The sequence below is a fragment of the Rattus norvegicus genome, chromosome 9 (assembly GCF_036323735.1).
Source record: "Rattus norvegicus strain BN/NHsdMcwi chromosome 9, GRCr8, whole genome shotgun sequence".
Taxonomy (NCBI): Eukaryota; Metazoa; Chordata; class Mammalia; order Rodentia; family Muridae; genus Rattus; species Rattus norvegicus.
Genome location: NC_086027.1, coordinates 3509515 through 3795983, shown reverse-complemented (window position 1 = coordinate 3795983; position 286469 = coordinate 3509515). Strand labels below are relative to the sequence as shown.

At 42.3% G+C, this 286469-nt stretch overlaps 2 protein-coding genes across 23 annotated transcripts in view; one reads left to right on the top strand and one right to left on the bottom strand.

The window, feature by feature from the left end:
* Window positions 1-55952, top strand: part of Tbc1d5 (TBC1 domain family, member 5) — a 516940-nt gene extending 460988 nt beyond the window's left edge. For 15 of the 18 annotated variants that reach the window (XM_063267576.1, XM_039084056.2, XM_039084054.2 and 12 more), the window contains 4 exons: window positions 17038-17137; window positions 37725-37804; window positions 39063-39206; window positions 44033-46994. In XM_063267576.1, coding sequence (XP_063123646.1) covers window positions 17038-17137; window positions 37725-37804; window positions 39063-39206; window positions 44033-44326 — 618 coding nt within the window. In that variant the 3' untranslated portion in view covers window positions 44327-46994. Of the gene's footprint in view, window positions 1-17037; window positions 17138-37724; window positions 37805-39062; window positions 39207-44032; window positions 46995-53233; window positions 53432-55579 lie in introns of those variants that run through there. The other 3 variants (XR_005488952.2, XR_010054624.1, NM_001134762.1) reach the window with 3 other exon arrangements.
* A 26319-nt stretch (window positions 55953-82271) lies between these two features.
* Window positions 82272-266867, bottom strand: Plcl2 (phospholipase C-like 2). Of its 5 annotated transcripts, none has more exons than XM_039083165.2 (7): window positions 266559-266867; window positions 265615-266172; window positions 160768-163254; window positions 158264-158467; window positions 117456-117531; window positions 100761-100870; window positions 82278-83028 (listed from the first exon to the last, which is right to left on the bottom strand). In XM_039083165.2, the coding sequence occupies exons 2-7, from the start codon at window positions 265942-265944 to the stop codon at window positions 82849-82851; spliced, it is 3387 nt and encodes a 1128-aa protein (XP_038939093.1). In that variant the 5' UTR covers window positions 265945-266172; window positions 266559-266867; the 3' UTR covers window positions 82278-82848. The 5 variants fall into 5 exon arrangements, 3 of the variants coding, with proteins under 3 accessions (NP_001100350.1, XP_038939093.1, XP_038939092.1); XM_039083164.2 differs by lacking the exon at window positions 266559-266867 and adding an exon at window positions 266351-266539; NM_001106880.1 differs by lacking the exon at window positions 266559-266867 and having other exon boundaries at window positions 82272-83028; window positions 265615-265913.
* Window positions 266868-286469: the final 19602 nt, after the last annotated feature.

The window sequence follows — 286469 nt, the reverse complement described above, 5'->3', positions numbered from 1 at the left end:
CATCAAAGCCTTCCTGTGTTGACAGGCCGCTAGGCTGTGGTGCGTAGATTTATTTTAATGCTTTTGATTGGCAAAAAGGGGAGGCAGAATTGAGCTAAATCTTTAAAGAGTTCAAGTTATAAAAGGCATGACTTTAGGGGCGTTGAAGTTCCTAGACACTATTCCTAAGAGAAACGTCACAGCAAAGGGCTTCATTATGCTTCTTTCCTGGGACGTGAAAGCAGTGACGTGTTCATGATGAGTAATGCCCACCACGGTGCCGTGGTAGCCGGGTGTGCTGATGCCTGCTTCCCCGCAGAAGCAGATAATAAAGTCCAGGCCAGTCTGGGCTACAGCTTAAACGACTCTGGGTGACCCTGTATCAGAAAAGAAAAGTTTCCTTCTTCTTTCCCTAAATGCCTAGAAGAGAAGGTTTACTTCAGTTAATTTTAATTAAGTTGATTTTGCCTTATTTTACATACTGATCACTGGTTTTTAGTTCTAGAAACCTTTCTAGGTTTCTATTGACTGTTAAGTGAGTTGTGCTTGTTTAGTCATGGTTTACTGTAATTGTCACCTGTTCCTAAGAGTTTTTTGCTAAGATTAAAGGAGAGAGAACATAATCACAAGAAGATTATAAAACTGATATATCAGCCAATATCAATTTTTAAACTCCTAATGTATTGCAAGGTATGTTGTCTAGCTTTGTGATGATTACATACCAATCTCCAAAGATCTAAGCATGTCCATGGTTCAGGGTCCTCTACAAATCGTATGAAATCCAAGTGTCTGTCCAAGTGTCTGCACTAAACAGCATGGATGACTAGGTCACTGACACCAAGAGCGTGGGGCAGCTGTCAGGGGTGCTCATCCCAGGAGTTGAGGGTCCTCTTGTTGCACTTTGGGTAGCTTAAACACGATTGTATTAACAGAATTTAATTTTTTAGCATCTGTTAATTCGTTAGCATAGCTTTAGTCATGCCACAGTGACCGTGGTACCAGGTAAATGAAGAAAAATGTAAAAGAAGACTCATAACTTCCTCTGGAAGTATAGCCAGCCTGAACCTTGTCTACTCCATATTCTAGAATTTGGAATTATGAACATTTTATCTGTATGGGGAATGTTTTAAAATTGTCCTAGAGTGGATTTTTGTGGTACAGTGGGATAGTAAGTAACTAATATCTCATCAGTAAGAGAGTCATTCATTAGACACTTAAATGCTATGGTGGCAGCCAAGACCCTGCCCTGGGAGTCCCCAGCAGGCTTCTTTCTCCTCCTGACGGCCAGAATTAAACTCTGTGCTCACCCTGTATGAGTCTCTGCTAAGATGGAGATTTAAAATAAAGAGCTGTGACTGTGATGAGGACTGAGGGGAGGGGTAGAATATAGTGGGCAGCCAAACACTGGCTGGACAGTGGCCTTCAGAATGCTGGCCCGGGCCTTCACTGAAGCTTTTAATGTAGAAGTAAAGTTTTGTTTTAACCAGTCAGCTTCTAAGGGCTCCATTTTCAGGCTCTGAGTTAGGTTGGTGACCTAGAGGAGAAAGTGAGCAGCGAGGCTTTCCTGAAACACCAGTACTTTCCTACTTAGTGCAGCCTAGGGCATAAAGAGATACAAATTAACTTAGAGGCCACAGCTGGTTTTTAACTTTTTAGAAGACTTACTTAGTAATTTTAATCTAATTTCAAATTAATTCATATATTTGTTGCATGACATTAAATTAGTTGTTTGACCTTTGTTCATAATCTCTCTGCCAGTGAGTCAGGGAAGGTCTAAGATTCAGTTCATCGATGTAGTCCCACTGCAGAGACATGGGGTGGCAGCAGGAGCCTTATCCAAGCTGTCTGCAGTGCATGGCATGCTGTCTTCATTGTGCCTTTCTAAGTGGGATTTTAGATCTGCTTTTTAACTTCTTAATGCCTCAATAAATTCATTTAATACACACACACACACACACACACACACACACACACACACACACACACACACGAAATGGATTGTTGCACCTTAACTGTTACATGGGCCAGATGCTACCCTTAGGGACAAGTAAGATGATCATCTCCCCTGCTTGCCCTTCTTCCTTCATCATCTATCTTCATCTCCATCAACTCTGTAGGATACAAACATGCCAGATTGTACCCACAGTGCACCCTGCCTGAAGGCATAGACACTAGTTTTGAGGAGAGCTCAAGTCAAACAGTTGGATGTATTTACAATGCCTAGCCAGCAATTCCTATAGGTTTGAATCATGCTAGATTAAATATGTCATTGATAACATTTGTTTCCTTCCATGGCCTTTCTGGAAAATTAACATACATGTGTCCTTTCAAAGCTCCACTGCACTGTAGTATTTATTCCCTGAAATACACGTGTGCCAGACATAGAAGGAAGTGAGATCTCTCAACTACTCCGTGCAGATGAGAGTCAGCCCAAGGCCAAAGGTCATGTCGTAGAGGTTGTAGTGCTGTCTCCCTGTTTTCCCTTAGTACCTGTGATTTTAAAAACAAACAACAATAACAACAACGTGCCCCTAGCATCTAATTTTTTAATGTTTAACTTTTCCAGGAAGTTATATTAATCTACAGGCCTTTCTCCCAGAAAGAATGAAAGCACTGATCTCCTCAGAGGATCTCCAGGCCTATTAACAGCAGGGCAGATCTGGAATGAACCTTCAGAGCTGTTTCTCCTAACTGAGCTCAGTTCCTATACAAAGAAACTTGCTCGAGAGTTTGAAAGTGCCTAACAAGATGAACTCTCTTCTTCCTCCTCTTAGCCTCTTGCCTCATGGTGTCCAAGACAGAAATTTTTACAGTCAGAAGTGTCACAGAAGCATGGCAGAAAGGGCAGGTGGCAGTCCATGCTCTGCTCCACAGGCCACAAACCCAGCATTTCCTGGAAGCTACCCTGGCCTGAAGGGAGAGCCCTCCCCTCCAAACAAAGGAAGCACTCCCCACACTTTATACTAAAAGGGATGGCATTTCCTAATTAAAATTATAACTTAAATTAATGAAGGTGTTAAATTAATGAAGCAGGAACTGTAGTTTAGGGGAATGATTGGAGACATTTCTATTACTTTGGTGGTGGTGATTTTAAAAAAAGATAGCACCAGAAAAACATGTTATTAGCATGAAGTAGTCTAAGATCAGGGGAACAAAAACATAATCCAGTAGACATAATGGTAATAATGTTAAGCATATATTAAGCAATGTATAGAGTTCCCCATTCTTGTTTTATTGAGCCTACTTACAGGTATGTCACAAAATATCTCATTAAATCTGCTATAGGCGTAACTCAGTAGACTGGTGGATTGACTCACATAAACAGCTCTCTGTCGGAGAGGTTTCTGAAATACAGCTGGTCATGGACACTCTTTGAATGTCTATAAAAGCAGAAATAATGATTAGCCATTTCTAGGCCCTGGTGTTACAGTTTAGCTAGAGGATTTTAAATTTCTTGAGTATATGGATCACCTAAAGATAACAGGGTTAAATTCCCCAAACATCCTTTCTCTTTAATATAATGCCTGTTTCCCTTGAACTTTAATCAGCTCTTGTTTTGTGTTTACACAGAGTTCTGTCTGTGCTTCATTGTCTTTCTCCTCTGCCTTCCCCCGTCCCTAATCCCAAGACTAGACTATGATTCTTGCCTTTCACATTGTCTACTCACATTTTCACCTTTAATGTTCTTCCTAGTCTGTTTAAATTCTGATATTTCTTAGTTCTCCTTTTTGAGTGAACTCATACTAATGGCCTGCTCTCGTTAAATAAGCCACATGCAACCTAACTCGTCCTTTTACAGAACATGCCTTTGAGACAGCAGCTGAGGTCACCCTGTGTCACCACCCAGACCTCTTCATCTTCATTGCCTTCTGCTCTTGAAGGCCCTTCAAAAAGAACATAGCAATTAATCTGAATCTCACCTTAGCCTCAAGCAGACTCTACAGACATGGACAAAAGCAACCACATCCTTTACCAAAATATCACAAAAATGTCTCTAAGTCACATAGTAAAATTCTTCTCTGAAACCTCTAGAGCCAGCAGGCCCACACAGTTTAAGTCGCCCTCAGCACCACCGTCTTCTATGCTTCTTCTAGGATGGCCCATTAAACCCCACTTAAAGCATTCCACTGCTTTCCAAAGTCCAAAAATATACACCCCTCCAAACAAAAGCATAGTCGGGCCTATCACAGGAATAACCCAGTCCTTGATACCAACTTCTGTCCCAGGGTTTCCATCCTCTTCTGTGAGGAGACACCATGACAAAGGCAACTCTTACAAAGGACGACATTTAATTGGGGCTGGCTTACAGTTTCAGAGTTGCAGGCCATTACCATCATGGCAGGAAGCATGGCAGTGTCCAGGCAGACATGGCGCTTGAGAAGGAGCTCACAGTTCTGCATCTTGACCCAACTGCAACCGGAGACTCTCTCTAGCAGGCAGCAGCCAGGAGGAGGGATCTCTCTCTCTCTCTCTCTCTCTCTCTCTCTCTCACACACACACACACACACACACACACACACACACACACACCTCTTTTTCTTTTTTACAGTCCAGTACTTTCCTCCCTCCCACAGTTCCTCATAGGATTCCTCCTCCCCTGTCTCCCAAGAGGATGCCCCCACAACCCCACTCCCACCAGGCCTCCCCACTCCCTGGGGCCTCGAGTCCCTTGAGGGTTAGGCGCATCTTCTCTCACTGAGGCCAGACCAGGCCGTCCTCGGCTGTGTATGTATCCGGGGCCTCAGATCAGCTGCTGTGTGCTGCCTGGTTAGTGGCTCAGTGTCTGAGAGATCTCAGGGGTCAGGTTAGTTGAGATTTCTGGTCTTCCTACAAGGTCGACATCCTAGGAGGAAGGCCTCTTAAACCCACCCCCACAGCTGACACACTTATTCCAACAAGGCACACCTCCTAATAGTGCCACTTCCCATGGGCCAAGCATATTCTAACCAACACAGTGACATTCTCAGTCAAACCTCCAAACCTCTCATATGCAGGACCCAGAGCTCCTTTGAAAAGGAAATTAGACAAGCACACCATGTTTTTCTCTCAAGAAAATGAGCAGATCTACTTTTGCCTAGAATTAAGACTTAAATTTCAAAAGTAGTTATTTAGAAAATATTTAAATGCTAGACCTAGCATTTTATTGAAGATACTGTTTTTATTTTATTGTAAGCTACATGTGAGAAATTCTGACTCATTCCAGTATCTACAAAAGTTATTAGTTGTAAACGAGTCGGAAGGAATTCTTAGTAATGGATGTACATTAAAAATATCTGGAGTCATTAAAACAGCACAGTCAGCAAAATGGAATCAGCAGCTACAAGGTGAGATCCCTGACCATGGGTAATAATTGTATTCTTAGGTCATATAGATATTCAGTTAAAGTTTAGAACCACTGCTTTAGAAGCTCCCCAGTGTCTTCAAGGACCCATACTTTCTCTGTGCTATGCTTAAGAAAGACTCTACCTGGGTTCAAAGCAAAATAATCACAGCATTTAAAAATACCATATCTAGAGAAGAATGTGAGACTGTGTCTTCCTGGGCATCCTCCTAAGAGACTGTTGGATGATACAGAATCTCCAATTAAGTTTGAAGTAATCAATGAATTTATTTGTTCATTTGTTTGAATAAGTATCAGGCAATATGTGAAATATGCCAAAAAGTATTCTTTGTCTAGGGGTTGGGGATTTAGCTCAGTGGTAAAGCTCTTGCCTATCAAGCACAAGGCCCTGGGTTCGGTCCCCAGCTCCACTAAAAAAAAGAAGAAAATAAAAGTATTCTTTGTCTAAAATTCAACTTTAACTTAATTCAACTGTTTTTTATTGTTAGTGGTTTGGTTTGGTTTGGTTTGGTTTAGTTTGGTTTTCCAGTTTGTCATAAGTTAGAGAAATTTGAGAAGAGGAAACCTCAACTGAGAAAATGCCCCAACCAGACTGGCCTGTGGGCAAACCTACTGGGAATTGTCTTGAGTATTGATTGATGTGGGAAGGTCCAGACCACTGTGGACAATGCCACCCATGGGCCGCTAGTCCTGAATGCTTTAAGAAACTCAGTTAAGTAAGCTACGGGTAACTAACCAGCAAGAAGCACTCATCAGTGGCTTCTGCTTCAGTTCCTGCCGTTATGTTCCTGCCTTGACTTCATGCCTGACTTCTCTCAGCAATAGACTGTTACCTGGAAGTGTAGGATGAACTAAACTGCCCTCCCTGAGTTACTTTTGGAAGTGGTAGTTGTCACAACTGAACTCCCTAGGATTTGATGTGTCCTTGACCTAACATCCCTAGCAGAGGCTCTGCCACCCACTCAGAGACGGTGTAAATGGTCTCTTGGGAAATCAGGCACCAGAAACTTCATTCAGTCTTGCTCAGTGCTGTAACGATGTCTACAATAAATAGACATTTATTTGTCTACAAATAGTTAATTTTGCAGAAAAAAAGTAAGCTCAGTTGTAAGGGATACATACATTTTCTGATAATCAGTTCTCTTCAGAGGAGTTGGTTCAGAAGTGGCTAATCCATTTCTCCAAATTATGGGTGTGCAGAATCATACATTAAAAACCTCTCTGGAAAATAGAATTAGAGCACAATATTAATGATTTTAACTGATGACAACATGAATGTATTTAATAATACTCATGTGTTACTATGAAGTGGTCGACAGTTGTGTGTACTCTGATACTGGGGCCATAGGTATCACCGTAACACACAGTAAACTGGACACTGACACAATGTATAGGAATACATTTTGTGCATTCTTGGTTTCAGCTACATGTAGTTTGATTGTCTGCCATTTCTTGAGAATGACATTATGAATTGGGAAATGTGAAAATCAATATATCTTAGCTGTTGCTTGATACATAATTCTCACTGGAACCAATTCACAGTTTCAAAGCAAGCATTACAATACAAGTAACTATATTGAGTTGCATTTGCCTTCTGAGTTTAGCATGCTAGATGAGAAAAAATATAGAAAGATATGCTGTGTAATGTTTTTGTTCTTAGTGAGCAATAATCTCATTAGTTAGAGTAAATCCATTCAGTTAAGAAATTCATCCAAAGTATTCCATGCACCATTTTGCTTACTGTCTATGTCTGAATCATAGTTTCTGACTTCCCATCAGAACTCTACACGGCCCCATCTTGAGGGTTAGGAATGGCCTGTGGAGCCTTTGATGATCTTTCTCTGGACAGTTTCATTATAAGTCCTTCCCCAGCTTCTCTTTAGCCTTACGGGTACACAGTTCTCGTGTTCTCTTAAGTAAAGCATGCTGCCTTATACATCTTTGTTGTTTTCCTCTCCTGTCTTTTCTAAACAAAATGATTCACATGACCACAAACTTTACAGTTCTTTCTGGTCTCAATTGAAGTACATCACATCTTTAGTCACATCTGAAAGCATTCAGCTCTTAAAGCAAATGCAAGCCCCTTCCCAACCCTGCAGAAACATTAGGAGGTGGTGGGTTTCCTTCTTGGTTCATAGCTGCTGTTTCTACATGAAATGTGGCAGTGTCATTGAATTCATTTGGAAGCTGTCATAGGCCTTATTTCTCTGAGTATTCTCTAAATCAGGTGTTATATCTGGCACTCAGGAAAGATTTAGGAATAAATTAATGTTCTTAAAGGTTTTGTGTGCTGTGCAAGTACTTAGTATAGCAGGAATCAGTCTGACATCTTCCAAGGCCAATAGCAATTTTTCAAAGATAATAGAATTGGTATTACTGAGAGATAGGGTTCCTAGAAATCAACGTGGTAGAGACATGGATAACTCAGAGAATTTTCCCTCTCATTTTCCCCCAAAAATTTCATAACTGTTAGTATTTATATTAACAAGAGAAATATCACAGTGCTCTGGTTCTTGACTCACGTTACCATTTGTAACTCAAGGTATTTCTTATTCCATTTCTTGATCCTCGGCTTGGATTCAGTGCAGACTTCTATGGGGGTCACTTCTTTGGTGATAGAAGTGTCATATTTCATCCTCATATGGCCAGTTATCCTTAACACAGTGAAACAAAACAACAACAAAGCAGCCGTAGCCGAGGTCTTTCAGTCTAGGTCAGCCATTGTGTTGGGTGCCTGTTTCTGGTGCCAGAAAGTAGCACCGTGAAAAACTCAAATGAAAGGCCCTGGTGCGGGCTGGGTGATTTCATCCATTGGTCTGATCACATACAAATGTGGTAAATAGGAAAACTGTCATTAATAATGTATCTATCATCTGGGCTCACTGGTGTGGTAAAAGAGGCAGTAGATTGCAGCTACAAAAGATTATTAAGGTTGCCTGATTATAACACAACATGAAGATCTAAAAGATAGAACCACAGCTCTAACAGAGCCATTTAAACTCTTAAACACATGCCTTTCTAGAAGAGACCATTTTCCCAGATACAATGTTTAAGACCAGCAGTCCATAACACTTTTATGCCAGCTGAATTTCAGTAGAGCTAAGAGTGTACTGAGATGTGCAACGTGCTTATAGAGCTTTTACACAGTCTTTAACAGTGTAGGTCGGGAAGACTTACACAAACCCTGTTTAAGGTTTCATAGTAGACAAAACATTTTAATTACTTGGTATTTATTTTCTCACAAATTATCCCCTTATATTTCGTATCATTCAGTGCCGTTTAGGGTGTACAATTGTTTAGAGAATGGTGTTTGGCTTGATTTGGAGTCAACTTTGGTCTTTAAACCATTATTATCTCTTTTTCCCGTGGTAATCAGATTTATTGGGGGAGGCTGGGTTGGAGATTGGTTCTAAAGCTTTGATTCAATTGGGAATCTGTGTGTCCAGATGCTGAAGGTTCTTGTCCCCAATTGGTTTTTGATCTATCAAAGATGACAGTGGCCAACAGCTGGGCACAGGCTGGGAGACTGAGAGTTTCGAGAGTAGGACGCAGAGGGGAAGGAATGGAGTCACTATGACTCGGGATAGAAGGATGGGACGCAGAAGCAGCAGGAGGTAAAGCCTACCAGCCATGTGAGTTGTGAGTGGGTGGCCACTGGCCACTTCCCCAATTTGGCCTGGGGTAGCAGGAGAAAGTTTAGGAGTCCCCTGCCTTTGAGGTAGCCAAGGCATTTTAAAATTAACTGGCATGTGTGTGTGCATGCCTGAGTGCTTTCCGCTCTGTTCTCAAATTCAGATAGTTCCTGAGCTGGTGTGTGCATGCGACCCGCCCAAAGCACAAAGCAGGTTAGCACAAAATTCACTGATACACGGTTGTATGTTTGCATGTACATGTGTGTAAGAAGCCAGATGTTTAGGTCAGGTGTCCTCCTCAATCACTCTCTGCCTTATTGTTTGAGGCAGGGTTTCTTACTGAACCCCAGTTCCTAACACATTACCGGAAGGAGGAATGGAAGGGAGGGCTTTCCACCCATCAGAAGCCTCTGCTGCTTCTAGTTCTTTGACTTGACTTAATTAATAGTTACTCCTTTGCTCACCTGCCACTCTCCTGTACATGTGCGCATGTGCTCGCATTCACACACACGCACGCACGCACGCACGCACGCACAGAGTTTGGCTAGCCTGGTTGTCCAGCCAGCTCCAGAGGTCTGTGTCCATGTATCGCCACGGCTGGATCATGTTACGCAAGTTGGTGCTGGGGTCCAAAGCTGGCTCCTCATGCTTGAACAGCAGACACTTCACCAACGGAGCCATCTCCCCAGCCAACCCTTTTGCTTTTCAAAAAATGTCTTCCCCAGTATGTTGTTCACATAATAATCTGATTTTCTTATAAAAATGTAACCCCATCTCCTTGTAGAAAATTCAGGAAACAATGTATAATTCTACCATGTTTCTCACCACTGCAGTCTTACTTTTCCAATTAGTCATCTGTTACATGTCTGTGACTTGTCCTTCAACAGAATATTCTTAAAGAACATATAGGGTTCATGTGTGTATACATGCTGTCCTTGGATGTTTGACTAATATCTTCAGTTGTTTTTATATGCACCCATGATTCCCTGGGATAACTTTCTAGGATTACACTCATAGTATAAAACAACAAAAAGTTAACATTTACAAAGTACTCATTAAGTCAAACTGTGTCCTTTATTAAGAATCTCCTATAATTCAATCCTCTAATAATCATAGGACATACTATATAGTATTACCACCTTATAGTCAGGCTCAAAGAATTGCTGACTGATTAAAGTCATCAATACTGTGTGGGGCAGGCCTCTTGTACACTAATGCTAGGGCTATAGCATTCATATTCTAGCTGATTCTCCAGTACAGCTGCCGAAGTGCCTCACACACCCACACCCTGTGATCTAATGCAGTGTAAAATGTAGTCATCGCGTTCCTTTTCTATTTTTCCTGATGCTGTCTTCCAGGGCTATTGCGATATGCTTCTGGCTTGGGTTTCATTCACACCAAGTGCGTGTGCCTGTGCCTGTGCCTGTGTGTGTGCCTGTGCCTGTGCCTGTGTGTGTGCCTGTGCCTGTGTGTGTGTTTTACCCTGTGTATACCACGGTTTCCTCGGAGCGTCTGCAGCCTTCCTCCTCCTCATCAAGACTTTCCGTTTCCTGTGCTTCCCATCTTGTTCACCCATCTGTTCGAGCAAGACTGGGTGCCTTTCCTGTCTCTAGCTGCTATTTTTGGCTGGTTCCTGCTGCTGCTGCTGTCAGTGTTGGCTCCCATGTCTGCTTGTCTTGTGATCTGAGGACACTCTTAGAAGCTGAGCAGAACCCATCCCAGGGCCCTTCTTGCCTCACTTTGCTACAGCTCTGGCAGTCACTGCTGCCCATGAGTGACCCTCAAACCTGCTGTTTATTAGGGTCAGTGGGGACAGCAGAGTGCATGTCGGACCCCAGCATCTAACATATTACTGGGAGGAAGAATGGGAGAGAGGGCCTTCTGTCCATCTGAAGCTCCTGCTCCTCCCAGTTCTGTGCCTTGACTTCGTCACTGGTTCTTCCTTTGCTCACCTGCCACTCCCCTCCTCTACACACACACACACACACACACACACACACACACACACACACACACACTGGATCCTTCTTTCCTGAAACATGCTTTTCCATGTCTTCTGATTCCTCCTCCTTCAGTGCCTTCAGAATTGTCATCTAGAAAACATGCTTTTGTTCCATGTTGGAAGCTGTCCCCTCCTCCAGGTCTATGGAGAGTCCCACCACAGCGTCTGCAGAGCTTCCTACTCCTTTTCTTGGCTTTAAGAACGCACAGACCGTGTCTTCCTCTAAAGCCATAGAGGCCAGGGGCCCACATCGCAACTGTTACTGTCTTTTCTACAAGGCTTTAACACAATGTAAATGAATGTATTTATTAAACAAGTCGATAGGTAAGTGAATAAAGAATGAACTACAAAACCTTATACTACTAGTTAAGAACTACCAGAACGTTATTGAAGCTTTAATATAGCTATTATAGAAAGATATATTTTATAAACAACCAAATTGTATAATATTCAGACAATTTAATGCCCCTGTAGAAATGCCTTTTTTATCTTTTAAATAAGTTCTCACCATGTAACCCAGGCTGACCTTGAACTCCCAGAAATCATCCTGCCTCACCCTATGAGTAGTAGAATGTGAAATGTGCCGCAATGCTAAACCATTTCTAAACATTTTATAAAGGAAATAATTTGGTAAGCCACCAGAAGTTAGGACTCTCCATTAAAGCTGGTGAATGTGTGCTAGAAGAAACTGAGATATTTGCTAGGAGAGCCATAGAACGTGCATGCGAGTGCACCCACAGGAGAAATGGGATAGGGGGCCAAGTAGCCTGGTTCTTGGTTAGGGCTAACCTGAGTATAGACTCCCAGAGAATATGCTGACAGAGGGATATCTGTTACATAAATGAGAGAATCTACCGTACAGACTTGTTGTGAAGAGTATGGGTTCATACATGCAAAGCTTGTATATTTATATCAGTATATTTAATTTAATGTCACTCTTCAAGACGTTAGATGCTAGCTTTTTTTCTTTTCTAGTAAAGTAGCCCCTGCCCTCTAATTCTCACCTACGGGGCTTCCAAATACACTGTGCTCTGTAGGTAGCCTGGCCTTAGGTGTCCATTTCGTGCTTTGTATATGAATTTGTCTTCCAAAGGTAGGACAATGCTGGGATCTTGTGTCCTTTATTGATCGTTTGCTACATGAAGTTTTGAAATCAGAAACTAGTATTTTCTGACAGTGAGTCATAAAATTCTGTACTTTAAGCCTGTTTCATTGTTTTAGCTTAATTGTTTAAAAAGAAACTGTGAGACTTGACTTACTGAGTGCATGTCCTGCCAGTAATCTTCATGCATGTTCATTTCCTTCTTCCACCATTCCTGGCAGACAGAGGTGTGAAGAAGAGGAATTAAAGAATTTGTTCAAAGTTATTTGGCTCATAAATGGAAGAAAAATAGGATTTGAACCCAGGAATGTCTACTCGCAAATTCCATCATGACCCCACCACATCCCTTCCTATAACAGGAAGTAGACCATATGAGCAAGAGTAAACTCAGTGAGCACAGTGAGCATTTCCTTTCAGGACCGTTAAGTGGTTGTTTTCATATGACCTCGGGGTGATTGGGCAAGCATTTCTTCTTTATCACAGAAGGCAGGGTAATGAAGGCAAGTGACTAAAGCTGCCTTGCGGAGAGCATTGTTAGCTGGAGGAGTGCACAGCACGAGACACTAAGCTAGAGATTAAAGTGGCTTCTGACAGTTTTAGAATTGCAATTATATAATATGATGAGAATAAGCGGCAAGCCACCCTTTGTTCCCATGTGATCCCATTTCTATTTATAAACTCTGGGTGATAGCTGAAGGCTTTAAGAATGTTTTTCACATTCAACAACCTCGGTAAGGATGAGAAACTGCATTTCAGACTGCCAAATATAAGAGCTTCTTGGCCTTTTGCACCTGCTTCAACCAGAGCAATCCTCTTGGGTCTCAATAAGCTTTCCCCTGAAAATGAAGGTTTGAATGAATAAGTGTGCCCTTTTAACAGTGTTTGTGTGGACACCGAGTCTGTCTGTGTTGAGATTCATTTGGGTTCTAGGCTTATAACAAAGCCCTTAGTTAAAAAAAGAAAAGGAAAGAAAACTTGGGAAATTGTAGTTTCTTACCCTTCTAAATTTAGCAGCTAGTGCCTAGGACCACCCACACAGATGCAAACCCTGTAGTGCCTATGGCCTCTATGGGAGGGTGATAGCGTCTAGCATGGCAGAGCAGGGACCTTTGAGCTTCGAACACTTCTGCTGCTCAGTACCTCAAACCAGAAGGCCACATCTCTGTCCTCTAAATGTTTCCCTCCCAGCTTTCCAAAAGCAAGGCACTAAGTAGAATAAAACCTTTTGCATAAGAGTGTATACCAGGGGCTCACAGCCATCTATAATGCCCTCTTCTGTTGTGTCCAAAGACAGCTACCGTGTACTCATCATACATATAAAATAAATAAATAAAAGTTTAAAGGAAAGAGTGTCTACCAGGGGCTAAAGTTCCTAAGGGCTTTTGTGTTTCAATGGATGTGGTTGCTAATCTAGTAAACAACTACCCTGAGTAAACAGTTGATTTTAAACCAGGAAGCTCCTCTTTTCTGGTGTTCTCTGTATTCTATGAGTATTCAGCATCCTAACTACTAGCTACAACCAGACCCTAGCTTGGGTCAAGGGCTAAATGCTGGTTGGGTTTGTTATTACCACTAAAAGACGACTCTGTGAAGGCAGCAAGAGGCTGGGGCCAGGATTCCCAGAGCTCCAGGATTCCCAGGATCCTCCAAAGGGTTGAGTTTCCACTAGGGCTGGAGAGGGAGATGACCAAGAGCCACAATACAGGAATAGAACTTACGTCTCTTGGTTCTATATGTAAGCTCTCTCACACAGCAGTCGCCCACATTCAGCCATCTCTCAATGCATAGGGACAGCTCCAAAATTTAGCATCACGGGGCTCCATTTTAACCTTCAGTCTGTGAGTTAGGAGCTCGGACAGGGTTCGTTGGGCTGTGCTTTGCTCCAGGTAATATCAGCAGGATCTATTTCTTGCCTGGCTACAGCTAGGGTGGACTAAAAGAAGCCAGGACAACCTTTTAACTGTCTAGAACCTCACTGCTTCTCCTATGGCCATTCTTCCACCATAATGGATGCTCTAACCTGAACCTCGTATATAACCATGGTGATCTTCCTTCAGTGAAAGCAGAATTTGCCAAGCTTCTTAAACTTTCCCCAACTTGACTTTTCTGCAGTCTCCAAATGAAGGCAGTGAGGCCAGTACAAATGCAAGAGATGGAGAGGGATGCTTGCAGGCTAATGAGGCCACATGCACTTTCAAAGAGAAGGAATATTTGATGCTGTCTCCACAAACTGACTGCAGCTGTCACAGACCAAGAAATACTAATTGCCATAGTTACCTTATAGAACAGAGGTGTGAAAAGGAATGGAGAAAGGAAGAGAAAGAAGCAGCTGGGAACAGCCCATCCTTCTTCACCTTGATGCCCAGCTGGCGTTGGATAGGTGGCTCTGCCTGCCCCCGTTAGCATCCTTTGGTTGAGCTGTGGTGCTCGTCATCCTTATTGGACAGTAGAAGGAGCTGCTGAACTTCACAGGATGCATAGGAACATGGGACGGGCTTGTGTAATCCTACAGCAGACACCTTGCAGTTCACTTTTGAGCACTGCTGTGTCTGACTTTGTGTCAATCATTTCAGGGCATATTGCTAAGACCTCTCGAGGTTGCAGTTCAAATCCGTGCTTTTCAGTGCTGCATACATGTCTCTTCAAAATGCAGTACACCTACAGGGGACCTTTTCAACTATAATTTCCACCCAACCAGTCAAATCATAATTACTCTTAAAAAGAAGAGAAATGCCTCGGGAGGTCTCTCCTCCCTTTCTGTTCATGGCACAGAGGACTTTTATGTAAGAGCAAAAGCCTCTGGGACTGGAAAACCCATGTTCTCACTTGTACTAGCCCTGGTCACATCCTTGCTTTTCTACTCTAGCTGTCTTGGCTAAAGTATCCCAAATTACAAGGATTTTCTCTGAGAAAAACTCCCAAAATATTACAAATTTCTCTAGAAAATTGTTCACATATTTAATTTTTCCTTCAAAATGAAGACTTTCTTTTTCTCCCCATCTTCCTCCTCCCTGCTCCTCCTCTTCCTCTCCCTCCCCCTCCTCCCCCTACTACTACTACTGTTGTTATTTGCAATTTAATGACTTGGCCCTGGGTACCTTTTTCTAGAAACAAACAAAAAACAAAAACAAAAACAAAAAAATACCCCAGCTTCGTATCAAGAGAGGAAGTGTAAGAACAGCTACTTACCAGCTGGTGGGAAGGCTCACATTTTAAGAGCTTATCATTGTCTAGACAATGCCTAGGAAGTATAGACTAGTGAAACCCAGTTCTCCTTCCATTTTAATTTTTACTGCTCAGTGTTTTAAAGACACAGCCAGCACAAAGCCAGCTCCATGTTGTGGGCTTTCTGTTTCATCCTGCTTTGGCGTTTATGACTTACTGGCTTTTTCATTTATTCTTTTGGTTTTTGTTGTTGTTGTTTCTTTAAGAAAAAAGAGAAGAGAGCATAAAACTTGTGGATTGGGAGGCGGAGAAAAGCCAAGAAGCTGAGGGAGGGAACGCGCGACGGAAATATGTGTGAAATAAAATGTTTATCTTATGTACATTTTATGCAACATCGTATGTTTACCGATAGCCAAAGCTAAAATTCAGTTAGGGACACTTGAGATTCTGATTGTTTTTGCTTATTTTACCTTTATATCAATTCCCAATTCTACACATCTCCCTGTCCCTCCGTATCCTCCCTCTGCCCTTGTTATTTGGGGAGGTCCCCACAAAAGAAAATAAAAATTAAAAAAGTAAAACAAAATGAAACCTAGAAAACACTCCTTGTGGCCCACAGTATCCTTCGTCCACACGTCTTTACTTGCAAATGTTCGGTCTGGCTCAAGGCCTCTGGCTTTTGCTAACCTATCGATACTGGAGACTCCTCTGAAATACCCTGTTGTTGCCCTGTGTCTTGGAGATCCTGTAGCTTAGGATCTGCAGGACTGGCAGGCCCTATACTTTGACACACGCCAGCAGTTCATAGACAGAGTAGGTGTTGGATGGGCCCAATCGAAGCCATGGATCTCGGCATGAATGGTAACTGAATTGGTCAGCCAACCAGCACTGCTTTGCCTAGCACACCCCGTGCTGCAGCTGGCACAGGGCAAAGTCAGCTCCCCCTCACTCATGCCCTCAGAATGGGCTCACCTGTGCCCCTGCCACCAGGGCTAGCTCTACTGTGCTGTCCAGGTAAGGAACAGGACCTCCTCTCTCAAATGCTGCCGCCAATGAGTGGTGGGGCCAGCTCTCCACAGTGACACAACCATTGACAGGCCTGGTTCAGCTCTGCATAGCCCTTAGATACCTACTTGGTCTCAGGCAGCAAACCAGACCAGGGACATCTGCGTGGTCTTTAGTAGTACATGAGCCATGGACATCAACACAGACCTCTGTTGCTGCATAGCCATGGGCATCCATGACTTGGCTCTCCGCAGCAGCACAGGCTAGGACTTCACCGTGGCCTCAGGTGGCGGGGCAGCCTACTCACATGAGGCTGTTCCTCTACATCCTCACGCCTCCAATTCCATCTCTCTTCACAATGCTCAAACTGTTCCACTTCTCTTTGTCTACCACATACTTGCGCATTGCAGTGGCCTCTGGGTGTCTTCCTCGTCTCATGGTCTCAGGGCATGGTGGCAGGTGGGTCTATGTATGTCTTCAGTCCACCTGCACCTCGAGATTTTTTTAAAAATCTCTTTTCACTCTTATTGATGATGATGAGCTTTTTTTTCCCCCATCTATATATGGAAGCTGTAAGTGATGGTGCAGATCTTTTATCCTAGCACTTAAGATTCAGAGGCAGGTGGATCTCTGTGAGTTCAAAGCCAGTCTGGTCTACATAGAGAGTTCCTGGCTAGCCAGGGCTACAAAGTAAGACTTTGTCTCAAAAATAAAACAACAACAACAATAATAATAATAATAAGGAAAACACTTAAGATCACATGTAGTGCTTAACTTTTTTAAAAAATAATCTTCATCTCTTTGGTTTTAGGAAGAAGAATTAGAAGCCCAGATTTCCTTCCTACAAGGTCAGCTGAATGACCTGGATGCCATGTGCAAGTATTGCGCAAAGGTCATGGACATGCATCTTGGTAGGTAAACTACATTGTCCCTTGAGAGAACGTTGATGAGACCAGTGACAGTGCCACTGCTAGGCCCACAGTCAGCTCTTGCTGAGCGAATCCTGTCCTTCCCTTCTCAAAGGCCCCTGTGGAGGAGGAAGTGTTGCTACCTACACTGTACTGATGCAGAAACAAGGACGGGGTGAACTGTCTTGAGATCCATCACAGATAAGCAGAGAAGGAAAACAAAGGGATGGCTGCCACACTGCCGTTGGAGATGTCTGTCTCCAGCAAACAAAAGGCTGAGCTCTTGAATCCAGTCAGGTACATTGCTTCGGCCACCAGTCTGCAAGCACTGATACAGTTCCTGATTTGATAATGCTTTCTCTAGTTTATTAGTATCCATCATAAGGTCAGGAACTTAAAACCAAAAGTGTCCTAACTACCCATTCAGATTACGTGAGTCCTAAGTGTGTGGCATCAAGAGACCTGGTATTACCATTTGCGAAAGGTCCCGTGTTTACGTTGGTCTGCTGACGCACTGTGTCCCCACAGTGTGTGTGCCACTTACAGAAACCTCCGTGTGGACAGTGTTCCTTGTTCTCAGCCAGGTGCAGTATGCTGCTCCAGGATAACATGGCGGAATGTCAGACGTCAGAACACACAGACACACACACACACACACACACACACACACAAGCATGTTCGCCTCTGAGAGAAAACCAGAGGGTATCCAACAAGGCCTCCTGCCACCAGCAGTTCCTCCAGGTGTAACCCATCCTTGGAATCTGCCCTGGCGATGAATTTTCCACCTTCAGACCCCATCAAGCCGTCCCTTAAGCCTGTGAGGTCATGAGTCTTTTACAAGTGACCAAAGTGGCTGTCATTTGGATTAGCCTGGCCTACATTGACTTTAAGTAAGTAATGAATAGTCTTAAGAGGTGGAAGATGCCAGTCTAAGTTGCCTCCTGAAGCACCTGCTCTATTCTAAGTCATTTTGTCCTCTCAAGCTTCTATTGGGGAAAATGGGGAAGAGGCGGGGGCAGCAGAAGATCCTGGTAGATCAACAGGTCGGCAGAGAGGCTGCTGCCTGCCATACCCACAACAGCAGCCCAGTTGTGTCCGGTGCCTCTCCTTCCAAACCCTAACATACTTAGTGCTTGACGATTGTTTTAAAAGCATGTGGGACCAGGTTTGTATGCCTCTTATATTCTCTTGATGGGCTCATACTCGGAAATGAATCAAAAAGTGAGGGTGAAAAGGTGGCTCAGTGGGCCAAGCACTGGCCCCACAAGCCTAAGGTCCTTCCTGTGAATCCCCAGGACTGTGACTTAAAAAAAATCACATTAACACAAGCCTCCGTAGTCACAAAAGCACTTTGATGGAGAAATGGGAGGCAGAGGCAGGAAAATCACCACAAGCTCCTGGGCTAATTGGCCTACCATAAGCAGCCGGGAAGACTGTCACTCGTTAGTAAGGCAAGGACTGATAGGGGCACTATTTTCTGACTTTGTGTAGCTGTGGCACAGGTGCGCACACACATTTGCACAACAAACACGCACAAAAGAACAAAGTTTATATAGAAATAATGTGTTCTAGCTGATTAATTTTTATTGTTTAAATATAATTTTAATTTTAAAGTATCAGGTATGTGAATATTTGGTTCCTTGGCTACTTGAGATCAGTGATGCTTTTATTATTTTGGATTTTGGTTTTAAGCAAAAAGTGCTTGGGAGAAAGATTTACCAAAACTTGAAGGAAATCCTTCTAGGAAACTTCCCAGTTCGCTACACATAGCAGCTTGTAAAGCATCTTCACTAAAGCCCCAGAATTTCCCAGCAGCCTTTTCTCTGACTTGGGTCTTTTAACCTGTACTAAGGGAGCATTTCTGGAGGGAAGGGGAGGGGGAGTTCCGTTCAAATGGAAAGAAAAGCCCAGGCCAGCTTCCAGTGTCCGGCTTCCTGCAGGTTTATTCTGAGCATCCATTTCACTCTCAGAGAGAATCCTTCATGGAGCGGTTGGCTTCCTTCCCGATATAAATAGCATGGCTGCATTTTTTTAAAATGGGGTTGAAGGATGGCTGGGAAGAACAGCCTTTCCCAGCCCCCATGGTCTCATTTCAGCATCTACACAGAACAACAGCAGTCACTTCTGGTGATGCTTGATTTTTAGCCTGAAGAAAGATTTGTATAAAACACAAAAACTGATTCAGGTGAAGCTCTTGATTTGTCTAACTTATGCAAGTACTATTTTAATTACTTTTAACATTCTTTGCATATGATGACTTTTTAAATTTCTAATTTAAAAGATCAAAGTTGGGATGACTGAAATATTTATTAGTAAGATCTTGACTATGTCATAGCAATGTAGTCTATAAAGATTAAACTATTTTTATTTATTCATATGGATTAAGTTTTAAAAGCAGGTAGCAGGTGTTTGATATGGAAATAATCATTTACAGCAATTGCTTGACTGAAAGATTGCAAGAGAACTTTCTGAGGATCCTAATCTGTATGCTTTTGAAACTATACTGCAGTCACTGAGAGTGTGTGGACAGCTCAGTGTGGGTGGTGCCTGGAGGTCAGCCTGTGTACATGCGTGCAGGAGCGTGCTGAGTGTAGGGTGTACTAGAGGAACAGAGCCTCGCCCTGGCTCTGCACTTAGCCCTGCCTGCCTGCCTGCCTGCCTGCTGCCTGCCTGCCTGCCTGCCTGCCTGCCTGCCTGCCTCCTGCCTGCCTGCCTGCCTGCCTGCCTGCCTGCCTGCCTGCCTGCCTGTGAGTGGCCTCAGTGAATGAAGTAAGAATACATTTGTTGCCAAATGTATTTTTAAACACTAGGACAGGGACATAACTCATGGGATATTCAACAGGATCGTTTCCTCTTTCCCGTTTGAGTCTCGGAGAGCTCAGGGTCATAACACTTAGTTCAGATTTATCCAGAACCCTATGCCTTGTTAGTTGAAAATTTGGGACCAGTATTATACACCTAGTTCACACTGATTTATCAGTGTGTTTTCACTGATAAAAAGGTTTTCAGAATCTGATATGTTGGCCCTACCCTTAATTTGTGAACAAGAATAGCTTAATCACAGCTCGGTGCCTGAGCATTTCTAACATGAAGCCTGCCGAGCCCTGGCCCTGTGCAGGCCACAGGCTGCTGGCTGCCAAGGCATGTGCCGTCTGAGAGCGCTGTTATGCCAGCTGTTTCTCAGGATTCTTCCCTCTTGTCCATTACTTTCTTGATGTTCTGTTCATCTCAAGAGAATTCCTTATTATTCTCTGTTTCCATCATGTGTAAATAAATGACTTAAATATCAAGTGCTAATCAAGGCTGTTTTATAACTGATAGCAGAGCAAATAAAAAAAAAAAGCTTTTTGGGGCTGGGGATTTAGCTCAGTGGTAGAGCGCTTACCTAGGAAGCGCAAGGCCCTGGGTTCGGTCCCCAGCTCCGAAAAAAAGAACCAAAAAAAAAAAAAAAAAAAAGCTTTTTGAAGAAAAAATATATAGTAATGTTTGTTCAAACGGCTGGCAGGCTGGCTCATCTCCTCCTGGTCTGAGCTCAGTACTGAAGGAGGATTTGTTTTGTCAGAGTCCTAATTTTATTAACTCCGTGTAAAATGCAAAGACTTACAATTGAAAATAGTTTTATTAGAGCTAAACTTTCCCTGTCAATTTCAGACTATTTTTTACATGTTCCTTATTCTGTTGCTATAGTTACTCCCCTGCTCACCATCCTGACAGTTGAGTTGAAAGCTGTTGATATTAACCTCCGTGGCTAAGCTCAAGGTATTTTAAAAGTTGCTGGATTTCACATATATGTACACATTAATGGCAGCCTGAACTTTTGTGCTCGTAAGGAGCTGGACTGTGCGGTTACTGTCTCCAGTATGCACTAGCTGCCTGCTCTGCAGAATCCCTGTGCCCACAGCGGGCAGCCCCATACTGACATGCCCCCACTAGAGGGTTTGGAAGTAAAACCTCTTTTCCAGTCACAGGCTGCCTTTATGCAGGCATGCCACGCTCGCAGTGGGAGGATCCTGTACACTGATGTACTCGTGCTGAGAGTGCAGCAGCTAATAGCATCATAAACAGTAAAGATCTAGCATGCAGCTAGAGCAGTGGCTCAGCGGTTAGACACTTCCACTTTTGCAAAGAACTAGACTTCAGTTCCCAGCACCCACACCAGAGTGCACACCGCCTTTTACTGTAGATCTAGGAAATGCAACCCCTCAATTGGCTTTTGCAGGTAATTGCATACAAGCATACACACAAAATACTTTTTAGGAATATTAAAACATATAAGTGCTCTGGAACTACCCCAGATGTTCTGTGTTTCACAGGTGAGGATACCACAGTTCAGGAAAGCTGGAGTCCAGCCCCAGCCCTTCCTGGGCCTGGGCCTCCCAGTCAGTCGCTCCTTCAGGTCTTCTGCTCTTTGTGGCACTACCAATTCTGCACATCTTAATGTTTATGCTAGAATTAGTTGCAAAGGCCAGTGTTAAAATTCAATGTACATACCTCTATTAGAACTTTGATAAATTTTATATCCTGATAATTTACAAACACAATATTCACAGGATGTCTGTGGAAATGACTGTATCCAAATCTTTCATTTTCATTGACCTTACTCTGAGTTGATAGTGTCAGCATTTTGATGTGTAGCCCTCCAACTCCATGTCATGTCATAGCTCAGCTCCCTGAGATAGCATTGCTACAGTGCATGGCAGCCCTACCAGTCCACGAGCCTACAGGATGCTCCAGTGAGGTGTGGCTTCTTTTATGAGTATTTTTCAGTGAGTGTGCATGTACACACACATCTCTCTTGCTTGTTTTAGTTTAACTGTCAGGGCAGTGAGCTGTCTGGTAGCACAGTCTTAGTGTAATGTACATATCCGAGTAGTCACACCCTAGCATTTAAACAAGTCATGTTCCTCCCCTAGTTGCTGCGTCTAGGATCTTCAGCTATTCCAGCAGATAAATGCAAAATAGAACTCTTGATTATATTTTCTGTGCAGTGTGCAGTTTACTTTCCTAAAGACTTGCATTTTGAAGGGGATTCTTGGTTGATTGTATACAAGTCTCTGCTCACCAGAATTAAATGCAGTATTTAGTATTCTTAGTTACAAATGGTTTTATTGTACCATAGCTGACAAGGAGAACACGCAGCTTGATCAATCACCTCAGTAGGCCATCATAGAATGTTGCCTCCCTCACATTCTTCTGCCACTTCTCATTTTGGAGTCAGAGTAATTATATTAGTACCTTCCCTTCTCTATCTGGGAGATGCTTTACTACACCTATTCCATGGAAGGCGAACTGAGCCCTAACGCTCACACGGCCAGTATTTACTAAGTACTTGCTGGCTGAGGGCACGTGGGCCCCGGAAGAAGCAGCTTAGGAAACCGGTACAAAAGAGGGTTGTAATCCTCTAATCAAGTATAGAGTCGGGGAGGAGGGTAAGGCCTTGACATAGAGATCAGGAACAAAAGTATGTTCTCATGGTGATACGCCAGGGCTGAGTCTGACTCCATATCTGGTAATAGGAGGATGGCTTTCATTTAGATGTTCAAAGTGTCAACAAGGTTTATGGCCACACAAGGATCTTATCCAGTTAGCTGCTGCTCTGGTATTTACCTGACTGTCCCAGCTACTGTTCACAGCAATTCTGTGAAGAGGTCACTGTGTCTACTTCCTACAAACATTAAGAAGTTCGACACCCTGCTCAGCTACTCCTCCAGGACAGACAGACATCTGCTTTTCACCCTTTCCTTGAGAGGGCCTTTGTTACCTTCTGTCTTAGTTAGGGTTTTACTGCTGTGAGCAGACACCATGACCAAGGTAAGTCTTATAAAGGACAACATTTAAGGGGGGCTGGCTTACGTGGTCAAAGGTTCAGTCCAGTATCATCAGGGCAGGGACATGGCAGCATCCAGGCAGGCATAGTACAGGAGACTCTGAGAGTTCTGTGTCTTCATCCGAAGGCTACTAGCAGAATAACTCCTCCCAGGCAGCTAGAGCTAGGGTGTTAAAGCCCACCACCACAGTGACACACCTACTTCAACAAGGCCACACCTGCTGATAGTGCCACTCTTTGGCCCAAGCATATTCAAACCATCACACCTTCTACTGGCCATTTAAAATGTAGAGATGAAACTGCCTTTATTCCATCATTAAAAACAAATCTGGAGCTTTTGAGAATCAGAATGGTTTGTAGACCAGTTCCATTACCCTCAGAATTAAAGGTCTGTTTCAAAAATTATGTTGTATATATGGTGTTTTGACTCCATGTAAGTATGTACACCATGGTGTACAGGGCTAAAGGAGGCCAAAGGAGAGTGTCTGGTCCCTGAGAACTGAATTACAGATGGTTTTGAGCCATCATGTTTGTGCTAGGACTCGAACTTCTGAAAGAGGAGCCCCAGTGCTATTGCCTGCGGAGCCTTCTCTCCAGCCCCAGAGGTCTGTCTGTGTTGCACTGAGATTTCACTTAAAAGTTGGAGTCATCATGAGATTGTTACATGGATTATGTTTTATTATTAACTTCCACAGGATAAAGTCTAGTAATATGGCATTTCTCTTTAGCTTCAATGCAAATGTGATTTAAGTTTGCTATATCAAGAGCAATCATCTTTCATCTACACACACACACACACACACACACACACACACACACACACGAAAGACCTTTATACTATAATATGTGTTGTCATTTGTCATGGAGGGAGGTGTATATTGCAAAGGACATTTAGCGCCCCCCTCCCTTTCTCCCTTTAATACTCTAAGTCATGAAAAGACGTGTCTTTGTGTTTTCTTGTAGTCACAGCTCGAACATCCAGTGTTGTTAGGTCACAGGTCAGGAGATGTAGTAATGCTGGCCTAACTTTGCAACCAAAACATCTAATAGCCTCTTAAAAAGACACTTTGATTATCATTTTAATGTCTTTACCCTGAGATTCTTAAAGTGAGCCAAGTCAACATAGTAAATTTATTCCTGAAGTTAAGTGAATATTTAATGTATAATGTAGATTTCCATCAGATGCTAAAAGATGATTCTTGGCCTCTTACCAAAAATACATGTAAAGATCTGCTAGATGAGAGGACAGCACTGGTAAAGCCAAGCTCTGGGCTGTCCCTGCTGTTTCTCTGTGCTACTCAGCTGAGCTGTACATCAGGCCATTCCCCTCCTGGACGGGACACCATACTGTGCTTGCAGCAGAGATGGGAATTTGTTTTAGAGAAACCAGATGGTTTTCATCCAGTGTGATAGGCAGCTGTGGCTGCAGCACTGGGCAGAACATTACCTCAGACCTTCATGTCACTGCAACATGTGATGTGACCTTACTTAGAAGTAGGCTTTACTGACGTAATCACGTGAGACCTTACTAGATTAGTATAGGCACCAACTCAGTGAGTGCTACACAAGGAGAGTGCTCTGTAGACCATGATAGTAGAACACTGTGAGCACCCACACCCCCCAAACAGTGCCAAGAACTATTGACAAGTGCATGAAGCTAGAAAGAATTCTTCCCTACAGCCATCATAGGAACCTTCACTTAGGACTGCAGCTTCTAGCCCCGTGAGAGGATACAGGCCTAGTGTGTTCTGTCTCTATGTTTGAAGTACTTTATTACCACATCCCCAGGAAACTAATCAGACATAATTAAGCTATGAGTAGAGAGGTGAGGAGAACAAATCAGCTCATTTTCCCCTCAAGTAAAAGCAAGCCAGTTGTGGGCTTTCCCCAGGCTTGGCAGCCCTGTGAGGTGACCTCACTCACATGCTTGCAGGATAGCCTGGGGAACTCCTGATAGTGTTTTAGGCAGACAGCAAGGAAGAGCAAAAAACACATGGAATGCACTCACTGATTAGTAGATATTAGCCCAAAAGCTCAAATTGCCCAAGATACAATCCATAGACCTCATAAAGCTCAAGAAGGACAACCAAAGAGTGGATCCTTCAGTCCTTCTTAGAAGGGGGAACAAAAATACTCATAGGAGGAGATATGGAGACAAAGTTTGGAGCAGAGACTGAAGGAATGGCTAATCAGTGCCTGCCTCACCTGGGGATCCAACCCATATATATATACAGCCACCAAAACTAGACAATATTGATGAAGCCAAGAAGTGCATGCTGACAGGAGCCTGATATACCTCTCTCCTGAGAGGCTCAGCCAGAGCATGACAGATACAGAGGCAGATGCTAGCAGCAAATCATTGAACTGAGAATTAGGTCCCTGTTGGAGGAATTAGAGAAATGATTGAAAGAGCTGAAGGGGCTTGCAACCCCATAAGAACAACAATGCCAAGCAACCAGAGCTCCCAGGGAATAAACCACTACCCAAGGACTATACATGGACAGATCCATGGCTCCAGCCCCAGAGGATGGCCTTGTTGGGCACCAATGGGAGGAGAAGCCCTTGATCCTGCCAAGGCTAGACCCCCAATGTAGGGGAATGTCAGGGTGAGGAGGTGGGAAAGGGGGGGTGGCTGGGGAAGGGGAACACCCTCATAGAAAAAGGGGAGTGGAATGGGATAGGGAGCTTATGGATGGGAATCTGGGAAAGGGAATAACATTTCAAATGTAAATAAAAAATATCCAATTAAAAGAAAAAAAACAGCAAAGAAGGCAAGGATGGAGCCAGTTCCCCCTGAGGAGCTTCCCCATGAGCGCCACCTATCCACTGCTCCAACACTTCACTGGCCAGAGTGGTGCCACATGTCCAGTTGCTGCTGCAAGGACAGTGTCACCCCGCATGTACTGGTGAGAAGGAAGACCCCCAGTGACTGCTGCTGCATCCGCAGACCTGATAGTCATGGCAGGGATTGGGATTGAGGACCTTTACTCCTGGGGCTCTTACCAAGGAACAGTTCTAGGGAAGTGACCCTTGGGATGCAAAACATCGATCTCACTCAGACCTGTCATGAAAAACAAAACATTTTCACCTACTCACCTTCTCTACCTGTCCCTGGCCCTGCATCCTTGTCACTTTGGAGGTGATGGCTCGCTCCTGGAAGGCTTATACAGCAAAGCAGCATCCAAAAGAAGATGATTTGAAAGTTATGATTCACAAGATTTTGTAGCAGTGTAGCCCGCGTGGGTTTGTAAGATCCATGTAGACACTGTCATATCAGCAGAGTAAGTGTATGTGCCTAAGTTCAGGTGTGCAGAAATCTTGTAAAGCTCCTTTCCTACTAAAGGTAGTTTAAGGACTTAAATGTATCTATGGCAGGATCAGGCATGGTTAGTAATTGGATGGGAATGCCAAGGTTTAAACTTGTCAGTTGAATGCCACTAACTCTGTACAGGTCACCTGTTAGTCTCGTTTCAGTAAATGCACAGTTAACTCCTCTGCTTTGTCTCTTCTCCCTTCCTGGGGAGTCCTGGGAAAGGGTTCATCTGAACCCCCATCTGAATGAGCACTCAGATCAAGAAACTCCGTCCCTGTACATTTCTGGGTCTCTACCCTCACTAGATCACGACACTGCTGTGTAGTAGCATTAGAATGCTGTGTAGCATTCTACAGTCTTCAGTCTTTGTTACAGTTGACCACTGGCCTCTCCATGACTTTTGGGGTAGAAGCCAGGTAACATGGCCATAGCCTTTGCCTTTACAGCAAACTGTAAAAGGCAGAGGTCCAGAAAGAGCAGCACCTCTGCTGTGGCTTCTGCAGATAATTTTCTGCTAGCCCTTGCACTGCGGATTTGGCCTCTAGGGGCCACCTTTACTGGGCTGAAAGGCTGCTCAAAAAGAAAAGACAGTGTGTTATCTGAGAGGAAGTTATTAGTCAGGATTCTCTAGAGCCACAGAATATATGGAATGTCTTTCTATATTGAGGGAATTTATTATGATGACTTACAATCTGTAGTCCTACTCCAAAACAATGGTCATCTATGAATGGGAAGTCCAAGAATCTATTTGCTCAGTCCCACGAGGCTAGTTGTTTGAGCTGGTCTTCTGCAGAAGTCGATTCCACAAATGTGCTGGCAAGTCAGTGCAGCAGATGAAGAAAAGCGACTCTTCCTTCTTCCAAAGTCCTATGTCATCTCCAGCAGAAGTGTGGCCCAGATTAAAGGTGTGCACCACCATAGATCTAGGAATGTTTTGTCCCAGACTGACCTTGAACTGAGAGATCTCCTTGCTTTAGTCTCCTGGGATTAAAGGTGTGTACTACCTTGCCTGGGCCTAAACTTTCCCTAGCCACTATGCCTCAAGATCTCCATGCCAAGACCCAGGTCAGAAACTTGTGTCTTCCAGGTGAGCCCTCCACTTCTAGATTGCAGTTCATTCCAGATATAGTCAAGTTGACAACCAGGAATAGCCATTACAAGAAGGAACCTGAATTGAGAAAACGCCAGTGTAAGATCAGACTGTAGGCCTGGGTTCTCAGACAGGAGCCTAGCATAACTGTCCTCTGAGAGGACACCAGCAGCTGACTAAAACAGACCCATAGCCAAATCTTAGAAGCTCTAGAGCCAAGCTCTAGAGGTCTTATATAAGTTGGGGGAAGGATTGGGGAACTCAGAGGAGATAGGGACTACAAAAGACCTACAGAGTCAACTAACCTGGCCTCTTGGGGACTCGCAGAAACTGAACCATCAACCAAAGAGCACACAAGGACTGGACTAGAGCCCCCACACACATACCCTGAGCATGTGTAGCAGATGTGCAGTGTGGTCTTCCTTCGGGCCCCCAACAACTAGAGCAGGGGCTGCACCTGACTCTGTTGCCTGCCTGTGGATCCTGTTCCCCTGACTAGGCTGCCTTCTCTGGCCTCAGTGGGTGATATGCCTAGTCCTGAGGATTCGAGGTGTCAGGATGGGTGGGTTGGTACCCAAGGGAGTGAGGGAGTACCTGCACCTCCTCAGAGGTGAAGGGGGAGGGCTTGGGTTGGGGGGCTGGAGGAAGAGGGGGTTGTGATCGGAATGTAACATAAATAAATAAGATCATGGGAAGATCAGGCTGTAGGGCATTTTCTAAATCAGAGAGGCCACTGTAGGTGGTACCACCCCTGGGTTCTATTAAAAAGATAAATAAAAGAAAGTAAGCTAATAAGCAGCACTCCTCCATGGCCTCTGCGTGGGCTTCCACCTCCCGGTTCCTGCCCTGTTTGAGTTCCTGTCCTGATTCTGTGATAAGGGGGATGGAAATGAGCACTTTCTTCCCAGGCTGGTTTCAGCACAGCAGTAAAAACCCTGAGATTGGTATAGACGTAGACACTGAGTAAACAAGAGGGATATGTTCTGGTGGCTTTCATGACCCAGCATGGAATCTAATGCAAATAGAGTCTGGGACAACCTTGTTGAATGAATAAGAATGCAATGTTTTATTTATTTTGCTTTAATATTTGTTTCAGTTATTTGTTTGGGAACTGCATATAAATGTGTTGATTATATTCACCCTCTCTTCCACCTCCCACTACTCTTCCCAGATCCATCCTCTTTCCCTTCCCACCCAACATTGTGTCCTGTTGTTGTTGTTGTTGTTGTTGTTGTTGTTGTTGTTGTTGTTTTCAAGAAGGTTTCTCTGTGTAGCTCTGATGACCAGGGCCTCCAACTCAGAGATTTGCCTGCCCCTGCCTCCCAAGTGCTAAGAATAAAGGAATGTGTCACCATGGGGCACATTCAATACATATGTTTCCTTTAGAGATGTTAACTCTGGGCTCATTCTCTGCACCTTGACCAACTGTGGGCTCAGTACTAATCATTTACTCCAAATAGAAGCTTCTCGGATGAGGGTTGAGATGATGGTGCTTATATCTATAGATAAAGGATAAATTATCAGGGGTCAGTTTAGTATTGTGTTTGTTTAATGAATCATAGTATTAGGTTCTCCCCTAGGGCCTAGGACCTGTCTAGATATAGAATCATAGACCAGTAATGGTGTCAGATACGGGTTTCATCTGGTAGAGCAGTTCTCAAGTTGAGTCGGAAAGTAGTTAGTTATTCTTGTGATGTTTGCCATTATTACAGCAGTAGACATGTCTTTTCAGGCAAGTCACTGTAGTTTGCAGCCTCTGGTGTCATCCTATTATAGAGCAAACTTATTTTTAACTCTTTTTTTATGTGTGCATGTGTAAATATATGGAAGGTTCTATGGTAGTAAGTAGGTTTCTGCATTACATTTTCAGAAGGTCTTTAGTGTAATTTTCCTTCTCTGTATTTCCTCCTCTACCCTGCCCTCTGTTCCCCCACATCACTTCAGTGCTTCCTGTTGCAATAATCTCTTTTAATGCTTTATATCTCTGTATTTTATCTTCCCTCCTTTAAAAGTCCCTCCTGATGGCCACTTGGCAATTTCACCACCTTATTGGTGTTCCACATGAACACAATTTCTGAGGAATCACAACCAACATCAACAAATGAGAAAGCATGACACATGTGTCTTTCTGTGTCTGGGGTAACTCACACAAGATGCTTTCCAACTTAATCCATTTATTAGCGGATTTCAGTTCCATTTGGGGGTTTTTATTCTTTTTGACTTATTTATATTTCTCTCATACAATACATTCCAACCACAGGTCCCCCTCAGCTCTTCCCAGTTCACCACAACCTCCCCTTCATCCAGGACCCACAATCCCCAATCTACACCTAGAAAAGAGCAGGTTTCCAAGAACATCAGTCAAACATGGGACAATAAAATACAGTAAGACCAGACACAAACCCTCACATCAAGGCTGGGTGAGTCAACCCAGTAAGAGGAACAGAGTCCCAAGAGTAGGTAAAGATGTCAGACACCCCCACTCCCACTTTCAGGAGTCTCCCCCAGACATCAAGCCAACAACCATAACATATACGCAGAATACCTAAAAGAGACTCATGCATACTGCTTCACTCTGTGTGAGCCCCCGTGAACCCAGCTTAGTTGATTCCACAGGTCTTGCCCTCCTGGTATACTTAATCCCTCTGGCTCCTACAAGTCCTCCTCCCCCACTTTCTCAGGGTTCCCCTACCTCCAAACTGGGCTCGCTCTCCTCCTAACTGGCTGTGAGTCTCTGCATCTCCCATCATCTGCTGGAAGCAGCATCTCTGATGATGTATGAGCATAGCAGAACATCATTAACAAGCATTTGACCGTGTGTGTGAGAGTGTGTGTGTGAGTGTGTGTGTGTGTGTGTGAGTGGTGTGTTTGTGTGTGTGAGTGTGTGTGTATGTGTGTGTGTGTGTAAGTTTGTGTGTGTGAGTGTGTGTGTATTTGTGTATGTGTGTGAGTGTGTGTGTATGTGAGTGGTGTGTTTGTGTGTGTGTGTGAGTGTGTTTGTGTGTATGTGTGTGTGTAAGTTTGTGTGTGAGTGTGTGTGTATTTGTGTATGTGTGTGAGTGTGTGTGTATGTGAGTGGTGTGTTTGTGTGTGTGTGAGTGTGTTTGTGTGTATGTGTGTGTGTAAGTTTGTGTGTGTGAGTGTGTGTGTATTTGTGTATGTGTGTGAGTGTGTGTATGTGAGTGGTGTGTTCGTGTGTGTAAGTGTGTGTGTGTGAGTGTGTGTGTATGTGTGTGTTTGTGTGTGAGAGTGTGTGTGTGAGTGTGTGAGTATGTGTGTATGTGAGTGTGTGTGAGTGTGTGAGTGTGTGTGTATGTGAGTGTGTGTGAGTGTGTGTGTAAGTTTGTGTGTGTGTATTTGTGTATGTGTGTGAGTGTGTGTGTATGTGAGTGGTGTGTTTGTGTGTGTAAGTGTGTGTGTGTGTGAGTGTGTGTGTATGTGAGTGTGAGTGTGTGAGTGTATGTGAGTGTGTGTGTAAGTTTGTGTGTGTATGTGAGTGTGTATGAGTGTATGTGAGTGTGTGTGTAAGTTTGTGTGTGTATGTGAGTGTGTATGAGTGTATGTGAGTGTGTGTGTGTAAGTTTGTGTGTGTGAGTGTGTGTGTGAGTGTGTGTATGTGTGTGTTTGTGTATGTGTGTGAGTGTGTGTGTATGTGAGTGGTGTGTTTGTGTGTGTAAGTGTGTGTGTTTGTGTGTGTGAGTGTGTGTATGTGTGTGTTTGTGTATGTGTGTGAGTGTGTGAGTGTGTGTGTGTATGTGAATGGTGTGTTTGTGTGTGTAAGTGTGTGTGAGTGTGTGTGTGAGTGTGTGTATGTGTGTGTTTGTGTATGTGTGGGAGTGTGTAGGAGTGTGTGTGAGTGTGTGTTTGTGTATGTGTGTGTGAGTGTGTGAGTGTGTGTATGTGTGTGTTTGTGTATGTGTGTGAGTGTATGTGTATGTGAGTGTGTGTGTAAGTGTGTGTTTGTGTGTGTGTTTGTGTGTGTATGTGTGAGTGTGTGTGTTTGTTTGTGTGTATGTGTGTGTTTGTGTATGTGTGTGTGTATGTGTGTGTTTGTGTATGTGTGTGTGTGTTTGTGTGAGTGTGTGTGTGTGAGTATGTGTGAGTGTGTGTGTGTGTGTGTTGTTGTTGTTGTTGTTGTTTGTTTTTTCTTTTTTTTTCTTTATTTGGCTGGTTGATTGGTTGGGTGGGTGGGGTTTTGGATGTTTTGTTTCTGTTTTTGCCAGCTGTGTTTGGTTCTACCTAGGTCTCTAGGCTATCCAGCCTTTGCTTCTATCCTAGGTCCCTAGACTATCCAGCCTTTTCTTCTATCCTAGGTCTCTAGGCTATCTAGCCTTTGGTTCTATCCTAGGTCTCTAGGCTATCTAGCCTTTGGTTCCTGGCTATCCAAGCAGTGTCAGACATGGATTCTCTCTCACGTTGTGGCTTCAATTTGGCTGGCCACTCCTATAAATTCTGTGCCACCATTACCCCAGCAGATCTTGCAGGCAGGACAGGTTGTACGTTGAATGTTTTATGTCTGGGTTGATGTCCTAGTCCCTGCACTGGAAGCCTCGCCTGGTTACAGAAGAGGGCTGGTTCAGATTCTGTATCCACCACTTACTAGAAGGCTTTGCAAGGGTCACCCTCATAGATTCCAGGGGGTTTCCAGATCCCCTGAAATGCCCCCAATTCCAGTAGTCGCTCCCAGTACTCTCTCCCACTATCTGTTCCCCTATATGATCTTTCCTGTTCTCATCTCCACCTGTCCCCAGTCCACCCATGAAATCTGTTCTATTTCCCCTTACCTGGAAGACCCATATGTCCCTGTTGAGTGCTCTTTGTTACTCAGCCTCTCCGGGTCTATGAACTGTAGCATGGCTGTCCTTTCCCTGACAGCTAATATACCATGTTTGGCTTTCATAGTCTGGGTTACCTCACTTAGGATGATGCTTTCTAAGGACCATGTTATTGATTCCAAAGGGACTGCAGATTTACATTCCCACTAGCAATAGAGGAGGGTTTTCTTTGCTCTATATCCTTACCTGTGTGAGCCATCACTGCATTTTCATCTTAGCCGTTATGACAGGTATAGGATGGAGTCAAAGTCACTTTGATTAGCATTTCCTGATGGCTATAGATTGATTAGCATCCCCTGATGGCTATAGACATTGACCATTTCTTTAAACATTTCTCAGCGTTTGAGATTCCTCTGCTGAGAATTCTCTGTTTAACTCTGTAACACATTTTTTTTAAATGGGGCTATTTATTTTCTTGAGTTCTTTATATATTTTGGATATTAACCCTCTGACAGATGTGGAGTTGGTGAAGACCTTTTCCCATTTGTGGACTGCCATTTTGTCCTATGGAGAGTGTTCTTTATCAGATATGGAGTTGGTGTAATAGCTGAATAATATCCATATGTAAACAGACCACATTTTCAATATCTGTCAACTGATGTTTGCCATTTCTGACTATTGTGAATAGAGCAGCCATGAACATGGATACGTAGGAATCTCTAGAGTAGAATGCAAAGCCCTTGGGTATATACTGAAGAGTGGCAAAGCTGGACCCTATGGTCCATCCGTTTCTAGCTTACTGAGAACTTCCATACTGATTCTCACAGTGGCTGCACCCGTCTGCACTCCAACCCCAGTTGCTCTTTCTCCTTTTTTTTAACCTTAACTATTCTGACTGAGATAAGAAAAATCTCAAATGGTTTTAATTTGCATTTCCTTGATGGCTAAGGAGATTAAACATGTTTTAAAATGTTTCTCAGACCTTTGTATTTAAGCTTTTGAGACTCTCTTCCTTATCTCCATGAAATTGGGGTGTTTGTTTTCTTTATATTTAGTTGGTTTTTTTTATAGTTACTTATATTCTAGATTCTAACCCTCTGCCACATGTATAACTGGTAAAGATTTTTTTTTTTTTTGCCATGCTATGGGCTGCCTGTTCAAGTGATGGTTCAGTTTCTATACAGAAACTTTTTCGTTTTCTGAGACCCAATTTATCAGTTGTTGGCTTTAAGGCCTGCACTGTTGGGTCCTGTTCAAAAAGTCCTTTCCTGTGCCAATGAGTTCAAGCTTATTCCATACTTCTCCTTGCAATTCGTGCATCAGGTCTTAGGCTAAAGCCCGATCCATTGGAATCAAGTTTTGCCTTGGGCTGAAAGACAAGGACCAAGTTCCATTCTTCTTTATGTATCTGCACAGTTTGATCAGTACCATTTACTGAAGATACTGTCTTTTCTCCAATGTGTGTTTCTGGCCTTTTTATCAAAACTCTGATAGCTGTAAGAGTATGGGATTATATGTTCTACTCCTCTATTCTGTCCCACTCATCAGTGTGTCTGTTTGTATCAGTGCCATGCTGTGTTATGATAGTGCTGTGGCACGACTTGCAATCTGCATGGTGGCAGCGTCCACAATTGTCATGGCGAGCTTGGATCTTTTATATGTCCTTGTCAAATTTAAGACTATTTGTTCAATTTCTGTGATGAACTGCATTAGAATTTTGGTGGAGATTGCCTTGAGTCTGTAGATTGCTTTAGGGAAGGTAGCCGTTTTCACAGTATCCCACCAGTTCACAAACATGGGAGGCAAACTCTTCCAGTATCCTCTGGTTTCTTTCTTCATTACCCAGAGTTTTCATTCATTTCCTTGGTTACATTTATTCCAAGATTTGTCTTGTTTTGTCTGAAGTTATTACTTATGATACTTTTTCCCTTATTTTCCTCGGTTCATATATCATTTGAATATAGGAAAGCTACTGTTTCTGGGTGTTAGTTTGTATCCTGCTACTTTGCTGAATGTTTCTGCTGGAGTCCTTACTGTATATAGTCACGTCATTTGCAAGTGAAGATACTCTGACTACTTTCCTAGTTGTACCCCTGTATCTCCCTTCACTTTCCTGATTAGCTGTTCCTGATTCCTGATCAGTGACTGTTGAAGAAGAGTAGAGAGAATGGATATCCTTGTCTTGTTCCTAAATGTTAGTGGAGTTTCTCTCCATGTCAAGTGGAGCTATAGGCTACAGGCTTCCTGTTTATAGCCTTCATTGTGTTGAGGTATATCTCCAGTACCCAGCTCTCCGGGACTTTCATCATGAATGGATATATGACAGAAGCCTTGACTACTTTTAAAGTCTCTTTTGTCCAATACTACTAGAATACACCTGCTTGCTTTTTGGTTCCATTTGCTTGGAATACTTTTTTTTTAATCCCTTTTTACCCTAAGGTGGTGTAGGTATAGGTCATGAGGCCAGTTTCTTGGAGGGTTGAAATCATTAAGTTATTTTTAATGTGTATATTTTTCTTTTTTGCTTTTTGTGATTTTCAGTTAGACCTCTTTTGTAATAGTTTACTTATTTTAATTTCACGTTTGAGTCTTTTGTTTGTATGTATGTCTCTACACTACATGTGTGTGCATGGTGCACACAGAGAGCAGAAGAGGATGCCCAACCCCTTGCAGTGGAGTTACAGAGGGTTGTGAGCAACCATGTACATGCTAAGAATTGAATCCAGGTCCTCTAAATGCCAGCCAGTGCTTTTTAGACTAAGTCATCTCTCTGTCCCCAACTAGACCTCTCTTAATTTAGTGTAGCAGAATTAATTGTTCCTTGTTTGTGTTTAACCTTCTCTTTGATATAGACATCTATTGCAGTACGTTGTATAGAGGTAACTTAGTAGTCATAAATACCTTACATCTGCTTTTATCAGATAAAATTTCCTTTCCCCTTCTCTTGTGGCTGATTGATAGTTTTAGTAGGCATAATATTCTGTGATTGCATCTGTGGTGTTTCATAATTTGTAAAAGTTCAGTCCATTCTCTTCTGGTTTCCAATGTCCTCGATGAAAAAATCTACTGATTCTGATAGACCTGCCCTTGTATATGAGTTGCTCTTTCTCTCTTGCTGCTTTCAAGATACTTTGTTTGTTTTGTACCTTAGTGGTTGTAGCTATTACGTGACACAGGGAATTTCTGGCCCTGTGTGTTTGGTTTTCTGTCTTTGGATCTTGACAGACCTGTCTTCACTATCAGGGAAGCTTTCTTTTGCTCTTGTTGATGAGGGCCTTTCTCCTTCTGCTATAGCTGTTATCTTGAGTTTGACTTTCGTCCATAAAGCCCCGAGCTGTGGGCATGTGTTCTTTGTTGTCTGCTGCTCCTGTCGGTTTCTGCCTTGCTTCGTTGTGGCTGTCTTTTACTGAGCGAGCCACATCCTCCACCTTCGGGAGCTGATAGTCTTGTTCACTTGATCCAGCCTATTGATGAGGCTTCTGACTTGTGTTTATTTGTTTGACTTTTTGATTCCTGGATTTTTCAAGTTTTTTTTTTCATTTTGGCTTTTCTTCAAAGAGAATATTTCTTCATTATATTCTATTTTGGCAGACCGAATTAATCTTATTAATTCATTCACATGATTATATTTTTGTGGTCTCATTCTAGCATTCATTCACATTTGCTTTGAGTTCTTCTTTCATGTTTATTATTACTATTCCAAAGCCATTGTCTTGTGCTAATTACTTGTCTCAGGATATTACTTGATGGAGACTTGTTTTGGTTTTTCATGTCTGTATTTATGCTAGGCATCTGGAGTTAAGTCATCAGTATTCTTTCGTGATATGGAAATCTTACCCTTATTTGTTGAGTGTGTGTTTGACTCTCATTTCCTGTTGCCCCAATTTGTCAGGTTGACTAGCTCTGTGGGCTTAGTGTTCACTCTTTGGACAAAGCAGCATTGGTGTTGGATGGAGCATTAGGCGTATTCTGATCTTAGCTTGAGCTACGTTGTGTTTCTAAACCCTGGCAGAAACCTGCTGTAAATCCAAAAGATTCTCATAGCCGTCTTCAGGAGTCAGGGGAGTACTGGGAACTTCCCTCAGGCACAGGGTGCTAGTGGAGTTGGCAATGCAAGGCTAGAGTCCCTACCTGAAGAGAAGAGACGAGGAAGTGGTAGAAGACACACGAGACACGTGTTCTAGCGGATAATGGGTGAAGAGAGTTTCAGGTACACAGCTAGTGAATTTCCTGGGGAAGAGTGTCCCTCAGATCTTGAGGATGGGCAGGGTTGGTGTGAATCTATTGTCTAGCTAGAGGAAGAGCAGAGTGGGCAGCAGGGGAGGGCGGAGTCGGCATGGTATGGGCTCAATTAGTGAAGGAAGTCTACATTTCCTGCCCGAAGATGGAAACGTGAGGGTGATGCCCAGGGGTGGATGGGGTTAGTGATACGAGTTGGGCTTTCCTACCTGAAAGGGAGATGTTAGAAAGCTTCAGAAGGCAGACACAGGACATGTGTTACTAGAGCGGAGCATGAGGGCATGTGGAATACTGTTGTGGCTCTAGTTCCTCTCCTTTCACAGCGTCAATCTTCAGGTTACAAAGATGAGTGGAATTATGGCTTGGTTCTAGGGTGTGTCTACAGAAGGGGCCATGTGTGGACACAGGGATGGGTGAAGCAGACATAGAGTGGGGCAGGGTGGGTGGTGGGAGTCTGTACTCTAGGAGTAAGCTGAAGGGCTTTTGGTGGGGATAGATAGAGGTAGTAGTGTGTGTTGGGTCTCTACCTGAAAAGGGGGTGACAGAAAGGCAGGCACACGTGGACCATGTGTCCCCCAGGCAGGTCCCAAGGGAAGAATGTGATGTTGAAGGAGTTTTCCTAAGCTGTGAGAGTCATAGAGAATTATGGACTCTGAAAGTATTTGGAGTGAGCCTCACAAGAGGCAACCTGTCTGTGTTCTGTGTAGAATGGGCTTCAGTCATGCTTTGCTACCCCACCAGTACTCCTGTGCATCCTACTGCAGTATGTCAGCAGGTTGCTGAGTGTCAGCACTGGTCAGGACTGGTTTGACCTTGGAAAGACTGTGGGTCCTGAGTTCTAAAGAATATTCTCCTTTAAAGACACTGGGTTAAGCAAGCTGACTCCATAGCCATTTATAGCCAAGGCCTCAATGCTCTGAGCTTGTCCTCTTGCTCTTCTTATTCTACTATGCTTTAATTTTACAAAGCCCCAGCGATGTGTTCATTTTAGATATGCAGGAGAGCCTTGTCTCTGAAAGGAAACAGGCTAGGCTCCACTGAAGAAAGCTCAAGGAAGGACACTTCCTCCTGAAGTGGGACAAGGCTCCAGACTCGCAGCCACACCATAGGTCAGTGAGGTCCCCATTGCCTGACTGGAGTTGAACACCACCTCCTTCTCAGCACACCCAGGAAGTGTAAGAAGTGAGACTGCACGCAGGATGTGCTTTCTAGGCACATTGCTTCTTCCCTGCTGCTGCCTGCAGTCACAGAGCATCCTCAGAGTTCTCTAAAGTTGTCAGATAGCGGCATGTAAATTGTACACAGTGCATTTGTTATAAAAAAAATTATCATTTTTCTGTTTTCAGTAAATATTCAAGATGTGGTATTACAAGAGAATTTGGAAAAAGAAGATCAAATTCTGGTGTCCTTGGCAGGATTAAAACAGGTAGGTGCACTACTCTGACACTGCTTCGTGTGTCACAGGCCAGCACCCATTGCCAGCTCTGGGGAAGGTGATTCCACAGTATTTAAGACACATTCAAGCCATTGTCCTCCCTCACCAATATCACCACAGAGGGCGTTCCTCCTGAAGCGTCACCTTGCACTCCATGCTCCTGGTGATTCTGTCTGAAGTGTCTGTGACACAAGCAGGTTTTCCACTCCCTACATCACATACCCAGACACACTGGTCTCTCCAGACACGCTATTTGCACCTGTCTATAAAGACATGGATATAGGGGCAGCCCAGGTCGTGCTCACTTCTTTCAGGGGCCCTCAGGGACTCCATTTACTGACCCTGGCAGGTCTAGGCAAGATGCAGTATGAGTGAAGAGGAACCTGTGCTGATCTGAACAGCCCGGCTGGCGTGGGACTGCCTCCTGGCTGTGTGACTGAGCACATGCTGCTTCCTACTGAGTAATAGATCCACACAGTGGTACAGGCAGCGGTCTCTGAACTTGGAAGAGCCTGACACTAACACTAAGTCAAATTTTAATCAGCCATTACTAAGTCCATACTTTGAAACAGTTGGATTTACCAATGGTTCATTTCCTAGAGTGAGATGTTAGCACTTACACTACAAAGTCCCCACTTCATCCATGACCTTCCGTGGATGCTTAAAATCACAAATGTGCCCTGCATATACTATTTTTCCTACTGACCTAAACTAAGAATTAGCAACTAGATACAGTGAGGGATTAACCACAGCAACTAAGAATAGCATGACTAGATCAACACAATATATTACGGTCTGTGTATGTTCTCTCTCAAAACCACCTATAGTACTTTCTCCTCTTCTAATGATGCAAAGTAGTTCGGACCTCCCTGATGACATGAGGAGAGGGTGGCGGGTGCTGGGTGCTACGCTTGGCTCCTGTGTAGAAGCACTTTAACATGGCATGGTTGATCTGATGAGCAGGACAGCAGAGGACCAGCATGGGCAGGGTGTGTGAAGGGTTGACTCCCATCCTCGCTCACTGCAGCTGCCTTGGTGCAGATGGCCAGAGACCCCACACTGGCACACAGTAGACCTAGGGCCTGTTCTTTCTAGAACATCAGAGACTGAAGGTCACCAGCACTGCAATTTCCCAGGGAATTGCTGGGAAAGCAGGTCAATGGCAAGTCTGCTTCTCATGTACATGTTATCAAGCATTTAGCTACAAACTTATTTATCTTTTTGTTATCTTTGTCTCCTTTGAAAACAGATCAAAGACATTCTGAAAGGTTCCCTGCGCTTCAACCAGAGCCAGCTGGAGGCTGAAGAGAACGAACAGATTACCATCGCTGATGACCACTACTGCTCCAGTGGCCAGGACCAGGGCACCCAAGGCCCTAGGGCCGCCAAGCAGGTACAGGAGTTTTAATGAGTACTGAGGAGAATGGGCTTTCCTGAGGTTGGCATAAGTTCCTCTAAGTTCTGAATAAGGATAGTCCTATCAAAGAACTTGGGCGTGTCACATAGGAAGTTCAGCTGTGAGTGGACACACCTGAGCCCTGAGTACCCTGGACTGTTGCACAGGCCAAGCACTCCAGAGCTGGAGGTGTTGACAGTGAGACTTGGGTCTGAGAGTTGCACAGTGCCTGCTGCATGAGACTGTGTGCCAGCATCGGTCTGAGCCTCCAGCCACCCTCTGAGATGAGAAGTGAGCTCTCTGAGAGCGATGGGTCAATTGCTTCCAGCTGGTATCTCCAGTCCACTAACACTGGAAGGACTCTGTAATCTTCCTAATGCTGACTGGGGTGGGTTTCTCTTGGTTAGTTCCCTTTGTGCCTAAATTGCTCTCTTACCTTCATGGGGAATAATTCTCATTACATTACTGTCTATCTGATAAGACAGAATCCGCAAATGTCCTCTGTGAGAGGCACAGTACATCTTCTAGAACCTACCATCACATAAGATTGTGTCAGTCACATTTGAGGTTTTCTTTCTGCTTCACTCTGCTTGATTCGTTGGTTTGGGTTTGGGTTGGGTTTGGGTTGGGTTTGGGTTTGGTTTGGTTTGGTTTGGTTTGGTTTGGTTTGGTTTTAAAACTGTTCCTGATTGGTGTCAGCATCCGAGAGTCATTCTACGGGGTGTTCTGACTAGAGGGGTCTTAGGGCTTCTGTGTTGGCTTAGTCCTAGCTGTTTATCAGGAACTGAACAAGACTGGAGTGAAGGGGGCTAGACAGGAGACCCTGTGTCCCCTGCCAGTACAACTGCAGCTCCTCCACACTTCTTACTGTGTAGCACTGGCCAACAGAACACAGTTGTTCATGTCTAGCTCATATTCAACTTTTACATTTTAGTATGTACTTATGGGTAACATATATGTGAAGATTGAAAGAAACCTTCCAGGGGTCCTCTCCTACTGTGGGGTTCCAAGGGTGGCAGGCACCTTTGCCCACTGAGCCCTCACAATGACTTCCTGCAACCTGAACTTTAAAATTGAACTGGTTTTGTTTGGTTTCCTGAGTCAGGACCTTCCTATATGGCCTACAAAACCTCAGATGCTCCTGCCTCAGCCTCCGAAGTGTGGGGATCATAGGTGTGGTTATACTATGAGGACTGGTGTTCCAGGGACATCTCTTAAAAAGTCAAAGTTCATCCTTAAAAATGAATCTTGGCAAAATCTCAGTGTGGAAATGTTTTGTTTTCTAATTTTAAGGGGTTTCCTCCAGATGCAGAACTCTAGCCAACTTGTAAAGTGTATGAGTGCCTTTTTACCGACATACATGCAACATTAGCATTTTTATTTGATAAGTTTCTCCAGATTTCCCTTCCCTGTGTAAACATTGTTGCACATAGACTCACCAACTACTTTTAGTTGGAACTTTTAAAATTAATATGAATTTTTAGTTGACTATAAAAATAGCACATAAAGGGGCTGGAGAGATGGCTCAGTGGTTAAGAGCACAGACTGCTCTTCCAGAGGTCCTGAGTTCAAATCCCAGCAACCACATGGTGGCTCACAACCACCTGTAATGAGATCTGATACCCTCTACTGGTGTTATCTAAAGACAGCTACAGTGTACTTATATATAATAAGTCTTTAAAAAAAATAGCACATAAAAACTTCTTTGAGGGACACTAACCATTTGCTGGACTTACACTGCCCCAGGGATAGTTCTGTGGCTTTCCACGGTTGTAAGAACATGTAGAGCCAGGTGCGTTGGCCTCTCGGTAAGTGCAGAGCCAGTAACCACTGCAACGATGCTACTGAATGCTCCTTATGGGAAGGAGCTAGGCTGAGCATATGGGAGGAGTGAGTGACTTCAGGGCAGACAAGTGCCCTCGTCCACCTCAGAACCCCCAACAAGCAGGTGTCCTGTCAGCGGGCACGTGATCCCAAATAGGTGCTCTTTATTTTTTAGTTGAACTCTGAAGTTCAGTGCTAGGCTTTCCACGACACAGCTTGGCCCAAGGTGACCAAATGAACTTGGTGAACTTGCAAATGACCCTTCTAGCCTTGCCAGGTATCTAAGGTGTCCATGTTGCATCTAGGGAACCTCAACTCCTGTCTTGGAAATAAAAACAAGTGTTTGTCACTTTGAATAAACTAAAGGAGTCCTTAGTCCGTCCTTGATTTGATGTCCTCTAGAAGTCTTCTTGTGGCCTCTTCTGCTTTTTTTCTTCTGCAGAGGAAGGCCTCTAGCCATCAGTAGGCACTTAAGTCTAGCTTGACTGTGCCACTTCCTTGCCAGGCCTCTCCTGACAGTATGCCCTGGCCTGTACCACTCTCACCAATGGATCACAAGTGATTCTTTTGAAGGTAGTTTTATTTGCAGTGTATTCTGTGTATTCTTTACCTTTGCTCTCTAAGGCTGAGGTCCTTACCATATTCCATGAGTTTAATTATTTGAATCACTAAAAATTGCCCATACCACTGTTCCTAGCTGGCAAGCTTTTTCCTTGACTGTCTGTAAGCCACCCCTGTAAAGCAGTACATATTTGGAAGCCTGTCCTTATTTCCTGTGAGTGAAGAGTAAAATCTATTCTAGAACAGGCCAAGAATCAAAGGCAGCTGCAAAGTCTTTAGAGACAAGGCCAAGGCTGAGGTTCAACTGCAGAGGCAGCTGCACAGTTTCCTTTTATCTCAGTGTCTCCTCAGATGCCCTCTGTAGCTACTTTCTTAGAACATTTGCTGCCTAGAGCAGTCTGACAGTCCCCTTCCGTGTTTAATTTCTTACTGTTGACATAGAGACCTCTGTTCCCAGACTTGCATGATCAAGAAGACAATGTGGGTATCTGGATAGGCAGTTTTCCTTTTCCTAGGTCTAGTGCCCAACTCAGGTCTATTTCTTGAGTGCTTTGAGCTGAAGTTCTCAAGGGCAGGTGTTATTGGCTCAGGGGGCCTATGGGAAGAGACTGCTACAAAGCCAGCCTAGAGAGAACTCCTAACCATAGAACTGCTCCTGCCCACACACTGTGCTTCTTCAGCGCTCAGCAGGGGGCTCTGAAGAGGCCTTCTTGCATGAGGACACAAGTGCATCATGCACTAATATTTCCTAGGGCCCTGCATGCAGTATAACTGGGATGCACGTCTATCAAGGTTTAAAGTCACATGGAGGACATCTAGCTCCTGGAACTGTACTATACCATCTGGCCGTTTGTCAGACAGTAGTGTACTGCGCAGGGTCTCAGAGCACTAGAGAGCTGCTATGGGGTGCTCACGTCAGTGCCTCCTGTAGTCAAGTTTCTGTTTCTGTTGTTTGATTAAGCACAATGTCCATCCTTGGGACACAGCATATAACTCTTTACAGAAACTGACCATCACTCTTCTTAGAGGACGGAGCATCTGCATTAACACACCAGCTGTGACCTTGTCTTCCCTGTCTGTCCAAATCAAATCACATATTTAGGTCTGGTAGACGTAAAGCGATAGCATTGGTCAATGCCCCTTGAGCTTCATAAAAGCTTTGATTGCACTGTGCGCCCCATTGAAAGAAATGAGTCTCTGTTCCATGTAACTTACATATGTGAGGCTTTGTGGTTAACTAAGATTTGGGAATCTAAATAGAGTGGGGACCAGCCATGCCTAAAAGTCCTCACAGCTGCTTCTATGGTTAGGACTGCTGGCCTGGCACGTTGCCAGCATCTCGTTTGGTTAAGGCTTTGTCCCTGGGATATTACAAAGCTTAGATCAGTCTTGGACAGTAGTTTTTTTTTCCCTTAGAGACCTTGATGCCATTTCAACCAAAACATTTAAAGCCTCTTAGACATTTTTATCTGAGTCCCCATAGTCAAGCTTGCAATTAGGATATTATTGTCTACAAATTGTGGCAAAGTTCTAATTCTCCTCAAGTCTTTGCCCTGTTTTTCCTCAAAAAATGGCAGTGGAATTTTTAAATCCTTTTGAAATCACTGGAAGGACTCACTTTTGGGAGATTGGGAACTACAGGGCAAGATTACAGCTCTGCTAACTAACTTTATTTTGCCAGACAGGGTCTCACTCTATAGGCCAAGCTACTCTCTAAGTGCTAGGATTAAAAGTGTGAGCCACCATTACCAGCTAACCCAAAATCTTTATGTCTGCCCACAGATAATTAGAGTCTGTCAGCTGGGACATAAAAGTCTACTTAAAGTTTTGTAAAGCAGAAAATAATTGTGGACTAAATCAGTGCGATGCGTTTCCCCACTGAACTATGTTTTCCTTGATTTTCCTATTTCTTTTTCTTGACTTACACTTTATCCCTGGTACCTACCAGTTTCCGCCATTGCTCCAGGAGACCCACACATGTGCACCCAAGATTCGATAGCCGTGAGATAGCACAGTCACTCCAGGTGTGGTAGCGCACACTAAAAAGCCTCTTTTGTGAGTCTGCACATACATAATACTGTAACCACAGAGCAGGAGGGGTGTGGGCCTCACCTGTCTCACAGAGGTGAGATTTAAGCTTACAAGGGATTCTGGTAAGACCGGTACCAGGAATGGCACCTATGGCCTGGTGGCCAGCTCCTGGGCTGGCCCTCCTACAGCGGGGAAGCTGCCTTTCCTTGCAGCATCAAACAGGAACTTGGTTTTTGTCTCCTGGGAAGTGTTTGGTTTCAGAGGGGCTCACAAGGCCATACTAGCTCAGCACCACCGCCTCATGTCTGGGCTCCAGGCCTTGAAGCAGGACCACCCAGGCCTCCTCTGTTCAGTGCTGTCAGTCACTCCTGCAGTCACACTCTTTCTCCTCTGGTTTTACTTCACAGGCCTCTTCAGAGATGCCAGGGTGCACAGGTGGAGCGACCTCAGACGACTTCATTCTGGTTTCTAAAGAAGATGAGGGGCGCCGTGCGAAGGAGGCCTTCTCAGGCCAGGCCCAGCCCCTGCTCACCCTCAGAAACACGTCTGGGAAAAGTCGAGTCCCAACCTGCTCCCCACTGGTGTTCTCAGACCCACTGATGGGCCCAGCCTCAGCCTCCTCCAGCAACCCTAGCTCCAGCCCAGATGATGACAGCAGCAAGGACTCTGGCTTCACCATCGTGAGCCCCTTGGACATCTGAACACAGGGACCCACTATCGGAGACCCTCCTGAACCAGTGTCTCTTTCTCAGCATGCTTTCACATTGGTTCAACACCCTGGAACTCTTTACAAAGAGGCAACTGTGCTTCTTCTAGTGCACTATGTTTACCAAAATGCAGATCAAGTTTTCCAGGCCCTTAGCTGACCCTGTGACCTTGCTCCCATTAGAGCCAGGTCAGGTCCCCTGCTCCATATCCACTGTCAGACACACCAGTCCACAACAGAGCCACGTCTCTTCCATCCCCTCCCCAGAAGCTCTGCCAATTTACTCTCAGAAGGAGAAGTTGGTTATCAAACTGCAGCACAGGAACTTGTGCAAAACTCTGGCGGGCAGCCTCACTCCAGCCTTGGAGCCCAAACACAGACTAGCCACACAGGGAGCAGAGCAAGTGGCTCCCAGGGCTGGAGTCCGAGAACTGTAGGAGCAGGGTCTCAGATTAGGGATCAGATTCTTGTCTGACACAAATGTATTTCTGGACCCTGTGCTACGTAAGCTTCAGCCACCACTGTTCCTCCTTGAACAACTATTTCTGCTTCTGGAGTCCCCACAGCCAGGAGTGCAGTGGCTACACAGAGGAGAACCACATTCACACCACCCAGAGTCAGCACTGCACAGTCCCTTCCGTGGGAGCAGGCTTCCTGTAGAACATTCCACGTGCCACTAGGATGCAGGGCTCCTACTCAAGCCTCTCCATTAGAGCTCAGCGGTAAACTCTATCCAGACACTGCAAGGACGGGCCTGCCTGCCTCAGGGCCCTGCCTGGGGTGGGTCTATTGGCCGAGTACAGAGCTGTATTGGACACAAAGCTAGGGACAGTGGAGATTTTGATAGAGGTAGCATCTGTTAGATGGTCCTCCTCAGAGAGCAGCTGAGCCCCTGTTAATAGGATTGTAACTCTGTACAGACAGAAATGCTAATGTCACGATACTCCCCATCTTAGAAAAGGAGATGTTCCAGTCAGCTCTGCCAGCCTGCCCTGAACTGTACTGGATAGCAGGGCTGATGACTCGCTCACATGGGAGCAAGGCTCAGTCGGGGCCTCATGAATTCTGCCCCCTGCCTCTGACCAGTCCTCTCAGCATTCTGAGGAGCCTGCTGGCACACGGCCCTCGAAGATGCTCTGTAAGACCCAGGGCCACCATATAACAGGCCCCCAGCCGCTGAGGGAAGACTGTCGGCAGCCACTCCACTTGAAGGCTTGACTTAAGGTGTCAGTCAGTACCTTAGACCCAGGGCAGGAAGTATTGACTCATCCCTCCAGGTCTGGACAGTGCTGCCCTGACTGTCACAGCTGAGGCCCTGTTTCGTCATTTCCTTTGCTTTGAGAGTAAGGGCCATAGATGACTGTCACGGGCTCCCCACCAGGCCAAGAAGGTGGTCTGTGGCTCCTGCCATTTGAATGGGCATTTCAGAGTCCCTCGACCTACCTGCCCTGCCCATGCCCATGATGTGCCCCCCATCCTGTGCTTGTGTGGGTGCCACATGAGAACCCCCAGGTCCACACTGAGATGTCTCTATGGTCCCTAGTCAGGCCCCTCTCTCCTGGGAAGATCCAGGGTTGGAGAGCTCTCTGGTCTAACAGACTCCGCCCTTGGTTGATGAACATCGCTTCCTTTTGTCCTGCATTGCTGGTGTGGACTGCGTTCCTCCGCTGTCCTATCAGGTACTTCTGTCTAATTGTACATTTCAAAGTCCTGGATATATGGAACTTTTTTCTTTAACCACATGGTAATCATCAGTTTTAATCTCTCACATTTTGATTATAGCAGCTAAATACAGTTTTCTATATGCCAAGCTTAGATTAAGCCCCACTGTCATCTGCTTTTTTTACACACGTCTGTGTTTCATACAGTCCTCTTTTATCAGAGCGGGCAGTAAGAGGTAAAGCACATCTGTGCTACAGAGGGTCACAGACTTGCCTTGTCTCCCAGTTGTGCCTCCGTTCGCTTCAAGGGGCCTTCCTGGCTTAGTTTGTCAAGATGGCCTGCTGTTCTGCACTAACTGCAACTTGAAGTGATCACACTGCTGACCAGCGTAACTCTTGAGGGCAGCCGCCTCCCTGGATGGAGCCTGCTTCTGGTAGGGATGCCTCTCCTCCGCACAGGTGTTCTCCCTGCTGGACGAGCTTGCCCGCCATGCCTTTGGTGTTGGAAAAACTGAATAAATGCAAAACCTCCAGCTTAATCTGCTGGTCAATACGGATTGCTTTTGGCTAAAAGTTCTGCCAGTGGCCACTAAGGGACAAAGTGTGGAACACCTGTGGCCCTGCATCAGCCAATGCCATCTCTCTCCCCTGGGAACACAGTCCTGGCCTCGGCATTTACGCACAACAGGGATTTCTGGGAAATGGGGAGGGAGGCCACGTGCACGGAGAGCTGTGGGGCAGACTCCACACAGGTCACTTGGCCTCCTGCATGTTAAGCTGAAAACTGTTTTCTGTCTTGTTGAAAAGAGCTGTCATTCAGTAGCCAAACTGGTGTAGATGTCGTCCTTCAGTTCATGAGGCTCAGCTCACCTAGTCAATGTCCCAGCAGTGACAACAATGTCCTCATGGGCCTTCATGCGGGGACTCACACTGATGGAGGAAAGACTCCTCCTTTGGCAGGGTGGCCCCGTCTGATGTGTACTAATAAAGGACTGATGAGAACTGGGGTATCCACTTCTTCCAGTCACCCAGCTCTGGGGTCAGGCGAGCATGGAGGTGCCTGGCCAGCAGGGCTGGTGTTGGCCGTGCCTCAGCCTCACCTGCATTTCTTTCCTTTGCACATGGGCAGCCTTCATAGCCTCCTGAGATTGCTTCCTAACCACCAAGACAACAACAATGCTGCTCCCACTTGTCATCCCAGCGAGGGTTACACAGGTTAAGACATGTATTTAAGAGTGAGCCTCCAGGGGTTGGGGATTTATTTAGCTCAGTGGTAGAGCGCTTGCCTAGCAAGCGCAAGGCCCTGGGTTCGGTCCCCAGCTCCGAAAAAAAAGAAAAAAAAAAGTGAGCCTCCATTTCAGGAGTGATTGTGGGTCTGGAGGAAGGAGTCCCACCACGTACACTGGCATGTGGACCACAGAGGCCTCCTGATGTGGGGCCACAGCCTGCAGCTGGCCCTTCCCTCCCTAAGCCAGTCCCCTGCAACATACACTTTGCGGCAGGATCAGGAGAATCGAGGTGGTCAGAGCACTGCGCACCTAGAGTGACACATAGGGTGGATGGAGAGTGCAGAAGGGCACTTGTGCCTCACATGAAGCCACTTAACATGTACATGTCAGGGCCCCAGCCTAGCCAGCCAGTGGACACAGCATGTCTCAGCAGCCACAGCCACCCCTAGGGTACAGGGACCAGCTCACTTGTCCCCAGCTGACTAGTGTTCTAGGAATTTCTTCCTACCCAGCTCAGCTCTACCTGAGGATGCTCAGAGGATCTGGGGTTTGAACCTCACTTCTACCTCGGGGACATCCTAGGCTAGGGCTAGCTGTTTCCCTGAGTTTCCTGTCAGGCTGGGCTCCTGTTGCAAGTCCCCCCTCCCCCCCGTTGAACTTACTCTTGCAGCGCCACTCTTGCAGCGCCATCCTTCCTACTTCCAAGCGTAAGGCTGAGCCTGGCTTGAAGGGAGAAACAGCCTAAGTGCCAGGCTAGGTGGCCGTCAGGCAAGACAGGACTGCCCTGTTCAAAACGCAGGAGCAATTACACAGGGCCCAACCAAAGCCAAGACGGCCTCTCTACATGTTTTTTAATCCAGGTCTACCCAGTTACAAACTGGCCTCTGTGACTGATGCCCTGTTGAAGTGGCTTCTAGCACTCCAAAGTAGAACACTGAAGTTTGCATCTGCCAGCCACCATACTCCTAAGCATCTATGCCATTGGGCACTTCTGAACTCTGAGCACATCTGTGGTAACGACAGAAGTCATCCCAATGTAGAGGACCCCTTCCACAGCTGCCCATTTGTGTCTACAGAGATACAGATTGCTGGGCACCCATGAAGAATGAGGGCTCAAGGCGCACCATGGCCCCTTAAATCCCAGAAAGGGTAGGAGGGACATGTCTGTGCAGGAAAGGCACACATACACAAGGGCAGCCCAGATGAAGGCCTCCTTCCTGCCTAAGAGGAGAAACAGAGTCTGGAGTCAGCCACGTGCCCCATGTGGTGAGCGGTGGGCACACCTACTTCATGCTCAGGAAATGCTGGGCACTGGTTTCATGGCAGTTTTGTTAGTTGTATCCCACAGACACTTGCTGTAGGGGGTGGCCCCTCACCAAGGACTGACCATTCGGTGACAGCCAGTGGATCACACTCAGACCACAAGGGTCATAGGAACCCAGTGTCAAGATTCTGGCTGTGGTTAAGGAAACTGAGGGAAATGGAGCAGCAATGAAGCTGCCATCTTCCTGTGAAAGAATTTCAGTTAGAACCACCATGCAAAGATATGATCATTCACCAACCTTCCCACAGCATCCTTGACCCTCAACATGGCATAGCCACCTGCTGCCTCCTTGTCCCCTCCCTTGGTCCACAGCCACTCAGCCCCGTCCTCACTTTAACTCATTAGAAATAAGGACTAATTGTCCTTATCCGTCTGCTTGGTGTGGCCAGTGAGTATCCCCCAAGTCTTCAGCTCACCCTCCAATAAAAACAGAAGCCACCTCTTCATCCTGTAGAGTTACATTCCTACTCCAGCCTACCTCACACCAAAGCCATACCCATCCCACTTCCTCTTCTTGAACCCTGCTCCCCAGCCTCCCCTGCAGAAGTGCCAACCCACATTGCATCCTGAGATCTTACTGTTCGGTTTCTCTTTGCCTGTGCTACCGTTCACCCTGAATGACCCAAGTCCTGACTGAATGTACTGCCGACATAGACATTGCCAGGTTGAGAACTCCAAGACCTCAGCCGATCCAGGTGGCAAAGACTTACCTGGGTGAAGCACTGAGGAAGAGCAAAGCCTTCTTCCTGAGTCCAAGTATCAGTGGTTATGGCTGACTGGCAAAGATGTTTACAGCCTGAGCCTGCCTCCAGAGACCTGCTTCAGGGACCAGACAACCCCTCCCTCTGTCTGCCTAATGAACAGTTTGTTGGTAGGGCGGTAGCTGACTTCCAGCTGTACTGTGTGGGTGCCGGTGTGTCCTGTTCCCTTGCTTCTCCTAGAGTCCAGGATCCAGACACTAGAGCATAGCACACAACCGAGCCTTTTACATCACAAGCAGACTGACCGTGGAAGTGGACTTAAGTTTGGGGGATGGGTAATTATGCAGTAGCGGGTGTATTTCTCCCATGTCCAAATTAGTGGTACTTCTCTCTGAGCTGTCTTGAGAAGCCTTGCGCAGGCTTCCCCTGCTGCTCCTGTGTCTGTTCACAACAGAGTCAGCGGTCACCATGTCCTCCCTGGAGACAGAGCCATACTTCAGCTACTACTGTTCATTGAGGACCCGGCATATGTCAAACCCTGCCCAGAGCTGAAGACTCACTGTGAAAAGATGGGTCTCCAGCTTTTGGGAACTTAGTCTAGCCAGAGAAATGTAGGGCTCAGCAGATGAGCAAGCCGGGCACAGGCAGCAATAGTGGGGTAGAAAGGCGACTACCACTTTGCTCCAGCCTGGAATGGAACCTAATGTTGGGTCTGTCAAGCCTGCCTGCCTCAGTCACCCTGGAGATGTCTCTCTCCCAGTGAAGAGGGACACTGTGGCGGTAGCTCTGAAGCCCATTTCCCCAAATCTGACAGGCGGGGGTGCTTGGCTCCCTGCGACAACACTGTATGTGGTTATAGCTGGTTGTCACCCACATAACTCGCAGGCAGGTATTGTATGGCTGTCTTGGACACTGCCCAGCCCTGAGGCCCACCTCTGACCAAGGAAGCCTGGGGTAGGTTCTGGACTCCAGGTTTTGCATAGCAGCAGCAGCAGCCTCTGGGGCGGCTTCAACAGCAGACCCACTCCGGTCCTGACCCTCTGGCTGGTCCCCTAAAGAAGGAAAGTGCACTAGAGAGAGGGCTCAGTGGTTAAGAGCACTGGCTTTTCTTCCAGAAACCCAGCACCCACATGGCAGCTCACAAGTGTCTGTAACTCCAGTCCCAGGGGATCTGACACCCCCACACAGGCATACATGTTGGCAAAACACCAATGCACATGAAGTATAAATAAAACTTTTTTAAAAAATTAAAGGCTTAGGAAGGAAAGTTCTAGGCTAGCAAATGTGTGAGGCCTAGAGCTGTGACGGTGAGAGCAAGGCTGCTGCTGACTTCTCAGAATCCTGTTTCTCAGAGATTCAAAGAAAGCCTGTAGCAGGCACTGCAGAGAGGCTAACCACAAGGTCACCTAGAGGTGGCCAAGCAACAGCCAGCATTGTGCTCCCTGAGCTGCTCTGGGAACTGAGCCATACAGAGCCACCCCACCTTGGGGTTTGGTCAGCCAGGAAACAGTGGCCTCCTCCCACCCATCATGAAAGTAAGGAGGTCGTCTCCCTCATTCTAAGGTGACCGTGACGCAATTTAGATTCCCTTTCTACATGCATACATGTGAGGAAGCTTTTACAGTAGTAAGTTTCCATGTGGCTTTGTTGTCCCTCCCTATCCCTCCTTTACCCTGTCCCCTCTATTTAACCCTGCCTTATAGCCTTGTGGGGTTGTTGTTGTTGTTGTTTTATTGGTGGTAGTGGTGGTGTTTTGTTTTGTTGTTGTTTTGTTTTGTTTTGTTTTTGCTGTGAAGAGACATCATGACCAAGGCAACTCTTATAAAAGAAAACATTGGGGCTGGCTTACGGTTTCAGAGGTTCAGTCCACTGTCATCATGGCAGGAAACATGGAGGCATAGAGTTGGAGAAGGAGCTGAGAGTTCTACATCTTGATCCACATGCACAAAAGGAGACTGTATCAATGAGTCTGAGCATGTGTAACCTCAAAGCCTGCCCCCACAGTGACACACTTGCCCCAGCAAAGCCATTCCCCACAGACCAAGCATTCGCACGCATGAGTCTAGGGGGGCATACTTTCCTGTTTTCCTGCTTGCACCATCTCTGAGCTCCTTCCCTCCCACCCTCCTTTGCTCGTCTCTGCCATCTTTGCTGTTTGCTCTAGTACCTCACTCTGGTCACTGGACTCAGTCCCACAGAGATCTGAATGGTTTTGGGCACAGATAATATTAGACAATACAATACTGTTTCATTCTAGAAAACACCTGGCTCTGGAGTTGAGTTAAGGCCCTTTCTCTCCAGACTAGAGCAAACTTATTTAAAAGTTTTCCTCAAAGTCTCTGTCCTGGATCAGGCAGGCTGCCTGACTCTGACAGGAAGAAGGGAAGCAAACCAGGAAAAGGCACCATGAGCTTTAGAGCAGCTAGAAGTGAACTAACCCCAATAGGGACTGTGGCTGCTTGGCTCTTACTCCTCTTGCTTCACTCAACTCTGAACATTCCCCTCTTGTACCTCTAAAACATTTTCTAAAATAAAAGCTTTATGTCACAATGTGTATCTCAGGATTTGTAAGTTCACTGGTTGTAGTTTTAAAACTTCTTTAGAATCTGTAACAAAAAGTTAGCTAAAACTATAAAAATTAATTGTGTGTGTGTGTGTGTGTGTGTGTGTGTGTGTGTAATCTTAGTTTGCTACTGCATATTTGTATATGTATTTTGGATTAACTATTGTTTAGGAAAAATGGATATTTTTAAAAGAAAAAAAATGGGTATATGCCTGACGGGCTTACCTTGGAGTGCTTGCAGCCATCTTTACTGAGGTTAGAGATATACTTACTATGTAACTCCATCTTGAGTAAGATGACCTCGTGGTATAAACCAACTAAGGCAGCATCTACAATAATACTGAGCCTCCGCTGTTTATGTCTTCTAAGGAGACAACAGCAAGTCTCCAAGATATTTTGGATTCAGACAAGACTTTTGTATAATGACTTTTATCCCTAGAATAAAAGTTTTAGATAATGAACAACATATATTTGGTGAATAAAATATGTTTGATTAAGATTCATGAGCTCCTAAGGTTATAATGGTCTACTCAGATTACAGAAACGGACTGAGAGACACATGTTTAACCCCGTTGCTAGCTGTGCTCAACACCAGGCCTCTAAAATTTTTTAGATAAAGAATGACATATGTTTGATGGATATGTTTTTTTTTTATAGATAATGTTTTTATACACAAGGTTTTATAGATAAGGTTTAATTCCTAAGGACTATTGAGGCTAACAGAGGCGCAATTGAAGGTATGTGTCTTGTCCTTTGTCTTTCATAGCTTTATTAAGCTTTAGCAATTTGGATATACTTAACTGCAACATTCTGTAGAGTTACATGAGGATCAGGAAAGCAAGGATCCCAGTCTCTCTGTGGAATAGATCTGTGGTTTAGAGTTATGTTTTATGCTGAAGGATCCTCAATTAAAATTTCTACTCAAAATTTTGAGGCTCAGACGTAACAGGGATAAAACTAAATGAAATCCTAATTTTATAAAACCTACTGACTTGTAAAATGTTAAACATAATTAAGACAAGCAAGTTAATGGTCTTATAAGTAATCGAATTCTTTCACATGCTCAGAATCATGCTTGTAGTTATCCTAAGTACAAATGTAATTCATTTACAGAGACAAGCTTTAGTCTTCTGTATATGCTATCATATATGCTACCAAGGTTCCTGAAGAATGTAACTAAAAACAAAAAAAGTTTGTTTGGAATCAGATATACAGAGCAGATTAGATGATGACCTTCAAACCTCTCAGTGATATGCTAAGTGTGGCCTTTGACAGCAGCAGCTAAAGCTATCTCCAGAGAAGACTCCACCTGGAAATGCTAGCACTGAACAAAGAGCTGCCCCATACCTTGTCTGCCACCAGGGCTTTCCCCAAAACTATGGACACTTTTGAGTTAACTGACCTACTCTGCCTTATCAAACTAGGTCAGTTTTCCTGAGTCCCTCCACCACAGAAAAATCTCTCAGACCTTTTGGGTCTGGCAGCTGAAGAGTTAATGCTGCCCTGTATGTCAGCCAAAGACTTAAATGCTGCCCCAAGTGAAGCCAAAGACTGAAGATCTCTACCCCAGCGAGGCCATAGAGATTGCCGTAGAAGAGCCAGGATCGCTGTCCAGACAGAGTGTAAGTGTCATTTTAATTCGTACAGAGGCTATTTTAATTACACTTGCTGCTCAGAGGTACCCTTCTCAGATCTCTAATGGTGTTGGCTAACTATAGCTTTATCGGTTTAGCAGCAGCAAGCAAACAGCTCCTCCCCAAGCCTACAGCTGCCTGGTCAGTCCATTTCATATGTAAAAATTAGGTCTTTTTCTAGAGCCACTAGATCTTCTACTGAGAAAGGCAGACTCAATGGCTTCACACAGAGATAAACTTAAAAACAGGTTTCATTGAAAAAACAAACTCAAGCTATCAAAGTACTGTTATAACAAAAAGGTTATTTTTTACTATTCCTTTATTAAAAGAATTGCTTTTCAGTCACTGCTCTCAGTAATCAACTAGCTTTGAAGCTCCATGGTGGGGACTGTATATTGATTGATATTGGTTGTAGGTGCCACTGAACCGAGAGAAGCTCGCCAAGATGCTAAGCCTTCATTTCCCCCAAGGAATAGAGGGGGTCAGCCTTCTTCGAAAAGATTGACCTCCCCCCCCCCAACTAGCTCACTCCAGTTACTTTATTCAATCGACACACAAGATTAATTGGGGCTGGGAACAGTTCCAACTGCCAAAGTTATCTTGCCCTTGCTGCAGACAACCCACACAGATCTCAGTCCCTTGGACCATGGCTAGCTATAATCAAAAGTAAGAACTCCAGGCTTGCCAGGATCTGTGCAGCTGTAAGCTCTAGCATAGCACCTAGTGCAACTTTCCAGGAAGACAACATTTCTTATAGGTTCAAACAGTCTCAAAACAATTTCTCAGCCTCCACTGATTAACCCAAATATAGCAAAGGCTTTGTTGGTACATTTCACTCAAATCCAGACATAATGGCTTTACTATACATATCACTATACACCTATGTCCTGTGGTAAATAATTAGATTGGGGTAAAAAGGGTTTAAAGTTTATGTATGTAAGGTAATAATTTAAGGTGTGTAAATGCATGTAAAGAACTAAGTTGTGAGGGTCTAATAAAATGATTTGAGGAATGTAAGTGCAAGTTGTAAAGATCTAAGGAGGTGATTTACATTAAAAAATGAGGGTTAAAGATGATTTATGATGTTAAGACTTCGAAAGTTCAGAAAGTGAACATTAATTAATGGAGTTAATTAATGAAAATTAATGAGAATTATTAACGAGTAGCCAAGAAGCTATTAATATAATCTTTGGTAAAGCATTGGCTAATATTAATATAGTCAGTCTTCAACTTTTAAAATTCCTTTGGTTGTTTTCTAAATGTGTTAAGCCTCTGACTTGCAAAAAAAAAAAAAAAAAAGACTCCACCATTTTGGACCAAATTTGAAGTAAGCTTTAGTAAATATTGACCAAGAGATGGACTTTGGTCAGGACCATTTCCCAGAACTTCCCAACTGAGAATGGCTTCGAGCCAAGTGTTGCAGGGACTTATATAGACACTGTATTTTCCCATAAGGCTTTGTTATTCCCCAAGAACTACAATTCCCAGCATTCCTGGAAGTTACTTGGTTGGTTCCTGGTTGGTTACTTGTTGGTTGGTAACTTACAGGTTAATTTTGGACATTACAAATATAGACTTAAAATTGCTTCTCATTATATTGAATACATCCCCGTCCAATCTATATTCAACCAGTCCTTTGGACAGAAGAAAGAAGTTCATGCTTTTAACCCAGAACCATCTTTTTGGGTCCTCAAGCTTTAGCTATGCTCAAGGCCTGATTCTACTCCAGCTATTTGCAGACATTGCTTTTGCCACAATGAGAACTTCAGATTATTTAATCTGTATTTCAGAGAGATACAGATTAAAGACAGGGTTCATGCTAATGTAACTAAAGCTTTCAACTCTTTTTTGCAAACTTTTTAAAAATTCATATACATTTGAGAGTCATGACTTATATCTACCTCTCACAGGGCAAACAGACCCCAGATAAACACCCCTGCGAGTCAGCAGCTTAAACCTTCTCACCTACTGTCTATCCCTGGTCTTGCGACTCATTTTACCACCACCCCAACTACCAGGACCACAGATCTAGAAAGTTCAAGTATGCCCAAGATAAAGAGTCTATCCTAAGCTCTGTAATTTTTCTTTCTGTCCCTAGTCTATACGTGTCCCCACAGATTTTCACTCTACTTACAGATACCATCCAGGGATCAACTGCAGCCTGCAAACTGCTCTAACGTGACCTACAACATTGTCCTGCAGAACCAGTGAGCCCTGGACTTGCTGAGAGGCAGATGTAAACCAGGACATCTTGTCGGGGACCGGACTGCCGGACTAAGCAAAGCTAGTGCCCTGCCCTGAGCAGATTCCTGAGAAGGGCTTGACCTTTTCAAAGAAAGAACATGTCCCCAAGACTGCTGCCTCTTTGTCTAAGGAGGATATCTTGCAATTTAATGATTCACCTTATGTCCTTGGGCACTTCCCAGTACTCCCCCTGCCCTAAGCTTCGATTCCTGCTTCAGAGTTTAAATGCTGTACATTCCTCTCAATAAACAGACCTTGACAAGGACACTGCTTGGACTCGCTCCTCTTTCTTGCCCATTCTCCCGCAGGTATGGGTCCCCCTCGACTCCCACAAATAACTGGGTCCCCGCTGGCGGGGGCAACATTTGAGTGGAAGAAAGCATCAAAAATATATATGAGTTGCTCAAGACGCTACAGCCTCCAGGGGCTGTCTCTTTTGCAGAACTCTCTCATTTTGGTCTACCTTGGTCTTATGGCTTGTACATCTCCTTGGCGCACTGATCTCTACATTCTTTGTAATAATGATCATCCCCTGTTATTTCAGGCAAAAAAAATTATCAAAATTATCCAATGGTCAGTAAAACAGATGCTTATGACAAAATTTCCTCAGGTCTCTTCCATCACTGACTTGAGCTCCAACTTTGGACCAGCATTCTAAACTTCTCCAAAGTGTCCAGCCCTTCACTAGCTCAAGGTGGTCCTGCAGAACCTGGGCAGAAAACCAGATATCTTCTGCCATGGCCTGACTCCCTTCCCCATTCCCTGCCTTTGACTAGCATTCCATCCTTCCTGGGCCCTGACAAAAGTGTTCTAGTTACATCTGAGAAGCAGTGACAGAGATTACGTCACCTTCCATCGTCACCAAAGATCGGTTTGCCAGAGACTTTGAAGCATTCAGCCCCATACAAAGTGTCTCTATCATACTCCTCCACTCAGGACCCAAGGGTCCATACAGAAGTCTATCATACTCCTCCACTCAGGACCCAAGGGTCCATACAGAAGACAAGTCAGACAGATTGTAAGAGCCACAGATGGCGGATGACTCCAAGAAAACTGTTTTCATGCTGCAGGAGATTTGATCACGCAATGAACCCCAAGATTGTGTTATTTACTGAAAAAATCTGTTTCTAGTGGTAGTGTGGCTCAGCTCTAGCACACATTTTTAATCCAAGATGTTCCTGCTTGGAAATTGTAAACAGGGTTACAATATTGTAACAGGCACAACCATACAGAGAAATCACACTAGCTGTGAAAAAGTGAAAAGCCATCATGTTTGGGAAGTCATCAAGGAGAGAGTTAAGGATGGAAATATAAGGTGTTAGGACCCTGCATAGTGCTACTTTAGGTGGATTGAAACAAAATGCAGAAAATGAAAAGATAAATGACTTAGTTGAGATGATTGGCATAATATTGATTTAATTACTATCAGTCTGGTAACTCATATTTTATCCTTAATAACCATAGTTGTTTTCTTGTGTGTGTGCCAAATATAAAAAGTGGATTGATAGGATACAAGTCTTAGAACAACTTACAAATGAAGAAGAGAAAAACCTACTGAGCTACCACATAGGGAAACTGAGGAGGGTGACCCAAGATTGTTAGAAAACCAATATTAATTGATCCAGCTACTATACAAGAACTACCACTAGATGATAGGCACCCCCAAGGCTATGAGGAAGATAATTGGAATCCTATAGCCATGTTAGACTTCAGGAGATTCAAGGAATCAATCATTTCATATGGTGTGCATTCACCCTATGTGAAGCAAATATTAACTTCATGAACAGAATTATCCCCCAAGATTGGAAAGATTTGGCAATAGCAATATTGGAAGCTGGTCCTTAGTTACAATGGCAAACATGGTGAAAAGAGGAAGCTAGGGCCATAGAACAGCGACATAAGACTAGAGGTGTTAATATTTCCCAAGTTCAGTTGCTAGGTGAAAGTCAATATTCTGAGCTACAAAGGAAGCTTTGAATTTGATAATCACACCTTGGTGCTATGTCATTTAGCAGCTTTAAATGCTTGGGACAAGTTTGAAGAATCAGGAAAGAGGTCAGAGTCACTTATTAAAATTATACAAGACCCAAAAGAAACCTTCACAGTTTTGTTTTGTTTTGTTTTTTCGCAAAATTGCTTATGAAAAAAATCCAAAGAGGAGATTCTGTTAGTTATCTAGGATATAAGATAGGGTTACAGAAAATCCAATCACAGAAAGTACAAATCAGGAAAGATCAATTACAAACTCTTAAAGATTTTCACAAATAAAAAATTGCTAAGAGATATTAACTAGCTATGGCCCACAATTGGTTTAACTACTCAAGAGCTAAGTAATTTATTTCAAATCTTACAAGGTGATAAGGACTTAAATAGTCCAAAAAAATTATCAGTTGAGGAGAGAAGTGACTCTGGTAGAAAAGAGTTACTGGATGCAAGCGTGGCTTGTAAGATCCAAGGTTTGATTGTGTTTTAGTTATTTTGCTTTCTACTCACTCTCCCACAGGAATTCTTATACAGAGAGGAGTGAAAGACCCCCAGAGAGGACCATTCCCTCAGGAGGAGACCCAAGCGCCCAATGACCGAGCTGAGGCCACTCGGATGCAATCAGCAAGAGGGTTTATTGGAAAACACAGGTACCTGCGGGCACACAGTCTCTTCGGAGGACTTGCGCGCCCAGCAGCTCCAGCATGGGGCTTTTATAGGGTTTGGGGAAGCAGAAGCAGGCATACAGAAGCAGATGCATAGTTACGGGGATTGGTGGATTCAAACGAGGCACATAGACATGTTCACATATGATTGGCTATTTCACATGATGAGGTAATAAGGTATAGCTACACACATTGGCAGGTTTGGGGCGTCCTGAATGTCGGGGGCTTATCTCTTCCTGCCAGGTGGCCTGTGAGTCAGATCAAGTACTCCTGGTCTGTTCTGCATTCCTTTCCTTTTATGGTCTGTTAGTTTTACCAGTGACTCGGCCCTAGGTATCTGGGCATGCCTGGGCATGTTCAAGCCTGTTGCAGCTCTGAGTTAAGACTCATGGGGAGCGGTCTTTCAGGATAACATCTTAGACTAGGTCATTTTGTTGTTGTTGTTGTTGTTGTTGTTGTTGTTGTTGTTGTTTTAGCTCACAAACAGAGTAAAAGATTAAAGACCTATGTAGAAACAGTTTCTGAATTGATTCTGGATTGAAAATGACACTTTGTCAATTAGCAGGAATAGACACAGCAGAAATTGTGATACCTTTGACTAACACTGAAATTGTCCCATTATGAGTAGAAAATGAACCTTGGCAAAGAGCTTGCAGTAATTTTTTGGGGAGATTAACAACAAATATCCAAAAAGCAAGAGACTTCAGTATATGAAAAGAGCTAATTAGATTCTCCCTCATATAGTAAAGAGACAACAATTTCTGGAGCCCCTACATTCTAATGCAAATAAATCAGGATAGAAGGTTATAAGTCAGGGAAAATAAGTAATGTTGCTCAGAGCCCTTATGATTCAGATAAAAAAATCAGAGCTGTATATCATTCTTACTGTATTAGATTTTTCCTGAATCTCTTAATATGGTTACTGATTCTCAATATGCAGAAAGAGTGGTTTACATATTGAAACTCCTAAACTCATTCCTGATGGTTCAGAATTAATTTTGCTACAACTACAACATCTAATAAGAAATAGAAATCATCCACGGTATATAACACATATAAATCCCATACAGGTCTACTAGGCCCTCTGGCCCAGTGTAATGATGAAATTGATCAGCTATTAGTAGGGAATGTCTAGAAGCCTCAGAGTTTCATTAAGAAACACTGTTAACAAAAAAGGTTTGAAGAAAGTATTTTTCCTACCACTTGGTAACATACTGTTGTGGTTTGTCCTGGAGTTACCTGTATTTTGATGCTAATTCCGCTGCCCCAGGACTCGGGTGACTACTTCAAAACCTTCTCCCCATTTAATTTGTAAAATAAAGGAGAGAGCAGAGGAAGGGAAATTGGAGGAGAAGAGAAGAGAGAAGGGGTGAGGGGTGGAGAAAGATGGAGCTGAAGCACATGACCTCAAGTTATGAGGGATTTCACAGCCGGGGAACAGGACAGTGTAGAGGTAGGTCTGCCCAGTCTAGCCTCGAGCTTGTACTCATATTAACCGAGTTGTGTTTTCTTTGCACGGGCATATTCGGGTTGGAGAGGCTACTGCAACAACATACCAAGGAAATTATTAAGGCTATGCCCTACTTCGTCTTTGTATAACCAAATTCCATTACCATAAGCTTCATCCAGCTCCCTGTACATGTTTTGAAGCAGGTTACTAGGAAGAGTTTGTACCTTGGATGTACTTAATAGAGCATGGAGGTCCTCAAACCTTTCTGACGTCTGCTGTACATAGCACTTAAAATATTTTAAGTTGTCTATCTATTGCTAACAGTAACCTTTGAGATCTCTAAGAAGATGATGGGGTCCTGCAATGATGAATCTACCTGGATCGTGGTTGTGCTAACCACTGAGAAAAACTGCCCCACTCCCCGTCTGCCACCAGGTTCTGCACAAACAGTGGACACCTTTGAGTTGACTTCTGTATTTTACCTAGCCAGGATTGCCACTAAGCTGCAAACACTACAAACTGCTCAAGACATTCAAATTGCTCAGTTCATAGGGCACAGACATGAACATTTTACAGAACTTTGAACTCAAAATGAAAGAGTGCTCCCCTGTACGGGGGGGGGGGGGGCGAGTCTCTCGCTCCAATCTCGGGGTGGGGTGCCCCCAGGAATCACGAGTAGCCAGTCTTGATGTAACAGCAAGAGGTAGCTTTATTAGCGGGATCCCGGGTCGATACGGGATCCCGGGTCGATACGTATCTCACACAGGAGACAGAGGAATCGACCACGAGTTTCCAAACACGGGGGTTTATATAGGGGAGGTTAGGGGCATTCTCTCGGTTACACATGATTGGTCAATTCAAATGGTGCACAGTTACTTTCGGCGCGAAATTACATCAGCAAGGAGTACGTGCTACCTAGCCGCTCAGCAATGTGGGGTGGGATGATCCATCACACTCAGCAGGGGGATGACTCACCTCTAGGGAGTGAAGGAAGGGGAGGGGTGGCTCCAAATGGTCAATGTCCTTGGGGCTGATAGCTGGTCCGGCAAGTCCTATTCCTATCTCTCCCTCAGGCACGTCCGTCCGGACCTTGTTTATGACTAACTTTTTGAAATTTAACTCTTCAAAAACAATCCTAAGACTGCTAAATACAACCAAGCTGGACATTGTGGAAAGCTTGTCAGAAATAGATAGCTTCATCTTAAAAATAGTTTTACTGTGCTAGAGTTAAAATCTTTCCTTTTTGTTTAGAGAAAGGCAGGAAATGTTGCAGGATATTTTATCACACTATGAACCCCAAGGTTGTGTTATTTACTGGAAAAACTTGTTTCCAGTTGTGTTGTGGCTCAGGGTTAGCACATACTTTTAATCCAAGAGCTTTCTGCTTGAATATTGTAAACAGGATTTAGTGAAGCCAACAATAAGTCAAAAGGTGGAGCAAGTAACCAGCTGACAGGAAATAAACAGAGTTATTAAGAGAAAAACTACTGAGCAGGAGGGAGTCAGGAGGGATAGAGGGACACACAGGAAATAGAAGGGAGGGGCATTCAGTTTGAGGGGTTTTGAGATGGCAGGGAGAACTTCCTTTTGCTTTGTTGGCTGTAGAGGAAGGACAGCTCTCTGCCTATCTGATCTGACAGGCATCTGGCTCCCAAGTATTCATTGGTAAGATTGAACGATTGAGATTTTGTTAAAAAAAATAACATTTTCCAGACATAGCAGAACTGGCACACATCTGAATTCACAGAGACTGTGACAACACAAAAGACCTATATAATTTCAAACCAGGCAAATTCTCAGCACAGAGAAGTGGAGGTGGGCACAACGTCCTACCCCTAACTAAGAAGCTCTTTACAATGTTACCTTCTGAGGGAGGGGCATCAGCAATGGAGTGACTCTGGGTATATCAGCCATACTCCAGGGCAGGCACCATGTTCAGAAGTAGCAAGCCTGAAAAGAAATTTTAACCTAAAAGCCTGAGCTACACAGCAATTTTCAGGTCAACCAGGGCTACTCCCTGTCTCTAAAGAGCAATGAATAAAAATTTTAAAAAGAAAAACCAAAGTATATTGGTAAGAGAAAGTGCATCTTTGAAGTGTTCATGGTGGAAGGAAAGTTCTTTTGTCTTTCACCTGAGTGTTAGTGGGAGGTTTCCTGTTGATCTTCACACTGGGTTTCAGGCACCCAGCCCACTGTGAGTTTCCAGTATTCAAGAATGTCCCATCAGTGTCAAAGGCAGCTTCACCTAGAAGAAAAATTGGGCCTTCCATAGCCTCACCTGGGGAACTGGATATGGGCTTCCTTTCAGGATTGGCCCTCCTAGGGGCACAGCTGTGGCCATTGTTAGTCACCTGCCTGCATCACACGCTGAATTCCAGAATGGTCAGGAAATAGCTTTGTCGTCTTGGCAATAAACCTGTCTGATTCTGAAACCTTCCACCCTATCACGTCTACTTCACCTTGTTTATTCTATTACATTCTAAGTGCTTATGGAATCCTTCAAACTCACTCCATGGCCTGCTCATGACTGGAGGCTTAGAGTTTAAAAATATGAAAATGGATATCACGAAAACTCTCAATTACTATAGATGAAGTAACCAAGGTATTCCAAGGTAAAACCAAATTTAAACAATATATTTCCAATAATCCAGCCCTACAGAGGATAATAGAAAAGTCCAGCACAAGGAGGGAAACTACAGCCAAGAAAAAACAGGAAATTAATCTTCTCACAACAAACCCAAAAGAAGATGAACACACAAGCATAATCCCACCTCTAACAACAAAATAACAGGAAGCAACAGTCCCCATATCTCTCAATATAAATGAACTCAACTACCCCATAAAAAGATATAGGCTAATAGGCTAGATATGTAAACAGGACCCAGAATTTTGCTGCATACAGGAAACACACCTCAGTGACCAAGACAGGCACTACCTCAAAGTAAAGGCTAGAAAAAATTTTCCAAGTAAGGGGTTCCAAAAAACAAGCTGGAATAGCCATATTGATGTCCAAAAAAATTGACTTTCAACCAAAAGTTATCAAAAAAGATGGGGAAGGACACTACAGATTCACCAAAAGAAAAATCCACCAAGATGAATTCTCAATGCAAGAGCACCCACATTTGTAAAAGAAATGTTACCGAAGCCCAAAGCACACACTGAACCTCACACAATAATAAACTTTAACACCCCACTCTCACAAATGGACAGATCATGGAAACAGAAACTAAACAGAGACACAGTGAAACCTAATAGAACTTATGAACCAAATGGATTTCACAGACCATTTTGCCTAAAACAAAAGAATATACCTTCTTTTCAGCACCTCATAATACCTTCTTGAAAATCGACCACAAAACAGGACACAAAACAAACCTTAACCAACACAAGAACATTGAATTAATCCCATGTATTCTATCAGACCACCACAGAATATGGCTGTGTTTCAATAACAATGAAAACAACAGAAAGCCCACATACACATGGAAGCTAAACAACTATCTACCCAAAGATAACTTGGTCAGGGACAAAATAAAGAAATTAAAGACTTTTTAAAATTTAATGAAAATGAAAGCACAGCAGACCAAAACTTATGGGACACAATGAACGCAGTGCTAAGAGGAAAACTCAGCCCTGAGTGACTCCTTTAAAATCGGAGAGAGCATACACTAGCAGCTTAACAGCACATCTGAAAGCTCTACAATCAAAAGAGGCAAATACACACAAGAGAAATAGAAGGCAGCAAATAAACTCAGGGCTGAAAACAACCAAGTAGAAACAAAAAGAACTATACAAAGAGAATCAACGAAACCAGGAGCTGATTCTTTGAGAAAAATCAACACAATAAATAAACCCTGAGCCCAACTAACTGGAGGGCACAGAGACAGTATCCAAATTAACAAAATCAGGACTGAAAAGGGAGACATAACAACAGAAACTAAGGAAATTAAAAAATGATCAGATCCTACTATAAAACTCTATATTCAACAAAACTGGAAAATCTAGATGAAATGGATGATTTTCTAGACAGATACCAGGTACCAAAGTTAAATCAGGATCAGATAAACCATTTAAACAGTCTCATAACCCTTAAAGAAACAGAAGCAGTCATCAAAGTCTCCCACCAATTGCAAACTAGTACAACCACTCTTGAAATCAGTCTGGTGGTTCCTCAGAAAACTGGACATAGAACTACCTGAGGACCCAGCTATATCACTCCTGGGCATATATCCAAAAGATGCTCCAACATACAACAAGGACACATGCTCCACTATGTTCATAGCAGCCTTATTTATAATAGTCAGAAGCTGGAAAGAACCCAGATGCCTTCAAACAGAGGAATGGATACAGAAAATGTGGTACATCTACACAATGGAATATTACTCAGCTATCAAAAACAATGACTTCAGGAAATTCATAGGCAAATGGATGGAACTAGAAAATATCATTCCATGTATTCCATCATGGTATGCACTCACTGATAAGTGGATATTAGCCCAAAAGCTGGAATTACCCAAGATGCAACCCACAGACATGAAGCTCAAGAAGAAGGATAACCAAAATGTGGATGCTTCACTCCTTAAGAGAGGGAACAAAAATATTCATAGGAGGGGATATGGAGGCAAAGTTTGGAGCAGAGACTGAAGGAAGGACCATTCAAAGCCTGCCCCACATGTGGCCCATATATATATATATCCCCACCAAAAGTAAATGAGATTGATCAAGCTAAGCCTGGTGACAGAAACTGGATATAGATGTCTCCTTAGATACACAGCAAGAACACGTCAAATACAGAGGTGAATGCTAGCAGCAAACCACTGAACTGAGAACGGGACCCCCGTTGGAGGAATTAGAGAAAGGATTGAAAGAGTTGAATTCTATCAGACTTTCAAAGAAGAATCTAATACCAATAATCTTCAATTATTCCACAAAATATAAACAGAAGGAACATTACCCAATCATTCTATGAAGCCACAATTATACTTATACCCAAGCCACACAAAGAAAGAGAACTTCAGTCCAAATTCCCTTATGACTATTGGTGCAAAAATGCTCAATGCAAATTCTTACAAACCAAATCCAAGAACACATTAAAATGATCATTCATCATGATCATGTAGGTTTCATTCAAGGGATTCAGGGATGGTTCAATATAGTAATCCATCAAGTGAACCCAGTATATAAACAAACTCAAAGGAAAAAACAAAACAAAACAAAACAACACGATCATCCCATTAAATACTGAAAAAGTCTTTGACAAAATACAACACCCTTTTATGTTAAAAGTATTAGAGAGATCAGGAATTCAAGGTCCATACCTAAACATAATAAAACAACATACAGCAAACCAACATCCAACAAATTAAATGGAGAGAAACAAGAGGCAAACCTGCTAAGATCGGGGGAAAGAAGGCCGCCCGCTCTCTCCCTATCTCTTCAATATGGTACTCAAAGTCCTGGCCAGAGCAAATACACAACAAACAGAACTCAAAGGATACAAATTGGGAAGGAGGTAGTCAAAATATTACTATTTGAAGATGATATGACAGTATACATAAGTGACCCCAAAAATTCCACCAGAGAGCTCCTACAGTTGATAAACAACTTCAGCAAAATGGGTAGATACAAAATTAACTCTAACAAATCAGTAGCCTTGCTCTACTTAGAGGCTAAACAAAGGAATGAGAAAGGAATTAGGGGAAGAAGTTGCTTCACAATAGTCACAAATATCCTAATGTGACTCTGACTAAGCAAGTAAAAGTTCTGTATGACAAGAACTTCAAGTCCCTGAAGAAAGAAATCGAAGAAAATCTCAGATGAAATGATCTCCCATCTCATAGATTAGCAGGAGTAATATAGTAAAAATGGCCATCTTGCCAAAAGCAATCTACAGATTCAATGCAATCTCCATCAAAATTCCTACTCGATTCTTCATAGAGTTAGACAGAGCAATTTGCAAATTCATTTGGAATAACAAAAAACAAAAACAGAACAAAAAACAAAAACAGGATAGTGAAAAGTATCCTCAACAATCGAAGAACTTCTGGGGAATCACCATCCCTGACCTCAAACTGTACAATAGAGCAATGGTGATAAAAACTGTATAGTATTGGTACAGAGACAGGCAGGTAGATCAATGGAACACAGTTGAGGAACCAGAAATGAACCCACACACCTATGGTCACTTGATTTTTGACAAAGGAGCCAAAACCATCCAATGGAACAAAGATAGCATTTTCAGCAAATGGTGCTGGTTCAACTGGAGGTCAACATGTAGAAGAATGCAGATCGATCCATCCTTATCACCCTGTACAAAGCTTAAGTCCAAGTGGATCAAGGACCTCCACATCAAACCAGGTACACTCAAACTAATAGAAGAAAAAGTGGGGAAGCATCTCAAACACAAGGGCACTGGGGAAAATTTACTGAACAAAACACCAATGGCTTATGCTCTAAGATCAAGAATCGACAAATGGGATCTCATAAAACTGCAAAGCTGTAGGCCACCAGCTTGCTCCTTTTGTCGCTCTATAGCACACCAGGACATGGATATACCTCAGCACACAGAGCTATTCATCCAGATCTTCTGGTCATTGGGATTTTCTGGCCACCACAAAGAAAGGTGCTGACTCTATCTGTGAAGAGACACCAAGGCAACTCTCAAAGAGGAAAACACTCAGTTGGGGCTATCTTACAGTTTCAGAGGTCCATTATTGTCATGGCGGGGAAACGTGGCAGCATGCAGGCAGACATGGTGCTGGAGGACGAACCGAAAGGTCTACATCTTGATCAGGAAAGAGTCTGTAAACTGAAATTTACTCTTAAAACATGAAAAACACCAACTGACAGAGAGCTACATAGACCACTGCGAATGTGTGCAGAGCAGTATGCTATTCTGCAGTGACATATAACACCTGGTGTGTATGCGCATGGCTGTGTATGCACACAAGTGTGTATGCACATGTGTATGTGCACATGCATGAGCTATGCAGAGCCCTCAGGCACTCTCATGATACTGGTTTGGCAGAGAAGAAAGCACACTTTTTGTCAGTGCACTCAGTACCCTGTGATGCATGCTACCACACGAATACAACTTTTTAACCCTTGACTCTGCCCAGGGAAGGCCTATTTTGCTTTTGTTTCATTCTGAGACAGGGTTTTTCTCTCACCCCTGCTGGCTTGGTTGATGTTACCTCAAGGATTGTCTGAATATCGAGACTGAGTTCAGGTAAGTCTCCCCAACCCAGATCCAGGAGAACCTAGCTCAGGTCCGGTGACTCTAGGATAGTCAGTGCTCCAATGCCCACTGTCCCTTGATAATTACGTAGATTCTGGCTCCTCTGTCCCTCCCTTCTTTCTTCCATGAGGGGTGTGTGTGTGTGTGTGTGTGTGTGATTTGAATGAGGATATTCCCACAGGCTCAGGTATTTGATTACTTGCCCTCCAGGTGCTGGTGCTTCCCCAAGGCAGGGTGTGTGTGTTGGGGTGTGGGGAAGGGACCTTAGAAGGTGCAGCCTTGCTAAGGGAAGCAGATCACTGGTGCTGGCTCCAAAAGTGTAGCACCTCTTCCTGCTTCCTTCTCTTCCTCTGCATCGTGTGTGCAGCTGAGATGTACTCTCTCAGCTTCCTGTTCCAGCGCCTGCTGCTGTGCCTCTCCATCACCATGGGCTCTCATTCTGGAGTAGCTAAAATGAGGTGCTTTTGGTCATGGTGTTTATTACCGCAACAGAAAACTAATACAGCAGAATGTGCTCCAGTGTGTGCACAGAGGCACATGTGCCATGCATGGGCACTTGGGGGAGTGTTCCTTCATTGTTTACTGAATTTACTCTTTGAGACAGGTCTCTCACTGAACCTGGACAGGGTCACTGACTCGGTGGACTGGCTGGCCAATGAGCTTCAGGGATCTACCTATCTCTGTCCACCAACCCCTGGGGACACTGGAGTCCCCAGACACTGGAGACACTGGGGTTTCAGACATGTGTTATCATGCCTGGGTTTTGTTGTTATTTTGTTTTTAACATGGGTTCTTGGGGCTTCAAACTCAGGTACTTTGATACTTAGAGAGCAGGTACTTTGTCATTTCTGAGGGTCACATGGGAAGAGGCTGGCCTAAGATCTTTCTTGCCTACTCTTTTAGGGAGATGGTTTTTCATACTCTGAAGCTTTCTAGTGTTGGTGCTGATGTGAGATCCCTGTCTGTCTGTCTCCTCTCTCTCTCTCTATCTCTCTCTCTCCTCTCTCTATGTGTGTGTGTCTATTCTAGGTTACTCTAATAGCCCTAGTCTTTCAACACAACATTCTTAAATTATGAAGACATGGAATCCACCGAGCCTAGTAACTGCATCATTTTAGTTCTCTGTAGATTCTTAAATAATCAGCTTGGATCCACCACCCCTCCAATAGCCACACTCCCGTCCAGTATGTTTTCAGTGTTGCTCCTGTTGGGTAAAGGAGGAATGTTCCCTGGATCGGGGCTGGTATAGTGACTAGTTTTGGCCAGCAAGGAGCTGCAGACACATAGGCACGCCTTCAAGAGCCTCAGTCCTACAGAGTCCTGTATGTGGCTGCTTGCTGTGTGAGCGCAGTGTATAGAAGCCCAGCCTCTGATGAGAGCGACAGCATCAGGCAAACCCCACTCAGCTCTATTCCTTATCTAGGAGTACCATGTTAGGACCTGCATGACTGATCTAAGGCCCTGCCCTTGACATGTGACTTAGAGCACTAGCCCAGACTTGTTAGCTAAATGAGTTCTTGTCATTCAAGCCACTGGGTTTGGGATGGATGAGTCCTTAGAGAACAGCCCAGAGGTCTTCCTTGTCTGAGGCTCCTTGCCTCCTTGCCTGGAACTGGGGTGAGGTGCCCATCTTTCCCCAGATGTGTCTCTTCACAAATCCTTTCATGCTTTAATGTGGTGCTATGACAGACTACCTGACAGGAATAACAAGGGAAGGCTGGTTGAGCAGTTGAGGGGGCTTTGGTCTCTTGGCTCCATATTTCTGGGCCTGGAGTAAGGCAGACATGAAGCAGAGGAAAGGCCTTAGAGCATTAGCCAGGAAAAGACACAATGTCTACTCCCCCAAAGCAGGTCCCACTTCCAACCTCTCACCCCCTTCCTAAATGTCTTCTTACCATTCATTGGCCAGAGAGCCCAGGCACCTCTGCAAATCCCCTGGCAGACACCCGGGGCTGCCTTCCCAAACCCCAGCCATTTCTCAGTCAAGACAAGTTGATGAGATTAATCAGCAGACTTTTTTTTTTTTTTATTGTTGATTTTTTAAGACATGGAAGTGTCGCCTAACTTGGGCTTTATGCCTGAAATTCAGTCACAATGACATAAAGCCTCCAACTTGCCTCAGAGTGTGGGCACTATTTAAATTTCCCATTCAGTGTAAATTAAGTGACATTTCACTTATGAATCCCAAGACTCTTTCCTCCCTCCAGCTATCTTTTTTGCATTTTATTTTTTAATTGTTTTATTTATTTACATTCTAAATTTGCCCCTTCAAGAGTTCTTCACCCACCTCCCCTCCCCTTTGTCTGTGAGAGGATGCTCTCTACTCTATCTTCTTCCCCCTCCCCCGCCTCCCCCCTATCTTACACCCCCCCAACCCCGCCACACACACACACACCTCTTCCTTGTGGCATCAAGTCTCTACAGGACTAGGTGCATTCTCTCCCACTGAGGACAGACAAGGCAGCCCTCTGCTGCATATGTGCCAGGGGCCATGGACCAGCTTGTGTGGTTGGTGGCTCAGTCTCTGGGAGCTCCCAGGGGTTCGAGTTAGTTGACACTGATGGTCTTCCTATGGGGTTGCAATCCCTTCCAGCTCCTTCAGTCCTTCCCCTAACTTTTCCATAGGGGTCCCTGACCTCAGTCCAATGGTTGGCTTTATTTGCAACTGTCTCAGTCAGCTGCTGGTAGAGCCTCTCAGAGGACAGCCAGTCATGCCAGGCTCCTGTCTGCAAGCACAATACGGTATCAGTAATAGTGTCAGGGTTTGGTGCCCACCCATAGGATAGATCCCAAGTTGGGCCGGTCACTGGATGGCTTTTCTGTTTGCAGGTAGATTTTGCTATCCTGCATAAGCTTGGGGAACATGCCACACTACCAATCCCCACTCAGCTTCCCTTGAATCCACGAATAAAAGACACACAGTTGCTCATTTTCAACTTGCTGTCTTGACACAATTGCTAGGCGCTTCTTATCTCCCACCCGGAAAAGCGCCCTTATTGCGGAAAAGCGCCCGTATTGATATTTTTAGCTCCCCACCTCCCGCCTGCCCCAACTTTAGCTGCTCAGTTACATCCCCAGCCCCCTGCCTATAGGATTTGTTTCGAGATCTCACACGGATGGTCAACTTTTCTCCATCAGAAGCCTGGTGAACGCTCCTCCCTTGTGTTTTGTCTGCTTGCCTCCCGGAAGTCCCACCTAACCTTCCGCCCAGCAATTGGCCCATGCCTTCTTTACTGACAGGCCAAGAACCATTTGGGGAAGAGGACCTCAGCATCAGTACTACCCTTACACTTTTCTTTCAGTCTCTTCCAGTCATCTTAACGTGTAACCCTGTTACCTAGAGTTGCTTTTGGATGCAGGGAATCCAGCTCATCTCCTGTCAAGGTGTCCTCTTCAAAATGGCTGCTCCTAGTATCTTGGGCAGGGTGGGCAGGGCCCCATGCAGCCAGCCTAGCTCTGAGCTCCTGATTCTCATCTCATTATCTTGGTGCCCCTTTCAGGATCAGGAACCCCAGGTGATCAAAGGCAAACACACAAACTCAGTTTGGGAGATTCCTTGAGAAATCTAGATCAAACTTGGTCTTGAAAATCTCTCACAGGTAAAGTTCAGATGCTCTTCAGTAAACAGCAAGCTGCCTAGGAAGCAAAATCAGAGCTGTGTGGGCTCCTCAGCCTGTTTATCTGGATGTATTATTGTTAGACGTTATGATCTACTTATCACCATGAAAAATGGTTATCTACAGGCAACCAAAGCAGTAAGAAAGGCGCAGCGTTTAATTTCCCCACGCCATTTCCTTTAATCCAATCTGATACCACACAAGAAAAGTTTCAGCTAGAATTTACTGGCTCTGGATAATTCCTAATTCTCAGATGGCAGCTGCCAGAAAAGCTAATTAATTCAGAATGACTGCCGGCCTCCATTTTTATTTAGGTTTTAAATAATGAATGCGGGCAGCAGTGGAAGTCAGCTGCACAGCACAAATGCAGTTCCTGAGACTTCCCACCAGCTGGGACTGCACCGTTATCCTATGGTGTCCTGCAGGACATCCGTGCTGGCTTCAGCATGGCAGTGGGCTCTGGACTGGCTGGAGCTGTGGCTGGGACAGGCCACCTCACCTACATCTCCATGGATCCTGCCTTGCTCTCTTGCAATCAGTCTGACGTTACTTAGCCTTGCCCCTTAATTATCATTCATGTTGATTTTACATATTTTCTTGGCGCAGGCAATGCCACAAGTCAATGATGGATGTAGGAGGAAAAGACAAGATCTTCACACACACCACTGAAGGGTTACTCTTCCTTCCCATTCTCTGGAGAATGAAAAGGAGGCGCCAGTAATGCCCACCTTCATACTACAGGTACTGTAGTGTGTCCTTGACCCCATTTCTGAATCCACTTCCATGGCATCCCTGCTGGGAAAGAGAGACATTCTAATACATTCACCTTCTCCAAAGGCCCGCTTAGTAGGAATTTCCCCATAATTTAGTTTCTGTAATTTTACAAAAGTAGTAGAAATTTCATGAAATTGACTTAAAGATTTATTTGTTTTAGTTTGTTTATGACTGCTGAGGCTGGGCTAGCATCGAACTCACTACATAGACTGGGCTGGTCTGAACTCACAGAGATTCTTGTTCCTCAACATCTCCACTTTGAGGATTAGGTACCAGGTACCAGGCACAGCTAAAATTACCTTTGCATCAGCAGCCCCTCTAAAGCAATTGGTCATATGGCACCCGCCCCAACCCTCACTGCCTTTGAACTCTCTCCAGAAGTACAGTTTTTCTTACAGAAGTGGGGGACCCAGTCTCCTGAGACACCATCACCAGGTGAGTTCCTGTCTCTGAGCTATTGTGGACCCTTGTCCTTGAGAATACAGGAAGTCATTGGGGACTTGTAGCTGGCAGGTGTCTGTGATCGGTCATTGGTTTTCTGTCAGAAGAGCTCATTCCTCGTGAAGTTGAAAACCACTTAAGATATCATCTTGCTTGCTGGTTCTGCTTGTGCAGTTAATAGGCACACTCTACACAAAGGTCAGAGGGCAGCATACTGCAAGGAAAGCATCCCAGACATGCCTAGAAGTGCCTCTTTTCCAGAAACATGAGCTGAGTCTCATGCCTCCTGACTTAAAATAGAGGACTAGTACAAGGGGGAAGAGCAAGACACACAGAACTACTCAGAAAGGAAAGACCTCAGAAAGAGAGCAATTTACAAGGGTTCTAATGTTTCCAAATAAGAGCACATGGTCATGAGGATGAATTGACAGAAAGCAAGAGTTGAGAAACTTAAGCTAAGACACAGATCAAGAGCTAAGGAAGAAATGGAGTGTGTGTGTGTGTGTGTGTGTGTGTGTGTGTGTGTGTGTGTGTGTGTGTACTCTTAGCATGGATTGATCCAGGAGCTTCATGTCCATCAAGGAGGGTTCTAGAAAGAATAAACAGAACTGTATAATTAAATAAACAGTAGGGAGGGTTAAAATTGATGACACACAAGATTTCACAGTAAAAGAGCTCTGGAGACTGGGTGTAGAGCAGTGACAGACTGCAGTGAGCTGTGATACTGTTCAAGCCTGCCTGACATCTGAATACACACAAGATCCAATTGCCTATCTCCATTTGGACCAAACAGCATGTTTCAGAGAACTCTTCTCATCCTGCATTCCCCCAAGCCTTCTCCGCTCTGCATTAGGTCCTCTCCTCAGTTGCCAGGGTGTAAGTGAGGTTTGGCTTCATTTTCTGTCTTGCCCTGTTGGCTCCCCTGGCTCACATCAGAAGCTTAGACATCATTCCTGCCTCGCTTTCTATACTCTGCAGCCTAAGTGACTGTTCACGCAGAAGCCAGGTCACCCGACACCCCACCTTCTCTGGCTCCACAGGCTCTGTGACCCTCATCTCTGTCTTCTTGCTGTGTTCTCCAGCCATTTGTCTCACTTCTGTCCTGAACACTCTATCCATTCCCACCTCAGTCCTTTGGCCCATGCCTCAGTTTTCCTAGTGTTTGTCCCATGGGTCCTAGTCATTCATGGTTCATCTCAGGTGTCACCTCAGAAAGTCCCCCTCTGCGAACACCTTAGGCATTCATGTGTCTCTAAGACCATCTCTTCTACCCACCACCCACCCACAATGAGACGTTCAGGAGGTGAACCTCTTGGGTTTCAGGCGCTCTAAAAACAGAAAAAAAAACTTTTGAACAGATGAATGAAAAAGCCAGTCTACACTGCCATGATTATTGGAAGTAAATGCAATTAAAAACTCCCCAAGAAAGTGAAAGAGTAAGTTAGGAAGAAATACCTTCACCACTAGAGGACAACGCAACAGGGCTCCAACACTCAGAGAGAAAATGGTGTTGAACCTAGCATTAGATGCCTAGCCAAACTTTAGATAAACTCTGAAAACAAAGTTTTTGAACATTAAAAGACTGAAAATGTACATTTTATAAACGATTTGACAGATGTACTCAGAGAAAGGACAAAATGGGGGAGGGTCGGGGAGGGATCAAACCCAATGAAAAGCAATAGAGTTACATGCAAAGCAATAGAGTTACATGCAAAGCCGTGCAGCAGCCTGGGCTCTGTTTGGTTGGGAGACCTTTAATGACTGCTTCTATTTCCTTAGGAGATATGGGGTTGTTTAACTGGTTTATCTGTTCCTGATTTAACTTCGGTACCTGGTATCTGTCTAGGAAATTGTCCATTTCCTGCAGATTTTCAAGTTTTGTTGAATATAGGCTTTTGTAGTAGGATCTGTTGATTTTTTAATTTCCTCTGATTCTGTAGTTATGTCTCCGTTTTCATTTCTGATTTTTGTTAATTTGGACACACTCTCTGTGTCCTCTCGTTAGTCTGGTCTATCTTGTTGATTTTCTCAAAGAACCAGCTTTTGGTTCTGTTGATTCTTTCTATGGTCCTTTTTGTTTCTATTTGGTTGATTTCAGCTCTGAGTTTGATTATTTCCTGCCTTCTACTCCTCCTGGGTGTATTTACTTCTTTTTGTTCTAGAGCTTTTAGGTGTGCTGTCAAGCTGCTGACACATGCTCTTTCCTGTTTCTTTCCGCAGGCACTCAGAGCTATGAGTTTTCCTCTTAGCACAGCTTTCATTGTGTCCCATAAGTTTGGGTATGTTGTACCTTCATTTTCATTAAATTCTAAAAAGTCTTTAATTTCTTTCTTTATTTCTTCCTTGACCAGGTTATCATTGAGTAGAGCATTGTTCAACTTCCATGTATATGTGGGCATTCTTTCCTTATTGTTATTGAAGACCAGCTTTAGCCTGTGGTGGACTGATAGGATGCATGGGATTATTTCTATTATTCTGTAAATATTGAGGCCTGTTTTATGACCAATTATATGGTCATAAAACATAACATATATATTTTTTTTTTGGAGAAAGTACCATGAGGTGGTGAGAAGAAGGTATATCCTTTTGTTTTAGGATAGAATGTTCTATGAATATCTGTTAAGTCCATTTGGTTCATGACTTCTCTTAGTCTGTCTATGTCTCTGTTTAATTTCTGTTTCCATGATCTGTCCATTGATGAGAGTGGGGTGTTGAAATCTCCTACTATTATTGTGTGAGGTGCAATGTGTGCTTTGAGCTTTAGTAAGATTTCTTTTATGTATGTAGGTGCCCTTGTATTTGGAGCATAGATATTTAGGATTGAGAGTTCATCTTGGTGGATTTTTCCTTTGATGAATATGAAGTGTCCTTATCTTTTTTGATGACTTTTGGTTGAAAATCGATTTTATTTGATATTAGAATGGCTATTCCAGCTTGCTTCTTCAAACCATTTGCTTGGTAAGTTGTGTTCCAGCCTTTTACTCTGAGGTAGTGTCTGTCTTTGTCTCTGAGGTATGTTTCCTGTAGGCAGCAGAATGCTGGGTGGAAAGGATTTTAAAAATCAAAGCTTTATGCAGTGAAGGAAACCCCCAATAGCCGAAAATTGGGGCAGGTGAAGTTGAACAATTCCAGCCCAGCAAGCAGCAGAACTTGACGGCCTTAGCCATGTGGTTCTGGCTTAGAGTGAAGGCTGTAAGAAAGTGGTTGTGAAATCTCCCTCTGTGGCAAAGGAAAGCCCCTGAGGCAAGGCATGTGGCAGGTGTGTGTGTGTGTGTGTGTGTGTGTGTGTGTGTGTGTGTGTGTGTAGGCCCAGAGAGGCCACTGTGTGAGGCAGTGAAGGTAAAACCTGGGTTGCCTTAGAAACCACAAGATGTTGAAGATGCTAGAGAGCTGCTAACAGGGAGTGGAACCAGCCCAAGAGAGACAAGTATGTTTCAGTCAACAAAGCTGAAAGGAGTTGAAGATCTGAAGAACACTGACATCAGACATGGAGTCGCAGTGGCTGAAATTTGCCCACCAGGTTTTAGGTCTTGCTTTAGTTCAGTCTTTCCTCGATCTGCCCTTGTCTTCCCTTTTAGAATGGTGATTATATCCTATGCCAGTGTATGTTGGAAATATATGATCTGCTTCTTAATTTTGATTTCACAGGGAGTTACGGTTAAGAGATTGCCATAATCTCAAAAGAGACTTTGGACTTTCAAGCAATGGGTGTTGAGATTGTGATAGACTATAAGGGCTTTTGCAGTTGAATTAAATGTACTTTTATATTATGATATGGCTACAAGCTTATTGGGGTAAGGGAGTGGAATATGATGTTTTTTATAACAAAGGTCCCATAGGCTCATGTATCTGAATGCATACATCAGCAAGTGACACTGTTTGAAAAGGACTAGGAGGTATAGCCTTGCAGGAGTAGAACTAAACCTTGGAACCTGTAAGCCAGGCCCAACTAAATGTTTTCCTTTAAAAGAGTTGCTGTAGATATGATGTCTCTTCACAGCAATAGAACACTAAGACAGACTCCATACTGTTGTCTTGGTGCGGATACATTCCTTTCTTCTCTAAGGACAACATGTCATGGTGCACATTCTATATGCCTCAACATTCTTTTAAAATTAAAATAGTAATATTAATTTTAAGTCTATTTGTTGTGTAGTTACTGTTTTAGTTCTCATTCCTTATGCACTGTCCATGTCATAAAGTCATCAAATCCTTTAGCTTTTGTCCATATGAAAAGAAAACTATTATCATGTTTGAATAATATTTTTGTAAAGTACAGTCATCTAAGGAGAGCTTTCTCATGTTACTCCTTGTTCTTGTAAGTTCTAACAGTCACATTTTTAAATACAATTTAGGCCCTATGTCCTCTCTACCTCTCTAGCTAGTAAGAAGAGGATTTCCTGTTTTTAATGACCCACAGCTTTGGTCTTTGAGTGCTTAATACTCTTGGTCTTAATGGACAATAGCTTGTCCAGAAAATTTGTTAAAGCCAGAACTTCACAGAGAAATTAATGCGTTTTTTGATGGCATCTGAGCATTTCCATGAAGGGTCTGGTGGTGGCATTTAGTATGAGAAGTGGGGGGTGGGTACACCTCCCATATACTTCACATAATCTTCATTATTTTTTACATTTATCTATTTGGTTGTGTATGTGCATGTGCCATGGGATATATGTGTAAGTCAGAGAACAACATGCAGGAATTAGATGCTACTTTTACCATGTGGGTTCTAGGACTAAGCATAGGCTGTAAGGGTTGACACAGGTTCCTTTACCTGCTGAGACATTTCTTACATGCACTTTAAAATTTATATTTTCTAGAATTGAACTCTTTTATTTTTGGTAAAAGAAAACGTTTGCTTATAATTAAATAAGACCTATAAAACAATGGAATGAGTAAAGCTAATGTCTAGCACTACCTTGAGGAAAAGAGAACTGGGCTCCTGTTGAGGCCCACAAGTCATCTACCTCTCCACAGCCTTCCCTTCACTCAGGCTTATCTCACTGACCTGCTTGATGGTCCTCAGCAGTCCACAGTTCCCAAGCACTTATATATGTTAGCTCCTCTAAGTTAACCAACTCACTCCCCATCCCCAGACCTTCCACTGTGTCCCAGGGGTAGGGAGGGGGTGCTTTTGTCTGAAGATATCTGCTCAAGCCACCTTGTTGGGGCTGTGGGAAGGTAGAATTTCACTGCATAAGCATATGCCACAGGAAATTTCTCTTTTCAGGGAGGCAAAGGGAGAGGAAGAGGAGGGAGCGGACATCCCAGCCTCTCCTTCAAGAATATGTCTATGATTTAAGAGCTCCTAATAGCTGAGACTGAGCACTGAGCCTGTAAGACATGAGCCTTTCAAAGACACTTAAGCTCTAAGCCACCACAAAATGGTATGAACCAAGGGTCCTGTGCATATTCCTTGGCTCATAGCCTCAACAGAGAGCCCTTCTTTCACAAATCCAAGCAATAGAAAGTGCTTCCAGGTGATGATAGAATATTAGATCTGCTCATGTTGACTTCAGAGGCAACCACCAGGAACTGCAGATTGACCTCCTGTCAATGCTGTCATGTTCTCTGGATGGCTGAAGCAAGGCTATGGTATGAGTACATTAAACTTGGCATTTACAATATCCTAAAAGAAGCCTCATGCTGCAGACTACAAGTATATGCAAGCTGGGTGACTGTCCCTCCTGTGTGCGGCCCTGTATTAACAGTCTTGCAATTTTGGTTTCTTTTTTAAAAAAACACAGAAATAGTATGGTGATATGTGGCTGCTTCAAATTGTCCACAGCAACTATGATCTGCCTTGTGCTTTGGTGAGGACATGACTTTGTCAGCAGCAGATAGTTTCTGAGATTGGGTGACATTTTGAATCCTGGGGACTTTTCAGAGGATATGTAAATTCTAGAACCCTGGAGGTGGGGTTGTTAGTGGGTTGTTGGTTGTTTGTCATTTGTTAAGTAGTCCTGTATGCAAAGAAGAAACAAAAAGAAGTCATTAGATATCCTGATGGCAAAGATCAAACTTGTCCCAAGAAACTCAATGTTCTTATTAATCAGCAGGAAGTAGTCTAACAATAATGTTGCCCCTTTTCTGTCTCCTTCTGGTCCCCTTACTTTATTCATGGTCCTCTTTCCTTCCCTCTCTTTTTTCTCTCTTATTTAGTGTTAAGAGTTAAAAGGGTAGAAGAAAAAGGGTGGAGAAGGGTGAAAGAAGAACCCACAAAGTAGTAAAGACAAGCTACAAGTCATGTCCAGATGGGGAATTTGATTTCCAATGCCTTAGAGAAAATGGCAGGGGCTGAAGGGATAGACTTTTTTTTTCAAGATGCCAGCAAAATGTTTATTGTTGCTGTTTCTACTGGGATATCCCCCACTTTGCTCTCAGAGGGGATTTTCTGGTTCTTGGTTTTGTTTTGTTTTGTTTTTTTCTTTTTCTTTTTCTTCTTCTTATATTCTGTTTCAAAAGGCTGGGAGAATGGCTGTGCAACTGGAAACACCGCAGGTAGATGTAGAAATACTGGTGAGGTGAGGAACACTAGGTAAAGGAAAACAAAAAGGCTCAGTTCCAGTGACTGTGCAAGAGGAAAGAGGGAAAGAAACTGTGCCAGAGGGAGGGCAGGCCAGAGGAAAGCTGAAAAGGTGGGAGAATATTTCAAAAGAAAACCTTAATCTCAAACCAACCATGCTGCTGTATGGTGAGATAACCACTATCAGCTTTCCCAGTAGTCATACAGCATATGGCTACTAACAGTGTGGAACAAGGCTATGATGAGATAGGATGGGGTCTTATAGTAATCATAGATCTAAGGCATTTGAAAAAGGGCATGACTTCATATGGGATGCACTCCCCTTATGTGAAACAAGTTCAAAAAACTGGGCTACTCAAAATAGAATCTACAGTGAGAATTTTGATTTCTTAAAAAACCCAGTTATGTTATGTAAATATTCTTTTGTTTTAATCCCAGGTGTGGGATACAGGGCTGCTTCAGGTCCATAGCCACTAATTATGATTTATGTCTTGCTCTGGGAGGGGTGTGATTTTTGCCAGTTGTAGTTTACTTTTGGAATTCTCGGGACTCGTGAGAGGGCCTGTGGAGGCTGCTGTTGCCCCTGCTGCTGTGTTTTGTCAAGTAGTCATAAGCAAAGAGATGAAAAAAGTTAGATATCCTGACAATGAATATCAACACTGCCTCAGTGTGGAAACACTCATAATCAGCAGGAAGTAGTTCAAAGAGGTTTTAAGCCCTCTTTCCCCTCTAACCTTTTTTCTCTTCTACATAATATTGGGGTATTTGAAGGGATTGGGGTGGAGAAGGGTGGTAGAAAAAAAACAACCCAACAAAATAGCCTATATACTATAAGGATGCATTAACAGCAGAATGGAACCCAGTGAAAGTTTTGCATTGGGGACCCAGATATTTATATTTCCATAGGAAATGGTACCATCAAAACTTATAAACATTAGAATTGAGCAGGAGAGTCTCTGGAAATCCTTGGTCACTGATCCAAAAAAGTGCTTATTTCATTAAAAAAAAGTCTCTGTTTCTAATTTCCCACTACATCCAGCACAATTAATGGCCTAAAACAGAAGAGGGAAAATGTAGTGACAATTTTGGAATTTTGGTTTCTTAAAAAAAACAATTGTATATGTCTTTGTTTTAATCCAAGGTGTGAGACATGGGGCTGCTTCAGATTGTCCACAGCAGCTGTGATTTGCCTTGTCCTCTGGTAGGGGCATTTGCCAACTGCAGACAGTTTCTGCAATTGTGTGATGTTTGGAATTCTAGGAACTTTTCAGTGAATATATAAATGCTAGGGCCCCTAGAGGTGGGGTGGTTGCTGGTTGAATGTTGTCGGTTGTTGCCTGTTGTTGATTGCAGTTTATTAAGTACTCATGTGCAAAGAAGAAACAAGAAGAAATTAGTATATTAATGGCAAAGATCAAACTTGCCCCAGAGAATTTGATGCCCCTAATCATCAGGAAGTAGTCTAATGATAACGGGCACTCCTTTCCATCCCAACTTTATTCAGGGATCTCTTTCCTTTCCTCTCTATTTTTTATCTCTTATTTAGTATTGGTTGAAAGAAATAAAGTGGAGAAGGGTGGAAGAAAGAACCCATAAAGAAGCAAAGACAAGCTACAGGGCTCCAACTCCATTTGGGTGACAAGGACAACCTCCTTATTCTACCTTAAATATCCAGCCTAAGAAGAATGTATCCCTCCGCACAGTCTGGCTCCTGGGTCATACTGCCCTGAGGTGCCAGAGATAAACAGATAGGTTTCTATGACTTCTTTCCCATCATCCAGAAGCCATAGCTAGTAAAAAGCAGCCAGCCAATCAATAATTAAACAAACAAACAAATAAACAAACAAACAAAAAACCCAGACTCACCATGTCTATAAAGGATAAACTTCTGTGGAGGATCAATTTACTTGGTGTGTAGAGGTTGCAGAATATGCTTAGCACGTTCAGAGATGTTCCTGGGTTAACTCTGTGGGCAGGACATCACCCTTACCTTGGCTTCATTCACACCCACAATGTGATTTTTTTTGTGTGTCTATAGGACCTAACAGGTGTTTGTCATTTTCTGTGCACTCTCCTGGGTCTTCAGTGAAGATTTGCCTATTGCTCCTGTGCTGTCTTAGATTACACAGCCCAGACACACACACACACACACACACACACACAGAGAGAGAGAGAGAGAGAGAGAGAGAGAGAGAGAGAGAGAGAGAAACAGAGACAGAAACAGAGAGAGTGTGTGCAATTCAATTCAGTCAATTCATGTACCAGGCAACCCCATGGGGATTTGTACCTAAGGTAACTCACATGTTGCTCCCGGTGAATGGATGCAGATGATGAAGGGCAGTCAACCTGATGACCCTCACAATTTCTGAAGCCCCAAAGCAAGAATCTTGATTTTGTTTCTCAGTGGGATAGTTTGTTAGAGTGAGCCAGTGAGACCTTTACAAAAGAATTGTTTCCAGCAGCCTGTAAATCATAGCCTTGATCCTGCCCAGTTTGACAAATGTCTTTTGTTTCCATTTGAATGAGGAAAAGGGAACCCAATCAGGCTCTGCTGACTGCACTGTCCTCAGTGACAGACGGAATATTCCTTAGAGCAGGAAACGGACAAAGAGTAGACGCCGGACACTGTGCGCACTTCTGCACTACTTGGCATTGCTTTAAGGAGACCAGAAGCCTGTCTTGGTAGCACCAACGTTACCCTAACGGATGTTGAGGCCTCAGGCACCTACAGCTTCTGTATCTGGAAGGAACATGCCAGTGTGAATGGCAGCAACAGCCCGGTTCTGTTGCTGTGAGACAGGGTCTCACAGTGTAAGCCACCTAGGTCTCGGGAGTGCTGGGATCACAGGTTCATGCCCAGCTTCCACTCCTTCAGTTCTAAGATCCCCGATTTTAGGCTACAACACATTACGTGTCTTACAATTACAGTCGTTTGACTTGCACATCATATGATACCCACCATTATTGCAGATGCAGCCATATTTTCACTTCACTGTATTTTGTCACCTTTGGAGATCATTTCTAGAGTTTTAAGCTTCAAATTGAATGCTATTTGCTAAGTTCAAGGACCACTAACAATGTTACCCATTACTTTGTGCATCTAATTGTGCTCTGCTATATGTATTCCACTCAGTTTTCTCCCTATCAAGAGCTCATCTCTAAGTCAAGAACCTCAGATACTGACTGGTGTTTATCTGCGATCATCGATGGAAAAGTTTTCCAGTGAGACTCACATCTGACCAAGGGCCAGTTGAGATGGGTGTTATCAGAGGGCTCACAGCAATGGAGGTGGCATTATCAGAGGGCTCCCGGTGGGACCTGAGCAAGGCATGGGTTTAGGAGCACACACCTGCATGAGCATGGCCCAAGGGAGGAAGGACTGTGCGGTCAGCCACAGGCCATCTATTGTGTCAGTGGTTGCCCCAACAACTGACCAAACCAATGCCCATTCAGAGCCTCTCTTCCAAAGGGAAAGAAAGTGTGGTTTGTGGGAAGCAGTAAATAGACCACAGGGTTCTTGACTCTCAAAAGTACCATGAAGTTTCACTCATTTGGAAATAAAAGATCAGGCTAAAAGCTTCACTGGTGCAGGGCCCTTCCCTGTGAAGGAGAAAGATTCTCAGGTGGAACCAAGGCACTGTCATCGGTGGCCCCGCAGGGAAGAACACCGTGCCCCACCCTACTCCTGCTCAATAACTGCAGCCCGTGGCTGGGTGGTGACTCAACGTCTGCAGCAGACATGTGGGGTCTGAGCTTGCATCACAGCCATCCTTAAAGCCAGATAGTAACTCTGGTAACTTACATTTAGAAGTCATTTAACAAGTAATTGGCTTCTTGAAAGAGACAGTGTTTTAAAAGTTAAGGTTTCACTAAAAGCATGTACTGCTGATGGAGAAATCCCATAAAAGATATCTTTAATGTGACCACTGCATCATACAATGAAAAACTATGTACAAGGTGTGGCTTCCACTCGGCTGCCCATGCTGACACAGCACATCGTTAGCCAGGCAGCCCAGCCACACTGCACACTGCCCTCAGCTCCTGGGTTCTTACATTCTGCTGGTAAATACGGCTCAGCAAGCAGGCCACCAAATCCCCTGCAGTGCCAAGACCGGGACACACACACCAGTTAGGTGTGCACATTCACGGTTTCACCAATAAATACGAATTCAACCATCCGATCCACTTCCACCCGAGGAACTGCTTTCACAGAGGAACTACAGCAGTGCACTGTCCTTCACAGTGGGGCTCAGGGCGCTTTGTATACAAAGACAGCATGTTTGGGCCAGGACAGAGTTTCGTGTTAAAGAGTTTATTTGCCTTCACACGTGGGTTGCTACGTACATTCACAGCTGTGATGGCCTGCAGTTGGGTATTCCAGTTGTGCACAATATCCCAGACCTTATCCGAATCAGTGAGCAGTGCGCTTGCTGACTGGTCCTCAGTGGGGAGTCCTTGGGGAGGCCCCTTAATCTCCATTTTCATCACTGGTTTTCTCGGGGATCACTTCCAGGCTCCGGCGTGGCTTCTGGGCCTCTGAGTTTTCGGTGCCTGGTTTGTTCAGTCCACAGGAAACGGCTGCATAATGGATCTGCTTCAGGTTCTCCAGGGTCTCATTCTTAGCATATTTCAGAAGGTCCGCTTGTCCCTAAACAAAGCATGTAATTAAACAGCATTAGTCAGACACAACGCTGCTGAGCTCCCGCGTAGACGTGCTGTGCACATAAAGGCATGGCGAGCTTACAGAGCGATGCTTGGCCTTTATGGGACCACATCTGAGGAGGGCGGTTTCAGTCAGAAGGAGGTGTGCTCACCACTGCACAACACTGCTCTCTCCGCCTCTCTGCATGTCCTTGTAAGACATGAACGCTTCTCTGGTTGGAACGGATTTTTCAGGGATGAGACTACCTATCTTGTTCATTCTTTTTAATGTTTGTTTTAAAACCTTTTTAATTCTGAAGTAATAAAAACGTGTTCAAACTCTGGGACCATTTCACATTTAAGGTATCAAACACAACAAGAAGCCAACTCCCACAGTAGCCGGGCCACATGGCATCTGTGGGTTATTTTCATCTCAGTCATCCAGATTCTGCAGACTCTCAATCGACTCCACCTGACAGGCTAAGTTCCCACGTTCCATCCCACACTGTTGCCAGCTACTCTCTGGGCCCTGTGGTGATCTCGCCACCTCCACGGCTAGCCCCATCAGTGGCCATCCATCTAGTTCCCAAGGCGGGTCGCTGCCACGCCAGTCCCACACAGACTTCCTTGCTGAGGACTCTGCTTACATTCCCAGAATCCACCTCTTGTGGTTATTGTCACAATTCCCAGTATCTCAGTAAAATCAAAACTCAGTAAGCTTGTAATTTATCAATCAGATTTATATCAGTAAATTCTCACTTCACAAAATGTCCATACAGTAAACTCACAACCAACTGATAATGATATAAACTACCCACCTAGATAAGACAAATTATCCTGTAACAATCCATCCCTTATAGGATTTTCATAGCTACCTGTGGCCATTTAAGGTCACACGGATCTGGGTCGTCCTTCTCTGTGTCCATTTCAGTTCTTCTACCTTCCCCTCTCTTTCTTCTCTCCCAAATCTCAGCGCCTACCTTACTTTTTCACTGCCCAATCACAGACCTTGCCTTATCTTGTGCTTGCCCCCACCTACATAAAGACATCAGTGCACACATCACCATCTGTTTACCTGGTAGAAAAGAGTCTCTGCACGAAAGGTCATGCAGCAGTATGAAGTCAGAGAGGGACACACACTAGTCCTGTGTGTCTAGTTTGTGCCCTGTCCCCAAACTCACCTGTTGGTGACATCTCATGATGCAGGGGTATAGTATTGGAACCAGGACATGACATTTGCTCAGTGTGCCCCTTAGTTGTCACTTTATTGTATGCAAACAATACTGCAAGTAAGACACAGGAGCAGCCCGGTGCCACTGAGAGCTCTCCTACGCTTCCCTTACCTCCCCCTTGCCCACACACCTTCACTTTGACCGCTGACATGGAGCCATTCTGCAGTTGGCCTATGGGCCCCTCCTCTGAAGAGAAGGCAGTGGTGCTCAGCTGCCGTTGCTGAGCACCTGCTGAACAGAGAGTAAGGAAAGGCTCCTCTGCTCTGGACAGAAGCTCTCGGTCCACTTAGTTTCCTGTGTGGGGTCTGACACTGATGTAGCCTGACAGGTATAGGGTGAGGAAAGGCGGAGGGACTGCAGCACAGCGGGTCACTGTCTCTTCTGAGCTGCGGTGGCTCTGTGGTTAGTGTACTGTGTCCGTCTTGCCTCTGGAGGCTGGGTGGCCTTGTACATCTTAGGGTGCGGAGGACGCCACTGCAGCCACGACACAGCTCCTTCCCATTGCTCACAGGCCTTCCCAGGGGACTCTCGCCTTTTCCCCTTACTATCTTTTTTCTTTTTGACACAGGGTCTCGTGTAGCCCAGGCTGGCCTTTAATTCACAATACAGCAGAGGCTGGCCCCAGATTCCTGATCTTCCTATCCCAACCTCTGGAGTGCTGGGATTCCCACCATGTTCTCCGTATCCTACTCTTCTTGTTCACTAATCTGGTTGAGCATTTTCTCAGTTGAGGTTCCCTATTCCCAGACGACTCTAGTTTGTGTCAAGTTGACATCATAACTAGCCACACAGCACATCATAGCAACATAAAACAAGCAGAACGCAGCTCCTGGCAGTTTATTAATTACCTGTTAATTCTTTTGGATATTATATATACACAATGATATCAACTGTGAACCTAAAAAGTCCTTTTTTCCTTCTCATTATTAGCTCCTCCCTTTGTGTTACTGCACAAGCCAGGACTTCTAATGCCATGCTGAAAGCCAGTGAACTGACAACAAGACAGCCCTGATGCACTGCAGATAGTAAAGGGAGCTCTGAGATTCTTACACAGAGTGTCACATTAGCTGTGGGCTGTGTAGATGTTCTTAGTGCTGCTGAGGTCCTCCTTCCCAGGACTACTAAGAAAGGGCGTTGGGTTCCACACCACATTTCTTTTCTGCATCCTGCTATAACTATGTGATGTTTCTCTAGCCCACTGAGGTGACATATCACATGAATTAACTTCTTCAAGCTGAGTCAGCTTTGCATATCCAGTATAGATTCCCCCGTCCATGACAGACACGTTTTTTGTATTTCACCTATACCCAAGAAAAATGTTGGTTTATACTTTTCGTTTTTGTCTTCCTGCAAAGTCCTTAGATTTAAGTATTAGGATAATACTGGCCTTACAGACGGAGTTCTGGAAGACTTTGCTTTTCAAGGAATTTGTCCGTCCTCCTGTGTGCTGACAAGCCTGTGGGCATCAGATAGTCTATGATGCTCTTTGCTATCCTCGTACCGTCACACGAAGTGAGGTCCTTTTCTATCCTCACTAGTGATTTCCGTCCTAGTTCCTCCTCTGCCCAGATGCAGTTTATTGATTCATTATGTTTTCCTTAAATAGCTCTTCAGTTTGTTGACTTTTAAAATTCATTTACTGTTTTCAATTCTTTGGTTACTACTCGAATATTACTTTTGTTAATGAAGATTGGTTGGTCTTTAGTGAAAATGCCTCAGTGTAACACCTTCTATGGCCTGACATGTTGCAAACTGGGCTGCCGATACCTGCTTTCTCCTTCCACAAACTTCCCTTCAGTTAGAGCAACCTCGTTCTTTTTTTTTTTTAAAGATTTACTCATTTATTACATATAAGTACACTGTAGCTGTCTTCAGACACACCAGAAGAGGGCATCAGATCCCATTACAGATGGTTGTGAGCCACCATGTGGTTGCTGGGATTTGAACTCAGGACCTCTGGAAGAGCAGTCGGGGCTCTTAACCGCTGAGCCATCTCTCTAGCCCACAACCTCGTTCTTAATGTCATCTGAAGCAAAGCCCCAGATGACAGATGCTCCCCCAACCCCCACACCCGTAAGATGCACTTTTGGAGTAAGTTTCAGTCAAATTCTTACAGCTGCGCCCCTCACTACTCCCCAGGGCACTCTGAGCTACTGCCATGATTCTCTAACCTCAGGACTGGAACATTCCTTATTCTCCCTTTCAACACCACAGTCAGAGAGCCAATTAGGTCACAGCCATAACATACCTTAAAACCCTCAGCGTGAGAGTCACAGTCCTTGTCTGTGGCAAGTGACACGCCCTGCAGATGGTATTTTATCCGCCATCTCCTGACTTGGTCACTTGGCCCCCACCATTCTAGGCTACTAAACACAGCTCAGGCACAGGCCTCCTCATGCAGGCCTTACATGTGCTCACTGCTCACTGCCTGACCTCCCTCAGGTCAGAACTCTAAAAGTCCCTTTACAGTAATACCTATCCTGACAACTCCTTCCAAAATCAGATCTCCTCACCTCTCCTGTGCTACTTCACACAGCACTGTTACCTCCGGGTGTGCTTTTATGCTGGGGCTTGGGGGGGTCACATGTGCTTCTTCTGATCATCCTGCATCCTCTGAGCCTAGCGGACTGTACGGAGAGTGACAGCAAGTGTCTGCTGGATGAAGTAAAGGAAAGCACGCAGGGCTCCTCTAGAACACTGAGCTCTGCCGTTTTGTTTTTAACCATGATGGACGGACATTTTCATGCACACAGTGAGAGTGGTCTGCGCTTGTTTTGTTGCTTGTACTTTGTCAGCACAGATCTACCACATGATGAAAAAGAACTTTAAGAACAAAAATTCCTCAAACACACAGATTAATGCGTAGTATCAGGGTTCATGGAAACTTCTGCTTCCTAAGCTCAGGTGGGCCATTATGGCATCTGGAACAGACGGTTTAAGTGCCCAGTCATGGGGCCCAGTCATGTCCATGTGGCAGAAAAAGACCTCAGTGGCAGCGCATCTAAACCAGCACTGTTCTGCGTGGTGTCTGAAGTGAGCTGCCTGCAGGATTCAGAGCTCACAGGCCAGTGTTTTTAACACCTTTAAAGACAGGGATTCTTAAACACTGCTGCCCGTTGACAAAGGGTGACTAGTTCTGAAGACTTCTGCAAGCTGGCTTTCTAGTGTTTTTAAGTTGAAAAGCTCAAACTGTCAGTTTCATAGTCTGTTTTGAATTTTGTAACTTACTCTGGTTTTCATGTAGAAAGAACTCTAATGCATTTAGGTCAAAGTGTTGAAGGTTCTCAATTTGGCCCACAAAGTAACCTTTAAAAGTAACATCTGCAAGGATTCTACCAGACTTCAGTGATGAACTACAACCAATCCTTGAACCCTCCAAAAAGAGGGAAACAGAGTAATCCACTGCCAAGATTGTCCTTGAAGCAGCTGCACTCTAATACACAAACTGGGGGGAGACACAACAAAGAAACCTCAGACTGGTCTTCCTGTTGAACATAGGTGCAGAAATCTCCAATAAAATAATAGCTGCATATCAAAAAGGACATCAAACATAAGCAAATTGGTTTTACCTTGGAAATGCAGGGTTTGTTAAAAATAGCAAGTCAATAAATATAATAAATCATATAAATGAACTAGAAGACAAAAGTCACACAATCATCTCAAAAAAAAAGTTCATTATGCTTTGCAATGAGGGAAATGAAAATCAAAACAGCTTTGAGAGTTCATCTTCCACCAGTCAATACAGAGCTCAATAAAACAATGGCCAACAAGTGCTCGTAAGCCCCACGTGGAGAGAGAGGAGTCTCACTCACTTCTGGTAGAAACGCACTGGTATAGCCACTCTGAAAACCTGCGTGAAGAACCCCAAAAAGCTAAAATACATCTGCCATATGATCCGGTTATGAACCGCACTGCGCAGACATTTCTCACGATAGACAGGAAATGGAAACACCTAAATGTCCTTCAGCAGGTAATGGAGAATGGAGCCAGGGTGCATTAGAGGACACTATGGGATATGAACTATCCAGTTGTAAGGAAAGTGAAACTGTGAGACTCACAAGTGGGAGGGACTAGAAAGGATTATATCGAGTGACGTAACATAGACCTACAAGACCTGCATTCTCTCCCATCTATGGCTGCAGGTATCAGGACATGTAGGGAGAACATAGAGGATGTTTAGATCATGGGAATAAGGTGCAAATACCGTGATACAATAATGGACACAATCAAAACATGAAGCCCTGCAACTTAAACATTGTGTATAATAAAAAATACATTCTACGAAAGGTAGGCTGGCGATGGGACTCGGGCACAGAGCCCTTGTTTAGCGTGTGTGAAAAGCACTGTTCACTCCCCAGAACTGGAAGAGGGTAGGGAAACAAAGGTTGCTACAGATGACACAGACTGTTCGACTCTGTCCTACACACGACACTAGGGAACTCTAGCTTACGTACATTGTAGTCTTTGAGGAATAATGGCATGTCAATGGAGGCTCCGTGATGGCTGCAAAAGCACATGACTCTGGCAGGGATGATGGAGAGGTGATTCAGGCAAAAGGCAGAATGTGGGGAACCTGAAATACTGCTCTCAGCTTTGCTATGAACTTAAAAATTGCAAAAGGGAAATAAATGAACTCTTAAAAATGTTGTGGGAACTATGTAATATGTCCTATTAATTTTTAAGACTTATTTTTTATGTGTGTAGGTATTTGGCTTGCAGGCATGAGTATCTGTGGGCCTTGTGTGTGCAGTACCTACAGAGTCCCAAGTGAGGCTTAGTCACCTGGAATGGGAATTACAGATGCTTGTGAGCCGGGACTCAAAACAAGATCCCCTGGAAATGGGGGCAGGGCTGAGCTGTCAGTTTCTTTCAGCTACAATTGAAAGTGGTTCAGAAGGTCTCTGAATTATAATTACCAAGTAACGCTGAAGCCATAAAGCCTGAATTATGTCAGAGACAAAACTGCAAAGCCTTCTGGGAACACTAGCTACCATTCACTGAATGAATACCTGGTGTCAGGTGCTGTAGTTGGCGTTTGCTCACAGTGTCTCATGTCTATGAATGGAATGCTCCTGGTCCCACTGAGTGCTAGGAAGCTGAATTTAGACAAGTCAGCAACTTTTGACAGGACAGAATGTAAGCAGCAAATTACACTAGAATACACCCCACTTTCTATGTGTGTGCCTTGTATTCCCTTCAAGTAACCTCGGGGCCCTATGTAACGCAAGTTGAACGCCACTCACTAAATGCACACCGTAAAGCAAATGAAGTAGGGCCTCTGCTGTTTCTGTGCACCCAGCACGTCAGGCCTGCAGCATATGCCAGCTGCCCATGATTTAAACGGAGACGGAGATGTCCATCTCCTGTGTGCTGAATGAGCAGTGAGTGAGGAGAAAGGCAGAGCTGTGGGAGCTCTGGCTGTAAAACATCCTCGCCATCCTTTCTCAGGGAAGGCTACAGCCAAGCACAGTAACCAGAAAGGTCTTACTTGGTCAGGCTTACTTTCAACTGAATGACCCTAGTAGACCTCACATTTGAAACAAGATTTCCCAACATCAAAGTAACTCACAACTGGAGCAACGGCAGGGCAAACCTTTTCTACAGGCAGGAGAACTGTCTGACTATGCCCAAGTCTTCCGTCCTGTGGCGTCCCCACAGGTACTTATGGCTGTGCACACAGGGCTGCAATACGCACTACCAGGGAAAGGAGGGTGCTTCTCTCTGCCCTACTTACGTCCACGCAGCTCTGCAGGAGGCAGTGAGTAGAAGGCACTGGGGAAGAAGGGAAATAACACACCGTGGTCTGGCTTCAGCTGTTTTCCTTAATCCAAGGAGACCTCTTACTGTCTGTGTAGATCTTCATTATACAAGGATGATCAGTCTGTTTAGTTCTGCAGTCTGGAGACCGTCACCACCACTTCCAGTCTCTATCTAACCTGTAGTTATCCCTCAACTTACCAAAGCTCTGTAATTAATATTAAAATATCAATTTAATTAAAGCCAGAAGAATCTCCTGTCTTATTTACCTAAGGTGGAGGTTCCTAGGCAGCATTATGGAGGTGGTAGTTTGAGCTAGGCCTGACAGGAGAGCACGGGAGGAACTTAACAAGTCCAAGGACTATGGGGGAGGATGTCTTCTACCCAGCTGTCCCTATGGCCTCAGGAAATATCACCACCAATTCAGCCATTGTTGGGCACCATGGTGTCTAGACTATGTTTTCTAAACTGACTCTGACTCATGTCCCTGTTGCAGACCTGACATAGGGAAGGCAGCCTCACCCACTGGTACAGCGCAGGCATTCTGGTGACAGGTGACCATGGAGGAGGCTTCAGGAGCAGTTGGACCATGATATGAGCCACAGCTTGAATGCAGAAGGCAGGAGATCACAAAGAACTTCCAGACCAAGACCCAGGAGGAAAGGGAGAGGTGTGCAGAGTGAGGAATGCCCGGATCAGCTCCGTACCGCTGACAGGACTAGGAGAAGCAGCTCACACAGGACCCTTCCTTCCTTTGCACACCTGTGTGTGATCACACATTCGCTGAGATCCCTCCACACTGCAAGGCCCCTGGGGGATATGCTGTTGTCAATGGATCAGGAAGAAGAGCCTACCTAATGAAGAACACTACTACTCTTTGGTTTAATAGAAAAGTAGCTTCCAGTCAAGTACAGCTTTTCAGAAAAACTGCAATATATGCTATCACTTGTAGTACAGTTAACTAAAACAGCTAAGGAAAAGTCGTCCATGGACCAGCACACTGGTCTTTGGAAAAGAAATGAATAACAATCATCAAGTTTCTAAGGTAAGCACGATGCCCAAGATAAATGAAGAAAATCTAGATTGTGTCTGCACAGATACCATCTGGTTTATTTACTTATTTTTGGCAGAAGTCTTATGTTCCCAGGGAGAAAAGGTCTCTAATTACTTTTGGAGTTTCCCTCTCATCCTTGTTTCTGAAGGCAGACAGTGTAGGACATGGGGGACCAGCTGGGCATTTCATCTGATGACAGCTTGGGCTGTAAGCAGCTTGCATTCGCCCGCCACACACACTAATAAGCCCTCTGCCCCAGCCCTTAATTGAGATGCCAGCAGAGTGAAGCCTGCTCCATATTCTAAGCTTTGTGAGCTCCCAACAAAGCAAAACTTTCTGCCTGGCCCTGACCACCACCATATGGATCAGGAAAACCATCAGGCTGAGTCCAGCTAATGTATAAAATCATGGGGGGTAAGGGGGTTAGGCCCCTAGTTTTGAGGTGGTTTGTTAAATAGCAACAGGAAACTGGAGCTGCCAGTGAAGACATCCATCCTTTGGCCACAGTGAATTAGACTGGGTAAGACCCAATTTGAGGAAGCCTGCTACTGTGGGACTGCTGGTCTGGAACTAAAAGGCTGGGCTGAGCCAGCAGATACCACAGGGCACACTTACTACAGAGCTCATAAAGAGCAGTCACAGAAGGTTCAACACGGGAGGAAGTGCATGAGCAGGAGCTAGCCGGCCATGAAGAATGGAGAGATGGCAGAGCTGAGCTGGCACAGCCCTGGGCTTAGGGGACACAGATGCTCTAAGCTACTAGGGTTTCCGATAGCTTTCTGGCCCTCTGAGGAAGGAATGCAGTGCTTTAATCAGAGTTCCCTGGGATCTCTTATGATCTCCTCTGTATGACAAGACTCTTACCCCACTCTCTGCCACTAGTTCACTAGTGTTAGTGAACTTCTGTTCCTAGTGACCAACTACACCAGGATTTTCCACCATGAGATTCTGCCATCAGAAGAACAGCAATGAATATTCACGGCACCTGCTCTGGGGAAAGATTACCTCAGTGAGGACAGAAGAAAGACCATCAACTTCCCATAGTGCTGATAGGAAATGAGCCACACAAATCCCTCCCATATTCCCAATGCAGAGTGACACTGGTAAGAACAGAACCAAGTTAAAACCACAAGCGAGACTGAGAGCAGGAGGCGAGACAACTCAGGAACAGGGTCCTTGTTGCACAGCTCAGCCAGGCTGGCCTCAAACTCAGTCTTCCTGCTCCAGTCACCTAAGAGCTGTGACTACACGCATGTGCTACTACACCACACTTAATTTAATAGGCTCATAACAACAGTTACACTGAGGAACCAAACAAGGGAGGGACAAATTTAATGATGGTTCTTCTATCTTTTGTTTATGGAGCTGAGGATCAAACAATTGGATAGAAATAAAGGAGACAAGCAACACTGGGCCAATTCAAAGCTAGAAAACCAGAGTAAACTTACACGAAAAAACAATGGGGCCACCAGAGAGAAGCAGCACCAGAGTGCCTGAGAGTGGAACCAAGCAAGAGGCAGCTTTTAATTCAGGGTAGCCTCCAAGGCTGGAGCCTAAAGCCGGGTGGCAGAGCAGGGTGGCAGAGGGAGCTCCACACTGATTGTAACTGGGACATGGACTAAAGACAGAGGCCGTAAGGGGCATAGGAAATGTGACAGGAGAGGCTGGTCTGTGGCTCAGTGGTAGAGAGCATGTCTAGCATGTAGAAGGTCCTGTGCTCTATCGCCAGCACCCATCTCATAGACTGGACGTGACTGACAGCTAACGCTATGCTTCAGAGCAGGGCAACAGTGCTTAAAGAGGTAGCAACATGGTTACAAATATCATGAAATTTAAAACAGAGAAAACAATTTTAAACAGATATATGTGTCTTGCGAAGTGGTATCAAAACATGCATGCACACATGGGTGAACACACACTCACACATATAGACACATATGCACACTCACACGATCTCCAAGAATCTCAATAAATCCTGAGAAGAAAAGTCAGGATAGGATGGCTTAGATATTGAGAGGCGTTGCTGCTCTTGTACAGGCCTCAGGTCTGATCTCCAGCATCTAAATTGGGCAACTCACAAGTGCCTGTTTCTCTAGCTCCAGAGGCTCTAATGCCCTTTTCTGGCTGGTGGGCACCAGCACACATATGCACACACATGTACATATATACAAATAGAAAGAAAGCACAGCTTTTTAAAAAAACCCACTGCCATTTAAGAAAATTATTAAAAAATATGTTCAGCCTCCATTCACTAAGAGAGCTACACTAACAATTCGAAGCACTGACAAACATTCAAGTCCATGGAACTAGCAGTACTAAGGCCAACGGGGACATGACTGTGGCATATGCTGCTGCTTGTAAACCGTGCTGCTAGTTCCATGTAAGTCTGACACACAGTGCCTGTGAGGTGCGCCTGGCTTGAGTCTGCATTCAGTATTCGCCCCTGAGGGAATACACATCTGAGGCCTTGCATATAAATGCTCACTGAAGCTTTGTTCAAAGAAAGTGTCTAGAAGTAAACACGTCAGGATGCTAACAGGGGTCCGGGCAGGACAAACACGAATGCTTTCTTTTCTCCATATTTCAAACCCATTTTCAAAATTGGAAAGCTAAACAAGCAAGCAAATATTAAAAACAAAAATCAATCAAACAACAACAGCAACAACAACAAAAAAACCAAACAAACAAGGAGGAGAGGTGGCCATGGGTTAGAAGTCAAGAAAACGTGGCCTGAGGGCGGCCAACTGGAGTTAAGCGCAGCCCAGATAAAGCATAGTAAGTAATAACTAGGGGTTACTGATAGAAAAGTATATTCTGATAGCATGGAATATGTACTAACAGCATAGGGTAGGTATCTGCCCAGCTCTAGTGCTGTTTAAGGCATATTGTAAATATAAAGGCTGTGTGTGTGTTTCATCCAGGAACTAAATGGTCAAAGGCAGGGATTAAAATTTTCTACAACATAAAACAACAACAACACAAACCCCAAGTGAACATCCTTGGGTGTTTTTACTTTAACTTCTTATCAGCAGGTACCTCTTGTGAACATAACTAAAAGTTCCCAGCTTGCCCTAGGCCAGTGACGGGTAGTGCCTTCCTTTTCTGTGGTTCAAATGAGGAGGGTGAAATTGTGTTTGCTGTACAGCAATGAGGCCCCCAAATCAGAGGAACTTAATGTAAGCAGCTCCCATGGATCTAATGTCCCCCTCTGACCTCCACAGGCACCAGACACGCACATGGTTACACATAAATGCATTCAGGCGAAGCATACTAAATAAATAAAACATAATACACAAATCTGAAACAAACATATAAGCACCATGTATAGCATCCTAGCGAAATGTAAAAGACCTTACTTATTATCCGACTCCATACATTTCTCATAAACACAAACCTGAGGTATTCTCTTTTCCAGACATAATTCAAAAGAAAGGTTCTCTGGCACCCCTGTTCTTTCCCATCGCCTACTTTTGAGGTACTGCATATTGTGCCATCTCTCATTAGGCTCTCATTTCGGTGATATTAGCACAGGCTTCTCAAGCTTAGTGCATTTAAAAAGCATACCCAGAGGACTGGGGGAATGGAAGCCAGGATTCAGCAGGCTGGACAGGGAACTGCAGTTCTGTTTCTGCTGTTGTTGTTCATTTGCTTTTAATGTCTCTCTACATAGCTCAAGCTGATCCCAGGTCTGAAACTTCCAAGCCTCAGGTTTCACAAGGGCCCAGACAGCAGGCTCGGGAGACAGCACATGCACCTGGCCCGTTTCTGTACTTCTAGTGACGAAATCCATAGATCCCACCCTAAAAGAGGCTATTCTGATTAGTTCAAAGTTAAGGCCTCAAACAGTAGCAGATTCTAGAGGAGGTTTCTGGAGTTCCCATATCTGTCTAAAGATCAGACTCTTGAGAGAATAACTGTCTTTGCTCACCTCCCTCACTGCCATGGCCTCAACTTGTATCTGCAGGAGAAAGAGTAGAGTAGATTTGTACATGAGTACCTGCCTAAGTCCAGCCCACATAGTTCTGTTCACTTTCTATGTCTGAGCCCCAGGTCTGCTCATTTCCCTAGAATCGTTACTGCCCCCTACAGTTTAGGCTCTCTCTTGTCCACTCCGCCATGAGGAAATGTGTAGCAGCACCTGGATGGAGCACACTGGGCTGTGGGGAGCTGCGCTCTGTGGCTGTCCTCCACACATAGCAAACGGCGTGGCGTACCCTCTTGATTTCACACTAACAAGCTCCAACCCGAGCTCTAGCTAGCTGCCTGGCTTCTGAACTACATCGTAAGTCTGGATTTTCCTATAATAAAATAAAAGCAAAAAGAAGTTTGTTTCTCTCACAGAGCTCAAAGCACCATGCTCTATTTCTGAGCCTACAGGAGACATGGGACCCCGCTGCCAGCAACTTGTCAAGCCAAATCCCTTTTTGTTACAAATTATTATGTCTGTTATATATTCAACTGCAAATATCAGCTACAGATTCTGAACACACACACACACACACACACACACACACACACACACACACACACACACACACCCCTTCTGTAGGAAGGAAGGTGAGTGCTTGCATACATGAAAATGATTTTAATTGTAAAAATGATCAAGAGTTTAACACAAGAAAATATAAATTGGCTAGCTTGGATAAGAAGATCCTTTATTAAGTTAAATCAGCAAAATTAGTTGTAGGATGCAGCTTGATAATGTCTTTACAGCTGTATTTTAAACTGACCATAAAGTTTGGAGGGTGAGTATTGTGGGCTTGGTCTAATGCTCACTGTGTTGTGTTAACCCGAGTCCCCAAAGCTGGGAAAGAATCTGTCTGTCTGCATGGCACTGAAGGAGCCCTGCCCCCAGTTGGTTCTGACTGGTAAGTAAAGTTGCTGGTGGCCCAGTTGGCTGGGCAGGAGACAGAGGAGGGACTTTTAGGATTCCCAGGGTAAGGAATGGAGTTAGGAGGAGGAAGGAGAGATCCGCCATGCTAGGAGGAGAAGACACCATGCCTGAGAAAGTGTGGGACAGAACTGCCATGGAGGAGGTGGGGGAGAGCAGCTCCCGAGGGCTGAACGACTGGCTCCAGGGCAGCACAGATGGGACATAGATTAGTAAGTAATAACTCTGGAATATTGGAGGGAGGTGGGTTAGACATGTGGAGGTTAGGAGGTGGCCCAGTCTTTGAGATGTTTAAGGCATATCAAAATATAAAGGCTGTGTGTGTCTTGTTCAGGAATATGAAGCCCCAGGGCAGGTAGAGAGAACCGTGCTGGGATCATTTGAGTAGCATTAACTGGGCAAAGCTGGGTGAGTACCAGAGGGTAATTTTATGTGTGGTTGTCCTGGACCAAAAATGCTTCTGTGATGTCCCCAAGCATAGGAAGAACATTAACAGTCAGAGGGCACATGTACCAATCGTCTTCAAACCATTCTGTGTTACATATGCCAGAGGAACAATTCTAGAAGCATATATAGAAAAGCAGCCAAAGCTCAGCTCCTCTGGATGCTAGACTTGTGTCTGCCTTGTCTTATTGCTCTTCATATGTTTATATGATGAACACACACTGCTCATAGTAAAAATTAATTTAAGCCACTCGTATGGAGTAAGATAACGACAGAAGGCGTCTCATGTAAGAAGTTTCTTACAAACGGCGATTGCTTCCCTTCCCTTTGATTATGCCCACATGCTTTTTGTCTAGTTTATAATGATGACATTAAGATTAAAACTAAATGGACACTGAAATCTTTAAAGTACCCATCACTATTTTCAACTGCACATTCAGCAGGTGGTATTTATAAACTTCAAAGTGCTTCAAGTGTAAAAGGAGAAGGTACTCTGTCTTTGGCAGAAGACAGTGTGCCCAACATGGATGTCTGCGCGTGCTCTGAAGGGGAGAGAGCTCGAAACAGCTTTGAGTTTAAAGGCTCATGTCCTTGCAGTCCTGGTTGAGGGTGTGAGCTCCTGCTCTGGCTGCCTTGGCTGCTCGCTGTCTACTTCCGAAGCATGATAGACTCTTACCCATCTGGAGCTGTGAGCCAAAATAAACTCTTACACCCATGCGTCAATTTGGTCATGGTATCTTGTTACAGCAGCAGAAAAATAACTAATATAAGTTGGTTCCAGGAAGTGGCCCGCTGTTGTGCAGAACCAGACCTTGTTGTTTCAAGACGGAATGTGGACGACTGAAATTCTGGGCTAGAAAAGAGGTTGAATGCTATAAGCAGAGCAGCCAGCCAATGGTTTTTATCTCCTTGCCTTCTGCAGTTAATCCAGGCTGCATGCTCCCATCTAAAAGTTTGGAGCCCCAGTTGAAAGACAACAGGAGATATTTGTTTTCCTGGGTCTGGGTTACCTTTCTCAATATGGTCTTTTCATGTTCTATCTGTTTACCAGTAAGTTCATGATTTCATTTTTCCTTACAGCTTAATAGTTTTCTGTAGTGTATATGTACATGGATATGAAGTCGTCCTCAGTGTCCACTCCACAGTTGTAGGACTTGCAGGCTGTGTCCATTTCTTACTTATTGTGAATAGAGAAGCTGGGAACACAGAATAGCAAGGGTCTTTGGAGGCTGATATCTAGTCCTTCAGGCAATGGAGGCTGGTATCTAGTCCTTCAGGCAATGGAGGCTGGTATCTAGTCCTTCAGGCAATGGAGGCTGGTATCTAGTCCTTCAGGCAATGGAGGCTGGTATCTAGTCCTTCGGGCAATGGAGGCTGATATCTAGTCCTTCAGGCAATGGAGGCTGGTATCTAGTCCTTCGGGCAATGGAGGCTGGTATCTAGTCCTTTGGGCGATGGAGGCTGATATCTAGTCCTTTGGGCAATGGAGGCTGGTATCTACTCCTTCAGGCAATGGAGGCTGGTATCTAGTCCTTCGGGCAATGGAGGCTGGTATCTAGTCCTTCGGGCAATGGAGGCTGGTATCTAGTCCTTCAGGCAATGGAGGCTGGTATCTAGTCCTTCAGGCGATGGAGGCTGGTATCTAGTCCTTCAGGCAATGGAGGCTGGTATCTAGTCCTTCAGGCAATGGAGGCTGGTATCTAGTCCTTCAGGCAATGGAGGCTGGTATCTAGTCCTTCAGGCGATGGAGGCTGGTATCTAGTCCTTCAGGCGATGGAGGCTGGTATCTAGTCCTTCAGGCAATGGAGGCTGGTATCTAGTCCTTCAGGCAATGGAGGCTGGTATCTAGTCCTTCAGGCAATGGAGGCTGGTATCTAGTCCTTTGGGCGATGGAGGCTGATATCTAGTCCTTTGGGCAATGGAGGCTGGTATCTACTCCTTCAGGCAATGGAGGCTGGTATCTAGTCCTTCGGGCAATGGAGGCTGGTATCTAGTCCTTCGGGCAATGGAGGCTGGTATCTAGTCCTTCAGGCAATGGAGGCTGGTATCTAGTCCTTCAGGCGATGGAGGCTGGTATCTAGTCCTTCAGGCAATGGAGGCTGGTATCTAGTCCTTCAGGCAATGGAGGCTGGTATCTAGTCCTTCAGGCAATGGAGGCTGGTATCTAGTCCTTCAGGCAATGGAGGCTGGTATCTAGTCCTTCAGGCGATGGAGGCTGGTATCTAGTCCTTCAGGCGATGGAGGCTGGTATCTAGTCCTTCAGGCGATGGAGGCTGGTATCTAGTCCTTCAGGCGATGGAGGCTGGTATCTAGTCCTTCAGGCAATGGAGGCTGGTATCTAGTCCTTCAGGCAATGGAGGCTGGTATCTAGTCCTTCAGGCAATGGAGGCTGGTATCTAGTCCTTCAGGCAATGGAGGCTGATATCTAGTCCTTCAGGCAATGGAGGCTGGTATCTAGTCCTTCAGGCAATGGAGGCTGATATCTAGTCCTTCAGGCAATGGAGGCTGATATCTAGTCCTTCAGGCAATGGAGGCTGGTATCTAGTCCTTCAGGCAATGGAGGCTGGTATCTAGTCCTTCAGGCAATGGAGGCTGATATCTAGTCCTTCAGGCAATGGAGGCTGATATCTAGTCCTTCAGGCAATGGAGGCTGGTATCTAGTCCTTCAGGCAATGGAGGCTGGTATCTAGTCCTTCAGGCAATGGAGGCTGATATCTAGTCCTTTGGGCGATGGAGGCTGGTATCTAGTCCTTCAGGCAATGGAGGCTGGTATCTAGTTTTTGGGCACATGCCAAGGAGTGACAGAGCTGGCTCACAGTCGGCTGAGTTCTAGCTTTTTGCGAGTTCTCCACCGTCTGATCTCCAGACTGGGTGTACCAGTTTGCAATTCCACCAACAGGGAGTGACAGCTGCCTTCTTCTCACGTCCGCTCTAGTTTGTTATTGGATGTTTTGCTGACTCACCCTTCTGACTGGGGGAAGATGAAACCTCAAAATTGTTTTGATTTTCATTTCCATAATTGCTAGGGACAATGATGAATATTTTAAAAACATTTTCCTTAGCCTTTTGTTTTGTTTTGTTTTTGATTCTTTTGATAACTTTCTGTTCAGAAACTGGTCCATTCTTTGAATGTGTTTTGAGTCTGTTTTGCTTTCTTTTCTGTTGTTTTCTTGTTTGTTTTTGAGATCTTTATGTATTCTGGATACTAAAGGAAGATACTAGGGATCTGAGGAGGGAAATGGGAAGATGGATAGAGGAGCTCTATTCAGGGAGAAGGAAGGGAAATAAATACAGGAGGGTAAAATAATAAGGATATCAGGGAAAGTCATAAGGAGCCATAATTTAATTAGCACCTAAAATAACCATAATATACATAAGTCAGTATATACATATACGTGTAGAGTCTAAATGACTTCTTCTTCTTCCAGAGAGCCTCTCAAGCTGCGCAGCATATGGCAGGAGAATCCCTTTGTGGAAACCTGAGAGCAAAGAGGACCTGAGAGGCCATCACAGAAGTTGTGAAAGTAAAGCTTAGGATGCCATGCAGATCCCAAGATGACAAAGCTGTGGGGTAGCTGCCAAGGACAGCTGAATACAGGGAGTGGATTCCTTGGGACAGCCCAAGGGAGAGAAGTATGCTGCAGACAGCAAAGCCGGAGAGGCTGTGCCATCTAAGCCCTTTAAAACTAAAGTCCCTGAAACCAGACTGGGAGCTACAGGATTTGCCATTTTACAAGCTAAGACTCAGACTTGTTCAGTATTTCCTCCTCATGTCCCCATTCCTCCCTTAGAAATGGTAATGTATATTCTCTGCCATGAGATGCTGGATGTATGCAATTTTATTTTTAATATTACAGGGGGTTACAGTAAGAAATTGTCTTTGACTCTCAGAAGACTTTGGACCTTTAAACGATGTTGAAACAACTATGAAAGACTATGGGGACTTTTGGAGTTGAACCAAATTAATTTTGCATTTATGGTATGGCCATGAGCTTATGCAAATCAAGGATTGGAATGTGATGGTTTAAATGAGAAATATTCTCCACAGGCTCAGACACTTGCACACTTTGTCCATACTGGTGACATTGCTTGGAGAACTGTAGAAGGCGTGGCCCTACTGGAAAAGATTACGTCACTAGGGGTGGGTTTTGAAATTTTACAGCCTTGTCTTCCCTTTGTTTCAAATCTGTGGTTAGAGATATGGGCTCTCAGCCTCTTGTTCTGGCCACCACTTGTACTTGCTACCTTGCATCCCTACCATAATGGAGTCACCCCTTTGAAATGCTAAGCAACCTAAATTCTCTAAGTTGCATTGGTCAAGGTACTTTATCATAGCAACAGAAAAGCAAGTAATATATTACCTTTAAAATCGTAATATTCCAGGTAAAGCTCTCCACCGCCTTCTGTAGTTTCCGTTCCTTCAGTCCCTCCTTGGTGCCTATGCTGTGCAAGTGTTCATGAAATTCCATGGCTAAGAGAAATAAAAACAGATGAAGGTTATTACTTCCCTATGCCATAGGCGGTAATGAACTGGTGACACGCATTTTCTAGATGTATCTTGAACAATTCCAAGCTGCACTGGAATTTCATAAGTGTGTCTATTTAAGAACGTGATGAGAGGAAAAACAGATGACTCAAGTCATTCATGGTGGGAAGCATCTTTGAGGCCAGCAGATGAGCACTCCTTACAGGTCTGCAGCCAGTTACTTCTATCTGTGTCTTACTTTAGACACAAGCTGCCAACAGTCCTGAAAGGCAACTAGGGCTGGCCCAGGATCTGGAGTGACAGAGGCAAGTTTCATCTCTACCAAGGACCCAGTACTGGCACAGGAGATGGACAGTACAAAGATGGACATGGGCCGCCAGTAAACACCAACCCTATGTGCTTCTCAGATCCCACTGGGAAGACACAGAGAAGAGCAAAGCAGCAAGGCTGGCATCGTGGTGGGGAAATGGTTTGTTGTGCAATTGTAAAGAGTCATGTTTGCTCTAAAGAACTCCTGCACAAAAGCCAACCATGCTGTCTTAACTTGTAATCCCTGAACTGGGGAGTGGAGGCAGGAGGATCACTAAGACTAGTTGGACAGACAGACTTGTCTACTTGATGAGCTCCAGGCCAGAAAGTGACACTGTCTCAAAAAACAAGTGACTAGCAACTGAGGAACTTGGGTTTGACCTCTGACCTCCATATATATGCATACTCATGAGCTCATACCACATGACATATACGTGTACACACACACACACACACACACACACACACACACACACACACACACACCCCTTGTTAGTAACAGGAATTACTCAAGCAAGTCATACAGAGCCTTCTAGTAGACATAAGTGATTTGTTTGGGTTGAGTATTAAGTAACCTTCCTATTTCCAAATATTTATTGCAAAAAACTACCCCAATAAAAATATTGTCTCTTATCAAGAAACTTAAAAACAAGGTTCCTTCTCCTTTCATAAAACATAATTCTGTTTAAAAGACAGAGCAATAAAAATCAGATAAACAAATGTTAAGACCAAGTTATCCAGCATGCCCCAGATGTTTAAAAACTCCCCATTGTTTAATTGTAGAAAAGAGAAGGGTATGGGGAGGAAGAGGTGGGCCGGGGGAGGGGACAAGTCTGTGGCTGCTGACAAGTTGGGGGGAGGGAGCTGAAGCCACTCAGATACTCTACAGAGCATGGAGCTCTGTGAGTGGGGCATCACTGAAAAGTGACAAACCTCAGCCCCCACAGTGCAACTAAAACGCAGACTTTCTCCCTCAGTTTCTCCCAAACTTACACTATGGCTTATGATGCTGGGATGGGTGCAGTCATAGGCCATTTTAGCAAGTAGTGTGAAGGGCTTCAGGTAAGAGGGCAGGACAAGGAATTTCTTGGAGGACATCTGGCCTAGGAAAATAAGGAGCTAAGTCAGACTAGAGAGATGTGTACAGGGACAACACTTGAAGTTCTAGAAATTATAAGACAACCAATGTTGTCTGCTCTTCAAGGGAAGGGGGACAGGAAGTGAGGGTAGGCAAGAGTATACTGTTTTGTTTCTAGTTACTGCCTACTTTACACAGATATGGTTTTTAAATGATCTCGAACAGTGTTCTCTATATTCTCACTTATTTAAAAGATCTAACATAAAATCTAATGAGGAAGATTTACTTCAAGAAGAAGGGGCTGCACTTTGCTGTGTAGGTTTTAAAGAGCGCTTCCCTGTTCTATCCATTAGTAGACAATGATCTATAGTATTAAACACAGGGATCTCACCATTTTGGATGAGAGTAATTCTTGACTGTTGAAGTGAAAATAGTATATGGTCAGCAATTAACACATATTGATGACATACCACTGGAAAGCAATTTGATTTCATGTCATGCTACATTATAGCAACACTCATTTCTTAAACATGACAATTACTTTGGCCACAGATCTCCAGGTACATAAACAGCAAACTGAGAATAGAAACAAACTTATGTGTAAGCAATCAGCATAACTATTCATAATTTTGCTAGGGAACACAGGGGCAACGTTTTTTAGGTATTACACAGCCAAGATGTAACATTATTAAAACAATGACACAAAAATATACAACTGTAGGTTGATATCATTATGCAGGTGAAGGCAGACAAGTTAGGTCAAGGCCATGATTGGACAGTAAAAAAATAAGGAGGGGACAAAGCTTTGTAAGGCAGGAGAGGAGAGGAAAAGGAGAATCAATATGGAGATGGGGAAGGATGACCCAGATCCGGGTGGTCTTGAATTGCCAAGGTAGTTGGGATGGATTTCTTTAGGTAAATTTATCTTATCTAGGTGGACGGTTTATATCCTTATCAATTGGTTGTGAGTTTATTGTGTAGGTGTATTGTGGATTGAGATTTAACATATAAATCTGATTGTTTGGTTACACTTTGTTGAGTCTTGATTTTACAGGGTAGTTGGGAGGGCGGTTGCTGGGAGTGTGGGCAGAGTCTGTGGCAGGGAGCCATGATAGGCCAGCCACCGCTAGACTTCTAGAGCCCGGATTTTACCGGGTGGCTGGAAGCAGAGAGCCGCTGGGAGAGATACTAATCTGAGATAAATTAGTGCTAGTTCCAATGACCCATTGGAACCAGAACTAGTGACTGCCAGGGTACATGCGGGAACCGGTTCCACTGCCTTTTTATTTTTACTGCAACACACAACAATGGCTTTGTGTGAAATCAGAGCCAAAATAGGTATATGTGTAATTATATCAAGGTAGGATTTTTTGTACTAGGAAGCATGCCCTATGAAATATGAGATAGTCATGTGGCACAATGTAAAACTTTACAAGATAAATTGCAAAAATAGGTTATATAAAATTGTTTTAATCTCACAAAATAAACTAAAACTAATAAATCAGACAAATTTACATTCCTGAAAACCTAAGAAAGTGACCCTGTGGGTTTGTTTAAGTAACCATATACAAGGTAACAGTCAATCCCTCTCACATTTGCTGAATGTCTCTCATCAGCAGACCACAGGTCATCCAGAGCCTGGGACACAAGCAGGGAGCAAACAGCACAGCTCATTGGTGGCTGCTGGTGGGCTGGGCCCACGGTTGGTGAGTGGGAATTACTACTCTCTGGTATGCAAGCAACCCCTGTGCTCGTGCTCAGCAAGGACTCTCTTTCCCTGTGGCTCTGATTACAGGTGTTTGAGTGGCAGTCCTTTAACTCTGTCACACTGAGGTAGTACCCACACAAGTTTTTAATAAGGCATGTTTAATAATCTTTACAGATCTTAAACAGATAGGAAGGAAGGTAAGGAACTGCTCAAGTAGCTTCTGCTGGGAAAGGAAGAGACCCAGAAACAGCCAAGGACACACATTGGTGACACCTCTGAGCTGTCACCAGTGAGAGAAGATGCACACTAAGAGGCCTGTCTCCTCATCTGCAGCATCAGGGACGGAAACAGAGGGCCTTCCGGCTTCAAACCGAAGGATTTTCCCTAAGACTACAGACAAGAAAACATCGGAACTTTTTTAATCTGAGAAAATTACTTGTGACAGTCATCTGCAAATTCACTATTGAGAAGTTTTAAAGCATGTGTGGGAGCCTAAGGAGCCTTGGCCCTCAGAGAGAGCACTGTCTGGAGAGGGACAGACAGTGGCGGCTGCTGCTGCTGCATGGGCAGTGAGAAGCAGACTGCAGTTCAGAAATAGAACCAGGTCAACAATAATGGCAGACAGGGACATGGCTCCTTGATCTTTTTACTTCCAAATGCTCTTCCAGAACACACTTGTCATAATTTCATCATTTCAGAGGACAGATAACTTGTCACATTATCATGGAGTTATCAAAATAATTATGTTTTTCCTGTTAGTCTATGTCCCAAACACTAGCTTGGTTTCAACTAAATGACATAAAAACTGAAAGCACGATTTGTCCACGTTTTCTTCAAAGTCACAGCAGTTAGAGAGGCGGCAGAGGGCAGAGCAGATGCTGTGGTCAGCGCAGCCCTGTCATACAAGCCCAAGGGCTTCAGCTTATCCCCAGTCCACGGAGAAAAGTCAGCTGAGACAGCACTTGCTGACAACCCCACTGCAGGGATGGAGGGGCTGGGGAACAGGGGGATCCTTGGGCCAGCTAGCAAGACAAGCTGGACATTTGGTAAGTCCTGTCTTTAAAAACAAAACAAAACAAAACAAAACAAAAGAAAAAAATGAATGGCACCTGAAGATCAATACCTAAAGTGATCCTCTATTCTGCGCCCTCTCTCTGTCTCTGTCTCTCTGTCTCTGTCTCTCTCTGTCTCTCTGTCTCTCTGTCTCTCTCTCTCTCTCTCTCTCTCTCTCACACACACACACACACACACACACACACACACTCAGAGAGAGACAGAGACAGACAAAGAGACAAACACACACAGAGAAAGACACACAGAGACAGAGGCAGAGACACAAGAGGCACAGACAGACAGGTAGACAGGCAGGCGGGCAGGCACTGCTAAAGAGACCAGAATTCTTCAACATACTGCTACCCATATAAAGCCAGAGGTTACAGTTAACTCTGAGTTAAGAAGCTAAAATCTGAGTGCATTATTTTTTGATATTTACTGAGTAGGAGCGTGACCCTGTGAAAGGGTGAGTGAGAATTCAATAGTCAGAACAGATACGTGTGTAAAGGAATCACACACTGCACAACCCAAACAAAGCCACAGACACACAAGTCTAGGCTTAGAGGTAACTAAGCCTAGAAGCCAGCAAATGGTCAGAGTCACACAGAGACCTGGCATAGTTGCTCTTTCAAAACATATTTTTACATCATACATATGTGTATGTCTGTGCATGGGTAAGCGCAAGTGTCTGAAGAGGCCAAGACACTGGATTCTGCTAGAGCTGGAGTTACAAACAGTGCTTGGAAAACAGACTCGGGTCCTCTGGAAGAATAGCATTAGCTCTTTAACCACTGAGCCATCTCTCCGACCTGATGGTTACTCTTCAATTAAAAACAAAAAGCACCACCACCACCACCACCAACAGCAACAAGAAACAAACAAAAACCCAGACTGTTTTAAAGCCTTGGTTGTTCTATGTCCCCAAACCCTGCAGTTAGATTCCTCTGGTTACATAGATTACTCTCAGGGAAGAACTGGTCATTTTACTTCTGGGATATTAACCAAGGCGAGAACCTGCTTAAATCCTTTCATTGTGATGACGTTGAGAACTAAGGAAAGGACAAATGGAAAATCCCAGGCCACATGAGAAGGAACCATCATAGGTCATCAGTCTACACTGGAGTCTCCAGAGGTATTTAACTTTAGGCTGTAGCTGTGAGGTTTTAAACATACAGTTTAAAAACCTGCATGGTCACATGAAAGTATGCTAATTTTATATGAAGCAACGCTTTGGAAAAGTGCTGTGCGTGTATGGACACATTCGTGTGGGTTTGTGTACAGTACAAGTGCCTGTGCACCTGTGTGGAAAGACCAGAGGTTGAAACTCTGTTGTGTTTCTTCAACCAGTCTGCACTTGAGTTTTTTGAGACAAAGTCTCTTATGGAACTCACAGATTGGCTACACTGGCTGATCAGGGCGGGAACTCTGAATGTCTCGGCCTCATCACCAGCAGTGGGGTTACAAAGCCTACCAAGCCCACCTTTTAAATGGGCTCTGGAGATCCAAACTCAGGTTACCCTGCTGCCCAGCAAGAGCTTTACTTAAAGAGGACCACTCAAACCAGTTACTGATTCTCTATATGTCTCTTCCTTAAAATCCAAACAGCTCAGATTTTTGATACACACAGATATTTGTTCACACAATTATCTAAATGTTATTTCAAAATGCCTTATAATTTAAACATTTTAGGTGGAAGTTTTAGGAGCGACACATTTAATGACAAAAGTCAAGGTAACTTTGGTGGACTGTCATGGTATTCAAAATTAATAAATGGGTGTACAATCTTCAAAAGATCTAATTAAACCAGCTGGAAGATGAGCGCAAGTATACCCAAATACACTAGAGCACGCTGAGGGGAAACATCCACGTCTACTGCTTTCTCCTTTTCGCACAGGTAACATTGGAAAACCCACAGTCATTCCTCAGTGTAAGGCACGGCATATGCACATATATGTGCATACACAGTTAACAAAAGCACAGAGAAGCAACTCTTGCTGTGTAAGGAGATGGGACTAAGTCAGAAACAGAGCACTGTCTCCTCATCGCACTGAAATCAGAGCCATTTTTCCCAGTCAAATCACGCAGGTGACCTTTCAAACATCCTGCTTATGGTTTCCTCTATAAATTCTAAAAATAGGAGATTAAATACAGCCTATAACACATGCCAAACTTAAACAGTCATGAGGTACATAGAGCTTAAAACAATGCACTTATGGATTAGTTTTATTTTACCTTTTTAACTACTTAAAAGTTATTTTGAAGTTACCAAATTAAGTATAGTAGGTTTTTACTTCCATGGTTCTATATGTGGATTCAATTAACTCCTGATTGTAGCTGTACTAATAATTAGTTCTTAGCTGAAAACTTTCCTAAAAAATTCTCTCATCAAAGCAAATCTACATAGGAGAATCTGTATGTTTCAAATGATGGAAAGTGAAACTAAAGAGTAATTTATAAACGGTCTCTGAACTTAACACAGGAGTATCTGTATCCATCACATGATGGAAAGTGAAATTAAAGAGCACAATTTATAAATGGTCTCTGAACTTAACTAGATTGAACAGCTTTAACTTATCCCAATTCCCCAAATTCAGTATTGGGGTTGTCCCTAGAAGATGGAATCTATGGGACTGGGATGTTTAGGGCGCAGGTAGAGAGAGGGCAGCTCATCAACCACAGTAACAAGCTGTGGCACAACGCACTGGCCTGAGATGAAAATACAGCCTCTGATGGGACTCTTTAACTAACTTCCACGAAGTGAGAGCATTTAGAGCCACAGCCTTGACTAAGTGCCCCGCCCAGCCTGGTGAGGCCCAGTCCGTGTGAGCAGGGACGTTTCATCTCCATCCTGCGGAGGTGTGGAGATGTCTAGTTACTTCCCAAACCGCTCAGGTCTGTAGCCTCCTCCTCTTGGCCATCTTCCCAAAACAATCTTGGCATTAACAAAAGCCAAATTATTTTAAGATGGATTTTGAACTGTTAAATCCTATTCCACATGAGACAGAATAGATAAACCAGGTCTCTTAAATATAGCCTTGAAAGCAGATGGATCGCAAGATCCTGCGATGCCAAATCCACAGCAGAACAATTTGTGAATGAATTACCCGCGTGCATCTCCTCCCTCTGCCAGCATTTCCCTCTGGGTAAATCTAGGTGAGTGAAGTTGCGTAACTTGATGTGTTCTGGAATTTAACTGCCATGCACAGACATTTGGGTAAGAGAACTAAGAACTTAGTTCAGCAAGACACTTCTCCTGTGGTCACAGAGGGACACGGTGACCAACTTTTCACAGTTATTGAGAAAAGGCTTGCTTGCTTTTTGTCCCTTCATCAGTGAGAGGGTAGAATATTGGCATTAACAAAGCCCTAGGTCTGTTCTAAAGCACTGAAAAAATACATTTATCGACATAAATAAGCACAGCACGCACAGCCCACCCCACCACGCCCTGTCTGCAATTCTCTTACATTTTATTTACTTCTAACTGGACTGTATGACACAACAAGCTAAAAAGTGTAAACCTACAAACAGAAAATGTCTTTCTTTCTCCATCCACCGGTTTTCATGCCCCACACCTCCTCCAGCTGAGCTGTTACCTCTCAGGAACGTTCCCAAGAGGAGATACCACAGCCACAGGCTCTGTGCTTCTAGCCCCCATTTTTTTAAAAACAAATATTGCAAAAAATATATTTTTTTATAAAATTAGTATGTGCATATTTTCACATATATACATATAGTATGTGAATAAGCACATATATATATGCACACACATACATATTATGGTACCTAATATACATATGTATAACTATACATATGTGTATAATGTACCTTAGCAGGGCCTTCTTGTTGAATATTTAGATTGTTCTCAACATTACAAAGGAAACTTTGCCAAGTATGCAATCATATCTACACAAAGATTCTAAAAAACAGAATTGCTGACTCAAAATATATATAATTTACAAATCTGAAATTTTCCATATGGCTTTACTAATTTTAAACCCACTTTACACATGTCAGGTCTGAGACAGTCACCATTTTCCCTAACGTTCTTCCAAGTTCACAATGTGCATGGTGTACAGGGTGTGCTGAGGTCTGTGGATTAGCTTGGATCTGAGGGGGGCAGCCAGCATCCCTTAGGCTGGCTCATCCCTCCTGTAGGCCAGCACGCTCACCTGGCCACAGAGGCTGCTGCACTTCACATGTGTGCACTTGCCTGCATCCCCTCACAGAGAAGCATTGCAGGGTCAGTGCACACTCACAACCCACAGCTGCCTTTATATTTACGGTTTCCAAATGCATTACCTCTAGCCGAGGCCTCTCTGTTCAACTCCTCACTGAGAAGTCAGTCAGGCAAGTCACATTTAACACTGCCTAGGTTTGCTACAATGATGAACTGCAGCTCCATCTCTCAAGGCTGGAGCAAAGATCTCAACTCATTCCCATTCCTCTCTTTTTATCCTACTAGCCATAACCAATTTACTAGTGAATACCATCAGCCCAACTCTCAGATTGTTAGTTTGGAACACACAGAAATAGTTCAATGTGTCTAATAGCCATGTTTGCTAACCTAAGAACTCATAGGGAGCCCTGTGCCTCTATCCTAGCCTCATCTGCATGCAGTGGCCACTCTTCCAGGCACTGCTCTTGGTGTCTGGAAACACCCAAGCCTGAGGACTTTAGGTGAAAGTGAACAGACCCTGCCTATGAAGACGAGTAATTACAAGCATATGAGAAGGTAATGGCTGCTAAGGTAAAGTGAGGAGAGCAGGATCAGTGGGAGGGTGCTGCTAAGCTCTCAGACTAGCCCTGGCTCCCTTCTGCTGCTGTGATAATGCTGTGCTGACAAGGCACCACAGGAGAGAAAGGGTTTATGTGGCTACAGTCCCTCACCATGAGGAAGTCCAGTGGCAGAAGCACAGAAGCAGCCATTACCATCACATCTCCAGTTGGAAACAGGGAATACATGCATGTACGACTAGTACTCATCCCGCTTTCTTTCTTTACTCTTACACAATTCAGGACTCAGACCCAGGGAATGGTGCCATCCATAATAGTGATCTGACATAAATTAATGTGGAATGGAGATGATAGCCACAGACCACCCTGGTGTGGACAGTCTCTCCCTGAGGCTCATTCCCCAAAGGATTTTGGACAGTGTTATGTAGACAAAACAAACCATCAGGAGGGTGAATGTATCATTCGAATCACAGAGTCGACCACGTCCTGGGATTTCCTGCATTTTTAGAGCCCTTTCTTCATAAGAGGTTTTCCCCTTCAAGCAGCTCCTCCATTTGGATGACAGCCTGACCTACACAGGTCTAACCTCCACCCTAAGCTTTGCTAAGCTACTTTGACAATACAAGAGCTCTTTCCACTTGGCCCTTCTGTGAGCAGCATGTGCAGCACACGTGAAGTAGAATTTCATACCTAATGTCTGCTTAAGCTGATACCTCAGGGACAAAATCCATTTTGGGGAACAGAATACCAGGAAAGGGATGGACCACCTGGTTGATCCCTGAATGGGTTTCTAACTATTTAGTGATCCCTACTGCCTACAAATTCCCTTCAGTTAAGACCCTGACAGACACTGAAACAGTGGCTTTATAGCTGCAAGTGAGGATCACCCTAGGGTGAACTAGTGACCTCTGATGACAGAGGGCTAGGGAAGTGTGACTAGTGTGGGTCCTGAATTAGACACTGGTGTTGTCCTAAAACCAACCCATACCCTTTAGCTTTGAATTAAAGCTCCATTACTAGACCCAACCTCAATTTTCCAATCCATTTCTTCTGTGTCCTGAGCAAACACTTCCTTTCAGTCAGAATAACACGCTCATGTGTGCCATTAGCACACCTTTATGACGACGCCCTCAAGGATCCTATTCCTTCAGGAGTTATAAGTCCTTATATTGAAAAGAAAATTATACGAATTCTAGGTTTAGAAATATAAAATTAAAAGAGTTAGCCCCAAAAGCCACAAACTCAGGGCTAAGCCCTGCCGCCAGGAATAACAGGCCATAAAGATAAAGAAAAGGAATGCAAAAACCAGCTCAGGCTATCGAGGACTGAGCCATAAACCATCCAAAGACATCCCCCCAGCTTACTCAGAGTCATACTTTAACCAGATGTCCTCCAGACCCTGATAAGCCCCTACTTGTGCTTTTCAGCCATTGTGTCCTGCAGAGAGCATTCCAGGAAACCGGGCAGCCCAAGCCTAACCAGAGGTGTTTCAAATACAGATGCTTCATCAATTTTGACAAACTTTTAAAAATAATGAGGACCTGAAGACCCTACCCTTCTCCTGATTTAGTAGCTCTGTTCCAGGAACCAGGGGGCCATAAAACCTTCTGGCCGTCCCCTTATCTCCTGGAGCCATAAAACAATCTTGTAACTTGTGGTGCCTTCCCCTTTGACATCCCCCATCCCCTGGTGCTCACAGCCTCTGCCTTTAAATACTCTTTTTCCCAGCCTCTCGGGTCGACACCTCTGTCTCCTGCGCGGGATACGTGTCGGCCCGGAGATCTCTGTAATAGGTCTCCGTAATAAACCTCGCCTTTGCTTATTACATCCAAAATGGTCTCTCTGTGTCTGGGGTCCGCGATTTCCCAAGACTTGAGTAAGGGTCTCTCTGCGTGGGATTTTTCAATATATTTTATATGATTTTATATTATACAATATATTATATAAAATGTAAAATATTTTATATTTCTTATGTTCTATTATAAGGATTTCATTATAAAGATTGGCATTTCCAGAGAGGTCAGGGTGGTGTTTGACATAGCCTCCTAAGGCCTTACCTTCAAAGTTAGGTAAAGAGTTAAGAAACCATTTCCCCTTTCTCTCAAAATTCATGCAGATATCCTGTAATGACACATCCTGGAGCATTACAGGAAACGCTTCTCCAATCTGCTAATCTTTTTAAGCTGCTGAACTCAAGTCATCTGACAACACCGCTCATGCAGTTGATGTAGGGTCACTCACCTAAGCTGCTGTCATGGAACTGACACTTCTTGCTGCCACCAAGAAGTGAGCAAGGCAGAGAAGGGCTAAAGAGACTAAACTCACAGGCCAAGACAGTAAACGGAGGGCAGGCTCTACTTCTGTAAGACAGAGCGGAGAGACACCCAGACCTCAGAAAGCAAGCCATAAGCCTCCTGGGTTTCCTTCTGCAAATCTTTCTAGACAGAACACTAATAAACTGCTGTCAGCAGGAGCCTTCCTGGTGACTTGAGGTTCTCTGTTTTGGGCTAAACAAAGATGTGATGACGTGACAAGTTCCTCATCTGGTGACTGCAGCACCCAGGACTACAGTAGGCTCTGAGGAGCTTGCCCACAAATGAAGACAGGTGTTAGGTGTTAGGCTTGAACCCAGAGCAGGGAGGACTGCCTGACACTCTGCTTATCCTCCCTATACAGGAGTGCTGGGTCCTTACCTGCTTCAGGTGAGACAATCTACCCAGTTTGGTCACAGGGTAGATGTCAACTGCTCAGCTGACTAGAAGCAGCAAGCAGAATGTCAGCAACATACAAATGTGAGGCTGGAAAACCAGTGTGGATGAGCAGGGAACGAGAGTGAATAAAAGGAGAGAAGTGTAATTATTAACATTAGCAGAAGGGGAAAAGACAAGCATACACCAAGTGGGACATAAGCACACAGGTAACGGGTTCTCCAAGCTGGAAGCTTCTGGGGAAACCACTCTATTAAATCAGTCTTGCTACAGATGTACCTCAAGCACAAAATAAAATAAAATAAAAATTTGAAACACGTATTTAAGATGGCAAAGTTATTATATAGGGCTCAGAAAAAGTTCCACTGGACAGATAAGAAGGGTAATTAAGACTTCACTCTCTGGAGGACTGCACCCTTTCCCTTAGAAACACTGCAGCTAGAGCATGTGTGAGCCTCTTGGAGCCTCCACACAGGGCGGCAGGGTTGGCTTGGTTTATTCTGAGTGTCCCCTAGCCAGTCACCCTGAAAGACTGGGGACCCCTGAGACACTCATTCTGACAGAATCCTGGAGACAAGGGGCCAGGCATGTGATTGCTTCCTGATACCTCCCCACCCCCATCCCCAACCCCCAGCCGTGTGCCCTGCGGTTCCCAGCAGCTCTCCTGGGGCTGCAGATAAGCAATTATCACTTGTTTGGCCACTGCCTCTTGTTCAACTGTTTTTAGTTTCTCATATTTTGCAGTTCCGGTTCTCTTTGTCTTTATGGATTTTGGGAAAAAAAAAGCCAGCCCCTGTGGTCATTTTAATGAAGGTTTCAAGAGAGAGTGGAAATTAAACAAAGATGTTAATTCTTATCAGAAAGTACATAATTGATTTCGTCTCCTCCAGAGACAATTTCCCACTTAAAACCACCTGCTAAAACATGTGTTTTCCTTCTAGTTCATTTTTCTGACCTTTATGAAGCAAATCAATTCAGTGATGAGAAAAAGGAAAACAAGGCACCACTAGTCAAAGCAAGGCTATGGCTCTGGCCATGGAAAAAGAAATAGAAATGATAGGGAAGGATTTTTTTTTCTAGAATTTTGCAGATTTTATCAGTGCTTATAAATGTTTAAGAAATACTTTTCATGATACTTCTTCCTGTGCAGGGTCCTGCTCAGTTCCTGTGTTCCTGACCACGTTCACTTGAGAAAGGGTGGGTTAACCAATACATACTCATTCCTGAATAGCTCTGTCCCTTATTAGATCTCATTCCTGTGGTGTTCAGACACTGCCTCCTGCCCCACCTTGCATGACCTGACCCATTTTGTAGCTTCAGGTGGCACTGCTGAGCCCTGACTGAAGGGGTACCCTGTCCCAATTCCACCTGTCACCTGACGCTGCCCAGAGGCAGTGCTTCCCTGAGCAATACCCTCCTGGGGTCTTAGTCTTTCTCAGAAAGGGATCTACCCTCTTCCTCAGATGAAGTACTCCATCCTAACGTGTGTGTGTGTGTGTGTGTGTGTGTGTGTGTCCTTTAACATCTGATCCTTCATTAAGTGCTACATAGTCCTAGGAACAAGAGTTTTCTTATTAAAATTCTCCTTACCTCCCACCCCCAAATTCTCTCTGTCACCAGCTTCTCCTGCAAGAATAAATTGCCTAAGCCTTGCCACCCATCTGTGCTGTTCCCATGACTTGTTCTCCTGTCCAGCAAGGCTCTGTCTCCCTGGGGGACTACAGATTGCCAGGCCCTCATGGTTGGAGGTCTTCACTAGAGAGAAAACCTTGCCTACCCAATTCCCTCTCTACTTAACACCAAGGAAAACCTCTCTCCCTTAAAAATCTGTTAAAGCTCAGGGAGCCCAAGCCTAGGAGCACTTGTTAAAATGTGACTAAGTCACACTGGCCAAAATTCCTATTTTTAATAAATTGTTTAAATGAACTGTTATCTAATGTGAATATAAATTTGTGTTTCAAAAGTTAGAAATACTTCTCAGTTCTTTCTTATTTTGGTGACTTATACCTTCTTTTCTGTACTGGCTGGTTTTCTGTGTCAACTTGAAACAACCTGGAGTTATCACAGAGAAAGGAGCCTCTCATAAAGAAATGCCTCCATGAGACCCAGTTGTAAGGCATTTTCTCAACTAGTGATCAAGGGTGGGAGGGTCCATTGTAGGTGGTGCCATCCCTGGGCTGGTGGTCCTGGGTTCTATAAGAAAGCAAGCTGAGCAAGCCAGGGGAAGCAAGGCAGTAAGTAACATCCCTCCATGGCCTCTGCATCAGCTCCTGCTTCCTGACCTGCTTCAGTTCCAGTCCTGACTTCCTTTGGTGATGAACAGCAATGTGGAAGTGTAAGCTGAATAAACCCTTTCCTCCCCAGCTTGCTTCTTGGTCATGATGTTTGTGCAGGAATAGAGACCCTGACTACGACACTTTCCAAGACCAAAGTTCTATAAACGGAGTAGCAATTACTTCTAAAGTAAAATCTTACACAGGTGTCTTTTGAACTCAATACAAATTAGAAATTCTTGGTATGACCAATGACTGTCAATAATTGTAAACATGAGAAATGAAAGACCAGGACCCTAAGTATTTCTGTACACGTGGCAAGGACAACCAAAAAGTAACCCTGGCTTGTCTCATTATATCTTTATGCCTAGGGCACATGGAGCCAAACAGAGCAGTCATTCTCTACTCCTCACCAGCGTAATCCCTAGTGTATGACACTCTACTCAGTAGAGCGAGTGTTTCCTTACCCAAATCAAGCTGAACAACAAAACCCACTCTAGAAAAAAAGCATCAAACTTCATCAACCAGGGGATCTGCAAACTGACATAATCAAATAGTTGAATTAATAGACAGTTCCCATTTAAAATTCAACAAAATTTGAAATACTTATACATGAATACTTAATAAAAGTCAAATCACATCTTGCTGGTTAACATTCAAGCCACCACTGTGCACAGAATGCTAAAACAGATGTCTTGAGTGAGAAACAGAGTGTAACAATATCCGGTCTTGGTGCTGTAGGAAAGCCACTCTGTTCAGAAGACGGAGAGCACAATAACATGCACAGTAACTGAAGTTCTCTCAACTGGAGAACATGTGAACTGAAGGGCCGAAGAGAAAGCTTTGCTAGCATTAGCCCTGGAATCATGAGAGGTCTGCAGACACACTGGACAATTCAAAAGTACTCCGAGCTGGCAGAGGAGCAGAGTCTCACTAAAGGGAGAGCCTGTGAAATGTGGTGGGGTCAACATGGAGGGAAGGCAAGGGGAAGAGCTGCCTGTGGGCACTGCTGTTCCTTCTCACTGCTGTCACAAGCTCCTCAGGATGGCCAGTAGCCCCATTCAGTCTGCCCTTTAAATTATCTGCACACAGCTGGTGAGCCTTGAAGGGCTCAGCGCCCTCCTCACCCTCCTGTTTTCTCAAAACACTGATAGCTCTGCATCACTTCAACTCAACATTTTGGCCATGAATAGTTTTGGATCTTTTGCATGATTTGAAGATTCCAGAAGGATAAAACTAGGCTCACTCATTTTCCACATCTTGGTATGCAAGAGCTGCTGAGAGCCGTATTCATGTAGAAGTTCAAAACATATTTCTTAAATATAGGAGAAGACAGGGTATGAATAATCTTATATAGTATGGCAAAACGGTAGGAGACTTGGGTGATGGCCTTGTATAGTGTGGAGATCAGATTTGTATCCAGGCATCATGGTAATCTAATGCACTATTCCGTGTAGGATGAGGACATGGCAAAAATGGCATTTGGATGGATACTGAATGGAGAACTAGCTTGGAAAGGACTAGAAATAAAAACATCATTTTGCTAACAGTACTTTGCTGAAAAAGAAGAATTTTTTTTTAAAAAAAGATGAGGATTTAGGAGTTTGTTGATTAGTCACAAATATGAATATTCATTCAGTGAATACCAGAAAGTTTCACATATGCCTTTATTTTCAATCTACTTTAATTCATTTATGGAAAAAGTAACTTTTTAAAAAGCACAGCAATTAAGCTGGGCATAGTAGCTCACGCCTTAAATCCCAGCACTCGGGAGGCAGAGGCAGGCAGATCTCTGTGAGTTTGAGGCCAGGCTGGTCTATAAGTGAGTTCCAGGACAGCCAGGGGTGCTACACTGAGAAACCCTATCTCAAAGAAAAAAAAAAAAAACAACAACAACCAACCAAACAAACAAAAAAAAAAAAACCACAGCGATTATAAAAATCTCTTTATTTTAAGGAAATCTCACAAGCAAAGTCAGCCTTATTTAAAATTTCAAATATTTATGTTAGAACCAATCTGATACTTGAGATTGGAAAACTGAAAACACTATATTTTTTATTGCAATATAGATAATTTAAAAAAATCATTATAGCTACAAATATCTATAGATGATCCCTGGTTTATGAGGGCTCAACCTTTAGATTTTTAAACCTTTATCATGGAACGAAAGTAGAAAAACTATATAGCTGAGGTTTGAAGTTGCCCGTCCCTCCTAACCCCATCTGAAAATGCACACACACCAAGCAGCTGTGAAGGGCTGTCTCCCCTGTTAAGACCCATTCCTTTGCTCCAGACCCTCCCACAATAAAGACCCACAAGGGAGTGGCAGGATATCTGCAGTAAACAGAGCTGAGGAAGAGATAAATACAGGTTCTAGGTCACAGCTTCATGCTAAAAATGCCTGCAGATTTTACAAGGCCCCACTCTGTAGCTCAGATTGGCCTTAAACTCACTATCCTACCCCAGGATTCCAAATGCTGGGATTACAAATGTAAACTCCATGCTCAGATCATGGAGATTCCTAAGCTATGAATCTCCTAGCCAATGCTTCAGACTAATGTTGATGTATCCAGGTAAATCTATTAACCAGGGTTAAGAACCAATGAATTAGTGTTTCCTTTAGCTATGGACCAATAATTGTCTTATTTTTCTTCTTGACAGAGTATCAAAGGGAAGACGATTTTGTTTTAAAGAAACTTTCACTCACCTGCCTTCTGACAGTGCACAATCTTTTCATACACAGCATCTGCATTTTCAATCAGTGCCTTGAGGGACTGAATCATCTGTAAAAGGACATCCAGACATGAGATCAAACTGACATCCAGGCTTCTGGCCACAACATACCAGACACATCTTAAAACAGGCAGACAGGATGTTCCGGCTCCCAAAGGTCAGGTTTATATGTAGGTAAAGAACAATGAAACCATACATCTTCACACGTTTAAATGATACTGACTCCACATGCATTCCAGGCGTAGTTAGGCTAGAACCACTGAACTTCCCAGGGACAATAATGAATAAAAAGTTATAAATAAGTAAGTGTGCTCAACCTATCTAAGGACTCTTGGGTTTTTTTGGTTTATCTGTTTTGGGGGTTATGGTCTTCTACTGAAGTTCAGGGTTACCTGGAACTCATCAGGTGGCCCAAATAGCCTTAAAGCTGGACAAATTCCCACCTCAGCCTTCTAAGTGCTGGAATTATGAGAGAGAGCACTATGCACTATGAGCACTATGCACTATGAGCACTATGAGCACTATGCACTATGCACTATGCCCAGCTTTGACCTGAGTTTTGACCCCCCCCATTTATTGAGCATTTTAACAAAACATTCAAATTCATTTTATAAACAGCCCTAACACTTAGCAGCTTTCACCCACTTTAGCCAAAAATATCTTCATATGAAATTAGTTTAAACAATTCAACAGAGCGAGAGAGGCAATGCATTGGTAAAGCACTCAGTAAGCACACAGGGGAGCCTACTCTGTGCAGCAGCAGAGGCTCACACACAAGGTAAGAAGCAGAGCAGTGGGAGGGAACCCTTGCATCAGGTGATGCTGTGCATCACAAACATACTAAACATATCCACCTGCTGAAAAATGTCTCTAACAGTGGTTTTAGTCAGACAGATTCCCTGGTAGGGCAGACAGGGAGGGGGACATGACTATCTAATAGAGACAGTAAACTTCCAAGATGGCTGGCTTAAGCCCTCCTGACCTGAGACAGCCTGGCAGCTGAAGACAAAGGTCCAGTATTTTTTTCCTCTGGCCAGTAGAGCCCTGGCTGAAGGAGGTGATCAAGTTCAAGACAGATCAGGACAATCTCTGAACCTTGACGCATCAGTTCTGGCCCAGTCAACCATTCTGCCGGTCTTTCTACAAACTATCAACCTTGATTAGGAGAGAAGGACCCTTCAGAGGCTTGAAGAGACACCTCTGGAGAAGAGAGCACATTTTGGGTTCCTGAGTGTCTGTCCCCTTCTGCTCTCAGCACTCTTCCTTTCGGTTGTTCTCTGTGTGCTTCCTCCCTCCACCACTAAGAGCTTTTCTTCTGCGGCCACTTTTGTCTGCCTGTCTGCTGTGCTCAACATTTCTTCCCCACTACCTGTCTAGCTCAAGATCTGTCTTGACTTTTAATTTTTTAACTGGCAGAGAAAACTAACTTGATCAAGATCCCTATTCACGAACACATCAGTTCCTTTAAATTTTACCTTGTTTTATTTTGTGCTGCTTATCACTAACTGCCAGCATCATCATTTTGTAGTAATCAAATATATGTAGATTGAATTATTTGTATATATCTGAGAAAAAACATATTTTGTTACATTCATTTAAAATATACTCCAACATGCCTCATAAGTATACTAAAGTCTTAAAGCTAGTCCGATAGCACTGATCAATTTCCTGTGCTATAAGACACAGGAAACAGATTTACTGCCCATGCAGGACCCAGAACCACAGCCCAACAGATGATCTGATCTTGCACTTTGCAATTTAATATTTTAACATTCGTTCTTCAAGCTCTGAGTAATTCATGTAAATTAAAACATTCTATTTTACAACTTAACATATTGAGCAGATAGTGATAAAACAAATAGTTGAGAACACTATTGTGCTGATAAAGTCTCTTGTGCCATTACAAATCTGCATACTGAAAAGGTCCAACTGTCATCAGTGACCTTTGTTCAGCTTTGATGGTAGCTAAATGAGTTATGGAGAAACAAGCACCTTTCCAAGCAAGGATGGAGGGTGCCACAGTGCATTATCAAAGAACTAGCTAATGGTGGTCCAAATAAAACAGGAAAAGGCAAATAAAATGAAATGAGAACAGGTGGGATGGAGAAGAAAACCACAGCATCGCTACAGGACCACTCACATACGCAAACTCTTGAGAAGAAAAGGTGTGTTTGCATTTATGAGGTCCAGCCCTGTGTATCCTTTTATGAGGATGATATTCTATCTCCTGGAATAACTCCCTTATTACAAAAGGAGCTTATTAAAGACATCGCATCTGATAATTTCAGGATTAAGGAACTGGCTCAAGGAAAACACTTGGTTGTATTTGTTTGTTTGTTTGAAATTTTATTTTTTTATTAGATATATTTATTTACATTTCAAATGTTAGTCCCTTTCCCAGTTTCCTGTCCATATGCCCCCATCCTCTCCCTCTCCCCCATATGGGTGTCCTCACCCACATTCACCCCCCTCTCCCCAACATTCCCCTGTACTGGGGGTCCAACCTTGTCAGGACCAAGGGCTTCCCCTTCCACTGGTTCTCCAATAAGGCTATTCTCTGCTACATATGCAGTTGGAGCCCTGGGTCAGTCCATGTATAGTCTTTGGGTAGTGGTTTAGTCCCTGGAAGCTCTGGTTGATTGGCATTGTTGTTCTTATGGGGTTGCAAGCTCCTTCAGCTCTTTCAATCCTTCCTCGAATTCCCTCAAAGGGGTTCCTGTTCTCAGATCAGTGGTTTGCTGCTAGCCTTTGCCTCTGTATTTGACATGCTTTGGATGTGTCTCTCAGGAGAGATCTAAATCCAGTCCCTTTCAGCACTCACTTTTTAGCTTCATCAATCTTATCCAGTTTTGATGGCTGTATATATATGGGCCACATGTGGGGCAGGCTGTGAATGACCGTTCCTTCAGTCTCTGCTCTAAACTTTGCCAAGGAAGACATTGGTAAATGCTGTATTACACTGCAAATGGTAGATGTCGCCATTTCGTCTCCATTGACCCAGGAGGTCTGGCAGAGCATTTCGTGCTAGCTCAAAATTAGCTGAATGGGTTTGCTTTCTCTTTGTGGGTTCACTGGCAATGCTGCCAGCAGACTACTAATTTCAGTGTTACTTGGAAAGTCTGCTGTGGTGAAGCTCAGAGAACCAGCAAACCACACAAGTATTATCAGACACACCTTCTAGGGAAAAGAACCACCAAAGGTTAAACCATTCTACCCCTTTTAGTTGTAAAATGCACGCAAAGCTTGAAAAATGCCTGAGAGAGATCTCAAAGTAATGGACTGGAAAGCTCTTCTGTCTCCTGTGCATGCGTGCGTGCGTGCGTGCGTGCGTGCGTGCGTGCGTGTGTGTGTGTAGGAACTCGGAATGTGTTACATCTATGTGTGTGCAGGCTGTGACCCTATGTGTGCCAGAATCGAAGCTAAGTGCTTAGACAGAATTAAGAGAGATTGTTGACTCTGAAACTGAGGCAGGGGAAGAAGACAGGTAAATGAACACCATTACACTTACTGTTCCAGGCTTTGAGTTCCATGTGTGACAGCACCCTTGTTAGGCACAGCTCTTTGGTGTGTAAAGACATCCATGCTGATGTGTGTACAGGGATTTGTGTATGGCTCAGTTATACTATCGGTCCTTGCTGACAATGGTATTGACCATTTTACCTAAGCAGTGTGTACAAAGAAAGGCGGCTAATACTGAGGGTGCAGAACAGCGTCTGGTCTGTAAGTAAGCAGCAGCAGGTACTCACAGAGCACGTTAAGGGGAACTGCAGAAGGAAGCATTCAGAACAAAGCACACAGTAAACAATAAGCAAAGCCAGCAGGAAGAAAACGGTCCTGACCCAAGGCATTTACTCTACCACAGCGGTTGTGAATGTCTGCACTATTTCCTTTGGAATTGGAGTGGTTTATGAGACTGTATCTTTTTATAGTTTAGGGATATTTACAACTAAATTAATATTTGGTAAATATTAGTCCCTGGCCCTTGCCCAGAGCATAGAGTTCACTAACCTCTGGTGAAGCCCTCTAGGCTAAAGGCCCCTGTGGTTATATCAGGTTAAGACTGTCTTAAGCCTGAAGGACAGGGCTAAGTGTGGACCTTCCTAAGTGACTGCTTGGCTGCTGTCTTTCTTTCATTCTACTGGTCATTATGACTGAATGAAAAACAGTTCTGAGGATTCTGCAGGTGCGGAAGGACAGTGATACCACCCGGGCCTGCTACTTTATAGCTATTCATACTCCACTTACAGTGTGAATGCTGGCTGGATGAATCAAGGCATTAGTCACCCATGCCTCCTCTGAAGTCTAAATGCCGTATCTCACAGGACTGCTCACACGGTCCACGTGGGGAAGCTAGGTTCTTAGACTCATAGATGGGAACACCGAAGAGCTACCGAGAGGTAAGCCACTTTCTCAGGGCCCTCAATACTGTGGGTGACGGCACTGAGACTGGTAGGTAAGCCTAGCATTCCATCCTCCTTCAAAGCCCCCGACAGTTCTACAATACCACAATCTTCTGTAGCACCCCACACATGTAAAGGTAGGAAGGCACTCCAATCAAGGATATTCAAAAGCAGAGAGAACTGTTCTCAGGGGACTGCAGAGAGAAGGCGTCATGTCCACTGTGACCCTGGCGCAATGTTGTTGCTTTATTCTTAAACTGTAAAGTTTATTTTTCCATGCTGGAGATCACAGAACTTGTCATGCCAGCAGGTACACTGCTGATGACCTTCAAGACCAAAACCATCTCTTCAAATGATGTTTCAATATAACACGGAGAAAATACACATTTAAAATATTCTAGCAGTAAGCAAATTACTTAATTTATTACTATAAAAGAAATAATGTATACCTCTGTGAAAGCATTAGTGTACTGTCTCATCAGAGTTCAGATGAAAGCAGATGTGTATGGGATAATATCAAGAGCAGCGCCGAATGAGTAAGTTACGCTAAGTTGTTCTGTCTTCTCATATTACGTTGACATGTCAATAGAATGCAAGGCCAGGGAAAAGAGCTGATTGTATAAGCATTATTTACAAAACTGCGAGTGAATTAGTTTCATCGATCTCTCTCTACTCATCAGAGAGGTGTAAGGCTTGGCACAGCAGTCAGACTCCCACTGCCAGGTGGGATAACCTGCCACAGGGGCATGGGTATTATTTATTCTGTATAGAATACTTTAATACAGTCACTGCTAATGGATTTTTACTAGTGACTTGTTCACCAGTAACTCCTAAATTTCCAACACTAATGCATTAGGAAAGTCTCAAAAATCCATCTAATAAATCTGTTCAACTCTAATATAGGCTCCCAACTGCCTGTAACTAGTTCTAAGAGGATCCTATATCTCTGGCCTCTATGGCACCTATAACTCACACACATGTACACACACACACACACACACACACACACACACACACACACACACTTTAAAGATAAATTTAGCACGCCCACCCCACACATACATACAACATAGCCTCTTTTTAATTTTTTTTATTTTCCTGGAGACAGGACTCTCTATGTAGCTCTTGCTATCTTGGAACTGATGATAAAGACCAGGTTGGCTTTAAACTTTTGAGATCTTCCTGGCTCTGCCTCCTGAGTACGAGATTAAAGGTATTTGTCACCATACCCAGCTCATAACATAGCTTGTAATACCTGGACATAATACAAGTTATACACTAGAACTGAGGCATGAAAACATAATTGCTGTAGGAAATGTTTGCAATGAAACTCAATTTATCTTGCTCTCCACCTCGAGAACCCAGGGAACTAGCTATCTTTAAAGAGCCTACACTGTCATCAAGCGTTGTTGTCATCAACTTTTTTCAAAACCACTATGAAAATACTATTTAAATAACAAACTGTTTCCAGAGTAACTTGTCTGGTTTCTTCATAATACTTCCAGACTGTTCATAATAAAATTATAGAAATTATAGGGGGAACCTAAATAAAACTTTCAGAAGAAACTAAGGATTTCCTCAAGCCATTTCAAACAAGGAAATATATGGGGTGCTACTACATTTCTTGGTTTCTTGGAGGTATAAGAGGTAGGGCAGGACTTAAACAATGAAAAATATCCTTTCTCTCAATTCATATTAAAGGAAAGCAGAGTTTATGGGTGGTGAGGAAAAAAAAAAAGCACCTTAGGATGAAATGTGGAAATATACACTGTAGAATTTGGAATCCATCACAAACTCTTGATCACTGTAGGCAGAATGTGCAGTGATCACTGTAGCAGGATGTGCTGTGGTCACTGAAGGCAGGATGTGCTGTAGTCATTGTAGGAGGATGTGCTGTGGTCACTGTAGGAGGATGTGCAGTGATCACTGTAGGAGGATGTGCAGTGATCACTGTAGGAGGATGTGCAGTGATCACTGTAGGAGGATGTGCAGTGATCACTGTAGGAGGATGTGCAGTGATCACTGTAGGAGGATGTGCAGTGATCACTGTAGGAGGATGTGCTGTGGTCACTGTAGGAGGATGTGCAGTGATCACTGTAGGAGGATGTGCAGTGATCACTGTAGGAGGATGTGCAGTGATCACTGTAGGAGGATGTGCAGTGATCACTGTAGGAGGATGTGCAGTGATCACTGTAGGAGGATGTGCAGTGATCACTGTAGGAGGATGTGCAGTGATCACTGTAGGAGGATGTGCAGTGATCACTGTAGGAGGATGTGCAGTGATCACTGTAGGAGGATGTGCAGTGATCATGTAGGAAGATGTGCTGTGAGGAAGGAGGAAAGGAGGAGGGAAGGAGGGAGAGTGACTGTGCATAGATCTGGAGAAGAGTTGGGAGTGAACATAATAAAATATATTGTCTGAAATTCTCAAATAATTAATAAAAATATTAATTAAAAGATGCCTAATGGTGATGTTCCAGAGTCACCGAATTAACAAATACAAAGCAATACCAAATTCTAAACACAGGAGAGGCCAGAAGAAAAGAAAGAGCAAGGGTACCACCAATGTTCACTCATGGCTGAGGCCAGAGTCTCTGGAAGGGGTTGAGTTCATCATCCTAGGGGCTCTGCGCCGACATTTGGTAATGTTGGTAAGTGTGGAGAATACAGCTGCAGTATCAGCAGTTCTGTATAATGCTGTGACTGCAGCCCTGGAAACTACCACCTTATATAGAACTGCATAAGTATTTTTGCGTGAGCCCTCTCTCCATTCCCCAGAGATTACAACCTGGAACCTAAGAGACTGGATGGTGAGGGAGGTAGCTGCCAACAGAACCTTTTCATAGTGCTGGCTTGATGTGGAGAAGCAGGAACTGCCTTTGTGGAAAATGAGTGACCTTAAGCCGGCCCTATCCATACCTGCTATTCATGGTTTACTTCCTTCACTAAGGGCTATGATGTGGACTATCACAACTAACAGGGCTTTCAGACAGTAAGAAGAAAATTGGTTTTCAGTTATTGATGCAATAAAAGATGGATTTCATTTAAAAACTGTGTAATTAAGAATACAGGGATTTATAAGAAAAGTGAGATTAAGGTCACAACACTGAAAAAAAAACCTAAAACCGCATGACTCAAATAAATACCACCCAGATGAAAGCAGTACCATGAGTTTTACACTCGGAGACCTTGAAAAGCGTGGAGTAGAAGCCGGCACTGGAAGGCTACAGCTTGTGCTGTGAGCTGCTGTGAGGTAGCACAAGAAGGGCATCGGAAACCTCACAGGCCAATGAGCTCACAGTACCACAACACGTGGGCGCCTTACAGCCCCTGATGCACTCACCGAGCATAGGGACTGTAGGATTTAACATTCAGTCCATCCAGGAACAGTGTTCTGGATTGCCTGGTGTGACTTACAGGCAAAACCCTACATAAGGATGTGCAAAATTTAAGTTATTTCCAAAATGTTCTTAAATGTATCAATTGGGAACAAATTTTCATTTTCTAATGAAGTATAATCCCAGTATTCACTATAGAGGGAGAACATTTCTAAATATTTTTTCTTGCTTGCTTGTTTACTTTTAATGAAGTGTAATTTTAATCCATTTTCTATCATATTCAACCAAAGGTTAGCGGTGGCATCACAGAAGCCTGCTCCCACAGTACACTCAATTTTTCTTACATCTTGTGGGAGATGTACAGTGATTAGTCAATATGCAGTATATTGGGGTTATGGGTGACCCCTAGTCCCAACCCAGAAAGCCAAGACTTCTTTACCTTTCCAACCTGCTCTAACCTGTTATAACATTCATGGGTGGTTTTGGGGGAAACAGGGATGCTTTCGTGGCACACAGCTTTCATCCAAGCCACAGCACATCCCGAAACTCTTATGCACTAGATTTGAGCTCACACAGCAGTAACACTCCATTTACATGACTGAGATTTCACATTATAAAAAGCTCTCTGACCTCAGTTACTATTTCTATCACTTATCACTCTGATATACATCTATATTAATTCACGTACTTAGAAATATCATTTACAGATGAAACTTCAATACAGTTTCTAAACTGATTCTCATAAACAGAAGAGAACATCAAATGCTTATCATATACAGTATAGTACAAACTCTTTGTACTGAAATAATCGATTGCATTTAGTAAAATTTTATAAGAATGAATAGCACGTCAAAATTGTTTTAAAAACCAGGATTCTCACAAGATTCTCGCAGTGGTAGCTTATGAAAGCAGAGAAACCAACTGTTTATCCTTGTGAATTTTTCTGAGAGGCACTTCCAGAGTTAGCCACTAGAAGTCCTTAGTAATACACATTACTTGGCAGGAAGGTGCGGAGAAGGAAGCCTGGATAAAGGGAAAGAACACAAAGAGGAAGCGTGGAGAAAAATTCACTTCCCAAAGAATAAACCATCAGTTGGGCAGGGATGGGGATGTAGACAACAAAACCCACAAAAGTCCCAAGAGTACTGCTTGGAGATCTAAAACTGGCACACCCTGCTGTACAGAGCAGCCTAAAAGAAATGAAGAAGGGCTTAGAAATCCAAACTGTCCCCAAAGAAATAGCTTTGAAGTTGATGTACTGAGATATTTATTTCACTGTAAACTCCTAGCTGCATTTTAAACTTCTGAATTTTAAACTTCAGTGTTAACCAAAATATTAAAAATATAAGTGCTTTTAAGAAAGTGCTATTTCAAACAGAATTTCCAAAAGTATAAAATTTTAGATTTTATTTTGTACTATCTCGAATTCTATACAATACACAATGAAATTCGAATTCACAATGAAAACAAAAATGTTAAAATATGAACGTCAAAACATAACATATGCTAAAAAGGAATGCCATGGAATTATAAAGCTAACCTCATTCAAGCTACATAATTTCTACCAGCTCAAGAATTTCTCCTTGTGATTTTCCATATGGAGAGTACCAGGAAAGCAAATTCCTACATGTATAAATTATACCAAATCTCTTATTACTCCATTTTATGATCAACCTTTTGATCTCCAGGTGTCTTGCTGGGAAGACACTGTATGTGACATTTGGAAATGGTCGCTATGAGGAATTGTATGCATAGTCTCACAATTAAACTAGCACATGGCAGGAACGAACTATCTTACCACTTGATGACCTTCCAGACGAACACTTACAAACACCATCCTTTGCTGGGCCTCTGGTCATGTCCGTCTCTTACCTGCGCTCTCCTGAGCTATCAACAGCATGGCCAGGTGGCTGGGAACATGGGTGCACAGTGTACTCAACATCCTGTAGAGCACAGACAGCTCAAGGGATGAGGCTAAGGGAAGGAAGGGTGAACAACCTGGGAGCTGAGAGGGACTTCTGACAGGAGATGACCCCCACCCCACCCCCACAGCCAGTGAGCAGTCCTAAGGGATACAGTTGCTGTGGTTTGCCCTGGAGTTGTCTGTATTTTGATGCTAATCCCACTGCCCCAAGGACAGCTGCCTAGTCACTACTCAGGACTCAGGTGACTCACCAGAACCTTCTCCCCATTGAATTTGTAAAGTACAGGTGAGGGGCAGGTAGAGGATAGAAGGAGGCCTGTCACTGGAGGAGAAGGAAGGATGGGTGGGAGAGAGAGAAGTTTTAGGAAGAGGAGGAGACTGGAATGGAAAGGAGGAGACAGAGGGGAGAGGGAGAGAAGCCGTGGCAGGACAATGGAGGCTGACGTTAAGACTCCGCTCTGTGTATTTACAGGTTGTTATTAATGCTCTTAAGGGATGGATGGCACCGGGCTTTGTATGTTTAGGTGGGCAATTATATCTTATCAATTGGGTCAAAGATTATTGTGTTGTGTGTTCTTTTATGTGAGGGTTTGAGTGTAGGAAAGTGTGCAGTGGCTGGAGACACTGGGCTGCTGTGGAGTTGGGATGTGTTTCTGCCAAGATATCCCAAGATATCTTGGGGTACCGCGGTACTGAACCTAGCAGGTAAAAGACAACCATACATTTTTTATTTTTTATATTTTTACAACAACAGATCGTCTCTACTGGCTTTTTGCCCCAGGTACATAATACCAGCCAGATCCTTCTTTCTCCTTCCGTCTGAGTTTTAAGAGAGAGAGAGAGAGAATGTAGGGGTCATACTTTACATACAGAATAATGGGGAAAACAGCTCAAACCTGGCATTCTACAAAAGGAAAGTTGAACCTGAGCTGCTTAAAGACTTTTTTAAAGAGAGCAAGTCACTTTTAGAGAGTGAAAGGAACCTCACTCTTTCCTGTCTATGGGCCATCTAGAGTGCTGAGTGCTTGTTTAAAGTTATTGTTACTAAATTAATTAAGTTTCAAAAAAACATTTCAATTAAACATAGTTCTACTGCTATTACTGCCTATTTATATCATGTCTTTTCTCCAAGGGGAGTAAGGTGATTAAGAAACACCTAATTAGCTAAAAGTAACTGAATTGAGGCTCCACGATATTTTCATTTGTTTCTCTCAAGTCTAGAGTAACCATAAATAGATGGTAGTTAAGAGAGAAGAGTAACCGGAGACTTCCTCATAATGAAAAGAGAGACTTTCAGCACAGAGAATCACCCGTGGTATTCCTGGCCCTGGCAGAAGGCAGCACGCATAGGACTGTGCCCAGAGCACTTGCACACAAACCCAGACACTCTTCCTGGTGCTGAATGCACAGCACCAGTGTAGCAGATCCTCCCCTTGTAAGTAGAGCCCACAGGCCTAGCCAGGTGCTGGGGAGACCACGTTTCTGTTTTAAACTTGGAACTTTATGCTGCTTTGTAGGGGTCCTGATCTCTATGCTCAAAGTACAGAAGGATGGCTGCTACTAGTGTGATGTTAAAATACACACGTGTTGTAGAGCTTCAAGGGGTATAGAGTTCTAATCTTTGACAATTAAGGATGCCAATGCAAGTGACAAATATTTATTGAGCATTTACTCTGTTTGGGCTACTTACACAGTTCTAGGAGGGGTGATTTCCAGCCTATTTTGTAGATAATGAAATGGTCTTGCCCAGAGAGGCAGGAGTAACCTCTGGGCAAGTCCAGAGGTTAGATCTACTAGCAAAGTTGTTGAAAATGGCTACTTTCCCCCAACTGTAGCACCTCCATCACCCCAGCAGGCCCCAGTGAGACACCTCACTTCTGTGCTTCTGGAGAATGAAGTCTTGAGTCACACTCTTTGTCAGCACCACACCAGCAAATAAAGCAAGATCCAGCCACCTCTCTCTTTATCCTTCTGTGTCGAGTCATACATTGTATCTTTATATAAAATATGTGTGTACAATATTTTGTACACCTACCCAGGTGGCCTGTGAACTTTCTATTGTACTTACTAAGACACATCCTTTGCAAAAATACCTCTGGGGAGCCAACTCAGAATGGCAGGGGGGAAAAAGACAACACTTTCCCAAGGTGGGGTCAGGACTGCCAGGTATTAGGAAATGGATCAAGACTTCATTCTCCAGAAGCACAGGAGTGAGGTGTCTCACTGGGGCCTGCTGGGGTGATGGAGGTGCTACAGTTGGGGGAAAGTAGCTGTTTTCAACAACTTTGCTAGTAGACCTAACCAAAGCCCATGTCCCCTCAAACCTTCCCTCTTCTACTCTACTCAGTTCACATGCTACAACCACTGGACACCACACCAGCTATACTAACTAGCTAACTAGCTACTACTACTAGCTACTAACTAGCTCATCGAGCTATCAGGGCGACATCACTAATTCTGAACACAGGTTAATGGACCCAGGCGTGGAAAGTCCACAGGTGTCCATGCCTATCTTCCTCTCACAAATTCTCTGAGCAGCCTTCCTGCTTTTGTCCCCCCTCATGACTAGCATCAGGGACTGAAATGTACACTTCCAATGTCTTTGTGGTTCTGGTGAGACCAGCTCATACCCCTCAGTGATTAGGATGTCTGAGTCTCTCTACTAAGACAAGAAGCACATCCACATAGGAAGGCATGTCACAGAATAGGAGGACATATTATCCCACCTGACACAATCAGGAGCAGGGTGGGATCCACCACAGGCACTATGTGGGAGGGAAGGAGGGAGCCCAGAACAACCTCTCCATTGCCCAGGAAGGAATGGGTTTTCCAGAACTGGTTTCTGGCACTAGTGCTCTTCACAAGCCTCTCCTAGACAGCCTGCAGAGTACAGACAGTAAAGCTTGGATTTAATAATTTGGGAAGAGCCCTCTTCCCTTCCTAAAGGGAGGAGAAAGGCAGTGAGGTTTCTAGCCCTAGCACCTCCCTCAATACCCATTTTGTCACCCAGTTCTCACCACCCCACCCCAAGAAATGCATGATTTGGCTTTAAAAAGAGAGCATGACTTAAATTCAATTATTTGATTAGTTCATTGTCAATCAGGCCAATCATGATTACAGATACCATTAAATACGTGTGAAGAAGCTATACGTGTTTTGATTCAAGTTTTGTTGAGCTTTTATACAAAGCTCTCCTTGACAATCACCATTTTCATGCCTCACACATCATAAAAACAAACAAACAAAGGACAAAAATCTCGAAGTACAAGTTAGTCCCCATCGGTTCCTCTTCTGATTCATACCCTTGAGGGTCTTCGCTTTCTCCAGGCAAGAAAGACTCAGGAAATGAAAACAGTTTTCTCTTACTAGGTCTGCAATTAAATCATGTTCTCGTGAACCAAAATGTCAAAATGCACTGAGTGCATTAAATGGGAAAAACTTTTAAAATTGTAATTTGGGTTGGCAGAGACAAGTTTAGAAACCACACTGTGAAAACTGTTCAGCTCCTCTAATACACTGGCATACTGTGAAAGCAGAAGTCTGCACTGTAGGCCTGGGCTTAGGAGTGACTCCTGCCACAGACAGTTTTACCTCCTACAGAAGGAAAGCATAAGGGAAGGATGAATGTTTATGGTTACAAACTCTGAAATATAAAATTTACAAACTTTCACACTATGAATTCTTTTCAGTTATTTAGAAATGTGCAAGCCATTATAAAGGTGATTTTCCAATTTCTCCTCTAAAATATATGATATTCAACTAAAATTATTTTAGATAATATAGATTTAATATGCTATGAGCACATTTTAGAAGTTAATGGAACAATCAAGTACAATTACCATTTTAAGGAGAACATTTGTTAAGACATTTGTAGGTTATGCTATGGAGTTATGGAAAAGTTGAATATATAACAACAAAGGTAGACCTTGACCTTAAGGAACTAGCTGAAAATTAGGGGTGCCATTCCAGTTATATCTAACTACAGTCAAATAACCATTTCTAGTCACAAAGACAGATTTGTGATGTTTTGTTTTGGCACAAGATAAATGACATAAAAGTTAAAACTATTTCAAGCCTTCAAACCTCATGATGACATAATAATGTAAAACTGCAGCTGACCTGTCTCCAATGCAGGATATAACGTATAGGTATAAAGACAACCAGAACGATCCGTGTTGGTTAAAAATAGTTAAGGATTTGTGTAAATAGATAAAGACCCACCTACATAAAGACTTCTGTATGAAAATGTAACACTCAGCTACTGAGTAGAGAAACCCATGCTTTAATCTCACCTGTTGTCTTTAAGTAAATTACTAATAAAACCTTTGTAATTAAATTTAACTCTTACTGCATCGTGCTCCCTACCATTGAGGTGATGTGAAAGCAATGCTCTTGTGGGTCATGGTTTAGAGGAGAAAGGCAAACTGGAGGGACTGAGGGGAATGAGGGGAAAGGCTGTTATGCAGAGCACTGGGAACTTGGCACAGGACTCAGTGGGTAAGTCCTTACCGCACAGCATGAAAACCTGAGTTTGGTTACCCAGCACCCACCTAGAAGGCTGAGTGCAGCCATGACTGGAATCCTAGGCAGAGACAGGCAGACCCCTGGAAGGCACAGGCCAGCAGGCACAGCCAAACAGTGAGCTCTTGTCTTAAAAAGCTAAGAGAAGGTCTGAGGAAGACACCTGATGTGCACATATACACGAACACACAAACCTTCCCCCCAGAAACAACCAATAATTCCAGCACTTGGGGCTAAATTAGGAAGACTGCCAAGGTTTACAGTCAAAAAAGGCTACAGAATTAGACCTTGTTTTAAAAAAGAAAAACAGAAAGACAGAGAAAACAACCACCAAAAGAAAATAGAGTAACCATGGAATTGCTGGTATTTCCCCAGTTGGGGGCAGGCAGCATGCACAGGGCTTGCACTCCTAAGGAGAGAGTGAGGGTGAGGGTAAGTCCTTCCACCATGCAGACAAAAACAAAATAAGGAACTGGCAGGCAATGCTTAATTTGTCTTTCTTATGGACTAAGGCCAAAAGTAACATAATAAAAAAATGAGAGCCTCCAAGTGCTATTAAAATGTCAATTGTTATTTATAAGAATACACCTGTTTGGGTGGTAAAAGTCAGATTCCCAATATTAAAAGTGCTGTGGAAAGATACTTAATAGCATTTGTCTGAGTTCATGACCAAGTGGGCAGACAGGATGGCCCAAGTGGGTATCAACAATTACCTTTACTTAAAAACAATTCTGAAATGTATGATTTGCCATATAAACTAGATATTTCAAAAGCCTCATTTTTATGGATTCCATGTAAATTATTCCATTCCTTAGATTGCTGTCCACTAAAATGTATTTTCACAACCAAAAAACCTATGCCACAAATATAGACAAACTCATTGTTGTATTTGTAAACAAACCCATGCCTTACAATTAAAAATGTGTGTGCATGTTATGTAGAGGTGAGGGGAATATGCATACATGTGTGTGACTAGGCTTGAATGTCATGTCTCAGGACCATTTCACTGGTTTGAAATACAATCTATTAGGCAAGGCTGGCTGGCCAGCTAGGGATCCACCTGTTTCCTCTCAGTGCTGGATTGCAAGTGTACCACCACCACAACTAGCTTCAAATATACAAATGCATGTGTGTGTGTCTGTAGGTGTATGTTCTGGGTATCCAAACTCAGGTGTCATGCTTGAACAAACAAGTACTCTGAGCTAGCTCCTTATCCTAACGAGTCTATATAATTTCAACCTAGTACTACTGAACTTCCACACTGAATATCATATGCTTCATGGCATGACACAGAAACTGACAACAGACTAGGTTAGTTCCTGATGACAGGGGCCTACATTTCTAAAGTCAGGGAATAACCTGATATTCTTTTTTTTTAAAGATTTATTCATTTATTATATATAAGTACACTGTAGCTGTCTTCAGACACACCAGAGGAGGGCATCATATCTCTTTACAGATGGTTGTGAGCCACCATGTGGTTGCTGGGAATTGAACTCAGGACCTCTGGAAGAGCAGCCGGGTGCTCTTAACCACTGAGCCATCTCTCCAGCCCCCGATATTCTTAATAAATAAAATTAAATTATCAATGAACACTTTGATACAATGACATATTAAACAATTCATCCAAGTGATGAATCTTTGGCAAAAGTAATTTTATAAAGACATTTACATGAATATTTCATACTGAGAGCCACACTTTGAGGAGAGCACTGATAAAACACTGACTGTATAAAAATATCGCCACTAACAGGCTAGAGTGCATCCTGAATCTCACCTAGCCCATGAGGGCCAGCCGCAGTCTTAAGTCACCAAAAAGTGCTTCCTGTTTTACAGTGCACTCCACCTGGGAAATCTCCAGGGTCTCTAACACAGGCCTTTGCTGCAAAAGGTGACTCAGCCACCCAGGAGCCAAAACACAGGTCAGAAGAGCAAAAGAACATGACCTCCTTTAGGCTCAAGGTCATAGGTAGCCAGGCAGCATCAGGAGCAGGCTGGATGCTATGGTAACATCAAACACAGGCTCCAGGCAGGCTACTTTGTTTTGTCACTTTGAAATTATTTGGAACTTGCAATCTGCACAAAATACACAAATTACTCTTAGACAAATGGCAACTGTCTTCTCTGCTTCTTTGAGAAGAATTCCCACAAACAGAACCTACACAATCCACAAAACAGTTTGCAGAGACAAAGCCTTCACGACAACAATGGCAGAGCTTAAGATACCAGGCAGATTCTAGATGCCACACAACCACACAGAGGACTGCATTTCTAATGTGCTGGCTGCGTCAATACGCAGTGCAGGCTCTGGTGCTGGGAGATTAGATGACTAGCATCTACGCACGAGGCACATGTCTTGAGGATTACCACCACTATCACCTTCCTCCTTTACCCTTGGCAATTATCTGACAATACAAATTACTCATCCAGATATAACAAAGAGAAGCCACTTTGCCAAGATGCTGGAAGAGAAGTATTCCCCATCTGCAGCAGTCAGGATGCAGAGAGAGCAACTCAGCTTTGTTGTTCCCTCAACAATCGTAAAACAAGCTTTTTAACTCACCTCGATCACCTAACGTTCCACTTTCTCCTGGCTCCTATCTGGAATGCCCAAACCTTTTTCTAGGTGACATTTCAGGAAGAAAGTCATTAGAGTGGTACAGACGATGGGCTGCAGTGGGGGAGGGGAAGGCCAAAAGACTCAGTGGCCTGGTAGTAGCAGAGGGGTAAAGGGACACTGTGAAGGAGTCCTTCTCATGCATGTTTCTGTGTCTATGCAGCACACTGTGTGGAGCATGGCAGACAATTCCACATATTCAAAGGATGAGCTACAGAACTTAGGTAACTAAATACCCAAAGTTCTCAGTTTACTGACATTAATTCACTCAAGTTCTGATCAACGTGATAAGCTTGAAAGTCAGGATCTGTGAAGAAACCATCTTCCAAATTATCTGACACCAAGAAAACAGATGATAGTCCTGAGCTTTACCATTAGGGTGGAAACTTCCCATCACCTAATAAAGAGAGGGCATAGGTTTCCAGTTTCTAGATGAAAAGAGGAAGGAAGTAGGAGTGACCTCCTGTGGTCAAGTCAGAGAAACTGTTGATGCAGCTAGAGGACCCGCCCAGCTCCCTCCACAGGCTAGGAGGGTAAAGAGGGAAACTGTTAGGATTTAGATGGGCATCTTGGGTATGCACAAAAAGAAGACATGTACAACCACAGTTCTGCAGAAACCCAGCATGCTTGGGAGGAGCAGAAAGAAGTGAAGAAAAGTGAGGAGGATGGGAGAGAATGAGCGCTGCAAACAGCAGAGCAGCACACTCGAAAGCCGTCAGCTAGCCAGACTGAAAACCTAGGAGCACGCACTGCCCCAAGGAAAGAGAAGACATCTAAACCGGTTTTCACCTGGGCTGAGTATTAAGTCCTCAGATTCTGTCTCATTGGCAGAAGGTGATAAAAGACTGCAGAAGAAAAATGACAGGAGGTAAGGACAGCAGCTCTCTCTCCTGTACCCAGTTCAGTGTGCAGAATCGAGTGCAGAGCACAGTTCACAGAGTAAAGCACACAAGGAAGCGAAATCTGCCCCATAGCTTCAAAGAATAACCAGGGCATAGCGACGCACAGGCGTACAGGCTGATAAAGTATGAGTCCCCTTTACACAGGATTCCCTATAGGGATCCCTGATAGAGAAAATAACTTGGTAAACAACTTTAAAGGCACCTTAAACCCACAAAAACGATATTAATACAAAACACTTCTAAGCAGGCTGATGATGTGGCACAAGGGTTTGGAGGACTTGTTGCTCTTGCAGAGAACTCAGGTTTATTTCCCAGCACGTCCATGGTGGTTCAAAACTACACAAGGGATCTGAAACCATCTTCTGATTTCCCCCCGCACCAAGTGTGCACGTGGCATGCGCACACATGTACACACATAGAAAAACACTTAGAAAGAATTTAAAAAACACTTCTAAGAGAAAATATGCAAGATAAGGTTTGAAAGAATTAAGGAAGACTAAATTCCAATATTCAGTGTGTGATTTGATAGACGCACTGGAACTGATTTCTCTGCTTGCACAGGAAGAATAAAATACTCTAGTGTTCTTTTGCAAAATGCATACGTTTATTTCCTAAGCTTCAGGTTTCTGATAAATGGTGTGGTCTGTCTCCTTAGACAAGTATTCAACAACACTCATGTAAATAAAACCTTTGAAAATATTAGTAATCCTTCCTTTCCCCTTTAAAAAGTAATACCAAAGTTCTAAACAAAGAAGCAAAACAGTGAAGACCCTGTCAAATACATAGCCTCACACCACTGCCCCACGAATTCTCTAGGCAGTTCTGCTACAAATCGAAACCCCCAAGAAAGAGAAATGCACTAATAAAAGGTTCCAGTTTGCCATCCACAGATGACTGGGCAGAACCACACCTATCAATTATTGCTTTCTTAGACATTTTGAACGATGCTGTCATTATGTTGGACAACACATTGGCTTGCTTCATACAGGCTGAGTATCTCTCACCTGAAATGCCTACAACCATCAGTGTTTCCATTTTTAAAATATTTGCATACACTTACTAGTTGAGCATCCCCAATTTAAGACTCTGGACTTTGCAACTGTCCACATCTGGACTTTCAGATTAGGGATGCTCAGCCCTGATCACATCCTGTCTGATGAAACCATCTGAAAACATGTTGAATCCCTTAACAGAGACAAAAATTGGACTTAAATGATAAAAACCGCTATATGGTACACTGGCTGGTTTTGTATCAACGTGACACAAGTTAGTCATTTTGAAAGAAGGACCCTCACTTAAGGAAATAACTCTACCAAGTTGCCCTATGGGCAAGCCTGTGGTTCATTTTCTTGACTGATGATTACTGTGAGAGGGCTCAGCTCAGTATGGGTAGTGGGTGTTATAAGAAAGCGGCTGACCCAGCCACAGGAATAAGCCAGTAGGCAGCATTGCTCCATGGCTTCTGCTTCAGTTTCTGCCTCCAGGTTCCTGTCCTGACTTCCTTAGATGACGCGACTACAACCATAAACCAAAACACTTCCCTTAATCCCCAACTTGCTTGTGGCCATGGCATTTTATCACATCAGTAAAAATCTACACCAGAAAGAAATCGGTACCGGGTCACTGGGTACTGCTGAGACAGATCTGACAAGGGTTCTGGGAGAACTGTGGTAGCATTGGAACTCTGGGCTGGAAAAGCCACTGAGTGTTAGGAGTCCTGGGCACTGTCTTATGTGAGCTCAGAAGATAAGAGTGTTGAGAGAAATGTAGACAATAGATACTTGGATTATGAAATTTCAGAGGGAAGTTCTGAAGGTCCCTTAAACATTCTATTGGGTCACTCAGTATTTTGAATAAAGAGCTACTAAAGCAAAATCTTGACTTTTCTGGGACAATCTACTAGTCAACTGGGGCTGAGGCAAAAACTGGGAAGTGTTTAATTGGGGTCAACACACAGAAGCTGTAGTTCAGAGTGCACCAAGGTTGTATTGTGCTTGTACTGTAAGTTTCTCCCAGTAATACTGGTTTGGAAGGGGTCATGAAGAACAAACAAAATTTGGCACTGTGAGAAGCCAGGACAGGCCACTTGTGGAGAGCAGGTGGAATAGCAGTGAACACTTCAGGGATGATGGGGAGAGAGTGAAGCTTGTCACCCTGTGGTAAGATAGAATCCCTGAAGAGGCCAGCAGAACATTGGTGAAGGTGCAGCCCAATTACAATGGAGACCCCAGCATTTTGAGGACTCTAAGGTCATGCAACCAAGATAGCAGCAGCCATCAAGTAGAGCTAACTTGAGCCTAGGAACAAGCTATCTGTGCTGCAAACAGCAGGAGTAGAGAAATGAAACTTTTGCAGCCTGGGGAACATGAGTGAGTCTCAGGCTTGGTTAAGCACTGGATTTTGTATACTTTTGAACTTTGATTTTTCTATGGTTTAACTATAACTGTGGCCAGGTTCTTCCCTCTTAAAGAAAGCATTTCACTTAATTTCTATTTTTACAGGAGCTCACAGTTGAGAGATTTGAACTTTTAAAGAGATTTTAGAGTTTATGAAAGATACTGGTTATTTTGGAGAAACTGGCTATTTTAGAGACTCAGATATTTTGGAGTGGCTTTGAAAGTTGGCAGTCATATTGAATGTTTTTAGAGAGGAAGTTTTAAAGACAGCAAGACTTTTAAAGCTCGGAGTATGTTTTATATTGCGATACTGATAATATAACATCTTGGGGACAACTAGCAAAGGAAGGTTATGGTTTAACAGTGATGTGATTGTAGGTCAAGCTGACAGCGGTCTACTCTGCTGGCTAGTTTTATGTCAATTCGACACAAGACAGAATCATTTTAGGAAAGGGAACCTCAATTAAGAAAATGCCCCCACCAGGTTGATCATGGGAAAGCCTGCAGTGAATTGTCTTGATTGACAATTGTGTGGAAGAGCCCAGGTCACTGTGAGTGGTGCCACCCCTGGGCTATTGGTCCTGGGTGCTATAAAAAAACAGATGGAGGGGCTGGAGAGATGGCTCAGTGGTTAAGAGCACTGTCTCTGCTCTTCCAGAGGTCCTGAGTTCAATCCCCAGCAACCACATGGTGGCTCACAACCATCTGTAATGAGATCTGATGCCCTCTTCTGTGTCTGAAGACAGCGACAGTGTCCTCACATACATAAAATAAACAAATAAATGTTCTAAAAAAGGGGAAGGGAAGAAATAGACAGAGCAATCATGCAGAACAAGTCAGTAAGCAGCATTCCTCCCTGGCCTATGCTTCACTTCCTGCCTCAGGAGTCCTGTCCCACCTTTCTTGGATGAGGGACTATAAACTGTAACATGAACCTTTTCCTTTATTTAAAGTCATGGTGTTTTATCACAGCAATAGAAACCCTAACAGAGACAATGGCAAAGTCTACTTCAAGGCTATTGCCAGTACTCCAAACACTACTCTTTCTATAACTGCTCCTGAGTACCTGTGCTGGGATTCATTTGAATGTGTGCTCCTCAATGATTTCTTTTAAAAATTGTATTCTAAACTTTTATTATTAAAAAGGTAGTGAAGTAAAAAAAATTACACCCAAATTTACCAGACCCAAAAATCTATACAACTCACTAAACTTCTGTACAATTACAGAAGCCATTCAAAAATATAAACTGTGAAGCTTCCGATTTTATTCTTTTAATATCAAGTATATTTAATGTACTTATCTTCCACCAAAAATGAAAAATCTATGACAGTGTTAAACTAAAAACAATTCCTTTCATTTCGCAGTCAGCCCTCCCTCGTCCCGTAATACTAAGCTGTCCCTGTTGTCTTTTTTATATGTCACCCCGTATCCATCCATATACGTTTACACGTGTACATACATTATTGGTAGATTCTGTGTATGAGGGAGACCATGTAGTTTTCATATAAAGGTTTCTGTGAAGACATATAAAGGCGTTAAACTAGATCAGAAACAGTTATATAATCAGCAGTGTGTGTGAGCCTTGAAGCATCATAATGTAGAAGTTTCCAGTCTCCTTGCTTCTGATGATACATGCCTTCGTACTGTGTGGTAACCACTTCTCTCCCACTGGCAACCGAGAACACGGTGGAGCAGGTCAGGTCTGTGCCTTTGGAAGCATCACTTGCTGAGCCTCTCTGGCCACCAAATAAAACCACAAACCATGGAATTCATACCTCTTTGGAAGGTGCATTTATATCTGTAATTACCACTCCTCCACTCCCTACTCTCTCCGCTTCCCCTGCTTCAGGTCATGGGAAGGTGTTCTAAAAGCATAACATTCTAGCTGTCTTTTATGTGGACATTTTCAATCTGTCCATACAGGTGACTCCTCTGAGCTCTGAATTTCAAGATGAGAGTGACAAAAGGAGTCGTGAAGAGTCATGAAGGAGATGGAGATCAGTGACGACCTTAGATGGAAATCCACAGTAACCTTACTGCGGGTCACCTCTGACTTGATCCAGACAGCGGGCTGTACTAACCATGAGATGTGCCACGACTGTGGCATAAACAGAAGTTCCTGATCTCTACGCTATCAATACTGCTGTATGGAGAAAAGCTTTCACGTCACAGATTAAAGAACAATTTTTCATATATTTTAATCATGTTTTCTCTCCTTAACTCCCCCAGACCCTCCCACACTCCTATTCACCAACTTTATGTCTTCCTCTCACTTTGTTTCAAAACAGGAAAAAAAAAAGAAACAAAAAGAACTCACGAAAAGAAAATAAGTAAATAAAGACAAACAGTAAAAGAGGAATAGGAGGAAAAAGTCCAAATAAAGGAAAAGGAAACAAAAAGTTTACACAAATACCACCATTCTGTGTTGGCCAGCCACTTCTGGGCATACCACCTACCCTGGAGTGTGGTTGATACTATTCCTCTATTGGAGAAAAAAGTTGACTTTTCCCTTTACCAGCAGGTATCAACTGATCAACATATATTTTAAGAAAATATCTTAAAATATTTATCTTAATATCTTAAATATTAAAGTATTTTAATTTTTACACAATAAGGGAAGATGTTTGTATAAAAAGCATTTAAAACAAAAATACATAAATGATTATTTTTAAAAATACTTATTTTTTATTTATGTGTATGTGTGTGTAGGGACATGTGGGGGCAGCCCACAGAGGCCAAATAAGGGTATTGGGTCTCCAGTAGCGACAGTTACAAGTAGTCTGCCGTGGGAACCAAACTACTCCTCTGGAAAAGCAACAAGGCTCTTGGCCTCCAAACCATTCTCTTTAGCCCCTTCACTTCATGTTTTGAAATTATCTTTTACTTTTTGAGACAATACTTAGTATATTTTCATCAACATTTAGCCTATTATTCTGGCTAATTTTAACACATTATCATAATACGAGAAACTATCATGTCACTAAAAAGGATAATAAAATGTAAGAGTTTACTATTGCTACAGCATTAATTTGAATCTAATTTGAATATTTTGTAGAAGTTTAGATGGAATTAAAACAAAAAAATGATAAACTTTGGTATCCTGCAAAAAAAGCTATTTCAATTATACATTAGAAGGGAGTAACACAACTTGAAACTTCATATGACTTCATGTAACACAACCCTAAAACCAGACACAATTTATGTAATGTTATCATCTAGTGTTGCAGGGTGGATCTAGTTGATCACACTGTGAACCCCAAGATTGTGTTATTTACTGAAAAAGACCTGTTTCTAGTTGTAATGTGGCTCACCCTTACCACACACTTTTAATCCCTCTGGCTAGAATACAGACTTGCTTTTAGTACACATGTTTAATCCCAAACAATGCAGGTAAAGTTAGTTTGTAGAAGGAAGCACCCTTGTTTGAATGTGATGTTTTATTCAGTGGCAGAAAAAGTGATGAATCAGAGAAAGATTTGACAGAATAGTATATGTCAACTCTCAAAAGAAGAGTGTACAGTACAGGAATACAGTAGAGCTCATGCAGAAGAGTACAGAATAGTTGGGAGGGAGAGTAGAGAAGCACAAAGAAGAGAAGGGGAATGTGAGGGGTCTTACTGGGACAGTCATACTGAGACAAGTTCAGAGAGAGAACAAGCTAGACACAGGTGTGTGGAGAGCCACAATAACATTCGCCACCACAAGATGGCGATGGCTTCCACTGCGCCCCACGTGGAAAGCCAGGATAGCTTTTGCCATTACAAGATGGCGCTGGCCTCCGCCGCGCCAGCCGACTTCCTTTCAGGAAGTTAACTGTGTGCGCATGTGCAAGAGTGCCTTCGTGCCAGGTCTTTGCCCACTCCGGGGCGTGCCTAATGAGATCATGGGTAAGCGACCAATCAGGTGTGGATGCGCCGCGCTAGGGTGTATATAAGCCACGCCATGCTGGCGCCCCGGGCCCTCTCTTTAAGATACAATAAACGTTTAAGCTGCAGAAGGATTCGTGTGTCCCTGCGTGTTCTTGCTGGCGAGATAGCGCGGGGCATCTGGTGCTGAAACCCGGGATAGAAACGCCACACCATCGCCAGGCACCGAGAGAGGGGTCCTCCGACCGTGGAGGGAATCCAGAACTGTAGTGTTTTAAGGTAGGCTCTGAAAGATATGTTTGGTCTTGATCTGTTTCACGTCTCTCCCCCGCTAGAAGATGCGGCGGAAGTTTTTATCATTTTAGCAGCCTTCGTGCTTTCTCTTTTGGTTTTTGATTTTGTGGCTGCCGCTAGGCACCATCAGAGGTCGTGCCTAGAAGATGGGAAATGCCGCCCAACTGTGGTAGCAGGACAGAGAGTGCTAGGGAAGTTACAAGGCAGCATGTCAGAAACAGAGCGGCATAAAAAATTAAAGAGCTCAAAGAGAAAAGATAAATATAAGCAAAAAGACCCTTCCAAAGACTTCAGATCTGAGGGAGCGAGAGGTTGGGGAAAGAACACCCCAGGAGAGAAACAGAGAAAGGAGAAAAAAGTTTTGAAAGGGAGAAGCCTTTATCCGGTAAAGGAGTTAGAGGGTTTAGAGCTTGATAGCTCAGAGACAGACGAGCTTAGCTCCTCTGAGAGAGAGGATTTAGAAGATGAGGCAGCTCGCTATGAAGAAGAAGAAGGATATTACCCAGATGAACAACGAGCTAACAGCTTGGGTAAACAGAAGGAAGTAGGAGGTGGAAACCATGCGGTTTCCCGGCCTATAAGCCCCAGCGCCCCTCCATATTATATGGAGAGATTCCACTCAGATTCCTTCCTCACTAAAGAGGAACAGAAAAAGATACAGCAGGGATTTCCAGTGTTTGAGGCCGCCGATGGAGGCCGTGTTCACGCACCAGTAGAATATGTTCAAATTAAGGAACTTGCCGAGTCGGTCCGTAACTACGGAGTTAGTGCCAATTTTACTATTGCTCAAGTCGAGAGGCTTGCCACTCTGGCCATGACTCCAGGAGACTGGCAGACAACAGTGGAGGCTGCGCTCCCTAATATGGGACAATACATGGAATGGAAAGCCTTGTGGTATGACGCCTCTCAGGCACAGGCCAAAGTCAATGCCATTGCTGAAGGCAATCAGAGAGACTGGACGCTTGATCTGCTAACAGGACAAGGGCAGTATGCCAATAATCAAACTAACTATGACTGGGGAGCATACACTCAAATCTCCGCTGCCGCTGTTAAGGCATGGAAGGCACTTTCCAAGAAGGGAGAGTCTGGGGGACATATAACAAGAATTATACAAGGCCCCCAGGAGCCATTTTCAGACTTCGTGGCTAGGATGACAGAGGCAGCAGGCAGGATCTTTGGAGACCCTGAACAGGCAATGCCTTTAGTGGAACAGTTGGTCTATGAGCAAGCCACACAGGAATGCAGAGCAGCTATTATACCTAGGAAGAGCAAAGGATTACAGGACTGGCTGAGAGTTTGCCGAGAACTTGGAGGCCCGCTTACTAATGCCGGCCTCGCGGCTGCTATCCTACAGGGCCAAAAGTGCTCAGGTACAGGTGATCGCAGGGTCTGCTATAACTGTGGCAAACCAGGACATCTGAAAAAGGAGTGTCAGGCCCTCACAAAGAAGAGAGCACCAGGACTGTGTACTAAGTGTAGGAAAGGCTATCATTGGGGTAGTGAGTGTCGCTCAGTTAAAGATATCAGAGGCAGGCTTATTCAGCCCGGGCCTCCCCAGGCAGACGGGGATGAAAACACTCCAAAAAATGGGTATCTGGGCCCCAAGTCTCAGGGCCCTAAAACATATGGGACTCCAGCTCACAACAAACGGACACCATGGTTCACAGAGCTACAAAAGGCTCAGCAGGAGTGGACCTCCGTTCCACCACCCAATTCATATTAATGCCACTGATGGGTGTGCAACCTGTCCCTACTGACTACAAAGGCCCCTTACCTGTGGGAAGTGTCGGCCTTATTTTGGGTCGATCCTCCTTAACCTTAAAGGGACTTATTGTTCACCCTGGAATAATAGATCAAGATTACACGGGAGAACTTCAAGTTCTCTGCTCTTGCCCTCAAGGTGTTTTTCCATTTCCTAAGGTGACAGGATTGCTCAGTTGATTATCCTTCCAAGCTTACATGATCATTTTCCTTCTTCCGGGGTCCCTAGAGGCACCGCGAAGTTTGGCTCTTCCGGGACTGATTCTGCTTATTTAATGATGGACCTTAATTCCAGACCCTCTTTAGAGTTGAATATAGAAGGGAAAACTTTTACGGGAATTCTAGATACAGGGGCTGATAAGAGCATTATCTCCTCTAGATGGTGGCCTAAGGCACGGCCTGTCACTCAATCATCCCATTCCTTACAAGGACTAGGGTATGAGGCCAGCCCCACTATCAGCTCACGCTCCTTGATCTGGAATGCTCCAGAAGGCCAATCAGGAAGGTTCATTCCTTATGTCCTCCCCCTTCCTGTTAACCATGGGGGAGGGATGTCTTAAAGGGTCTAGGACTGATATTGACCAACGAGTACTCTCGACAAGCTGTCGAGATTATGAAGAGAATGGGTTACGAGGAAGGGAAGGGATTAGGAAAAAAGGAACAAGGAAAATTAGAACCGGTCCCACAAGAAGGTAATATAGGAAGGCAGGGCCTGGGTTTTTCCTAGGTGCCATTGAGGGTTCTGTGCCCATACCCTGGCTCACAGAGGAGACAAAATGGGTTCCTCAATGGCCTCTATCCTCTGAAAAATTGGAAGCTGCCACTAAATTAGTTAATGAACAATTACAGCTTGGTCATTGAGAACCATTCATTTCACCATGGAATACTCCTATTTTTGTGATAAAGAAAAAAATCAGGAAAATGGAGACTTCTCCATGATTTGAGAGCCATTAATGCTGATAACCTGGTCAAGGAAGAAATAAAGAAAGAAATTAAAGACTTTTTAGAATTTAATGAAAATGAAGGTACAACATACCCAAACTTATGGGACACAATGAAAGCTGTGCTAAGAGGAAAACTCATAGCGCTGAGTGCCTGCAGAAAGAAACAGGAAAGAGCATATGTCAGCAGCTTGACAGCACACCTAAAAGCTCTAGAACAAAAAGAAGCAAATAAACCCAGGAGGAGTAGAAGGCAGGAAATAATCAAACTCAGAGCTGAAATCAACCAAGTAGGAACAAAAAGGACCATAGAAAGAATCAACAGAACTAAAAGTTGGTTCTTTGAGAAAATCAACAAGATAGATAAACCCTTAGCCAGACTAACGAGAGGACACAGAAAGTGTGTCCAAATTAACAAAATCAGAAATGAAAAGGGAGACATAACTACAGATTCAGAGGAAATTCAAAAAATCATCAAATCTTACTATAAAAGCCTATATTCAACAAAACTTGAAAATCTGCAGAAAATGGACAATTTCCTAGACAGATACCAGGTGCCGGAGTTAAATCAGGAACAGATAAACCAGTTAAACGACCCCATAACTCCTAAGGAAATAGAAGCAGTCATTAAAGGTCTCCCAACCAAAAAGAGCCCAGGTCCAGACGGGTTTAGTGCAGAATTCTACCAGACCTTCATAGAAGACCTCATACCAATATTATCCAAACTATTCCACAAAATTGAAACAGATGGAGCACTACTGAATTCCTTCTATGAAGCCACAATTACTCTTATACCTAAACCACACAAAGACCCAACAAAGAAAGAGAGCTTCAGACCAATTTCCCTTATGAATATCGACGCAAAAATACTCAATAAAATTCTGGCAAACCGAATCCAAGAGCACATCAAAACAATCATCCACCATGATCAAATAGGCTTCATCCCAGGCATGCAGGGATGGTTTAATATACGGAAAACCATCAACGTGATCCATTATATAAACAAACTGAAAGAACAAAACCACATGATCATTTCATTAGATGCTGAGAAAGCATTTGACAAAATTCAACACCCCTTCATGATAAAAGTCCTGGAAAGAATAGAAATTCAAGGGGCTGGGGATTTAGCTCAGTGGTAGAGCGCTTACCTAGGAAGCGCAAGGCCCTGGGTTCGGTCCCCAGCTCCGAAAAAAAGAACCAAAAAAAAAAAAAAAAGAAAAAAAAAGAAAAGAATAGGAATTCAAGGCCCATACCTAAACATAGTAAAAGCCATATACAGCAAACCAGTTGCCAACATTAAACTAAATGGAGAGAAACTTGAAGCAATCCCACTAAAATCAGGGACTAGACAAGGCTGCCCACTCTCTCCCTACTTATTCAATATAGTTCTTGAAGTTCTAGCCAGAGCAATCAGACAACAAAAGGAGGTCAAGGGGATACAGATCGGAAAAGAAGAAGTCAAAATATCACTATTTGCTGATGATATGATAGTATATTTAAGTGATTCCAAAAGTTCCACCAGAGAACTACTAAAGCTGATAAACAACTTCAGCAAAGTGGCTGGGTATAAAATTAACTCAAATAAATCAGTAGCCTTCCTCTACACAAAAGAGAAACAAGCCGAGAAAGAAATTAGGGAAACGACACCCTTCATAATAGACCCAAATAATATAAAGTACCTCGGTGTGACTTTAACCAAGCAAGTAAAAGATCTGTACAATAAGAACTTCAAGACTCTGAAGAAAGAAATTGAAGACGACCTCAGAAGATGGAAAGATCTCCCATGCTCATGGATTGGCAGGATTAATATAGTAAAAATGGCCATTTTACCAAAAGCAATCTGCAGATTCAATGCAATCCCCATCAAAATACCAATCCAATTCTTCAAAGACCTAGACAGAACAATTTACAAATTCATCTGGAATAACAAAAAACCCAGGATAGCTAAAACTATCCTCAACAATAAAAGGACTTCAGGGGGAGTCGCTATTCCTGAACTCAAGCAGTATTACAGAGGGATAGTGATAAAAACTGCATGGTATTGGTACAGAGACAGACAGATAGACCAATGGAACAGAATTGAAGATCCAGAAATGAACCCACATACCTATGGGCACTTGATTTTTGACAAAGGAGCCAAAACCGTCAAATGGAAAAAAGACAGCATTTTCAGCAAATGGTGCTGGTTCAACTGGAGGTCAACATGTAGAAGAATGCAGATCGATCCATCCTTATCACCCTGTACAAAGCTTAAGTCCAAGTGGATCAAGGACCTCCACATCAAACCAGATACACTCAAACTAATAGAAGAAAAACTAGGGAAGCATCTGGAACACATGGGCACTGGAAAAAATTTCCTGAACAAAACACCAATGGCTTATGCTCTAAGATCAAGAATCGACAAACGGGATCTCATAAAACTGCAAAGCTTCTGTAAGGCAAAGGACACTGTGGTTAGGACAAAACGGCAACCAACAGATTGGGAAAAGATCTTTACCAATCCTACAACAGATAGAGGCCTTATATCCAAAATATACAAAGAACTCAAGAAGTTAGACTGCAGGGAGACAAATAACCCTATTAAAAATGGGGTTCAGAGCTAAACAAAGAATTCACAGCTGAGGAATGCCGAATGGCTGAGAAACACCTAAAGAAATGTTCAACATCTTTAGTCATGAGGGAAATGCAAATCAAAACAACCCTGAGATTTCACCTCACACCAGTGAGAATGGCTAAGATCAAAAACTCAGGTGACAGCAGATGCTGGCGAGGATGCGGAGAAAGAGGAACACTCCTCCATTGTTGGTGGGATTGCAGACTGGTACAACCATTCTGGAAATCAGTCTGGAGGTTCCTCAGAAAATTGGACATTGAACTGCCTGAGGATCCAGCTATACCTCTCTTGGGCATATACCCAAAAGATGCCGCAACAGATAAAAAAGACACGTGCTCCACTATGTTCATGGCAGCCTTATTTATAATAGCCAGAAGCTGGAAAGAACCCAGATGCCCTTCAACAGAGGAATGGATACAGAAAATGTGGTACATCTACACAATGGAATATTACTCAGCTATCAAAAACAACGAGTTTATGAAATTCGTAGGGAAATGGTTGAAACTGGAAAATATCATCCTAAGTGAGGTAACCCAATCACAGAAAAACACACATGGTATGCACTCATTGATAAGTGGCTATTAGCCCAAATGCTTGAATTACCCTAGATCCCTAGAACAAATGAAACTCAGGACGGATGATCAAAATGTGAATGCTTCACTCCTTCTTTAAAAGGGTAATAAGAATACCCGTGGCAGGGAATAGAGAGGCAAAGATTAAAACAGACACAGAAGGAACACCCATTCAGAGCCTGCCCACATGTGGCCCACAGATATACAGCCATCCAATTAGACAAGATGGATGAAACAAAGAAGGGCAGGCTGACAGGAGCGGGATGTAGATCGCTCCTGAGAGACACAGCCAGAATACAGCAAATACAGAGGCGAATGCCAGCAGCAAACCACTGAACTGAGAATAGGACCCCCGTTGAAGGAATCAGAGAAAGAACTGGAAGAGCTTGAAGGGGCTCGAGACCCCACATGAACAACAATGCCAAGCAACCAGAGCTTCCAGGGACTAAGCCACTACCTAAAGACTATACAGGGACTGACCCTGGACTCTGACCTCATAGGTAGTAATGAATATCCTAGTAAGAGCACCAGTGGAAGGGGAAGCCCTGGGCCCTGCTAAGACTGAACCCCCAGTGAACCTGATTGTTGGGCAGAGGGCGGCAATGGGGGGAGGATGGGAAGGGGAACACCCATAAAGAAGGGGAGGGGGATGGATTAGGGGGATGTTTGCCCGGAAACCGGGAAAGGGAATAACACTCGAAATGTATATAAGAAATACTCAAGTTAATAAAAAAAAAAAAAGAGAGAGAGAGAGCCAATAATGCACAGATGCATTTATTTGGCTCGATCCAAGGAGGCCTACCCTTACTCTCCGCCTTACCTAAGCAATGGAAAATAATAATGATAGATATTAAGGATTGTTTCTTTTCCATCCCTTTGTGTCCACAAGACAGACAGAAGTTTGCATTTACTATACCAACCTTTAATCATCTTGAACCTGATAAGAGATTTCAGTGGAAGGTCCTGCCTCAAGGCATGGCCAATAGCCCCACTATGTGCCAACTATATGTGCAACGAGCCCTTGAACCTATAAGGAAGCAATTTCCATCTTTGCTTCTGGCTCATTACATGGATGATATTCTAATGTGTGACAGAGATTTAACAACCTTACAGACCTCATATCCCATCTTAATCAAAACATTGGGACATTGGGGACTACAAGTCACTACAGAAAAGGTTCAAATTGCAGAAATTGGCTCATTTCTGGGATCAGTCTTTTATCCTGAAAAAATAGTTCCTCAGAAATTAGAGATTCGTAGAGATCATTTACATACCTTAAATGATTTCCAAAAATTATTGGGAGATATAAATTGGTTGAGACCATTTTTAAAGATTTCCTCTGCTGAGGTGAAACTTTATTTGATATTTTGGAAGGGGACTCTCATATCTTCTCTCCGAGAGCATTGACGCCAGCCGCAAACCAGGCCTTACAAGTTGTAGAAAGTGCCTTACAGGATGCTCAATTGCAGCGCATTGATGAAACCAAGCCTTTTGATTTGTGTGTTTTCAAAACTATGCAATTACCAACAGCTGTCTTGTGGCAGGTTGGGCCTTTATTATGGATCCATCCCAATGCATCGCCTGCTAAGATTATTGACTGGTATCCCGATGTGGTTGCTCAGCTTGCACTCTGCGGGTTGAAGGCAGCTATTACTCATTTTGGGAAAAAACCCAAAATTTTGATAGTACCATATACAGCCATTCAGGTTCAAACATTAGCTGCTACCTCAAATGCTTGGGCAGTGTTAGTTACTTCCTTTGCTGGACAGATTGATAATCATTATCTAAAACACCCGATCCTACAATTTGCTTTAAGCCAAGCCATTGTGTTCCCACACATAATGTCTCAGAAACCACTTGTTGATGACCCCTTGTTGTTGATGAAACCACTTGTTGTTGATCTGTAGTGTATACAGATGGGTCAAAAACTGGTGTAGGTGCTTATGTGGTCAATAATAAGGTAGTGTCTAAGCAGTATAATGAAACCTCACCTCAAGTTGTGGAATGTTTAGTGGTGCTAGAGGTCCTCGAGACCTTCCCAGGCCCGCTTAACATTGTGTCAGATTCCTCCTATGTGGTTAATGCAGTTAAGGTTCTTGAGGTGGCTGGATTAATCAGGCATTCCAGCAAACTTGCTCAAATTTTTCAACAAATTCAATCTACCCTTCTCGGCAGGAGATCCCCTGTATTTATAACACATATTAGAGCTCACTCGGGCCTTCCTGGTCCAATGTCCCGCGGAAATGACCTAGCAGACCAAGCTACAAGAGTGATTGCAGTTGCCTTGTCTCCCCAATTAGATGTAGCAAAAGAATTTCACAGACAATTTCATGTGACGGCTGAAACTTTATGCCGCCGATTTGCTTTGACTAGAAAAGAAGCTAGGGAGATAGTTACCCAATGTCAAAATTGTTGTCAATTCCTGCCTGTACCCCATGTGGGAGTTAATCCATGAGGAATCTGACCGCTACAGGTCTGGCAAATGGATGTTACTCATATCCCTTCTTTTGGAAGACTTCAGTATCTGCATGTTTCTATTGATACATGCTCTGGCATCATGTTTGCTACACCTCTAACAGGAGAAAAGGCCTCACATGCAATTCAACATTGCCTCGAGGCGTGGAGTGCTTGGGGTAAACCCAAACTCCTTAAGACAGACAATGAACCAGCTTATACTTCTTAAAAATTGCAACAATTCTGCCACCAGATGCATGTGACTCATCTGACTGGTCTCCTGTATAATCCTCAGGGACAGGGCATTGTAGAACGTGCCCATCGAACTCTCAAATCCTATTTAATTAAACAAAAAGGGGGAGTCGAGGAGGCTCTACCCTCAGTACCAAGAGTAGCTGTTTCCATGGCACTCTTCACCCTTAATTTTTTAAATCTTGATGCCCAAGGCCATACTGCGGCCGAACGTCACTATTCAGAGTCTGATAGACCAAAAGAGATGGTAAAATGGAAAGATGTTTTGACTGGTCTATGGAAAGGCCTGAATCCTATTTTAATAAGATCCAGGGGAGCTGTTTGTGTTTTCCCGCAGGAAGAAGACAACCCATTCTGGCTACCGGAACGACTGACACGGAGAATTCTGACGCCTAGAAATGACTCTCAGATGGATCCCTCAGAAACTACCTCTAGCCCTCACACTGCCTCTTTGGATTTGGATTCCTAGTACTTCAAAGAATGGGTGGGGGTGGCTCTGTTTGGTGCAGCCCTATGCTGTGGATTAGTGTTCATGCTATGGTTGGTATGCAAACTCAGATCTCAACAGAAACATGACAAGGTCGTTATCACTCAAGCACTTGTGGCCACTGAACAAGGGGCCTCCCCTGAAATTTGGTTATCTATGCTCAGGAATTAGTCGGTATCTGAGTTCTCTGCTCTTGCACCCCATGGATCTGTGGATCCATTGCACTGGGATGAGAGAGACTCAATGATTCTTTGATCAGCCCTTCTACATTGCTGAGGTTTCCTCATTGCACGCGATAGGGTGATCATGATTTCCCCACTAACTCATTTTCTGGCTGTCCTCTTTTATAGAGTTCGCCCTAGGTCGTTTAACAGTTACCGTCACACAGCACTGCGGTATCCAGAGATGGGCAACTTTCCTCATGCACAGACCAATCTAAGACACGGGGCCCGGTGGCGATAGGGTTACCCTATGACAGATAAGGCTGTGACATAGAGGAACGACCTAAGACAGTAGCCACAGCAGATGGACGTAACTGCAAGGACCTAGACCAGCCTCATATTAGTAAAACACTAAGGGGGAGATTTGGAGAGCCACAATAACATTTGCCACCACAAGATGGCGCTGGCTTCCACTGCGCCCCACGTGGAAAGTTGGGATAGCTTTTGCCATTACAAGATGGCGCTGGCCTCCGCCACGCCAGCCGACTTCCTTTCAGGAAGTTAACTGTGTGCGCATGTGCAAAAGTGCCTTCGTGCCAGGTCTTTGCCCACTCCAGGGCATGCCTAATGAGATCATGGGTAAGCTACCAATCAGGTGTGGATGCGCCGTGCTAGGGTGTATATAAGCCGCGCCATGCTGGCGCCCCGGGCCCTCTCTTTAAGATACAATAAACGTTTAAGCTGCAGAAGGATTCGTGTGTTCCCGAGTGTTCTTGCTGGTGAGATAGCGCGGGGCACAGGTGAAGACAGAATGAGCCACACAAGGAATCAGAAGGTGAGGAAAGATCGCTAGAGTTAGTTTGAGGCCAACCAGAGTAATTCAGTGAGAAACTGAGAGAAAGTAAATTGAATCAAGTCATCCTGAAGAGGAGTTTAAACCAGAACAGCTGAGTTGAGCCAGACAGCTAGAGTTCAGAAAGAACAAGAAAATGTGAGCTTATTTAGAAGCAAATCTCAGAGGCTGAAAATATTGTAGCCCTAGATTAGATTGTGGGGAGGCTAGAAACTTCCAGGATTAGGCCCAGGTTAGCAGACTGAGGCAATAAGCCTTAGAGACAACAGTTACTTCAGGCTGTGACTAAAAGCTACTTTTACAATCTAGCAGTCCAGGAAGGGAAGGTGAGGGAACCAAGAAGCACTGAATGTTCCTGTGCCAAACACAGTTTTTAGTTCTATAAAGATTCCTGGTGTCCTCATGGACTGCTGAGATTCAGAGAACCCAGGCAGGACCACATTTCCTGCCCTGATCAGTACTGGACCGCTGAAACTGATTAACCAGTCTGTTCAGTTTTCATTTAGGGAGCTGTACCCCACCTCCAGAATTCCTGATAAAAACCTGTTCATAAAGAAATGTCACTGTGTGAATCTCACTGAAAAATTAGTGGCATCTATGGCTAAATCATGTCACGTTTTGATCAATGAAGAAGGTCTGTGAGTTTATTTGTGGTTTAAGTTTAAGAAACATCTATAAATACCAATTATTCATTTGATCTTCTTCCAATATAACTTAGACTTAAGAAATAACTGGACATGGAAAAGTGCCTCAACATTTCCATTTTTACTTCTTTTATTTTTCTAGAGCATTCAAAAGAAATCCCAGCATAGGCTTCTGAGTTTATTTTATCACCCTTCTTAGCTTTTAGGAACTATATGGATTCCTGAAGACAGAATATATTCATGATGGATAATGTGAGGCCTCAGATACCAGAATAATATATCCCAAATGGTGTTAGATACATCTGACCCTGACCTTTATATTATCCAGACATATATTTTAATTAATTTTTGAGAACTTCATCCATTGCACTTTAATTATATACACCCCCTTACAACTCCTTCCAGATCCACTACTCATTTCATACTGTTTATTTTCTAAACACATCTGACATAATCGGTGCTGGCGATATTCTCTTGAGTGAGCTATCAATTCCCAATAGCTCTTCAGCAGATGGTGACACTTTTTGACCACCTCCCTGCTCTATGCTGGGAATTTGTCTATCTCGAGCTTGCAAAGGTCTTGGGTATGATGTCACAACTACTCAGAGTTCATATGTGCAGTTACCATGTTCTGTCTGGCAAACACCGCTTTGCTGAAGTCGTCTACTACCCCTATCTCTTACACTCTTCCTACCTCCCTTTCTGCAATGTTCTTGATTCTTGGAAGGTGGTGGTGGTGGTGGTGGTGGTGGTGGTGGTGGTGGTGGTGGTGGTAGTAGAGGAGGAGGAGGAGGAGGAGGAGGGGGGGGAGGAGGAGGAGGAGGAGGAGGAGGAGGAAGAGGAGGAGGAGGAGGGGGAGGAAGAGGAAGAAGAGGAGGAGGAGGAAGAAGAGGAGGAGGAAGAAGAGGAGGGAGAGGAGGAGGAGAGAGAGGAGGAGGAGGAGGGAGAGGAGGAGGAGGAGGAATAAGAGGAGGAGGAGGAGGAGGTTTGCTATAGATGTCCCATTCAAGGCTAAGTACTCTACAGTCTTCTATTCTCTGCACCTTAACCAGTTGTGATTCTATGCTATATTTACCTTCTTTACAAAAAGAAGCTTTACTGACGGGTGTTGAGAGATACCCTAATCTGTGGATACAGCAACTACTTATTAGGAGTTGTGGAGGGCAACATGTAGAAGAATGCAGATCGATCCATCCTTATCACCCTGTACAAAGCTTAAGTCCAAGTGGATCAAGGACCTCCACATCAAACCAGACACACTCAAACTAATAGAAGAAAAACTAGGGAAGCATCTGGAACACATGGGCACTGGAAAAAATTTCCTGAACAAAACACCAATGGCTTATGCTCTAAGATCAAGAATCGACAAATGGGATCTTATAAAACTGCAAAGCTTCTGTAAGGCAAAGGACACTGTGGTTAGGACAAAACGGCAACCAACAGATTGGGAAAAGATCTTTACCAATCCTACAACAGATAGAGGCCTTATATCCAAAATATACAAAGAACTGAAGAAGTTAGACCGAAGGGAAACAAATAACCCTATTAAAAAATGGGGTTCAGAGCTAAACAAAGAATTCACAGCTGAGGAATGCCAAATGGCTGAGAAACACCTAAAGAAATGTTCAACATCTTTAGTCATGAGGGAAATGCAAATCAAAACAACCCTGAGATTTCACCTCACACCAGTGAGAATGGCTAAGATCAAAAACTCAGATGACAGCAGATGCTGGCGAGGATGTGGAGAAAGTGGAACACTCCTCCATTGTTGGTGGGATTGCAGACTGGTAAAACCATTCTGGAAATCAGTCTGGAGGTTCCTCAGAAAATTGGACATTGAACTGCCTGAGGATCCAGCTATACCTCTCTTGGGCATATACCCAAAAGATGCCCCAACATATAAAAAAGACACGTGCTCCACTATGTTCATTGCAGCCTTATTTATGATAGCCAGAAGCTGGAAAGAACCCAGATGCCCTTCAGCAGAGGAATGGATACAGAAAATGTGGTACATCTACACAATGGAATATTACTCAGCTATCAAAAACAACGACTTTATGAAATTCGTAGGCAAATGGTTGGAACTGGAAAACATCATCCTGAGTGAGCTAACCCAATCACAGAAAGACATACATGGTATGCACTCATTGATAAGTGGCTATTAGCCCAAATGCTTGAATTACCCTAGATGCCTAGAACAAATGAAACTCAAGACGGATGATCAAAATGTGAATGCTTCACTCCTTCTTTAAATGAGGAAAAAGAATACCCTTGGCAGGGAAGGGAGAGGCAAAGATTAAAACAGAGACTGAAGGAACACCCATTCAGAGCCTGCCCCACATGTGGCCCATACATATACAGCCACCCAATTAGACAAGATGGATGAAGCAAAGAAGTGCAGACCGACAGGAGCCGGATGTAGATCGCTCCTGAGAGACACAGCCAGAATACAGCAAATACAGAGGCGAATGCCAGCAGCAAACCACTGAACTGAGAATAGGTCCCCCGTTGAAGGAATCAGAGAAAGAACTGGAAGAGCTTGAAGGGGCTCGAGACCCCAAAAGTACAACAATGTCAAGCAACCAGAGCTTCCAGGGACTAAGCCACTACCTAAAGACTATACATGGACTGACCCTGGACTCTGACCCCATAGGTAGCAATGAATATCCTAGTAAGAGCACCAGTGGAAGGGGAAGCCCTGGGTCCTGCTAAGACTGAACCCCCAGTGAACTAGACTATGGGGGGAGGGTGGCAATGGGGGGAGGGTTGAGAGGGGAACACCCATAAGGAAGGGGAGGGGGGAGGGGGATGTTTGTCCGGAAACCGGGAAAGGGAATAACACTTGAAATGTATATAAGAAATACTCAAGTTAATAAAAAAAAAAAAAAAGGAGTTGTTTAATACAATGTCCAGTTACATAACAATAGCAGTGGATTTTCCTCAAAGGCATGTCTAGCCACAGGATCTTGGCCCTGAATATGGTGTGAGGTGTGGGCTCCGTTTTATGGAGTGGGCCTAAAATCAAGTCAGAAAGTGTTTGGTCACTGCTCTAACATTCATGCCATTGTTGTACCAGTGAGTGTATCTTGTCAATGCAGTCATTGCTGTAGCTTGCAAGGTTTATAGCTAGGTGAAATCTGACTGTTTTCTTCTTTGCCACCTTCCAGTACTATGAAAGCTAGGTAGGGTTGGAACTTGAGTATATTCTATGACACAAGCTGTGTTTTACAGTAGTAGCTGTACCAGTTTGCACTGCCACCAGCAACAAACAGGTGTTCCCCTTTCCCTACATCAATCCCAGCATTTGACATCATTTGATTTTTGGAGTTTAGCCATTTTGACTGGGGAACATAAAATCTCAAAATAGTTTTAATTTAATTTGCATTTTTATGGCTAAAATGTTGAACAACTTAAAAATGATTACTTAGCTATTATATTTTATATTTTGGGAACCTCTGTTTAGTTTCAAGACCCATTTTTAAACTGATTTAATTGTTTTCTTGAAGTTTAGATTTTTAAAAATTCTTTGTATATTCTAGATGTGTAGTTTCAAAAATCCCTGTAATTAAAATAAATCATTTGGAGACAATTATTCCATTTTTATTTTATGGAATACTTTTAGAAAAATTGGTGTTAGTTCTTCTTTTAAAGTCTGGTAGAATTGTGCACTGAACACATCTGACCCTAGGCTCTCCCCTCCCCCCCAGATTTTTTTTAAATTATTTCTGTATTTCATCAAACCTTTCCCACTCCAGTCTGTTAGTACATGTCTGTTAATCGCGGAGCTGAGAATCGTTAATAATAAGTCGTTACTGTACGACTGCTATTCCTTCCTGTTGTTTTGTTGCTTTCATGGTGCTTTATTATACCTTTTTGATTGCATGTTCTGACATTGGCTACTCCTCCTGCTCTCTTGGGTGTGTTTAGTTCTCTTCAGAATTAAGTGCTCCCCAGGGGATGATATTCTCTGCAGCTTGTCCCCAGCAGGAAACGCTTAGTCTCTTATATCCTTGAGTTTCCTTGAAATCTAAGCCAAAATGGGAAGGAGGGTAAACACCAGACACAAAGTGTGACTGCAGTGGTGGCTAATCTTAACTCTCATTTTGGTGGCGTTTATAATCACCATAGAAACACACCCCTAAATTTGTCTATGAGGAAGTTGAACAAGGGAGGGAAGAGCTACCCTGACTGTAAGTAGTTCCATCCCATAGGCTGGTGTCCAGGAGTGAATGAAAAGGAGAAGGTATTTTTAATGGACTCTGATTGGTTTTGTTCTGGTGAGCATTTCCTCCAATTACGTCTCTATGCCACCTTTCCCCAGGTGATGTTAATCAATATCCTAAGAAACCAAGGTTCCTCATCAATGTAGGAAATGCTAGCCTGTGATATTTGTACAGCCCCTTGAGTCACCTGACCCCTGCAGATTACAGCTTTCAGACTAACGTATAAAACAGTCAATGGCGTTTTAGATGAGTTGAATGATGCCAATCCCAACATAGCTGGCCTTGACTGCTGGTTGGTTGGCTTTGGTTTTTCAAGACAGGGTTTCTTCTCTGTATGTAGCCCTGGCAGTCCTGGAACTTGCTACGTAGATCAGGCTGGCCTTGAGTTCAGAGATGCCCCTGCCCCTGCCCCTGCCCCTGCCCCTGCCCCTGCCCCTGCCCCTGCCCCTGCCCCTGCCCCTGCCCTCTACATGCTGGGATTAAAGGCATGCACTACTGTCACCACCTCTACCACACGGCCTTAGCTAGCTAGCATTTTTAGATTGGAGGAAGTGGTAGCAAGGCACTTATCCCTGAATGTCCTCAATGGTAAAAGGTGACAGCCTGGCCTACTTGAGAGAAGAGTGTCTTGCACCACCAAACGAAAGGGGTCACTGCTGATACACAGCCATTTCTAACAGCCTCACCTGTATTAGAAATGTGAAATGAGTGCCGTTCACAAGTACAATACTTCTTAGCAGGCCAGTGAAATCGCTCAGGTGAAAAGTACTTGATTTGATCATGTAAGGACAAGAGTTCAATCACTGAATTCCACAACAGAGGATAAAGTCATCCTGAAAGTTATCCTCTGCCTCAGGCACACATGAAATGGCATATGAAGTGGCCCTCCATCCAACTCACACATGAACACAATATGAAAAGCTCTCCCCCAGTTTTGGTAAATTATAAAAGCACAGTAAAAGAGCAGCATGCAATTAAGAAAAATGCAAGATAAATCTTAAAGGTTAAAAGCACTATTCTAGGTGTCTTGAAGGTAACAAATTAACACTAAGCTAATTGTACATGAAGATACCTCAGAGCAGCTGCCCCAGGGAGAAAACGAGCACACAGCAGTTTTGTATGATGTGAGCAGCTGTCTGACCTTGATGGTATTTCAGCCACATCTTGAAAAAAAATCTAACTTATCGCTTTACTGGTTTGAGGGGAAAGTTGAAACAGAATAAATCAATGACTAGTTCCAAGATGGGATTAAAAGTGCTTGGTTTTGTTTTGTTTCTAAATCACATAAATAGAAGATGCAAAACATTCATTAGAAGCCGATTCAGATCCAGTCCTTGGGAAGCTAATGTTTAATGTGACTGAGTAAAGCTTCTCTGAATCCTGCTTTCTAACACAGAGATATAGCACAAAACTCTTTCAAACACAGCAAAGCCAGGGAGACACTCTTCCTCCATAAGTACATGAAGCATGAGACAGGAAGACAGGAAGCAAAAGCTGCTGTGCAATCGATAAGGTATCATAAGATACCTCTGTCCCCAGGAAGAGAACAACCAGGACTCACCATGTCATAAGTTGTGACGATCTTCTTCAGAACCTCAGGCACGATGGCCTGCAGTTCCATGGTGGGGTAGGGCTCACTAAGATTCAAGACCACCAGGGGAGTATTGTCAGGCCCCAGGAATCGAGGAGACACGGCCAGCATGCACTGCATAAGGTTGGCCACTGAGGAGAGGCCACATAATTCCTTGAAAGAAACCACTGCATTCTGAAAATAGAAAGGAGACCGTTGGTCACTGTGATGCTGTTCTTGATGTCACCTTGACCACACCTGGAATTGACTAAAACCCAAATGTCTGGGCACACCTGTGAGGGAGTTTTTCTTAAATAGTTTCAAGTGTGAAGATCTATTTCCAATCTGGATCAGATCTTTGAAGTGGAAAGAGAAATCTTTAATCCAGATCTTTTGAGGTGGGAAGATCAACCTTTAACCTGGGTCACATTTTCTCCAGAAATCTAAATAAAGGGCATAGAAGAAGAGTCTTCTCTTTCTATGACCGATCTCTCTCTCTCTCTCTCTCTCTCTCTCTCTCTCTCTCTCTCTCTCTCTCTCACTCACTCACTAGCAAGTCCACTCCTTCACTGGCATTAGAGCCTCATTCTTTAGGATTCCAGTGTGTAGTGAAGAACAGCTGAGGCACTTGGCCTGGGAAACTCAACAATGACTGGTTCTTGGGCCTTCCATTGGTACATAACCATTGTTGAACTAGTAGGGCCACAGTCTGAAAGCCATTCCCCCCAGAATCTAATATATGATATGATATATATATATATATATATACATATATATACACATATACATATATATCACACACACACACACACACACACACACACACACACACACACACCACACACTTTAGTTGGAGTATGGGTCAGGTGTGTAACCCCAGGCAGGCTTGTGCTCTGTCCAGACAGCTAGAAGGAGCAGATCTAGGTTCCTAAGGAACCCATGTTCTGGAACTAAGTTTTGAATTGAAACATTTCATTCTTTATTAATATTGTTTTAAACATGGCTGTCAAACTATGTATCATTTTGTTTAAAATCATTTTGTGACCATGTGTAGAAATAAATTGTGATATCTAAAGTATGTTCCCCCAAACAGTCCGTGATAACTGTTTCTCTTCACAGCATGTCTTGCATCTTGACTATAGCAAAAGCCCCTGGAGGCAGGCTGCTGTCATTGGTTCCGGGCACGCTCTCACCGCCGGCCAGACTACAGAGCAGGTGCTATGAGCACCACTACAGCAGCTCTGTGGGTTTCCATACAGACAGGTCCTGAAGGCAGGATGGCTGAGCCCTAACAGGTCCCAAAGGGAATTATGCTCCATGTGTACACCAGTAGCCACAGGCAGGGGCAATGTGGCTTCTTTGGAATGGGGGTTTTGCCAACGTGCATGCACCCTCAACAGTGGAGAAATCTGTCCAATTTTGGTTATGCTTGGACCTTGAGAGGAAGACAACAGATGTCCTTATTTCAGGCAACTGTTCTTATTCACGGGGTGGCTACAGAATTAAGTAGGAAACATATACTTAAAGTGTCCCCTTGGTTAGAGGAATGCTAATGTCATTTTTATAACAGTGATTTAAGAGAAAACAAATGGGATGGAGAAATGACTTGGTGGTTAAGAGCACTGGCTGGTCTTCCAGATGACCTGGATTTGATTTCCAGCACACACATGGCAGCTCACAACCATTTTATAGCTCCAATTCTAGAGGATCCCATACTCTCTTCTGGTCTCTGTGGGCACCAGGCATGAGTGTGGTGCACAAACACACATACAGACAAAACACCCATATATATAAAATAAGAGTAATAAGTCTTTGTTTAAAGAAACCCGTCTGAGTACCATAGCATGTTTCACATACTGCTATGAGCTCTCTGTAAGGAAGAACCTAGGGGTCTAGATGGACTTGACTCCCCAATCCTAGTACACAGCTAGATGTGTAGCCATCATGAACAGGTATATAGTTCCTAACTGACTGCTCTGAGACATGTTATTTTAGAACAAATTACCATCTTAGGTCTTTTATAAATACATGTACCATAAATATTTTGTGTAAATAATTATCCTCTAAAATCAAGAGAACACTGGCTCATTTAAATGGTTCTAAGCACCAGAGCTCCATAAGAAAGACCCGGAACACATTCCTTTTACTTTAACCAATTTCTCTTTGACAGGTCATTAATTTGTGTTCCATCTAAGAAATAATAATATTCAACAGCATCAGAGATTCCTGTGCATACCATGTTGAAAAGCATAGCTGCTAACTGGTCATAAGAGGAGCATGAGCAAACAGCTTATGAATCATCAAGACCAGTTTATTCTAGCATCCAATCAATATTTCAGAAACTAGTTTTTGAAATTTAGATGCTGAGAAATGAGACTATTAATAAATAACCAGTTGAAACTTATGAAAGTATTTAAAATCAAATATACTATTGCAAGCAATGCATGTCCACAAATCATAGGCAGGCACGAAGTAGAAATCTAATGAACACACACCTGCATGTTCTCTCTCAGGTCTGTGGCATCCCGGATGGGGGGCTGGGCATTCTTGAACACCTCATCTACAGTTTTAATCCACAGTGTTCTCAGAGATGCATATTCCCGGGACTTCTTCCCTTTCCTCACAGAAAGGCCCCGTTTATGAGGCTTCCCTCCTCCTCTTCTGTTAGTAATAGCCACGTGGACGAACAGAGAAGCATGGGCAAGGACCTCTCCAGTCAAGGACTGCAGAGGCACATGGCGGTAGCCCGTTTGTAAACATTCAAAGGGAATCGTGTACTGGCCAATAAATTCATCGCCAATGTAGTCATCATCCAGCACTACAAAGCGCACCATGGCTAGTTCGGGGAGGTTGATTTGAAATTCAAAGCTTTCATCAAACATAGGAGCATCTCCATTCTGGTTCACAGTTTTCGTCCTCTGTTCTGCGCAGTCAGCAGGAATGCCATGGATTTCCACATAGACATAAGGGTCCACCACATCCCCTTTGGCACCTGACCCTTTGGGCTTGGGAAAGTTCTGGCCACTGATGATTTTGATGTGAAGCAACTGAGGCGAAACTCCAGGGACAGAGTCCTTTGTGTTGGCACTGAAGAAGGAGACTTCTTCCCTCATGATGGCTGGTCGAAGAACATAGCCACAGTTTCCATTCTGCCTAAACCAGCCAATGTTCAGATCCATCATTAGCCCTGGAGTCTGAAAGTTCATGGCTACGATTTGACAGCCACATTTCCAAAAATCTTGAGGGTTCATGTTACTAGAATCAATTCTCATTGGACTAGGAAAGACTCTGGCGAGGAAACGCTTATTGTAATTTACAAAGTCCCCAGGATTCTCATTGGCGTATTTACTGGCTAGCACTTCATTGAATGAACACACTTCCCAGTACTTCTGCACCTGAAACGACACCTGGAACTCCTTGAACTGGACTGACTTACAGATGCTGACCAGTTCAGACAGGTCTTTGCAAAGCTGAAATCGCTTCACAGGCACATGGTTGGGTTGTTCCACATTCTCTTTCCCCATCCTCTGAGACATTTCTGCCCCTTCATCTTCATCAGTAACATCCCCTTCCACACCAGAGCAATTTGAAGACAGCTTCTTTGCTTTGATTAGTATTTTCCCTTTCAGGACATCGGGGGATGGTAGATAAGATTCCTCCATGTTGGGTGATGTGGTATACAGCTTGTCTCCTAAAATTTTCTTCATGTGTTGAACCATCACCTTTTGTTGTTTAATAGAACAATGATTTTCTAAACACAGGATGAGAGGATACTCAGAAGCAAAGAATGCATACTTGTTAATGATATCGATGACACTGCGGAAGACTATCTGAGAGGTCATGGTGTGGCCTGTGTAAATCACGGGCTCATTATCTGGCCCATCCCACACATCCAACTCAACACTCCTGCAACCCATTTTAAGAGCACGGATATATCCTGTAATGTCAGAGGGACCCCGGAACTGGTCCTCTATTAAGTATGTATTATGAGATGAGTTTATGAAGTAATGAGACAGAGGTTGCTTCATATCCTGACAGACCTTCTTATGTTCCGGATCAAAGATGTAACAATCAGGTGACATCAGGTAATTAGTGAACCCATCTATGGAGAGCCAGCCCTTTTCCTGGCCTTCTTTGGATGGCTCATATTTGTGAATAATTTCCAGGCTTATTTCCTCATTTATATGTGCTACACCCTGTTCTGCCTCAAGAAACATCATAAGGTCCTTGGTATCAAGGAATTCTTTATTGCTTGAAAACTGAACTAAAAGGAAGTAAATTTCAGGTCTAGTGCAAAGTTCATGAAAAACCTCAACAAATTCTTCCTTTGTGATTTCAGTACCAGTTTTGTCCTTTGATTTATGCAGTTCTTTGAACTTAAGCTCAATTTTGCTTGTTTTTAAGCCAGGATTGAGGTTTCTGATACACTGAACAGCATTACACAGAGTTATATGTCCAAGGTCATCTACATCAATTTCACTAAACATCTGTGAAACCCAACAAGTCCTCATGTTGTCTTGGCTACTTTCTAACATATCAAGTGTATGTTTCCCATAAGAAATCAGGTACCGGAGTCCTGTCACCCAGATGTTTGCAACATCTGCAGAATTGGCAACCAAATCGAGTGACTCATAATTTTCTCCATATATGACTGAAAACGCACAATCTTCAGATATTTGCTCAGAAATGCCATTGCTGCGGAATATATCTGTGTTTTTCCCCGTTCTAACTTCCTTGATGGACTTGATGTCAATCTTGGCTTTCTCAGAATCCTTCTTGGATGGCTCCCACCTCAGGCTTTGCATGTCGGCGTCCAGCAGAAAGTACCGATGGTAAATTCTGGAGTTTGAACGAACCTTCTTGAGTTCAGAGCCCTCCACCATTGAGTTGATGCAGTCGCTTGCACTGCTGATCTTCTTCTCTGTTGGCATGCTGCTGAATGACACGGTCTTCTTCCGCTCTCTTTTCTGCTTCGTGCCATCCTGGAGGGAAGAAAAGGGGGTTAGGATAACACAAACACAGGTGTTCATGTTCAGACTAGGCATTCAACTCTAATTCTCTGAAAAACTGCACACTGTGATTTCCTACTGTGGCTCTTGAGATGAATGACAGATGTTCATTCAAATTTTAAGTTTAGAAGAGGCCTAAGAGTGCAATCTAATGTCAATGAGCAAGAAATTATTGCTTAATTGCTGAAATTCATATTTGTCGAGGAATCTCATTCACAGAGAGCAGACACTTACTTACACTGGCTGCATAATTTTCAGAAAATACAAGACTCCTTGGCTCACAAACTACCAAGAGTTCCAAGGCATTCAAGAGAAGAACATTAAGCCAACTACGAATACCCGTTTTCATGTGGGGCCTTTGCAAACACAGAACTCATGTACCTGTGCAGGCACTTATCTCTTACATCAGTGTTAGCTACAGGCTCAGCTCTACATTCCTCACAAAATCCCCGAGCTACCTGGTTACATTGCAGGTCTCTGAGCCTATAGAATCAGATCTCTAGGGATCTATATTCAGGCAGCACCCCACAGGCTGGGTATATAGACTGAAGTCTGGAAGACTTCTTTTAGTCACTTGGGCTTACTAGGATATTTTGACGATGTTATTTCTGAACTCTATATATGACTAGGATACAAATGATTAAGTATGAACCCCAAAATGCATATTAAATAGACAGTCAAATCCCTACCTCTTTACAGTATCCAATAAGGTCCTGCATACGTTGGGGAGCTATGGATTACTATTATAGTTGTGTTGGACATGAGAGGACTTTAGATTATAACTGGGGTATGCCTAAAAGTATAGAGTTATTAAAACCTGCTGCTCTGTATCTAGATGCCATTGCCCAGGAACCTCTGATAAAAGCATGGGTTATAGTGCTATCCAGGTCAAAAGCTTTAGGGAGCACCCATGCTTCAATAATTTCTGTCTCTGCAGTGATGGGAATTAAACCCAGGGCTCTGTGTACGCCAGGCAAGCACTCTGCCACTGAGCCATATCTCCAACCCTAGGTGTGCACCTTTTTAAAAGAAGTTTGCATCATCTGCTTTCCTGGAAAACTCAACATATTCACACTTAAAAGCTAGCACTCACATTTACTTATATATTTCAAACCTTTGTTATACAGTCAGATACTTTTTTTTTTTTTTGAAAAAAAGTGGGGGAAAAAAAGGTGAGATGACAGCAAATATTTTTGGATATCTAAGCTTAAAAGACAGCACTTATTTTCAGGAAATACATGAAATCTGTGACCATCTGTTAGCAACTTACTGTACTCATACATGAAGAACAGAACAGGAAGGGGCTGGACTGTGTAACTTTCATGAGACCATGTGAACATATTCCAGAGCAACTCTGCCTTTCCTGCTCTACACGGAATTTATTTAGATAAAACCTCTACATTTAAAAAAGCTACCATTAGGGCTGGAGAGATGGCTCAGCGGTTAAGAGCACTGACTGCTCTTCCAGAGGTCCTGAGTTCAAATCCCAGCGACCACATGGTGGCTCACAACCATCTGTAATGGGATCTGGTGTGTCTGAAGGCAGCTACAGTGTACTTGTATACAAAAAATAAACAAATCTTTAAAAAAAAAAGCTACCATTATCCTACCTACATCTGAAATGAAAAAACATTCTTACTTTTTGATTCAAAAGGCAATTTGCAGAAGGAAACTAAACTTAATCTTTAAGTCATATGGGTATCATTTTCCTCAAAGTTTTAGGATGAACCATGGAGGTCTCTGTGATCTGAGATACAAGGTGAGACATAAAGCCATCAAGCAGGGTTGTTTTGTAGCTATACTGTCAGAACAATAAAGTACACAAAGGAGACTGTGGTGACCGAATTGTAAGATGTATTGTGTCATAGTTGTCCCATACCCCTAAAGCAGAGGCTGTATTCTATCTTCTTAAGTGAGTTGGCATAAAATCAAATTTGTAATCAGACATGCACAAGGGCATTAAATAAATGTATAAGTTTCCTATTTGTCAGAACAAAATACATCTTTGCATCTAAATAGACACATTTTCCTTTAATAAGGGCAACATGCTAATTTAGTAAGGGAATTTCATAATCTATAAATTACACCTCAAAGTGCTACTGGTAAAATGAAGTCACAAATGGAGGAGTTGATCCACTGATCCATTAAAATGCATAGTACTTCTCAGCATTCGCCATCGTTTATTCTCCCACTTTTACACTGATTAATAATTTACTGCTACCTTCTAACTTGCTACAAAAGATGCATTTCACATTCATAGTTTTCTTTGTTGCCAAGGAGAGGACTAAAAGCAAAGTTCCTTGACTGCATGAACACAGCACACATATGCATTCACGCCAGTGTCTGTGAACAGATGTGTCTTACACACCATATTGTGGCTTTACAAGTACTGCCTTCCCGTTTACAAACCAGGCTAGGTTCTGACTGGTGGCTGAATATCACTGAATATCCTGACACATACTCATGATGGTCACCTAAATGCAGCCTGAAATAATATCAACAAGAACACTCCTTACTAAACTCTGTAGCTAGTCTTTTTCCTTATCTTCTGTTAGCCAAAGCCATCTTGCCTTCTCCATAACAAGACATGATTGAAAACATTCTGTTTCTCCTTCTCACTAGCAGACAAAGCCGTTAGAAACCGCAAGGAGACAACCAGGCTTGCTTACAAAATGGTATACCTCCTTCCCCAAAGGTCATTTGTGGAAAGACTGATTGTTCAGCAAAATCCAGAGGCTGAGCTGGAAGAGGAACCTGGACCGTGAGGGTTCCGATGCTATGAAAGAATTAGTCCATGTGTTGATTCATAAGCAGTTGGGATATCTGAGGTGGAGTGTCCTTAGAGACAGAATGCCACTGAATGCCTGCCCTTGAGGGGCTCCTCTCTACTCTGCTTTCTGGCTGCCATGAGGTGAGGAACATCTCCACGTGTCACCAGCCATGTTATTCCACTTGACAACAGGCTCAGAAAAAATGAAGACACGTAATTGTGAAGCTTCTTAAACTATTATCCAAAATAAATACATTCTTTTAAGAGTCATTTTACTGAGCTTGTTTGGCCAGTGAGAGGATAGGTGTGTGGACTTAGTTTATACATCACTAGGTGGACCAGACTTCCTGCTGGCAGAAGCAAGTGGACATGATGGACAAGTATACAACTGGGTTCTCCATAGCGAAGGCAGAAGGAAAGGAAAGACAGAGGCACCTGAATAGGAGAGAAAGAGAGCTGTGAAGACCATTCCTCAAACCACCTGGCCCCTGGATTCTACCCTTCCCTGTTAATTTCAACTTAGCCTTTTTAAAAATAAAAAAAACCTAACTGTGATTTAACCCTGCCTGGGCTGAAAAGCAGGCGACTAGCAGAGTCGGAATCAATTCTGTATGTGTTTTTTTACTACAAGTTGGGCTAAATTGAATATTGAAAAGAACTCAAACTATATGTGCCACGCATACAGTTTTTATCATTATTTTATTTTAATTATAAAGCAAACCAAGTGGATCTAAGATGCATCATTTAAAACTAGAGAAAAAGTACAGAACCTTCTGCTGAATTGGAAATGTCTCAAATAGTTTTAATTTAAAAAAAAAAAAACTTTCTCAGAGCTGATACCCACACTTATCACCTAATACTTCAGAATGGAGAAAAGGACAAGTATGAAACCTTGGTCTAATGACACAACTCTGCTCCAGGGCTCTTACTAACAGCAAGAGAAGGAGCACAGGAAATGGTACAGGAGAGAAATGGTTTCCTAAAGAGTTTACCTCCTTAACAACCTCGAGCATTAGTATTTCTTTATAAAGAACCAGTGAGAAAATGCTTAAAGATTCCATTAGACACAAATGAAAACTTATTTATAGAATAGCAATTTTGTACCAAGAATGATCTTAGAGAAAGCAATGAATTATGAAGGGGCTAAAAAAATTCCTGCATCACAGAAACACTTGGTTAAAATAGCATTCTTTATAGGATTCACATCAAGCATTGAAAGTGGAAAGAGCCACATTGTGTAGTGTGGAAAAAACATGTATTTCCAGAAAAAATCCTGCTTACTTTAGTCAGTAGAAAGTTGTCACAAAATTAGAAGGCCATCTGTGATACTTAAGCAGTAACAATTTCACAATGAGCAAGCGTTCCTAAGTCCTCACCCTGAGACGAGGAGGGAGCAGACAGGTGAGCCTCACTTCTCCTGCTGGCAACCAAGTGTAGACATGGATGCAGTTGCTCCTGGAGGAGAGCCCGGCCTGGTTGTCCTAGTTTATCCACAGGCAGCATGCCTCTCCCTACTACACTTCCCTACCTTTCCGAGTGATTTGTTACACAACAGAAGGTCGATTGCTCCTTGATGGATATCATGTTATCACTTGCCAGGATCGATATCATTGCAAATCGATCAAGTTTAAGTAGAGGAATGGGTGTGCAGGGAAGGACTCTCAGAATGAAGAGAGGACAAAGCATGAAGACTAACCAGCGCTTTGATGTGTGCAGTGTCATGAATGCAGAGGTTTCATCAGGATTATAGATAACACGGAAGAAAGAAGTGGAATCCGTTCATTTATCCAGGGAAGTTTGGTTGAGAAACACCATACTAAAGACATTTCTGTCTTAAGATACAAACAAACAAACAAGCAAGCAAAAACAAAACAAGAAAGAACTTGGGCCTATTAAACAAGCACCGTTCAATAACAGTAATTCTGAATTGGTCATGCCAACCTGGCAGATTACCTTGTAGTGGTTTTCACATAGCTCTAAATTGTTGATGTAGTTGCTAAGAAAAGAGAGGGAAGGAAGAAGAGCTGGGGCAAACCAGTCAGTCCGAAGGTCATCTTAACAACCAGATGAAGTGCAGAAATACAGGACAACTTGAGCAAAGGCCAGGTTCGGTCAAAAGCTGATTCTGGTTCATGAGTCAGAATTCTCAGTTCCAAGTATAATAAGAAAGTCACATGGCCCAGAGAGTTAGAGATGTCTTCATCAAGTCCTCCCTTCAAGGGAGCCCTGCAGAGGAGGAGGCAGAGAGAGTGCAAAAGCCCAAGGAGCTGGAGGACCCAAGAAAACAGGCCTCTAAATCAACAGCATTGTCAGGCCTCACGCAGGACAAAGGGCAGAGATGTGTATCTAACATCAAAGCAGACCATGGGTGTGACAGGTACTCACAGCATTGTTCAACTCTCAGTTAGTCCCTTACTGGGTCCTCCTGGCTGGCATACCCCACACCTACCCTGAACTCTCCAGCCCAGGGTCTGGGCTACCTTTCCCCAGCTGTCCTACCCTATATAATCCAACTATTTTGGTTACCTGTCTCTTGGTCCAGGCTGCCCTTCCTAGTTGGCAGCTCTCCCCTTTCCTCTCCCCACTGCCTCACATGGTATAGGGTCCCGTCTGTCTATCCTGGACTCTCTCAGATGTCCCTGCCTCTGTCTATGCTCTCTCTTTTATCTACAATAAACTTTCTCCTCTACCGTACCTAGGAGCAGCCATGTCCTTCCTTTCTCTTTCTTATTTTGTCCTGGAGTTTTTAAAAGTTAGATCAGGCAGACTCAACTGCAAAAATCTAGATGTATGAAAGTCAAACAACTTAAAATCTAATAGGAGAGAGGATGTAAGGCAACAAGGATAAAAAAACACACACAGAGAAGCATAATTAATTACAGTTCATATGGATTAGAGATAATCTTTATAATGAGCCATACATTGTCTACTTGAGGCCAGTTTGCAAGTGTATGGCAGTTTTATTGGAACAATTACTCCTTTTCAAGGACTGTGGTCTCCGATGCATTCTGAGCTTTTCAAAAGCAAAGGTGTTCCTGAGTGGGTGTCAGGATCCGCAGTTCACTTCACTAGGTCAAGAAGACTGATCCCACTCCCAAAGAGCTGGGTAAGCCCATCTCCCACTTCATCCAGGAGGCTTAGAACCTACTAGCATATGAGATACAGGATGAATAAAAAGTTTATCACTCCCTAGGAGGGCATGCCAACCTTAATAAACATTAGAGTGAAAGGATGTTTTATAGGATTGCAATGAAAATTTAATAGTATCAAAAAGAAAGAAAAGGAGGGAGAAAAAAGAAGGTTGAAGAAAATCAAAGTACAAAGTCAGTGATAGTAGTAATAAAAATAACTCAATCAATCAGAAATACACTCTGACAACTGCAAATTTTTGTTCTTTGTACCAAGGTAGAACCATTAGTTCACTAACTTATGGTTTACATTCTAGCAATTGCCCACAGAAACATGACAGGCTCCACTGCGAGCGAAGACTACAGGATTAGCTGTACCTCAGTTTTCCTGCTCGTACAACAGGCCTCAAAGCAATCCCTCAAGTTATGTAACACAGCTACTGCACAGAGCCCCTAGACAAACTCAGTTCACACTTGAGAGGAACTTTAAATGCTGCTTGGGATTGTACATAGCCTGAGGTGAGTTCTCCATAAGAGCAAAGCAAAGCAAAATGCCGCTGTAAACACTCAGTTCTAGCTGTAATGGTCTGATCACTTAGGTTTGTTGAGAGTTAATCTGGCTCAGAACAGTCTGTACATGACTTTGTGCAGAATGAAGACAACCACACACCTTTTGGGTACAACCAGGGGGGTGTGAGGACGAGATGCACTAAGTGCCCATGGTACCCAGAGGCCCTCTCAATACAATGCTTTCCATGCAGCATTCCCACAGCTCCCTCAGAGGACAAATAAGTAAACCTTTTCCTAGAGCCTTGTCAATTTCATCCATTTAATTATTGTGCCCATGCTAGTACACATATAATTTACTCCCAACACTTTAATTCTATATAAATAACCACATACTAAAAATGCAACTATGAAGCAAAGATCATCATAAAACCCAATGACCTTGCTCAAAGTATCCTGTGACCAGATTTCTTCAGATGACTGCTTCTACCTCACATCCATGCTGATTTTAGTGTAGATAGATGCTACGGTGTTCAACTCTAAGGATAGGAAGCAAATTGCCAATTTCTGTGAAATGATGCTTTCAAGGTCAGGCTTTTGAAAGCATCCGAATAGTTTGCTGTGATAGATCACACCCCCTTAAAACTGTGAGGTCCAAAACGATCAAATCAAAGGCTGTGGTTAGTGAATGGCACTTTCATGTCAACAGTGTTTTTGCGACACATGTCACCATGGCTGAGAAATTTATTCAAAGTAAATGTATAAAACCATGATGTGTGTACGTATCTACTATAAACTGCAATGAAGTTCACTGATCTGTCTATAGTAATGAAAAACTTAATAGTAAAAGCTCAGGGCTCCTACAAATTAGACTTTAATCCCAGGGGCAATATTGATGCTAAGGCATTTTAGTTTATGACCTATAATTATGGTACGTAAGTGGCTCCAAATCTGATGTGGAAACTATTAGCTGTGTTTCTCATTGCTGTTAATTCACTTTGTTTTCTGTTTGTTTTTGTTTTTGTTTTGTTTTGTTTCTGACACAGGGTCTATACGTAGCCCTGGATGTGCTGGAATTCACTATGTAGACCAGCCTGGCCTTAAGCTCACAGAGATCTACCTGCCTCTGCCTCCTAAGTGCTGGGGTGTGCCGCCATGCCCAGTTGGTAATTTCATATCCAGCATATCATTACAGAGCCTGATGACTTGTATACCACAGGGAATGTTGAGAGATGTGATCATATAACTAACAGCTGAAAACTTCCTAGTAAATTGTGCTCAATCTGAAGAAGCACACAAGTGATCACATGATGCTTAGTTCCATGCATGACCATCACTGAATTTTCTCCCCTGAACTGTGGTGCTTCTCCATTATTTCAAAGATAATTTAGAAGAATGATTTGGTCTTCTTCTCTTTTACATCCTGAATATTGCATTGCTCAGGGTTGAGGAAAATGGAGTAGCAAAGCAGTAGTTAGCAGTTAGCAGAGAAGCTCAAACCGTGGGCCAGATCAGACACAATGAGTGAAGACCAGCAACTCTTTTAATCATTAATTTTAATAAGTCTACAACATCTTTTAAAATTAAATCTTAAGGAAAGCTGTCTGTGATGATTTAAATGAGAACAGCACCCACAGGCTCATACATTTGAATACTTGGTGTCCAGTAGACGTAACTACTTTAGAAGGAATAGGAGGCATGTCCTTGTTGGAGAAGCTGTGTCACTGGGGGTGGGTTCCAAGGTTTCAAAAGCCCAAACCAGGCCCACTGTCACTTTCTCTGCCTCCTGCTGTGGGTCAAAGGTAAACACTCAGATACTCCTCTGGTACCCTGCCTGCCTGCCTGCCTGACGCATGCTCTCTGCCATGATGATCATGGACTCACCCTCTGAAACTAATCAACCCCCTAACTAAAAGTTTTCTTTTGTAAGTTACCTTGATTATGGTGTCCCTTCACAGTGACAGAAATTACTAAAGACACTATCCCATTGTTATATTATTTAAGCGTTTAATTTTATAGAAAAAAACTTTAGGAGGCCTTTAAAAATCCAATGGTTAACATTCACAAGAAATTTCTGTATGTATAAAGGTAACAGATCAGAAAAAAAAAAGACACAAAATAATGAATCGTATTAAAGAAAGACTCAGCTATCTGTAAAATATTCTTTTATGTTCCAAAGCATTCATGAGTGCATACTAGCCCAGCTCTCAGTACTATTATCTCTTCTCTGGACTCTATGGTATTTATCATTTCTACTCTGTAATTCAACATTTAATGATAGCCTGAGACAGTGCCTTGATTGTTTTATATGAGTTAGTCTTATCTCAAGTAGCAGGTATTTAAAACACAAAAACAAAACAAAACAAAACAAACAAACAAAATGTACTTTTAGACTGCCGTAGCTAGATCAATGTTGACAGCCAAACAAGCCTATCCCAGGCTTGGAATGTGCATGTGTGAGCACAAATTAGATAACAATCTGTGGAAATGACATTGTCCGGCTTGGTGCCAAGCATCCTTACCTGATAAGTCATCCCTCCAGCCCTATTTTTTTTTATAAGAGATATCAAAATCAATCTATCAATCAATCATGGTGCTATAGTAATACTGGCAATATTCAAATTAACACTGGTTACAAAGAGCCAAATAAAATCCATTATTTCTCAATAATATCATCTTCTACTCTCTATGTTGGATGTGTAAGTTAGATCTCTAGGCTTTCTTTAGTTCTTGTAAAAGCAAACATATTCGTCTTCTGTCTCTGCCTCTGGCTGTGCTGTCCCTCATATTGACAATAAGCCTTATCAGCCAATACCTAAGAGTAGTCATGGCCTCGTTTCACTTTGCAGTCACCAACTAACTACCCAGGCACTATGCTCTCAATGATCCTATTACAGGAGTAGGAGCTTGAGATCTGTTGATACAGAAGTGACTCTGCCCATAGGTATACAGTAAGACTTGGTAAGCCTGGGATAGAAGAACAAGGCTAACCATGAGAGCAGAGCCAAGCAGCATGTGAAGAAACTTGCCTTCAAGAAGGCTTGAGCGGCGACACCTATGGCATGCAAATACTGTGTACTATTTCCAGCCCTATACTACTTCATTACTTCATTAAAAATGTCAATATAGAAATTGCTACTTCTACCAAGTCGTAAGTAGTATCCATGTGCTGACAGTGAACCAAACATTTTGTTTCTTTCTAATCCTCAGAACAACTCCAGGGCATGCATACTGTCCTTAATGTAACAAGTAAAGGGGCTAAAGGCTCGTGAGGCAGAGGAATTAATCCAAACCTTCACCAGGTCTGTGTAACACCACAACCCTCCATCACTCTACAGCACTGTTGCTGTCCAGGCTCCAAGAATCTGGCAATCAGCTGGAAATCCAACAGTGTGAAGGCCCTACTGCTACAGCCTGTACCCAGCTGCTGACAGGATTCCTGAACGCTCAGCAGTAGTTTGCACTCCTGAATATTCCATCTCTCCCGAAACACAGCTACTTCCTGCAATAAAATATCAAGGTTAATTAGCTCCCTCTGGGCCTAGTTACCCACCTTTTATCATTCTTTGTTCCATCCTCATATGCCTTAATCTGGCATAATTTGCTCCAGCCTAGAAATCTAGCTGCCACCCCATGCATTCTGGAAAATGTGCAATCGAGGGTGGACTAATCTCTTCTAAATGTTTTTCTTCTTAGAATAGTTTTAAATACAAACAAAAAGCATTTATAAAATCTATGAATGGTCTTTCCCTAATTGAAGCATGAATTTAAAAAGTTTATTTTACATTTTAAAACATACTTATAGACTTTTCCATGAACCTAATGATATACCCTACACCTACGGTTCTTCAATGTATCATGTAAAGAGTAAAACTGTGCTTGTAAATTAAGTAAAAGAGAATCAAATTTTAATATGATCTCCTTTTCAAAGACTATAGCTAAAAACAAAGTAGATTAAATATAATGCCTCAGAAAGGGGAAATCTCACAGAATCATAGTCCTGGACAAAAAAATACAAGCAACTGATAGGTGTTGAGAGAGGAAGGATTCTCCTCTCTCCTAACTGCTTATCCAATATAAAGTAGCCATCCCTAAAATATACATACAAGCAACAAAAACAAACTCAGCAGGTAGTATTCATATACTTTGTATGCTTAGATACAGAGAGAAACACACGTAGATGCTATATAATAATAATCAAATAAAAAGATGATACCAATTTGATTTCTTTTAAATTTGAGACAGGATCTTTGTTTTAGCCCTAGCTATCCTGGAACTCGATATGTACACAAAGCTGGGCTAAACTCCTAGAAATCCACCTGTCTCTATTTCTCAAGTATGGGAATTAAAGGGGCAAGCCTCCATCCGGCAAGCCTCCATCCAGCAAGCCCACCAATTTTAGAGTAAAGGAGGCATAAAAGGAGGTGGAAGGAGGAACTTGAGGGGAACTCAAGGAAAAAGGGAAGAAGAAAAGTGATAAAATTATATTTTAATTACAATGTATGGAAAAAGGAAAACACTTCTAAAATCATAGTTTAATGTATTAGATGGAAAGATTTTAAGAATTACAATAAATATATAATATACAATTTATAGCCTTAACTAGTTTTCTTAAAAATTTCTTTATGCATAGGGGTGTTTCACATGCATCATGTATAAACCTGAGAAGGCCATGTGGGTGCTGGAAGTTGAACTTGGGTTCTCTGGAAGAATAGCTAATGTTTTTAGCCACTAAAACATCTCTCCAGCCCTGCTTATCCACTTTTAAAATGTACAGTTTTAGTAGTATTCAAATACAACATCTGCACCTAAGACTCAGGGAACATTGCTGCAGAAGGGGTAGAAGCATTTTAAAGCCAGAAGATCAGGGAGTTTGCTGTGAGACTGTTTCCCAATGATGTCAGAAACTACACCCATAAAGTCTTACCAATATGACTGCAGAGACCTGAGCTGACAAAAACAATACACATACAAAGCGGCCCTTACCCATTGCCCCTGCCCGCTGAGTCCTCTGGGGCATTCCAGATGCCCCAAGCCTCTTGTTATCTCCTGCAGAACTCTATTTACTCGCCACGCCTCCATCCACCTTCATCAGACCTCCTAATATGGAACCATACAAATTAGATTCCCTTCCTGCACCCATCTCCCCGCCCGCTGAGTCCTCGGAGGCACCCTAGCTCCCTGAGCACTCTGATATCCCTGCTGGACCCCCATTTTTCCCGACCTACCTTCATCATACTTGCTGATCTAAACCACACAGCCCAAGGATAATCATCAGTGGCCTGACACACCAAGATTATCAAGGTTGGGCTGCCTCCTAATTCCTACTACACAACAGGAAAAACCAGGGACTAAAAAGCCAACCAGATAACGCAAGGCCCTCATAGGAATACAATCAATAAAAGCTAGGGTAATATGACACCTTCAGAGCACACAGCTACCCTCCTGCAGCAAGCTCTGGATATACTAACACAAGCAAAGCACAAGAAAATGACCTTAAATCCAATCTTACAAAGATGATAGAGAATTTAAAGGGGAAAAATCCCTTAAAGAAATACAGGAAAATAGAATCAAACAGGTGAAGGAAATAAATAATACTGTTCAAGACCTGAAAATGGAAACAGAAGCAATAAAGAAAACACAAAGTGGGGGAATCCTGGAGATGGAAAACCTAGGAAAGAAAACAGGAACTACAGATGCAAGGAAGCATCACTAACAGAATACAGGAGATGGAAGAGAGAATCTCAGACACAGAAGTTACCATGGATGATATTGACGCATGAGACAAAGAAAATGACCAGTGTAAAAAAAAAATCCTAACCAAAAAATTCAGGAAATTTGGAACATAATGAAAAAATCAAAACTGAGAATATAGGAATAGAAGAGGGTGAAGACTCCCAATTCAAAGTGCCAGAAAACATCTTCAACAAAATCATAGAAGAAAACTTCTCTAATCTAAAGAAAGATAAGGCCATAAACATACAAGAAGCCTACAGAACTCCAATTAGACTACACCAGAAAAGAAAATCCTCCTGCCACATAGTAATCGAAACCCCAAATCTACAGAACAAAGGAAGAATATTAAAAGTGAGAAGGGAAAAGGGCCAGGTAACATATAAAGACAGACCTATCAGAATTACACTCGAATATTCAACAGACTCTAAAAGTTAGAATGGCTTGGGTAGATATCTTGCAACCTCTAAAAATCCACAGATGCCAACCTAGACTACTATACCCAGCAAAACTCTCAATCACCATAGATGGAGAAACAGGGCATTGACAGAGCAATTCTCAACTTCAAATGAAAAAAAAAACAAAAAACCTAGGATAGCTAAAACAATCCTGAACAATAAAAGAACTGCTGGAGGCATCACTATTCCTGATCTCAAGCTGTACTACAGAACAATTGTAAAGGAAAAAAATTCATGGTACAGGTATAGGAAACGACAGGCTGATCAACGGAATAAAATCAAAGACCCTTAAAAAAAACCCACACACCTACTTGATTCTTGACAAAGAAGGCAAAAATCATGCAATATAAAAAAGAAATTATCTTCAACAAATGGTGCTGGTATACCTAGATGTCTGCATGTAGAAAAATACAAATAGGTACTTACCTATCACCATGCCCAAAAGTTAAGTCCAAGTGGATAAAAGACCTCAACATTAAACCAGATATAATAAATTTAATAGAAACAGAAAATGGAGAATAGCTTTGAACTCATTCATACAGGAGACAAATTCCTGAACAGAGCAGCAATTGCTCCAGCTCTGAAATTAATAATTGATAAATGGGACCTCATGAAACTGAAAAGCTTTTGTAAGGAAAAGGGACTGTCAATAAGACAAAATGGCAGCCTATAGATTAGGAAAAGAACTTCACCAACCCTGCATCTGATAGAGGACTAATTTTCAAAAATCCAACAGAGGAATTCTCAACAGAGCAATCTAAAATGGCTGAAAAATACTTAAAGAAATGTTCAAAGCCCTTAGTCATCAGGGAAACCCAAATCAAAACAACTCTGAGATTCTATTTTACACCAGTCAAAGTAGCTAAGACCAAAATCTCAAGAAATAGCACATGCTGGTGAGGATGTGGAGCAAGGGGAACACTCCTCCATTGCTGGTAGGAGTGCAAACTTGTACAACCACTTTAGAAATCAATTTGGTGGTTTCTCAGAAAACCAGAAATAGTTCTACTTTAAGAGTCAGCTATACTACTTTTGGGCATATAACCAAAGATGCCCCACTATACCACAGGAACATTTGTTCAACTATAATCATAACAACTGTATTTGTAATAGCCAGAAACTGGAAACAACTTAGATGTTCCTCAACCAAAGAATGGATAAAGAATATGCAGCTATTAAAAACAAAGACATCATGAATTTTGCAGGCAAATGGATGAAACTTGAGAATATCATCTTGGGTAAAGTAACTCAGACCCAAAAGAACATTCATAGTATGTTACCACTTACAAGTGGATATTAGTCATAAAATATGGGATACCTATAGTACATTCCACAGACCCAAAGAAGCTAAACAAGAAGGAAGTCCACAGCAAGGATACTTGAATGTTACTTAGAAGGGTAAATAAAGCAGCTATAAGAGGCAGATGGAGGGAGGGAACTGGGAGGGAAGGGGAAACGGGGATGGGAGTGGGGTTTCAGGATCAGATGTGGGGAAGGACAGGAGAGATGGATAGATGGCCATGAAAATCAATGGAAATCTGCAGCTGGCTAGAGTGAGGAGATGGGAGCATCTCTATGATGAGACAGGGAGCTAGGATAATGGAGGTGACCAAGAATCAGTGGGGGTGTCCTTAGCTGTGACTCACTACATTTGGGATATGGAACCTGAAGAGGCCACCTCCTGTAGCCAGGCAGGAACTTCAGTGGAGTGATAGAGACACCAACCCACCCACAAAACTTTCAACTGAAAATTTATCCTGTCTATAAGAAATACAGGCACAGGGGGTGGAACAGAGACTGAATGAATGGCCAGCGAATAACCAGCCCAACTTGAGACCCATGGGCAAGCACCAATCCCTGACACTATTAATGAAATTCTGTTACACTTACAGACAGGCGTCTAGCACGGAGGTTTGGGTGGGATTCACTTGGCAGGGCCTGCTGAGCTTGCATGAATAGGTGGAGATGAATGGGACCCATGAGAGAGAGAGAGAGAGAGAGAGAGAGAGAGAGAGAGAGAGAGAGAGAGAGAGAGAGAGAGAGGCGGAGGGAGGGAGGGAGGGAGGGAGAGGGAGAGAGAGAGGGGGGGGTGGAGGGGGGGAGAGGGAGAAAGAGAGAGAGAGAGAGAGAGAGAGAGAGAGAGAGAGAGAGAGAGAGGCGCCAAGCCCTTGTGTAGCCAGCCATTGGAGTTGGGAAGGACCAAGCCGTGATGTACACGGGAGGGGTGCATGAGAGACAAGGATGCAAGATTGACATTGGAAGGTCAATGGCTCAGTGCGGATGAGCTTGTTCAAGGGCAAGTCTAGCACAGCTGTCCTCTGAGAGGCTTCACCCAGAAGTTGACACAGATGGATACAGAGACTCACCAGCAAACACTGAAGCTTGGGGACTCTTACGGAAGAGTTGAGGGTCTTGGAACTCCACAGAGTCAACCTGGACCGTTGGGGGCTCTCAGAAACCAAACCACTAACCAAAGAGTATCCCCTTCCCTCACCTCACATATGCAGCAGACGTGCAGTTTGAGTTTCATGTTGGTCTCAAACAACTGGGTGGAGGCTATTCCTAAAGTTGCTGCCTGTCTGTGGAATCCGTTCTTCTGGCTAGGCTGCCTTGTCTAGCCTCAATGGGAAAGGATGTGCCTAACCCCTCAGAGACTTGATATGTCAAGGAGGGGGCCGGATACTCAGAGGGAATACCCCCACCCTCTCAGAGAAGGGGAGGGAAAGTGGGACAAGGAGGGATTGGGGGTAAACCAGGAGGGGGGCAGCAATCAGGACATACATGAATAAATATAATTTTAAAAAGCAGAAAAACATGCAAAATGAATGAGGGAAACACCGGAAGGCCTCAATCCTACAGAGTTACAGGCAACTAAGGGATGCTGAGAGTGGGAGAAATAGTCTTCCCTAGGGTAGAGTACACCAAGTGGTTACCCAATACCAAAGAGCAACCCTGAAAACGTGTAAGAGTAGCACTATATAGGCCGAGTGCAAAGTATTGAGGAATATACATATACATATATATATATGTAGCAATAATACATGCATGAAGTTAAAAGAGAGCAAGTAGGGGCACATAGGAGTGTTTGAAGAGGAAAGACAGGGGGGATATGATGTGATTATATCATAATCTCAAAATAAGAAAATAATTAAAATACTCTTATAATCACTATTTGTATGGTGCATCTTTTCTTATCCTTTTATATTTAAACTCTTTGCCCTTCTGAAGCTAAATTTTAGCAAAGAATAGCAACTTTTTTTAATATGCCCATCATTACTTTCTGACTTTGATTAGACTGTTCTGTCCCCTCATATTTCACTGAGTATTGGGCGGTTGGATTAGACCTGCCATTTTACTTTTTCTATAAGCATCGTATCTTTTTATTCCTTCATTTGAAGTATGTCGGCAGTCCAGCAGCTCAGAATTCATTTGTGATCTCAGCAACTAAGTTCTAGGCCTGAAGTTAAAGGGTGTAAAGGCAGAGACAGTGAGAACAGGAAACCCTGTCAATAAAAAATTAGATGAATTGGTAGCTAAAAAGGAGAGGTCTCTGTTTATACAAGAAATTGTGGAGCCGATGTTTCCTGAAGGGAAGGGGAAATTATAATCACGCAGGAGAGGGTAAGTGAAGCCCTTCTAAGTCACCGAGGATGCGATGGACACAGCCCCATTAGCTTTCCCCACGGTAACTGAGGAGCTAGATCGGGAAATAGAGGGAGAGTGAGCATATCAGAGCAGGGAGCAAACACAAAGCTATGCAGTGGAGAGAGACCACCTGAGTGAAAAAATGGAGGGGACCTGGGGTAGAATAAGGAGGAGCTGATAAGAAAGGTCAGATGTGAGCTGTGTGCAGGCCAATCTCAGTGCCAGAGGAGGGAGTGCCTCCTTGGAGAAGGTCTGCATCATCTGGAGTACACACAGGCTCCTGCCCCAGACAGAAAGAACACAAATGTGTATGAAACTGATAATAACCACACTTTCCATGTGTGAGAACACAACTCACGGCCTGTTTTCAAAGGTCAACTAGGAGAAAAGGCCTTGTTTCACAACTTGAATAATCACCAGCCCATTTGTGTAGGGACTTGTCTTGTTTCTGCCTTGCTACTCTCATAGATTTGAACTATACGATAAACAATCCCTAAATGTTAATTTGTCAACCTGCCTGGACAACTGCATGGGAACAAAGATGACCACTTCAAGAATGACCAACTGGGACAGCAGAGAAGTTGATGTGCTTAAAAATATGCTTAAACTAGCTATACCTTTTCAAAGTGTCTTAATTACTATAGCTCAAAATGTTTTAATTATTTTAAAAAGCTTTAAAATTCTAGTAAATCAAACGTGTCTGTTTTCCCATTTGTAAGTGACATAATAAACCCAGCGAGGCTGTGATGAGGCAGAGATACACTTTCCCTGTCTTTGTACCACCTGGCATGGGGCATCAAATCATACTACGGCAAGTTTCCTGTTTTGTTAAATTAAAAGCTATACTTGGGTTAAGAAATCAATGAGACTGTCAATGCCTGCATGGCAGAAACCCAGAAGTCCCAAGAGACTGCTGCAGAGCACTTGGAAAGCAAAGCGAAGCCAATTTGGCCTGAAAAGGGTCCAGTCCTACCATTTCCCTGAGCTGTGGGACATCTTTTCAAAGCCACAAGGCTCTTCCAAATTAATCAGCTCACCAAACCAAAATTAAAAGATCAAGTCTCATCATTTATATATTTTAAATGGTATATGCTACCAGTTTAAACTGTTTAAATGCTTCAGTGAGATCACCATTTCCAGCCCCAATGCTTTAAGTCCCAGCATTTAAGAGAAAATTACTGGTAACAAATACACAATTAATTCATGGGGCACATGCAATTCATTCTAAATATAGCTTCGTAAGCATGCTCATGCTTTAAATATCATAGTCCTATTAATAGTCTAGACACTATTTTGTTCCAACTACAAAACCAAGAAGCTTGGGTAATCTTACAGAATACATGCTGTAAACTCTAATTCTGGGACATGAACTATAAAGGCTGTGTATTATTATACCTCAGAAACTGATGTGAGAATGAAATACAGGCATTTACAAAGCATGTGTAAGTTTATATACAAGTATTTTAATGTAATTTTAAAATGGCACATTTAATTTTAATGTATTTCATTTCATTAAAACATTTCAGAAAACAAAGGACTAAATTCTGTGTTTACTTGCAAACTAGCCACCAAAACCCTTTAACAGACTTGATGCCATCTTTTTTTGTAAATCAGCATGCCATGACTAACACTCACTTCTAAGTAGTAGTACTGTGATCTGAGGTTGAAAGTCGACCTTTCCACACCTCCACACTGGCTTGTTAAAGCTTGGGTTATTAAGAGAAAGCAACCAGGGAAAGAACTGGTGCAAGGCAGAAGGCTCCTCCTTGGGGAGGCATTCTCTGGCATATAGTAGATACATAGTTTTGGATAGTAGGTATATATACTTTTAGGTAATAACACGTAAAGGTGACACTTTGTGACTGAAAAGTAGATGTGACTACATATGCTGCAACAGTAAAAACTGAAACAGAGTACCTCTGCAGTGTCAGACACGGGAGATTCGGGCACGATCAAGTCAAAGCCCCAGTTCATGTCCATCCTTTGACTGACAAACAGCCAGGCTGACAGTGTCAGTCTGGCTGGACACTTGATGAAGGTAGTAACTGGTCCAAGCTGTCCCTTCCAGGCCTGGAACCCATCTCCAGCTTCTCAGCAGGTGTGGGCTAGTCTCATAACCAAGTACAGACCACTGTAAACTGACCACTTAGGATGGCTCCATATTTATCTTGTGAGGGTGCTACAGTCCCTCCTCCCCTTGCCCATCTGTGAGTATGGGCCCTTAACTAAACCCTAGCCTGCTTGACTAGAATTGAGACTGACCCCAGCTGCTGTATGGAGTTTGTCTTTGCTTGACAAAGAACTTGTGGGGAGCACAAAGTGGCACTACTTCTTGGTTATACAAAGTACAGCTCTCCTGTGACTTCTGTGAGGCACTGTGCTGCCAGCAGCGGCCTAAGTGCACTGCTCTCCTTGGGATGTTTTAATTATCATCCTTCATTCTCAGTTATGACACAGGCTGGCTTTCCCAGATAGCTCAGCAAAGTTTGCTTGCACTGCCCATAGGTGGGCCAAAGTGACATAAAGGCGAGCTACCACCTGCTGATGTGCTAATGGAGGGACATATTAGCGCCAGAAGGCAGGATGTGGGGACACTCTTCACAAATGGACCAGTTGTTAGACAGGGGATGCTGAAGACTGTGTATGAGTTCATAGATATAAAACAAGAAAATGGGGGCTGGGGATTTAGCTCAGTGGTAGAGCGCTTGCCTAGGAAGCGCAAGGCCCTGGGTTCGGTCCCCAGCTCCGGAAAAAAAAAAAAAAAGAACCAAAAAAAAAAAAAAACAAAAAAACAAAAAAAACAAGAAAATGAGATGACATAGAAGTTGAAGAAACTCATGAATGGGCTGACCTAGCTGACTTTCTAATAGATCACCAGTCAGTAGTCCTGACCACCCCATGTCCCACCCCTATTCATAAGCAAGTGTACTGTACTTCCATTTAAAGTCAAATATAAATGTATTACATACAAATGACATCATCGTGTTATGCCATCACTGACAGCCAAGGTCTCTCCTATATCCTGCCATCATCCCAAAATTAACTTTGCAAGTTCAGAAATCCTTTGCAAGGTTAGTCTGTGGCTTATGACATTAGAGATATGCATCAAAAATTAAATTAGCAAAAATGTTTTATTTTAATCTAATTTCATGCATTTTCTCCCCTCTTCCAACTCAAACATGATGTAAAATTCACTCAGGTTTACTGGAAGCTATAATGGCAAAACAGAAATCACATTTTGTCTCTGTAAAAAGCTGGAGTTTTAGCTGATTCATGTTTTATTCCAATTAAAAATTCCTAAAACTCATTTAGTTGTGCTTTTTGAAAGCATTGCTATAAAATAGTTTTTTAATTCAATAAGAGTATAACTTAAAAATAAGCTAGGACTTAGAGTTTGAGAAAAATCAGTCCTCTGTTTTGTACCAGCTCTTGTAGTCCATTATGGCATGACCAAATTAGAGGGTTCTTTGATCTTGGAAATGGAATGGACTTTCTTTAAAATTAACTTGACTTTATAAATTAAGAAAGGACGGTTCCTGAGAAAGTGAAGTGTGGAGAGTAAAATTATGATGGAGAAAAGTCTACAATTGCTCACAGTACTTAAGAGCTCAGCAGGATATAGCTCACATGTAGGTTCTCCAAGTCACACAGTGGCTTAGGAAGCTCAGCCCAGCTCCCTTTTTCAGGGATGGTCGAGGTTAGACCACTTAAACGTCCAGACCTTCATAAGCACTCCCTTCCTTATAGATGTCTCAGCTCCAGGAAATAGGAGCTGTCCACCCACATTCCAGAGGTTAAACAACTGACCCTGGCAGATATAATTACCCAAATCCCTGTTCAACTCCATGTAGTAGATGACTGGTCCTCCTGCAGTCCTCCCGGCGTCTGCTGACTACCTTCTAGGGGATACCCTTCTGGCTCTAAGCAACAGATGCTCACCAGGCAGGAAGAGGGCAAAATGGGGTGGATTTCCTGTTCCTCTCCCTGCAAGGAGGTAGGAGAGGGTCACCAGTAGAGGCTGCTTGCCCCTCTGGATTCCTATGGCTCCTGACCTCTAGTACCATTTGCTTTTTATGATCCTAAATGGGGTGGGGTGGGGGATTTTCTACAGTTTGCAACCTCTGGTGGCTTCAGGACCCATATAACCTCTTGGTTCTTCCAAACTGTACATTTGCCTTGATGACATACTCTGTGATTTTAATACTGTTTTTCTAGTTGGGTCCCAGTGATGGCCAAGTGCTCAAAGCCTAGTTGCCAGGTGCCAACTTGACCCTGAAGCTGGTTTGTCTGCCCTGCACATGTGTCCACCCACACTGCCATTGTCACTTCACTTCTGCTGAGTGCCATACCTCTTACTGTTTGTATGATCTAACAAGAACCAGTCTCAAAACATCAACTACCAATTTCATATAGGAGGAAAGTAACTGTATTATGGGTTTTAGGAAGGCAGGAAGGAAAACTACACTGAAGGTTTGACTGCACTAAGACCTGGTCCTGGTTTTCTTTCTATTGCTACGATAAAGGTCATGACTAAAAGCTACTTGGGGAGGAAAGGCTTTATTTCAGCTTACAGTTTATAGTTCCCTGTGAAGGAAGTCTGCCCTGGACCTTAGAAATAGGAACTGAAGCAAAGATCATGTAGAAGTGCTACTTACTGGCTTACTCAGCCTGCTTTCTTAATCGACTCAGGAAAACCCAAACATTAGTAGCACCATAAGAACTCACTACACCTCCCACCTACAATAATAATTCATCAAGAAAATGTGCCATGAGCTGCCTATAGCCCAATCTGATGGACGCATTTCTCAATTGAGGTTCAATCTTCCAAGATGACTCTAGATTGGGTTAAGTTGACAAAGAACTAACCAGAACAGATGTATAAGTTCTCAAGACACACCCACCAGAATTAGCTATGCCAGGAAAATGTAGTTTACTTTAAATCAGCATTCAAGCTAATCTTATGGGTATTAATGCCAGAAAGACAGGTAAAGCTTCATGCTTTATTTACTAACACTTCTTCACTTTTTCACTGAGGAAGTTTGCTGGTCAATGAACTCCAAGTCTGACCCTACTGCAGAAGCTGTGTCTAGGGAGCTCCTCATCCCTTTCCAGGACACCTTGGCTACAATGGCTGCAGGCTGCCTCTGACTTCAGGTTTGCTATCAGCAGGGTGATGAGCCCTGAGCACAGAATGAAGTAATAATGCTGTCCTCTAGGTCTGCCATCTATTGCCAAGCAAAACAACACTAATCAACAAGATAGATAAACCCTTAGCCAGTCTAACCAGAGGGCACAGAGAATGTGTCTAAATTAACAAAATCAGACATGAAAAGGGAGACATAGCAACATAAACAGAGGAAATGCAAAAAAAATCATCAGATGCTACTACAAAAACCTATACTCAACAAAACTGGAAAATCTGGATGAAATGGACAATTTTCTAGACAAATACCAGGCACCAAAGTTAAATCAAGATCAGATAAACCATCTAAACAGTACAATAACTCCTGAAGAAATAGAAGCAGTCATTAAAAGTCTCCCAACCAAAAAAGCACAGGACCAGATGGGTTTAGTGCAGAATTCTATCACACCTTCATAGAAGGCCTAATACCAATATTTTCCAAACGATTCCACAAAATAGAAACAGAAGGAGCACTACCCAATTAGTTCTATGAAGCCACAATTATCCTTATACCTAAACCACACAAAGACCTACTATTTCCCTTATCTATATTGATAAAAAAATACTCAATATGATTCTTGAAAATCAAATCCAAGAACACATCAAAACCATCATCTACCATGATCAAGCAGGCTTCATCCCAACTTAAAAAAAAAAAAAACAAAAAAAAAAAAAAAACCACATGATCATCTCACTAGGTGCTGAGAAAGCATTTGACAAAATTCAACACCCCTTCATGATAAATCTTGGAAAGATCAGGAAATCAAAGCCCATACCTAAACGTAGTGAAAGCAATATACAGTAAACTAGTAGCTAACATCAAGCTAAATGGAGAGAAACTGGAAGCAATCCCACTAAAATCAGAGACTAGACAAGGCTGCCCACTCCCTTCCTACTTATTCAATATAGTACTTGAAGTCCTAGCCAGAGCAATCAGACAACAAAAAGAGACCAAAGGGATACAGATTGGAAAGGAAGAAGTCAAAATATCACTATTTGTAGATGATATGATAGTACACTTAAGGGACCCCAAATATTCCACCAGAGAACTCCTAAACCTGATACACAACTTCAGCAAAGTGGCTGGATATGAAATTAACTCAAATAAATCAGTAGCCTTCCTCTACTTAAAGGATAAACAGGTTGAGAAAGAAATTAGGGAAATGACACCCTTCACAAGAGTCACAAATAATATAAAATACCTTGAAGTGACTCTAACCAAGCAAGTGAAAGATCTGTATGACAAGAACTTCAAGTTTCTGAAGAAACAAATCAAAGAAGATCTCAGAAGATGGAAAGACCTCCCATGCTCATGGATTGGCAGGATTAATATAGTAAAACTGACCATCTTGCCGAAAGCAATCTACAGATTCAATGCAACCCCCATCAAAATACCAAGTCAATTCTTCACAGGATTAGAAAGAGCAATTTGCAAATTCATTTGAAATAACAAAAAAACAGGATAGTAAAAAATTATCCTCAACAATAAAAGAACTTCTGGGGGAATCACCATCCCCACCCTCCAGCTGTATTACAGAGCAATAGTGACAAAAACTGTATGGTATTGGTACAGAGACAGGCAGGTAGATCAATGGAATAGAATTGAAGACTCAGAAATAAACCCACACACCTATAATCACTTGATCTTTGACAAAGGAGCTAAAACAATTCGGTGGAAAAAAGACAGCATTTTCAACAAGTGGTTTAACTGGAGGTCAGCAATGTAGAAGAATGCAAATCAATCCATTCTTATCTTGTACAAAGCTCAAGACTAAATGGATCAAGGGCTTCCACATAAAACCAGATACATTCAAACTAATAGAAGAGAAAGTGGGGAAGAATCTTGAACACATGGACATGGGAAAATTTCCTGAATAGAACACCACTGACTTATACTCTAAGATCAAGAATCGACAAATGGGACTTCATAAAACTGCAAAGCTTCTGTAAGGCAGAGGACACTGTCAATAGGACAAAATGGAAACCAATTGGGAAGAGATCTTTACCAATCCTACATTGGATAGAGGGCTAGTATATGCAAAGACCTCAAGAAGTTAGACTCCAGAGCAAAGACCTCAAGAAGTTAGACTCCAGAGCACAAATAATCCTATTAAAAAATGGGATATAGAGCTAAACAAAACATTCTCAATTGAGGCATACCAAATGGCTGAGAAGCACCTAAAGAAATATTCAACATCCTTAGTCATCAGGGAAATGCAAATCAAAACCACCCTGAGATACCACCTCACACCAGTCAGAATGGCTAAGTTCAAAAAATCAGGTGACAGTAGATGCTGGTAAGGATGTAGAGAAATAGGAACACTCCTCCCCTGTTGGTGGGATTGCAAGCTGGTACAACCACTGTGAAAACCAGTCTGGCAGTTCCTCAGAAAACTGGACAGAAACCTGAGGACTCAGCTATACCACTCCTGGGAATACACCCTAAAGATGCTCCAACATATAGCAAGGACACAAGCTCCACTATGTTCATAGCAGCCTTATTTATAATAGCCAGAAGCTCGAAAGAAACCAGATGTCCTTCAACAGAGAAATGGATACAGAAAATGGGGTACATCTACACAATGGAATATTACTCAGCTATGAAAAAAGATGATTTCATGAAATTTATAGGCAAATGGAATGAACTAGAAAATATCATCCTGAGTGGGGTAACCCAATCACAAAAGAACATACATGGTATGTACTCACTGATAAGTGGATATTAACCCAAAAGCTCGTAATACCCAAGATACAATTCACAAACCACATGAAGCTCAAGAAGAAGAAAGATCAAAGTGTGAATGCTTCAGACCTTCTAAGAAGGGGTAACAAAAATACACAGAGGAGAAAATATGGAGACAAAGTGTGGAACAGAGACTGAAGGAAAGGCCATCCAGAGACTTCCCACCTGGGGGATCCATCCCATATATAGTCACCAAACCCAGGCAATATTGCTGATGCCAAGAAGTACATGCTGACAGGACCCTGACATAGCTGTCTACTGAGAGCCTCTGCTAGTAGCTGACAAATACAGAGGCAGATGCTAGCAGCCAACCATTAGACGGAGCACTGGTTCCCCATTGGAGCAATTAGAGAAAGGACTGAAGTAGCTGAAGGGGTTCGCAACCCCATAAGACGAACAACAATATCAAACAACTAGAGCCCCCCAGAGCTCCCAGGAACTAAACCACCAACCCAAGAGAACACAGGGATGGACCTATGGCTCTATCCGCATAGGTATCCAAGGATGGCCTTATAGGGCATCAATGGGAGGAGAGGCCCTTGGTCCTGTCAAGGCTCTACCCCCAGTGTAGGGGAATGTCAGGGTGCAGAGGTGGGAGGGAATGGGTGGATGGGTGGGGAGTGCCTTCATAGAAGCAGGAGTGGGGGATGAGATAGGGGTTTCTGGAGGGGAAACCAGGAAAGGGGATATCATTTAAAATGCAAATAAAAAATATTCAATAATAGAAAGAGAAAGAAAAGTATACTCACACACACACACAAATCTTGATGCTCTGAATGTATGTTAAGTGTGACCAACATGGTTTACTTCTTCCTACTTCTTCTTTCCCCTCCTCATCCTATCTGTAATGTGTCTTGTGAGGGCCTGGTCAGAGATCTTTTATCCACACCACTTTCAGTAGCGTGAGTCTTCCATTCATACACCATAGCATCACACGGCGGTGCTCCCCTCGCCTACTCCCGACATCGCATCTCCTTTCTTACCTGTTATTTGTAGTCTCCAGGACTGGAAACCCTTAATACCAGCAGTACCGATTTTATTATGCTGGGACAAAAAAGCTATTTAATCATGATTTTACATAACAAAGGGTTAAAGGACTTATAAGACTTTCTGCACTGATTTCCTTCCTACATATTGTTTGCAATTGTTTTGCTGTAGTTATGTATGTATGTACTTATGGGGAAAACTTGAATTATCTCTTAGTATATGAATACTTTCTCTTGCAGATGCTGACGGAAGGGTGTAAGGATATCCTGTAGCTCAACTATACCCAAAAGAATTGTCATATTTTAAAAAATCATAAAAAGTATACTATATACTTTTATGAAGATTTTTAATTTAAAAAGAATCAAATGAGATAAACTTTAGTAATTTATCTATACTCAAATATCCAAAACACCATCATTTCCACATGTAATCAACATAAAAATAGTTGAGATAATCTGCTTTCTTGTTTTATATTAAGCCTCTGAAATCTGTTACAGTTTATATTTATAGCACATTTCAATTTTCTCCTGATGAACTAAGCTCCTGTCACTGCCCAACACACACAGGGAGGCCGAGGCTACGATGCCAGCTAGGTCAAGTCAGCATGACAAGCTCCTCAAGGGCAGGAATGTGCTCCTTGATATTTCTAGTACAAAGCTTTGCCTAAAGGAAGCACCCAGCAAATGCTCCAGGGCCTTAGGAGTAATTAGCCGAAAGAAAAATGATAGTTTATAAGGGTCAGTGGAGCCAGTCTATGGTTTTCAAATAAATAACACTTATTGAGTCTTACAACTTGAAGCCATAATGTTTTTAAAATTTTTTAAAAATGTAAAAACAAAAATCATTGTTTTTAAAAAATTCTGCTATTAATTCAAATTACTCCAAAAGTTACACCAAACACAGAGAAAGCACAATGTGTGTGTGTGTGTGTGAGAGAGAGAGAGAGAGAGAGAGAGAGAGAGAGAGAATATGCAACAGAGCAACAAAGAAACAAGACTTTTTATCAAAAACCAATCTCAGATCATAATAAAAGACAAGAAAGAACTGCTCGAAGCTACTCAAGTGACTGCTTGTGTTTGATATTATGTAAGAAGCTTAATGTTTACTAAGATACCACACTTAAGGGGGATTTAAAAACCAATACATCAGTCAAGTAAATTACAGGAATGATTCTTGTCTACTAACAGAGGCTAAGGGTCAACATGTAAGAAATGAGAGAATTCTACCCTGTGTAAGCAATGACATCCCCGATGCCTTCATTTAACTAAAATTGTATTTCTTCAACCTAGCAGGACTTCCATAAGGTCCATGACAAATCCTTGGTGTGTGACTGCTAACAAATGACCAGTGTCTGGCTACGTGTATCAGATCTTATCATTAAAATCTTTATGACACACACAGCTAACAGTGTCATTTACTAGGCTAAGAGAAATGATTTACTACTTTTTAAGTTTTCCATTTTTTTATCCTCACTCTGAATAAAAACTGTTCTTTTCATGAAGATAAATAGTGATTTTAATATTCTCCATAATGATAACAGTCAAGCATTTAAACTTTGTCGAAAAATAAGTGAAATATGTGTGGGTCAATTTCATTACTTTAAAAGGGTATTGTTTAGTTTATAATCCAATTACTTCTCTCTGGAGACAGCATTTGTTTCCTTAGTCTAATTTTTTAAACTACTGATATATTTTGAGTTTTATGTCTGCTTTTTACATACTGCTCAATTCTAAATACAGATCTTTAAGCTGCCACATGGCCACCAGAGGGGAGCGCTTGTTAATAAATGTCAAATTTTCAGCAATTCGATAAAGCTGGAAAGATGACAAATTTCATATGGCTGACAATCTGCCACTTGCTGAAATAATCAGTTTTGTATCTTAAATTTTCACTTGCTTTGTAAACATTAATTGAGTATTTTGCGATGTCAGATGCTGTAGCCCTAACGTCAGTGAGAACTCAGACCAGCTTTGACATTCATGAAGGCCTGGACCTGCTGGAGGCCTGTGTGTGTCTCAACCACAGCAGGAGATCAGGACTCCCATGAGCACATGTGCTCGTGCTCATGCCTGCAACACACACACACACACACACACACACACACACACACACACTACGGGAGGCTACACAGTGCCAGGGCAGACAACCTTAGGCTGCTAATTTCCTCACACATTACTCAGGACCAGAAAGCCAAATAGATAACTTTAAAAAGTAGAAATAGATCTGCACCTAGATCTGGGGCTGTCCTAGAGTGCTGGTCTGCCAGGAGCTCTCTCCCCAAGCCAGCAGCCCACAGGTAGGACCCACTTTCTCTCCATTGACTGACCAAGGAGAGACACTCCTGCAGTGCACCAAGTTTGGAGCCACAGGGCAGCCTAGGACAGGACCCTTCTAGTCCCCATCTGCGACCAGAACTGGGCTGTCCCACAACTCTAAGACCCAAAACCTGCCCTGAGAGAGCTTGTCTCACTCCTAAGATCACAGGCTCACAGGATCACAGGAAGAAAAAGCTGCAGTTCTGACAGCAAGACTAATTAACATCACAGATATCAGGCAACTATGACAGATAACAGATAACATAATAGGCAAGTGCATAAACCTAAGCAACAGAAACCAAGACTACTTGGCATCATCAGAGTCCAGTTCTCCCACCACAGCAAATACTGGATATCCAAACACACCGAAAAAGCAAGATTTGGATTTAAAAATCACATCTCAAGATGATGATAGAGGACTTTAAGAAGGACATAAATAACTCCCATAAAGAAATACAGGACAACAAAGGTAAACAAGTAGAAGCCCTTAAAGAAGAAACACAAAAGTCCCTTAAAGAATTACAGGAAAACACAATCAAACAGGTGAAGAAATTGAACAAAACCATCCAGGATTTTAAAATGGAAATAATAACAATAAAGAAAGCATAAAGGGAGACAACCCTAGAGATAGAAAACCTACGGAAGAGACAGACACAAGCATCACCAAGAAATACAAGAGACAGAAGAGAGAATCTCAAGGCAGAAGATACCATAGAAAACATTGACACAACTATCAAAGATAATGTAAAATGCAAAAAACTCCTAATGCAAAACATCCAGGAAATCCAGGACACAATGAGAAGATCAAACCTAAGGATAATAGGTATAGAAGAGAGTGAGAATTCCCAACTTAAAGGGCCAGTAAATATCTTCAACACAGATGCCCATAAACATACAAGAAGCCTACAGAACTCCAAACAGATTGGACCAGAAAAGAAATTCGTCCCGTCACATAATAGTCAAAACACCAAATACACAAAATGAAGAAAGAATATTAAAAGCAGTAAGGGAAAAAGGACAAGTAACATATAAAGGCAGACCTATCAGAATTACACCAGACTTTTCGCCAGAGACTATGAAAGCCAGATGATCCTGGGCAGATGTCATACAGACCCTAAGAGAACACAAATGTCAGCTCAGGTTACTGTATCCTGCAAAACTCTCAATTAATATAGATGGAGAAACCAAGATATTCCATGACAAAACCAAATTTACACAATATCTTTCCACAAATCCAGCACTACAAAGGATAATAAATGGAAAACTCCAACACAAGGAGGGAAACTACACCCTAGAAAAAGAAAGAAATCTTCCTGCAACAAACCCCAAAAAAGAAAGCAGCACAAACATAATTCAACCTCTAACAACAAAAATAATGGGAAACAACAATCACTATTCCTCGATGTCTCTTAACAACAATGAACTCAGTTCGCCAATAAAAAGACATAGACTAACAGACTATATGTAAAGAGGATCCAAAATTTGCTGCATACAGGAAATGCATCTCAGTGACAAACACAGACACTACCTCAGAGTAAAAGGCTGGGACAAAATTTTCCAAGCAAATAATTCCAAGAAAGAAGCTTCTAATATCCAATAAAATCAACTTTCAAACAAAAGTTATCAAAAAAAGGTAAGGAAGAACACTTCATACTCATCAAAGGAAAAATCTACCAAGAGGAACTCTCAATTCTGAACATCTTTGCTCCAAATGCAAGGGCACCCACATTCATAATAGAAACTTGACGAAAGCTCAAAGCACACATTGCAGCACACACAATAACAGCAGCAGACTGCAGCACACCATTGTCAAGAACGGACAGGTCATGGAGACAGAAGCTGGACAGAGACACAGTCCATAGGACATTTCATCCCACACCAAAGGACACACCTCCATCTTATCACCTCACGGCACCTTCTCAGAAATCACCCTCAATAGAGACAAGGAGGTTAAAATAATCCCATGCAGCCTATCACATCACATAGACTAAAGCTGAACAATGCTCTCTCTCTCAGTGACAACCTGGTCAAGGAAGAAATAAGGAAATTAAAGACTTTTAGCATTTAATGAAAATGAAGGCGCAACATACCCAAACTTATGGGACACAATGAAAGCTGTGCTAAGAGGAAAACTCACAGCTCTGAGTGCCTGCAGAGAGAAACAGGAAAGAGCATATGTCAGCAGCTGGACAGCACACCTGAAGGCTCTAGAACAAAGAAGCAAACACACCCAGGAGGGGTAGACAGCAGGAAATAATCAAACTCAGGGCTTAAATAAACCAAGTAGAAACAAAAAGAACTATCCAAAGAATCAACAAAACCAGGAAGTGGTTGTTTGAGAAAAATCAACAAGATAGATAAATCCTTAGCCAGACTAAACAGAGGGCAGAGAGACACTATTCAAATTAACAAAATCAGAAATGAAAAGGGAGACATAACAACAGAAACTAAGGAAATTAAAAAAATTATCAGATCCTACTACAAAAGCCTATACACAACAAAACTGGAAAATCTGGAGGAAATGGACAATTTTCTAGACAGATACCAGGCATCAAAGTTAAATCAGGATCAGATAAACCATCCCACAACTCCTAAAGAAATAGAAACAGTCATTAAAAGTCTCCCAACGAGAAGTGATGGGTTTAGTGCAGAATTCTATCACACCTTCAAAGAAGACTTAATACCAATACTCTTCAAACTATTCCACAAATTAGAAACAGAAGGAACACTACCCAATTTGTTCTTTGAAGCCACATGCTCATGGGTTGCCAGGATTAATATAGTAAAACTGGCCATCTTGCCCAAAGCATTCTACAGATCCAATGCATTCCCTATCAAAACTTCAACTGAACTCTTCATAGAATTAGAAAGAGCATTTGGAAAAGCAAAAACAAAAAAAAACAAAACAAAACAAAAAAAAAAACCCAGCATAGTGAAAACTATTCTCAACGATAAAACAACTTCTTGGGGAATCACCATCCCTGACCTCAAGCTGTATTACAGAGCAATCATGATATTACAGAGACAGGCAGGTAGATCAATGGAATAGAATTGAAGATCTGAAAAATATCTCATAAAACAATAGGATAATCTTAGAGAACAGTTTACTTAAATAGCTAAAAATAAGGAGCTTCCATATTCTGACTAACAGTCATTACCATATACAGAAAAATGCTGTGGCTAACCTGCACTGAGGCACAAAATCTTTGCACCTGAAATGCGATTGTGAAGTGAAACAAAGCCTTAGGCAGAGACCACATTAGTGCATCTTCAACATTAGTTCAAGAACAAGAATCTTCTCTAATGATAGACACCCCAGGAACATTTCTAGGCAGTGATACCTTCCCAGTGTCATTTTTCTGCCACTATCCAAGTCCTCTGAGTTTAATCAGGCCACCTCAGTTCTGTTGATCTTGTGGTGAACATCTGGCTAGGCATTTGTCTGAAGCACTGTTCTAGAGACACTGACTCTCAACCCACATTGCCCACTTTATCTACTTTATCTCAGGCCACTTAGCTCTCCTTTGAGCTATAGCCACAAATTATAGACTTTCCAACTCAGTCATTTATAAACCCAAAGGAACGTGGGGTTAGAGACTAGCCATAAAGAAAGCCTACTCTTTAGAGATAGAATATGTTTATCTGAGTAAGAGGGATCAGACTGCAAGGAGCATCCACAATGTTCTTTGATATATACTTATTCTCAACACAGGAAACTATAGGTAGAAATATACTTCTTATATGAAAAAACATGATTTGAAACACAAGTGCACTGACTGTAGATTAAAACATTCATATTTCCATAAAATGCAAAAAGTTATTTTTATTCTCATTCTCATTTAAAACATATCAGAATATCTAAAACCAATTACACAGTGATTCATTTCAACCAAAAGTAAATATTAGTACTTGCCGGTAGGCGATTAATACCTGTCAATGGGGCATTATTATCTAAGTTCTCCATCCAGAAAACACAATCATCATACAAGAAGAGACGATTGTAGGTAGAATTTCCCAGGAATATAATTTTATTTCTTTTCTTTGTAAAAACGTATGTCTGTGTTCTCCAAGCTCTCCTTACCCCATGTCCTGGTGTTTGGTAACATTTCATGCAGCCCAAATGGTCTGTGACCTCACTGTGCAGTCATAGCTAGCCTTGAATCCCTGCAGTCATTTCCCTAGTGCTGGGATTACAGGCCTACATTACTTTAAAATAAGAAATCACAGAGGAGTAGAACAGCATCTGTCCTTTGAGTAAACAGAGGGAGAAGACAGAAGCAAGGGAGGGAAGAGAAAATTTAGCAATGGAAGAAGAACTGTCACTGCTCTTAAGGAGCCACACTGCACTAAGCTTGCAGACTCCCAAGAACAGGAAAAAGGAAGGACACGGTGGCGAGATGCTAAACGCTAAATTAAACCAGAATGGCTCAGGAACCAAAATGCCCTAGTTCTGCCTCGGACACTGGTGTCTTGGTTAAAAATCCTTTCCTTGGAGATGGCCCTTTTTGCCTGAGCTGTGGGTAGCATCCCTGGTTACATATGTTGCTGTACAAAACACTTGCAAAAGCTTGCAAAAGTAAAATAAGAAAGCATACAAGCTGAACAAAGCAAAAGGCTTTGCTTGGAGAACAGTGCTTATAGCTTGGGGGAGAGTTCTATGTGCTATATGCAGTGGCACTGGACTTTCAATGGCCTGGGATTCTGGACACAAAGTACATGTATTCTCTGCTTCAGAGATCCCTCCCTGCCTGCATCCCTGCGTAAAGAGGAAACTATTAATCAGAAAACGCATTTTTATAAGTGTATGCTTTGCCTACTCACAGAGAACCTGATGTGACTCATGATTACAGATTCATAGACCATACTTGAAGATGAAGGAAGGAGCTTTGAAATAAAACACTTTCACATTCCTCAAACAATAAACCACTACTGTTACACACTGCAGTCTTCTTAACAAAGTGGCCACAATGGCAGAGAACAGGGCCTCAGGATTTTAACTGTCCAGAAGAGTGTAGCACATATGGCGACCTTGTGGAAACTGTCAGGATGTAACTAATCAAATGGCTCTGGTATAAGTCACTAGAAATTAAACTAGATGGCAACAGTTTTCTTTGGAAATGGAAGACATGAAGGTAATTAGCTCCTCAGCACAGTCTTAGACCACATTACAAACAAAACGTGCTCACCTGGAAAGGCCCTGCAGACAGATGAGATCACAGCTGAGCCAAGGAGCCGCACTCACAGCTCCTCCCACCCTAAATCACACTTAGTGCTCTGCTACCCTTAAAGTTGCTTCCCCCCAGACGCTGAGAGTGAAGGGGAAGTCTCAATTTTAGTCAGGATATGATGGTTGGCTCTCATTTCCAAATCTCCAATATAAATCTTTAAAGCACAGTAAAAATTAAGAGAGGAACAAAAAACTGATATAAAATTATCTTGGATTAAAATGAGTAACAAACTATGGAAAATGGGCTTTTTCATTTTTGATATTTGATCAGTATATTTTAGTATTATAATCTTAAATAAGCCCAATTTCCAATAAATATAAATTATGGCAACTATAATCCAGTGATTTGACAGTATTTCTTTTCAAAACAATATTTCAGACTCCAAACAGTTCATATGTACAGCATACTTTGGAAGACATGAGGACTAAAAGAAATAAGATTTCATTCATAGACTTAGCTGAGGGGGGTTTAAATTTTATTTTATATATTATTATTATTATTATTGTTGTTGTTGTTGTGGGTGGTGTGTGGGTACATGGACCACAGCACACATGTAGAGGTCAGAGGAAAACTCTGTAGGGTCGGTTCTCTACTTCTGCCTTTATGTAGGTCCTGGGGGGTAGAATTCAGGTTACTGGGCTTTTAAGACAAGAGCCTGCAGAATCATCTTGTCAGTCCTTGTGAGGCTTTTAATCAGAAAATAAATGTGACCGATGGCACCTACATCACAGCAGCAGCTGACTCTGAGGTGTCAGTCAAATTCAGATTCCTCCTGGGCATATAATCACCCAAAGGCTGATCATCCCAAAGTCACTAAGGGGTGAATAGTAATTAGATACATTATTAGTGCTGTGTACTTAAGTCAACGCCCCCGAACAAAACTTCACCATACCCTAGAATTACTTTAAAAAACTTCACCATACCCTAGAATTACTTAAACAAACACACACCTTCCTTTGGCAAGTGACAGTGTCTACTAAAAGTTCTAAAGTAGCAGTTCTTAACCTGTGGGTCATGACACCATTAAGGCTGAACAACCCTGTCAAAGGAGTCACATATTAGATATCCTATTAGACATTTACATTACAACTCATAACAGTAGCAAAATTAGGCTACGAAGTGATAACAAAAATAATTTTATGATTGGGGTCACCACACATGAGGAACTATATTACAGGGCTGCAACATTAGGAAAGTTGAGAATCACTGTTCTAAAAGAAGAACTGAAATATCTCACATGAGTCTTTCTATGCTTTGACAAAAAAAGCTATGTTTCCTCACTGGCAACAAAACTTCTTAATTGAACAGAGTCATCTGCAGTAAGTTTGCATCTCTTCAGTTGCCAGGATTCTGGTCTGTTGCATGGACACGGTGTCCTCTGGCACCTGGGCATTCCAGTGCTCTGTGTCAAGAAAACTAATGAGCTTTGTATGTGATCTCATTCCCAAGAGTATCACAGGCACCAGTGTCTCTCTACGGTTGGATCACTTTTCTCCCTTGGTGGTGATATCAAGTGTGATGTTGAATTAGACGTCCCCATCGTCCTGGGCACTTGAACACTTAGTCTGCAGGTGGTGGTGGTGGGGTTAGAAGCCTTGCTTTGCTGGAGAAAGTACGTCACCAGCGGCAGGCTTTGAAATTCCCAATCTGCTGTTTCGTGTTTGCAACTAATTCAAGATGAGAAGTCTTGTCTTGTTGCTCCAGCTACCAAACCTTAGCACTGTTACTCCTCCCCTCCAAGATGGTGATGGACTCTTACCCTCCTAGACCTACAAGTCCAAGTACTCTATTAAAAGTTGCCTTGGTGCATGCTGACAGGAGCCTGATATAGCTGTCTCCTGAGAGGCTCTGCCAGAGCCTGACAAATACAGAGGCAGATGTGGGCAGCCAACCTTTGAACTGAGAATGGAATCTCTGATGGAGGAGTTAGAGAAAGGACTGAAGTAGTTGAAGGGGTTTGCAACCCCATAAGAACAACATCAACCAACCAGACCCCCCAGTGCTCCTAGGGACTAAAGCACCATCCCAAGAGAACACAAAGATGGACCTATGACTCCATCTGCATATGTAACAGGGGATGACCTTGTAGGGCATCACTGGGAGGAGAAGCCCTTGGTCCTCTCAAGGCCCGATGCCCCAGTGTAGGGGAATGTCAGGATGGAAAGGTGGGAGGGAACGGGTAGGTGGGTGAGGGAGCAAAAAAAAAAAAAAAAACGAAAAAAACTAAGACAGACAGACAGACAGACAGACAGACACACACACACACACACACACACACACACACACACACAGAGTTGCCTTGGTCATGGTCTTTTATCATAGCAACTAAATCTAGACCCAAACATGTTGACTGGCAAAAGTCATGGAAGTAGGAGGCAGACCACCAGTCTCCCTGTTTCCCTTGGTATTTTCTCTAACCTCCCCCTGTGAAGGGATCAGGAGTTCCAAAAGTGGTAACTCATTGACACAAAACTATGAGTAACAGAAAAAATGAGCTTTTGGATTGCTCTTTAACAAGACACCAAAGAGAACTGTGTTTACCAGGTTTGTGAGCATTTATGACAATGGACCTTCATGGACGGATATCACAAATAATTTTTAATCTGTTTTACAGTCATTTGTATTACACTTTCAGTGGGTTACCTTGAGAGACTGTCCTATTTACAATAAAAGGGTTATCATTTCTCCCGTCATAAGACTGCTGGGCAAGGTGAGAAGGACCAGGGTGATGGACTGGTGCTGGGAGAGGTGACTTAAGTCAATACATGACTTTATAAAGGGCAGCAGGTGGGTTGACTTACAGGAGACATCTAGACTGTCAAGTTAAGTCACTAGCAAAGTGGCTGATGTTCATTGTAGGTAGAAAACAATAGTGACTTGCTGAGGTAAAGAAATCTGATACACTAGTATCACAGAGAGGGTAGTTTTTCTTATACCCAAAGATCCCAGATCCTTAAACTATAATAAACATGGCAATGGGACATTTGAAAAGTTCTTGTCCCCAGGTGGGACAGTGTTAACAGTCATGATAAAGGTGAGCCCAACAGTGGAGCAGATCTATCAAGAACACCCATATAATGTCAACAGCGCAGGAAAAAGAACCAGAGTGCAAAATATCATGAAGAATTATATGGATAACATGAGGGGATACATGTCACAGAGGCCATAGTCAACATTAGTGTCATTGAAAAGCCAAATATGGCAAGAAATAATAAGCAAAATGTCTTTGAATTTTGGTTTTCTTTTGTTTTTAAGATTTGTTTATTTTTTCTTTAATTCTTTATTATAAGTACTATATTATATGTATTTTAAATATGTATTACTTACTGTACTATAAATACTATTGTAATACTTATAATTACTGTATTATAAGTATGTATTATAAGACACTGTAGTTGTCTTCAGACACACCAGAAAAGCGTATCAGATCTCATTACAGATGGTTGTGAGCAGATGGGATTTGAACTCACAACCACTGTAAGAACAGTCTGTGCCACTCTCCACTGAACCATCTCTCCAGCCCTGAATTTTGTAACACAAAGATGAAAAGAAAAAGAACAGTGTAAAGAGTTGCTTAGAGTACAGAGAGCAAGAGCCAGGAGGCCCAGAATATTATGACGGAAAGTTTGAATTCAGAAAGTGACCAAAGACCCCAGCTAGGGGAGCACCATCAGAAATAAGGGAAGGATTACCACTGGGGCAGAGTTGGTGCAGCTTTTCCCTGCTCTTGTTAGGAAGCTGAAAGGTTAGATGAAGCCACTGAGGATGGTCTGAGGTGTTGAAGCAGAAGGAAGGTACTGGCTGCTATTGGTTGTGGAAAACAGAGCAGAGATTTCTAACCCCAGTCAAGAATGGGGGAAACTAGGGATCAGGTCTGCAACAGTCAGGACCTACAGAACCAAGGTACAAAGCTAATAAACTAACCTCAGCTGGCAGATTCAAAAGTCTGGCTGGAATCACCCCTGCCACAGGAGTGCGATTAAACAAGTACAGAAAACAAGTATCTGCTATGATCCGAGAGGCACAGAGCTGAGGAAGACACAGGTAGTCATGACTTTCCCAGGGATTAAAAGGGAAAAATCTAAACAGTCCTCAAAGTGACTTTGTCTTTTATATAGAATTTGAAAGCTATTGTAGGCTAGTATTTTTCCTCCTTCTCTTCCCCCTACCCTCCCTGATCTATGTATCAAGAATTCAAAACGGTTGCTCATTTTAATTATGTGGCAGTGATTTAGAGAAAGCAACGGTGCTGGGCAGTACTCTGAAGGAAAGGATGTGAAGTCACGTCAAGTACAGATGTTGGCTCTCGGAAACTGAGGAGATGGCCTACTTCTCACCAGGGGCTACACTTTACAGTGTGTGTGTGTGTGTGTGTGTGTGTGTGTGTGTGTGTGTGTGCGCGCGCGTGAGAGAGAGAGAGAGAGAGAGAGAGAGAGAGAGAGAGAGAGAGAGAGAGAGAGGGAGAGAGAGAGCGCTTTAACTTATTTCCTAAGTTTGAAGGGATAAACTGAAGGACTTGGTTTTTGTTTATACTTTTAATTTGCTTTATTATAGCTTTGCTATAAGTGTTGCCTGCGTTTACTGTATACAAAGTACATTTTCAGATATCAGAAACAAAATATAGAAACATGAGAACACACAGCATATAATTTGAATTGATGTGACATTTCTATAAACATTGTTCTTTTTTAAAAACTAGCCTTATAATTATGTATAATTAATGCTCTGTTGCACATCTTGGCTTAGCTTGGCTCTTAGTGTTTTATGGTAACTAAAAATTTTAAAGAAGGGATACCAGAAGGGTTTGGCCATATAAATCCTACTGAGTGAAAATCATAGCTGCTATGTAAAGTAACTCATATTAATGTATAACAGTGCATTATATGGAAATGAAAATGAAAACTCATTTTCAGTACCTGTGCTAGATCTTCTAATGTCATAGGATATGTAAAACCTACTCTAAATGTTTTCCTTAAACTTATTCCTGTCTTCTATGAAAGATATAATTGTTTAAATACTATTTCACCCCATAATTTGCACTAGTGTTCCTAATTTTAATTTTGTGAATTACTTTCTTAGACAAGTTATGCATCATTTTCCAGATAAAGTTCAGTGAAATTAACACCAATCTGTGGCATGAGGAAGTACTTAGTGCCAAATAGTTGACTTCTAGCAAGTTAATTACCCTGATATAACAACATAGATTAAAATGTTATGTTTCATACCTGTGAAAAAGAATGTAAAAGTGTGTCATTACCTGTGTCTACCAGAGGCATACCTTTTCATTACTGCAAATAATGCAGGGAGGCTGTCAAGGTGTCTCACTGGATACTGAACCACTTGCTTGATTACTTGAGTTCAATCGTTGCAACCCACAGAAATGAGAGAACCAACTTCACAAACCTCTTCTGACACCATGGCAATGGGCAGCCCTTCCCACTACACACACATCAGACACATGCATACAAGAAGTAGCGGTGGTGGTGGCAGTGGTGATGGTGGTAGTGGTAATGGTGGTGGTGGTAGTAGTGATGGTGGTAGTGGCGGTGCATGGCTACAGAGATGGCTCCGTGGTTTATAGCATTGACTGCTCTTCCGGAAGACATGGCTTCAATTCCCAGCACCGACTTAGTGGCTGACAACCATCTATAACCCAGTTCCAAGGAAGCTTATGTTCGTTTCTGGTTTCTGCAGGTACTGCATGCAAAGGGTGGACATACATGTAGCCAAAGTCCCCATAAACATAGGTAATAATAAATCTAAACTAATTGATTAAAAAAATAATAAAACCTTTAAAAGATAAAGCAGAAAAGCATCACTGATTGTGTTTGCATTTTCTTGAGTCATATTCCTAAAAGGATTTGGGAAGGGCTCATTAATTAAAATTCATGAAATTATTTTTCTCCCTCCCTTATTTCTCTTCCTTTATTACCCTACCCTTATTTCTCCTCCCTTGGAAGGTTCCTGCCTCCCTTCCCTGGGAACCCTTACTAGCAACCTAACCTCTGTGGTTATTTGACTGAAATAGACCTATCTAATGCTTAGAAGCAAATACTCATGGAAGAGAGAATATGCAGTGTTTGTCTTTGGGGTCTGAGTTACTGACGATAATGACCTTCACCTCTACTGCTCTACTTTCCAGTTACTAGCAAATTCCATAATTTCACTTCTTAACAGCTAAATAATATTCTATTGTGTAAATTCTCATTATCCATTTAGTCAGTTGATGGAAATCTAAGCTATTTCAAATTTCTGACTGCTGTGCATTCAACAGCCATGACTGAATAAGCAAGTTTCTTTGTCGTAAGATGTAGAGTCCTTTGGGCATATGCCCAAGAGAGGTACAGCTTGATCTTGACATTGATCTGTTTTCAGGTTTTGAGGAACTACTTCATGATTTCCACAGTGGTTATACCAACTTACACTCCCACCAGCAATGAGGAGGTGTTCCCCTTCCCCTGTATCCTCACCACCAAGAGTCTTCACTTGTTTTATTGCTCTTGACCATTCTGATTTATGCAAGACTAAATCTCAAAATAGTTTTAATCTACATTTTCCTGATGACTAAGGATGCTGAACATTTTTAAAGTGCTTCTCAGCCATTTCAGTCTCATCCCTGGAGAACTCTGTTCAGTTTTATACGCGTTTTTAAACTGGGTTGCTTGTTTTCTAGATGCTTAGTTTTTTTTTTTTTAACTATTTGTACATTCTTGATAGTAACACTGTGTCTGATGTATAATTGGTAAGGATCTTTTTCCATTCTGTGAGCTACCTCTTTAATGAATAATGGTGTCCTTTGCTGTACAGAAGGTTTTTGGCTTCCTGATGTCCCATTTATTAATTGTTAGTCTTCATGGCTGTTCAACCAGCATGCTGTTCAGATAGTTCTTTCCTGTGGCAGTGAGTTCAAGTGAATTCCCTAAAAGCCATATGAAACCTGACTCTACTATAGAAGCCCCCTAACTATGCATATGAATGGAAAGAATTGAAATGAAGCCACCACCGAATGGGGGAGACACTGCTCCAACTAGACACACCATGTTACCAAATAGAATCCCAGTGCCAGAAATAGGTTACATTTTACTGAATCACTAGCTAAAGGGGCCATGGACACACCTAAATATTACAGGCCATTGATAATAGTAGAACTGAGGAATAAAATGAAAATCTGGTCATCTGTGAGGATAAGTAAATAAAATCATGTTTGGTAAAATTTTTTTTAAAAGAGAGCTAGCAGAATTACTACTTTTAAAATTCAGATAATATACAATAATACTATTTTAAATAAATTTGAAAAACAAATAAGATTCTTTTCCAGTAAAATATAATTATCAGTGATATTAAAATGTGTCATTGGATAGAGGCATTTGCTACCAAGCCTGAAGACCTGAGTTCAGACTGACACAGTGGAAGGAAAGACCCAACTTCAGTTTGTCTTCTGATCTGCACGTTTACACTGCCGCATACATGCACATGCACACGTACATAAAAATTGTAACAAAATCCATTTTAAAAATAAATAACTTTTAATAAAAAATTATCAAACTTAGTTCAGTAAGAATATCATTTGATAAACAGTCCAGAAAACCATTTAAATAATTCTGAAAAACCTACCCGTTAAAAGTCATATGGGTAAAGTTATCCTAGGATAATTATGCCAAATTTTCCAAAAATATACAACTTCTATTCTGTATAAATAATATAGGAACGAACAAAAACTAGAAAAGCACCCAGCTTCTTTCATGAGTCTAACAGAGTTTCTCAAATAGCACTCCCTACAGTGTAGATGGAAGTCATTGTCTGTGGGTAGAAGAGAGACTGTCTGGTATTCACAGTTTATCATAACCCTCATATATAAGCCAAACAATGATGAAATAACAAAAGAAAGCCATCAATCACCTGCACTTGTGAACTAATTTTCAAAGAGGTTGAAATAAAATACTGGCCAATCAATGTATCAAGCACAGCACAATTTATTCTATATTATAACTGATTTTACAGGAGAAAATCTATGAAGGCAACTAATACACCAGATTCAAAGAGGAAAAACTACTGACTGTTAGCCATTGTATAAAATGTGAAAAGTTTTTATACAAGTTCAGGCCTTAAACTAGAAAAAACTAAGTGTTCTCTTTGTTCATCACTATCAAGTACTCCTCAATGATTGGAGCCATTTTGTAAAAGTAATAAAAAGAATTCTACTATTGATATATTAGCTAGAGTTAACCTCCAAATTAATTTTCCCTCAACAATTTTTAAGAAATAAATTTTTACTTAAAAATTTTCATTAGATGTATTCATTTCATTTTATAAGTTCATGTTTAGCCTGCATGTATGTATGTGTACAGCATAAATGTTTGGTACCCATGAAGGTCAGAAAATCCCTGAAACTAAAGTTACAAATGGCTGTAAATCACTATGTAAGTAAGTGATGGAACTCACACTAAAGTCCTCTAAAATAGCAGGGATGCTCTTAGCCTCTGGGCCATCTCTTCAAACCAAGAAATACATTTTTATAACTAGAAAAGAATTAAAATCTTGCCAATTACTGAATAAACACTTCTGTGGCAAACATTTGCACTCACAACTTAACTTCATTAACAGAGGGATTCATTGAAAGTGGAAGAAAAGAAGGAAATAAAACACAACTAGTTGAAAGCACACACACAACTGATACACTGTGTGGCATGTGAGGTGATAAAAGTATTGTGCTGATCACAAAAAAAACACACATGGTATGCACTCACTGATGAGTGGGTATTAGCCCAAAAGCTGGGATTACCCAAGATACAATCCACAGACCACATGAAGCTCAAGAAGAAAGATGACCAAAGTGTGGATGCTTCAGTTCTTCTTAAAAGGGGGAATAAAATATTCATAGGAGGAGATATGGAGACAAAGTTTGGAGCAGAATGAAGGAATGGCCATTCAGAGCCTGCCCCACCTGGGGATCCAGCCCATATATGTACAGCCACCAAAACTAGACAATATTGATGAAGCCAAGAAGTGCATGATGGTAGGAGCCTGTTATAGCTGTCTCCTGAGAGGCTCAGTCAGAGTGTGACAAATACAGAGGTGAATGCTAGCAGCAAACCACTGAACTGAGAACGGGGTCCCTGTTGGATGAATTAGAGAAAGGACTGAAGGAGCTGAAGAGGCTTACAACTCCATAAGAACAACAATACCAACCAACCAGAGCTCCCAAGAACTAAACCACCACCCAAAGAGTACACATGGACAGACCCATGGCTCCAGCTGCATATGTAGCAGAGGATGGCCTTGTTGGGCACCAATGGGAGAAGAAGCCCTTGGTCCTGCCAAGGCTGAACGCACCCCCCCCCCAGTATAGGGGACTATCAGGGTAGGGAGGCGGGAGGAGGGTGGCTGGGGAGGCGGAACACCCTCATAGAAGAAGAGGAGGGGGATGGGATAGGGGGCTTATGGATAGGAAAACAGGAAAAGGAATAATATTTGAAATGCAAATAAAAAACTGGTGAAAAGTAAAACAAGAGATGGGAAGGGAAGTGCTGCTCTGTGTGTGTGTGTGTGTGTGTGTGTGTGTGTGTGTGTGTGTGTGTGTGAGTGTGTGTGTGTGTGGTGTGTGTATACACATCTAATCTGTCTTTTTGCTTTTTGTTGCTATGATAAACACAGTGACAAAAAGCAACTTGGGGAAGGAAGAGCTTATTTTTACTTTATAACTCTTCATCAGCCAAACACAGCCCATCATCAAAACAGGAAAGGCAGAAAGACAAGTCAGAAACTCAGGCAGGAACTGAAACAGAGATCCTGGAAAGTTCTGCTTACTGGCTTGCTCCCCATGGCTTGTTCACTCTGCTTTCTTATACAATCTAAGACCACCTGTTCAGGTACGGCACTGCTCACAGTGGTCTGTGCCCTCCCACATGCCCACATCAATTATTAATCAAGAAAATGTCTCCACAGGCTGGCCTCCAGGCCAATGTGATAGAGCAGTGGTTCTCAACCTTCCACATGCTACAACCTTTAATACAGTTCTTCATGTTGTAGTGACCCCCAACCATAAAATTTTCTTTGGTACTTCATTACTGTAATTTTGCTACTGTAATGAATTGTAATGTACATATCTGTGGTTTTGGATGCTATTCGGCAATCCCTGTGAAAGGTTCACTTGAATTCCCCAAAGGGGTTGCAACCCATAAGTTGGAAACTGCTGTGACAGAGGCATTTTCTCAGTTAAGGTTCATGCTTCACAGATAACTCTAACTTGTTCCTAATTAACAACCACAACAAAATCCCTAACAATACAATTGGCCTCTTGTCAACTTGACACATAACCACACAACCACTAAACTATAATCTTTCCTTTCTTGTTTATTCCCAGTACTTATTATTAATACTGCAATGCTAAAAAAGTGACTTTAAAATGGTAAATCACACAACTACTAAACTATAACCTTTCCTTTCTTATTTATTCTCAATCAATACCTAATGTTAATATCACAACATTAAAAAGTGTAACTTTAAGAGTCCCAGAATCATTTTTAAAAAATCATTCTAAAAATCAGGATCTTTAAAATATCCAGCATCATTTTAATTTTTTGAAACTAAAATATAATCACAGCATTTTCCCTCTTCCCTTTCTCCCTCCAACTTCCCAATGTTATCCTCCCAACCCTGTTTTCTCTTACACCCATTGCCTGCATTTCTTTGTTTTCAATATCTCTTTAAAAGTTCAAAGTTTCTCTGAAATATGCCAAGTATCTTAACTGTGGGCTCTTGCTAAATAGAAAAACCAGCTAAATACGTTCTTACTCGATGAGGAGGAAAGAATCAGGACACAGTGATTGTAATTGTAATTTTGAATAGGGAATGAGGCAAAGTCTCACAGAGAAGACAGTTTCTGGTAAGGGTGTAATATAAGGATAGACTAAACCTCAGGTATCTGTTTAGGGCAGGCAGCATGGATAAGCACAGGCAGCACCACTATTAAACTCTAACCTTCCTTTCTTATTTATTCACAATTAATGCCTGGGATAGGAACATCAAGAGGCACAGTAAGTAGCTGGGCATACTGAGGTGGAGGGACCAGTGGGAGAAAAGGATGAAGGTAACAAGTGGTCAGACCATGTAAGGACTCATGGGCTACAGCCCGAATTTCATCCTTTGTTTGCCATGGCTGAGTTGAGGTAAAAGAGAAATATCGTCTGACTTATGCCACATCAGTAAAATAAACCAGAGATAGTACTGGTCTGGACATGTGACAGAAGCGCAAGGTGTAAAATGTAGTCGGATGTGACAGCAGGCGGCCCTCCTCAAGCTCTTTCTTGAGGGTTTGCTCATGCTAAAAGCATATATATTAAATGCTCGATACCATTTGATCTTTATAATAAAAGTATTATCAGCCCATTTTATAGTGCAGACATCCAAGGGTTAAATACTTTGCTTTGTTTCAGTCAGTTTTATAGCAGAGATAAGACATTTTATAAAGGAATCAATTTAGGGCTTGGGTATAACGTATTTACAGCGCACAGTAGGTACAGGGTGCCCAAGTCAATCTTCAGTACTGAAAATAAAAAAACAGAATAAAGGACTGGATGTAGTAGCCCACAACTGCAGTCCCAGAGGCAGGAATTGTCACACATTTGAGGACAGCCTAGACTACAGAATGAGATCCTGCCTCAATAAAAAAAATTCAAATAAAATAAAACCTAATTTTATAACTTGGAGCACAGCTGTGGCCTTTGCAAAAGTAAATTTAAGAAAAAACAGTTGTTGGAATATAGGAAAAGGCACAATATGAGAAGTGACTTGTCTTCCAACAAAATGGTAAGAAGGAAATGAAAAGAGAGGCCTGACTTATTAAAGCCCTTCTACAGGAAAACCTTCAAAGATGAGGCAGGGGCAAGAGGGCCAGTTAGGATAGACTAGACAGTTGGGAAAACTAGAATTGGGGTGGAGCTACTCTGTGGGGAGCACATGTCACCCACTGAGAAGAGAAGAGAGAAGTTGCCTGGGTTATCCCCACACAACTGTAATCTAGACATGTCCCATCTCCCACACTATATGATGGCTTTTAAGAATGGCCAGTCAGCTGCAAAGCTTCACGGACACAGAAACAGCTGCTTGCAAAGTCCTCTGCTCACTCAAACCCATTTTGGCAGTTTTTCTAAAACATGTTACTTTGCAGAAAACAGCGTGGCAATGATAGAAGGACTTACTGTAAGAGAAGCTGCACTCTGTCTAATGTGGAAAGGTGAGGATCTGAACGTACGTGCATTCAGATGTAAGCACAAGTGTTCTCCTTCTACTGCAGCCACTGCATCGCCATTGATTTTACTCTATAAATACAAGCTAGTTGGCCGCTTTCTCAGTGGTTTGTTGTTCTGTTTATGCAGTTTTGTGGTTGCTATTGTGGTTTGGTGTGGTTTGGTTTGGTTGTTACTGTTGCGTTTGAGACCCAGTCTGGTAAAGTAACTTCTACTTGCCTGTAGTAACTGTCTTAGAGGCTTAGTAGCCTAGGCCTACTCCTGGAAGCTACTAACCGTACAACCTTATCTAGGCCTACAATGCTTTCAGCCTGAGACGCACTGATGAGTACGCTCACCCTTTCTAGTTCTTTCTGTGCTCCAGCTGGTTCTACTCCTCTGCTCTGCCTCAAACTCTCCAAAGGATGCACCCAGCCCTGCAGAGACTTGATGTGCCAGGGTGGAGGGTCCTCCAGCTCTCAGAGGAGAAGGGAAGAAGGGCCTTCTCGTGGGGGAAGAGGGTATACCAATCGGTGGTGCTTTATTATTACATGGAACTCCGAGTTTGAGTTCTGTTTGGCTTTTCCAGACTTTGTGATTATACTGTATATTTTGAAAGCTCTACTAACCGGTGGTAAAGTGAATAAACAAATAAATTAATGGGGGAAAAAATAAAAACAACAAAAAACTCCTCTCCACAGTGATTCAACCTGGCTTCTCTCATTGCCACTGCTGAATTACTCTGCTTAGCCTCATATTAACTTTGGAAATATGTTCTAATCTTCTGGCTCCTTCTCATTCTCTGGCTAGTTCTGTCTTCATCTGTGCAACTTGTCTCTGTACAACTTCCCTCATAGAAAATGGCTGCCTTTCTCTCTTTGCACTGCTCCTAAAATAGCTTCCTTTTGCTTTCTGTTCTTGTGAGAGTTGGGCATAACCTATTCTGTCAAATCTTTTTGATTCATCACTTCATCTGACCCTCAATTAGACACCACTTTCAAACAAAAATTCCTTCTAGAAATTAACCTTACCCTCATTGCTTGGAATTAACGGTGTGTACTAAAGGCGTGTCTATATTCCAGCTAGAAGGATTAACTATATATGCTAAGGGCTGAGCCACATCACAACTAGAAACAGATTTTTTTTTTCAGTAAATAACACAATCTCAGAGTTCACTGTGTGATCAAATATCCTGCATCAGGGTCTCTCTACCGAGTTCTCCTATCCTAGAACTCACTACATAGACCAGGCTGGCCTTGAACTCACAGAGATCCAACTGCCTCTCCCTCTGCCTCCAGAGTGCTGATATTAAAGGTGTGTGCCACTAAGACCAGATGTACTTCCTCATTCTAATACCCTGCATGTAATTATTGACAGTCCTTTCACCTCTTTGAGTAAATTTATGGTCTCTTGTGTTTACTGGTTTCCTCCTAGAAACAAATATGTCCTCTTTGGACAGAGCCCCATGCAGCCCTTCTCTTCCAAAATATACAGTATAATCACAAAGTCTGGAAAAGCCAAGCAGTAGAAACAGAACTCAAACTCGGAGTTCCCTGTAACAACAAAGTCAACAGACATAGTTTCCTATAGTAAGCAGACAAAATAAAAATTCATGCGCCATAGATCTGTCTTTGTGTCCAAGTCCACAGACCTAAAACGTCTAGAAGACTACTCTAGAAACTACTCACTCAGCTCCATCTACACCTCAGGAGGTACTGGGCTTCAGCCCTTACAGAAAACATGATGAGCATAAACAAGATCCTCTTGCTCTTCCCAAAGGGCCACAAAGCAGTGGGAATCACTGAGAGCTGACGGCTTCTCAGGAATCATCCATCCACAGGGAAGCCACGTTGTAAGGGAGGTAAACAATGTTAGGAGATGGCTCCAAGGACAGCAGTGAGGTGTGCTGAGATGAGCACCCAGTGACAGTGTCAGCAGGCAACAGAGACAACTCTGATACTCCTGAGCACTCCAGGGAGTTAAAAGTTGTAAGTGAAATTGTACCCAAAATGGCTTTACAAGAATGGATGGACCTTAGTTAAGCACAGACTCATGCTTTTCGTGGAAATGCCTATACTTACACACTCAAAGTTAGATGACTCAAGGAAATCCTAGAGCTATGGAAACTAATAAAAGTTTTAAATAGGATGAGTACATTTCTGTAAACACTTGTGTAAATAGTACTTGTTTCTAATTTCTTTTGTTCTACTCCAGTAACAAATTTGCAGGCAGTGAACTAAATGGAATTTTTGAATTTAAGGAATTGGTACCTGGGTATAAAAACAACCAAAGGAGAAAGGAGATGTGAAAAGTTCAAATCCTAAAGTAATCTTTATGTTCCAGGAGGCATCTAGCTAGGACACATCTTGATGTCTGCTCTGTCACGATGCTTTTAAATGCTACCTTTGCATTATACATGTAACAACAACTCTGTGTGTGTGTGTGTGTGTGTGTGTGTGTGTGTGTGTGACGCACATTTATTTTCATGGTTATGGCTAAGTGTAGTAATTATAACAGATTTGCCCTATGTTTTCTGTCTTTGGCTTAGAATCTATAGAGATCAGTCCTTTTAGAAAGTGCCCTCTCAGTTGGGCATGCTTTTAATCCCAGCACGCAGAAGGCAGAGTTCTGAGTTCAAAGCCAGCCTGGTCTAAAATGAATTTCAGAACAGCCAGGGCTACACAGAAAAACCGTGCCTCAAAAAATGAAAAGAAAAGAAAAAAAGAAAGAAAAAAGTCATCTTTGTGTCTCCTCTTAACCTATCTCCAGATTTCAATTCACTAATTTAACTTTTTTAAAAAATTATATTTATTTATTACTAATTAATGTTTTATGTAGCAAATATAATTAGTGATGTTGGGTTCTAGGAGTCTATTCTTGTTCTGAAAACAAATGCCTGCTCTGTAAGTAACCATATAAAACTCAGCCAGATGCTTCGTGGTGGCCCACACCCTTCAACCAAGCAGAGGCAGAGACATCACTGTGGGTTCTAGGCCAGACAAGCCAGGACTATACACATTCTGATACACTGTCTCAAAAACAAACAAAAAGTCAAACATTTGTTTCCCTTTGTTTGAGTAAGGGTGCTCTGCCTATACTACCTCTGTGCACCAATTGCTGCACCTGCAGAAGACAAAAAAGGGCGCTGGATCTCCTGGAACTAGAATTACAGATGGTTGTGAGCCACCATGGGAACCCTGGGGATCAAAGCTGGAGTCTCTGGTAGAGCAGCTAGTGCTCCAGCCATCAGTCAAACACTCTGATTCAATTCTCAACCAGAGACTTCACTAGAAAGAGAACACTGGCAATGCCCAGGGGAGTTTTTACTGTCATGGGTAGGGTGTAAATGGGTCTGAAGAACTTGGCTGGAAGACCTGGAATATCAAAACACCCTATAACAAAAAGGAGAGTTATTCAGCTCAAAATGTCAGTGCTGCTGAGGCTGAAAATACCACAGAGGTAAAAACTAAGATTAGGTTCCTATACAGATCAAAAAATCTGTGCCTTTAAAGAAAAAAAAACTGTCCAAATCCCGCATTTTCCTGACGTGTGCATGTTCTTCCCATAAATCTCCCCACGGAAATAAATTGTTGTTCTTTCAGGAGTTAAATTTTAAGTTCCAAATTTTCACCTAAAAAGACAAAGATTTAACACATTTTGCATGCCAGTTTGCTTGTTTGCTTTTCACTTTCTGTTTTTGTGTTTTCTTAAGCAAGTTGGCAAAAAAACAGAACAGATGAACCAGAGTTTATCAAACAAACACACGTGGTACCTTGGGTGGCCGATAACCACATACAGCCACAGAGACTCACCTCAGTCATGTAGCCAGCATTTGCTGGGAAACCAAGCCTTCCAGAACCAATGGTACATGTTAGTGTGGGCAACACAGACTCTATTAGCAAACCTCAAATAAACAGTCCTATCGTCATGTTCCAACCACTCACCTCATCTAGGGGAAAAGGTAGCACTGTCCTCAGGAAAAGCTAATAAAGCTCCATGAAAGAAAGAAAGAAGGAAAGGAAGAAAGAAAGAAGGAAGGAAGGAAGGAAGGCAGGAAGGAAGGCAGGCAGGCAGGCAGGCAGGCAGGCAGACAACCAAAAACAAAACCACAGAAACTCCATTAGGCAATGGCATCATTTCTCAAATTATTATCTTGCTGTCAGACGATAAACGTCAGGGAGACTGGCAATTTCCAAATTTAATTTGCCAAAATTCCTTTAGTTACTTTGAGGCTTTTCTGCAGTGCTGTGGGTCAAGACTCCACATTCTGTGGTCTTATTCTGACAGCCTTTACCTACTCAAGAGAAGGGCTGTCTTGGAGTCTGCACAGAAAGCTTCTGAACAGATCAGAGCCACTACTGGTCAGAAGAGGCATTTCTATATTAATCTGTTTGAAAGAAAAGAAGGTAATTTCCATCTTCAAGAAAAAGCTCACAAACACATAAACCAGCAGCAATATTTTATTACCTGAATTTTCTCATCCATTCTCAATTTGAAACATTCTATTCTTTTGACCAAATATAGCAATGTGTCCCAGAATTTCCAGCATTTGTATATCTAATCAGAGACTATGACAAATCCTCAAAACAATGATAGCAACAACAACCAACCGTGTTGTTTGGGTGAGAGAGGGCCCAGCAGTTAAACACTTCAGAGTTTGCTTCCTGGTGGATCACAGGCACCTGTAACTCCAGTTCCAGGGTTCTGTCACACCCCTGGCCTTTGTAGACACTGCAAACATGATGCATATGCACACGTGCAGGCAAAACATTCTTAGACATAAAATAAAATAAAAACATATTTTTAAAGTATTTTTTGAAAATTCTGTTAGACCAAGTGATCTTGATTTGGGTTTTTTTTTTCTTACTTTTTTTTTTTAGCTTATTAGAAACTTAAAACTACAACAGGGCTTTTATCAGAAAACTAATGAATTAGATACTTGAAGCCGCTAAAATGGAAATGAATGGAAGACTTACATAAATAGGTACACTGACTGGACGGTGGTAACTAAGGGCTTTTTTTTTACACTAAAACTAAGCAAAGAGCACAAGCAAAGCATCTGACTGAGCTGAGACATTGTTTGTTATCAACATAAACAGAGCAAACAAGCACGCTAGAGAACTGACAAAGTAGAAAGAGTGCAGAGCTTCTCAAATGCTGGACCCACCAGAATCCAAAAGGAAACCCGCTGAGCAGCTGGATTAAAGTAAGGAAAAAGGTGGGAGCATAGGCTCGGAGTCCAATCTCCAGCCCGAGGGAAGCCAGGGAGGAAGAAAAAGGTTTGTAGGATTGCTGAAAAATGTTCAACCACACAAATACTAAAAATTACAAGTAAAAAAGTACATATTTTCTATCAATTATTGTTAATTGACAGCAGCATTGCTTGGTGGATTGAATTACATGCAAACTGGCAAATTAGATTTTCTGGAGGCAATCTTACCACATTATTAAAAGATTTCAAAATGTATTTCCTTTTACTCAACAGCTTTACTTCCAGGGTTTACTCAAAAGAAATAGTAAGATTCATAAGGGTGCATGAATAATAATGAGCACACTTCTTATAATATTTTTGTTAAAGATGAACAACCAGAAGGTGAGTATTTACATACAGTTCCCCAATCTCAAACTCTGGAGGATATCGCTGTCATAGGGCTCCTTCTATGTGCACTCGGCTAGCTTGCTCACAGCACTCCCTCCTGCTCTCTTTCATGCTTGTGCTCCCCTTCCTCTCTCTGTCTCTCTGTCTCTGTCTGTCTCTGTGTGTCCCCCCCCCCCCGTCTCTCTCTCTGTTCCTCCCTCTCTCTCTCTCTTTCTCTCTGACCTTAACAGTTCAGGTCATCATTACCTCTCAAGCTGATTCTATTTTATACTACTTACATTGTGTTATTATATCATCTGACTCCCTTCTAGTTTATTCTCCAAGTCCAAGCTCCTTACGCTTGTTAAGAGCTCTGTAATCCTGGTCCTAAATACCTAGCCGGGCTCTTCTCCCTATAAAGACACAATCTTGAAGGTCCTCCTACGGGTTAGGCTGATCTCAATGCATGTGCTCTCCTAGAATACGGTGTTTCTTACTGTTCTCCCCTCCCTAACCTGTTCTCCACAGGCACACTCTTCAGGGCTCACTTTAACATGATACTTCCTCAGGGTCCATCTTTCCTCCTTCTTCTGTGTGAAATGTAATTAGAGTCTAAGTGTTCATGTCATCAATTGACAGGTATGTCGGTCACCTATCTTAGTTAGGGTTTCTACTGTTGTGATAAAACATCATGACCAAGAGCAACTTCTGGAGTAAAGCTTACAGTCCATCATCCAGGGAAATTAAGGCAGGAACTCAAGCGGGGCAGGAAACTTGGGCATGAACTGACAAAGAAGCCATGGACAGTGCTGCTTCCTGGCTTGCTCTCCATGGCTTGCTCAGCATGCCTTTCTATACACCTCAGGACCACCTACTCAGAGATGACAGCAGCCATGATGAGATGGGCTCTCCCATACCAGTCACTAAGAGACCGTCCACACGCCTGCCTATAGGCTAACCCTATGGACATATTTTGATTGTGGTTCCCTTTTCTCAGATAACTCTAGCCTGTGTCTAGCCACTACATGCCTGAAGACCAGCTCTCCACTTTGTTCCTACAGCAACTTCTCTGATCTGCAGTGATACAGGAGAAACTTTAAGTAATAATGTTGATGCTATAAAGGAGTATCTCAAAACTTGGTAAGGAAATACTAAGTTATGCCAAGTGGAGTTTCCCTAATGGTACACTGCCTCCAGTAGGAACTAAGGAGTAGTTTATCATTATTCATAGGACTAAGAAATAAGTAGTATACTAACCAGGCCTGGGACAATTTATAGGAAGAAAATGTTGTGCCATCATTGACGTTTAGAGATGCTGTTAGAATTTCAGAGAAAAAAAAATCTGCTAATGTTTGTTCACTGATATTGACTTCCAGTTGAGGTTCATTCCTCTAACAAAAGGAGACAACCCTGACTTATAACCAGCCATTAGGATCAGCCCCATATCAAAGAGCATGCCCATAGCAAGCGGCTGGAGGGGGTGGCACAAGGTGGCATCATCATCATCGAGTCTGGGTCTGCCATTAAGCCCGTTGTGCTCTTATCAGAAAAAGCATAATTGCCGTGAGGGCAAGATGACCCTGGGTAACAAATGTTTGAAAAGAACAACACAAGTGTTCTTCAAAAATAATTCAGGCAATAGCTTTGCTGTGTGAATCTCCTATACACCGAGTGGCCAGACTTGCACTATAAGATCTGCCAATGTGATTTCTGCTGGACTTGGAAATGGATATTACATGATTCTCTACTTATGAGAAGAAATTATTCATCTTTCAACCAAACCATTGAACAGGACTACTTTCACAAACCAAGAAAAGAACTTCTAAAACAGCTTCTTTAATCTAGAGCTTTTGATGATAATCAAAGATGAATTGCAAGCTAAATTTTCCTCATGAGGAGACTGCATCCAGTCAAGATCTCACGCATCCACACAGCAGACGGTCGGTGAAACCCTACGGTGGAACATCTTCCCAGACTAGCTTGACGAACAGTATCGAGTTTTTAAAGCAAAATGCTGAGCATCATTGTAATATGCTGCCTTGCACGTGCAGCAACTATTGCTGGAAGAACACCTTACAGTTAATTCAGTCTAGTAGTACACTACACAACTCAAAAGTAGCTAGCTTTGTTTAACTTAATTGAGTAGATGTGTCTAAGAAAACTCTTCTTAGGAGAACCTCAAATGATAATGTCCCTCCCCCTCCAGCACACAAACGAGAGAGGCACTGCAGCCTTCAGCAGTCTGGAAGAAGCTGCGAAGAGACAGAAGCAGCATCCTCCTGACAGGTGCTCCGGGACAGCAACTGTCTCTGAGGTGTTCATGGGGGTAGCTTCTCTCTGGGCTCTTCTTGCTTCTCTCTCAGTCTGTCATCACAGTGACCTGAGCAACAGCCACTATAAAATGGTCCCACTTCCTAACAATACTAAGTACAATTATATTGACTGCAAAATAACAACTAAAGCAGTTTCTTCTCAGAAAGTGATGTTGGAATCAGAAAGTGATTCCAAATCAGAACTATGAAAGCTGAAGGGTATGTGCTATAAATTTTGCTCCTTGGGTTCATGGTACTGTAAGAACATTAAATAAATGAATGGAGGACTGAAGAAGACAACACGCCCACAGAGAAGCAACTTCCCTAGAATGTCCATCTGGGCAAACAGCAATCGGGTGGACTGAAGGGAAAAAAGGGAGATGACCTTTCTGAATTCTTGCAACATCATAAAGAATGTCACTAACTGACACAGATGGCTGGGGCAAGGGGACATAAAGAAGGTGGGCACGTGCTCTGGGAGAGCTACTACAGGCCTAGAGGAGGGTAGGGCTCACAGACCTGAGAAGCAGCCCCTTGAGGGAACTGACAGCAGCAGTTTCATTTGTTTTCTTCTCTCAGTTCAGTTCTTAGAAAGGAAAAGAGGCTGAAGGAGGCAGCCTCAAAGGAAAACAGTGGACTGTGGCAAAGCCCTGGGAGTTTAAGAAAACAGAACATTGTGGCTCTCTTATTTATAGCAATTCTGACCAAAGCAGGGATAGGATCAGTAAAGATCCTATTCATACATTTGTTGAACTTTAGATTTGCAGATAGAATAAATAACAATTAGGAGACAGTCAAACACAGCTGTTCCCAATACTAGCTTTGCTCTGCAGGAGCAGTGGGAGGCCCATGATTTTCTCTCGGTGTTGAGGAACTCCTGAAAGCTTGGGTGTCATTCTATCTGCTGAAAGAACCTTGCCTGTGTTCTAAACACAGGGAGACAGCAACCCGGGGTTCCTCCTCAGTCCAATGAAGGGGTAATCAGAGGCAGACTTACCCACAGGGATACCTTAGACTGTAGGCAAGGAGAACAAAGAGGAGTGTCTCCCTGACAAGAACAATGTTCTGGACTCTCAGAGTTCTGGAAAACAAGTCAGGTAGACTTTGACCAGAGAGGGGGATGCTAAATTCAGAATCATATAACTCCTCTGTTGTAGTCAAGTCCTGTGATATTTCCCCATCTGAAAGGAGAGGATTCTGCTCCCTAAAAGTCCCTCAGGGTCTGTGGGGGGAAGTCTATTGCCCTTTGAACAATCTAAGGAGAAAGACTTCAAAGAACGCTGAAAGACCCCAGGTGACTTGTCAGGCCAAACTGTGAAAATGAACTTACCAGTTACCCCCTGGCTTCTCTGCATCCATGCATGCAGTGTTTTACACCAAGATGCCTAGGCCAGGAAGTACAAGACATTCTCCTCTTAACAAGTTCCAGCGGGGCTCAGGTGGCCAGCAGAGGAGGCAATAAGGACAGATACATCTACACAGAGAAATTAGGAAGAGAGCTAATGGCCATATAGGTTTAGGAAGTGTTCAGCCGTTGCTTTGTTTTTAACTTATTGAGACAGGGTCTCATGTAGCAGGGGTGGCCTTCATGTAGCTGAGGCAGACCTTTAAGCTTCTGATGCCTCTACCTCCCACGTGCAGGGGTTTCCAGGGATTTCCACTATCCTTGGCTTTTATGTGGTAATAAGGATGGAGCCCTGGGTTATTTGTAGGCTCGGCTACAAACCCCTTTAAGAACTTCTAATCAAAGTTAAGAATGGCTGCCAAGTGAGTGTGTCCCAAAGTGACTCCTAGGTTGTTAGATGGCTTTGGGAAGAAATACTGGTTCTTCCTCATAGAAGACCCATTTAGATGTCCTCTCTCTTCCTGTCCTTCAGAGGTCGGGAAGATGCTATTTTTATGGAAAGGAGTGTGTTCTAGTCAACCTTGACTTTCAAGAATCAACAGATCCCAATGCCAGTAGTCTCTACATTCCCTGAGAAAGTCCACGTATACAGCAGGTCCCTACCTGCAAAGTCCACCTACCTGCTTTCCTAAATTTACTTCCCTAGCCCTCCTGTCTGTCTCTGCTCGGCTGCACCTCCTCCTTCTTCCCTTACCTGTTAGCCACAAGCACTCTGCCATTCACAAGTCTCTTCTGTCTTTCCCCTTCAAACCTGCACTAAAACTCCGCCTTCTACAGCAGCAAACCTACAGGTCAGGTTGTTCACAACCAATTGAGAAAGTTTTTAACTCAGAGCCTCTACTCTTTCACTTCAAACTATTCTACTGAAATGTGATTTTTTTTTCCAAAGCCACCCAAATGCAAAGAGTGCTTCTGAGTTCTTATGCTGTTTGTCACTCAGTATGTACTGAGCACCTGCATGCACACAGGCTGTAGGATGGCAGGTGGGGTACAAATACAGCTCAGTTCTGAAGCCCAGGGTCTCACCTACAGCTTGCTTCTTCCCTTGCTTGCCTCCCTCCTCTGTGCCCTCACTGGGTCTACTTCTCTTGTGTGTATTCTTAAAATACTGATATTGGCAGGATTCTATCCTTGGCTCTTTGTCCCTGGGATGCTCACATTTGTGGTGCAAAGGAAGCTCCAACTCCCTAACTTCAAAACAGTCCAAGTACCCAGAAACTGACTCAAGCTGGAACACAGGGTCTCTGGAAGTTAGCTAAAAGCCACTATTCTTCAGGACTTGTAAAGCTAGTTCCTTTTACCAAAAGGTTGTAAACTTTATACCAGGTCAATTGTGATTACTGCACACAACCCCACACCTCAAGCTCAAAGCTTCTGAAGCTAGAAATCCCGCAAAGAGGTTCCAGATGGCACAATGGGACAGCTTATTTAGCACAGAGTACAAAGATGTGTTCCTGGATCAGACTTTTGAGGAACTTCTTTGGCTACTTTCATTTTGGTCTGCATTTGTTTGTACATGTGTTTATGTTTAATTTTTACATTTTGTTGCCAATAATTCATCTGCATATTTGGAGCATTAGCTTATGAAAAATATTACTAGAAAAAACTAACTTTATTCGATCATAACTTTAAAAAGATAAGCAAAATTAAAGGGAAACATGACAGTTGACACCATATTGTGCAATAAAATGTTTTCCAAACATTCTGGAAAGGTTTGCTCAGTTCTTACTTAAGAGACAGCCTAAGTGCTAATAGGGATGCTGATTTTGTTTGTCTACTTTAGCCTTTAAAAGGTCTTTGTTTACACTTAATTTGTGTTAGGAAAAAAGAAAAATTCTTTGATTTTAATACATGTAAAAGATAAATAAAAGTTATGAAAGAGTATTTTCAAGGGCTGGGACAATGTTTCAGCAGTCAAGAGCATTGGCTGCTCTTCCAGCAGACCCAGATTCAACTGCCAGCATCTACATGGCAGCTTACAACCATCTGTAACTCTGGCTCCGGAGGACTCGACACCCTCTTCTGGCCTTTGCAGGAACACACAGGGTACACAGACGAATGACTGTAAAACACTTACACACATAGAACAAAAGCTGTGGGTTTTGTTAGCATTTCAATTGCTTGTGTTTTATTATAAATGGTTTCATTTCTTATCATAAAAATTCGATTGCTAGTTAAATACATTTCCTTTTATCCTCTAACACATTTTCTTGTTATCCACACCCTATAATGATTAACAACAGCAACAATACCCAGAGCACTTGGAAGTGCTAGGACAGATCCTCAGAAACCCCGAGGGGAGGTACAAACAATCCTATTTCACAGAGCAAGAGATTCAGGGGCTTTCAAGAAAGGTGGCTCTTCACCAAAGTGATGCTACTAGAAAGGAGCAAAGCAACCGTTCATCTCTTTCTGTTCTGGTGAGTTTGATTGTGACCAGTGGGCCGGTTTTGTTAAATCCGGAGCAATTTCAGGCAGGATAAACAGAGGGACCAGAGCTATGGTGAAGAATCAGCAAATGACTTCCTTCCGAGGAGCACAGTGGTAAAGGAGTCCTGGAGAGTTTCCAAAAGAAAGCAATCTCAACTGTTCTCATGCAAACATTTCCCCTGCAAATTGTGTTGTTAGTGTGTATGTATAAAGGGTTAGTGAACTCTTGGCTTCACCAATTTGAAACAGTCACCATAAAAGCAAAGTCTGCTGCTTTAGAGAATAAGTCGGCAGGTTCACCACATAACCTGTCAATATCATTTCTAGGAATTAAAGAAGAACCCTCCTAATCCTCGGATGTAAGTATAGCCACCCCTCATCAAGGAAGCCTCTCTTCACAGCAAATGGAGACCATCACAGAAAAGCACAACTGGACACAATGCGGAAATCAACAGGTGGTGGGGCGCCCAGTCTGCACCTCAGAGGGTTCAGGAAGACTGTAAAAGCCAAAATACCAAGAAGTCTGCTGTGAAACAGTCTTCCTGGAAATGGCTGCATAAACAAGACCAAAACAATGACAGAATCAACTGACATGCTATGGTGGGAGTGCAAAAATTTCATGGGGTCCTTTTCCTAGACAAAAAAGTACAGGTAACTAATGGCTGGTGGAAGGAAGAGAATTAGCCTCTCCCACAGATGAGTCAGATTGGTCATCCAATGCCAAGGAGTCAGCCGAGACTACATACACATAAACTAATAAGCTCAGCAGGTGGCATTTATATATTTATACACACACACACACACATATACACACACAAACACACACACAAACATATATTACAAACAATAATCAAAGAAAATGAGGCTATCACTTGAGATGGCAGATGGGAGCAATTAGAGAGGGTAACTTACAGGAGATGAAAGGAGGAAAGGGTGGGTGTCTATCTCAACTAAAAATATTAAAAATAAATCAATATATATTTAAAAATATTAGAGCTACCATACAACATGCCAGACTATTTGTAGGAATTATGGTGGAAAAAAATATATGTCCATACAAAACTGTGTGTACTAATGTTGTTAGTAAGCTTGCTTATGATAGTCAAAAGGTAGAGGTAACCTGCCAGTCCTTCGGTAATAAGCGAGTAAATAATCATGTGCCCATACAGTGGCTAGTTATTCAACTACTCAGAGTAAACGAACTGTTACAACGAAAGAAGTCAGTTTCCTTTATAATACATGTGCAGAAAAGATAATTACAAATTCAGAGAGGCAGCGTGTGTTAGTGGGTGCCAGGCACTGGGAATATGGTCGAGTTGTTTTACAGGACATGATGCTCTGGAATGCAACAGTAGTGATAGCTATACAACTGTCAACGTGGTAAAAAGCATAATGCATTGTGTGCTGTTAAAGGGTCAGCTTCATAGCTTGTAAATTATATCTCAATGCTAAAAACACACTGAATAGGAGTGATAAAGAACTAGGACAGTAAGGCTCCCATTGACAACTGAAACCAGTTAATGTGTACAAAGAGGATTATAGAATCTAACATGGACATCTGTCAACACTGATTTAGGCTTCATATTTAATAATTTAAAACTCATATTCTATAAATGCAAACCCATGTCAATAAAATACGGTTGAATAAAATCTGAAGTTCTTCCTTAGAGGTATATTCTACTACCCCATGAAAGCCCTGGCTTTCATGATTATAAAAATTATGGCCTACTAATCAATGCTGGCAAACTACCCTCTACACTGTCTCTGGAAACAGCTGGGGGAAACCTGTTTTCCATGCCCCCGCCTGACAGACAAATCACTTGACTGCAGGTTGTAAGGAAAAGTTGTCACACTGTGGCTGACTATGGGCCCCGTACAGATCTCAGATAACCTTCAACTTACCTCTAATGGGCTCAGGCACTTCACAAACAGGAAGTAAAGGGTAAGGCTGAGTTGTAAACTGCTATCAGTGTCAACACAGAGTCCAACTGCAGAGACTGAGGGCTGTGTGTTCCAAGGAAATTGCAGCCCAATCCCTAGCTGAGTCTTTTAGTTAGGAAACAGACTCCACAGCCACAGGCAGAAAACATACAGGAAACAAAACTTCCCAAACCAACAAAGCAGCTACATACCCAAGGTGTGGAAATCTGATGTACAGAGTTTCTACATCAAATGCTAACATTTAAAGCTTTTAACTACATGCCATATCCAGTAAAAGAAGCAACTGATTTAAAAAAAAAAAGCTATGGTTGAGAAAGCTCACAATTAGGACTTGGTAAACAAATCCTTTAACTCTTTTAAATATACTCAATGATGTTTATAGGACAAAAAGAAGTGAGCTTAGCATAGCAAGTCCCTTGTAAAGGAACTCCAGCCAGTCAGTCCTAGGCTGACAAACATGATTCTGTCAGACCTTTCCCCTCTCCCCCATTTCTCTGCCCTGCTAAAAACATTTTGAAAGTGAGCCACCAAGGTCTATTCCCTTATTTGGCCACTTCCTCCTCCTGGGGCTACCAAGGTCCAGCAATTAAAGTACTGAAGTCCAGCAATCAAAAGCCCCCTTCTGCATGGAGCCTGTTCTAACCCAGGCTCCTCTTTTTCTCTTCTTACAGATGACACCTGCAAGGACCTTTGCTGCTGTTTTTCTGCCTGAGTCAGAAAGCGGCCACTTTAGCTTTTCTTCCCTGCTTAATAAAGGATATCTCTGTGAAAACAGGGTGTGGTTTGTGCCTAATCTGTGAGTCTGAAAAGGACCACCTGCTGTGTTGGGGGTTGGGGTCTCCTTCAACATACACAATCCCAGCAATATGGAGGCTGAGACAGGAGGATTACCACAAATGTAGGCCACCATGAGCTATACAGGGAGATCCAAGCCAGAATGATGTGTCATCAACTAAAGATTATGAATAAAAAAGATTTAAAGGAACCAAATAAAAATTCTGGCATTTTAAATTACAACAGGGAAGTGAAGGTCTCACTAGGATTCAGTAGCAGATCTGAGCCATCAGAAGACTCAGCAAACTTGGAGACAAAGTCAACTGAGGTTACCAGTCTGTGGAGACAGAGAACAGGGAACGAAGAAAAGTGAGCAGTTTAAGACTACAGACTATAGCAACACAAAGTCCAAGAGGACAGAATTTCTGTAAGTGAAAGTACACTGATATTGACAGTGGGGTAGTAAGGTCAAGGACTGTGTTAAAGACCTAAGTAATAGGAAACAGAGATGGGCAGGTAAATGCAGGCCATCACCTGTGCACGCCTGGTCTTCAAGCTTCTTTAGGTCTCTTCCTGCTTTTTCCTGTTCCTGTCTCAGCTGGCTGACCCTTGTCTTGTCCACTCCTCATTGCCAGGTCATCTGTCCCAGTTCTGTCTAAAGTCACTAGGGCACTGGAAGCCTTGTTATGCACTGAGATCTGCCTGTCTTGCCAGCAGGAGACAAAGAGCCAAGAATCCCACCTTAGATGCAGTTGACTTTTATTACTCTTGGTTGGTGGGTTGCAAGGAGGAGGTTTTATTTAACTACTTAAGATATTTAATAACACTTAATGACCTCTAAATTCATTTTTAGAAAAAGATTTCAACATTTAAATATTATAGAATGTTTATAGTTTTCCCCAGTATCTTTTCACTTTTACATGGCTATAAAGAAGTCAGAGTTTAATACACAAAATGTTGCTTCCACAAGTTATTTTCTTTGTCCAAAGTGCTAGCTGATGCCTCCATGGAGGCTAAGAGGTAAGAGCCCCTTTCTATTGAGCCGTGTCCTTGGTGACTTCCTTTGGAGGTCACATATTTAGCTGTCTCAAAAAGAAAGAGGTTTGTCGTTTTGAAAATGAGTATTTTCATAGGAATTGTGGGGAGTTAGGAAATGATTTTGCACCCATTTACACATGAAAACATTTTGACTACCAAGAGTCAATTATAATATTTAACATGCTAACAAAAGTATATCCAAAAGACACACTTAACGGGAACTTACAGAGGCTTCTCACACTACTAGAGCACGTGAGACTATAAAGGAAGAGGCTTTCTCAACAGCTACAAAGGACAGAATATGAGATCTTAGATAGGATACACAAATTCTTATCTTTCATGAGAAGTAAAGCTACAAGTCATTTATCAAAAGAATTACTGTCTAATTAGAAGAGCATACAGGGATTTCAAACATTGAAATTACCTTTATAAAAATTCAGAACTGTCTTAAAGCTGAGAAGGGACTATTATATGGTTAAAATAAGTTTTGCTTAGCATTTGTATCACAAACTTAATCAAGGTGCCAAATTTTGAATACCACATGTTTCTTAAATCAGTTTAAATGTAACAAAAACTATAGAGCCAATTTTCTCTCTTTTTTTCTAGCAATAAAAATTCTGCTTTGTAGGAATTAATTTTTACAACTATTAAGAAGTCTAATAATGGGGGTTGGGGATTTAGTTCAGTGGTAGAGCACTTGCCTAGCAAGCGCAAGGCCCTGGGTTCAGTCCCCAGCTCCGAAAAAAAGAAAAGAAAAAAAAAAAAAAGAAGTCTAATAATGTTCCTCCTATCCTGGCAGAAATTAAGAACAGCTTTGGCTGTAGCACATTCCTTCTAAACAGTTGCATGCTGCTCTGTTTATTAACTCAATGAATTTACTAAAATCAAGTCATCTTCATTCTTCTTCCTTACCTACAGAGTCTTGGATAAGATTCTTCTACATAACTATCTGAACACTTCCTGTGCCCTGATTTAGAGAATAGTTCTACTGGGATTCTTCATAATCAAATTATTTCTTGGTGACTGTATAATTAACAAAAACAGGAAAATGGAGAATATATCGATGTAGTTTAGAACCCTGTTCTCTCAAATTGTCAAAATTCTACTCGTCATTTGTCTAGGACACAGGTGGTAGGTAATATGCCTCCTGTCCTGTTCATCAACATTGTGACTCAGCCTTTGATGAACATAAGCTGGGGAAAATGGGACTCCTCCCCTTCTCAAGAAATATCTGATTCCATTTTCCTTAAAAGATTGTCCTCAGCTCATGTGTCCAATGATTTTAGCCTCTATTAAGTATTCTATCAGCTTGCTGATATTTGCCAGTCCACACTAAACACTATGTAACACAGGGAGATCTGAAACTCACAAAATCTTCTAACTTCCAGAATATCTGAACTGCAGCTATAATGCCCATGTCTAGGTTGGAACAGCCCTTTTTTATAATGTAAGATATCACAGTAAGCTCTCCTTCTCCCAAGCATATAGTAAGTGTTTCCTAAAAGACACAGGTCAGGAACAACATAGCTCCTTGGCCTTACTCTGGGATAGGCCCACATCTAAGTAAAAGTACTTTTTACACTTTACATATTTTTATTCTTTAGAGTTTCCTACATGCATACTGTATTCACATCAATTCCACTTCACCCTTAACCCCTCCAACTCCTAGGACCCACGATCCCCTTTCAGATTTATGACCAATTAATTAGTCTCTCCGTCTCTCTGTGTGTCCCTCTCTGTCTCTCTGACTCTGTCTCTGTCTCTGTCTCAGTCTCTCTCTCTCTGTCTATATCTTTCTATGTGTATCTCTGTCTCCTGTTTCTCTGCCTCTCTGTCTCTCTGTGTGTCCCTCTCTGTCTCTTTCTGACTCTGTCTCTGTGTGTATCTCTATGTGTCTATCTGTTTCTCTTTGTATCTCTGTCTTTATGTTTCTTTCTGCCCACCCACCCCCTTCGCACACACACATACACAGCCTGCTGAGTCTATCTAGTGTTTTATATATGTATACATGCTGAAAGCTGGCCAATAGGGATTAAATAACCTATCAAGAGCTTCATCCCTGGAGAAGACTGATTCTCCCTTTCTCAGCAGCCATTAACTGCATGTAGTTCTTCACCAAAGGGTGAGATTGGCTTGTGAGATGTCCTCCACCTGCACTAGCATGTCACCCGTGCTGTCATTCCTTACACAGGTTTCGTTTGTCAGATTTTATTTCTCTGTCATACATAGGAGACACAGCCTCCCAGCAGACATCCTGATCCTGCTTCCTATAAATTTTCCACACCCTCTTCTAGGATTTTGACTGAGTCACAGGGATAGGGTTTGCACAGTAGATATAGCAATTGGGTTGGGCATCCAGTTTGTTATACTCTGAATTTTGCTCAGTTATAGATTTCTATAATAGTCACTATCGGCTACCATAAAAGCTTCTTTAATGAGAGTTGAGAACTATACTTATCTGTGGGCAAAGGGATAAGTATATAGAAAGGGTTTAGGGATTATACTGGTTTGGAAATGCAGCAGTAATAAGTCTTCCTCTAGGTTCCACAATTAGCTAGGTTTACGGTACTAGGCATAAACTCCCTCCTATGCAGGCCTTAAATCAATTAGACGTTGGTTAGTTAACCCAAGATTAAGAGCCTCACTTGGGTAGATCTCAGCAGCTGATCATTACCACGGTCCAGTGGCTTTTCAGCTGGGTAGGACTACTGATGGCTCCCTAGGCAGCAAGGACTGCACCTTAGATGCTATTAGAGATGGTCCCCTGGGAAAAGGCTTCTGCATCAGTTCCAGCTCTAGTCTTCCAGGTCCCATGCACAAAGTATGTAGTATCTTCACAATAGGGTCTTACATTCACATTAGGGCAGGAAACCAAGAAATAGCCTACATGGTTTTGGGGATCTCTTGGATTCCCCTGACCAAAAACTCTATGGGAAGTTTTCCATGCCAGGCAATGTCAGATAGTATGGTAGAATTATCAACACAAGTGGAATAACTTCATTGATAGATAGATAGACAAACAGATAGATATGGATGAAAGGATAGATGGATAGATTTATACATATGTACATATATGTATATATGTTCTAATATATGTCTGTGTGTGTATACATATATACATGTAAGCATAAAATGCTTCCCTATAGCTTTCCCTATGGTTAATTATCTCTATTCCCTTATTGATTAACCCCCACAGCTTTTCCCCCACTTTCCTCTTTATAACATTTATGCCCTATTATCCTCTCTAGAGTCCCTTCCCCCATCTCCCCAACATTCTATTTTACTTTCTTGATTCTGGAATTACTCCAGGTTAAATACTCACATCTAAAGATCCAGAATTCATATCTATGGATAAGAAGGAACATGCGGAGTTTGTCTGTCTGTGTCTAAGTTACGTCATTCAATATATAATGTTTCCTAATTCCATGCATTTACCTGAAAATCTCATTGCCTGTAACAACTGAATAGTATTCCATTGTGTGTGTGTGTGTGTATACATACACATATACATATACATACATATACATACACACACACACACACACACACACACACACACACACACACATACACACACACTCTACATGTTCATTGCCCATTCACCAGAAGGACATTTAGGCTGTTCTCATTTCCTGGCTACTGTGAGTAGCACAGCTATGAAAACGATTAAGCAAGCAACTGTGGACTAGGATGCTGAGTCCTTTTGGTATTTGCCAAGGAGTGGCATAGCTGGGGCATATGGTAGATTTATTTAGCTTTTTTGAGGATTCTCTACACTGATGTCCAGAGTGGCTAGACCAATCTGAAATCCCATCAACCAGTAAATGAGGAAAAGTTCCTTCTCCCGCATCTTCTTTAGCATTTGTTCTTGAATCTTTCATTGATTGGGGAAAGTGTTTTGATGTGCTATTTGCTAGGAATGATGAACTTTTTAAAAAAAAAAAAAGATATTTCTGAGCCATTTTTATTTCTTCTTTTGAGAATTTTCTGTTAAGAGCCTGGGTTCAATTTATAAATGAGTCTTGTAGAGAGTATTGGGGGGGGGTTGTTGTTGTTGAAGTTTTTATGAGTTTTTCCACATATTCTGGATATTAGTTCTCTGTCTGATGCACAGCTGGTGAAGATTCTCTCATTCTGGGGGTTTTTCTCTTCACTCAGCTGATTGTTTTCTCTGCTCTATCACAGAGCCCTGGTAATAAAAACAGCCAGCATGGTGCTGACACACAAAAGGACAAGTAGATCAATGGAACAAAAGAGAAGCTGCAAATGTGAGTACATGAAACTATGTCTATCAGATACTTGATAGAGAAGCCAACAACACAAACTGGATTTGTATTCAAGAACAGAGCTGGGACACAGGATGCCCCATGAAGGAGAATGAAACCAGACCACTATCTACCATCGTAAACAAGAACCAAGTCCAAGTGGATCAAAGACCTCGGTATGTGACCTGGACCTTTGTTTCAGGTTCAGAGGTAGAACCCATGAAATAAAGATGTTCTGAATAGGACTCCTTTAAAAGCAGCCCTATTGTACTCTGTTCAGAAAAATACCTAACTCTTTTTAACTAACAAGTGAGGTAAAATCTAGTATTAGCTACTACACTGAACTCCTTTCAAAAGGCAAGGATAAAGGAAATAAGGAATTATAAAATAAACACATGTATGCATTGTGATTTGGTACTGATAAATTAATATTTATGATGCTTTATTATATTCTCATTTGGTGGTAGCTACCATATAGTAGTTATCAATATAGTAAGCCCTGATTTATCCATAGTATTTAAGGAGTTGGGTGATCTATTAAATAGAAATGAATCTATTTTAAAAGTAAGCAAAAACAGGGCAACAAACATATGATGGCACATTCCCATAATCCCAGCACTTGAGATACAGAGGTAGTAGAAGGATTAGGAGTTCAAGGCCAGCATTGGCTACATAGTGAGATCAAGGCTACTAGGGATCAACTGTATCTTGAATATCTAAATAAACAAAATAATAACACCACATGAGCACACCCTTCCAAAGGGTCACAGGAGTATGCAAGCCCCTTGTGGAGCTCAAAGGTTTGCTCTCATGCTTTTCCTCCGTCTCATCTACATACTCCTACAAAGTTTTGTTGATCTTTCTTAGTCACTAATATATCATATAATCATATCCTTGATTAATGTATCAGATAATCATAATATATAAAATCAACATATCTATTTGAAATACTCAGCAAATAACACAGTGCTAACATAAGTTATTATATCATCCATGAGAGTCACATTTTAATAAATGAAGTACTATAAAGTCAAATGATATTCCAAAGCCACTGAATCAGTAAAAGTCACTGCCTTATAAACAACAGACCACTCTAGAATCTGGATCCACAGCCTAGTATCTTAAGTCCCTAGAGCCAACCTCACAGGTTACAAAGAGGAAGACATTTTACAAATAAGAAAGTAGCTAAACTTCAAATAGGACCATTAGCAAACATTATAGATAACTTATTTCACTTGCTTTAAAACATACAGGATATTTTCTCTGCCCTGCATTCATCCTCAGAGGAAGACAGGGCTATATTAACGAATATATTCTGGTGGTTAGGTTCCAGACTGACGCTATTCATATGACAAAAACATGACTAGTCATTTTAAAATTAGCCTGAATGGTTTTTTCCAATTGCTTCATTAATTCTAATGCATAAAGAAGACTCTGGTCTACATTCATAGACTGTTTAAAATATGGGGTTTGGGGCTATACTTCCAGAGATCCTGAGTTCAATTCCCAACAACCACATGGTGGCTCACAACCATCTGTTCTGGAACCCAATGCCCTCTTCTGGTGTGTGAGAAGACAGCTACAGTGTGCTCACATACATAAAATCAATAAATAAATGATTTAAAAATAAATAAAATATAGAGTTCTAGGAAATAATTTTAATTATATGTTGCTATCTGAGCTGACTCTCCCTTTCTTTTTGAGGGAAGCACTTCTGGGAGAACAGTTTCTTTCTCAGCCAGAGTCCAGAAGAGGTAAGAAAAAAGACCTATACCTTTATTTTAAATAAAGTATATAAACCACAACAGTAATACCCTAGAGGAAATCTAAATATTAAAGAGTTAAGCAAACAGTGATTAGTCAGAAAAAAAAGAATAATCAAAAGGGAAAAAAGAAATAATATAGTCGAAGGGGTTAACAATAATAATACCAGAATCAGTGACACAGAAGAGGAATACAGCAGAATAATACTCAGGTTCAACAAAGCCAAACTTGGTAGAAAGACTATAGATCTCTGACACCTCAGTCAAATCAAAAGACAGAATGAACAATACTAGTATTAAAAGTTGGACCTACTTGTGCAGTAGATAGAAGAAAAGGCAAGAGAACATAATGACCATTACTTTTAATACATCTGAAAATTCAGGTAAAATGGACAAATTTATAACCAAACAGTATAAAAATAATGCGGTACCTATATGTACAGTTTATAGTCTTGGAATTTAAACCAGATGATTTGTTATTAAATTATCATCCAGTAGTTTACTTTTCAACTCAAAAACAGTGGAATTTAGTGTAGGGAGTCAAGTGAATGAAACTAACAATTTTAAAAATAATTCCAAGTGTCATCATTCATAAATGCTCTAAAATTAAGATTTTTGTCTTTTATATTGCTATACTCAGGAATCCATGCATTGTTCAACTTCATCAGAGAAGTTTCTTCCTTCAGTGTATGGTAATTAATTCAGAGACCCGCAACACAGCAAGGTACAAAGTGAGAGTTTTAAAGCATTCAGCCCTGAACTGGATGTGTGCACCAATCCCCTCCCTCAAGGCGCGGGAACCTACATGCAGAGGATGTGGAAAGACTGTAAGAGCCAGAGGTGGCAGATGACTCAAAGGACAGACACAGCGGGACTAATAAACATGGCCTCACAGAGTCTGGCCCACACAGAGGACCTGCACAGTTCAAAGCAGACGATGTCTCAGCAGTGAGTAGGGAGACAGACACCAAGTCCTACCTGTAACCAAGAAGCACCTTGCAGTTGATACCTGCTGGGAAGGGAGTCAGTTTTCTCCAGTGAAGCGCCCCTGGGCATGTAGCCTGCACACCAGCGCAGGCTGGCTGCTCAGGAGATACCAGCTAATACAAAATGGACTCCTGGCTTGGTTTGGTTTGCTTTGGTTTGGTTTTAGTTGTGGGCTTTCTGCTTTCTTTTATTTTGGTTTGGTAGTTTTTGTCATATTGTTTAAATTTTATTTATTTATTTATTTATTTATTTATTTTATTTTTCAGAGAAAGATAACATGAAGTTGGATGAGCAGGGAGGTGGGGAGGATTTGAAAGGACTTGGGGTAAGGGAAAAGATATGATCAAAAGGACTATATGGCAAAATTAAGAACAAGGATTTCTGTCTTTATTACATCTTTTAATTTTTTAAATTAATCTAGAGTTTTCCTTTAACTTTAAGGATTAGTCGATACCAGTTCAAATAGATTACCTGGTGGCAAATAGTAAAAATTTGTCAACTTTCTGAACTAAATGACCCTTGTACTCCCATATTTAACATTAACTTTGAGCTGTCATATAACTGCCTAATTCCAGTGTTGAACAAGCACAAAGGGCAATAAAGTCAAAGACTTGTGTAATTAAAAGAGATTTCAGCCTTGTACTTTATAGATGAGGAAACTGAGACCCAGGGAGGTAAATTAACTTGCCAGGTTGAAATATTAGTTCAGTCTTTTCCTCCAGCACCAGAAGGCATAACTGTTTACCATATGAATGCAGCTTTTCCAGTTACCCTCTCTATAAAAGTAAAGCATCATTATGGCTCATTATGTACTTCTATGGCATACTATTTTGGGTCAACACAACCATCAGTATGAATGGGAGTTTTCACGGATTACCTATGAGACTACTTTCCTTTGTGGCTCTCGGAGTCATCCACTATTCTTCAAAATTGACTTCATTTTCAGTATTATAAATTGGGGGTTGAGGTGGCACAATTAGCTTATCATTATAACTCAAAAAATAAATTTTGTGATAGGTAGTTTCCATATCAACGTATACATTTTTTCAGCAACAAACTACAAACTTAAGTAAGATTCATTAAACATAAAAGGCCAATGCTTTAACTTTTATCTTCCAGGTTAAAATGTCTTGTTTCCCTTATAACCCAACACACTTACAGTCCTGTTTTAGTTTTTCAGTTTACAGGTATGAACCAAGACTGCTCACTGTTCTCCTTTGGTTCCTGCAGTTAATAGACAAGTTGTATGTCAGCAGCACACGTACAGAATGAAGCATCTTCATGTATTTGTCTAATTTCTTCTATTTAAACCTAATTTGTGAATAATAACACATAGAATGATTCATATTAAGAAATTTAAAATTTGGTGTTATATAGTCAAAATGACAAGATGACTGAAATTTTCCTGTTGCATAAATTTCCAAGATGACTGCCACAATGGCCCCCAACACACGTGATCCTCTCAGTGTGAGCTTGCCACTCCCTCATCAAAAGCAGAGTGATCACATCCTTCACCTTCCATCTGGGCTGACCAAGTGATTAGTTTGTAACTTAATAAAGGAATGAGGTTGAAAAGAGGCCATGAAGCTTCCACTTCTCCTGGGGGCTCACTTTTGGGGGCAATCACACACCTGAGATCACCACGATAATGGAATCCATGTATGCACTGGCACTGTGGCTGAGAGGCCTTATGTAGACTACAGCCTTCCTTTTATCCCAACATATGAGTAAGCAACTATATTGGAAATGAAAGCTGGAGTTGTTTCATTTTATGCTCAGACACTGAGAAGCAGAAAGGACATCATCGATGTGTTTATCCAAACCACCCACCACATAATCCATAATAATAAAATGATCATTGCAGTCTGGCACTAAGTTTGAAGTGATCTGTTTTACAGTTGTAAATAGCCAGAAGTACATGTTTTGGCTGAAATAAACAATAATAAAACCCACTAAAATACTACATTACTTCAGAGCCTAGGATAAGGACCAATTTTTACATTACTGGATAGGTGGATAGGTGTACACAAGGCTGAAAAGATCCCTCAGGCTTGATTCCAGTTGAAATAAAGATCAATTCACTAACACATAGAGGATATATGTCTTAAAAAGGCAGGCCTGTGTCCTGTGCACATTGCACTGTGAAGGGCAGAGAGAAGCTAAAGACCAGAAAAGGGAAGCCAGGGAAGACAAAGTTTTTATGGCCAAGTTATGTCACTCACTGATTATTGCCAGACAAACTACTCAAGTGAGTCTAAATGGAAAACTAACTATGAGTCTCCAAGGAGCTCCTGAGACAGAACTTGGGCAAGCAAAAAGGATAGCATAAAGAAGAAATGGTTGTTTTCCCACTGAGAACCACAAATGAGAGAAGAATGCCTACAAATAATTAGCCTAAGAGAAGAAAAATCAAGTATTTCAATGATCTTCACAATGTAACCCTCAAAATCATGTTTTGAAGGGTTCTTTTTATCTTGTTTTGTCTCCATTCAGGAACTAGGCCATAGACAATTTGCTTCTGACCCCAAGTGTAAGGTAGTTTGCTTCTCTAGCTGATGAGCATGTCTGGGTTGCTCTGAGGCAAGAAGCTGCAGTCTCAACTTCAGCACTCATAGTAAATCAGTGGGAGGCGGGGCAAAGTGGCCTTTTTTCTATCTCTGCAGGGAATTGTTCTTCTCTAAGTCTCCAGAAGAAAAGGGGAGGGAGGCCTGACTCTGCCCTTTGTTCTCAGCACTTGTCCAACTTTCAGAGTATGTTTTCACATGGTAAAAAGTTCACTATGAGTTTGTACATAAATTCAGGTCATAAATTGAATAAGAGGTGTATAATAGAGAAGGTCTATCTACATACATGTCCACTAGGAGCAATTATGTGGTTAAACATTCATCATTTGTTACTAGCTCACAGGTCCCTGGAAAGTTTAAAAAAAAAAAAAAACACAAGTAAGCTGTCCTTAAAGATTTGTACAGATAAACCCAATCAATATTTTATCTCCTGTTTTTGCATCTGGGGTGTATATCTTCTTTATGACCTTCAGCTAATGTTTTTTGTAACCCCTTGGAATGTGCCCTAGGTTTTACAAAGTCTGTTGTCATCTCAGAAGCAATTAAGCAGTTATGTTCTAGGGGCCTGAATGTCTTTGTCTGTGCTGCCATTCTGAAGCAGTGCTGACCTGCGTGCTGGCTGTCTCTGCAGAACAAAGGCGCTTTGTTTTTGCATACTGTCTGCGTCTGTGGTCTTCCTTCAGCAATTTTTTGGACTCTTACAGTTTATAACATGCATATTTTGAGTATCTTTAAGTGATATCAAAATAATTCCAAATATAAATCGTCAACTGCTTGGATCTTTCTTTTAAATTAAAGAGATAGTCAGAGTTACATGAATTGTATTCTCTATATAAAACACCAATGACTTATCTAGATAGCATTAATTTACTTCTTTTGGACTGTACATTTAAACACACTGGATGCTTTGTGGCAAATTACTCCTAGGTTTTAACACTAACAAATTAAAAGTCCAACTTCTAAAATACATTTTTTTCATCAGAAATAGGTTAAAAAAAGTTATTTCCAACATATCCATTTCTCCATCTGTGAGCCATTTTCTAATTTTCCTCCTTCAATACTATAGAAAAGTATCCTTCAGTACAGGCTGGAACAAACTTATGAGCATCATCAAAATCATTATCCAATGGGAAACAATAAGTTTCCTTGTTTCCGAAAAGGGAAAACTATCAATTTAAAAGCAAAATTGTTGATTATAATATTTTGAAAAGCTCATTAATGTTATATTCCACAGTCCCCATCCCTCCTCACATTGTTTTCTAGTGTGCCAGCTTTACGGTGTCAACTGTTCCTCTCTTATTTAAAGGCCCCTGCCAATGAAAAGTAAACAAACAAAAATTCTTGTGGTTATACCAAAGTACCAAGCACTTCAAGATTGTAAGTCCCTAGTCTATACATTTACCTTTGATCACCTTGACTTAGAATCTTAGATGTTCATAAATCACATCCTAAACTCAGTGGGCCTGCCTGAGTTTCTTCCAGTATTTTGTAAACCAAATTTTTGTCTCTCCTCTCTCCAGCCTCCTCTCCTCTCCTCTCCTCTCCTCTCCTCTCCTCTCCTCTCCTCTCCTCTCCTCTCCTCTCCTCTCTTCTCCTCTCCTCTCCTCTCCTCTCCTCTCCTCCCCCAAAGCACAAGGGGGGCTGTGACTTCTGCCCTACATCAAGCCTGACCTGATACGATTAATTTAAAAGAATCTTTTAGAAATCATAAGTCTTTTAGAAATTGCCAAGAGTTTCCATAGTTCAAATAATGGATTTGGAAGGAACAAACAGAATAAAATAAACCAGTAAGATGTAATTTCCAAGAAGAGATGAAACTGTTTAAATAACACTAGGGAAAAGTTAAAATTTTATAGGACAAATATTAGAGCTGAAAAGAATCCTACCCGCATAAGAGAATAGATCTAAACCACAGGAAAGTAACTGTTCCCAGCAAGTAAGTAAATAATCACGGAATATGAATGACTCTGCAGAATGGTAGAAACACTAAAGATTTTCAGAGAGCACAGGAAAAAGTATGCTGTTCTTCCATCTGCTTTTATCAAATATCATTATGTAATGATGTAGGCACAGAAATACTAGTCACTTTAAAAATAAGAAATATAAGTGAGAATAAACATAAAATTTCCAATGAAATCTAAAGCAACATCTAGGTTTTGAATCAAAAGATTTAACCTCAAAACAAAAAGAAACTTCAGTAAGTTTATACACTATTTGGTTCAAGTTCATTTTCTTTTTTGTTTTTTTGTTTTTATTTATTTTCAACTTTAATATACATATTAAATATAAATTTTAAATATATATATTAAATTTAATATATATATTTATACACATACACATTATGAGCACATGAGTTTGGCTGCTTATAGAGGTCAAAGGTGTCATCCACATGAATACTGGGAATTGAACATGGCCTTCTGAAGAGCACTACCTGCTTTTGACTCTCTAACTTCATTTTTTTTAATCAATTTGCACTACCATCCACTAGGACAGCTTTATAAACAGAGCAAATATTTACTCTCAAAAGCCAACAGTACCACTTTACAATTTAAAGTAATATTTGTATGTTTATCTTTAAATCTTTAAAACTTTAAAACATGTATACCCAGGCTAGAGAGACGGCTCAGCAGTTAAGAGCACCTATTGCTCTTCCAAGGGCCTGAGTTCAACTCTCAGCAACCACATGGTGGGTTACAACCATCTGTAATGGGATCTAATGCCCTCTTCTGGTTTGTGTAAAGAGAGTGACAGTATACTCACATAAACAAATACATTAAAAAAATACATACCTCTAAATCATATACACCAAAAAGACTTAACAACTTCTATTAGAACTTTAAAAAAAAATTATCCCCCCTCTCTGTGTGCGTGTGTGTGTGTGTGTGTGTGTGTGTGTGTGTGTATTTTCAGGTGGTTATGAGCTGACATGGGAGCTGGTAATTAAGAGCTAGAGAGGGGTTGGGGATTTAGCTCAGTGGTAGAGCCATTGCCTACCAAGCGCAAGGCCCTAGGTTCGGTCCCCAGTTCCGAAAAAAAAAAAAAAAAAAAAAAAGAACAGAGCTAGAGAAAACTACATATTGTAATACAGTTAAATTGGACCACCAAAAGAAAAAAACCTAAAAATCAATCCAACTTATGAAAGTACACTAGTTTTTAATTCATAATGTGAGACATCAATTCAAATTTAAGAACTCTTTCACTTAGATTTTTTAAGTTGAATTTAATTACTTTTCTCCAATTCTTCTGTTCACTGCATATATATATATATTTCTCATATATAAAATTCACTTTATTATTTTCATGATTTATATTTGAATAGCCTAATTTTCTACTTTGATTCTTCCCAACTCATAACTAAAATGATTTCTCATAAATAATGGCATATCGTAAAAGCCTCACATTAAACAAAAAGAAAGAAAAGACTGACTTTGGCTAAACAAAACTGAGTTCCACAGCATTTACAACATTATGGCAATATATGCTAAAGTAGTAGTAAATAAAAATTCCTGCTGTCATAGCAATCTGAAATGCACTATACAAATAGAGCAGATGCTATATTAATGACACTGTCCAGTTCCTGCATTTCAAACTCTGGAGTAAGAGTTTTCCTTCATCTGTGTGTGTGTCTCTGTGTGTGTCTGTGTGTGTCTGTGTGTGTGTGTGTGTGTGTGTGTGTGTGTGTGTGTGTGTGTGTTGTAGTCCTGGCTAGCCTCAAACTCACTATGTTGCCAAGGATGACCTTGAATTCTTGATTCTCCCACATCTGCCTCCTAAGTGCTAGGATTACAGTGTGTGCCACAATGCCCCATTGCATGAATCTTGGCATTGGATCCAAGGCTTTGTGCATTTTAGGCTTTACCAACTGAGATACATCCCCATGCCCCTTCAAATTTTAGAAACAGAAAAACCATGTATAAGCAGTTCTTTCAGCACTCTGTCACAAAATTTTGACTAAAATTAGTTTTTCTTACTGCCAAATTTAAAATGCTATTTGAAGCAAATATTTCAGGAGGTAAACACTAATATTATTTTCTTGCAAATTAGTTGTAACAGAATTCTAGCAACAAACTGACAATATTAAGAAAACTCTTATACCTCGCTAGCCTACCATAGGTAGTTAAGAGGTGTGAGCACAGAGACAAGACTTCCCACTTCCAAGGGCACAGGATACTGCTGCATGCCCATTTGCAGCTAATGAGAAGAACTGGACCAGGGCTATACCTGCTGCCCAGCATGAGCCAAGAGGGCTCCTAAACTGGGGTAGAGAACACAAGAATCATGAATGATGAAGGACTGCAGCCTGCTCTGTGTGGCTGTTCTGTGCTGACAGGGGGTTAGCAAAACTAAACAGACAAACCAAAAGAAAAACACCAAAAACCAAGACCAAAACAAAGAAAAACAAGGAGAAGACAATGGAGAGATTAACAAGCACCATGCACTCTGGAAAACAGGAAGAAGGTAAAGCTTTCTTCTACACAACAATCAAAAGAAAGGATCTGACAAAGTACTTGTTCTAGTTTGCGTCCTGTTGCTATAAGAAAACACTAGCCAACACCAATTTGGGATGGAAGAGTTAATTTCATCATAGCAGTTACACAGTCTTTAAGGAAAGTCAAGGTTAGAATTCAAAACAAGAGCTTGAAGCAGAAGAAGTCTGCTTAATGACTAGCTTCCAGGTTACATTTAGTTACCTTTCTTAGACAACCCAGGCCCATGCACCAAGCAAGGGTGCCTCCCACAGTGGGCTGGAACCTTCTATGCTAATCACAATCACAGAAATGCCTGTAGGCTACCTGCAAGGCAGGTGGTGGTGGAAGAAAGGGCAGTCAAACAGGAAAGGAAGTTAAGCCTGTGTTGGTGACAAAAACCTTGAACAAGAATCAGAGCCTTGAATTAAAATCAGAGGGCGGACAATCGTGAGCACTGTGAGAGCTCAGTCAGCTAGTGTAAGGAAGCCATCTTCTAACAATACCAGCCTGATCTTGTCTAGTCTGGTGTGATGAAGTCATGAATTATTATACAGCTACCCAGGATTTATCTCACAGCCAACAACGATTCATATATGTTAATAATTTTAATAAATTAAAATTTTTCTTTACGATATTGGGGGCTGAACCTAAAACATCGTGCACGCTAACAGGCTCTCCCTGGTAAGATATACTCCCAGCTTGCATTAGTACTTCTAAAGCAGAGAAAAGAACAACTCAAAGGAAGCAGTAACCCAGGTTTACTTGCCTTCTTGAGCAATGTTGCTCACCACTTTGCACTGCAGTGTAAGTCCCAGTTCCCTTCAGAGAAAAATGGGACACAAACTGGTAAGTGGGGTGTTACACTTGGTTCTTTTGTTTCTTTGACTTTGTTTCTACAAACTCAAACTCTGATTATAAAGCACTTAATCGGCAAATCACTGTACAAATGTGAAAGGACTAAGACAATACTGTCAAAACTTCACTAGTCCTGCCTCTTGCAAGTCTACACAAGTGGACGTGCGCCATGGTCAGATGTGAATGTGTATCAGTAGTCAGTATCGAATCCACTCTATGAAGTATGCCCACGTCGCTTATTTCTTAACAGATCAGCCACAACCTTGATACAGTTTCCAAATACTATATGGTTACTTTTCAAAACCAACACGAACGGTAAATGTGTAAATTCAAACCCAGATCAAATATTTCATTCCATGTACTTGTTTGTGGAAAGGGTCACATGCCATAGCTCACGCATGTGAAGGTTGGAGGAGAGCCTGTGGCTTCAATTCTCTCCTTCTACCGTATGGCTCTAAGGGATTAAACCTAAGTCATCAGACTTGGCCACAAGCACCTTGACTTATTGACCCCTGCCTTCAGAAAGAAAATATTTAAAAACAAAAATAATTTCATTATTGTACTAAACCACTGGGTGGGTACCTATAAATCAGACTACCATATAATATTCATAAAAATGAAGACATAAACAAATAATAATTGGCATTTTTCATAAAAACTGGTCACAGGGAAAACCTTCAAGGCACTGGAGGCGGTTCAGTTTCTCTTCCACTGAATAACTCGGGGAATAGAGCTCCTGTGCCTAACAAAATTAAGTTCGCTAGGTTACTGACTCATTTCTGAGAGAGGTTCCAAACATCCCACCCCCTTTTATGACTTGGGTTTGTTCATTGGAAAACAGTCTAAAGCATGAATTAGCTTTACATATCCTACAACTAGAAAAGTAAATGTATTATAATGACATTCTAGAGTATTCTTTTCCTGTTCCTTACTTCTGGATGGCTTCCTTACTTTTCCATTATTATGCTATGATACATGATAAGAAAATAAAATTATTATGTAAATACAAAACTGTATTGGCATAAAATAACAGTGAAGATTTTTGGAGCCTTATGAATATGCATTCAAATCAAACTTATGAAGAAGCTACTGCCTCTGTTACACTGCCAGACTCTAGAGAGAGCCAGAAGTCATTGTTGATAGGTTGTGGTATATGAAAAAGAGAGAGCTGTAAAAGATGACAGACTCGAACAGTTAAAAGGATACCATCACACCAAGACAAGTAAGGCACAGAACTAGTTAAGGACAAGACAGTATGAAATCATTAAAGAATGTAAATAAAAGAGTGATGAGGTGTGGGTTGGGAGGAGATCAGACTCACTCTAACATTCAGAGGTCAAATGAAAAGTGAGAAAGGAAAGCCCAGGAAGCCTGGTACATGGAGATGGGGAACAAACAGCCACATCCAAGGCTAGGTGAACTGACTGCTGGGTCTAAGAACTTGGGGGTTGGGCCTGGAGAGATGGCTCCGCGGTTGAAAGTACTGCCTGCCCTTCCAGAGGACCCGAGTTCAGTTCCCAAAAACCACAACATGGTGGCTCACAGTCATCTAGAATAAGACATGATGCCTTCTTCTGGCATGCAGGTGTACATGCAGATAGAGAACTGATACATGAAATAAAATAAAAGTTTTAAAAATGTGGAGGCTACTGGAAGGCTTGACACAAACAGCTCTGGAGAGCAATGAAGGTAAGAATTTAAACAGAGAGTTTAGGAGCAAAAGACTGAAGGCAATACAAACAGATAACTCTTCGTGTTTTGTCACAAAGCCATGGCAAAGAAACTGCACAGGAGCTAACAAGAGAAAGCACTAAGACAACACAAAAGAGCACCAGAATGTTCTGTGCCACTGGGAATGACCCAGTAACAAGTGAAGGCTGGGTTCAGAGGATGACAGGAATACTGTAGGAATGAGCTGAGGCCAAAGGGTGAGACCTTTTCCGTGTGTGAGGAAACCAGCTCTACACAGGACGTGGGCTACTTCATCTTGATAAAGGATGGCAGAAGCTATGGTTACCATGCTGATAAAAGGCAAATATCACAATGGGTCATGGTTGGGCACAGTAAGGGTAGATAACTAGTCTCCAAGCCTATCTATCATCCCCTGAGTTGGGAGGGAAGATCTCTTAAGAAAGAAAGAAAGCATCCTTAACTCTGACTCTCCTAGTTAATCTAAAAAGACAACATTTAACTCAATACTCTTGGTATACTCCTCCTTTTTTGCCAAGCTGTGGTTGGAACTTCAAATGGAAGAAGTTACAGAACATAAAAGAATATCTGAGAGTAGTGAGATTTCAATACATGGATACTTCTAATGTTCTGGCCAGGTCTGATGATGCATGCCTTTCATCGAAATACAAGGTTGAGTTAGAGGATCAATAGTATGAGGATGGGCTGGGCTATACAGTGAAAGCCTGTCTCCAAATAATTAAGTTGCTAATTTTCTTCATTAGTCAATTAGTTGCACTTTAAATTATCCTAAAAGTTAATAAGCAAACAATGTCAGAAGGGAGGAAATGACATCTCAAAGCAGACTGTTCTGGTAAGCTGTCCCAGTCCTATGCACTGTCGCGTACTCATTCCCCATACTTAGCACAGCAGTCCTTTGAAGAGATGCTAAACTCATTCTTCACTTTTCACAGCTGTGGAAACTACATGATACTATGCTAGAATTGGACCCCAGTGCTTGCTATCAAGAAATAGCAAACAGTTAGGCAGTAGTGGCACATGCCTTTAATCTCAGCCTCAGGATGCAGAGATAGGCAAATCTCTGTGAGTTCGAGGCCAGCCTGGTCTACAAATCAAGTTCCAGGATGCCCAGGGCTACACAGGGAAAACCCTGTCTCTGAGGGTGCAGGGGAAGCAAACACCTTTATATTGAGTGCGTATTTCATCATACAAACAACACAAACGGCTTGATCTGGTGGTTGCCAATCTGTGGTCACAAGTCTGAGGCTGAGACAAGATAAGAAGTCAAGAGAAGCCTATACAATTTAGCAAAACTGTTTCAAATTGTTAAATGCAAAAGAGGTGTAGCTTCAATGATAGGATATTTGCCAATATACAATTTTACGTTTATGTCAAATATAGTAAGCAGATAACATGGGCTACTGTGGGTATCTAATAATAGCTCATTTTCTTCTGAGGTATCTTTACTAACTCCATATGTCTATACTAACTTTAATAATAAAAGGAAAACTAGAAAGAAAATATTATGACAATTTATTCAGATATATAGTAAATTTTAAATGTCACAATGTTTCTCAGGTACCATCAGAATTTTCCAAATACATTATGCTATTCAAGGGCCTCTGAGCACATGCTCCTTTCACCTGAAAAGTCTCCATCTACTTTCCCCAAAAGATGGAGTCAACAGGTCCCTGGCCAAGTCTGCTACCTGCCCTGAGTGTTCTCAGCAGCTCTCAACTGAATCCAGGGAATGTGTGGCCTTCTGTTCACAATGACTGGCTGGCATATGAGCAGAGATACAACAGACTCCCTGGGAACCCACAGGTCGCTCCACCCAGGGAAGCAGGTAGATCAACTGCAGAACTCATCCCTTCTCTCCTCCAAAGCCAATGCCCTCACTAATCTCAGACCACCTGCTTCAGCCACCCTTCCCCCAGTACACCCATCTCCAATAGCTCTCAGGGATATTCCCCTTCCTTCCCCCAAGCCCCCATCCCCAGCAGGGGTGACCACCACAGAGTAAAGATGGATAGCAACAACAGAAACAGCAGAAAGCTTACAAACTCAAAAGGCTTCCTAGAATTGAAATAAGACGCTAAAAAAAAAAAAAAGAGAGAGAGAGAGAGAGAGACACCTCATACTAGTAACTTAACAGAACAGCTGAAAGATCTAGAACAAAAAGAAAAAAAAATTACACCCAAAAGGAGCAGATAGCAAGAAATAATCAAACTCAGAGTTTAAATCAATAAAATAGAAACAAAGAGAACAATACAAAGAATCAATGAAACAAAGAGTCGGTTCTTTGAAAAGAATCAATAAAGGACAGGAGAGAATATGCAAATAAAAAAATCAGAAGTGGAAAGGGGGACATAACCAAAGAAATCCTGAGACTTATAAGAACATACTTTAAAAACCAAATTTGAAAATGTAAAAGAAATGGATAAATTTTTGATAGATACCACTTACTAAATCTAAATCAAGATCAGATAAGCAATCTAAATAGACCTGTAACACCTCATGAAATTAAAGCAGTCATTAAGTCTCCAAATAAAAAACAGCCAAGAAAATAACCCAATTTTAAAATGGAGTACAGATCTAAACTGAAAAACTTTCAAAAGAGGAAACTCAAGTGACTGAGAAACAAGGAAATGGTCAACATCCTTGGCCATCAAGGAAGTGCAAATCTAAACTGCTTTGAGGTTCATCTTACACTATCAGAATGGCCAAGATCAATAAAACAAGTGCCCACTGCTGGTAGGAGAGCAAACTTGTGCAGCCACTGTGGAAATCAGTGTGGCCGTTCCTCAGAACGATAGGAATTGTCTACGTCAAGATCCAGCTGTACCACTCTTGGGCATGTACACAAAGGATGGCTAACCCCAACAGAGGCACTTGCTCACCGTGCCCATTTCTCTATTGGTAACAGCCAAGGGGAACAACCTAGGTGTCCCTCAACAGAAGAATGGATAAAGAAAATGTGGTGCATTTATACAATGGAGACATTTTAAAAGATGAAAGGTAAAGGTAAATGGATGGAAGTAGGGAAAAATCATCTTGAGTGAGTTAACCCAGACTCTGAAAGACAAATAGGGTATGTGTGATGGCTTCTATGTGCTTGGCCCAGGGGGTGGCACTATTAGGAGGTGTAGTCTTGTTGGAGTAGGTGTGTCACTGTGGGCGTGGGCTGCCAGGAAGTCAGTCTACTCCTAGCTGCCTTCAGAACAAGAGGTGTAACTCTCAGCTCCTCCAGCCCACATCTGCCTGGATGCTGCTATGTCCCTGCCTTGATGATAATGGACTGAGCCCATGAACCTGTAAGGCAGTCTCAATTATATGTTGTCCTTATAAGAGTTGCCTTGGTCATGGGATCAGTTCATAGCAGCAAAACCCTAAGTAAGATAGTATGTATTCGCTTTTATGTGGACATTAGCTGTAAGGTCCAATAGTATCCAAGCCACAGCCTGTAGAGTTAGGTACAGAGTAAGGGACTGGGGGACAGATAGTTCTCATTAGGAAAAGAAATTAGAATAGTTATGGATGGATGGGAAGAGGATAGATAATAACTGATGGTTAGATGGAAATGGGAAACAGGAGGATCAACTTGGGAGAGAGATCTGAGGAAGGGAATAATGGAAGGACAACTAAAATTAATAGCAGGGTAGTACAGAAACCTAATTTAGTACAAGTTTCTTAAAATACATATACATATATATGCATATGTATGCATATGTATGTATGTATATGTGTATGTATATGTATGTGTGTATGTATATGTATGTATATATGTATGTGTACATATATGTATATGTATATGTGTATGTATATGTGTATGTGTATGTGTATGTATATGTATATGTATGAATGAAGGCAATCTAAATGAAATCACTAAACAGTGGGAGAGACAGAGCTCCAAACAGAGCTCATCACCAAATAAGGCTTCTAAGATTGGGATTAGGTTTCATCTATTTGAGTTGTTGGCTAAAAGAGTCCCATGGGAAACCCCAAACAACCCAGTCTGTTGGGAAGACTATAGGCTGCTCTCCACAAACTGACAGCAAGGCCCCATTGCTGAAGATAACAGCTATACAATCCATTCAACATGGAGAAGTCTACCTGGTTCCTACATTGAGTCTTCAACCCTACCTTTTTGCTATAGGAAGGTACTCTGCATACTATCAAAAGAAGCATAAATACCAGCCCAGCCGGAAACTCTCTGATCTACAGTGGTATCCATCCTGTAAAACAGTGGCACAAAGCTTGTGGAAATAACCAACCAACATCTGATGTGACTTATGGCTCGCTCCATGAGAGAGAACCCATACCCAGCACCACTTTGATTGGGAATCTGAGACTAGATAGCCTGGAGAACTAGGGTAAAGACTGTAGAGGCAGAAAGATTGCAAGAGTCAGAATGGGTGGAGGACACCAAGAACACAGGGTCCATGAATCAACATGATGAGAGCACATATGAACTCACAGAGACTGTGATAGCACACACAGGGCCTGTATGCTTCCACATCAGGACCTTTGGATACATATTAGGGCTTCCAGAAGAGGGTTTTTTATAGGATTCCAAGCTGTGTCTTCCCTAGGTTCTAAGCCTACACAAGAACTAAGCTCACAATGTAGACTCCTCTCGTGTGTGTGTGTGTGTGTGTGTGTGTGTGTGTGTTACTGGGGATGGAACCCAGGTGTCTTGGGCATGCTAAGCAAGAGCTCTAACACTGATTTAGATCCCAAGCCCCTTGACTCTTTTTAAACATAATGAACAAATGAACTGAGCTAATAGCTATTTTTTTAGACTTTCATAAAAATATTAGTGGATTGGCTATTTCTCTTATTTAATGTCATTAAATACCTCGCAGAAGCCACTTAAAAAGGATTTAGTTGCCTTGGGTCATAGTTTCATAACAAGGAAGTGATGGCAGAATTCATGGTGGCAGAAACTCATGGTTGGCTAATCACATCTGAGAAGACCAGGAAGCAAAAAGCAGGAAGAGCTGTCGGGCTGGCTTCTTCCTTTCCTCCTTTCCTTCAGTGCAGGACTGATAACACAGGACCAGCCACACTGAGGATGGGTCTTTCCTCTCCAGTTAAGCCCCTCTGGGAATGGTACTAAAGGAATGCCCAGTGGTGTGTCTTCTAGACGATTACAAACCCAGTAGAGTTAACAATGAGGTTTAACCCACATATCAGGGAAATTTTTAAATTGTAAGTGACAAGTTTTCAGAGTATAATTAATAACAAATGCACAATCTCAAAATTTCCTCTTATTATAAAAAGTTTAAAATTTGTTATTAAAAACCTGTAAATTTGAAAAAAAAATCACATATATTAACAAAACCCAAAGTCTACACATCTCAGTGAACGTCTACACAGTTAAATAGCCATTCAAAGCTGTTGAGCTCCACAATGGATTTTACATTCTCACCAAAGGACAATACTTAAGAGTAAGAAGGAACTGAAAACTAATGTGGTCAAACTTCTTTTTGGAGTAACGACTTATAAAAAATAATTTATCTCAGTTGCAAAAGAAAGGAAACAGAATTCAGAACGTTACAAGAATGCATGATTTCTTTAACTCTGCAACTAGAGAAAAACCACCCCTCAAGTTGCCACTGGCCCTCCCTGCATCTGCAACCACACGGCTGGGTCTTGGACTGGGTGGAGCGGAGTAAATAAGCCCCGTTTCTATTCTTAGTGTGCTCTTCCTGGCCACTCTGAAATCTAGTCACAGATTATGGCCTGCTGTCTTTTACTCATAGAATTCATAGAAAACTTCTCAGATTAAAAATGAAACACATGTGAGCTGTTAAATAAAGCCAGTTTTACTTAGACAGGAACCTTAGGTAAGAAGTATTATACACATACACAAATTAAGTAAGCTATAAAGAGTCCTTAAAATACCTTTCATTGCAAATATATTTAGACGAATAAATATCATCTGTAGACTACTCACTACTAATCAGAAATTTTTAATTTTAAAAATCAAATTGTCCAAACTTGAAATGATTATCTTGGCATGGAAAATTAGCAATTGAGTGGATCTAAACTGATAATGCAAGCTAAATACTAACTACGGTAAAATTTTCTATCTACAAATTTTAAATAATAAAATTAGTAATTTCTGCTTGAAAATGATAGGTTGAAAGTAAAAGAGAAACAGTTGTACATTTCTGCATAAGGTCAGAAGGCAGACTGCACACCAGGACCAACTCATCTATTCACAGGGTGCTGAAACAAGGCTGACAGTAGAAACTTTTAAAGGACCATGAAAATGTCCTGCTTTCTTCTAAAATCAAAAAGATGGAAAGATGAAAGGGTCACTTAGTCAATAATAGTTTTAAATATATAATCAAAAAAGAAAATCATTCTTATTTTTGTTTCAATGGAAAAAATATCCACAGAGAAAATGTTTGTGTAGCCCTACTACAAACAAGAGTCCTTCCAATCCAGAAGCTTCTCTGGGTGGCTCTTCACTACCCTGCCAAAGCAAGAGATGACCCACGGGTGCCTTAGCTGAGCCTAGGGAACTATTGCCTTATCATCAGCACAAGCCCATCATTTCCAGAGTCCCTTTCCAATCTCGAAGGCCTGCAGTCTCCATAGAAATAGGAATGCACCACTAAGCAGTGTCCCTGCCCGCTGCTGACACTCCCTGGGGACTCCAGCATAGTGGGAGCTGCAGCAGCTGCAGAGTTTTCTCCCAGTCAGATGAGTGCCTGGCTTCTGACCCCTTGGTAAATAAGATGAAAACACTTCAGACACATGCACAGAACTGCCACATTTTTCATACGGTTCACTTTTGCATGAAATTTTACAACTGACAGTTCATTTTCTTGAATAGAAGGACTTTAAAGTCTAAGCAACCAATTGGTAGCACGTAAAAAACAAAGACTTGAGGTAGAACAAGAAGCAAGTGTTTCCAGCAGCATTTCCATAAGCAACCTGCTACATTAGCTTCATACAGAGGGTAAGACTGAGGTCTGCTCTGCGGCATCTAGGTTTTGTTTTACTGATATCAGAAACACGTGGTGCCAAGTAGGGAATGAGGACCATTCTACCACCTCTGGGATAGTGTGTGTGTGTGTGTGTGTGTGTGTGTGTGTGTGTGTGTGTGTGTGTGTGTGTGTGTGTGTGTGTGTGTGTGTGAATGAAAGTCCTTTGTCTCTTCTGGCTACATCTACCTGCATCATCACTCCCTGTGCCTACACACCTTACTTGGTCTATATGGTTAAGGACAGCCATTCTGATGCCATCTGTGTCATTAGGGAGAGAACTCAGTCCATATTTGAACAGGAGGCTGTGGAAACCAAGTAACTTTAAAAGACATTCTGTTGTTTTTCCTGGAGCCCGTGGCTTCTGCAAGCAATGAGGCTGCCAACTGCAAAGCACTTCTGACTCAAGCCTGCAGATGCATGTGGCTTTCTGCTCACAGGCCATGCTTCCAGAACAGCAGCTGGATAAAAGCACTCCCAGCCTCTGAACAGCAACCAGTGTGGGAACACCAAAGACTGAACTGAAAGACCTATTCACAGAGCCCATAAGGCACCAAATAGGCCAACCCACCAGTAAGCCCTTCCCCCGCAAAGTTTGCCTCTTTGAAAGGTCTCCTAAGTCACACATACACACATACTCCCTTACACCTGGTTCTCTAGAAAACCCGTAAACCTCAGTGGAAACAAATTTTGCTTTATTGTATTATTAATATGGGTGGTGGTAGTGGTGGTTTGGTTTGTCTTTGCCAAAATCTGAAAAGGCTAAAAAAGTGAAAAATCATGTCCCTGGCTCAAGCCAATTTAACAACAGTGCCAGAGGTCACACATTCAGCTTTTCAGGGTTACTAGACAACACAATTGACAAAAATGAATAGGGATGTGAAAAGCTACAGGTAACTCAGGACAGAGGGGCACTGTTTGTGTGTTTGTTTGTTTGTTTGTTTGTTTGTTTGTTTGTTTTGACTAAATCAGAAAAGCCAGATTATCTGCCTACATCTGCCTATTCCCTGGGACCAGCACTTTCTTACCAGCACAGTCTAAGGCATCCATGAACACTGCACTTTCCAAAAGACCACAAAGAGTAATTACTGGGCAGTCCCCATACACACGATGAAACCAACATAGGGTCACAACTAAAGAATGCTAACTGGGCTACAAAAGTGTAGGCTGAAGGGATCCATCTTGCAAAAGTTCTTGGAGAACATCAAAAGAAACCTCGGAACCTCGAGTAGAATACAGTACCATGCTACAGAATCTTCTGCAAACCTTTTCTTCTGCACACAGCCACAAGCCCAATTTGACCATTTCCCAGAAATAAAGCTTCACGCAATGCCTCCCACTGGGCGTGGCTTCTCCTCCCACTTGGTTGCATGACACCCAACCTCTCTCAACCATCAGATTATATCCTCTCACACATATGGGTGCACAATGACAGACACACCAGAACTCCTACAGATTCCCGGCTGTGAAGCCAGCTCAAGGGCCTCCTTCCTCTATTACATACTCAGCAATGAAAGTAAAATTAAAGAGCAGAAGTCCAATGTATTCTGCTTTCTGTGTGAGCTACTTTTATGTCAACTTGACATACCTATAGTCATTGTGGTAGAGAGAACCTAAGTAAAGAAATTCCCCAACCAGATTAGCCTGTGAGCAAGCATGTGGTGCATTTTCTTGATGGCTGATAAGGGTGGGCCCAGCTCACTGTGAGCAGTGCTACCCTGGACTGGTGATCCTAGGTTCTATAAGAAAGCAGGCTGAGCAAATCACAGGAATCAGCCAGAAGTAGCACTCCTCCATCTGTTCCTGCCTTGAATTCCCAACCTGACTTCCCCGGATGTTGGACTATAAGCTATAAAACAAAATAAACCCTTTTCTCCACAAGATGCTTGTAGTCATTATGTTTTATAACAGCTATAGAAACCCTAATAGACTTTCTCAGGGGTCTCAGAGCATGTCAGGATAGCTCTGTGCCCAGAAAGTGAAAGTCACTAATGCCAACTTCCAGATCTCACATAAAAGTAATGGATCCTACCTGATATCTGATGGTTTAGTACAAACATTAGCATAAAAATAAGTAATAGTTTCACAAAAATAATTTCAAATTAATGGATCACAGGATTAGATGGTTTAGCTTTAAGTTTAAAATCTAAAAGAATATACATTTATGTAAATTCTTCTTTCCAAAAGGCTTATATTTGTCTACTCCTAATTTCTAACACTGTTTCTAAGAAGCAAATATTTCTGAGGCAGATTCCAACTGAATTTTGCTTTGTGATTTTAAGTGAGCCAACACACAGAACATGATACAAGCTCCTCAAAGACTAACAGAGTTCGAGGGTAGAAACATATGGGTACCTATATACTTAAATGATTCCTTCCGTAACATTTTAGATTGAAATTTTTAAAGTTTTACCTAATTCTTTCTACAGGGAATCTTTCATTTCATTTTGATAGCAGTATATTAGTAGATTCTATCACCATAACAATATACCTGGGACAGTTAACATAAATCTGCCTATTGTTTTGAAGTTGGGGCTTCTGGTGGGTGTAGTGGATGGTAATGAATGGAGTATTTAACTGAACAAACTGTTAGCTTCATGTCTGGGAAGCAAATAAGGGTGAGGATTCAGTCCCATAGCCCCATTAAGAGGCACACTCTCAATGATTTAAAGAGTTTTGACAAGGCTCCACCTCTTAAATATTCCACTACTCACCAACACTGCCATCCTGGGACCAAGACCTCAGTGCCCTTGGGCAATACACATCAGAATCAGAAATGATCGTATCTCTTTGAACAATAAGCTATAATTTATGCTTGTCAACATCTTTAAAAAATAACTAAATCCCATCTAGTTCAAACTGATTCGATGGACACAAATGAAAATGCGGGTTAGGGAAGGTTCGGTTGGTGATGCATTTGTCACACAAGCATAAAGACCTGGGTTTACATACCCAGCACTCCCCAAAAGCTGAACTCAGTGGCATGTGTCTATAGCCCCAAAGGAGGCAGGTATATCCCTGCATCTTGCTGACAAGCCAGAGCAGCTGAAGTGGCACACTGTAGGTTCAAGGAAGAACTCTTTCTCAAAAACAGAAAGGGAGGGTATGACTAAAAGAGAGAGCTGATATCAACCTCTGACCTCCACATTCAGCTACACTTACTTTCATATGCACATATACATACAGGCATGTACATCAGACATACATACACTCCCAAAAATGTTTCAAAGAAAAAGGAGGATGGTTGGTGGTTTGCCAAACTAACACTAGAAGTAGACTGCACAAAGGTGACAACGGGGTGAGAAAGGAAGACTGAGTGTGATTGGGGGTAAAGTGCCAAAGAGGATTGGGTGTTGGGGGGAACTAAGCTGAAGATATCAACTTAAAACCCATCAGTGAACCCACAGGTAACTGTAGCCATGCCCATGGAAAGGTTGTCAAGTATGAGTCATGGAACAGAAGAAGGCCTACTAACTGCAGCACAGAGTGCCCTGATGATCTTGACCAATGGAAGACAGTTGAGGACTACCTCAAAGAGAAAGAGATGGAGAAGTCACAGTTCCTCTTTCAAGATACAGCCATAAACATGGCAAGAAGTCAGGAGATAGACTAGGACAGGAACGAAGAGAAAAGGGAATACTACATGTTGCTGTTGTTGTTGTTGTTGTTGTTGTCATTGTCATCATCATCGTCGTCGTCCTCGTCGTCTAAGAACCCGACAACAGTATCCAGAAAACTACTTGTGACAGTTGAAGGAGAAAGAAAAACTTTCCATGAAAAAAAATGAATTTAGGGAATCCATGGCCACTAATCAAGTTCTACAGAAGATATTAAAGGAAATACTTAGGTCTAAAGACAAGGTTAGACATATCCAAGAAGGCAAAAGGAACAAATAAGCAATTCTAGAACATTCAACCAAAGGAAGTTTAATAGACGATCACAAAAAACAAAATGACAGGAATTAATACACAATACTCAATAATTCCTAATATTAATGTCTCTGCTTCCTAATAAAGAGACACAGAAGAAAAAAAAAATCAGACTTTTTTTTTTTTTTTTTTTTTTTTTGCTGACTGAAAGAACTCATGAACAAGTCAGACACCACCCTTGTGGTAGAAATGTGAGAAAGGGTACTGTAAGCAAACGGAACAAAGAAACAGGCAGGTGTGGCTACCTGACCTAATCAACTGCAAACCATTTCTGGGCAAGAAATAGGGAGGGACAAATTATCCTCTTTAAAAGAAAATGCACAAGAGATTATCCTGATATATCAAACACAAGAGAACCAATTTTACACACACACACACACACACACACACACACACACACACACCAGAAAACCACAAATTGACACCAACACAGTAACAGGGGTAATTTCAATATTCTACTCTCACTAATAAGTTAGTAATCCCGAAAGAAACTAAATTGAGAAACTTGAATTAGGTAACATCGGAAATCAAATTACATAACAGGTATGTATCTAAGAGCATCCCATCTAAACACTAAAGAATTCATGTTCTCAGTAGCTCAGGGAAATTTCTCCAAAACAGTCCACATTTTAGGACACAAAGTAACCTTCAATAAATACAGGAACACTAAAATTACATTCTATAACCTATCAAAGCATTACACAATAAAGATGGATATGGATATCAACCACAAAAAATAAAACAAAGTACACAAACTCATAGAAGCTAAATAAGGCACTAATAAAGTGAAATTGGGTGAAGGAGGGTGAAGGAATCAAGACAAAGACTTTAAAATTCCTAGAATGTGTATGAAAATAAAAATAGGATATCCCGAGTCAATGGGCACAACAGAGGCAGTCCTAAGAGGAAGTTTACAATAATAGGGTCCTCGATATACCGAGTCAATGGGCACAATAGAGGCGGTCCTAAGAGGAAGTTTACAATAATAGGGTCCTCGATATCCCGAGTCAATGGGCACAACAGAGGCGGTCCTAAGAGGAAGTTTACAATAATAGGGTCCTCGATATACCGAGTCAATGGGCACAACAGAGGCGGTCCTAAGAGGAAGTTTACAATAATAGGGTCCTCGATATACCGAGTCAATGGGCACAACAGAGGCGGTCCTAAGAGGGAAGTTTACAATAATAGGGTCCTACATCAAAAGTAGAAATCTCAAATTATACCTTGATGGTGCATCTGAAGGCCCTAACAAGATAAGAACCAAAAAGAGTAGGTGAGAACAGATGAGTAAAATCAGAGCTGAAATTCATAAAATGGGACAAAACAGTTATTTACAAAAAAAACAATGAAACAATGAATTGTCACTTTGAAAGGATTAAGAAGATTGATAATCCTTTAGCCAAACTAAGCAAAAGAAAGAGGAAAATGGCCCAAATTAATAAAACTAGAGATAAAAATACATTAAAACAGACATTGAAGAAACTCAGAGAATCATAAAAATGTACTTTTCCACCAAGTTGGAAAAATCTAAAAGAAACAGATTAACTTTTAGATACATAAAACTTACCAAAGTTAAATCAAGATGTAATAAGTGATTTAAACAGACCCTTAATAAACAATAAGATAGAAATCATAATGTAAAATGTCCCAAGTAAAATCAGTCTAGAGCTAGATGGATTCAGTGCAGTACCTGCCAGACCTACAGTGAAGAACTAGCAATACTCCTCAAGTATATATCAATAAATTTAACCCACCACACATAAAGACTAAAGGACAGAAACCATATTAGGCATATGTGGTGGTTTGAATAAGAATAAGTGCAAGTGGATCAAGGACCTCCACATCAAACCAGATACACTCAAACTAATAGAAGAAAAAGTAGGGAAGAACCTCGAACACATGGGAATTGGAGAAAATTTCCTGAACAAAACACCAATGGCTTATGCTATAAGATCAAGAATCAACAAATGGGATCTCATAAAACTGCAAAGCTTCTGTAAGGCAAAGGCCACCATTCTTAGGACAAAATGGCAACCAACAGATTGGGAAAAGGTCTTTACCAATCCTACAACTGATAGAGGGCTTATATCCAAAATATACAAAGAACTGACAAAGTTAGACTGCAGGGAAACAAATAACCCTATTAAAAAATGGGGTTCAGAGCTAAACAAAGAATTCACAGCTGAGGAATGCCAAATGGCTGAGAAACACCTAAAGAAATGTTCAACATCTTTAGTCATGAGGGAAATGCAAATCAAAACATCCCTGAGATTTCACCTCACACCAGTGAGAATGGCTAAGATCAAAAACTCAGGTGACAGCAGATGCTGGTGAGGATGTGGAGAAAGAGGAACACTCCTCCATTGTTGGTGGGATTGCAGACTGGTACAACCATTCTGAAAATCAGTCTGGAGGTTCCTCAGAAAATTGGACATTGAACTGCCTGAGGACCCAGCTATACCTCTCTTGGGCATATACCCAAAAGATGCCCCAACATATAACAAAGACACGCGCTCCACTATGTTCATAACAGCCTTATTTATAATAGCCAGAAGCTGGAAAGAACCCAGATGCCCTTCAACAGAGGAATGGATACAGAAAATGTGGTACATCTACACAATGGAATATTACTCAGCTATCAAAAACAATGACTTTATGAAATTCATAGGCAAATGGATGGAACTGGAAAATATCATCCTGAGTGAGGTAACCCAATCACAGAAAAACACACACGGTATGCACTCATTGATAAGTGGATATTAGCCCAAATGCTCAAATTACCCTAGATGCACAGAACACATGAAACTCAAGACAGATGACCAAAATGTGAATGCTTCACTCCTTCTTCAAAAGGGGAACAAGAATACCCTTGGCAGGGAATAGAGAGCAAAGTTTAGAACAGAGGCTGAAGGAACACCCATTCAGAGCCTGCCCCACATGTGGCCCATACATATACAGCCACCCAATTAGACAAGATGGATGAAGCAAAGAAGTGCAGGCTGACAGGAGCCGGATGTAGATCGCTCCTGAGAGACACAGCCAGAATACAGCAAATACAGAGGCGAATACCAGCAGCAAACCACTGAACTGAGAATAGGACCCCCGTTGAAGGAATCAGAGAAAGGACTGGAAGAGCTTGAAGGGGCTCGAGACCCCATATGTACAACAATGCCAAGCAACCAGAGCTTCCAGGGACTAAGCCACTACCTAAAGACTATACATGGACTGACCCTGGACTCTGACCTCATAGGTAGCAATGAATAGCCTAGTAAGAGCACCAGTGGAAGGGGAAGCCCTGGGTCCTGCTAAGACTGAACCCCCAGTGAACTAGACTGGTGGGGGGAGGGCGGCAATGGGGGGAGGATGGGGAGGGTGAGAGGTTAGGGGGATGTTGGCCTGGAAACCGGAAAAGGTAATAACAATTGAAATGTAAATAAGAAATACCCAATTTAATAAAGACGGAGAAAAAAAAAAGATTGCCCTAGAGGGCAGTTTTGGTGGAAGAAGCTCAGGCAGTCCCGATGGTGGTGCCTACGACTCTGGAGGTGAAGTGGTGGATGTGGCAGCAGAAGGTTTTAAAATAAAACAGAAACGGCTACTTTCTACTACAGTCTTAGTGGGAGAGAGAATGAGGAGTCGTCAGGAAAGCTGTAGGCTCCTTTGAGACACTTGTCCTGAATGCAGTGGAGGAACTGTAAAAATCTGCCAGAGAAGGAACGACGATCTATAGTCAGAGAAGTCATTGCAGCTTAAACAGGAAGCCCCTCTTGTTCAGGACTGTCATACCACAGTTTGCAAAATAGTGCAGCCACCGATTAAGGCAAGAGTGTCAATTAGATGTATATTTCTGAGGTCTTTCATTTGTTGTAGCCTTTTCTTTTTCTTTTTATTACATCAGATGTATTGCCCTGTAAACTGCCATAGAGGTACCAGGAATAAAAATTTAAGGAATTTTTAACTTTTCAATAGTTGTATAGCTCACTTTTTCTACATCTTAATACAGAAACTTTAACAAAATGAAGTTTTGAAGGTGTTTTCTTGTGAGTTAACAAGAAGGTCATTGTTAATCACTATTTTGTCTGAATTTTACTAAAGTTAACTGTAAAGAAACAGCTACTGACTTGCAGTGTAAGGGGAATCTATTCTCCCATTTCCAAAACCATGATGAATGGGTGCTGACATGTAGAGAGGATAGATACTTGTATGCTTGCAATGTGTGTTTTAGATAATTAGGATTGGGTAATAAAAAACAGCATTTTGTGAATTTAATAGCATTAAGATTACCTTCAAATGAAAAAGACCTCAAAAGTTAAATTTTTAAAAAAAAATGGCACCTAAAGGTTCCTATATTTGAGTGCTTAGTCATCACGGAGTGGAAGTATTTGAAAAGAATTAGGAGCTGTAGCCCTATCGAAGGAAGTGTTGTCCTGGGCGTAGATTTTGAGTTTTCAAAGATGCAAACCACACCTGGTGTCCCTCTCTCTTCCTGTTGCCTGCAGATTCAATGCAGAACTCTCGGCAGCTCTGGAACCATGTCCACCTGTATGCCGCCATGCTCCCCATCACAATGAGCTAAACCTTGGGGAGAAGGTATATTGGGATATATCTCAGCATAACAGAGGCAATACACAGGAAGCAACGAGCCTAAACAGAAAGCAACAACACCACAAACTAAACGAGAGTCCCCCAAGCCAAACTCAGCCAGGCACTCCTCTCTGACAGCACTTACAAGTGAGGGGTAGATGCTGCTCTGTTATTAGATTCCCACACATCAATTTCAAAATAAAAAAATACCACACAAACAGAACAAGCAAGACTAATGACAATACAAGGGCTCAAGCTGAGAGGTCAAAGTACACACCATATACCTGAGCCTAGCCAAACACCAACTGAAATTTTCCTGCTTTGTGGATTATGAAATACACTTATGAACAAATACCCCAGGATCTGGGTTCATTCCTCATGGTATATGAACTCGGCCTGTGTGCCCACCGTAATAGGAGCATTGCAGCACCACCAGTCTGCTCTGTCCCGTCCAATATAAGTAAGCTGCACTAACAAATCCCTATTTGGTAAGTATCATTACATAATCTCCTCTGAATGAAGAGCATTGTAGTGTATGTCAACTGTGTTATCTGAGCACAAGACTCTCTGATTAATGGAAATGTAAGGACTTGTTTCAGCAAAGGTTGAAAGGTCTAGGCACCTCTTTCCAGGAATAGTGCTGGTTCCACTGTCAAATCGGTTCTCTGTAAAAATAATTGCACAGGCAAAGCTTTCTCCATGTTCCAGCTCATAGACAAACCCACACAGAACTAGTCACTTGACTTATAAGAAAAAGCAATGCAGTTCATAAGTAAAATATCCTATTTCTAAATAAATGGTACTGAAGGAATCATATGTTTATATTAAAAGAAAATCTTGACCCAACTATCTATCGATCCATCTCTCCATCTATCCATCCATCCATATCTATATCTATATCATATCTATATCTATATCTATATCTATATATCTGAAGTGGAAAAGGTTATGGATATCTATCTACCATGCGTGTGTGTGTCTGTGTGTGGTATAGATAGATAGATTGAGAGAGAGAGAGAGAGAGAGAGAGAGAGAGAGAGAGAGAGAGATTTTACAGAGAGAGAAAATGAAAAGGCAAAGGTTCCAAAAGTGAATACATTTTATACAAAATAAAATAAATGAAAGTCTCCATTGTCTTAAAAAGAGAATTCTTTAAAACAGGACCCAAAAATCAACTGAAAATGTTAATACATTTGGTTTCACTAAAATTAGAAGAATTCTTTCTCATTACCTCTCAAGCCAATAAAGAAAAAAGCCATATCCAGGACAAGACATTTTCATATCTATATCACATTCATATCTCACGTCTAGAAAATAATGAAGTCAGACAAATCAATTTTTATAAAAACCAACTTCTCCAGCAGGCAAAGGAATCAAACCAGCATTTTTTACAAAGACAACATCCAAATGATCGAGAAATATGAAAACGTTCTCAGTATCATAGTCACCAAGATATTCAACCAGAAAGCCATGGTAATGTTCCATTAATTACGCAACCATGAAAATGGTTACAAAAGAAAAAAGAAAAAACAAATCAAGCCCGCTGACAATGATGATTATGCATATTTCAGCAATCAGAAATATTCAACCTGTTTAGCATTAAAATACGAGCTGGGAAGATTGCTTGGTATTATCTACTACAGCATATGTTCTATGAAAAGGGTTAGTATTTATAATAAACAAAATTATTTATAAGACTATATACAACCAACTTGTATGACTGTTTTAAAACAATGTATAGATTTAACAAACCATCAAATGCTCCAAAAACATAGCCTTCATGAAATTATTTCATTATCCCCAAACTGAGAGTACCTGAATAATTCTGTTAAATATTAAACTAGTATGACACAGGACAAGAAGGGTTAAAGGAGGCTGAAAGAGAAAAGGAAGGGGACTGCAGAGGCCAATCATGCAGCTTGATCCTAATGGTAGCTGCCAATAGGCCGCTTTATCCCTCTGTGACCCTACTGACTGGTAAAAAGCAACTGAAGGTTGATAAGCTGTCTTCATTAAAAACAAACAAACAAACAAACCCTCACTGACCATTTTCCATTTGGAGTAGAAACCTGCTACCCATCTCATGCTCTCATGAGACAGACTGGACTCGCGTCAACCTACCTCTTTTATACTGTTTGGTTCACGTAGAGCTTACTATTTATAAACAGTAGAGGCATGCATGAGTTGAGTATATATATGCAGATATATATGCAGCTGTCTACACCAGAAAAAATCCACAAAAAAATGCTATCTTTAAGACCACATTTTTGTTCTATTAATAGCCACATACTGCAGTATTACGTAACAAATTTTCCCATTCTGTTATTCTGCTATGCAAATAAATTAATTCAACCATAGCCAGGAGCTAAATATACTTAGTAATCAGTATGGCCTTGTATATCTATAATGACAGAATTTTATGTGATCACTTTCCATTCTGAAAATACCATGAATCTACATCCTTGATTTATTTTAAATCCATCTGCTTCGTTTGGGGGATGTTAACACCTGCAACTTTCAACTCAGTATATTTAGCTACAAGAAGATGCCCTAATACCGACTCCACGGCCACGAAACGTGGCTCTGGATCAGACAGAGCTTGGTGTGCTCCACAGGACTGCAGTTCTAGATACACATTGTTAAGGACGCCATGCTTGCATAATTAGAATCCTGTCATCATTTCAAGACTCATAAAATCCTCTACAATTAACAAGCCAGAATGGTTTGGGCTAATAGGAATAAAAAGAGTAATTTTTTTTTTAAAAAAAGGACTTTCAAGGCAGACAAATTTGGTCTGAGTGATGGCTTTCATTACCCCATGTAAAGTCTGACCCTGCTTGGGAATTCTCTTTCAATCCCTATGCAAAGGTTTCCTTGCCAGTAAAAGGGACCTGCTGGTTGCAAGCTCTGCTGAGAGGTGTGTGAAATGAGCACTACAGAACATGCTTCTTCTTTACCTAACCCATCCATTACAGCGAAGGACTGAATTTCTAGCATTAGTAACAAACTAAGGAGATTCTCACCTCGACACTCTGCATACTCAAACTGTAGACTCCTTAGACTCTTTGTTTATTATTAATTCCACAGCACTCCCAATAAATATATTTCACATTCCAATATCAATGATAATAAAAGTTTAAGTAATTCCATACCTTAAAAAGAAACAAAAGCTGGACAAAAACTACATAAGCCACTTTTAGAAAACCCAAGTACCAGAGAAGAGAGTGAATGCTTTAACCAACAACCACACTCCCTGGCTATGCTTTTAAACTCTAAGACCAAAACATAAGAGTGCAAAGGTCGACTCTTAATCAGGAACACAAAAGGGACAGACCATTCAACTTCACGCAGAACAATTCTGGAAGGAATACAGTTCCCAAGCCCAACTTTATATGAAGGTGTTTTTTTTCTGATTATGTTCAAAACTAAGTGCATGAAAAAAGTTCTTATTGAAGTCCATAGCTCATTCCAATCAAAATCACCTGGAGTTAAATCTAATAATCTCTTCATTAAACTGAGTTGTCAGTCATCAAAACTTATTAACTCCCATTTACATAAATAACACGCACATACATATGAATATATATAAATATGTATCTTTTGTTTTCAAATACACACTTTCCACAGACACTGAACTTCTTCTTAAGCTCAAGGAGTAAGCAAGACATGGATACCCATGAGGTAGAGACGCAGAGCGGTATGAAAGTGCAAGTGGAGTTCGAGTTAGAGGGCAGAAAAAGAAACACTTCACCCTAACTGAGGGACAACTAGCCAAAAAACATCCAAGGCATGGCTAAGAAGGAGAAAAACATTCCCTGCAGAGAAAACAGCAGGACCCATGCAAACCCTAAGCTTTGATATTAAATGCATTCCACAAAGTTCCTGGAGAGGGAGTAATGGATCGCCAAGTGGTACACTTTCCAAAGTGAGGAGAGACACTATTAATAATTTTGTAGTGACAAAAAATAAAAACCTAGATTTCCCTGAGCCAATCAAGACAGACAGGAACATCATCCAGCTGTGGCTGCTTACACATATTCAACTGTACTAAAATACAAGATTCAGAAAAGCAGTGAAAGGCTTCACTCTCCAGAGCATCTGTCTATGAAGTTTCTCAGCACTTTTCTATGTGTTGAAATATTAATCTTCCAAAATTGGCATGGAAATACCAGTGAATTCTAATTCCAGTGGACCCGAAGGAACAAGCTCATTTCAGAATGATCTTCGATGTGAAGGGGGAAGAGAAAAAACATTCTAGCATGCTCATGGCATCCCAACTGCCTGTCTTGCACTGAGCACACATCAACTCACAGGATTCTCACAGTGCTACAAGAAGGGCTTTATCCTACTCACCTGAGATACATGATACACAAGGCTACGTAAAAAGGGTGCAGGGGGGCCAGAGGATTCAAAAGCCTCCCATTTAACTTCTATATTATGCCTTATGAGTAACCCCAAAAGGCAAGTTGAATGGGTTCCCTAGAATACATTTTACCTAACAAATCCTAGAGTACTAGAGGCCAGAGAACCCTGATGCCTGCCTTGTTCTGATATTGCAGAGTACACAGGAACCAGTGTCTTACCAGCAGCCTGAACTCATCCACTGCTAGACCAATGCAATTAATTATATGCTTGAAGAACCCCAAAGTTCTGGAGTTATTATGACAGGAAAAAGAGGTCTGGCTACACTTTCTCCAGTGGCTCTAGATTGGGTTTAAGTTTAACTTACTTTTGTGCCAAGCACAATTTTCTGACTCATTATTATCAGTAGAAAAAGAGATTGGGCAAGTGGCTTACATAGTTTCAACATATATCAATAATTGCTACCACTGGAATGGTCTACTGGTGAAAATACGTGGATCCTACTAACAAAGGCCAAAAAAGTAGCAGAACTAATACAGAGGTCTAGCAGTTGAATATCAGTATCATCTAAAATTTATAAGGAATAGGTCAGTTACTTGACTAATAAAACTACCAATGTTCATCTTATATCTACAGTTCTGGTACAAATAATATTGCCATATGTTGGAAATTCAAATTTAATAACTCAGTCATTAAAAACAAAACAGTATCATTTAAAGCCCTTGCAGAGCACAGAGCACTACAGAAGAAAAGCAAACCGGTATGGAAAAAGAAAGTTCTAAGATAATAACTTAAATGACTGATACAACCAACTAATAAAGCAATTTCCCATCATCTGCCTTCATGGATTTAAAATGCAAATCAAATAGAAGGGCTAAAAGGAGAAGGAAAAATGAAGGGCAGGCAAGACATGTTGGGGTGTAAAACCAGTGCACTCTGATTACTTTGAGAAACTGAATCAAGACTTGAGCTCTTTAAACTGAAACAATCAGTCTTGCTCTGATCTTTCAGCAGCTACTGGGTCTAAATGCATTAGCACAAAGTAAGGCGCAGAGCTGCTGATTGGCTGTGAGATATTCCGGTCTGCAGGGTCTCTTGGATCTGCCTATCTATTCAGATGATTCGCTTGCGACCCAGTTCCTAAAAGCCTGGCGTGCAGCTGCCTTTGTTTCTCCTTTTACGAGAAAGAGAAGAGAAAAGAAAGACAAGTATTTAGAGCTGAAAGCAGATATTAAGTTCTAATTCAAAAACAGAGTATGCGATCAGTGAAAACTGGCCAACAGTGGCAATGTCAGTTTTTTCCTGTAAAGAGCCCACTTGACTTAAACCACACTTCAGTGTAATACTCAGGTCTGCTTTTGCTATTTTGCTTGAAGATGTGTAACAGGCATAAAAAGTCTGGTGTTCTCCATGCTTGAGAGCTCTGCATATATGGTAAAATAAAGATAGTAGAACTATCTTTATATGTTGATATAAAGCTGGAAGGCCTAGCCAACAAGTATTTATGACAAGTGAAGAAACAGCTGCCCGGGTATGTTGTCTGTCAGCTATTTCTGCCAGCAGAGACAGGATTTTGTCCCCCTCCAACACCCCATACATTTAAAAGGGAAAAATCAAATCTAGTATCTCAGGGCAGCAAAGCTCCCTTACTTACACAGACGGTATCTATGGATGGAGTAATTTAAAGAAGAATGGAGCACAGCTCAGTCAAGGGATACCCTGCACACAACTCCAGCACCTCAGGCACATTGTTAACCTCTGCACTCCGCCCGCCTCCCTCCTCTGTGGCTAACACATTGGGTAAGCAGCACACTTTTCTCATGTCCCGCCCACAGGGAGAGTTTGGTAAACAGTGGTTACTGTTACCTCACCTAAACGTCAGGGACTGCAGTAGCTGCATGTCCTAAGTATGAAAGGGGTCTGACATCTATAGCTGCTATACTCTAAGTGTGTGGAAAGAGGAGGATGACAACGGTCTGGGGGGAGGGGGGAGCAAAGTTGGTCAAACTGCTCTGGGGCTTGACTATGGCAGTGGTTAGGAGAGTTCATAAATGTGTCATAGTTCATAAAATCGACAACAGGTGTGACTGTAATCATAGCACCCTTTTAAAACCAAAGTATCTAATTCACTCTGGTTAAAACAAAACACCCAAATTGATACAGTCATTTTGATATATTTATTTCTAAAATAAAACAAAATAAATCTAAGGCCCTAAGTGCTAGTTCACATTGTAATTAAAGAATAAACTATGTATTTAAAAAGTAAGAAGCCATCTGAAAACATTCACCAAATGATCTATTTGGATAGAAATGAAGTAGACTGCATTGAGCAGGGTGACCAAGTGAATAGAAAAGAGAAAATGAAAGTGCTGTTTCCATTGACTAGCTTACTAAAGACTAACGAGACTTCGCCCCGAGAACTCCAGTACTGTGCCTTTGCAGATAATCTCAAGAGCATACTGTTATTTTCAGTAAGTTAAAGAAAGCTAGAAATAGTTGCTGGTGCTTTCCATGACTCCTGTATCATTCCAAAGTATCTGTAAAATGTTTTACAATGCTTTCTCCCAATTTTCATGGAGACTGCTACCATAATTGAGGAGGTCTTTTGGTATAGATCTGTGTATCCATTATGATAGAAACAAATACAGCTTTACAATTTCTTGCTCATCGCCACTTGTAAAACAGATGAGTCAGCAAAGAAATTATTTTAAACATGTAGAGTTCTGGTCGGCTTACAGTCTATTTCTGGATCTGTCACTTAAGTTAGTATTGAGCCTTTCTTCTTTACCTACCACTTACCACATTTAGGCCCCAACCCCTCTTTGATTTAGTGACTCCTACCTAACAGGATATGAAGATTGAAAAGAAAATGGAAGACAGGAAAGAAACCTGAGACTGATATTTCAAATAACACAGGCCCATAAACACTGGCTAGCCTCTACTCTTCAGCCAAGCTCACTGGCCTGCTGGGCCATAGCACACTGCTTACCCATCTGCTCATGACCACCTGGCCGCACTGACTCCTTAAAGCCGTTCTCTAGAAAGAGCACAAGAAACCAAAGAGAAACACCACTGGGACCTTTTCCCATGGGCTCCGCTTAAGCATAAGCGCTTTCGTTATTTCTTTAAAAAAGTGAAATACAATTTCTGCTATTCATATGGCCAAGAGAGCTGTGCAGTAGTCATTGCTTTATGGAATTCTGTGCTAAATCAAAAGACTCCTTTATTCTATTACGATGTTATCTGTATGCTGTACGATGTATCTTTAGAAAACACAACACTAAATTCCTAAAGTCTAGATGTTTTAAGACATCAGCTCATGGAGAAACATAACTGCTTACCTATCTAGACTGGCCTTTTTTGCTATACTGCAGATACAATCAATTTTCCACACTACTTCCATGATTTTCAAGAAGGTTTAAGACAAAAATAAGTTGAACATAATGGCCAGAAAGGGGGTTCTGTCAAGTTGTCTTATGTGGGACAAGATACCAAGCTATGACTGGTAAGTCTAAAACCACCTGTTCCCAAAACTAACAGAACTTACAGAAAATACACACTTTCTTATCATTCCTCTGCCCTGATGGTCAGTGATTTATTGAACACCTACTACGATCCTAGCACTGTGCATCTAAGGGTGTAATGATGAATAAAAACTTGATAAAAAACTTTATTAAGGAATAAAGAAAAATGAAACATAACTTAGAAACTCAGAATTCAATATAAGCAGCACCACCATTTCTCAAATGGTGATTTCTGAAAACTTCATCATTTTTTCCATGGGCTTCTACAGTAATGACACTCAGTCTCGATTTTGTAAGTCACAAATAGGCAAGTTACACTTCATTCTTGACTCCCACAACTGTCAAAGGGACAACACCATCGCTGTCCATTGTGCTTCCCTATCAACCCTGCTATGGATGGTAATAAATTCCAGTCTTTTAAATGTGAAAACAGGCCACCAAAAATCCTTGAGGGAAAAGGTTGTTAAAATTACACAAACCGGTATATTCTCTAAAACTTTCACATTTTACTGATATCACAATGCAAATTCACCAAAAATATTTAACCAATGAAAACAGAAATATTGAATAGCTCTGCAAATAGGAGATATATAATATATATATTATATATAAATAATCATATATACTTGTAAACAACTTTCAGGGAAACAAACTTCGTACTAGGAGAAAAGATACATCACTAAAAGCTACAGAAGCAACAAAAAAGACACTACATTTCTTGGTTTAAAAGTTAGGTGATACACTTGATCTTTAAAGACAGGCAATGTACTTGATCTTTAAGCCCTTCAACTGTGCCCTGTCCACATAGAAGCTGAAGCCGTGGATGACAAGGCTAGATGCAGTTTCACAACGGCCTCTTACACAGCATCACAGTGGTCTACTTCACTACTTTCACAGTTCCTGAGCACTTCTGAGTTCAAATACCACCAGTGCCAACTCTGTGCTGTTGGCACATTCTGACCTGTCTCCTAAGGGTTGTCAGCCACAAAAGGGACGGGTTAGCACCAGACAGCATTCACTGCCCAATCCTAAAAACCCCCTCGATTCTGAAAAAGCCACATTCCATGCTTGCTCCATATTTGAGGAAGCCAAATGGTTGGTCTGGCTCAAGGCTCTACTTTTCTTAGCTTATCAACTTTCTTTTTCCACTTCTTGTCACAAGAAATATTTTTTATGCTGCAACTACGGTGCAATTTTTGAAGGAAACAACCACAAACTCTGGGTGTCACCTCTTAAAATTTAAAATTCACAAAACAATTCGTGGCTTTCTAAACAGCACCATGGAAAATAAACAAAAACAAGCAGAACCATTCCAAAGGAACTTGCTGATCTGGAGGGCTGCTCATAGCAGGTAGGAAAGAATTAAATTATGCAGAACTGTAATCTCCCAGAGCTTTTGAGGCTAAAAAAGAGGAAATCTGTGTTTATGTTCCCTTTCTCTGAGTAATTGAAGGAGGGGTGCTTTACATACTCCAAATACAATCACTTGCAAGGGGCAACCAATTACAAAGTAGATGAGAAGAAATCTATTAAATAATATATATTAATTGCCTGAGGTTTTAAGAAAATATCTTCCCACGATCCCCGTCCTTTAACATACAATAGAAACATTACAGGGAGTGTGCCACCAGGCTAAGCTGCCTCTGAAAAGCCTGTCCTGCTCTGGCAGGTTCAAGGCCATTTAATTCCAAGTCAATCTGGATAGAGGTGACAGCCCCAAGTTGCTCTGGGGATGCCAGTGCACAGCTCTCATGCACACTCCAAATCACCTCTCCATTCTTTCCCAATGCCACTGGCTTGCCAATCCCTGCTTCAGCTCTCCAAACATCCCTGAACCCTTGCTTCCCCTACGCAAAGGGCTCACTTTGCATCGCCTCCTTCTGCCACCGCTTCCCCGGGGCGGGGAGAGCGAGCCCAAGGACGCGCTCCGGTCTCCTACCTACCTTGATGATGCTGCTCCGGCGGGGCAGGCCGCCCGGCTTGCTGTCCCTGGGGACCGGACCCGCAGCCGGGCTAGGGGTCCGCGCGAGCGCCACGCCTCGAGGTCCCCTGGCAGGGCTGGCCCGGGCTTCGTCCCCGGACACTCCGAGGCTGCAGTCTCCGTTGGAAACCCCGCCGCTGTCATAGCGCGCCCGCCCGTGGCCGAGGCGACCTCCCCCGCCGCTACCGCCGCCTTCCCCGGCTCCCGCTTTCAGGGCGCCCTTGGCGCCGAGGGCCGGGCCCGGGGAGGTGGGCAGGGCCCCGCCTGCGGCGCCCCGGCCACACTCCGCCATGGGCGCCCCACGACCCGCCTGCACAAAGCCGCGTCCCCGCGTCCCGGCCGCCGCCTCCGGCCGCCGCGCGCGGCCCCTCCTCCTCGCCGCCGCCGCCTCGGCCGCTTCTTCCGCTTTTTCTTTTCTTTTTTTTTTTTTTTCTTTCTCTTTTTGATCGGGATGTGGCGCGTGAGGCGAGCTCGCCTACGGCACGGAGGACGTCGTGCAGGCGGAGTCACCTCTGGGTGCCTGCCGGGGTCGGAGAGAGAGGAGAGAGAGGAGTCAGCTTGGGCGGCGGCGCCCGGGCTGCCGGCACCTGGGGAAGGAAAACACACCCCGGCACACGCGCCGCTGCGGGCGCCAAAAATAACGCGCGCGCGCCGGCGCCCACCGCTGCGCGCCGCGTCCCCTCAGGCCCGGCGCTCACCGACGAGCGCCGCGTCCCCTCAGGCCCAGCTCCCGCGCGGTCTAGCGGCGGGGTGCGAGGGACACGTGCGCCCACTCCGCGGCGCAGGCGACACGGGGAGGCGCGTCGCCCGGGTCTCCCGGCTCCGCCCAGGCCCGTCAGTCCCCCCTCAGGGCTCGGCGGAGGCCCAAGGCGGCTTCTGAGGGCCCCCAGGCCCACTGCGACCTACCCGCGGCCATCGCCTCCCGAGCTTCGCGCTGCCCCCTACAGGCCGCGGAGACCCGTCCAGGCTCGGGGCGCGGGCGTTGAGGTTGTGGTCGCCACTCTCCTAGGCCTGCTGAGCAGGGCGCACTCCACCGCCAGCTGTCAGTCACCTAAAGGCATCCCGAGGGGGCTGCGAGCCCACATACCGCAGGCGGGCCGCAGGGCATGGGGCCATGGTCTTGGCTCTGCACCTTGTTGCCAGCCCCTCACTCAGAACCCGGTCCCTTTCCAGCCTGCTCTCACTGAGCTTCCTCAGTGGAGCAAACCCATTTTACACACAGAAATCAATTCCTTATGTGCCCTGGACTGTGAAACCCAACGTGCACGACTGGTTGTCAGGATCTGGGGTAGGGATGGCATGGCTGGCAGGCGTTGAGAGACAGAAGACCTCCCCAGAGTTTATTTGGTGCTTCTGCGTTGTTCCACGGAGATTTGTCTTTGTAGACTCTCAACTGTGTCTTTCCTAAACCTGCCATCAGAGATGCTTGCTTGTCCAACCCCTAGTGGGTACCATCCAAATCAGGACCATCTTTTGGGACAGGGTCAAAACTCAGTGATCAATGTGTCTCTCCCATATGCAAAGACTTTCCTTAAACCTTCATTCCTGGAGCCTAGGAAGAGTGCAAGACCACTGCGTAGCCTGGCAGAGCCATTGGCAGAGTGGCAGGACTCTTGTGCACTGTGTCATACCAGAGGCTCCACCCACCTCCCTGTACCAGGCACTCTGAGGCCCATCTCCTGCCTGGTTCTAGCTCCAGTTTTTCTCTCACTGTATTCCCTGTTATGGAAAAGACACTTTCCCTGGGCCCAGGAGTGCCTGAGAGTTCCTTGGGACAGAACTTAGAGACCTTGTCCTCATTAGCATGATATGGTACCAAACTGCCCAGAAGTCTCTAAGGAAATGAGCTTTCCATTCATAAACATGCCCACACTTTCCTCAGATGCAACATCAAAATCCCTCTCTGTTATTCTTGGGGTGTTTTAATTCTTCTGATCCCCTGGCAAGCTTTTGTAGAACAACTGGGCAAGTCAAATAGGACCTACACATTAACAAATGTTTCTTATGCATAAACAACATTTTAATTCTTTTTCCCGCCCCACCCTTCATATTAACTCCTTTCATAGTTTAGCCTCAAAATACTTTTGTCTTCAGATAGTTTTGAAGGAATTGTCAAATCAACTTTTCATTTGATTTATTAGATGTACTGTCATAAGTGTGTTCTGAGTTTGTGAGAGGACAGAATGCAGAGGTCTTCCTGTAGGAATTCTCTAGTAGTGATGTTTTCACTAATCACCTAGAGGATCCTGCCCCTCCTGTAGTAGACTCTAATCCTCTGCATTTACATGTCAATAGAAGAAACCTGATTTAGCCAACAAAGATTCTTCAACACTTTCCCTGAGAGCTCTGAACTGAGTAGGGGCATCTTGAGGGTCATACACCCAGAATGGGTTGTTGTTTTAGTTGCTTGGTTGGTTGGTTGTTGTTTATGGACCTACCATCTACTTCACAAATGCCCTCCAAAATGAACACTTGTCTATTTCATTCTAAATTCCCAACAGATCGTATCAGGGAGATTTCGTTGAAATAAACTTGGCATTTAAATTAAAACGTTCCCCAAAGCATCTTGGCAGATCTGTAACTAATGATGCCAGACACCCAAGGCCTGTGCCAGGTTCCAATTCATTCCTGACCTAAGTACTTGTCTCCCACAAACTCCTGCGCACACGTGTGTTAGAAAGACACAACAGCCAACCGTTAGGTACCTTGATGTGGTGACAGGAAGAGGAATGTTCCTGTAACATGCAATTCTTGGCTCCCAACCTGTTTCTTAAGCTCAGTTAAGAGTTTTTCTTCGTTACAAACAATACAATAAGCAAGTATTTCTCCTCCTTCCTGCCTGTGCCTCTTCAGTTGCTAAGGGATTGCTTTCCATCACTCCTGTTCTGTGAGCAATGGTGTTCAAGAAATTGTAAATAGTATGCCAAAATCCTTGCTGAAGTGTTTTCATGGCATTGTAAAATTCATAGACGTTAGAGTTAGAAAAGGAGCCAAAATGTAGTCATTCAACAAATACTGTGTAGCATTTCCTTTCAACTAATTTCCAGAACAAATCAATAAAATGCATTTGATAAAATGTTCCTTCTGGATAACTCTGGGGTGTTGGTGACAGTTTGTGGCATCTATACAGTAATGGTTGAACTCTGATAAGCAATCTGTTTAAAGTCAAGGGATACCTTTATAATCTCACTCTAGCATCCTGGCCATGCATAGCTTTGTCTCTCTCAGGCCTTCCTCACATTTCAATCAGCTCAGCTGTTAATCGTTGTCATTCCTCACAAAACTGTCTTCCATTTGTTTGCATTATTAATTTGAGACTTAGGACGTGAGCTATTTAGAGCCCCAGGTCCATAATAAACTCTGGGTCTCCCCGGATAACCCTGATGCTGTTTACAGGCTTCTCCCTGTCACTCACACTGTTGTTGGTCATGAATTCGGATCTGGTTTCCACTCCACAGGCTCTAATATTACAAGTCCAGATTTCTCTGACTCACTGAGCACTTGGCCTCCACGTGCTTCTCTCTTCAATGTATTCTGATGACTTTTATTCCTCCAAACCCACTCTCATCTTATTTCCTACATTCCTCTGAAGATGCAGTTCAACTTCAGGCCTTCCTGTTTGACTGCTCCCTGCATGCTCACTGTAGGAGAAGAGTGGACCAGAAAGTATGGAACAGTCTAGGGAAGTGGCAGAGTACATCATAGCACTGGTCCCAGAGGGGTCGTCTGCTTCCTGAGTCAATCCATGCTTTCTGTTTTATCTACTATGCCCCCAAACACACCGTAGTCATCTCCTCAGCCGTAACAACAAGAAGTAGGTAATGTCCTTTCTCTTTCTGAGCATTTATGTGCCAAAAGTTTTCATTTCCATGGCCTTACTCTCCTTTGGCACTAAAGGACCTTCAACCACGTTCCTTGGATCTGTGTTCCACAAGCCCAGGTGGCTGCCAAGAAACTGTGCACTCAGATGATTCCATCAGTGCCTTCCAGTCAAGGAGGAGCCACTTTGTGAATTCATTACATTTTCTCAGCAGCTGTTGAATTAGATAGTGCTCTAAGGTAACCTATTAATTACTGGGGATTCAATACAATTATTCTATTGTAAAATGTAACAATTCCCTCCAAAGGTACCTACCCGTTTTTATCACACTGCAGTTTTTTTGTTTGTTTGTTTGTTTGTTGTTTGTTTTGTTCTCTCTTGTCCACTTGAGTGCTTTATGTCATCATTTTATCACAGGAATCATTGGTCACTGCAAACACAAGTGTGGATGTGTCCTGTGAGTAATGAGAGAACCTGGGGTGGGAGTGTTTAATCAACTGAGAATTTAGAGTGTTCAATAGTGATAGACTTTGCGTAGAAATTACAGAGGAATGTCCTGCCTGAGTCATATGATTTTCAGATCTTTGACACCGGAAACATTCCAGCGTTCTCCGATGTCTGAGGAGGATGCAGGTACAGTTGAGTATAACCGCCAATCAGCAGTGTGGGGCAGCAATATGGAGTACTGACGTCTCAGATCACCTGGGAAGGAATCTTACTGCCTCCGTGAGGAAATGCTGGCCCACACAGACAATTTCATTTCATTTTTCCAGAGAGGTCACAAACCTGGAATATAAAACTTGCTACTTACTGAGTTCATTTTCTTAGAGACACCACAAAATGAGAAAGAGCTGACATGTTGATTGCTATTGTTTATTAGTACTTTTCAAACAAGATCTCTAACTGTAGCCCAGGCTGACCTGGAACTAACTAGGCATCTCAGGCTAGTCTCAAACTCTTGGTAATCTTCCTGGGTGCTGGCATTTTAGACATGAGCCACCATGTCTTGTAAAATGCATAAAAAGACCTGTTCTCCCCTATTCTACCATCCACGGCACGATAAACAAGAGCTTGGGAGAGTCCTTCTAAATTTACATTTCTTTGTATCTTGTTAACATGGTTTTCAAGGACACACTTATTTTCGTGGATGTTAGCAGTCAAAGAGCCAATGTGCAGCATATTGCCCCAGACACACCTCCCTCCATCTACCCATCTCACACTCTCGGCCTTAGAAAGGTCTCAGCTCTGAAACCCACCATCCAGACAGAAGTATGACCATTTCACCTTTCACGTTCTAGTGTTTTCTGTATCTGTAATAAAAGCTATGAGCAAAAGAAACTCGGAGAAGAAAAGGCTTAGTTCCTCTTAGGCTACCAGGACATGATTCATCACTGGTGAAGGCTTGACAGGAACTCAAGGCAGAAGCTCCTAGCAGAAATCATGAAGGCACACTCTCTAGTTCGTGCTCTGCTAACTTTCTTACACAGCCCAAATCCCCCTGTCTAGGGATTGTGCCACCCAGGGCTGGGCCCTCCCAAAGCAGTCATTGAACAAGATAAAGGCTCACAGACATAGCCATGGGCCAATCTGATTAGGGAAACTCCTCAACTCAGCTTTCCTCTTCTGCAATGAGTCTAGGTTGTGTCAAGTTGATAATGGAAACTAACCAGTGGAAGTCCCAGCTCCTTCCCCGCCCCCCAAACCTACCTGTCAGTCACCCTGTCCCATTTTCAATCCACCAGCATTCTTGCAACCTCCCCCTGACCCCTTGTCCTCATGGCCAAGACGTTTAACCTAACATTCTCAGTGGCATGCTGGTCCCTTCTTACACTTGCCCTCCCGTGTCCACCTTGCCAAGATGGATATATTTCTACAAATGTCTACATATATCTAATCATGGCGTTTTCTATGCATACTCAAGCTGCCACTCAGCTGAAGAAAAAGAAAGTCATGTAGCCAAGCTATCTGACAAACATATGACTTCTGTCTCTAGTGAGTCCTCCGTGCTTTCAGGCAACATTTTACCCTTTGCTACTAGGCATAGACCTTTGTTCTCCAAACTTTTGGTCTTCTGATTGCTCCCCTGTCTCCCTAGCTCAGAAGCTGCCCTAGGATTCTTACACAGTCAACTGCCTCGAAAACTTAACTACATCGGCTGTTCCTCCAATCTGCCTGCCCTCACCCCACTCACCTCCCTGGTGGTCTAAAGTTGGCTTCAAATGAGAAGCTGTGTGTGTTGGGTGTGATTAGCTTCCTCTGTTAGGATTGATCTTTGGATCTTGTCACCTTCCCTTGAGTACAAGGTGGAGTCTTTCCTGAAGGAGTGGCCCACACCATTGCCAAATGTAAGAACAGGAAGAAATCAAGATCTTTGGAAACTGCCTTGACTCTGGTATCATAAAGTGACATAAAAGGAGAAGATGCCTTCAGAAGATGATGGAGTACAGCTCAGTGGTGGGCACTTGCCTCTCATGCACAAGGTCCCAGGGATGAAAAGAACAAAGTATTCTAAGTGTGCTCAAGGTACTAACGTCTTAGACTGTGAGTAGCAACTCTGTATGGGGTCACAGAAGCGAGTGTAGGGGTGCAAAAAACTGGGCCACAGTAAAGGTGTTCAGAGCATGTATTCAAAAATTCATTCAAGGCCAAATACATGATGAATTCGTGCTGTCTGGCAGAACTCACCCATGTTGCCTCACATGACCTTACCACTCTTGGACCTGAAAGTGTACTTTGAGCTCATGAAACATGCTGTGTGATACCAAGGCTGCTACCAGGAGCCCCGCAGCTCCTACCAACACTGCTGTGTATCAGGAACTGCAGTGCTTTCAAGGTAGACACAAATTTTTCTGCTGTTAGATAAATGCTGGTTTAATTTCAGAAAACAACATTTTCCTACCATTTCCTAATATTTTCCTACCATCAGTTCTCAGCATGTAAATTCAATTCGTGTATTGGATCACGTTGGGTTAGAATGATTTGTCTTTAAAATCACCACTTAACTTCTTGATTTGGGCTTTATTTTTTTTAATTGCTAAATGAATTTTGATTTGGAAGTGAGACTATTTCCAGCAAGTTTTGAAATGGCCCTATACAGGCTTTTGCCATTTTGTGCTACATAGTTACACAAAGCAGTATCTTTTGCTCTGACAATCATAAAATCAAAATTTCCATCAAATTTGAAAAACATTGAAGATGTTCTTCATCCTGCTCATATCCAGTCAAGCTTTTAATCTTTTTGTAAAAATAATTACACATGGTACATGCATCTCATTAAAATGAAACGTACCTTTGTGCTGATTTGAATATGTTTGGCCCAGAGAGTGGCACAATTAAGAGGTGCAGCCTTGTTGGAATAGGTGTGTCACTGTGGACGTGGGCTTTAAGACTCTTGTCCTAGACACGTGGGAGCCAGTCTTCTCCTGGTTTCCTTTGGAATAAGATATAGAACTTTCAGCTCCTCCAATACCATGTCTGCATGGATCTGCCATATTTTCTGTCCTGATGATAATGAGCTGAACCTCTGAACCTCCCATTCAAAGCCAGCTCCCATTAAATGTTCTTTCTAAGAGTTGCCTTGACCATGGTGTTTCTTCACAGAAATAGAAACCCTAACTGTGACAGACTTTGTCTTTAATAAATAATAAATGTATACAAAGAATTATTCTTAAATAAGTTTATTATTTATTGTCAGCAAATGGTCCACCTGCACTCCTATTTTAAATACTTATACATATGGATGGCATAAAAATTTGGGGAGTTAAAAGTGGTCAGGAAAGAGTTCAAGAGACCCTGTTCAAAGCAATGAGAAGGGAATTCAGAAGCCAGGCAGGGAGGAGAGGCCTTCATCAGAAGCACCCTAAGGCTGGATGCTGAAGCACTAAGTAAGTGACTTCAAATCACTCCATGTGGTTTTAAGTTCCTATGTTGTTAGCTAAGGCAGATTTGCCAACCCTTGCTCCCCTTCACTGTGACACTATGAATACAAGGACAGTCCATGAAGAAGAGAGGACACCCTCCTCCCCACCTCACTCCCAGCCAGCATGAGCCAGTGAGCTAACAGTCAATGAGATGCCAGAGCAAAGAGAACTTGAGCTGAAGAGACCAAAGTCACCTACAATACGGAGGGTCTCTCTCCTATGATATCACTGACATGGCACAGGTCCTTGTTCTCTCTCTCTCTCTCTCTCTCTCTCTCTCTCTCTCTCTCCTTTTTGTTCAGTCTTTCTCTGTCCATAGCTGCATCCTTCCACATATTAATACATTGTAGACAGCTTCCCTTAACTGTCTCCCTCTCTTCTTACTCTCCTTTCCTCTTATGAAGCCTCCCTGTCCACAACACATCTGTTCTGTAATTCTCTTTCTTTCTCCCCTTCCAGGCTGCTTTTATTCTGTCTGCTTTCTGCCTTTTCCACCGGAACTGCCTTCCTCGAGATCCTGGTCGACACACTGAGTGCTGATTTTCAGTTTTTATATTTGTTGACTTTTTCTGGAAAATTTGATGCTAACCCCTCTATAGTTGCCATGTTCCCTGGGCCTGCCAAGGTTCTGGGCTGACACATCAGCTCAAACATATTACATCTGAACTCCAGAGATCGGTTTTCCTACACTCCATATGTCACTCAGGAGTGTTCAGCCCACCGGGTAGCACCACTGAAAAGTCAGCATCAATAGCCACCTCCTGAGTCTGTTGCTCTGTTTAACCACTGAGGCATTGCAAATTAACCTAGAAATGTCTCTCCAGCCCATTCCCACCAGAATGGACTACTTACTGTGTCAGCACACTTCACACAGACTTCTGCACTTGCCTCCTTACCCTGCTTGCCACAGTTCCCTTCCAGGACCAAGCTGTGTCTGTAGCTCCAACAGAATGATCCTTGGTAGGGGTGAGGGATGAGGTGGAGTTGGATTTCTTTCAAATTCAAACTCTCCAATGGTCTTACTTCAAGAAAACTTATATACAAGGACAGTTATAAGCTAGGCCTTGGGTTTCTTTCTAGTATAATCTCCTACTTCAATGTAGCCAACAGTTTCGCACTATCCTTGTGAGGAGGCCAGACATCATCACCTTCTGCCTGTGGTGTCTGCTAAGTGCAGAATTCTTTTTTTTCCCTTTCTCACCATTAGAAGTAGGAGGTATCCTTCAAGAAACATAAATGTTTATTCCTTCTATAATATATGTTAATAATTCATTACTGTTTCAAGGTCCTTGAAGCACTAAATACACAGTTCCACAATGGCTCTCATTAAAATATATCTTATTCATTTATTCATGAATCTTTGCCCACATGTGTTAGCTCCACTTAAAGCTTTTTCTGCATGCAAGTTAGTCAGCCTTTGACATTACATAGGATTTACCATCACCCCACCAACTAAGGGTTTGAATATCATAGATTGTTAATAACTTTGTAGGTTTTAATTAATAAGACTACCTTTGTCCCTCAATATTCATAAACTCCTTTCTTGTTTCCTAAGTCCTCTTCCTTGGATATTTTGAGTTTCTATAAACTCTATACTTTACAGTCCTTTCTATTTTTTTCCTTATTAACCCATGCAAATAAACTCCTTCAGGTAGCTGCCATCTGTACTTTGTGAAGAAACTGTTTCTATGAAGGAAGGTAACCAGTTTGAAGTAGAAAGTATATCTATTGTACACTGTGCATAAATTAACAGTTCTATTAAAAACAGTTCTATTAATGGAACAGTCTAGGCCTCACTATAGGGCATTAAAATTCCTAGCCTATCTGTGAGAGGTAGAATATAGCAAAGCCCCAGCAGATCAAACACATCACCCCTCCAGCTGGGTATAGTACTCAACTCCGTAATTAGTCAGAGATCCCTACCACAAACAACATACCACACAAAAATGGTTGAAATCTTCAGAAATCTGTTGTTATAACGACCAAAGTAGCTGGCAACAGGGATCTTCCCTAGACAGCTCCCACTTACACACATTAGCAAAACACAAGTCCAAACTTTACCTTATCCTTGATGGAAAAGGTACCTGAAACACCTGTGAGGAACAATGGTGTCATACAATGGCAGTAGTAGGGAAAGGCTCAACACAAGGCATCCTGCACTCTATGGGACTTGGAGAGGGGCACAAGGAAGGAAGTAGGGAGCTTGAAAAAATGACAAGACTGGGAATCACAGGCTATGGTTTTATAATCTGGTTTGGTGTCTGTCAAGAGGCAGGAACAGCAGAGGACCACAGGAAGGAAGTCAGGCTTGTGTGAGCCTGGCCTTAGAGGAAGTGATGGAACTCACTTGCCACATGAGGTCAGAAGGTCACAGTGGAGAAGCCTACAGCACAGGCTACTGTACTTCTTATTTTCTGTCTCCATTAGAGTCCTGTACAAATGGTCCTCTGTACTTAAGTGGTGTTAAGGTACTACAGGGAGATAGCCTTAGATGATCTCTGAAGATCTTGTTACCATTGGAATCATGGACCCTGAGCTAGGCTGGGATAAGGGAAACCTTCCCTGCCCTGCCATCAGGCACTGGAATGCATTACCAATGGAGCCTTGGAATTGCCTTTTCCTGTGAACCTTGAGAACTGGGAAGGCAATTATCTGCCAGGAGGGTTGGGGCAGTTCCAGCCCCAAGGCAAAGGGTCATAATGAAAGACTCTGGTTGACCTGTTGATTCTCAGTGTTCAATCACTGGTGTGTGTGGTTTTTTTTTTAATTTATAATTGAAATCAAATTAAATGTTTGCCAGCAGCAGCAGCTGCAGCTCCCTTACCCCCAAGTTCTTCCTAGTCTATTTTAATAGAGTTACTATTTGATCTGATACAATGAAACATTGTAGCCTTCTTCCAAATGCACATTTCTCTCCTGTGTAATTTTAGTGTACTGAAATCAAATACCTTTGTCACAGTGTATTTCTAGAACCTGGGTTGCAACATTTCACTTCACTGGCCCATTTCCCCTGCTTTGTAAATTAGGTTTCCTTTCTCTCTATCATTGAGCAGAGATCCAGGTTACTTGATCAATTATAAATGCCCTTTTCCTGATATGGTTAACTTCTTTGATTGTGTGCTTGCTGTGTTTGTGACAATTAGGAACAATTAGGAGCATGGCACAATGCAATCAAAGTACAGTCTGATATTGTACTTTAGGGTTTCAACTCACATTGCATCCAAAATAAAGTTGTTTTCTTTTCTATATACTCTAGGATCAAGGTCAGCCTTCCTCCTTCCACAGAGCACACACTGAGCCAGCTTTACCTTATCTACCCACCCATCTCTCTCCAAAGATCTTATTAGTGTGCACTGACACTTCAGCCATAAAAAAGATCCCCATTGTCTTCACTACATCTGTTTCCTTTCTAAACAGGGAGCTTAGTTCAAGGTCCTCCTTCCCTAAGCCCTTTTCTCTGTGATGGTCTGTAACATTTCCATCCAACAGTCTAGTGTGGGCTCCCTCACTTTAGGAGAGGTCAAGCCTTCTGTCCACTTTAGGTGAACGGGAAATGCACTGGCTGTGTGACTCAGCCAGATCAGAGGCATACTGCCTGGGAGTGTACATCAGAACCCTGGCAGTCAATCACTGCTTGATATGAAACAAATCCCTTAATCCTCAGGGATTTTTATTTTCCAACTTGGTCACATGAGGGATAAAAATGATGACTGAGGGCCAGTGATGTGAGTCAGAAGGTAAAGGTACTTGTGGCATAAAAAGTGGATTTCAGTCTCTAGGATACACATGGTGGAGGAAGAGGAGTAACCTCTGAACACAAACACAGACAAATGCACACACACACACACACACACACACACACACACACACACATGCTAAATGTAATAAAATGTTTCAAATAAAATAAAAAATAGTAACTACTCTTTATATTTTGCTCCCAGGGTTGATGGTGAAGCAAGTCATAAGAACGTCATGAACATGGATTTTAAAAGTAACAACATAAATACGTAAATAAATTTTCCCCAATAATCTACAGACCATTTCTGGTACACACAGGAAATCTCAGCTCCATCTCTATGTAAGGTACGTCCGTTCTCACTGTTTCACTGAAGGTTATTTTTAGGTACTATATTTTGTAATCAGCAGCCTCCTTATTTCAATTTTAATAGAATAGAATAATGTTCTATCATGGAGTATGGATATGCACTGTGTCCTATTGAAGTCCATTAACAATGGATTCCTTCTTGACCTTGGGGATTGTTTGCATATCCACTTGTGCATCCGTTTTGAGTTATTAAACCATTTCAGTCTTCTACTACAGAGTCAACTAACCTGGACTCACGGAGCTCACAGAGATTGAACCAACAACCAAAGAGCATGCAGGGGGCTAGACCTAGGCCTCCTACACATTGTAGCAGATGTGCTACTTGGTCTTCATGTGGGTCCCCGAACAATTGGAGTGGAGATCGTTGGAACTCTGTTGCCTGCTGTTGGATCTTCTTCCCCTAACTGGACGGCCTGGTTGTGCCTGGGTGGGAGAGGACGCACTTAGGCCTGCTATGACTGGATGTTCCAGGGTGGGGCAGTACCCAAGTGGGGCTTCCCATTCTGTAAGAAGAAGGGAGGAGGAGGAGGTAGTGGGGGAAGGATTTGTAAGGGTGGAACTGGGAGGAGATGGGGGATGAAGATGGGGGGTGATTGGGATATAAGTGAAAAAAGAAACAAGCAAGAAAAACAAGAATCCCTAAAAAAATAAAAGTAAAAACTGCTTTAGTCTTCTAAATCTAAGCTGATGATTCCAAACAGAGAGAACTAGAACCCTGAGAGAAACAGATGATCTCATTGAAAAGGAGAGGTGCCTGCTTAGCAAGCAGAAACTGTCTTCGAGAAATGCACTCATCAATTCTGAAAGGCAGGTAGGTGTAGCAGGGACCACAGGTTGGGATTATTCCCAGGATCAAAATGAAAGAACATATGAGAACTAGGGCTTTCCTGTGCAGCCAGCCCAGTCATCGAATGCAGGCAAGAACAGAACAGCAGAGAGGACTGAATGGTGAATTACTGGTCCTCCTGCCCTGTCCAGCTGATTCCAAGCCTCAGGTAGGACATCTAAGCATCCTGGGGTGAGTAGGGCATCAGAGACTAGTTCACATCCAGGTTGTCAGCAAAGCATGCTTACCTCCCTCTGAGCTGACACCCCTCCCTTGTGACAGAAGGAAAAACAGCATAACAAGAGCAGGAACACATTTGTTCCCATTTCACAGACAAGTTGCTGAGGCACAATTGAAATTATGCAGCTCTTCTTAAGCCAACCCCATTTGTGTCACAACTGATCAGTATCAAGGGGGAAAGGCAGGATGCATTCACTGAAGTACAGCCCAATAGAATGGGTAGTTGTAGGCAGCACCATGGTTTCCAGAACAGTGGGAACCAAACCAGTCACCTGGTCAGCTAGTCCTTTAACCAGAGCACTGAGGTTGGAGAATGCCCATCTTCTTGTTCTTTCCCCATTTTCCTCCCTGGAACCACAGGACAAAGAAATATTTCTGAATATCCAGAAACCATCACCATCTTGGTATAGCTTCAGGCTCATCCATGTAGCTCAGCGAAGAAGCAGTGAGTTTGTATCAGGCACCTGGTTTCTTTAAAGGCTTCTCAGAGTCACCTCTCTGAACTCACACAGAAATGCACATGGACTGTTACTGCTCTTTCCCCATTTTATGGAGAGAACTAAGGAGTCAGGATGATGAGTGTCGTGACAAAGAAGTGAGATCTCTCATACACTCTGGAGTAACTTAAACCCCACCCTACTCTACCAAAGACATCTCCTGTCTCTGGACTGCACAGAGAAGACTCAGCTGCCTCCTCCACTCCTCTAGAGCAGGGCTGTATTTAAAGGAGAGTGAGTCTTGAACCTCCAGGATGATGGTGGGATGTAATTAAGGCAGAAGGATTCTGGAAGAAAAAGATTAAAACCAGAGCTTCCCTTTACTCCAGCTGCTCCAAACTAAAGAACTGGTGGGGCCTGAGCTCAGTCCCATCTGGTGGACACCTGGCCTCCAGCTCCTCTGGAAGCAAAAAGGGAACATTTGACATTAAATGAAGGAGACACAGAGAGAGCTGCTCGCAGTAATTTCACCCTGGTCGGGGTGCAGGCTAACGGGAGGACTTTCTCCAAACTCCCTGCTAGAATCCTGTTTCATTTAGATGATGCAATGACTTATCTAGGAAGTCCAACGAAGTATCTCCAATCAGCCTGTGACAAAATGTACCTCAGCAAGGCCATTGACTGCACAGGGTTGGCTACATGACTCAGGACGGAGGGCTCTCTGCAAAGGGCAAGTGCTGAGATGACTAAGAATCGCAGGACACTGACAGCAGATGATCAGTCAGGAATTAAACTGAATGCTGAGAATAGGAACCTATGGGTGGGCCATACCATCCTGGAGGCATCCTCTGTAAGCACATATGGGAGCAGCAGGGGACCCTCAGAAATATGACTGCAGGTGAAGGCACTAAAATATATGACAGAATCTTTAGATAAATAGGAGAGAAAGTCCACGGCTGACAGGGGCACAGAAGTAAAGCAGACTAGACAACATATGGAGAGTATACCGAGAACAAAGGGTTAAAACATTCTCTTTAGTTACACAAACTAATTGTATATAGAGATAGACAAATGCCCTTCTGCTGAAACAAGAAACAAGAGCATGGAATCTATGACACCATATTCTCCCATTACATTTACAATTAAATAAAAAGAATAGAGTTCTACAGAGACAAGCTCACAAAAATGAAAGCCAATGTTCCACAGTAGTCCTCTCAGAAGGAAACTGGAGGAACAACGAACACATATTAATGCTGACCCAAAATGCCTAGCATGGAAATAATGAGCCAAAACACAGTAAGAAAATAAAAACACAATTGTATAAAATAAACCAAACAAAAGTCGTATGCATTCTGACAAATCAGGACAAACTGGCAGACTATTAACCACTAAAAAACAGTAACAAGTTACTGTGATCAGCGAAAGGTTAATTTGATTTTTATTACATTTCTAGTAACACTATTCAGGACTAGGGATGCAGCCTAGCGGTAAAGGGTTTGCCCTGGGTTCAATCCCCAGTTTGCAAATGGAGGAACCAACAAAAAGCCATTATTCTGAGCTGCAAGTGTCTGACTAATTGATTTACTAGTCATGCTTTCCTGATTTTGCACAGTCATGTAATAAAAACACATAGAAAGAGAAAACATTTGGGTGAGCTAGGTGCTATTATCCCAGTACATTAGTGATGAGTTCTTCAAAAACTTTTAAAAAATAAATCATTCCTATACTACTTAAATTGCTCTAAGATAAAGTTTTAAAGTACAGCATGCTTTCTTCAAAACAGTTTGAATTTTTTGAACCCCAACTTCATCAAAACCTGCATAACATTTTACAAGCAAAAACAAAATAGAAGGGAATCCATCCAACAGAGGAACAGTCAAGATTCTCCCTGGAGTAGAGTGTTTGTATCTGTGCACTCGATTATAAGAAATTAGCATCACACATATGGCTCCTTCTACACCAACCGCCACTAAGTACCATTTGGACATTCCATCACAATGTTCTCAAGAAGAAAGAAAGACGAAAGGAATGAAATTTAAAATCTTTTTTATCAGACTGGAGAGATGGCTTGGTGGTTAAGAGCGCTGCTTCTCCATTGCTCCCAAGTTCAATTCCCAGCAACCACATGGTGACTGACAACTATCTGTAGTGGGATCCAATGCCCTCTTCTGTCTGAAGCTCTCTTCTGACATGCAGGCACACTCGCAAACAGAGTGCTGATGTACATAAATAAATAAATCTTTAAAAATAAAACCTTCTAATCAAGTTGATGTATCTACATCTAGAAGGTAGAAAAGGGTCACAGCAATATTAAAAATAATTCAGAAATGGTAAAGGGATGAAAGAGAGTCACAAAATTCACTGGGCAAGATGGTGTATGCCTGGAATCCCAACACTCACAAGGCTGAGGTAGGTGTATTGCCTTGAGTTCAAGGCTAGCCTAAAGTGTGAGACCTTGTATTAGAAAAGAAAACAATTGGGGAGGGAATGGAGAGAGAGGCAGAGAGACAGAGAGACAGAAGAGACAGAGAGGGAGACAGAGACAGAGAGAGACAGAGACACAGAGAGAGACCTCGATGTCATTTCTTGCACTGATGACAAGCTACTGAAGAATGTGAATGTCTCCTATCAAACACTGAGATAATGCTAATGACAGAATGGGTTTCTTATTAAGATATCATAAAATGCAGATGAAAAAGTAAAGGAATACATAATAAATAAAACAGAAACCAGACATTCGGGAAGCCTGAATTTAGAAGATTATGAATGTTTAAGTTATGAGGAGGGGATGAGATGATGTGGGGGAGAGAATAATCAGAATAAATTGTATATGTGTATGAAAATATTAACTAAGAGCAACCAATGAAAAGAGAAAAGCAGGTTTAATTTATGATAAATTGAGTTCCCATATGACACTATGTAACATTTTGTAAAGTGATTATATGAATTATCTGCAATAAAGAATCAATTGTTATTAAAGATGAGGTTGTGTTCATATTAATTTCAAATATTTAAAATTCTTTTTATTTATTTGCTTATTTATTGATTGATTTTTTTTTAAGATAGGGTTTTCCTATGTAGAACAGGTTGACCTCAGAAAAGGAGATCCACCTACCTGCCTCTGCCTCTCAAGAGCTAGGATCAATGGTGTACACTCACACATGAAATTTACATTCTTAAAGTGATAAAAATTACAGTTATCAACTTGGTACAATTATTGAACAGTGATCAACTGGATAGAAATATCAGAAACACACTTAAGGCATTAGGTTACTGTTGTCAAAAGAATCTTGAGCAGCATATATAATTCAAATTATCCAGAAGACACATTTTGAAAAAAACAAAAAAGTGGGTAAAGATAATTTAAATATTTTTAATCTATTAAACATTTTAAAGTGCATTCGATATGAAAGTTGTAAGTGATATACTTCACATTTTTGCTTATATACCATCTCCTATTTTATGTGCATTCTGCAAATATTGTCCATGTTTATTCAGGCTCTTAATATTTCCCCATGACTGATAGCATTCACAGAAATCATCTTGAGCAAACTGTATATGTTGACGTATAATAGAATTGTATTCTACACTGTATAGCATAGAAGTATGTATATATAAGTGCACTTATGTGCATATATACATATGTAAATGGCTAATGAAAATGAGTATGATTTTATCATTGTGGTATTATTTTCATCAAAATACTAAACACATTGAAATGGCATCAAATAGGGACCAGATTTGGAAAAAAAATACACAAAATAAAACTCTTATAATGAATCTAAAGATACTAGCAAAAGATACAAAAATATTAAAGTCTCAATGAAATAAAATGTCCAGATGAAATACTGTATAAAATTTTTTCAACTCTAGGATAATGTATTTTTGTACAACTATCAATAAAAGGCCTGAATTTTGAAGAATTCAAAAGTAGTGCAGTATAATTATGCAGTGGTCATTACTGTTGCATACTACTTTACATAACTGCATACACTCTACAGGAACATACTACATACTATACATATTATAGTGTACTGTTACATAGGATGGTATGTATTGCAACAATTAAATGTTCTGAAGGAGTCTTATATTAACCGTGCTTTAATGGACTTAGATTTCTCTTGCTAGAGAGAGACTTCTGTGTCTAGGACAGGACAGAAATGTTAAGTTGTGACACGCCCTGAGTGTTGTCCAGCTTTGGTGCTACAGTGCAGCTGTGCCGTGTGCACACGACTTGGGGAAATCCAGCCAGGCCTGTACCTCTCTTTGAAGTCATTTAAGCTGCAGCCACATGACGACGACGTCTTTCTCACTTGGGGTTGGTAGAAATTCAGTTTCAATTCTCTAAAATCGCCATCTGTACACTGTAACGTATAAATTCCTTCTGCGGTGTCTGGATTTCTTTAGCCATGGAGCATCCTTGGAAAACAATTGAGAAACAGTCACCCCTCTCCTTCTTGTGTTCTGTGGTCTAGAGATGAACTCAGGTAGATGTATGGGGAACCATTGCATTGTAGACTTAAAATGGATTAATTTGGGTGTGAGTAAGTCATATTTGGTAAAGTTGCTTTAAAAATAAGCCTTTGGATATTAGTACAGCAAGTAATTCTCCCTGAAGGAAAAACCAGACAGCAAGAACCTAGACCACTGCTGTCCATGAGAAATTTCTAGATGATAGAAATATTCTATATCTGCTGTGTTTCTGGCTATGGATTCTGGCTGGCTGTTTGCCTCCTGGTTTGCCTGCTGTGACTAAAGAGGCAGATTTTAGTTCTAAGTTTAGTTCATCTCAAATAGCCATGTGTGACCAGTGGGTGCCATTTGGACAGTGTAGCCACAGAAAACTGAAGCAGTGTAACCAAAGACTCACCTAGGAGTCAGTTGACCTCCTAGAAGGTGACTTGGGAAAACGTTGGCAATGATAGCCTCTTGGGGAGCTCACCTTCACCAAAAGCAAACTGTGAATCCTTTACTCTTCTGCAATAGTCAGAATGTAACTGGTCTCACACCCACCCCAACCCTCACCAAAGACACTTGAGAGGGAGCTGAACCCACTGTGTGCTTTAGATTTCAGTTTAGAAAGCACTTCCTTCAAAGTGGAGCAGACTGAGATTGCCAAGTCCTTTGCGTGGCTCCAGGGACTTGGGCCTGACCAGGGGTGAGGAGGAAATGAAGAATGACATTGGACACACATACATGGGGAAGGCTGGGTCCGTGAGCTGGAGAAAATGCAGCATCCCAGAAGTTCAGCATGTTTACTATATAGAGCTGGCCAGGAAGCAGGGTTGCTGCACAGGGCAGCAAGGAGGTGGGCATTACATGCAGATCAACAAGGAGGGGAGGACTATGCATATGTAACTGACAAGGGACAGATTTAGCTAATCTCAGTAAGGAGCAGTCTCTGCAGGGAGTAGTCTTCAGGCTGTAAATATCCAGATGGGGCCAGGGAGAAAGGTAGAGTAGACTTTTTCTGCACACACTATCAACACCATCCTGAGAAGGCTTTGGCATGTCTCTGAGCCTCAAGGGGCATGGGGGCCTTTGCCTTTTCCCCATGGATAAATGGCTTTGGGTCCATGGCATGGTCATGCTCATGTTTACAGCACACATCCACTCAGGGCTTCACTTCCTCAGGGCTTCCTCGATTCCCACAGTGAGATCTCAAAAGAAAAACAGAAACCAAACAAAAATGAGTTGAGTGAACTCGTTAATTCCCTAAAGTGTACAGATCCAGTGTCCTAAGTCTAGGACTTCCTCAAAGGCTACAGAAAATCCTGTGGACGTAAAATAAGCAAAAAAAAAAAAAAAAACAAAAAAAAAAACAAAAAAAAAAACAAAAACAAAAAAAACAAAACAAAAAAAAAAAACAAAAACAAGACCCTTGCCCCTGCCCCCAAAATGAATGGGAGAAAAATTCTTAAAGTTTTTCATAGAAAATTGTTTAAGCAAAACACACGGGAATTGTACTTAATACAGTTAGTGTGCTGAGATGTGAGAGCCACTCACAGCATGCAGCATTTGGAAGTCTCAGACAACTTAACAGAAGAGGACTCCTAACTATTCTTTGTGACCACTCTCCACATACTACTCACAGCTTAATACTAACCTTCATAATTGAGTCGGGGACAGTATTCACCATAGCAGATAATTGAAGCATTAGTGCATGCAGACTCAGACACGGACACACACACACACACACACACTCATACACACACTCAGAAGCACACACAAGAGAAATGTATATTCTATGAAGTTTCTTGGCATATTTTTATTTGTAAGCATCAATGCTGAAGTATTCTTGGTTTTGCATAAAGTGGGGGGAAAAGTCAGGCTTCATTTTCCCCCTTTTGAAATGACAGATATCTGTGTGTTAAACATAGTCTGATGGCTGTCCAGGCTGCCTCGGCCTATTTGACAGCATCCAGGTCACCTTGGTCAGGACAATGGTTGCTCTTCTTATTGGCAACTGGTTTGCATCACAAGAGTTTTCCACATCCTTACCAATATTAGAAGTTTGGTGACACAAGCAGCTTGACAAACAGTAAAATTATTGTGGTTTTGCCTTTCTGGAGGACATTAAAATTTACATGTTTTGCATATGGCATTTTTTTCTTAGCATTTAGTCCTGCTTTAGTGCTGTTCAAATGTGGCCATGCAGCCAGCATCCCTTTGCTGTAGGCTCTCAGCACCCCATTCCCGTCACTGATCTGATGCATACTTGGTCCCAGAGATGGACAGCAGAGGGACTTGACACACAGCATCCACTCTGCTTCACTGCTTTGCTTTTTGTAAATTCTTTACAATGGCTATTTCTTGATTTATTATTACTACAAACATGACTTGTCTTGATATTTCGAGATAGGATCTTATTACACAGCCCAGGCTGGCCTTGATTTCCCAATTCTCTGGCCTTAGTCTTCCACCATTCCCTGATTCTCAGTTTGTTAGTAGAGGTAGTTGTATGGCCCCATTTCCAAATCAAATGTTCTTCTGGCTTTATTACTTTGCCCTTTCCACAGACTTTTACTAATTATGCAAAGTAGATGGTGTTTAATGTTTACATACTAGATATATTAACTCATCAGTCCCCAAGACAACTCTGTGAATTAAACACTCGTTATCATCCTCACTGTGCAGATAAGGGAATTGAGTCACACAAGGTAAAATAACTTCTCCACGGTTGAACATCTAACGGGTGTGAGAGCCAAGCTTTGAGTCCAGCTACAAAGTAGATTGGCCTATAATGGGCTGGTCTGAGCTGCTGTATATTCAAACGCTAAATTCTGTACCCTAAGGTCTGGTTACTCCAAGACAAGGAGATCCTCATGTATACCAGATTTTTGTTTGTTTGTTTCTTTGTTTGTTTGGTTGTTTGTTTTTGTCTCCTAAGTTATCCCTGATTGGTTAATAAAATCCCTACAACAAGGGCTGGGCAGAAGAGAGGGGACAGAGCAAAGTTTCCCTGGGCC

Bases quoted from the DNA above. Each gene is read 5' to 3' on its own strand.
- Plcl2 (XM_039083165.2), bottom strand. From the start codon at position 265,944: ATGGCGGAGTGTGGCCGGGGCGCCGCAGGCGGGGCCCTGCCCACCTCC. The intron at 158,468-160,767 runs GTGTGTGTTCAT...TTCTATTTTCAG, and splicing joins ACCTGAGAGAGAACATGCAG to AATGCAGTGGTTTCTTTCAA. The intron at 100,871-117,455 runs GTGAGTGAAAGT...TATTTCTCTTAG, and splicing joins TGTGCACTGTCAGAAGGCAG to CCATGGAATTTCATGAACAC.